Source organism: Panthera leo, chromosome B3 (assembly GCF_018350215.1).
Source record: "Panthera leo isolate Ple1 chromosome B3, P.leo_Ple1_pat1.1, whole genome shotgun sequence".
NCBI lineage: Eukaryota > Metazoa > Chordata > Mammalia > Carnivora > Felidae > Panthera > Panthera leo.
This window is the reverse complement of record NC_056684.1, coordinates 118871372-119102626: the sequence shown is the minus strand read 5'-3', so window position 1 is coordinate 119102626 and position 231255 is coordinate 118871372. Positions and strand designations below refer to the sequence as shown.

The 231255-nt window shown below is 50.4% G+C and overlaps 4 protein-coding genes across 7 annotated transcripts; 3 read left to right on the top strand and 1 right to left on the bottom strand.

The window, feature by feature from the left end:
* The first annotated feature begins 39934 nt into the window (after nucleotides 1-39934).
* LTBP2 (latent transforming growth factor beta binding protein 2) lies at nucleotides 39935-143795 on the top strand. The gene is given in 39 exon segments (XM_042943796.1): nucleotides 39935-40033; nucleotides 40035-40200; nucleotides 40203-40749; nucleotides 48144-48214; nucleotides 62742-62991; nucleotides 90872-91062; nucleotides 93004-93174; nucleotides 93736-93942; nucleotides 94749-95026; nucleotides 96105-96171; nucleotides 96174-96206; nucleotides 107539-107613; nucleotides 111007-111129; nucleotides 115139-115303; nucleotides 115564-115779; nucleotides 116875-116894; nucleotides 118034-118073; nucleotides 118781-118894; nucleotides 121047-121175; nucleotides 121819-121947; nucleotides 126274-126393; nucleotides 131649-131768; nucleotides 132847-132969; nucleotides 133210-133335; nucleotides 133779-133904; nucleotides 134676-134798; nucleotides 134900-135025; nucleotides 135429-135551; nucleotides 136249-136380; nucleotides 136668-136793; nucleotides 137367-137510; nucleotides 138347-138538; nucleotides 138659-138742; nucleotides 139436-139564; nucleotides 139880-140017; nucleotides 140106-140273; nucleotides 140570-140851; nucleotides 141834-141983; nucleotides 142453-143795. Coding segments are annotated over 39 exon segments (5769 nt in total). The 3' UTR covers nucleotides 142599-143795.
* A 12-nt stretch (nucleotides 143796-143807) lies between these two features.
* Nucleotides 143808-150643, bottom strand: ISCA2 (iron-sulfur cluster assembly 2). 3 transcript variants are annotated; one of them, XM_042943794.1, is made up of 5 exons: nucleotides 150515-150643; nucleotides 150209-150311; nucleotides 149975-150090; nucleotides 149141-149326; nucleotides 144320-144400 (listed from the first exon to the last, which is right to left on the bottom strand). In XM_042943794.1, exons 1-4 carry the CDS (start codon nucleotides 150583-150585, stop codon nucleotides 149152-149154), a joined length of 465 nt encoding a protein of 154 aa, XP_042799728.1. In that variant the 5' UTR covers nucleotides 150586-150643; the 3' UTR covers nucleotides 144320-144400; nucleotides 149141-149151. The 3 variants fall into 3 exon arrangements, with proteins under 3 accessions (XP_042799729.1, XP_042799728.1, XP_042799727.1); XM_042943793.1 differs by having other exon boundaries at nucleotides 150209-150314; nucleotides 150515-150642; XM_042943795.1 differs by lacking the exon at nucleotides 149141-149326 and having other exon boundaries at nucleotides 143808-144400; nucleotides 149961-150090; nucleotides 150209-150314; nucleotides 150515-150637.
* A 316-nt stretch (nucleotides 150644-150959) lies between these two features.
* NPC2 (NPC intracellular cholesterol transporter 2) lies at nucleotides 150960-159195 on the top strand. Its single transcript, XM_042943791.1, has 4 exons — nucleotides 150960-151126; nucleotides 154677-154784; nucleotides 156443-156615; nucleotides 158439-159195. The coding sequence occupies exons 1-4, from the start codon at nucleotides 151045-151047 to the stop codon at nucleotides 158523-158525; spliced, it is 450 nt and encodes a 149-aa protein (XP_042799725.1). The 5' UTR covers nucleotides 150960-151044; the 3' UTR covers nucleotides 158526-159195.
* Nucleotides 159196-197764: 38569 nt separating this feature from the next.
* SYNDIG1L (synapse differentiation inducing 1 like) lies at nucleotides 197765-219245 on the top strand. 2 transcript variants are annotated; one of them, XM_042940673.1, is made up of 7 exons: nucleotides 197765-197824; nucleotides 200551-200648; nucleotides 205948-206045; nucleotides 215342-215515; nucleotides 215704-216182; nucleotides 217162-217302; nucleotides 217460-217700. In XM_042940673.1, the coding sequence occupies exons 5-7, from the start codon at nucleotides 215763-215765 to the stop codon at nucleotides 217616-217618; spliced, it is 720 nt and encodes a 239-aa protein (XP_042796607.1). In that variant the 5' UTR covers nucleotides 197765-197824; nucleotides 200551-200648; nucleotides 205948-206045; nucleotides 215342-215515; nucleotides 215704-215762; the 3' UTR covers nucleotides 217619-217700. The 2 variants fall into 2 exon arrangements, with proteins under 2 accessions (XP_042796607.1, XP_042796606.1); XM_042940672.1 differs by having other exon boundaries at nucleotides 217162-219245.
* Nucleotides 219246-231255: the final 12010 nt, after the last annotated feature.

Here is a 231255-nt window from a genome sequence, read left to right as displayed (position 1 = left end):
CTCAGCACTAAATTGTCTCAAAAATTGTGAAACGGGCTAATATTTCTGACTCAGAGTACTGCCTTTGTGCAACATCTAACAGAATGCCATTCCAGAGTTATCGGAGAGCTTAGTTTTTTTGGTTTGGAGTACAGAGGATGGATTTAGAAACGCACAGGATATATTGTGATGATTTGGATTTACGTTCAATAGAGTGATACAGAGGTGCCGCCTAGAGCTAGCTGTGCCTTGCTGTGAATACTTCCGTTCCGCCCCCTACCCGGTTCAGTCCACTTTAATTCTGCTCACACAAGAACACTTTGTGATAGCCACAGCAGGGACCTGGGCTCAGGTGTGGTCTCTACAGGATGGTCCACGGATTCTTGGTGGAAGAAGATGTGGCGGACCCAGTCACTTGCCAGATGTCAGAGGAATGATGGCTGTAGGTTTTTGATACGCCATCAGAAGTAACTTTAGCAAAGCGGTCCAGGTTGTGGGTACAGCCCAGCCAGCTACAGCGGCTTCTTCCAACACGAGGTGGTACATCTAGGAGCCGGGATCAAACACATCACAGAACCATGATATCCATCACCTTACAAGAACAGTGTGGGGCTCCCCTTCCAGATCCCTTTGACCTTCCTTCAGGGAAACGATGGATAATTCATCCAGGATGAAGCCTTTGGGTGCGGTTGCTACCCAATTAGCAGACTAACATAGCTTTTATCATCTTTGGTGACCATGAATGCCTTAGACCAGGGTCTGCTGGCAAACCAGGCGACTTTCTGAGTGAGCAAGGTCTTAGGACTTCATCTCTTAGGGAGAACTCTAGGAAGAAGTGAGTCTTGGACTAATCAAGGAGCTGGGTGAGGAGATAATTTTTTTTTGTATGTTTTATTTATTTTGAGAGAAAGAGCGTGAGCAGGGGAAGAGCACAGAGAGGGGGACAGAGGATCCGAAGCAAGCTCTGCACTGACTTCAGCGAGCCTGATGTGGGAGTCGAACTCAAAACTGTGAGATGACCTGAGCCAAAGTCGTATGCTCACCTGACTGAGCCACCCAGGTGCCCCGATAAATTTCTTTTATAGACATCATTGTGTCCTTGACCAGGTGGCCCACCCTAATGAGGGGAACCTACCTGTATCCTGTGTTTCTGACTCCAGAGCCCCTGGGCTTGTAGCCTCCCCTGCAGCAGAGGCATCCATCATTTGGCCTTTTGTCAAAGAGGATGTTCTTAGACCTATTTGCATCAAGTGGGCAGAAGGGGACCCTCAGAGGATAGAGAGCTGTGAATTGATGAGTTTGAATGTTGGTATTTTTAACTCCATGGTTCAACCTTGGGCAGGATAATCTTTGAGTATTAGTTTCCTGACCTGCAAAGTGATGCAATTAACTAAATAAGAAAATTGGCTGATAACTTCGAGTTCTTGGAAGGTTTTCCTATCTATGGTATGTGTGCTACCATATTGCCTATGGCTCTGGGCCCCGGTAATTTCCATAGCAGGAGGCTATATGGGTCTAGGGGTGGTAGACGATGCTAGAGTGGATGACTGGATTGGGATGGTGGCTCTTTTCCCTCCTTGCCATGTTCAGGCAGGCCAGAGAGAATGGGTATTCAGGATGTCTAGCCCAAAAAGCTGTGAAAAAGGCCCCCAGGTCAGAAGAGACCTCCTCTCCTTCCTTCATATGACGCTGCAAAGGCCAAAGGTGGTATAAATTTCAAACTTATTTCATGTGGCATAGTGGAATAGGCAATCGAGAGATAAGCAACCAAATACCCTCGACTTCCCGTAGCTCCTCTGATTACTGAGTCCTGATAATAGTGGCCTTTTTTTTTTTTTAGTTCCTCCCTAACGCTTTAATAACTATTATCTTATTACCGACCGATTATTATCTTATTACCGACAATGACCCTGCGAGGTTGGTCTCGTTCTCTCCATGCCACACAAGACACAGATAGACTCTGAGAGGAATAAGTAACTGCTGAGCTTCCTTAGCGATTAAGTGGCAGAGCTGTATTTGAACATGGGCCTGTTTCATGTCAAGGCTCAAACTCTTGCCGGTTTGTCTCAGGCAGATTAGTTTAGACTAGGGAACAGCCCAGGTACTGGGCCACCAGGGCTCCGTGACTCTGCCTTACATTTGCTTGGTGACACTGTGTGACAGATAAACATTTTATGCTCATGTTTACCTGTCAGTCACTTGAGGATTTGGGATTTACAGTAGGGAGAAGGCCTTCCTCTAAGAAATATAACTATTGGTAGTGGCTTTAAAATCTTTTGCATGGAGAGAGTTCCAAAGAATACCAGCTAATGGCTTGAGGGAAGTGTCTTCCAAGCTTGAATGAACCTGCATAAAGAACACAAGAAACCCTTGAGGATATAACTGAGGGAAAAAAATCCTGAAATCTTAATATCCCCAGTTTGGTAGAAAAAATCCATAGATCGCATGCAAATGAAATCATTAGAATGAGGTCAGACATGCTACACAATACCCTGATGTTTATCTCTGGTAACTAAGTCTGCAGAAAAGGGCTCATTTAAATAAATCTTTTTGTCTCAAAACTTTCCTTACATGAAACACAGCACCGTTTGGTAAAGGCCAAATTCCTGGTGGTTATCTCACTGAGGAAGCAGACTGTTTTCAAGAATGCCAGTTAAAGGGAGAGCTACGTCTGAAACAAGACTGATTCTGTTGGAATTATCAGCATAGCATCTTCCCCGGGTAGGGGTCCTGTACCTGTCTGGGATGAGGTCACCATTTCTACAGTCCCCACTTCACCTGCGTCATGGATTTGAACATGAAGGAAACTTTCGGAATCTTCCCATCCTCCTCCTGCAGACCAACAATGTTCCCTCTCTCCTCAGAACTCCCACTCGAAGGAATTGCCAGGACATTCCTCTCTTTGCCTATTAGCAGAGTCAGGGATATCAGAGTATTTGCAAGCCAGCTAGAGAGCCTTTGATGGCTTTTATGTTCTGTTGAAAACAAAATGTTGTGTTATTGTGTAAGAAGAAGGTTATGTGTGTGTCATCATTTTGTGCTAGATCTCATAAGTTCTAGGTCTAATCCTGCTCCAGGCGGTCATTTCGTTTCCAACAAATGTACCTCCCCTGCCACCACCACCACCAAAAAACCAGACACCCAAATCTGATGTTTCTGTTCCCTCATTGGTTCTGTGGCCTCCGTTTTCCCTTTAGTTCTTTGTACCTCCTTTGCATTCTAGCAGACTTTTCCTGTGTATCAGGCATTGTGCAGGGAGCTAGGGACACACGAGACAGAATGTGATCCCTGCCTCTGAGCAGCTCACAGTCTTGTCTGGGGAGACAGACCTATAAATAATCTAATTTCCTTCATTTCCTTCCCCCGAGGCTTGACCACCCAAACCCATCACCATCAATCCCCATAGGTTCTCTCATTCTTGTTTAATTTGGGTGGGGGGGGGAAGTTTCTGTTTATGGACTTGGAGACTTTCCATAGAATAGGAGTAACGGCTGCAAGTGAAATTTGTCTGGCTCGTTACACATATACAAAAGTAGGGAATTTATGTTCCCTGTTGATTTTCAGAGAAGCAAGAACATTTGCAAAGATGGATTCCAAGCTAGGAGACCCCCATTGTGCCATGAATTGGCCATCACCTGAGCAGGTCCTAGGAAAGGCTGGGAAAGGGAACTCAGATCTCAGGACCCACTCTCTCCCTTTAACCTTCTCTTCCAGACAAAGCAGACCTGAAGTGTTGACTTTGGCAATGGGGGAACTGGCCAGTAGCCTGCAGCTCGGTGAATGAAATTAAAATCTTGAGTGGATTGGGAGAGGGAGGTATCTCCAACACTAACAGCAATAAGGGTTCGTACAGCGGTGGCAAAGGAAAGAAAGTGATGCCATTTCCAGTGAGTCCAGAGGCGTGAAGAGACAAGTCAACTTCATGAACAGCCATGAAATTGGTTGAGACCATTATGGGTGGAAACACTGAGCTTTACCCCAATTTCCCTTGATGTCCATCACACCCAGGAAATTGGAATCCTTCATCATCTCTTTGTAGTGTGCTACAGCAGATGCCTGTTCCTCTTTGGGGTTTGGGCAAATCCTAATGTTGATTCCCCAAGCTTCTGAACTGGATCATAGCTGGATGGCCCTTGGGTCAGGCTATTGCCTTTAGGAAAACCTTCCGTCTTCTTTTCCCGGAGGGATTTCTCTCATACTCTGTTTATGATGATGCCAGCCTGTGTCTCCTCAAATGGTCAGAGCAATGCAATTAAACTTGGGTATTCCTCCTATAGATCTGGCACTTGTTATCCTAGTCAAGGCAGACATGTTGGATCCTGATGGGCTCATGTGTGTAGCTCTGGAGGCGGGGGTGGGGGGTGTCTGCCTTTCTCACGGTGGTTCAACAATTCTGACTTAGGATCCCCCTTTTCTCCCCCACACCTTGAAAACTGTTTGGTTTTGGCATCCAAGCTATGTCTTCCAGACAGCCTCTCATACCCAGAGGCAGCATTTTAAAACTCTCTTGTCAGGCCGTATCTGGAGCTTTGGCTCCAAAAATGCCATTGTGGATTAGCTATACAGGGATTAAACACACACACACACACACACACACACACACACACACACACACACAACTCTACTCCTGCTTTTGGGGTGCAGGCTGGGCTTGGGGGCTTCGCGTGGTGGGAAAAAGGGGCCAAGATAGTGGTTGGCACAAGGATATGGAGGACTTTGGAAGCAGAGCCAGAGACTCTGAGGATTGAGGCCCGGGAAAGTTTGGCACGAGAAAAGCTGGGTATTTAACCAGGAACAGTCCCTCTATTTTTCTCGGCCTTGGCAGCAGGTCAGAGCAACAAGCAGTTCTAGCAAGGTCCACATCCTTCCTATTGTCTCCACCCCAACCTCACTCATCGTCCCAAACATCTGCTTCAGATTTGGGCCCTTGCCTTCTCCCCGATTCCTGTACCGAACCGTGGTGGTGAGGGCAAGGGACCGGTCTGCAGGTGTGGGATGGGGAAGAGGAGGGGGAGGAAGACTCGGAAAAGTCATTTAAAGCTTTTGTTTCAGGTGCTGCAGAAGGATTAAGGGGCTGAGCTTTTGTTTTTGTTTTTGTTTTTGTTTTAGTGTGCATACACATCACCAAAATCTAACCTGTAAGTTGTTTCACTTTCTGGGTGAAGGGAGCAAGGAAGGGAGGGAATTGGGACCAGCTGGGGATGTCTTTGGGCCATCACATGGCCTGCTTTTCAAAGGCAGCCCGGAGTCACTCCAGAGGGAGCAAACTGAAGTGATTAGTGCCCACAATGCACAGTCGGGAAGTGCTAACGAGGTAGTAAACATTCTTTCCCCTGCTAGCAGCTGCATAGAAGCTGAAGCAAAGCAGAGTGGTGGACCTAGCCCAGGCCTGGAGGTGGAGGAGAGAAGTAATCCAGTGGTAGCAGTTAGTCAAGGCAGCCTCAAAGTCTCACCAGGAGGCATTTCAACTTCCTCTGGCACCTGCCCTGAAATCCCAATCCATTTTAAGTGACAGAAACTCCCCAAGGGAAAATACTGGGGGAATCTTAGGGAGTAATCTCCCAACTCTTGTAATAACAATAGCCAGCATCTAATACCACACCCTGCCCTGTTCAAGGACCTGCCTGTGTTAACTCATTTAATCTTCACATCAATCTACGAGGTAAAGACAATTACTATTTCCATGTTCCAGATGAGGAAACTGAGCCACCGTGAAGTAAGTTGCCCAGGGTTGCACGTCCAGTGATGAGTCTAGGTATCAAGTTGGCCCCAATGCTTTGTCTCACACGAACTCAAAGGAGGTGGAGTTTGGGGGCAGGACAGTCAAATCCAGAGAAGCTAGTAAGAGAGTTGCTAGTGCTCTGCTCATCTTCCAAACCGGAGACAGATTGTGTGGTCCTCTGACTTCTGGGACCACAGGGAGCCCCTCTGGCCAGCATTCTCCATCCGGTCCCATTGTTGTATGCCTCCTGAGGCTTCTGCTGCCCTTCCAGGGCAGAGCTGGCACTATCCACCCCCCTCTGCAGGGCAGGAGGCCGGCCCTCCTCTGATCCAGATCAGCTGGAGGAGGCGCCTTAGAAAGGCCTGGGCTCCAGGCCCCTGGTGGGGAATGGAAGAGGCGCTAAAGGGTGGGAGCTGGCCAAGGCCCTGTGGGCTGCCAGGAGCACCATTAAACTTCAAAGCTGAGGTGTGGGAACCAAGCCCATCACTTGGCTGGAAAGTTAGGAGCCTCAGTGACAACCAGCTCACCCTGGCAGGCATGTGTCTTGCAGAGAAGCAACTGTGTGGGTAGTGACAGGCTGAGGGCCTCTTCCAGACGCTCCTGCCAGTGACTTGCCAGAGCCCACTTCATGTCCTCTCTCCACTAGGACAGAAGAGTATGCTGGCGAGAGGTCACAGGAGCCCCACCTAACTGGGCCAGAGCCCCATGGACAGTGAGTCGCAAGCATGAAATAAACAAGCCCAGGACATTCCTGCCTTTGAGCCTTTGCTTATGGTGTGCCCACAGCAAGTGAGGAGTGCCACCCGTCTCTGCCCCTCTAACTTCCTCGCCCTTCAGACCCAGCTCAGGTCAGCAGGTAAGGGTCAAATAAGAGAATTTATGAAAAGTGTTTGTACAGTCTGACACATATGAAGCCTTAAAAAAAAGTATCCTATTAATGGCAAATCAATATGCACAGCTTTTTTTGGCTTTGTTGTAGATTTGAATTTGGAAGATCTGGGTTCAGATCCTGACCCTGACCCTTCTTCGTCAAATATTCTTGGATAAATTGCTTAATTTCTCTTAACTAGAAAATACTGATTGTAACGTCTACATAGCATACAGAGGGAGTGTGTGGCTCAAAGACAATGGTTGTGAAAGATGTTTTGTAAAATCACAGAAACTCCTATGAATGTTGACATTGCCTTTCCCATTTCTTCTGGCCCAAGTGGGGCTCTGGGATTGGGGAATCTCCTGTCCCCACCATGCCTGCCCTTTTGGGTGATCTGATTCCTGCAACTGGCCTGGCCTGGCTGTAGTTAAATCCCTGGAATTTTTTTTTTTTCCAGAAGAAACTTTGGTTTAAAAATTAAAGAGGTAAATTGAACCAAGAAAATGCAAAAGGAGAGCAATTTGGCTTATGAATCCTGATATCTCCTGCTGTGAAGTCCAACCCTGAGTCACAAATTCACTTTGAACGGTGACCACAGGCCTCATCTGCAATCCGTCCTTTGCCTTGCCTGATGGATTCAGGGTTGAGGGGCACCAAAGGAAAGGAGAACCCAGAATAATAGTGAGGCACCCTCTTCTCCTTCTCACACACCTACAAAGGAGTGGCTAAAACCCACAGGTCTTCAAGTATGATGCCTCACATTAAGTCCAGCCACCAGAAGCAGGTGTCCAGAGAAGCTAATGGGCCATACACACCCTTGGAGCTCCTGGCTTGCACGAGCCCCTTCCAAGGCCATATTTTTTTTTCAAGATCATATATTTTATAAGATATCACTGTCTCCATGACTTCCTCTGACACACCCTTATGTCAGGTGGGGGGAGGTGGCTGTGGCATTCGGGGGGATGACTAAGGGAATTTGAACTGGGAATACATTCAGTTGGGTTTACTGTCAGATTGTCATTTAGTTATGTTGGGAAAACGTTTACTTGGGTTATGTGTAATACGTTTATGCTGTATAATGCATTTATTGCTAGCTGACGTGGTTAGAAGTGGCTTTCTGGAATGTTCCTACTGCCCACTGTAGGGATTCACTTGATGCAGTGACAAGTGCAGCGCCTAAAGCTTATCACAGTACCAGAAGTATTCAGGTAGGAGAAGAGAAACAAGGGCTAAAATACACAGATTCAGAAGGCAGTCTGTGAAAATTCTTTTACTCATCAGATGGTCAAAGTATATTGAGGTTTCCTGTCACCTGAAGCTAAAAACTTTGGGGATCCCTTGTTAAGAAAAATAATACAAATCAGGTATGAAGGAGGATATTTATTTAAAATAAGAAAAAAAAAGTCACAAAAGATTTTTAAGCTAGCGAATAGCACACACATCACAAAGACTAGAAAAGTAATCCAGACCAGCATCAGGATCTGCCTCTGTCAGCCACTGTATGTCTCTGTGTGGGTCTGTCATTTCCCCTCTGATGGGATATGGGAAGAGAAACAATAAAGGATTAATTTCAGGATAACCATTGGGGGTTCCCAGAGGTAGAGAAAGATGATAATGGTTAGATATGAATTTTATGCCATCTTTTGGCACCTTATGCAGGTCCCTGGAGGGAGGACACAGACAGTCCCAAAGCTAGTGTCTCCGTTTCTTGAGTTGAGGGCTGAGAGCTAGAGGCCAGGGACCACCCTGCCAGCTTCCTATGGCACTGACCTTTGTGTGTTCAAATACAGAGAGCACAGATTTCCTCAGTTAGAAGCCTATTGTCACTGATTCTTTAGGAACAGGCGAGAACCCACCTTGACCGGAAGGTAGCACTGCACGAAGACGGCTTCAGGGACACCTCCTAATGTTTATTGGGCATTTCCCAGTGTCTTCAGTTGGATTCCCCAGAAGTAGATCCTGCAACAAGGATTTGGGTGAAAGTGATGATTTCTTTAGAATATTCCTAGGAGTGGGGGAGGGTCCTGGAAGAGGGGGGCGCCAACCAAGGATGCGATGTCAAGCCAGAGGCCACAGCGGGAAGTGGCTCAGTGTGCAGGGAGCTCTGGAGATGGAGCTGTTTATACCCCACCCTGGAGCTGTTGGTTAGGGGCTGCCCTTGGGGGCCAAGGGCAGAACTCCACAGGCACTTCCCTGACCTCCACGCAGGTGGCCAACGCAGGTTCTAACAGCTGGAGACAGGTGCTGGCACGGTGTCCCCAAGTGGTACAGAGACCGGAAGACACAGGGTGGGCAGAGTACTGACGGCACCTGCTGTACCCATGCCCTGTCTGCTGCTAACTGCTTTAGCTACACGGTCCTTATTCTCTCTAGTTATCACGTATTGATTATCTCACCAAATCCTCCCAATTTCACGGGTGGAGCAACCTGAAGCTCAGAGACAGCCGCTGTGACCTGCTCCCTCCGCAACGTGCTCTCCCAGGCCCTCCCTGACCATTACCCCTGGTCTCACCACCCTTTGCTTGCTTTCTGAGCAGAGTGCCCCGATGTGGTTTGCTCACGATGCGCACGCATTGCCTAGCACAGCGTCAGCACGTAACAGGTGCTCAGGGCCTAGGTTCTAGAACCGAGGGTTAAGCCACCACAAGCCTCCAGAGTCCAGGCCTCGTGATGTGGTGCTGTGGTGATGCCCACTCGGCGCCAGCCCCAGGCTGGGGACCACAGGGTGCCCCAGGGTGCAGACCAAATGCCTGCTTGGAGAAAGCAGCCCTGAGCAGAGACTTGGAGAGTGCCAGGGAGACAGGCCCCAGCTGTATTCTGACAGCATCCTCATTCACAGCCGCAGAAGCATTTGTGAAACTGCCCTCTAAACAATTCCAGTTTCCTAGGAATGACAGCAGCCTGTTTTCAGTGTGCCCTCAAGATCCACACCCCGCCCCCCTCCGCCCCCCACCCCCGCAAAGTTGTATAGCACTCACGGCCTGTACACAAATTTAAAGTTAACGTGTGAGATTACACAGAGAGACATTGGGAGACACTAGTGGCCTCGGGAATGTGCCACAAATGGCCCCGAGGCCCTGCCTGAGGGCTCAGAGGGCTGTGGACAGATTCATAAAAGAAAATAACACAACTGGATTGTGGAGCCCATATCAATTGGATAAAGTATTTAGACTGTACACAAGCCAAAGAAAAAGCACATTTGCCTTTGGAGACTGTCTGAGGCCCCGCAGGGGTTGAAAGGGAAGGGCTGCTCCCAGCTCTTGGGAGAGCAGTGGGGGAAACAAAACACACCCCATCCTGTCCTGCCTGCCCTTCACCTGGGCCTGTGTTCTTGTGGGAGGCAGTGACCGTGGTGCTCAGCTGTCCTGCCTCTCCCTGGTGCTGGAGAGGGCAGGGTGCAGACCAGGAGACAGAGAGAGACGTCACACTGAAGAACCTCAAGCCGGAGAGGGGCTGCCGTGGAGCTGCTCTTGCAGACTCTGGAGCTCCAGGCTGGTTGCCACCTGCCCTCCCCAACTCAGACTAAATATCCAGCCCTACGGGTAAGTGAGAAATTCTTGGCCTCGGCCTGCCCAGGCCTCTCTGGCTTAAAATCTCCTTCTTTCATGGAACTGGGGCGTCTGCCCTTAGCCTGTTCTTCCTGTTCCTCACCCCAGGGGCTCAAGCTGATTGGCAGATTTATCCAAGCATGGAGGGTAGGGGCACTGGCCTTGGTAAGCAGCCAAGAAGAGGGAGGGAGTGAGAGCCAGAGACAGAGGACAGACATAGAGTCAGAGACCGTCTGAGAGCAAGAGACAGAGTAAGGCTGGCAGTGACATGAAGACAGAGACAGAGTGAAAGAAACAGAGAGACACACTGGGAGATGGAAAGAGAGACAGAAGCTCAGAGAGACACAGGAGTACAGGCATATCCTATAGGAATGCAAGACAGAGAAATGCACAAGGGAAGAAAGAGAAGAGGGTCCACAGCTGAGCAGACTCGGCCAGGAGCTGGGGCTCCTGTGGTTGGGGTTGGTCCCAGGGCAGCCTTGCCCATCAGCCTCGCACAGGGAAAGGGATGAGTTCTCCAAGGTGGGCCTTAGAAGCTGGAGCAGGGACTTTCCACATCCCACATCTGCTTCCCATCTGCATCCCACTCATGGTGGATTTGCATCCCCAGGCTTTCTCTCCAGAGCCACAATCCATTCAAAACAAACCTTGGCTTTTCGTTCGTAGCTGCAAATCCGTGCAGACATCTGCAGCTCTTCTGGTCATGTGGGGCCCCTCAGCTCAGGCAATGCCAGTGTAGAACCAGGGATGTGGCGTGGGTGACAGAGGGCAGAGAAGGGGAGCCTTTGGCGGAGAGACAGCAGCCCAGCAGCCTTGGCCCTGCCCTGGAGAGGACTTGGAGTCCTCACTGAAGGGCTCTCAGGAGGCACCTCAAGTCCACTGGACCTCCCAGGCCCTTCCCCAGAGGCTGCACCTGGTGTGCTGGTGATCTGACCAGCTGTCCTTCCCACAGCTGGGGGAGTGATACGCCAGAGCAGAGCCTTCAGCCATCAAGACTGACCACGTCAAAGCAAGATGCACAATGTCCTTGACAAATAGCACGTCCATAAAAAAAAAAAAAAGTTTTACAAAGCTAATAAATGAACTCTGCAAAAAGCCCAACCTCCATGTTTTATGTGAACACTAAGAGATCTGGTGGCATATCTCTGTCCTGCCATTTTGCCATAGTGTCTGCCCCATCATCCTGCCTGTCTCCTATCTCTGCTCCTCTCCTCCCTGGGCCCAAGCCCCTCCCCTTCTAGGGCTTTTTGATCCTTCTGCCACTCCATCCCAGTCCTGTTACTGTCTCTCCTTATTGGTCTATTCATTTATTCATTTGTTCACTCATTTCACCATCCATTCAGTAATTCTTTATTCAACCACTGATTTCTTCATTCAGTGTTCATAGGCACTGTGCTAGGCTTACATTTGCTATGGTCTGAATGTGTCCCCCTCAAACTCACATGTTGAAGCCCTAATCCCCAGTGTGATGGGGCCTGGAGGTAGAGTTTGCGAGGAAATTAGGTATAGATAAGGTCATGAAAGTAGGGGCCCACGATGAGATTAGTATCCTTATAAGAAGAGGAAGAGTCCAGAGCTCACTCTCTCTCTGCTATGTGAGAACACAGCAAACCAGGAAGAAGGCTCTCACCAGACACTGACTCTGCTGTCTCCTTGATCTTGAACTTCCCAGCCTCTAGACTGTGAGAAGTAAATTTCCGTTGTTTAAGCCACCCAGTCTATGACATTTTGTTGTGGCAGTTTGAACAAGACAACAATCAGTCAAAGAGGCAAATCATATACTGAGTAAAAGCTAACACAACAGGGATTAGAGGACAGTACAAGAAATGTTAGTGCAGTGGTATAGACAGTGAGTTCCCTAGAATCTGGAGAAGAAAAACGGCAATCTTCTCAAAGGAAGTGGAAGTTTGGGTTCCTCTGGTCTGCCCTTAGGAAATGGCTTCTACCAGGGCACAGAGAGTTCAAACATCCTTGAGTCAGCTGCTCAGGCCTAGACTTAAGAAAGACCCTGGGGACAAGTTAGGTAATGAAAAGGGGGTCTTCTAGGGTGTGAGCCTCAGTGTGACTCCTGAGGTTGCAGGACGATCTCTCTCCTGGGCAGCACCCCTCAGTCCTGCTGGACAGGAGGAGGCGGGGCTGCAAAAGTAGAGACTGAGGACTGGGAATTCAGCTAGACTTGCCTCAGAAAGAGGACAGACGAGTTGAGAGGTGTGTGTGTTTGGGGGGCAGGGGGTAGGGTGAGCAGGAGGGAGAGGCTCCAGCTCTGGAGAATGGGGGAGGGAGGGCTGATCGCTGCTCTTGGGAAGCAGGGGAGTGGGCCCGAGGTAGGAAGAGGGATGGAGTGGTGACCGGTGTGAGTGTGCGTACGTGCGTGTGTGTGTGTGTGTGTGTGATGGTTTGCCCTCGAGGTCAAGGCAGGAAACTCAATGCTTAGAGGGAGGGCAGGAGCTCAGAACAGGGTCCAGCTTCCTGCTGAGGTGTCAGCTTTCTGAAGGATTGAAGTAAGCTCAGGATTCTTTCAGTAATGAGTAGTAAAAGGGAACTTATTGGGTTGTGTAATTGAAAAGTCCAGAATAGGGCAGATTGCAGGCCCGTTCTTGACTCAGGAGCTTGACTACGGCCACCAGGGCTCGGTTTTCCCCCCTCTCAGCTCTGCCCTGTGTGGTCGTAGCTTATTCTCAGGCCATCCGCCCACTGCCTCAGCTCTGAGTTCAGAGGTTCTGACCAATAGGAGCCCCAACACAAATATCTCCCTGTTTCTGATTGGGTCGTGTGTCTTTGCCTGGACCAATCACTGTAGCTGGGACAGTACGATGTCTTGATTGGTTTAGACTTCAATCCCGTCGTACCACGAGGAGGCTCCCCAGAGGAAAAGGAACACTTTTACCGGGAAGGGGTGAGTGGTTTTGGTGGATGGCCAAAGCAGCTGTTCCCATCCCCCCCACCACTGTCTTAACAAGTATCGCAGCCTCTTGTGGCGTTAGGCTATTTGTGCTCTAAGAGAATGTACACTCCATGAGAACAATGACACTTGTCTTTTGTTCACGTATGGAACCCGCTCACAACAATGCAGGCCCCAACGCTCAGTAAATAATTGCTGCATGAATTCAGCAGGCTGCGATAATTGCTGCAAATGTGAGACCCCTGGCTAATGGCTGTTGAATGTTTACGTGTACCACAGACTGTCCTAAGCAATTTAAACGTTTAAACTCATTTAGTCATTACACAACATCATGGCAAGTGCTGTTATTATTACTTGCATTTTACCACTGGGGAAACTGAGGCACGGGGAGTTTTCACAGTAAGGAGCAGAACTAGCCAGGCATCTGGCTCCAGCAAGTGTGCTCTTAAGCACCACCTCACACTGCTTAGAGACGTTAAGCCCATGAATTGAACTTGCGGGGCAGACCAATGACCCAGCCTACAATCTCCACAGATAGCCTTTCTTCTGCCTTCGGGTTAAAAGTTTCTCCCACTTTCCCTGACCCTCATAGGGTAGTGGAAGTGAGTGATGCCGTGAGTCATGGGAGCATCTATTCCTCCTTCCAGCTGAAAATGGAATTGGATGCATCTCCTAGATGGGGAATCACAGAGGGGCTGAGGTTTCTATACACACACCTTCTTTTTCATTCTACCATTCAGTCATTCAAAAATATTTACTGGACAAAATGAACCTGGAACATCTTGTGGTGACAGAAAATAAGGAAATGCTTGCAAAAGGATTGGGGGGGTGGCAAAAGGACAAGGCACCAACTTGTGGGAGCTCCCGGTGGATGGAACAATTTGAAGAACAAAATAAGATAATAATAGTAAGATTGGAGTATAGCCCATAGAATAAAATAGCCAAGAGTCCTTACTGAGTAAAAAAAAAAAAAAAATTTTTTTTAAATTTTTTTAAATGCTTATTTTTTGAGATAGAGACAGAGCATGAGTGGGGGAGGGGCAGAGAGAGAGGGAGACAGAATCAGAAGCAGGCTCCAGGCTCTGACCTGTCAGCACAGAGCCCGATGCAGGGCTCGAACTCACAAACCGTGAGATCATGACCTGGGCCGAAGTCGGTTGCTCAACTGACTGGGCCACCCAGGCACCCACCCCACCCCCCTATTTTTTTTTTTTTAGAAAAATGGGGAAGAAGGAGCCGGTCTTCTTTGTAGAAGAATTGCAATTAATAAATACAGAATGAGAGGGGCGCCTGGGTGGCTCAGTCAGTTGGGCTTCCGACTTGGGCTCAGGTCATGATCTCAGTTGGTGAGTTCGAGCCCTGCGTCAGACTCTGTGCTGACAGCTCAAATCCTGGAGCCTGCTTCGGTTTCTGTCTCCCTCTTTCCCTCCGCCTCCACTGCTCACACTCTGTCTCTATCCCTCTCAAAAATAAATAAACATAAAAATACATACATACATACAGAATGAGGGAAATACAAAACCACCACCAGACAAGCACAACAGCAGTAATTGTTGTAGGCAAGATCCACCCAGTGATGGATGCTAACATTACTTGGCAAGAAGTTTGAGGACAGTCATAATATTTGCAGAGTCTCAAAAAAATCCCTCTCCTCCCCTGCCCAAGATACTAACTACAAAGGGAGGGACAGCAGTGGTTTTACAGTAGGAAAACCAATGGACAACCCCAGCAAACCCAAGCTTACCCAAGTGATCAAGGTTCACATCACCACTAATCACTTCTGTGATATTCTTGCCCAAAATGCCTAACTTTAATATAATCATGAGAAAATGTCAGGCATACTCAAGGCGACAGACTAAAAAGTAACTGAGGAGTACTCATTAGCAAGAAAGGGACAAACTGCAGAACTGTCACAGATCAAAAGAGATTAAGGAGACCCAACAATGAAATGCCATGAGGGGTCCTGGAATAGAAAAAGGACATTAGGGGAGAGTGATGAACTTTGAAAAGGAACTGTAGTTTAGTTAATTTACCCATGTTGAATTGGTAACCGCACTGTGGTTATATGCGCTGTTAACATCAGAGGAACTGGGTGAAGGGTATATGTGAGCCTGGTATGATTTTTGCAACTTTTCTGTAAGTCTAAAACGATTTCAAAATAAAAAGTTGAAACGTATTTATTGAGTACCTACTTATTGCCAAGCAGCTGGGATACAAAGCTTACTTGTCCAAAGATAACTTTGCCACGGATAACTCTTGCTTCCAAGTAGGAGAGTTTTTCAAACTTTAATGTGCATTAAAATTACTGGGGATTGTGTAGTACCCCTTTATTTGTGGTTTTGCTGTCTGTGGTTTCAGTTACCTAAGGTCAGTCATCGTCAGGTCCAGGAGCAGATGAGTCTCCTTCAGACATATCACTGGACGGTTACTGGTAGCCTAACACGGTCACAGCGCCTACGTCATTTACCTCATCTCATCTCATCTCATCGCCGAGGCATTTTGTCATCTCACATCATCACAAGAGGAAGCGTGAGTACAGTGCCCTAAGATATTTTGAGAGAGAGACCACATGCACGTAACTTTTATTGCAATGTATGGTTCTATTTTATTATTATTTATTGGGGTTACTCTATTACTGTGCCTAATTGATCAGTTAAACTTTCTGATAGGTATGTACCTATAGGAAAGACCATTGTGTGTGTGTGTGTGTGTGTGTGTGTGTGTGTGTGTGTGTGTGTATATATATATATATGGCTCAGGACTCTCTGTGGTTTCAGGCATCCACTGGGGGTCTTGGAATGTATCCCTCACAGATAAGTGGGGGGATTACTGTATGCTGATTCCGCTCCAGTATTCTGTGAGGAGATTCAACATTCCTAACAAGCTCCCAAGTGATACTGCTGCTGCTGGTCTATGGGCCACACTTGGAGTGACAGCGACTTGAAGTAGAATCGGAAAGCAAAACGTGCACACACATGGCCACAATAAAAGTCAGCAAGCTCACTGTGCAGTGAGGGCTAGACAAGACAGGTGACAGGAGCCAGGGGCTTCTCATGCACAGGTGCCTGCCCAGAGAAGGATCCTCCAGGCTTTTCACTCCTCTGGCCTAAGCCAGGCTCTCAGAAAGGTTGGCCATTTCTTTCCAGGCTGCCTTTGGCTGCAGCCTTGCCGGGCCAGGCCAGGCTGGAGCTGAGTGAAATTCCATCAGTGCATGTGAGAGCCAGGACTGAGCCTGGGCTTGCACACATGTTCCCGTTCAGACCTCCGCTGGCCAGCAGTGGCTCATCCCTGGCCCGTGGGCCCCTCTGTGTCCACACTTGCTGGGGCAACTCTACCATAGTCATAGCAAAGCAAAACATCTGCCTCAAAGCAAGCCTTGTGGTCAATGTGAAGATGACAAGGCCCACCTGACTCTGGCCCATCCTATGCCCAGGGCCTCCCAGGAGAGCTGTTGTCATTCTCTCTCTCCATTCTGATGCTAGAGACCCCATAGGTTCCTGTTCAAGCTCTGGGCCCTTTGTTGGACAGCCACATGACCCTGCTTTAGAGGGGTAGCAATTCTTCATGTTCCAAGGATGGGGGACCTCCTGATGTTCCACTTTTGGGTCCCATGTGACTTCTGGGATCATCTTCCAGCCTGAAAGTTACCTCTCTTTTGCTTTACCTGTCCTGTCCTTCCTTCAAGTAGGGCCCACTCTGTCTAGGATGCTTTCCCTGCCTACCCCAGCACACAACATCTTCCTTCTTTGTCATTGTCCCTCATCACCAGAGGCTGTACAGTCTGGAGGTTAGCAGTGCAGGTTCTGGACTTAGCTATCAAGGTTCAGACTCAAGGCGTGCCATTTGGGAATTGTGGGACCTTGAGCAAATTATTTACTATTTCCAGGTCTCGGTTTCATCATCAAAGGGAAAGACTAAAAACAATTTCTACCTTTCTGAGTTGTTATGAAGATTAAAAGAGAGAATGTAGGTAAGCTGCAGAGTCTAAAACCTGGCAGGTAGTAACCACTCAGGAAATATTACTTGTCAGTAGCTGTTGGTATCAACTTGCAATTCGTCATCAGTTTTATATTATCTTCTACCAAGGGGATCAGGGATAACTTGCTGATGTGGTCACAGGAAGAGGTCTCTCAATGATGATCATTGCAACAACAATATGCTGAATACGGATTCTATGCCCGGCCCTGGGTTAAGGACTTCACTCGCATTATCTCTGGACTTCAGGAACCATCAGCCCAGTGACTGACCAATGAAATACGGAAACTATATTATGTCATGAGGGTCATTTGAAATGAAGGGCAAGTACAAATACAAGGGTTTTAATTTATTGTTTTGTTTTGTTTTGTTTTGTTTTGGTCTGCATACGTGGGAAAAGACAAAGACCCAGAAAGTACAGATTCACCAATGTGTTTCCAGCTTTGTCCAGGAGGAAAAGTGTTCTGATTCTTTCCTGAGCAATAGGTAAAATGTCTCAGATAGAGCAGTGGGGCCAACCTGAAGCCCTTCAGTTTAGGATCTGGGTGACTCAGGCTGTGGCAGCTGGGAGAGTTGTACCCACCATTGCCCGTCTCTTTTTTCTAGGTGGTTAAAAGCCAAGGTTGATTTGACTCCCTGTTCCATTCCTCACAAACTGTGTGACCTGGATAAGCTGCTCAACCTCTCTGAGCATTTGCTTCCTTATTTGTGAAATGGGAATAGTAATGCTTGTCTCCATGGGTACCCTTGAGGATCAAACAAAATAACATATATCAAGAGCATAGGATAGTATCTGATACTTGGGCACAACCAATAGCTCTTATGACTTTCCTTATCTTAGGACATGAAAACTGCCTTATAAACTCATCTCTCCCCAGATTCTTGGCTTTTTATGTTTTGCTCTATTTTCTTCTCAGTTTTCTAGATAAGTTCCTTTTGAAATATTCCAACCATGACTTAGATACACTTTGGGAAAATAAGTGTGACCAACCCTAGACAGGGAGTGCCATCTGCCCTTTGAGTCCAGCCACCATAGTGGCAGGTGGAAGTCAAGGGAAACTGAGGTAGGCGGTGAAGTGGAACTGTGAAATGAGTTATCTGAGATTGTGGGAAGCAGTTCATATTTTTTCCCTTCTCACATGAAGCCATTAACCTGTAGTCTCGTGACCCCAGTGAACGATAAGCCCCTTTGTTGAGGTCCTTAGTTACTCTGACTCAATTTCTCTATCTATACATTAGAAATAATAATGGTATCAATTTCATAGGGTTGTTATGGGGATTAAATGAGATAATATATTTTAGTGCTTAGCACAAAGCCAATAGTGTGTGCTCAACAAACAGTAGCTTTTTATATTTTGTGGTGTCCCTGATGCTTAGCATTGCTGGGTACACAGTGAGGTCTCTGGGTCCTGGATCCCACTCTCAGGAGTCAGTGCTCTCTGTCCTGACTCCCTGCAGTCTGCCCTAAGTTTGGCCCCACCTTGTTGATCCAACCAGGAGGTGAGGTTGAATGTAGCTGATGCTGTCTTTCTGGGGACTCTGAATTTTTCTGGACCTCGTGTGAGCAGTGTAAAGGGGACCATCCTTACAGACATCCTTAATGAGGAAAACAGGAGCTAAGTGGCTGCCAGAGGGCAATGGAGCAGAGAACACCAGCCCTTCCTCTGGAGGAGACACTGTCTGCCCAGGCTCTTGGCTGACGTGTGTTGTGAGATCTGACTTTCCTCTTCCCGTTTTCTTTATAATAGAGAGTACCCGCCCACTATCCAGCCCAGCCTCTAGCTTGGAAATGAGGTGTGAAACTTTTGGAAGCTCCCCCCACTTATCAAGTACCCCATCCTGAAAATTCAAATGTGCCCCGGTACTTCCCCATTTCCCCCCTCCTCTCTCCCTATCACATTAGGAGTATCCATGGTTAACTAAGATCTCTTCTTTCATTTTCTCATCCAATCATTTCTAGAGTCCTACTGTAGGTTTCACGCATCCTGCTTTTACAGAAGGGGAAGTGAAGTCTCAGAGAAGTGGCAGTCGTTGCTGAAGACCACACAGTTACAATGCGAAGCAGCTAGGACTTGAATTCTGGCCTTCTGACACCTGTTCCTTTGTTCCTCTCTACTTGCCTTCCTCTGGGGGAGGAGGGGACGATAGGCAGGTGCCAGATGCTCACCGAGTGCCCAGATAAGGGGCTGAGGGAGAAATGGGAAGGAGGAGGCTGTCATGACACAATTTAGCCTCAGGCCAGCCTCAGTTGATGAAACCACCTTCTGGACCCCAGGAAACTTCTTTCTCCAGAGCTGCTCCTGATCTGACCCAGACGCAACTGCCTCTGCCTCCTGCCTCATCATCAGAGCCTTTCCACTGCCTGACCTTCTTGGCCTTTGTCCCCTTGCATGGCTGCAAAGGGGTCTGTAATGCCTGTCTCCCTGGCCCCTGCTGGGGGGTCTTGGTCCAGCTTCTGTCTTCAGGCTTTCGCCTAGGAGCTGCGGAAGGCCAGTGAGGGTCTCCAGAGAGGCCAGACCCTGGGGTTTAGTTAGATGAGGACCAGCCGAGTTGGGGCAGGAAAATCCCAGCCTCAGCTCAGACTCCTGCCATGCACCCCTCTTTCTTATAGCCAGCTTCTATTTCTGCTTCCCCGGGCTACAGTTGGTGATCTCAGACCCCTCCTCCCCAGCTTTGCTTTGAGAGCGGGCTGGCTGCTCTCCTCTCCAGACTGTCTTCTCAGTAGCCGCCCTTGTAGCTGAGGGCAGTAGCTGTAGATGTCAGGAGGCGCCTCCATTCCCCAGGGCTTGGGAAAATACCCCACACTTGACCTTGACCCCCGGGTGGAGAGGAATGTTGAGGCTGGAGCTTGAGTGGGATCTGCTATCCTGGCAGGCAGCCTTCCTGTGCCTCTTGATGAGTGATGGGGAGGGGCCGTGGGTGTCAGGGACTCTCTCAGCACAGGGGGAAAGACAGGGGCAAAATCCCATCCTTGGGGGCCATCCCCCATGCCAGACCTTGGGCTGGCCCCCAAGACTGCCCCTCCTTCTTGCAACAATTGGTTGTGCAGTGTTCTCAAAGTTTGTCCCCAGATGGTATCTGGCCAACCTCTCTCCAGGGAGGCTGGGTGAGGTGCCCAGAGTTGACAGAGAGGGCACTGGGGGTGGATGGCTGCCAAGTCTCTCTCTTCTCATCTGAAAATGGCAACTAGGGCCAGATTAGGAGTTTCCAAGCTGTGTTCTGATAAACTCTGTGATTCCTCCAAGATGTTTCAGCGGCTACAAGGCAAGTGGATATGGGTGTGTGCGTGTGGCAGGGAGTAGGAGGAAGGCCCCTTCTCAGCTACAGCAGCTCCCCAGTTTGCTGCCTCCATCCTTGAGCTGGCCCACGAGCTGGCATTCTGGTCCCTGCATCCCTTCACCTTCTTTCCCTACCATCTGACTTGCCCGGCGTCACCACAGCGACCTTCTGCAATTTCCTCCGACGTAAGTGCTTTCCAACCTCAGGGATTTTTCTCATAGTATCCCCTGCCTAGACTCTCTTCTCCCAGTCTCTTTGCTTGTTTCCTACGCACCTGCCAGATCTCAGCTCACATGTCACTTCTCTGGGGATACCTTCCCCAACACCAGCCCCCAAGTCCATATGAGGCCACCTAGCCATATGCAACTTTTTTACAGTTCTACTTCGACTGTAACTCATTATCGATCTACTTACCTCCTTATTGGCTTAATGTCTGCCTCCCCCTGCTAGGCCATAAGCTCGCGAGGGCAGGAATCATGTCCGTATTGCCACTGCTGTATCCTCTGGCACAGTGCCTGGCATACAGCAGGCATCCAATAAATATTGTTGAATGCTGAAATACTGCACAAAGATTTTTTTTTTTTGCTAATTTTTTAAAAAGTTTGAAAACCATGACCTAGAGGCCTCCTTGAGCCCCGGTGAGTTCTGCACTCACATCTTTAAAACTTAGATGCAGTTACTTTCACCACCAAAATATTTCTGGCCCTCCCCATCAAACCCTTACCTGGACTTCTCCTAACTTCCAGGGTGCTCAGAGGGAGGACTGTGGACAGGAATGGGAAGAAAAATAAAGGAATCCTAATAAGGACAGGGTAACAGCCCCTCCTTCACCACTGGAGAACCATGTGGGAGTGGGGAGGGCAGCCATATGATGGAGGAAGAGGGCAGGACCCAGTATTGAATCCCAGGGGTTTTGCTCGTCCCAGGACACACTTGTCCCATGTCCATCAAGCTGCCTGGTGGGGGAAGGGTGTGCAGCCGCTTAGGACACAGTGACCATGGCTCTCAGGCCAGCTGTTTCCTTGCCTGGGAATTGGTGGCTGACCCTGAGCTGTCCCCGGTCTGTTCCAAGCAGCCTGGGAGACTTCCAAGCATGTCTCTTGCAGGCCAGATGTGTGTCCATTGGCTGTGAATTGTTGCATGGAGAACAGGTGGGTGGTAATGACTCTAGCAGAAGCCGAGTGTGACTGGAAGCTGAGGAGACAATTCTATCGAGCTGTCAAGACCAGAAACAGTGTTCGCTTTTACAGGGGAAGAGGGAGATGGAATTCAGGGCTGGAGCAAGAGCCTTGGCCCCTATGGAAGATTCTGGTGTATCCTGGAAATTCTCACACCCCACCCCACTCATCTCCCTCCACTGTAAATTGACATGCCATGTGTAGTGAACATCTGTTGTGTGCCCACCACCCCTTCCCCTTCCTCGGAGAAAGGAGCTCTGTTTTCCTTCGGGGAACTCCACTGCACCAATCCCAGGCACTCCTGGTGGGACTGCCAGCCATGGGGACTCTCCCACCCATCCACCCCCAAAGGGTGGGCACAGGACCCCAGGTACATTCATCAAACTCTCTCTTGGGGAATTCGAATCTGGAGTGGGGCCCCTACTGACCACAGAAAACAGTTGGTTTGGAATCATCCAAGCCAGCCAGCAAATGGGTTCCTATGACCCAGACTCCCAGAGCTTCCCTGGTTCCCTGGCTTCCCAGGCCTAGCTAATTGAACACCTCCTTCAATCTCCTTCACTTCTTTTATGGAACAGATGCAGGGTACTTTCTTTCTCCCCACTTAAGTTTGCCTGAGTCAACTTCTAGAACCTGAAGCCAAGGCCGATGTGTATCTCATGCCCTTGGGCCAGGCCTTCTTTCCCAGAAAATGCTCACCCTCTGGTTCCACCTGCAGACTCCTTTGCACTTTCCACACCCCGTGGAAATGCTCATAGCCCTTTTTCTTCTATCCAGGCCTACTCTCATGATTTATATTTCAGAGTGAATGAAAATACTGTTTTCACTCTTCCAGGGGTAGATGCATTTTCAGCTCTATATCTAAGTGTTGCCTTTTGTCTCAGGAATTAGAAGTATTCTTGAAGAGGCAGAAGAGATATTTTGGGGGGCAGAGTGGGCCTTCCCCCAAACACCTCGAAATGAGCCCTGACCACTTCTCCCCAGCACTCATCACTTGGATGCCTTGGGATTCGCCTTGTCCCAGCCCTGGTCTGTTCAGTAGCTGATTCTATCTGCCCTCCACATATTATCCCCTGATACTTGTTAGGTTTTGTCCCCATTGCAGTTACCTGCTTCAAGCTTAGATCTTCAGTCAACGAAACTGCACACTTAAAGCACGCAAGACCCCAGACCATCTGTATCTGGAATACAAATGTCCTTAGCTGTTGATGCTTGCAGTCTTGTTAAGCAAATAGACCCTACTCACCCTTGTCTCCTCTATGAGCTGAGTGCTATTGGAAAGCTGAGCCAGTTGGAAAGCAGGATCACAAAGGAGGGAGGCCTGCAGAGAGGAGGGGCCTAGCCTCTAATCCACCTAGCCTCTCTCTCTCTTGCTTTGTGTATAAATTAGGGTTCTTTGGCTGCAAGCAACAACAACAAGGACTCTGACTAATTTGTATATAAACAAAGAGTGGGGTTACCAGTGAGATTTTAGGAGCAAGCAAAATGAAATAAGAATTAAACAGGTAGATATCAAGAAGGTCAGGGGGCGCCCGGGGGCTCACTTGGTTAAGCATCCGACTCTTGATTTCGACTCATGTCATGAGATTGAGCCCCATGTTGGGCTCTGCACTGGGCATAGAGCCTGCTTAAGATTCTCCCTCTGCCCCTCCCTGTTCATGTTCACTTGTGCTCTCTCTCTCTCTTTCTCTGTCTCTCAGAGAAAAGAAAAGAAAAAAGAAAAGAAAAGAAGGAGGAGAAGGAGGTCAGGAATCTAGGCAGCAATAAGGGTCTCAGCCCCAAGAACTCCTTGGAGTGTTTTGTTTTGTTTTTTTGGAAGCTGCCATTGGATGGTCCAGTTATAACTGTGTGTCTCTGCTTCAGGGTCAAATCATGGAAGAGAATCTGATTGGCTACTTTGGATCATGTGCCCTGTGGCAGGTATTGCAATTGGCTGCCCCATTAGAATGATCTAGGAAATGGAAGGAAATTCCGTAAAGAAAAAGGAATGCTATTCCCAGAATAGGAGAGAGCAGGGATGCTTGGCAGACACGTTGATAAAGCCCACCTTCCTCACAGGCTAGTGACTGCCTGCCTGTTGGGTCCACCTTTGACTTGGGCTGTTCCCATGGCAACGGCAGGCTGAGGGAAAGGCTATACCAATGAAAATCATTGCATACAGAGCTCGCTCAATCTCCTCATGTTGCAGGTGGATAAACTGAGGTCCCAAGACAAGAGGTGACTTGTCCCTGGTCACAGCCTCAGTTCAGGTCACAGCTTCAGTCAGTGCTGAACAAGGAGCATACAGATCAGACCGGTCAGACGGGCTTCTACTTCTGGTAGATTTCTGCCATCCTGCCCTGGCCCCACCTGACACTGGGAGGCAGAGTTGGCTCCTGCACACCAGCGCCGTGCCTAGGGTCCAAACAGAAATGCCAGGATTGAGTTCCCGGACCCTGGGCCCCTGAAGGAGTGACCAACCCACCTGGGGCTCTGTCAGCTCCTGGTTCTAGTGGGGCTTTGTGAGCTGGCTGCGGAGCTCCCAAAGTGTCCCTTCCTTCAGGACCTCTGGACAGTTCAGTGAAGAGAATGCCAGGCTCTGCCCTCCATCTCAGCCCTACCCCTCCCCTGCCCGGCCTGGCCAGGTCCCTGCAGACCCAGACAAGCCCCGTCCCTCTTGGTGTTTACAGTCTATGAATACTTGTGGCCATTTCTGCCGCCCCGGCAGGGTTGGGACGACTCATCCATTCTGTCTGCCCTTATTAAGCCAGTTGGCCATGCAGACTTTGCCTCTGTTCAGTTTCTCTCCTCAGGATCTGTGGCTACAGCTGATGACCCCCCTGGGGCCTTTACCCTCCACAGGGTTGGCAGGGTGCCTCTGTAACCCCTTGGCTCTCTCTCCCCCTATGCCACCGACCCTTGGCATCTTTCTAATCCCCTTTCCCCCAGGAGGCCTCATTCCGGCCTCAGCTGATTTGCCCTGACCTCCCAAGTCCCTTCTCCTGGAAGTCCCAGCCTCCAGTTTGTGAATTCAGGGTGTGGAGAGGGGACGGGCTTTGTTCCCACCCCGCTTGGTCCTCTCCCGTCCAGCTGGCATGGGGAGGGCCTTCCCTTTGCTGGCTTTCACATGCTGAGCTGTTTCCGCCTGCTTCCAGCTCATTAGTGCAGGTACAACAGGAGCCAGACCGGTCTCCCACCCAACACTGAGCTCACAGCCTGCTAGGGGCCCCTTCCCGCACCCCTGCCCCAGCGCCCTCTGTTTCTCACCCAGTATAGAGCATTTGGCATGCAGCATGCAGCCCTCCTCCCCTCACCGACCCTGCCAGTCCTCTCTCTCTCTCTCTCACTTTCCCTGGCCTGGCTCTCTTTCCAGGGTCTGGAAACGGGGAGGCCATTCTGCTCAGGGATCCCACCGATCTAACCCAACCTTCCTGAGCTAACACCCAGCCAGCATGAAAGTCCCCAGGTGGGTTTTGTTGGGGCGATCTGAGAGGTCATGAGCGCTAAGGGCTGGACAAGAACACCTCAAGCCATGAATCCTTTCCCCATCTTCTGAAAAAAAAAAAAAAAAAAAACAAAACAACATTAAAACCATTCCAGATTGACAAGAATTTAACCAGCCTTTAAGGACATCTGCCTTTCTTTTGCCTTTAACAGAAGGAATGTCACATGAACCTCTTTCAGCATGTAAAGCTCTTGCTGCCCCTTCTTCACATGTACTCACCTGCAAATCCTGTGTGGAACTGAAATCTGTTCCACTGCAGTATTCTGTCATCTTCCCTCCACACTGTCCTCAGCAAGCATGAAGAATATGTCCTCACCGTTTCTCTACATTAAACAAACATCCTCATACATATGAAGACCTGATAGAATCTTCCTTTGCCTCCTTTTTCTCTGAGCTGAGGGGTTCAAACCTTACTTCTGGGGCATATACGTTGACGATCCCAGTCACTCTAAATGACTGGCCCCCTTGATTTGCCTAGTTATCCGACCTCTTCGGGACCACAGTCCTAGGTGAGCATTGTAATATATTCGTGGGTTGTGAAATCAGTGTAGTGAGTCACAAACAGCACTCCAAAAGAAAAAAAAAATGAGAGCACATCGCATGTAGCAAGGGTAATTTGCTCGTTAAGAATATGAGCCCATGTGTGGTGAACCATGCTGTAAGATGTATTTCTTACCATGAGCTGTGGTTACAGAGTTTGAAAGCCACTGGTCCCGGCTGACCTGTGCTTCAGGTACCATTTGGTGCGGAAGTAGGGAGGCCACGATCATCTGAGAAACTGCCAGGCTCTAGGACTCCCTGGGGTCAGGGCATGTGGAAGGAGAGACCAGAGAAGGCAAAACCTGGAACCCTCTGTCTATTGGAATCTGTGGTTGTTGGGGGAATTGGAGGGGAGGTGGATGGGTGGAGATTAGGTGACTGCTGAGGTCCCTTTTGATTCTGAGATTCTGCTGAGACCCCACCTTTACACTGCACACCTTGATACTTTTCCTTTACTCCTCTCGAGTGCTGGGACAGTAACCCAGGCCCCTTGGTTCTGATTCCTCGTGGCATGAGCTACGGCATTAGGAAAAGTAGTTCTGGTTACTTATCTCATGCCAATGCCCCGGTGGCTGGGAAAGCAGCAATCCAGATATCGGTAATGTCATCTATCCAATGAGACAGCAACCACACACTGTTGCTGTCTCCTCCTTCCTTCTCACTTCTCCAGCTGTGGTTCTTGTCTAGAGAAAAGAAAGACCGCTGGGTTTGATTCCATGAGGCAGGCTCAGAAGCATGCACTTAGCTCGTCTTTCTCCAGCTCTGTTACCCACCTGGGTTGGCATATTCCCTGGAACTTTGGGCAGTCTTCCTTGTACATCAGAGTGAACAGACTTCAAGCTCTGTGAGGGGCCCTGGCACATGGAAGATTTTCTGGATGAATGAATTGCCTTTTGAGTGTCTGCTTTGGTGACCAGGAAGCACCGTAGCTTGTCAGGTCCACTAAGGAGCTAAGAAGGATTCTTTCCCTTTTGCATTGGAATCAGAGTTCATGCTGGAGCAAAGCCAGCAGCTACAGTCATGACCATGGCAGCTCGGGCCATCCAGCAGCTTCACACAGCCTTCCAAGTCCTTGAAAAATAGACTCTTCCAACTTCTAGATGTTGGTTTTTATTTCTATACCATGGAGGCTATTTCTGGCAGGTGACAAAGATTGGGCACCAAACAAACAAACAAGCTCCAATTAATAAAACTGCATTAAATTCTTCTCAAATCCACTCACACGGTGGGTCCCGCTCCCTTTTGCCCCTCAGGAGATGTGCATTTACATTTGTGTTTCATCTCCTCCTCTTCTTCCTATCTCAGGACCCCTCCCCACAGTGACCGTGAACTTCATCTTGCCTTCTCTCCTTCCCATGTCCTAACTCTGGGGGGATGGTGGACAAGTGTGACTTTAAAATGAGCACTAATCTTCTCGTGCCATCTCTCTGGCTCTTCAGTCTATTTTCCCCTGGTCTCCCAGGACTACTCGATTCTTTGCATTGACTTTGGCATGCTGTTGTACAGACTGCTACCCCCTGAGCTAGCTCACAGCTCTAAGGAGCCCTCAGTGGCTATAGGACGCCTAGGGTTTCAGGAGGCAGAGCCACTCTGCTTTCCCAAAGGGCAGCCCTCAATGTCAGAGACGAGGACCTCAAGGCCAAGAGTGGAGAGGAGGCCTTGGACAAAGAGAGGTAATCAAATCTTCGGAAAACCCTGGCCCTTCACAGACTCAGATATTCCTTGGAGGTCTTCCTCCCACATCGAAATCCTCTCTTTGATGCCCATCCGGCCTCTCTGTGAACACCTTCACTGTCACAGAGCACATTACTCAGTAATGGGATCTGTCCTGCTGTTGGACAACTCCAAAAGTTGCATCAACTGTCAGTGGCAATCTGTTTTTCCTCATTTCTGATCCTGGATCCGGAGCAACACTGTGAACTCTGCTGTGGCAGAGACAATACTATTAACATACTATGTGTCACCTCAATAACTTCGGTCAGAGTTGTCTTTTTTCAATCTTCTCTTTCCTTGGATTCTGTGTCACTTCCTTCTCCCACTTTGGATATCCTTTTTCAATTTCTTTTATAGGATTATTCTCCTTCCCTCAACCTCGAAGTACTAAACGCTTAACTCTTAAAAAAAAATTATTGAGGCATATTTGTATGTAATATAATTCACCATCGTCTACTGTAGAATTCAATTATTTTTTAGTAAATTTACCAAGTTGTACAACCACCACCTACACTCAGTTTTAGAACATTTGTACCACCCCAGTAAGATCACTTGTGCCCATTTCTTGTTAACTCCCCTCCCCCTTCTCCCATCCCTGTCCCTGGGATCTACTTTGTCTCCACAGCATTGCCCTTTTCTGATATTTCATATAGACGGAAGCATACAATATATGGTTCTGGGACTGGCTTCTTTGACTGAGCATAATGTTGTTGAGGTCCATCCATGTGGTAGCAGGTACTGGTAGCTCACTCCTTTTTACTGATGAATAGTATTTCATTGTATAGATATACCAGATTTTACCAGTTGATGGGCATTTAGCCAATAGCTAAGCTTTGGTTTTTATGTATAATGTTGCTAGGTCCGCATTGTTTGTGTGCAAGTCTTCATGTGGATATATCAAACTCTGAACTCTTCCCACTCCTAAGGCAGTCTTTTCCAAGTCCACACCCACAGCCTTTTTCTCCAGTTAGATTACATTTTCCAGCCTCCTTTGTTGCCAGGTATGATCATGTGACTGTTCTCCTCAATGGAATGTGGACAGAATGGTGCTTGCTTCTTCCAGACATTGCCCTTAAAAACCCTGTGCGTCCTCCACCTTTTTTTCCCCTCTCTCCCTCTATTTATTGGCTGAATTAGGAGGAGGAAGAATCTCTGTATTGGAGTTCCATGATGGAAGGATCCTAGGGGGCCCTGCATGGCCCTGTGAATTGGAATCCTACTTGACATGAGCAAAAATTAACTTACTCTTTTGAGGTTCTTTGTTACTGAAGTTAACCTGTTATGACTAATGCAAACACAGAACAACTGTGTTATTCTCTTACCCAATAATCTTGCAAACAGTTGAAAATTGCTAGACTCTTCTCCAGTATCTCAAGTACTCCTCCTAGGTTGTATTTATCTTCATTCAGGTCACCTTCTCCTGGACATGCTTCAGAGTTGTAACAAGCCATCTAAAACATGGCAGCAGCATTAAGCACAAAACTGCCATTCTAATCTTTATAGCTTGGAGTACATTGTTGCCCTTCCTGTTCTAAGCCCTGGATTCTGTCCAAGAGGGCACTAGACTGTTCAGAAGTTTGCATTGTTAGTTTATTTCAAAGCAGTAGTTAACCGAGATCTCCCTTTTGGACAGTCTCTGTACCTCCCCTCAACACCCTTCCCAAATAAAGTGCTTTCACATGAATTTCTATCAAAGTAAGTATCGCTCATCCTTTAATCATTACTTATTTTGGACCAAGATGTAAGACTTTTTCACTTATCTCTCTTAAATCTTGATTTATCTAGATCAGTTTATATCTTGCTTCTATCATCCAGTTTTTATCATTTATTCCTCCAGTTCTATGTCATGTGAAAAGTTCATAAAAATGCTTTTTCTGACTTCATCCAAATTGCGAGAAGTCTTGTGAAGGTGCCAGCCCCGGCTCATATGCTACTATAGACCTTAATGATCTCCACCTATTCTTCAATGTGAGGAATGGTGGTTTCAACATCTACACATAATTCTAACTGCATTACTGTAGGCTCCACATTTCCCCAGCCTATCCACATTGAATATCATTTGAATATCATTTGACTACCATTCAAAAATCTGGCAAAAACTTTTCTGATCAGTAACTCCGTTGAAAAAGGAAATGGGGTAGACTCTGGCGTCGTTTAATTTTTGCAAACTTGACTCTGGTATCCATTGCTGTGCCTACTCCTCACTATCCTTTCCTCCTGCTCCAGGCTGAAACTTGTCCTGCTTTCCAGACCCTGCTCAAATGGCATTGTCAGTAGGATCTTCCCTGACCAAAGTTGCCCCACACTCCCAGCTGGGAGCGCTCTGTCCTTATATTCAGTGATATTATATTGAGCTTCTCTCCATCATAGCATTTACCGTGATAGATGTTGCTGCCTTTCCTACCACGACGGATGCTCCTTGGGGATAGGGACTAAGCCTTATTCTTCTTGGCAATCCTGATGCCTGACAAAGGGATGATTAATGAATGATGGCTGAAATGCACCAGGCACTCCCCAGTCCTCTGTTTGACGTCAGTGCGTGTGGCTTATCTATGTATGGGGCAAAGCTAAGCTGGAGGGTGCAGAGTGGGACTTGGAGATTCATGTTATGGTATGAGGCATGACATAGCTTCAACAATATGAATTTATGGGATTGGAGAGGAATCTGAGACCAAGCAAGAATGAGACTGGGGGACAGGAGACTGACTGTGGGGCGGGGGGGGGGGGGGAGCTGAGTCTCCAGGAAAATCTGGGTCCAAAGAGAGTGGAGGAATTCAGGACAGTACTTGGTGAAAGGGTTGGAAAGAGTTGGTGGGTCATGGCAGTAGGAGCCTGGGGACAGGCCAAACCTGCCAAATTGGCAACTCCACAATTTCTATAAAAGTGGAGCTGTGTGGGGGAATAGACTGATTGGAAGTAGGGCTTGGGGATTGCTTTTAAGCATGGCAGGCTCACTGGCTTTATGTCAATTGGTGTTTGTTTGGGGTGGCTTTCTGTGGGTTGACAGGTTATGAGTTATGAGCATTTGTATGCTTCCTCCCCATACAAATGACCCCCTGCTATTGACCAAAGGACATCAGTTTCAGAATTCCAGATAAATAGTCTGTCCCCTCCAGGGTGATGGCTTGGATGTGGGGAACAGGTTCATCTTTCTGAGAAAAGGAGCAGACTAGAGTTAAGCCTCCCATGAGCTGACCCCCGCCTACCCCTCATCTCTCCTTCCATGACCTCTGTTCCCGTCTAAATTCCAGCCATATGAGCTTATTGAAATTCTCCCAATAACCCAGACTTCATCTAACATCCTGCCTTTGCATAGGCAGTACCTGTGCTTGGCACATTCCCCTCCTCTACATGGTAAACTCTCCTTTAGCCTTCAAGATTCAAGTCAAAGTCAAGACTCTTAGAAATTCCTCCTAACCAACTGCCACTCCGCATGGCAAGCAATTCTTCAGTGAGCCCAAGAGACTGTTAATTCCCTATTGAAGCACCCACCATCGCACTGGCAGTGAGGATGTCCAACCCATCCCCAGTACCTAGCGCAGTGTCTGGCAAATATTAGACCTTCAAAAATGTTTGTGGAAGGGGAGGGCATCATGACAGGTCAAGCATCAGAAGGTAGACAGATGCTTAGCGACATCTCAAGCAGTGAAAGCAATTCCAGGTCGCACCAAATAGTGCCCTTGAGAATATCAATACACATCTTGAGACCAAGGATGTGGGGTGACAGTTTTCAGCAGCTAGGCAGGGGTGGATAGAGAGAGAGAGAGAGAGAGAGAGAGAGAGAGAGAGAGAGAGATGCCAGCCCTCCATGGAGCAATGGCTCAATCAGAAGTGGGGGTTGTTTTCCCTCAATCATCATGGACCCTTCTCTGTTTCTTCTTGCCAACTGGAAGAGGAGAGATGCTGACAGCTTATCTCCAATACGCCCTCCCTGGCTCCTAGCCGCATCCCTCCCCACCAACAGCTTTGGCACTTGCACCTATCCTGTCGGAGATGTTCCCAGGCTCTGAGGCTCTGCTGCTGACATGCATAGCCACTCTTGGCTCCCCTGGCTGAGACAGCCAAATAGCTCCCAGCTTCTTGAGGGAGTTGAAAGGGAAAGACTTGAGAGGTCTGGGAGTCAGGAGACCCGGGTTCAAGAGCTGAGGCTGCCAAGAACCACTCATGTGACCTTGGACAAGTATCCCTCCCGCTTTGGGCCTCAGTTTCCTTGGCTGTAAATTGAAGGAATGGGCTGGCTGATCTCTCGAGGAGGTCCCCTCCAGCATTCACATTCTGTGGATCCTACAGTTCTTGGAGCCATACCCACCCCTGTCTGTCTGCTCCTCAAATCAAAATCTTAGTGTTGACATTGAATTTGAGTTCATCCAGTAAAATCCTCTCTTTTTAGAGATGAGGAAACTGGCGTCTGGAAGAGGAAGGGACAGGAACAGGCAGACACCAGGGGCACATGGGGGACTAGAACCAGGGCCTTTGCTCCCTGCTATGATCTGACCTTGTCTGTTAAAGGCTTCCTTCAAGGGTGTAGCTCTTTGTGCAAAAGCTGGGCCGGCACAGGTTGATGCAGGCATGGTGCCTCCTTGGTCTCCTTCAGACAACTAGCTCAGAGTCACATGCCTTTGAGCCTGTAGCAGGGGCCAACCACCCTGGAAGAAACCCAGCTCTAGAGATCTGAGCTCTGGCCCTCTCTGTGTTTCTGACTAGCTGCGTGACCCTGGGCAAGTAGCTACACCTGTCTGGCTTTTTTGTCCTATGGTTATATGAACCACCTTGGACTGCAAGCTCACAAGAACTGGGACTTGCCTGTTCTGTTTTGATCCCATGGCTTGGCTTTCAAAGTAAAGTCTATTAGTTCAAATTTTCAACACAGAATCTGATTTTTCCAGTAACCATTGATGTCTGCATTCAAGTCAGACTGCAGAAGTCTTAGGTCACTGACCAGCTAACGAAAAGGCTACCCTTGGGTCAGGTGCTCCTCTCTGGTCTGATCAGTTATACCTGGAGTGTCGTGTGGTCGGTAAGTGCAGGTGCTCTGTCTAGATGTAATGCTTAGAAAGACACTCATTACGGTTTCTATTTCATTGGTAAGGAAACTGTGGCTCCAACAGGTTATGTCACTTTAGCCAGGGACATATGGCTGGTAAACGAGAGTGCAGAGTGGAACTCCAAAGCCCCACGTATTTCCCACCACTAAGGACTGGCAGCTGTGGACTAGTCATGTAGGGTGGAGTGAGGTACACTGAGAGCTACAGGGGTTGAGTGGAGGGAGCAAGCTTTCCAGACTTGGGGTGGGGTAGGGGTTCTGGGACGTCTTCTTAGAAGATGTGGCCTTTGAGATATGAGTTAAAGAAGAGGCAGACAGTGATGGGAAGAATATTCCAGGTGAAGGAAATGCTGTGAGCCAAGGTATTTGGGTGAGGAGACATGGGGGAGGAAACTAGGGGCAATTCTGAGCAAGTGGGAATACCATGAGGGGACGTGTGTGAGACAAGCTTGTGTGCTAGGCCTAGTAAGAAGTTCATGCTTGATTTGTGAGGCCATGGGGAGCCACTGAAGGTTGTTGAGCAGGTGAGAGGCCTGATCAGAACTCTGTTGCCAGAAAACGTGTGATGAGCTGTTTACAAGTCTGTTTCTCCTCCACTGTTGTCTTCAGGCAGAGGTGGGGAGGAGTGCAGTGGAGACAAGGAGTGCCCATGGCACAACCATCTTTGGGCGATGACCTGAGGAGGAGTGAGAAGAGAGTGGGCAGTGGCCAGGGCTTCACGACTGATGTAGGGGATAGAGAGGAGGGGGAGATGTCGGAGACGCCTTTCCTTCCTCCCTTGGCCATCATCGTCCTCTGGCCTGAGGTCTGGTCTGGTGAGGCAGAGCACAGAGCATGCCTCTGCTGTCTGTGTAAGTTCCTGAGCAGTGAGATCTTTAATTTTTGTCTGCTGAGCCCCGATGGGCGAGGGGCCAGCCTATGTTACAACCTTCTGGAGGCCCCTGGGCCAAGGCACTCAGACCAGAGTGGACAGAAATAAGGAATGAGTCATGCAGGCAGGCTGGGGCCCACTGGGATCTGGCTGCACCTCCTCCCCCACTCCCCAGACTGGTGTCTGTGCCCTGTCTTGAAAAATTTTAGGGTCCAAGCGTATCCCCAAGGGCTTGGGGTCCTAGAGAGAGTATTGAGGGCACCAGGATATCTCCATTCTCAGCCTATGATCCAGGGGACAATAGAGGTCAAGAGATGATAGCAGGTGTTATCCCCCTTTTCTTTGCCTGGATGATAAAGAACGCATGGGAGGCTGCTTACGAGCCTCCCTGGGAACGGCTTTTTCTGGAAAAGACTGGACAGCACCTTTTGTTCTCTATCCCCACAACTCTTATCCTTTGGGGCATGAGAGAATGCCACTGCATCCAGCAGGACGCCATGGTGGGGACAGGCTGGGAGACCCCAAAGACAGCCAAAGGAAGTTGTTCCTACTTGCCTTGTCCTCAAATTCCAGTACAGCCACTCCAGAATCCTGGCTAAGTCTACACAGTCCTTTGGCCCACGGGACTACAGAGTAAGGGATGCCTCCCCATCCAAATAAGCCCCCGCCCCCACCCCCAGTAGAGCACGTGAAGCCCCTGTGGTCTTACTGGAAGGAAATAAAAGGAGGATCCCTTCCAGGCTGCCCACATTGTTTTCTTGCTCAGGTCTTCAGAGACTCTGCTTGGAGAGAAGCTAAGCTTCAGCCCTCCAAGAGTTCTAGAAGATTCTAATCTGGCCAGAGGCTGAAGGAATTTATGCAGGTGAATAGGAAATGTTGCCTGAGCTTGAGCTAAGCGCCCAGAACTTTCAGATCAGCCCACTCTGAAAGAGACTGGAAATGAAGAGAAACGGAGTAAAATCAGTTATTTTGAAGAATTGCATTTCCACATCATTGCAAAACATTCTGGAGCAGGTGTAGCCTGCTATAGTGGAGACAACATGGGCTTTGGAGCTGTTAGACTCTTTAGTGGAATTCTGGCTTGACTCCTAGCTGCATGACCTTGAGCAAGAGTCTTCACCCCTCTGGGTTTGTGAAATGGGAATTATAATGCCTACTACACAGGGGCGCACACGTGCTCTATTGATGTCATTTTTCTTTTCCAAAGAGAAAAGCTGAGGGGGGAGATGAGCCTTACTTAGCAATTGAAACCGATTTGGTGTAGGGTAAGCTTGATTCCCTCCTGCTCCTTGATGAGAGGGAATCAGATTCACTGAAACTCCCCTTGGCTTGATAACATTATCTGCCCCTGACCCAAAATGGATACCTAGCTGTAAACAGATTGAGGAGGGTGGGGTGTGCTTGGTGGTGGCTATCTTATGACAGCAGCCCAAGTAGCCATCGGCACCCCCCCCCACCCACACACACACACAACACCACCCCACAAACAGCTGTGAATGTTTCCAGTTCCCAGTCAGAGGTGCGGAAAAATGGTCCTCTGGAAGCTGACATTCGTTTCATGTCTGAAACCAGACAAGCCAGGAATGAATCCTAGTAGAGCCATTTACTAGCTTTGCGATTGTAGCTAAGCCTCTTTACCTCTCTGAGCCTTCATTTCCTCGTCTGCTCCATGATGAAATAGAGCACTGTGAGGATCAGAGGAGAAAATGTCTGTGCAACACTTAGCACAGTGCCGGGTACATTTTAAGCGCTCAAGAAAGATCGGCTGGCAGATGCAATCATGGTAATTGATTCCCCGTCACGGGTTAGATGGGCTGCTTATCTTATCTGCCCTGGAGATTGGGGTGGCAAGAGGAGCGTCTTTGTTTCCATTTTCAGATGAGGAAATAGAAGCCAAGCACAGCTGAGAGCTGAGCTCAGTTCACAGAAGACAGAGGCATTGATGCCCACCCGGAAAAGACAGTACTGGCAGACCAAGGCAGGGTGGTGGTGAGCTCTGGGCAGATGCCAGGCCGTGGCGTCTAAGGTGGAATGGTCTCCGCAGCCCCTGTGGGCCTTGAAGGCCTCATGCAGGAGGAAGCTGGGGGCTCTTCATCCAGCCCCCACCTTCCAAAAATGGAGGCTGAGGCTCACAGTGTAGAGGTCCCAGCTGCCCAGCGTCTGGACAAGAACATCTGAGCCCATGGGCTGTTCCAGTCTGGAAGGCTGGGGGCCCAATCCAGCTTCCTTCAGCTGTTCTGCCCACTGATTAACCAGGAAATGTGTTATTTGTTCTGAGCAGGGGAACAAGCTCTCCTGGGGAGAGGAATTCAGGGCTGGAGGTCCAGTCACTTCCAAGGAAGAAAAATCCCTGGAATTCTGTTGGAAGTCTGGGTCTCAGCAAAGGGAACAGAAATTCATTCCTTGCTTTTGGTCCCAATTTACCAAATTAGTTTAAGTTCTGGTAGCTATGTGGCTGCCAGCATTATTCCCACAAGACACGGGAAAGCAAAAAGGTTCCCCTGGGTGTCCAGCAGACTGCCGTGGCCTTCTGTGGTGCATGCATCCCGGCAAACCTTTCCGACAGGAATCTTTTATCAGTCCCTTCTGCCTCTCTCTGCAGGCCTTCCAGAGATGGGGTGACTAGGCTCAGCAGCATTCTGTGCCTCATTAGGGAGGAAGCTGGGATCAGGGGTGAGGAAGTGACACACAGTGAGTCAGGGGCCATGCTGGAAACAGTTAGCCCCCCTTCTCTTACCGGACAGATGGGTAGAGAGGGACAGAAGGTTCTAGGAACTCATTACAGGGGGAACTGAGCTGTGAGCTCGCAGGCAGGGAAAGGGGCAGTGGGGAATATACAGTGGACGAGCATAGGTAGTGCCAACAGCAGAGGTGCTGGGAAAGGTACCACTTCAGCTATGAGGAGCCCTGCCCAGGCCCAAGCCCCGGGTTAAAACAGCACGATACAGGCTTCCAAGCTTGGCTCAGGTGGAAATGGCCAAAGTCGGAGTCCTGCGTCCGCTACGTGCCAGCCGAGTGATCTTGCACAAGCAAGTCGGTAGCAATTCCCAGCCTCAGTTTCCTCCTTTGGATACGGGGAAATCATAATGCCTCCTCTATTTCCTGAAATGAGCCAATTTATGTAGCACGCTTAGCACAGTGCTTGGGCCATAGTAGGCTCCATAAATTCTGGCAGCTCAAAAACAGAAAAACAAACAAAAAGCTCAAGTGTTTATGGGACTGGAGAGGCTGAAGAGCTGTAGCAACAAATCCAGTTATAGGGAGAGGAGGGATGGGCAGTGAGCGGGAGCCAGGACAGGAGGATGGCACCGGGGTGGGGCAGAAGGAGAGTCTTCAGGGTAGATTAGCCAGGCTGCAGCCCCTGGAGACCAGGGTGGGAACTTCCAAGGACCACTTGTACTCACCAAGGAGTAGGCGGGGCGCCTAGTGGTGAGGGAAATGTGTCTGCGTGAGGGTTTTGGCTGAGGCCAGCGGTGAGAGACTGAATGGGCGGCAGACTTCCAGCAGTGCAGACGAAGGAGACGGAGCAGTAATAATGACTTGGACACATGGGAGGAAAAAATAGCTCAGGGACGAAGATGACGCCAAGGTTTCTGGCCTTGGGAGGCTCGTGGGGCTGTAAGGTGAGCATCGAAGGATGAAGCGAGCTCCTGAAGGAAAGGGGCAGGTAATGGGGAGCCCAGAGTTAAAGAGTGGGGTGGATCAAGGGGCAAGGTGGGGGGGTGGAATGTGAAGCTGAGGTTTTCCCAAATCTGGGAAGGTGCAGTGTCTCAGGGAGAGAACCGAGCATTCCGGAAATTCAGATGGCATTCATCTCAAAACACAAGGCACAAGAGTCAAGGAGATCCTTAGGACCAGGCTTGGAGGAAGCCAGCACACGAATTTAGACCAGTAACTAATACCAGGAACTGAGTTTTTCTCTCTTAAAATGGATCTAGTGATACCATCCCTTAAAAAAAAAAAAAAAGTTTATTTATTGATTTTGAGAGAGAAGGAGAGAGAGTGACCAGGGGAGGGGCAGAGAGGCAGGCAGAGAATCTCAAGCAGGTCTGCACTGTCCGCACAGAGCCCGACATGCGGCTTGATCCCACCAACCGTGAGATCGTGACCTGAGCCGAAATCAAGAGTCGGACGCTTAACCAGCTGAACCACCCAGGCGCCCTGAAACCAGCCCTTTTTACTTGATGGGACCATTGTGTCATTCGTGTACTTAGCCACCCAGTGAACACATATTTCATGGCTGTCTATTGGAATCGAGCACTGTTCTGGGTTCTGGAGAAAGAGCGGTGAGCCACGTGGACAAGATATCTATTCCTTTATCATTGTGGCTTGGAAAATCAGACATGATTTTATAGGTTGTTGAACAGGATTTTTCTGTGATCTTTGAACTTCTTCTGAGGCTGCACAGCCTAGAACAATAAAGACTAAATATTCTCACATTCCAAAGAGAAGTACTGGACACCTTCCTAAAGGCAGAACAAGTTCAACAACACTTAGCCACATCCCTCGATTCCAGTCTATACATGAAAGGGATTGAAGAAAGTTGTTGAAGTAGGGAACCGCGGTATTAGTAGGCCAGGCTGAGACTTCCCCTGAGGGCACTCCTCAATGCAAACCAAGCCCCAAAAGAACCAGTCATAGAGATTGGGGGCCTCCAAGAAGAGGAGACTAGCATTCTCCTTCCATGGATGCTGGCTGAGTTGCTGGAAGTCGCAAGCATTCCAGTGCCCCCAAGCACATCAAGGACATTCTGGAAGGAGCCCAACACATGTCTTCACGATTTGAGGATGGGCATAAGTGAAGAGACTTGTGTGCATTTCTTTTGTCTGGAGAATTCTGACTGTGGAGCCTGGCTGGAGTGGCCTCTATGGCAGAGCAAGAGCAGCCAAGTCACCAGTGACTTGCTGGCATTGGCAGGCAAGTCCCACAAGAGGCAGGAAATACAGGGGTCTGTAAGAGGCTGGCCAGAGAGCGCTCTGGTACAGCAGTGCAGGATGGAGGTCCTGCAGAGAGCCTCCCAAGAGCCCACAAAGGTGCCCATGAAAGGGCAAGCGCTTGGCACCTGCCAGCCAAGGGCACCTGTCACATAGGATTTTGCCACTTTCCCTCTGACACCTCTCCCCCAACTCTGACACAAGGGAGCCACAGCAGCAAAGGAAGATTAGAAAAACAGACCATGCCCTACTCTCCCCACAACAGGATCTCCAGCCAGGGGACAGGCCCATGGGGGAGGGGAGGGGAGGAGTATTAAATTGGATGGGAAGATTGATTAAATTGGATGAGGTTTTGATTTGGATAGGACCAGACTTTTTAGTGCCTGGAAATTGGTCTTAATTGCAGAAATGAGACTGTTCTTGTGAGTGGTGGGGATGGGCAAGCCAAGGACTCTGCTTGAGATGTCATTAAAGGCGGAGAAGAGGAATTCACCGTAACATGGGTAAAGGAAGTGAGGGGAGGAAACTGGAGCTGTTTCCCGATAGTCCCTCTTCAAGGTCAGCCCATTCAGTAGGTCAGTTGCACAGGCAAGCAAATAAAAAGGATACTTTCAGCTAGGCATTAGAGCAATGACCGCAAAGCAGGGTGATGTGCTGCAAGTGAGAGGGAGGGCTGCTCTAGATTGGAGGCTCAGAGAGACCACTCCAGGAGGTAGGTGATATTTGAGTTGGGAGGGGAAGTGACAAAAAGCTAATTCTGTAAAACATCTTGGAGGTGAGTGTTCCAGGGAGAGGGAAGCGGGCATGAATTCCAACATCAGGTGTTGGCCGACCATACTTTGGTAGTGTGGGAAGTTATCCACGGGTGCCGTCCTGCCTGCTCTGTCACTCTTCCTCTCTAGGAAACAGGAGGCTGTAGAAAGCCACCCGGGACAGCATGGTTGCCAGGCCTTTAGACTTTGGGGCCGAGGGTCATGGTGTGCATGAGCTCACTGCGCACACCCAGGTCAATCACAGACTCATTGAATCCGCCCGCTCCCCCACCTCCAGGAAATTCCCTTGGGAAAGAGGGGCTGGGGGTCCAGAGAATGGGCTTCTGAGCTTGAAGCAGGAGGCCAGGATTTCATTCCCTTTTTGGATACACGCTGTTTCCTGCGTGACCTTATTCTAGATCCTCTATATCTATACCTTTGTTTAAAAGATGGTATCTCTTCCAGGATCCGCCATCGCCGCCTCAGGCCTAGTCTGGACCCTGACGCAACAGGAAAAGGATTAAGACCTAGGAGCGAAGGCGGCCGGCAGCGGCTGCAAGGTGGCGGAGGACGCAGCCAGCTCCACTAGAGGGCGCGCGCCCCAGGCAGGGCGCGCGCCCCAGGCGACCTTCCAGCGCTCACGCGTCCTGCCGCGCGGAGGGGGAGGCGAGCTCCGTGCGCTGCCCCGCGCTGCCCCGCCCCCGCCGCAGGCTAGCCGATCCCGCAGAGGGCGCCCCCACTGGCCGGGGCGGGAAGCGAAGGGGCCGGACGGCAGTCCCGCCGGGCCAGTCTCTTGTCACGCCGTTCTTAATACCTCTCCTGGCCTCCTTCAGACCTTCGAGGCCGCAGCCTGGGTCACCCAACCGGGAGTTTGTCCCCGAGCGCGGGGGCAGGACATAAATGCGGGACAGGTCAGCAGTTCGAGCTTGCCCAGCACGAGAGAAAGGTGACCAGGTGCCCCCGTCCCGGCAGGCGTCGTCTCCCCCGCCAGCCGTCGGGTCAGCTCTGCGCTGCCCCCAGCTCCTCACGGGTTAACCCCCCTCGCCGCCCGCTCGCGTCCCGGTGCCAAAGTGGGTGTTGCTGGAATTCCTCTCTCCCTCTCCCGTAATGAGGGGGCTGAGCTGTCCCTCCGAGGAGGGGGCATGATGTAGATAAAAGAGACGAAAAAACAGGGGGAAGTTTCCAAAAATAAAAGCGTCCGTCTCCCCTTCAGAAGGCCGCAGAGACCGGGAGAAGGCGCGAAAAGTGCAGCGGCGGTGCGCACCCGGCTGGAGACGAGCGGACGCCAGGCTCGGGGCGCCCAGCCCCGGAGCGCTCACGCCGCCCAGCCCTCGCCCGGGGAAGGCTGGCTCGGAGCCCCTAGACCAGGAGTAGCGGGCCGCCGGCAGGGGAGCGGAGCGCAGACGCCGCAAGCCCCCGGGGCTGTTCCCCGCGCTCACCGCTCTCCAGTCGCCCCCGGAGCCATGAGGCCCCCGACCACCCACCGCTGCACCGGGCGCGCCCTGCGGAACCCCTGCGGGAGCCTCCTGGCCCTCACCCTGGCTCTCTTCGTGGGCATGGGTCACGCTCAGAGGGACCCGGTGGGAAGATACGAGCCGGCTGGCAGGGAGGCGAACCGGCTGCGGCGCCCCGGGGGCAGTCACCCCGCCGCGGCTGCGGCCAAGGTGTACAGTCTGTTCCGAGAGCAGGACGCGCCCGTCCCGGGCTTGCCGCCCACGGAGCGGGCCCAACTCGGCTGGGGGAGCGCCCGGAGGCCCGCCAACGCGCTGGCCAGGAGGCCGCCCCGCGCGCAGCAGCCGCGCCGAGCCCAGCCACCTGCGCAGACCTGGAGAAGCAGTCCCCTGGGCCAGCAGCAGCCCGCAGTCCGCGCCCGGGCCGCCCCGGCTCTCCCGCGCCTCGGAACCCCGCAGCGGCCCGGGGCTGCGCCCCCAACCCCGCCGCGAGGGCGACTTACGGGGTGAGCACTGCAGAGGGGTCGGGGGAAGCGAGGGCGGGTCTCCGTGTGCTCATTAGTGGAGGGATGGGCGGGCGAGAGGAGAGAGGGCCCCGGGCTCGTGCCCTTGGTTTTTCTGGCCTCAGGACTGCAAGCAAACACCACCGGGGTCCCGAAGCTGAGGCTCGGAGATCCGCCCCACTTTCGAAGAGTTGAGGGCAGAGAGAAACACCATCCTCACCCTTTCGTGCCAGCTCGCCGAGACCTGACGTTAAATCCTTTCGCAAGGCGCGGGTGCATTCGCCTGCCCTCCGCTAACTGGTGCCCGCAGACTCCCGCAGCGCTGCCGGGAACCAAAAGGGAGCCCCGAAGGGGCAGCGGGGTGGGCGTTCCAGGCGCCTGAGACCCGAGAGCGGTCGAGCGGGCTCAGAGCGCAGGTAGGTAGAGGAGGTCGGGGCTCCAGAATGCCAAGGCAGATGCATCTCCGGGAACGGAGCTGGCAGCGACGCCTCAACTTGGCTATAAGTGTATATACAGTTGGGACGCAGGTCTGCCTGGGCCCTCGCGTGGCTGGACGTGGGAGGGGGCAGGGGCTCAAGGGCACTTTGGGTTCGAAGCCTGTTCCCGCTCGAGCTGGCGTACAGTAGGTACGTGGGAGAATGGGTCTGTGTGCTCGTCTGTGCAGCTACGTGTCAGCGCGACTCGTGCAATCTACAGGACTAAGTCTCTCCCCAACCTTGCGAGTTGCTTTTTTCCCCTCTCCCCGGGCATCCCTGCTGCCCGCTGGGGGCGCCCTCGCAGCGTCGGGAGCCTCCCAGGCAACCCTCATCCCAGCTGGGATCCTCATGGCTGAGGGGCACTGGCCTTGTCTGGGTATGACAGGTGTCTCTAGAATAGAGGACACGGGAGCCCTGGGCAGTGAGCGGCTGGTTGGGGGCAGGATGGGGGAGGCTGGGAAGGGCTCTGGCTTTATGGCCTGGGCCCAATATACCAGTTGGTTTCAGTCCCAGTGCACAGTAAGGACACTTGTACCCTCAGTTTTATCCTGGAGGACCGTGTGCCTCACGGCCTTCCACCCCGGGTTTTCCTTGGCTGCTGCACTCTTCCCACTTCAGCAGGATTGCCTCCCTTCGTTCAGATCTCTGCTCAGACAGGTCTCTGATTACTCCTGCCCCACCCTCTCTCCCTTCACTCTGCTTTACCTGTTTCTGTTTCCGCATTTATGGTTTGGTCTCCCAGCCCGCACTAATGTAAATTCTATGAAAACAGAGGCTTTGTTTTGTTCATTGCTATATTACCAGTGCCTAGAACAGTGCCTGCATATAAGTGATGCTCATTGAGTATCTGTTGAATGAGGGGATGAAGTCCCTGCTGCCCACGGAAGGCCCAGCTTCAAGCAGGCCGAGAGTACACCCATGCACTGCCAAGTTGCTCACACCCAGGATCAGCCAACAAGGGTTAATGGAGCACCCACGTGTTTCAGTTTTTTCCTTTCGGGATGTGTGCAAGTTGATACATGCTTCCTAAGAGCTAGTGTGCAGAGCAGGGGATAGGAGATGGCAGCCCAGTGACAAAGGCATTGTTCCTGCAGGGAAAGCAACTCAATTACTTAAAAGTTAGAGAGAGGGAGTTAGAGAGATGAACAGATATGTGCCAGTGAATGTGCTTTCTAGTAACGGAAAGTTCATGTTAAAGCATAAAGAAATGGGACAGCTATGGCTGAGGAGCTCGGAGGAGAAGGCAGCCCTGTGAGCTGCAGTCCCTGGGGGTCAATGGACAGTTTGTGGGGAAGCAGAGGGGAGGCGGCAGGAGTGGGGTCCAGAGGTGTAGCAGTGCCAGAGGACAAGGCCCTTTCACTATTGGCACTGGCCTGGGGACAAGCGGGCACCCTGGTGTAGGGAAGCCATAGGAGTGATGCTGGAGCCATAGGTTGGGCCAGATCATGGGGGAACTTATTCATTGGCATTTAGGTGGAAGTTGGGGGGGGGAAGGTAGAATAGTGCAGGGTGGGAGTGGAAGGGTGCACTATTAGAAGTTGTGAAATGAGGGGCGCCTGGGTGGCTCAGTTGGTTGAGCGGCCGACTTCGGCTCAGGTCACAATCTCGCGGTCCGTGAGTTCAAGCCCCGCGTCGGGCTCTGTGCTGACAGCTCAGAGCCTGGAGCCTGTTTTGGATTCTGTGTCTCTCTCTCTCTCTGACCCTCCCCCGTTCGTGCTCTGTCTCTCTCTGTCTCAAAAATAAACATTAAAAAAAAAATTAAAAAAAAAAAAAAAGAAGTGAAATGAGGTGAAGATGTGCAAAGCAGATTGTCACCACAATAGAGCCGGTATATGTGCACAGGCGTGTAAGGACATGGACAGGGTGCCACCCGTAGGCACCTATCATACACAGGCGCACACAAGGTATCACAAGTTGTGTATCTGGGGGTTCGGCTTCTCCCCCAGATAGTCTTCTGCAGCTCTGATAAAGGGTGGGTTCATCTGGCAGTCCACACAACCCCTCCAAATCAGCTGGGGAGGGCTGAGTGGCAGTCTTGTCCATCTGCTTCCTCTACGCAGGCCCATTCTGGCTAATGGCTTCTGGCCAGGCTGACCTCTCTGGCAATTGCCTAGTGGGTTGCTCAGGGCCAAGGACCAAGTGCCACCTTCTGGTGGAGCTTGGAACTGCGTTACTACTTCCCGGATTCTTTCTTCTTTCAACAAGTATTTGTCCTGGGTGGCGCAGTCGGTTAAGCGTCCGACTTCAGCCAGGTCACGATCTCGCGGTCGGTGAGTTCGAGCCCCGCGTCAGGCTCTGGGCTGATGGCTCGGAGCCTGGAGCCTGTTTCCGATTCTGTGTCTCCCTCTCTCTCTGTCCCTCCCCCGTTCAGGCTCTGTGTCTCTCTGTCCCAAAAATAAATAAAAAACGTTGAAAAAAAAATTTAAAAAAGAAAAGCCTCCTGTATGCAGGCGCTGTGCCTCCTGTATGCCAGGCGCTGTGCTGGATCATGGAGATAACAGCAGTGGCGGGCACAGCCCGTGTCCTCACGAAACTGTAGTGGGAATTTATTGCACACAAGGATGATTTAGTAAGCATGTGCGAAGCACAATGCTAGGTGTGTGAGATACATTGTAACCATAGCCGAAAGATCCTGCACTAATGAAATTTATGGTCTACATGGGACTTAAAAATTTTTTTTAATGTTTATTTTTGAGAGAGACAGACAGAGCACGAGCAGGGGAAGGGCAGAGAAAGAGGGAGACACAGAATCTGAAGCAGGCTCCAGGCTCTCAGCTGTCAGCACAGAGCCCTCAGACTCACTAATGAGATCATGACCTGAGCCCAAGTCTGTCGCTTAACCAACTGAGCCACCCAGGCACCCCTACAGGGGACTTTTAAAGCCATTGTCTCAAAATAGGCAGTATATCTTGAACTAGCCTCACAGCCAAACACTTTCATAATATTTTCCTTGATCTTTTCCCTCTTCTATTATTTTCCTTTGAATTTATATACTGTTAAAATAGCAGGATTTTGTATTTTATCAATTTTAAAGTATTTTATAATATGAAGTTTTGTACAAACATACAAAAAGGTATTGGAAATAATATGCCTAACAATCCAGATTGTTCAAACCTTAAGATTTTGGCACATCTTGCTTCTGATTTTTTTCAGTTGAAAATTCCTCTATAAATTTCTCTCTCTCGCTCTCTCTCTCTGCCCAGAGTTTTAACCACTACCCTGAGTTCATTCATGATTCCAATGTATGTTTTTACACAATTACTATGAATGCACGGCTCCGTAAAATACACAGTATTGTTTTGCATATCTTTAAACTTAGATAAGTGATACCATACTGTATTATCCTCCTACAATTTGGTTTCTCCCTTCCTCATTAGATTTTTAAGTTTAACCAGGTTAGTATATTCAGCTCACGTTTATTCAGTTTAACTGTGGTTTATTATGCCATTGTCTGAATATACCAGTTTATCCACCCTCCTGTTTTTGACCCTTTAGATGACTTACCTTTTTTTGCGATTGCAAATAGTGCTTGGCTCATTTTTCTACATAAATAAATTCATTTTTCGAGGACACTTTGTATCACTCTTGTTGAACCGAAAATAGTACCACTTGTCATAAAAGAAGGTAATTGCAGGAGAATTGAAATAATGAAATGTTCTCAAATTCTAGTCAGACACCGTTATCTTAGGAAGCTCGCCCCTGTGGTATGCTTCCTATTGAAAGGGGGGACTGGGAAATGTTAGGGGAAGGACCTGGCGTGGAGACCTAACCTCAGGCAGATTTTTTTTTTTTTTCACTCATCTAATCAGGCTAGAAAGATCACTGAAAAGGGAATCTCTTGCATTGTCGAATGCTATGATTGTGGAAACCTAAAACCCCTTTCCTACTCTGGGTGTGGCTCCCGTTATTTGGGAAACAGTGGATTAAGTGGAACAAAGAAGTATTAAATGTATACCAGGTGTCAGGCATTGTGTTAGACACAAAGAGGAATAAGAAAGACTTCTCCAGATAGTCAAGATGGAGACACATATTACCAATAACCCAAGACATCAGTTCTAAATCTTGAAAAAAATTTTTTTAATGTTTGTTTATTTTCGAGAGAGAGAGACAGAGACAGAGCATGAGCAAGGGAGGGGCAAAGAGAGAGGGAGACACAGAATCCAAAGCAGGCTCCAGACTCTGAGCTGTCAGCACAGAGCCCCATGCGGGTCTCGAACCCACAAAACGCAAGATCGTGACCTGAGCAGAAGTTGGACACTCAAACGACTGAGCCACCCAGGCCCTGAGACAATCCGTTCTAAATGAATGCAGTGGATGGGGAATGGGAAAGGCTGAGTGTATATCAGGGGAGGTTCACGCAAAGGAGGTAACATTCGATCTGGAAGTCTTGGAGTATGCAAAGGGTTTCAATCGGCAAAGAGAAGGAAGGCATTCTAGATAGAGAGCAGTTTAAGCAAAGGCATCAAAATGTGACCCTATGTGGTGCAATTCAGGGACAACACATTTTGCAGCCTTGGAGGATCATAGCTTTGGTTGTGGAAGGTCATGGAGACAAGGGAGGGGTGATGGGGGCAATTAGACTGCACAGGCAGGTGGGGGTCTGGCCAGCTTCATGAGAGGCCAATGGAGAGCCTTGTGAGGTTTTTAACAAAGTACCAACGTGACCACGTTGGTCCTAGGTGGAACAGCAGCTGTCCCAGGCTGTTAGCCGGATGTGTCCCCAAGGGCTGGACAATGATGCTGGATACTGAGTTGATGTTTGCTGAGAGATGTCACCTGGAAGGTTGGGCTCAAATGACCTTCCAGGGAGTCAGAATCCCTCGGTCATATATGCCCCAGCTAGTCAAACACTTGCTCCCTCCAGCTAGCCAGAGCCTGCTGAGTGGTCATTTCCCACCTCCCTGGGCCTCTACCCAAGATTCTGATACTGGCCTAGAAGGAACTCTCAGAGTCCTCCATTGAGTACCCAAATCCCTCTCGAGTGCCCTTCCAGCCCCATTCTGGCCCCCTCTGCCTGGCAGTCTTTGATTCTGACCAGGCTTCGCTGTATTCTACCACTAGCAGGCAGGGCAGAGCTGGCTGCTGCCTCCTATACTCAGCTGCAAAGCTGTCCTGAGGGCTTTGGGGGTGACAGCTGGCTCAGGGGGCCTCCTTGGGCTGGGCTCCATGCCATGACCTCCTAGCCAAGTGGGCCCCTCAGTCTGTGCTGTCTGAGCTCTAACAGACCTGAGTTCTTAGGAAACTCCCAGGGGATGCAGACTGTTTCCTTTCAAAGACCCCTAGGCCCCTGTGAGGACTGGTCACTTACGAGTGACTTACAAATGGGTGGGTAAAATATCCACCCCTTCCACCGGCGTGCACACTCAGAAAGCCTGGGTATGAGGACCAGCCCCTTCCTCAGAACCCAGTGACTTGGGCCCTGATGGGGAGGAGGTTCTCATAGAGCCAGGAAGCTGCTGAAGGCAGTGGTCCAGAGAGGCTACAAGGTGGCCAGAATGGCACAGCTTTTGGCTGGGAGGATATTCTGGGAGCTCCCTGGGAGGCAGCTCCCCACAACTTTGGGCCAAAGGGCTAGAAACGGGCTTCAACTTTTCCAAGCTGCAGGAATTTATTTTGAATGTTTTGTAAGACTGCAAAAACCACACAAGCTTAGGGGTCCGTTGAAATGTCAAATAAATTCATAAGCGAGACCAGATGCTTACTCCCCTGGCCACAGAGGTCACAGGAACAGGCCCCTTCCCTGTCCTTCGCCCTGATTCTCCAGCTCGTGCTCTGCTGCCCCACTCATCCTGTTTCAGTGAGTGCTCAGTAGACCATTTCTGATGCCAGTAATGGGGCCCATGAAGCCAGGGCCAAGGCCCTCAGAAGCCTTCTCCAGGAAGAGTCCTTCTAGAGAAGTCACCCAGGTCTGGGCATTTGAGTCTTCAGACGAAGAGTGGGGGCTAGTGAAACCTGCTGGGGCTACAGGGGTCTGATCACACACCTGAAAGCAGAGTGCGAGTGAGCTGGGCAAGTGCCCCAGCGATCAGTATAGACCAGCGTCTCCTGCGGATGCCCTCAGTGCGAGAACCAAGGAGTAGCTGGGGAAGGACTATCCCCCATGGAGTAAGTTCTATCAGCCTGCCCAAAGAAAAAGTGTGCTCGCTATGCAGAGGCAGCTTAACCCAAGTACACAGTTTCATCTTCTTACCAGCTCACCACCTCAAGTCCCTCCTCAAGAGAAATTCTATAACCCCAGGTCCCTCTGTCCCCACTGCACACCCACTGGCCTGCCAGGGGCAGGCTTCTCCCCGTGTGCATGTGTGGGCAGGTGACGCATATGTAGGTCCTTAAGACTGTTTTACATGTGTTTTCCAGCTTTCCCTACATGGTCAGCATTTGTTGGGCAAAGGACCATGGTGTTTCGTTTTGGTGAGAGGCAGTGTGGGGTCGGAGCATGACTTAGAGACGGGCCAACTCAAGTTTGCATTTGGCTTTGGCACTTACTCATTGTTTAGCCTCAGCAAGTGACTTAAACTTTCTTGAACTTGCTTTTTTCATCATCTGCATGATCACTCATTATCGTCCCAGGAGAGTGACTTCTTTGTGTTAGGTACTGTATCTCTCTCTCTCTCTCTCTCTCTCCTTTAATCATGACAACAACCCAGTTAGGCAGGTATTATTATGTCCATCATCCTGATGGCGGGAGTGGAGTTTCTCAAGATCACTCAGAGAATGGCAGTCAGGAATCAGTGTTAGATCTGCAGGATGTCAAAGTGCTTACCGCTGGGCCATGTGGACTCCCCAGAGAAGGGCGACAGTGTGGCCAGCCTGGCAGTGTTCCCCCAGGCCCTGCCAGTAGAGGGCGGGACCACCAAAGCAGCTCTGTGAATAGTACCACTCTGAGCACCCTGTGCTGACCCCGTTTTGCTGATCCGGCAGGAGGAACGTCTGCGGGGGACAGTGCTGCCCGGGATGGACGACGGCGAACAGCACCAACCACTGTATCAAACGTGAGTGCCTCCGCCGCATTCACCCTTCTCCCCCCTCTCTCCCTTGAGGTTGGCCAGGCCAGGGGCCTATGGTGGAAGGGAGGAGATTTTAAAAAGGCCTCCAGCTGGAACAACTTCTCGGAGAAAATCCCCCGATTATGTTTTTTAAAGCTTCCTGCATTCCCTTCCTGCTGCCCCACTGTGTTGGTGCCCCACTTGCCCCATCCACGGGGTCCCTTAGGTGCCCACATGCCCCTGTAGTCTGCAAAACATGCCTGACCCCAGAGTCTCCGTGTCCCACATTTCTAGGGGCACCATTCACATTGTGTGCCATGGGAATCCACCCTGCCATGGCCCCTGGCCCTGCTGGTCCTGGCCTCTGTCAGGCATCTGCCAGGAATAGGCTGTCAGATGAGGCTCTGATCCCACGTCTGGAGAGCCTTTTGAGACTGCTCTGAAGCTGGCAGGTTGGCCCTGATGAGAGAAAAGAGAGAAGAGTCATCTTAGTTACATGGAAACCAGGGAGCCAAGCAGAAAGAGCCAGGGGTCCATGCCTAAGCCTCTCGGAGAGGCTTCATGGTGTAGAGGCGGTGACAACGACAAGAGCCAATCCCTACACAGGACTCGCTTTGTGCAAGCTACACTTTATATGGCCAGGGGGGCAGGGAGTACTACTCTCCATTTGGCAAATAAGGAAACTGAGGCACAAGCAGGTCACAAGCAGGTTCCGGGTCACTTGGCCTGGAAATGGCGGGGTTTGAGCTCAAGTGACCTGACTCCGGGGGGTCCCTCTTCTTAATCACTAGACCCTGCTGCCAGATGTCTTATCTTACCTTATCTTTGTGGGCCTCACTTTCTACACTTGTGAACTGGGATCACTACTGCTATTCCTACTAGCTGAGAGCTGAGCATTCACTGTGGGCCTAACACTGTGCTAAGCCCTTCACGTACATTATCAAGACTCTCAATAATCCTGTAAAGTGGGTATTTACTGACCATTCCCACTTACGGGCAAGGAGGCTGAGTCTTGGGTTGATTAGGAAACATGGCCAAGGTTACACGACTCCAAGCACTAGATCTGGGGCTGGATCCAGGCATTTTGACTTTAGAACCCCATACTCTTCTCTGTGGGGGGGTTGTTCCCTCCCGACACCAGCTGAGGCTGGGCCTTCTGGAATTTGGAATCCTCACAGGTGAAAACATATGGGGGCTCCAGAGAGCCCCTTGGATCTTTCTCCTTCGCACCCCAGGGCTCCTCGTGAGCACTCATCAGCTCCCCAGGCCTGGTTGGCCCAGGGGCCTCACTTGTCTCTTCCTGCCACTACCTTCTCCCAGGCCCTAAGCCTGGATACAGAGATTCATTCTCAGCAGAACCCCTTCCTTCCCAATGACAAGCCCCAGGCCCTCTTCAGCGCGAGGGTTTCACAGCTAATGGTCTGGGTATTTGACCGAACCTGTGGCGTTCCCAGCCCTGATGGATGCCCTCATCTCTCCCGAGATGGGGATGACAGGGGACAAAATGGGCATGCATCTGTTTCTGTGGGGATGGACCTACTGGCTCCCCAAGCTCCTGGTTCTGCCTCAAACTCCATGGCCCTGACCCTCTCCTAGCCTGACAGCAAAGCTCAGGCAGAAGCTTGGGTCTCTCTAAGGGTCTCCAGATAGACCAAAACCCCAAGCTCAAAAACAAACAGCAAAGCAGAACTTTCACCTGAAAATTCTTTCCTTTTCAGGGAGCCTGGATTAGTGGGGCTCTCAGAGGACAGGCCCTCTGTGGCTGGTGGCAGAGTTGGGGGAAAGACACTTTTCCTTCAGAACTATAAGATGAAGTCATTATGCCTCGGGTGGCTTGCGTAAGGTCACAGGCTCACTGGGGGAGGATCTGAGCCTCAACATCAGCCACACCACTGGGCAGAGGAGACAAGGGATGTGGGTAGCCAGGTGCCTTTATGCTCAGCAGAAGATTTGGAGTTAGAAGCTAGGGCCTGGGCATTTGTATATTTTTAAAACAACCCTAGGGCAATTCTCACCAGGGCTGAAGACCACTGAACAGAGTTTAGTCAGTCAGAGGAAGATTTGCCTTGGGGGCCCTAACTCAAATCTGGGATGTTCCCATGACTCCTCTGGGATCTTACTGAAGTACAGATTCTGACTCAGCAGGTGTGGGGAAGGGGCTGGAGAGTCTGAGTTTCTAGCAAGCTCCCAGGTGCTGCTGGTGGTTCAGGGACTACACTTTGAATATCAGGGCCTTGGGGCCCTCTGGAGGACTGGGGAGGGATTCGGGATTGGGGACGGGGAGGAGGGTTGATATGTTCTAGGGAGCTCGGCAGAGAGTGTTGTTGAGAGTTGAGTCGAAGCTGGAGCGGGGTGGCTTTCAGAGGGGGTGGGCTTCTCATCTGCTACCTGAGGGGTCTGGGCATGGGCCTCGCTCAGGGCCTCCAGCCCTGGAGGTTCTCAGTTTCCTAGCTTGTTCATGATTTTCCAGCGTCAGTCTCCGCCCAGCTGGAGTATTGACTCTGGAAACTCAAAAGTTGGGGGAGTCTGCAGATTGTCAGACCCAACACGCATGCGTGCAGTTGTCCCCAGCCGGGGGATGCGCCGGCATGCTGACATATCCCCAGTCCACCCTGGGAGTCCTCAGCCCCCGTATTTCTCTCCGGGTCCCCTCGCCCTGCTGTTCCCCTGGTCATCCCCCCTCGACCCTGGCACGCAGCTGGCAGCTCTCCTGGAGGAATCGCCAGGGGGCCTTTCCCAACTGGAGGTTGGCTTGCCCACCGAAGGTCTGTGTGCTGGTTAGCTGGGCCTTGTACTGTTTGCTTGTTGCTGTTTTGCTGCTAAAGGGCCTAACGAGAACCACGTGGGCGGTGGGGTGTTGGCTCTGTAGAATGTGGGGCTCTTGGCACCACACCCTGTCAGCTGGCTCTCTCCTGCCTCCCCCTGTTGGTTAGTATCTTCCTCTCCCTTCCCCACAGCTGCCCTCCTGGCTGGAGCCAAGGTACCAATGCTGGAGAATGCTCGGGACTCTTCCCTAGCACTTTCACACATGTGGGGTGCCTCCTTGGCCAGCGGGAGAGGGAGGAGGACGAGGAGGACTTCCCTCACTTCCAAGAATGAAGTCTAGTCCCAGGACCCTATGGAGACTCAGTCTGTCCCCCGGTCTCTCCCAGATATCTGTGGGTCCAACCCACTGCCCATGCACAGGGAGGGATGGCCCTTGCCCGCTGGGCCACACCCTGGTCCCCTCTCACCTCCTCTCACAGAATCCTCGGTGGCTGTGACATACCAGTCCAGCCGCCCGGCCCCTTCCTTCCTCCCTGTCCAGTGTCTGGACCTCAGGGAGCCACTGCGTCTGTAGGCAGCCATTGTTCGAATCCCAGCTCCTCACTCCACCTTGGCAGGGTCGAGAGTTGGGCTCTAATCTCTTCTTCTGCTCTTGGTCTCTGCCTTCCCGTTTGTGGCTTTGCCAGCTCTGCCCCAGGATTTATGTGTTTATGTATTTGTGGAGGCAGCTGACGGGGGCCTGCCTGAAGTCCTTCCTGAGGGGAAGCACCGTAGAGTGTGGGCTGACTGGATCCTGTTTATAGTTGGGGCATTTGGAAGACTGTCCAGCCTTTCCAAAACTGGCTCACCCCCATCACCACCCCAACACACACACAAGCTTTGGGGGCTTCTGAAGGCTCATGTGGGGAAAGAAGCTTTGAAGAATTCTTTGATTTCTCATTATTTTCTCAGCCTAGATGCACAGAGGCTGGGACTCTTCTGGGGAGGGCAGAAGGAGTCCCTGTAGCTGTTGAGGGGGCTAGGTGGGTTACCCCACCGTCACCACCACCAAGCAGTAAGGTTCAATGTTGAGAGCGTGTGCTTTGGATTCTGGTGCCAAATCCAAGGAGTCGTGGATTTGAATCCCGGCCCTGCGTCTTCAGGCAAGTGACTGGCCCTCTTCTACCATAAAGCCTCATCCGTAAAATGGGTGCAACCATCTCTACAGTGCTGTTTTTGAGGATTAACAATAATAACAGTCTGTAGCTATTACCGTATTTCAGGTACTGTTCGTATGTTGTTCGTTTTTAATCCTCACAATCCTATAAGTTCGACTTGATCTTTCTGTCCCTTTACAAATGAGGCTAACTGTCCCCCTAAGCCATGCACCTAGGAATCGGCAGGGCCTGGCTGTGAATCCAGGTAGCCTGGCTCTGGAGGGACAGGACTCTTGGTCCTGATAAATGACAAGTCTGTGCAGGGAGCCTGGCACTTGGTAAGTTTGGCTGTCATCTTAATCCACATCCAGGAGATTGTGCTGACTACCTGGGTTTAAATGCAAGCTCTGCCACTTAGCTATGTGACCGTGGGTGAGATGCGTAAGCTCTCTGTGCCTCAGTTTCCTCACCTGTAAAATGCAACTAATAGTAGTCCCTGCCTCACAGAGTTGTAAGAGACAAATGAGATAACTCAGGGTGAACGTTTAGCTCAAGGCCTGGCATGTTCCCTGTGCTCCGTGCGTGTTTGGCCTTGACGTTGAGAGAAGGGATTGTGTCTCGAGGCCCTCGGCGTGCAGCACAGTGGCAGGTGCTCATTGGACATGGTATAAAAAGGCTCAGTCAGCATGTACTGAATGATACAGGGCCCATCCCAGGATTGTGCTGACTGCTCTCAGCCTCAAGTTTTTCCACGTGCCAAACAGGGATAAGAACGGCACCCGTAGTAGTTATAAGAATGAAGAGGAGTGGCACGTGTAAAGAAGTTAGCCCAGGGCCTCATAATGGTACGTGCCGAACAAACATTAGGGAAAAGAGTCACAGCACGGGTGGGATCTTCACTGACTGGTTAGGAGCTTCCAGGAGCCAGCTTTGAGCCTCTGTGTGGCTTGTCTCTGGAAGAACCATCCTCTGAGACTCAGTGGTTGGCGGGGAGTGGAGGAGAGCAAGGTGAGAAGTGGCCAAGGGGAATAATCGCACAACTTCAGTGGATTAACATGAAGGTGCAATCCTAGCAAGAGACCGTCGTCTCTCCCCCCGAGCATATACGGGTACCTTAGGATTTCCTGGTGGGCAGGTATGTGCCCCCAAGGCTCTTTGCTCAAAGAAGTATTTAGGAGATGTTCTTACCCAGGGATCATGAAGCCAGGTGTTGTGTCCTGTTGATATCAGTGAAGTGTCTACCTGGTCCACGTGTGGTAAAGGACTGAGTAGGTGAAGGATCACATAGGTGGCCTGGTAGCTTCCTTCTGCCATCCCCAGCTGCCTCTTCTCACCTCCTTGGCTGGAGTCTCCTTTTCTTTTTCTTTTTTTTATTAAAAAATTTTTTTAATGTTTATTTATTTTAGAGAGAGAGACAGAGGGCGAGTGGGGGCAGGATGGAGAGAGAGGGAGACACAGAACCGGAAGCAGGCTCCAGGCTCTGGGCTGTCAGCACAGAGCCTGACACAGGTCTCGAACCCACAAGCTGTAAGATCATGACCTAGGTGGAAGTTGGACGCCCAACTGACTGAGCCAGCCAGACGCCCATCTTAATGCTGGGATTCCCCAAGACTTTCCACAGATCTTCGAAATCTCCCCCGCAAAGAGGGAGGCCATGGGAGCCAACCCAAGCATTAGTCGTCCCCCATTATTGAGCCCTAGTAGGCACTCTTAACTGTCAACAAACACACAACAATAATAGCAGCCATGTTCCATTATAGCCAGGGACCACACTAAACATTTCACCCCCTTGACCCTGTGAGTGGTCATCGTGTGTTCTCTGCTGTGCTCCCTCTTCTGTCCCTGGCTGTGGCTTGTCCTCTACCCAGTGACTAAACATTGGGTTCCCCAGGACTGAGTCCTGGGTCCACTTCCTTCTCGCTGTACCGCTCCTAGAATGATCTCACGTATCCCCATGGATGGAAGCATTATCTCTGGGCTGACGACACCCAGATTTATATAGACGGCTTCAGCCAGACCTCTTTTCTGACCTCCAGACTCCTTCGTCGTGATGCCTACTCAACATCTGTTCTTGATATTCTCCAGACATCCCCACCCTCAACTGGTCCAAAAGGAGCTCGTCGTTTCACTCCCTCTGCCAGCTCTCCTGCCCAGGTGTTACCCACCCTGTTTAAAGCCACCCACATCTACCTGAATGCTCGAGTCAGATATCTGGGGGCCATCCGGGACACCCCTCACTGAGCCCTCTTTGTTTCACTTCCTAAATCCCTCGGGGACCTGTCTGCTTCTCCCTGCTGCCCCTGCTGCCTCTCCAGTCTAAGGAGCCAGTATGGGCTCCCGGGTGACTGCTGCAGCCTGCTGGCTGCTCTCCCCACCCTCTGGGTCTTTCTCCATAAACCATATCATAACACATATCTGTTCACTCCTTCCTGCCGCGGTGTACCCAGCCTCGTCTCCCAGAACTCCCCCGGCTCACCGAATCCAGCCTGGGTTCCTGGAAGACACATCCTCCAGGCTGTTGCACATGCTGCTCTGTTTGCTTTTCCTTCTCTCTCTATGCAGCCAGCTCCTTGTCATCTTTCCCATCTCTGTTTCAAGTGCCTCTCCTCAGAGGAGCTCCCCTAACCCTTCCGTCAGGGCTTGCCCACACCAGCCTTGTTATTCTGGATCCTAGCCCCCTTGACTTTTTCCCCTCCATGACTCATACCTTGGTTTGGGTTTTCCTATTTATGTGTTTATTTGTTTTGCGACTCTCTAAGTTGGAAGCTCCATGAAGGAAAGGACAATGTCTGTCCTGCTTACCATCCTAGGTAAATAGTAAATGTTGGATGCGTGACCATTTTCTAGATGACACTGAGGCTCACAGAGGTGAGCTAAAGTCCCACAGAATCTGAACACAGGTCTCAGACTGCAGGGTTGTTCTCCCCTCTGTGCTTCTGCCGTGACCTTGGCTGAATTGTAAGCAGGAGTGGTGTATTCCCCACCTCCTGATCCTCCTGGGTCCTGGGCAGGGATCTGGTGCTCTTGGAGAACAGCGTGGTGGGCTTCATGTCAACCACAGAACTCTCTTCCATGCCCTGAAGCTACTCCCCTGGAAAAGGCTGGTTCCTGGGCCCATCCCTGTTGGAGGCTGTCCTGGGGCCCCATCCCATCCTTCTCTCCTCTCCAGAGGCCCCTCTGGCACTGACACCTCCAAACCCTGCCTGTTCTCAGACAAGGCCCCGGGGCTGCAGGGATAGTGGGGTAACTCTTCTGCTTTGGCGCAGGAGCTGGAGACAAACCCAGGCCTGAGCCCTGGGCCGTGAGCCCTGCCCAGTGGTCTCCCTCCTCATGCCTGCTGGAGCCGGTGGGAATTGGGCCTGCTCTCTGCCCTTGGCCTCCTGCCCCTGACTGGCCCAGCGTTGTGGCATTTGTTAATGCAATTAGCAGGGCGGTCCATGCCGAGGGGCTGGGGGCCAAGGTCTGACTCACACCTCCCCTTCCTCCCCTCTGGCCGCCAAACGGTAGAGGCCCGCTTGGCCTGCCAGACGGCGTCTGCAGAGAGCACACGAGGGGCCAAGAACGGCATCTTTCTCTCATTAGAGGCTTTTATGTGAACACAACTGCTATTTTGGAGCCGGGTGCTTGGCTGGCCCCTGAGCCCCAGTGCTGTTTCCAGCCGTCCCGAGAACAGCTGCGGCGGGAGCCGGGCAAGTCCTTGAGGACCTGACTTTTCCCACAGCCTGGGGTCTCAGGGCCCAGATTGGGGCCTGGAGACACAGCCGCCGGGCAGAGCTCGGGTGTGGACAGGGCCTAGGTGGACTCTGAAGTCGTCTGGGGACCCGACGGGCATTTCCTTGCCTCAGAGATCTCTAACAATCAAAGTCCCTTTCTGTGGAAAGCAAAGGTCAAGGCTATGCAGAAACTGCTCAAGCCGTAGTGGACACCCCACCCCCTGTAAGAGAATTCCAGGGCCAACCAAAACCTCTGGGTGAGGGCCTAAGTTGGGGCGCCCAGGGCAGGGCTGAGATAAACACTGAGGGTGGGGAGGAGACTGTCCTGTCTGCAAAGGCCTCTGGATGTAGAAGGCGACAGGGCCCTGTCCTGAGGGAGGGATGGGTAATTTAGTGGGTAGGTTCTTTGTGTCCCACTGACACGGATTTTAGGGAAAATGGAGGTTTAATCTGGGGAGCGACTGAGCTTCAGGTGAGGGGGTGCTGGGCCCAGAGTCTGACCTGCAGCCAAGGCTCATCTCCCAGACAAGAGGCACCAGAACTGTGGCTTCTGTGACTGAGGAACCGAATTTTACATTTTATTTGATTTTAATCAATTTCATGTTAAATAACCTCATACAGCTTGTGGCTGCAGCATTAGACTGTTGCGTCGCACAGCTGTAGAGAGTGCAGTGCCCCTCCACACCCACGATCTCTCTTGAGACTCACATGACTCTTTGAGGCAGGAATTATCAGCCCCCCTTTATAGAAGAGATCACTGAGGCACCAGTTGAGGCATCTCGCTGAGATGAGACGAGTCCAAGGTCACACAGCAGGGATGTGGTTGAGCCGGGGTCAAACCAAACCCTTCTGACTCCCAGCCTCATGTTCTTTCTGCTACCAAGTAGCTGATCAGAGGCTCAGAGCAGGAGTAAGGCCACACGGCGAGAGCTATTTCCAGAATCCCCCCGGGCCTGCCCATTCTGAATTTGGTCTCCTCCCAGAGGCAGGGGTTTGTGTGGAAAATCTGAGCAAACCTCAGCTCGACTGTTCTGGAGTGGAGTGAAGGGAGAAGGGGCACAGCCAGAAGATGGGGGTTGGAGGGAACGATGCCTTCTATTTCTTACTTTCAAAGCAATTTCAGGGGTTTTCTTTTTATTCCCCTCTCTTTCGGCATCCTGCTAACTGCACAGAGCTGAACTCCCAAAGTTGAAACTTTCCACATGTCCAATCCTCAGTGAGGAAGAGAGTGCCAGGAGAGTGTGGAAAAGCAAGGGTTCAGGAGAAGCCCAAATTATGAATGGCTAAGGACTGGCATTGGGGAGTGAGCACCGGGGAGGCTGAAACAGCCTTGCTTGCTGGTTGTCTGAGGAAGCTGGCTTCTGGGTGGGGGGCGGGGGGGTGCTGGCTGTGCCCTTCGTGGCATCATGATTGACAACCTTTTTACCAATGATCAGTGAATACTCACGAAAGCCATGCACCCCATCCTGGTTAATTTCTCAAGTATAAAGCATGATCTCTGCTCCTGTGGAAAAGTGGGAGAGAGGAGGCTCCAAGAACAAAACATAAAGACTTCCCGGCTGCCACGGCTGGGAGTTTTCTCTCCTAAAATTCTCGCAAAACTGCATGGAGCTGCCTGCCCCGGGGCCCTTGGCATTTCCTTTTCTGCTTTATGCAGCAGGCCCTGCCATCGGCCGTTCTGACAGGGATGATTTCCTTTCTGATCCTTCAGCTTTGAAACCTGTGTTCATTTGACAGGAACGTTTTGCTTCAGTCTCCTTTCAACAAAAGGACACATGACCACTCTTGACGAAGGGTCCCAAACTTCTGGATTTCATGCACCAGTAAAATATCCGAAAACCTCATAGGTACCGAAGTACAGTAGCCAACTTTTCATTTTGCCACGTGAGGATGTTAGAAATACAAACTACCAGGGCACCTGGGTGGCTCAGTCGGTTAAGCGTCCGACTTCGGCTCAGGTCATGATCTCGCGGTCCGTGAGTTCGAGCCCCGCATCAGGCTCTGTGCTGACAGCTCAGAGCCTGGAGCCTGTTTCAGATTCTGTGTCTCCCTCTCTCTCTGACCCTCCCCCGTTCATGCTCTGTCTCTCTCTGTCTCAAAAATAAATAAACGTTAAAAAAAAAAAATTTAATAAAAAAAAAAAAAAAGAAATACAAACTACCATTTGCCATCACTTTTAATTTAAAAAGAACATCAAGGGGTACCTCTGGGGTGGCTCAGTTGGTTGAGCGTCCGACTTCAGCTCAGGTCACGATTGCCTGGTTGGTGAGTTCGAGCCCCACATCGGGCTCTCTGCTGTCAGCCTGTCAGTGCAGAACCCGCTTCAAATCTTCTGTGCCCCTCTCTCTGCCCCTTCCTCTGCTTGCGCTCTCTCAAAAATAAACAAACATTTAAAAAATAAATAAATTAAAGGGGCTCCTGGGTGGCTCAGTCGGTTAAGCGTCTGACTTCGGCTCAGGTCATGATTTCACAGTTCATGGGTTCGAGCCCCACGTCGGGTTCTGTGCTGACAGCTCAGAGCCTGGGGCCTGCTTCAGATTCTGTGTCTCCCCCTCTCTCTGTCCCTCCCCCGCTTGCACTCTGAGAAATAAAATGAAAACATTAATAAAAAAATTTTTAAATAAATATATAAATAATAAATAAATAAAGAGAGTACCAAAAAAAAAAAGTAGGAAAGACATTATCTCAAAATAAAAGACACTTTTTAAATGGGAAAACAGCATTGCAAAAAAACTCGGGGCAACTTTTTTATTTTCTTTATTTTATGGCAGACCAGTAAAAACGGTCATAAGAATGTGCCCTTGACAGATGGGCACTAGGAACCACCACTTTGAACCATTTGGGGGTGACTTTGGGGGTAGTGGAGAGAGAAGAGAGGAGTTTCAGCTCCAGTCCCATAAGGCAATGCCCCGCTCAGAACAGAAGCGTGACCCCTTTAATGAGGAGGTCAGGTAGTTCCCTGCATCTTGCTGAAACATGTAAAACAACTCAAGAGAGGGTGCAGATCGTGTCAGTGAGAGCTGGCTCAAAACCTCCAAAACCCTGACACCTGACAAATCTGGGCCTCTGTGCAGTTTCGTAAATGGTTGATCCAGAGAGGTTATCTTCCCCAAAAGGTTTTTTTTCTGCCAACCAACCTGGCTGGCTTGGAAGCCTTTTAGAGCTTTTATTTACCATGGCATTCCATCCATCCATCCATAAGTGCTGTTTTTATGGTTTCCCTCAACCACCCATTTTCAATAAGCTGTTCATTGTACCAGCCGAGGTTGGCCAACCCGGGTCCTCAGTGAGGACCTAACGCCCTGCCTGGCAAGGGGCTTCTGTGGTTGTGAGAACCCACCCTTGGGCAGAGCTTCCTCCACGCGGGAACCAGCTTTGTTGTCTTTGTGCCCCCCCCGCCCCCCGGCAGCCAGTCTGGCCAAGGGAGGGTGCCCACCAATTGTTGATGGAATAGAGTAGCAAATAAGGCAGAACCAGAAGTGAGTGAATCAAAATAAAAGTGAGACAGGGAGGCCTGCAGGATTTCAGGTCTGGGGTTTCTAGAGTGTGAAAGATCTTATTATTAAAGTCAAGGATGGGCCATCCTGGGGCCCAAGAGGAGAAGGACAGAAGCCAGACTGGTTTTGAAAAGCTGTCTTAAGGCAAGGACTGCCCACTCAGAGGTGGAAGGGAGACTGGGATTGGGACAGGCTGTGTGACACTCCTCTCACCCAGGCCAGGCTTTGGTCACAGCCGGCAGGGAGATGGTCCGAGAGACTAGGCGCCCTGCGGTGTTCATGGGAAAACACTCAGGCCTTCCCTTTTTACTTCCTCTCAAAACTAAAGCAGGGCCAAGACCTGCCCTGGACAAACCTGCTTCCGCAGTGTTCACTGACCTTGGTTTGGCTGCCTGGCTGATCTCTGGGGTGGTGGTGACGGGGCCTGGTGGGTGGTCGGTGGGGGCCAAGTCCCCAGAGTGGCAGCCAGGAGATAGGCCCAAATCTTGCCACTGTGGCAGTGTGTGTTTGGGGAAGCGCTCAGGGTCAATCTTCTGACGTGGTCTGTTTATCTGGAGGCCAGGGGCCTTCCAGGAAGTGATGCTGAGGCAGTCAGGAAATGCTCTGGCAACAGGATTCAGCTCATGGTTCGAATCCTGAAGTAAGACCTGTATTTCCCCGCTCTCTCCTGAGTAGGCAGATTGCCCTTGACCGACATGATGCCCGATCAACACATCCTTTGTGTCTCTGATCAGCACCACCTCCTCCAGGAAGCCTTCCGTGACTTTCCCTTCTCCTTGCCTCAGCCTGGGTTTGAGGATCTGGCTGACATTTATCACATGACCTGTCTCCTGGCTTCCATATGAGACAATACACTTCATGCATGAGAGATTGGTTCTTTCTGCCATAGGCCTCACACCTAGTGAGTCCTCTATGAATGTTCACTGGATGAATGCATGAACTGGTAAACATGGTCCATCATCATCTAAGATTTACTGTGTGGGCTCTGGAGAGGGACAGGGTCCTGAAGTCTCCACCACCTGCAAAGGTGCATTCGGTGGCTGACTTGAAGCCACCAGATCCCTTCATTTCATCAGCAGCTCCAGGTAGAGGTTCAGAAATGGTAGGGAGGAAGCAGTGGGGAGGAAAGAGCCTGGGTTTTGCAGTCAAACAGACCTGGATTGGAATCCTAGATCTACCACTGACTAGCTGGGTGACCTCGGGCAAGTTTTTACCCTCTCTGAGCTTGAGGCCTTATCTGTGAAATGAGAATCATAATCACCCTTGCTGCAAAGGATTGTTGTTAGGGTTAAATGAGATAGTATATGCAAAGTACTGTGCCTGGCATAGTGTAAACACCCAATAGATAGTAGCTGCCTTAATAAAAAATAATCTGTCATTGGTGTGCGTATACTAGGGCTAAGGATGCAAAGAGGTGTAAGGGACAGCCACAGGAGCTGATCACAGGAATCCATGGGGAATTGGGCCACGTACGTGAACACCCATCATGCTGACGGCAGCATGCCCACTGAGCGGTGTGCACGGTGAGTGCCAGTCCCAGCTGCTCACAGGAGGGTGCACTAGCTCGAGGCGGTCATCAGGGATGGGGAAGATGCCTTAAGGGAACGGTAGGACTTAGGTTAAGTGGAGAGGAATTGGAAAGAGTTCCAGGGAGGGACCACAGTACACACAGAGGCAGAAAGAAGAGAGAGCCACACCCACAGGCCGGTCTGGCCACCGAGGATTAATTTAGAGGGATTGATTGTTAGAGGGGGATCAGACGGGGGAAGGTGTTCAGTGCTGATCTCTGGAGGCGCCCGGGAGGCAGTGAGTGTCTCCGAGAGGGGGGTGGCATGGGCCAAGTGGAATTTTGGAGAGATTTATTCAGACTGGCCCCTCGTGTGGACTCCAGGCCTGTTCTCAGAAAGAAGAGTACAGCTCAGGAAATCCCAGGCTCAGGATCTGTGTCGTGGTGCCTGGTATTTTAATGCACTTAGAATAACTGAGGCCCACGAGGGTCTGCGTGATCTGCCTCTATTTCCCTGACCTTGCATGCTCTCCCCTATCACCAGACCCCAACCTCCCTGGACCTCTGGCACTTTCTCGAAAGTACCCTGCTCCCTCCAGCCCCCAGAGCTTTGGATGTGCCTGGCTGGCTGTCTGCCTGGAAGACCTTGGCCTATCCACCTCCTTTGTATCTGTTGTGGCCGGCTCTTCAGAGAGACCTGTCCTGATCTCCCCATCTAAAGTCACGCATGGGCCACCGCATCGCCCTGTTTAATTGTCTTCACAGCCTGAGATACCGCCCGAAGCAATGTTATGGTACTTTCTTATTTCCTGTTGGTCCCCCCCACTGGAGTGTGGGCTCCACGTAGACAAAGACATTGTCCCCGGTGCCTAGTAGGGGCTCAGCAAATATTTGTTGAGTGAATGAGTGACAGATAGAGGCGACTTTGGGTTTAGAGGATCCAACATGAGCCTAACCATGCTCTCCTGGGTTCTTTTGTGTTCGTGTTCCCCATGCAGGGCCCCGCACCCCGATGTGTACCTCTGCATGGGACTCTCTCTCCCATGACTGCTAGTCACTGGAGGGGACTCCAGATTTGGCAAGGTGATGAAGGGCAGTGAAAAGTCATGGCTCTGGGGGGCCAGTGGCTGCTGCACAGCACCAGCTCAGAGGAAGGGGCCCCGGTCCAGCCCCACTTTGCCCCCAGGCTGGATCCAGGGCCCAGGAGCCAGAATTCTTCCTGCTTTCGGGCAGGAGTTCTACCACTTGCTAAGGAAGGTGAGGAGCTTGAGAGCAGATGCTTCCCAAAGAGGAAGAAGAGAGACTATCAATGCTGAAGATGTCTTTGAGAGACCCTTAGGATGCCCCCAGCCTCCTCAGTCTGCCCTTCATGTGATTCATGAGGAAATTGGGGCTCAATGAGATCAAGATCACGCAGCTCACGGAAGACAGAAAAACCCCAACAACTCAACCTCCCACTGCCCCTTGACTTTCAGGCCAGTGTTGAGCCCTTTCCCAAGAAAGAAACTCATTCATTCATTCATTGTTTGTTTGTTTGTTTGTTTATTGAGAATCTACTCTGTGACAGTCTCTATTCCAAGTTCTGGGGCAGCCGGAGGGAAGAAAACAAAACATCTGCCCTCTGGGACTTTCAGTCTGGGAAGAGAGACAGACAACCAGAAGTGAGCACAAATGTACCATACAATGTCAAGTGCCTCACACCTTTGGCCATTCGGTGTCTGCTTGGCTGTTCAGAGATGACAGGGGAACCTCACCCTGGGGACCGGAGGGGGGAGGCGGGGACAAATGGGCCCAGGGAGCCTTCTGAGGCCAGAGTCGGGCTCCCTGCTTGAGTGGGGAAGCCCAAGCAGCACCAGCCAGGAAAGTGTCAGGACGTCCGGGCCCCTGCCCTCATCCCTCTCCCTGTCTTCCCAGCTGTGTGCCAGCCGCCCTGCCAGAACCGGGGATCCTGTAGCCGGCCCCAGCTCTGCGTGTGCCGCTCCGGCTTCCGGGGAGCCCGCTGCGAGGAGGTCATTCCTGAGGAGGAATTTGACCCCCAGAACTCGAGGCCAGCGCCCCGGCGCTCAGCCGAGGGGTCACCCAACCCACGCAGGAGCAGTGCAGCCAGAGAAAGCACCACGACACCCAGAACACGCTCACTGGCCTCGCAGCTGCCGCCGGCCAGGTAAGTCCTCAGTGGGACCTCGGGTCCAGGGGCAAGTCTCTCTCTCTCTCTCTCTCTCTCTCTCGATATCTTCCTTAGGACCGTTTGGTGAAGACCTCGGTGGGGAAGACCAGAGTTATCCTTCCTTCCCTCCTCCCTGCTCTCTTCCCCTTTCCCTGCCCTGACCAGAGGTGCAGGGAGCAGAAACGTGGGTGTTGGGGTTGGCACAGGCTTTTTTCAGGCTGGGGTGGCCAGGAGAGGTGGGAAGTGGAGTCTCTACCCTCCAGTCCTGGGAGAAAGCTGAGGAGGGCATGTACCCAGGCCCTCTTGTTTCGAATCCTGGCGTGGCCGCTTCCTGGCTGCGTGGCCTTAGGCAAGTTATTTACCTCTCTGATTCCTCATCAGTGAGGCGGGGACAATGATGATAATCACAAGCATGGAATGGTTGTAAGGATTAAGTTAGTTAATGTGAAGAAAGTGCTTAAAACAGTGGCTGCCACATAGTAAACTCTTTATAAGTGTTTTCCTCTGGGGCATCTGGGTGGCTCAGTCGATTGAGCGTCCAACTTTGGCTCAGGTCATGATCTCACAGTTTGTGAGTTGGAGCCCCAAGTTGGGCTCTGTGCTGACAGCTCTGAGCCTGGAGCCTGCTTCTTCAGATTCCGTGTCTCCTTCTCTCTCTGCCCGTCCCCCACTCACGCTCTGTCTCTCTTTCTCAAAAATAAATAAACATTAAAAAAAAAAATGTTTTCCTCCTCCACCTCCTGCCCTGCCTATGGTCCATGCAGGAAGGACCCCTCTGCCTGAAGAAACCCTTCAGTTCATTCACTGCTCAGCAGTAACCTCTCTCCTTGAAGGGGAAGAAAAGGAGCATGTGGGGTGAGGGGAATGTTCATGGGCAGGATTCCCTGGCCTGCTTACCAGCCAACCTGGCTAGACTTTTTCTAGCTCTGGACAGGAAATCTGAACTCTGTAAACTGGTCCATTTCTAGGGGGCTGTGTTTTCCTTTTGGTTTTCAGGCTCGTTTTTCCATTCGCTTCCTACTTAAGATGTTCTTTCTGAAATGTTGCAACCTTGTCTTGCTGAACTAAGGGGAAAAAGGAGTGGTCCTCTGGGAGGCCAGGAGAACCAGGGAGAGGAGGCTGACCTCAAGATCAGGGCCCCAGCAGAAAAGCTCAGGAGAGAAAGGAAAGGAGCTTGAGATCGTCCAGCAACTCGGAAGGGGGAGGCAACCAGGGTCTCAGTAAGGTAGGGGTCCAGAGCCCCAACCACCCAGGCAGGTAGTTTCCCAGGGCAGCCAGAAGCACAAAGAGCACAAGGCTAGACTCAGGCTGAGGTCTAGGGAGATCCAAATCAAAACCAGAAGAGCCAGACCCTTTGGCCAAGGCCTTGGGATGCGGGGGCAGAGAGAAGGGCAGAGCTAGTGGCCAGGTAGACAACATAGGAAGCAGAGTGAATGACCTGGGATTGGCTGTGAGCAGGTGGACAGGGCCTGAGCCTTGTTATGGTTGGTCCCAGCTGTTGATGCAAGGTAGGTGGGCCTGGTGTGAAGACATCTGGAAGAACACCAGAGGTACAAGCTCCAGAGTCAGCCCAGAGCAGGATGGGAGTAGAGTCCTTCCAGCCTGGAATTCACCAGCAAGCTCTCTTCTGGCTTGCAGGGCTCATTTGTTTTATAATGCACGGAATCCCTGTTGTTACGCACGAGCGGGGATGGGGGATAGTTGCCATGCTGTCTGTTGTACTCTGGCGTCAGAGCTGTTCAACATCCCCTGCCCCATCTTGCCAGCCCATCCCGCCCCTGCTATTCAAGGCCCAGTCCCACTTTCTCCAAAAGGCCCTCTGATCACTTCCGCCCAGCTCTCTGACCCCCTGCAACGCATCCCTTGTGGATCTATGCCCTGTGTCTGCAATCAGGCTGTGTGGCCTGGGCCCTGGAAGGCAGTGACTCTGTCTCTCCTTCTTTGGATCTCCCGCAAAGCTCCTCCCACAGTCCTCACTTACAGAAAATGCTCAGTCCACATTTGCTTCACTGGGTCCAAACTGAAGAGTCACCTAGAAAGCGTCCACCCAGCATTGGCTCCTCGCCTTGTACCTGGAACCAACACACCAGCCCCTGTGCTGCTCTGAGTACAGGAAGAGGTGAGGCTCTGTGCTTCCGGGTGGAGCACCTCACACTCTCCCTCGGGACAGTCCGTTCATCTGCTCACCGGACCAGAAACTCCCTGAGAGTAGGGACTGTGTCCTGCTCTCTTATGGATGTGTCCTTGGTACCCAATACTATGCTTGGCTCGCTGTAGGTGCTCAACTTATGTGAGTGAAATGAATCGACGGATGAGGCCCAGTGCTGGGGAGAGGAGGAGGCTGGGTTACACGAGCCTTCCGTCCCCCAGCAAAGGATCCATGTGTGCGAGAGGCCGTGGAGGGCGAGGGCCCACAGTGAGGTCAATGGCCCACGGCAGGGACGTCCTCTTCGAGCCTCACAGCCTCCCTGGCCAGGGGCTACCGTGTGGTCGTGAATGAGCTACAGCCTCCAGGCCGGCCCAGTCTCTCTGTCTCTGCCCCGGGACCTCAGTGCCATGAAATCTGGGAAAGTCCGAGTGGCCCGCTGTTGGCCCAGCTGTGTTTTGCTTTGAGAGGCCAAATCCCGCTTGCCTGGTGGTGTCAGACATTTCCTGTGAGCTTGGCTAGGTTCCCCAAGCAGCCTTTGGCCTCTTTCCTGATGGCAACTTGCACAGGCCCTTGGTGTCCAGATAGAGGGACTGGCATGAAGCAGGGGGCACTCTAGAAGTGAGAGGGGGGCCCAAAATATCTGGGGAGGGGAGACACTGCAAGGATTGGTGATGTCCGGGAAACCCCCTTCAGGAAAACACCAGACAGAGGCCAAGAGACGTGTGTTCCCGAAGGAAGTCGAAAGGGAGGGGCCAGGAGCGTCTAGGGCAGCAGCAGCAGCAGCTCGCCCTATGCAGAGGCAGACGTGGATGGAGGTCGTCCAGCTGTGGCCTGGGCCGGCTGCAGGGGCCTGGAGACTCCCTCCGAGACCCAGGTCCGAGACCTTCCCCAAGGCTGGTCAGAGGGCCTGCCCCACCTGGGGAACAGGAGCCAGGCAGCTGGGGACAGGCCTGAAGAGGTGGGGCAGGGGTGGTTACAACCACCTGGGACAGACCAGCCAGCCATGGAAGAGCGCTTTACATCCACGCTTCTCAGGCTGCAACGGGCAGGTGCACCACCTGGGAACTTTGTTAACATGCAGCTGCTGATGCTGCAGGTCTGGGGAAAGCAGCTCTAACGTGGCCTCAGGTGATGCTGATGCCGCTGGTCCATGGACCACACCTTGAATAGTGAGGGTCCAGCCTGGGCTTTGGGCTCAGACAATCCTGGGGGGTCCAATTCTGGGTTTACGACTCACCAGCTGTGTGACATTAGGCAAGAATCCTAAGTAATCTGAGTCAATAGTCCCCACCTGATAGGATTGCAGAAAGGACGAAATGAGACCGTGTATGCAGAGCACTTAGTAGAGTGCCTGAGAGTTAGTCCTCAGTGTAGGTTAGCCATCAGCAGGCTGGGTCTTTCTGCTGTGGGGACGTGGGTGGCAAAGAGCAGATAAAACGTGGGGTGAATGCATGTGTGCATAGACCTGCTCTGGGGAGCAGCCAGAGGCCCAGGCCAGCCTCAGAGGAGCCGGGACCAGCAGATCCCACAGCAGCACCCATAGTGGGTTTGGCTGGCTTGTTTCTTCCACCGGGACCGTCCTTATGGTAAGGAGGGGAGCCCTATGGGAGGGGGGGGCTGAGCGAGATGTCACATTTCTCAGAATGGGAGGCACCTCCATTGGGTTTGCTCCTTAGCCTGACCTAAGGACCTAGAAGCTGGGCTCTGGGGACATTCTAAGCAGTCTTGCTCACTCCTTGGGCAACAACAGGCCTGGAGGACAGTGCTAAGCGGGGGTCGGGCGGGGGGAGAGGTCTGGGAAGCTGTGGGCCCCATGGTAGTGGCTGTCCGTTGGCTGCTCCCCCAGAAGGCAGCTAGAGTTCGCCTTCTTTTTACTAACCCGGTCTCTCTCTGTCTCTCTGTCTCTCTCTCCTGGATCTCCTGTCCACACACCCCACGTCTTAATCCACCGTGTTAGTTTCTTACGGCTGCCATAACAGATTGTCACAAGCCAGCAGCTTAACACAATGCAGATGCGTTATCCTACAGCTCTATAAGTCAAACATCTGACTCCGGTCTCACCAGGCTAAAGTCAAGGTGTCAGCGGGCTCAGTTCCTGGAGGCTCTAGGGGAAAATCCATTTCCTTGCTCATTCGGGTTGTTGGCAGAATTTAGTTCCTTGCAGTTGTGGGACTGAAGTCTCTGTTTCTTGCTATCTGTCACTTGAGGGCCGTTTTTAGCATATAGAAGCCATTTACACTCTTTGGCTTGTGGCCACCTTCCTATCTTACAAACCAGCAATGGCACGTGAACTCTTCACGTTTTGAATCTCCCCTCTACCTCCCTCTTTGGCTGACTCTTTCTCACTGATTTGTCTGCTACCTTCCTCCCCGTTTAAACACTGGGCCCCCCTGGGTAATCCAGCTGTTTTGTCAGCTGATTAGCAACCTTAATTCCATCTGCTACCATGATTTCTCTTTGCCATTTAGTTGTTTTTTTTTTTTAATTTTAATTCCAGTGTAGTTAACGTACAGTGTTATATGGGTGTCATTCCTTTTGTCATTTAATGTAACGTATTCAAAAGTGTAACGCTAGGGGACAAAGATCATGGGGGCCAACCAAACCCACCCACCGCAGCCCATTCCAGCTGGGACCCTCCATCTGAAGTGCAACAACTCCTCTTTTCAAGGGCTTGCCACAGGGCAGCCCTACACGATTTGGCCCCCAAAACCTTTCTGACATCTCTGATGTCAGGTTTGACCATCCATTACTCTCATTCACTCTGCTTCTGTCGCATTGACCAACTGGTGTTTCCTCAAATATGCCAGAGGTGCACCTACCTCAGGGCCTTTGCACTTGCTATCCCCCCACCCCCTTGGGATACCGTGTTAATATTTCCTAGAGTGGCCATGACAAATTACTACAAACTTTGTGGCTTAAAACAACAGAAATTTATTCTCTTCCAGTTCAACAGGGCAGAAATCCAAAGTCAAGATGTCAGTAGGGTTGTTCCTTCTGAGAGAGAATCTGTTCCATGCCTCTCTTCTAGCATCTGGTGGCTCCCATCAATCCTTGGGGTCCCTTGGCTTATAGCTGCCTCATACTAATTTCTGCCTCTGTTACCACATGGCCTGATCTGTGTGTGTGTGTGTGTGTGTATGTGTGTGTGTGTGTGTGGTGTCCTTCTTATAAGGACACCAGTCATTGAATTTAGGGTGTGCCCTAATCCAGTATAATCTCGTCTAAACCTAACTGATTACGTCTGCACAGACCCCATATCCAAATAAGGTCACAATTATGGGATGAGGGTTAGGACTTCAGCACATTTGGTGAGGGGTACAATTCAAACCACATCAAACACTCCTTCTAGATCCTCACATGGCTCGCTTCCTCCCCCTTCAGCCCTTCTCTTCTCAGTGGGGTCCTCTGTTCACCTGATTTAAACCTGCACACTCCCTAACCCTCCCTCCCTACCCCAACCCCAGAGATTTTGCTCCACTGCACTAATGTCTTCTGTGTTTTACTTATTTGTTTGGCTTATTGTTTTTCTTATCCCGGTAAAAAGGCCAGGTCCAGGAGGGCAGGGGGCTTTATCTGCGTTCTTGCTGCCACACCTCCAGCACCCGAACACAACTGGCCCAGAATGGGGATAGGTGAACACATGCTGAGGGACAGGCTCGGGTCTCCACCCAGTCATCTCCTGTACCCGTCACAGCTCTGTGCCGTTCTGTTGACGAAGCTCAGAGAGGTGAGGTCACTGGTCCGCACTCCCCCAGCGTGGCCTGAGATGCGGGCCTGTGCCGGGCCTCTCCGGGCTTCTGCCTGCAGGAGAGGGAGGAAGGGCAGGTACCAGCCAGCCCCTGCTGAAGGCCCAGCCTCAGCGGTGAGAACCAGGCCACTGAGCACATGTGGGTGCTTGTGGTTGGTTATAGGACTCGCCTCCTCAGGGCAGGACCCTCAAATTGTTCAGCCCCCACCTCTCTACCTGGGCCCCCTTTGGCACTTCCTGACCTGTGACCTTTAACCTGCTGGTGCTGAGACTGCGCCCATAGGCTTCCCATGGGAGTGCTTCCCCCTTCACTCCCAGGCCTTGCCTGGGCCTCCTCTGGTGGGTGCAGAGTCTCAGCTCCCAAGGGGTGCTCTCTGCCCAAGTAGATCACTGCACCAGGAGCCACCGCAGGGGAGACCCGGGCTCCCTGCCTGGGGGCAAAGGCAGCACCCGCTGCCTGACAGAACGGCAAAGAGGAGACCGATGACCCAGAACCAGAAACTAGGTAGCTGGGGTGAGGGCAGCTGGGAACGGAAGGAGCCGAGCAGGTGCGAGGAAGCAGCCAACGTGTGTCTCAGGGGAGAGCTGGGTTTTGGAGCCAGGCCGAATTTAAACCCTGGTGCCCTCACAAACTAGTTATGCAAGTCACTTTACTTCACTGCAGCTCAGTTTCTTTGGCTCTGAAATGGGAAAACTGATGCCCATCTCATAGGAGGGTTGAGAAAATCCATTGAAATAATGTATGTGGAGGGATCGGTGGGGTGCCTGGCACACGGGAGGTCCAATAAATAACCTTATCTATGACAAATCAGTGTGACACATCCCACTTGCCAGGATGGGCTTTCCTCCACCCCACTGTCTAGACTTACAGATAGGGAAACGGAGGCACGACAAAGCTTGGCAGCTGGGTTAGGGGTCTGTTCTGGGAACCCAGGAGATCCTGACTCTGAGCCACTCTGAAGGTTGCCAGGGTCCCCTGAGCCTGCCTGCTGCTCCAGTCACCTCCCACCCACTCCCCTCCTCTGCTCTGGGCTCTGACAAGCTGTCACATGCCCTCTGCTGGCTCCTTTGGGCGACATGACCCTCTGCCCTCCCTCCTCCCTCGTTCAAGGCCCCTTGGACCCAAGACCATTCTCCAATTCCCCTGGGACATGATGAGGGACTGACTCATGCTAGAAGGCCTTGGAAAACTCCTTTGCCCTCCGGGGCCTCAGTTTCCACATTTGTAAATCAGACACATAGAGTGGGTCTTCTCTGAGGTCGAGCTAACGGTCTCAGATTCTGGCCTCCAGCTTGGTCATTTCCTGTCCCAGATGGTGAAATGCGCTTAGTCCCCTTTTACCTATTTCCAAGATCATGACAAGGACACATGATGCCTTCCCTGGGGCAGACCTTAGCTGTCCGTGACATTCTGGCCTCAAGTTCTCCTTGGCAAGGCTGCAGTGGGGTTAAGCAGCCTGCATCTTTCATGCTGTGTCACCCCTTCCTCACAGCCATGCAGTGGCAGACCTGTTAGGTTAACTCAACCCTACAATCCTGTCTGAGTCAGGCTTTTGAGATCTCTGGGGACTGAGTGTCATCTTTCCTTTTTTCCTTTCCTTTTTTTTTTTTTTTTTTTTTAGCCTTATTTTTTTCTGATTTGTTTTTCTAACATTGAGCCCCAAGCTTGCCCCCTGGGGTTTTTCTGGACTTCCCCAACCCTGAGGACCTTGGATACACTATTTTGAAAGGACTTAGAAGCAGGAGACCCAATTTTCTTTCTGGCAAGGACACTAAGTAGCTTTGTGGCTTGGGCTAGCCACTTAACTTCACTAAGACTTATTGTCTCTATCTGCAAAATAGGAACAAATAATTCTTTCCTCACTGGGATGTTGTCAGGATTAACAAGAACATTGCGGGCAAAAGATTGCGTTGTGAACCGTAATGTTTTTTTGCAAATGCTGGTTAATGTTGTTAACTACCAGTCTTGACGGTGAGCTGGGGTATTTTCTTATGTCTCCTATTTGTGCATGGGTTACTTTTCAGGAGAAGCTCCTCATTGAGGCCCTTCCTGACCACTAAGGTTTTCACCTTAGGGTTAAGCTTAGCCACTGGATACAAACCAGGGGATGTACTTCACGGCACAGAGCACAGTGTCTCTGACGGGTTCCCCAACAGTTGTGCAGTGCACAGCCCGTGCAGCTGTATGTGGCAATCCTGGACCTGGTTTCTTCTGGGAGGGAGACATCTCCTAGCTCCCTATCACCTAATATTGTAAACCCCCAATCTGAGACTCTTCTCATCTTATTTACTTTTTATTTTCATAGTACTTTTTATTTTCTATTTTCTAAGTTAATCATTTGTTATGTTTAGTATGTATCGTCTGTTTTTCCCAGCTGCAATGTGAGCTTCTCAAGGGCAAGGATCTTGCTTTGTTAACTGACATATCCCGATATCCTAGAGCAGTGCTTGGTATATAGTAAGCCCTCAATAAATAAATAGCTACTGAATGAACACCCCTATTGCAATGCATCCCCTCTTGCTATCTGGAGCAAAGAAAGATGGTCTTGCGTCCGTTCCCTTCTGAGCTGACACTCAGCCCATCCCCTAGCATGTCATTGATCAGGAAGGGGATCTCCCAGTCCTCCCAGCAGGTGGGAACCTGCCCTGTCTCTGCCCCGTGGCCTGGAGGCTCTGGAGCCAAGGTGGGCCTAGGGCAATGCTTCTCTCCTAATGGTGACTAGGTTGGGGCAGAGCCGGACTTAGCAGACTCTGAGGAGGCTGGTACAGGACTGTGGCAGCTGTGAAGGGGCTGTTCTTCCAGTTTCTTCTGCCTCTTGGGCCTTAAATGAGCCCCATGAACCACCCCCTCTCCCTGGACTTGTGGGTTTGGAAGAGGGAGGGCTCAGAGGGAGATGCTCACTGTGGGCCTCCAGCCAGAACAAACGGAGAGGGTATTATTTTCCCAAGTCTGAAATCCCAGAAGCCCTGCTGCTGCTTTTTGAGGAGAGCAGAAAAAAATCTGTGTCTCAGCTAAGCGCTTCCTTTACTGCCCATGCCCCTCTCCCTGCTGCTTGTAGAGGATTCTGCAAGTGTAGATGGGCCACATTAAGGTTTTTCTGCAGGGTCCCTCGGCACTGCCCAGCAGACTGCTTGGCGGTAATGGCTAGGTCTGAAGCGCTCCATTCCCACCAGGGAGAGGAGTGAGACAGGCTATCCTGTGCTGGACATTTCCATAACTGGATACAACAGGAGATGTCCGTCACCTCACAGTCTTTATGATAGGTACTCCAAGAATTGTGCAGTGCACAACCTGTGCAGCTGTGTGCAGTGACCCCGAACCTGGCTTCTTCTCAGGAGGGAGATGTTTCACAGTTCCCCCACCAAGTATGTTGCTTCAAAGCAGTGCTCTATAACTGGGCATGGCTGCTGAGGTCCCTTCTAGATTTCTCTGAAATGGTAACGTTGGGGTGGACCCCTGGGGCCATTTAGAGTGTTAATATGCACCTCCTTGACCCACACATGTACCTGAGACCCAGAGAGCTCAGGGCCTGGGCGGGGTCTTGGCTAGCCGTGCATGAATAACAAAAAGATACAGACTCTGGGCAGATGCAGCCCGAGACATGCATTCTGGCTATGCTTTGCCTCTAGGCCTAGTGGTCCCAACAGAGATCACGAAGAAGGAATATTCAGCCCAGTGCAGACACCTCTGGGTTGGTGGAGATGCCAAGCTCAGGCCTCTGAGTGCTCAGAGGAGAAGGGAGCCCAGCACATTCTAATACCTCTCCTGCTCCCCACGTAGGACAAGTGGGCAGGCTCCAGGAAAATGGTGTCTGCTTCCTGCACCCTTTCTCTTGCCTTCCTTTCTCTCCTAGTTAAGCTTGAAGGCGAACATCTGACCTGAGGAAGCCCCCAAATCTCTGGTGAAGACTGTGTGTCTCCCTTTTCCAGGAATCTCTTCCTTTTCCGGGATTATCAGAACCTCGCTAGGTGTGATTACAGAGAGGAACTCCAGCCCAGCCCAGGCGCTAGCCCTCGAAAATTCTCTGAGCTAGGAGCTCATCACCTCCGATCTGCCCACAGCCTGCAGCAAAGTGATAGAGAAAGCTAGGGAACTTCCTCCTCCTCCACGCTCCTTCTTCCGCACACCATCGACAGCATTATGGTGCCCTGCTATGCTAGATTTCCTACCCTCCTCTTTCCTCTTCTTGCCCTCCCACACCAAAGCCACCAGCTCGGTGACATGCGGGAAGCAAATGTTGCACAAATGTCTTTTGGCCAATCACGTGGAGTCTAATTAGTGGGGTATAAGTGGAGTGAGGTGACAGGACGGCACTTGTCGGTGGGATGGGGACAATCACCCAGGAGCAAGCAGAGGGTCAGGGAGACCTCCCAGTGCTCGCCCCTGCCCTGACCCTAGTCTGACCCTGATGGGGCATCTAGAATTGTGGTTACAGTGGTGATTGCTTGGGTTAGGATTGGGTGGGACGAGGGATGTGATGAGGGTGATACTGTATTTCACAATAGGGTGGTGGTCGGGGTGAGATGAGAGGGTAACTTTAGTGTGGTGTTACAGTGAGATTTTAACCTTAGGGTTGTGGCTAGGGCTGGGTTAGGGCTATGCCAGAGTTGAATTTAGGATTGTGGTATCTTTTTGCGTGTGGTATGGTTGTTATTTTAACCTACCGTTTGTGGAGCCTTATTGAGTGAGCTGGCCCTACTGTGCAAAGGACTCAACAGGCACCACCTAATAACGGGGACCATATGACGTAGTGGTTAAGAGCGTGGGTCATGAGTCAGACCTCTGTTTCATCTGATTCTTTTGCTCACAGCCATTTGATGCTGTGCATTCCTTCCCCTCCCTGCGTCTCAGTGTAAAAGGATGATGCTAACCCTGGCTGCCCAGGGCCGTGATGAGAATAAAATAGAAGTGGGTAAAGTGCTGAGTCACAAGGCTAAGTGTTCAATACTCAACAGCTGATGCTCTTTATCCGTATCAATCAGAGTTCCAACAGGAAGCAGATGGCGCACTCGATGAGCTCAGTTTGATAAAGGGTCTATCTGCAAAGGCACGGACAGGGTTAGAGGAAGTAATAAAAGGGATGGGATATCCCAGGGGTGGCTGTGTAGGGAAGTCCAAAGGGGCCAGGGGCCAGCGGTTACTGGAACCAGAGTAGCTTCAGCCACAGGAGAAGGCCATGACAGGGCTGTGGCCTCTGTTAGAGGAATACACCGCTGCTGCCCCATGGTGCCCGTCAAGAGGGAGCTGGGAGGATCAATACTTCCACTCCCTCTCCTGCCCGCTTGCTGGGGTTCCCCTTCGGCTGAACAGGACTGGAAGGCAGAGGGTGACGGAGCCTCCTGGGGCCCAGAGTGGAGTGGAGAAAGGTCCGGAGGAGCGAGTGGAAGATCTCCAGCACATTAGTGGGTCCTCACGGTGACACTACGACGAGGACGTTCCTGTTAACCCCACTGCACAGTGAGGACACTGACGGGGAGGGCCATTCCAGCCCAGCTCTACTCAAGACCTCAGAGCCCTTGCCAGCCACCATTTTGCTAGACAGCCTCTAGAGCAGGTGAGCTCAGGCAAGTGCAGAGCAGCAAGCCTGGTGTGGGAGCCACGGGGACTGGGGCAGGCAAGGCATCTAGGGTCTTTTCGGAAGACCACGGAAACCAGAAACCAGCAAGAGCCTGGAGTAGATTCTCCATAGCTGTGGGTGGGGAACAAAGGCGGCTTGTTGGGGTCATTCAAATGTAATGCGTGCAGTTTCCAGCATCCAACTTAAAAAATAGTAACAATAAACATTTCAAGCTTGTGGCTGTACTCGGAGCATTTAACTGACCCACGTCCTCTAGGATTTTTGTTTGGAAGGAAAAGGTTAGGGAGTGATGAAGCGAGAAGGGACTGAAAAGACAGTCAATGCTCTCTTTCAGATGCCCCAAGGGATGTTTGGCCCATTGGTTGCTTTGCACAGAACTGTGGGTACTCCATGAATGTCACCCTCTGGGTAGGGGTGTGTGTGTGTGTGTGTGTGTGTGTGTGTGCGCGCGTGTGTGTGTGCGTGTGTGTGGCATGGGTGGGAAAGCTGTATGAGAGAACATGCCTCAGAAATAATAATGGAGATTTTTTTTGGACCTTGTGAATTCTCCTTTTCAGTTCAAGGTTTTCAAATATATGCATATCAGGTTTCACCCTTGTCTGGGACGTAGAGGAAGTTTCTGATTTATGGGCCCGGTAGTTTTTCCAGTTACACAATCTTTAAATCTGCCATCAGTTAATTAATTTGCCACCGTCAGAAAAGGCACTGTCAGCTTCCCAGGTGAAAATCGCTTTACCAAACTTGTACTGTGATAACAATAATAAAAAAGGGGCCCAAACGTGTGCTTGTGTCCACTTGGGGGACTAACGTGGAACTAACTGCATCAGGGTCTCACATTCCTCTCCTGATCACTGGCACGTGGGTCTGCACGTGGCTGTACACGCACATGCACACACGCACACGCCCCCCACTGGAGAGGGCGCTAACGAGGAAGCGTTAAGGCTTGCGGGATAATTTCCTGGAAAAAGGTTAGTAAGGAATAATGAATTAAGTGCAAAGTCGTCTGATAACCATGGTTGTAAGATTGGCTGCTTAGTACCCAGAGGGGCGTGTGTGTATCCGTCTGTCTGTCTGCGTGCGGATGACATAGTAAAAAGATTGCTAAATGAGTTCCAACAACAAAATGTGAAAACACATAGTTCCTTTGTCAGCCACATAGCTGTGGTTTTGTGTCCGTGATTCATTGTGGAAGTGAGTAGCTGCGACAGGCATTTTGTGGGGGTTTTTTGTTCTTTTTTTCTCCTAAAAAAATATTTGTGAAAGGTCTAAAATTCAAGGAAGTGCAGTGCTGTTTGAAAAGAAAAATTCCCGTTCCTTGCAAAACGGAGATTGCAAATCAAACCCTCTGGAGCTACCACATTCCGGCTTCTAGCCAGCTGTCTACACTGCATTTCCCTCCCAGAGCCTCAGCCCCTGACTACTACCTGACATCCACTCCACCCACCTGTGCACCCACCAGGAGGCGGGGGTTGCCCCTTAATGGAATCTGGTACTGGAAGGGGACCTCAGGCCACACTCTCGGGGAACATATTTCTTTCTTTTTTTAAGGTTCTTGGGTCAAGGTCAGAGGCTCTGGAGCAGGCAGTGGTGTGTAGGGAATTATGAAAGTAGTTATGTCTTAGAGAAGTGTGGGTCTGGATCTCAGCTCTGCCACTTAACAACTATGCAGCCACGAGCAAATGATGGAAGCCTGACAAGCCTCAGTTTTCTTATCTATAAGATGGGACTGTCCGTCACTACCTTACAGAATAGTCAGGAGGATTTACTAATACATGCAAATGCACCTGGCACCTTTGAAGTGTTCTATGAGTGACACCCACTCTTATTTGTCCCTGGACTCTGGAGTTACCTGAGCCTTTTGTCGACATCAGAGAAGGAGCAGAGGTAACTAGAAACTCTGAGAGGTTGCCCGGACCACACGAAGTGTTTCTGGCCCTAGTGAGGTTTCTTGCTATGGGCAAGGGTGAATATCGTCCATCAGAGGCAGACAATGCTCAGGCCTTGAGACCCACCCAGCACTTCCCTGCTGGTGGTGATCCTGGCCAGAGTAACAGCCTCCCTCTGCTTCAGTCTTCCCTTCTGTAAAATGGGGGCCGCTAGTTCCTGTATCATAGGGTTGTTGTGCTAATCACGTGACGTGTCAAACATAGAGAGCCCAGAAAAAATTTTAAAAATGAAACTCCTGTAGTAGATGTGTGGCACGTAATCAGTTGGTAGGTTTGGGCTGCTATAGTGCTGAACGGAGGCTCCTCGGGTTGGGGCCCCAGTTCTCATAGAAATCTCCTTTTGTTGATGTCCTGGGGTAGAGTTTCAGCCCCTGGAAAAGCAGGCTGGCTGTGGGCTACCAGCACTTTGGCCTGCCCCTGAGGAGTATGTCATTGACCCAGGCCCCCCAGAAGGCCTATTTGGGCAGGTCCAAAAGTGGGATAGACTCATCTGATATCATAGACCTGTGTTTGCTGTCCGATAAGGCAGGCCTGCTAAGCTCCATACACAGGGATGTGTTATGGAGGATAGAGGGGTCCCAAAGGCCATGAGCTGGGAACTTGAGGGTTCAGGAGGTGGCCATTTCATGCCAACTTGATGGTGGTGAAATGCCCATATACCAGGCTCTCCGTGGCTTTGGGAAATGGTCCTAGCTCAATGCCCTCATCCTCAAGCCCTCTCCTTTCCCTGCTTCACCTCCAGCCCCTCATCTCTTCTAATCTCCCAGAGCGCTTGGCATGCCCACCACCACACCACGGCAGCAGCTCCGAGGAGAGCACCATCAAGGGCGTGATGAGCTTTTGCACATGAGATGCACAGGTTAAGGCCCAGACTCTTGGCTTTACAGCTCAGTCCCAAAACATAGTTCTCAAGCTGCCTTGATAGTATAGGGGTTTGGAGTACAGGCTCCGGAACCAGGATATCTGTAGGCTGTGTTTGATTCCCAGCTCTGTTAGTCACTGGCTGTGTGACTTTGGACAAGTTACCTAGCTTCTCTGTGCCTCATCAGTAAAATGGAGATAATAATAATACCTACTTCCTAATTTTAAAGATAAATTAGTTAATATATATCAAGTGCTTAAAATCATGCCTGGAAGTAATAATACCTACTTCCTAATTTTAAAGATAGTTAAATTAGTATATATATATATATATATATATATATATATATATATATATATATATATATATATCGTGCTTAAAATCATGCCTGGCACGTTGTAAGCACTGTGTAGCTACTTGCTATTATTTACTGTCATCCTCGGCCCCTTCTGTTTTCCCTTTAACCAGACAGGCCTCCTTCTTGAACACCACCTGTTAACAGCACATGCCTGAATTTGTCCCCTTGTGCTCACGGTTCTCTCCCCACTCCTTTTCTCCGGCTTATATCACACAACCACTAGAAAGCCTTCCCCACGCATCTAGCTGTGAGATTCCTGGTCCCTGGTGCTTTCCTATCTTGGACTGTTATGAATCACTCACATGCAGGGTCTTGTCCCAGGGCTGCTGTGTATGGGCGTGTGTGCCGTGCCCTGCACGAAGATGCTGCTCAGGGAATAAATGTGGCAAAAATCTAGCCTGTGTTCCGCTCACCCAGCTCTGGCACCGGGAAGGAAATGGGGCAACTTCTGTGAACTGGCCGCCCCGAGCGGCCCCTTGTCTAGTTTACATCAAGGCCCCAAGTGCTGGCCCTCCCCTGCCCTCTGCCTCCCTGTTTGGAGGGAGCAAGGTGCCTTTCCTAGTGTGCCCACATGGGACGATGCACCTTATAAGGTGCCCATAAATGCACGTTGGAAGCGGGTGAATGATGAATTCGTGACATCCAGGCTCCCCACAAGCCGACAAGTCTTCCTCGGGGAAGCCGGAGCCAAAGGCTTCAGACTGCCCGCTGGCACCGGCCGGCTGAAGGATGGGGCCCGGCCAGGGCTGGAGAGAGAGCTCCAGTGAGGCGAGAGGGTTGGAAGAGGCCCCTGGGACGGTGGAAGTTCACGTGATAACTATTTGGGGACAGTAGCTATGTGCCCAGCACCGTGTGACTCCCTGGAGAATATAAAGAGGGTGAGACTCGATCCCTTGCCTTTCTCTCTGGGGGGATCTGTGTTCCTGGCCAAGCTGCAGCCCTTGGGCTGGTCTGCTGGACCCAGAGGGAGGCAGAGGAACTCTTGGAAAGGCCCTTTCCTCTGGGGAAAGGGCGATGACCCCAGTAGTTTGACACTTGGACAAGGTAGGTAGAAAACAAGGGGCATTTCTGGGGACCAGGGCAGCCTGCTCAGGCTCTCCTGCCCTATTCCCTTGCCCAGCCAGGAGAGAAAAAAAGGCAATGCAGGGTCTCAAGGGGCCAGGGCTTGGCCACCTGACAGCATACGAGGCAGGCTGCTCAGTAGAAAGGGGTATGTCGACATGAGGGGTCTAGAGGGTGGAGGAGAGAGATGAGGCCTAGAGGGGTCTTTGAACCCTTGGGATACGAGGCAGCAACTACTTCAGGGCTGCTTTGGAGGCGGGGGTCAGGCCCAGGCCAGGCTTGTGCTCCACAGACATTCCCCTGGACACGCACACCTCCCGCCAACCTCTGCCTCTTATTCACCTGCAGTGAAACAGGGGTGCTCTTTCCTCCTGAGCTGCCTGGGAGAACAGAGTGGGCAGAGACTGGGATGACAGACTCCCCCAGGATTCTGCCCCCAGCCTGCCCCCCAGCCTGGTAGAGGCATTCCCTGGGGTCTGTGTCCCACATCTCCAGAACTCTCAGACCTGGGTGTGGCCACAGAGCTAGAGACTCAGACCTCAGAGCTTGGGGATATGACTCACAGGCAGCTGACAGGGGCCGGGCTGGGGACTCCAGCTGACCATGAGGCCCAAGGGATTAGGCACAGCAGGGTAAGCATAGCAGGGTTAGTGGCAGAGGTCTTGAGACAGCCAACTCTCAGACATTTCAGGAAGGCACCAGGGAGTGAGTTATACCACATCAGCGTGCCAGGAAGCAGGCAGGGGCGGGCACCCTGGGCACCACCCCACTGAGCTTGCCATGGGCCTGGAGGCCTATGGATTCCTCTCTGGCGTGCAGGAGCACGGATCCACTATTCCTGGGACAAAAAGCTCCCGCCTCAGGGGCGCCTGGGTGGCTCCGTGGGCTAAGCGTCCAACTTCAGCTCAGGTCATGAGCTCACAGTTCATGGGTTCGAGCCCTGTGTCAGGCTCCATGCCAACAGCTCGGAGCCTGGAACCTGCTTCGGATTCTGTGTCTCCCTCTCTTTCTGCCCCTCTCTTGCTCGTGCTCTGTCTCTGTCTCTGTCTCTCTCTCAAAAGTAAATAAACATTAAAAAAAGAAATCTCCTGCCTTTTCAGGGTCACCGTGTCACTGGAGCCAGGGTCAACCCTCGCTCTTTAAAAGCCCTTCCTCACACTGTGCTGAAAGTGGCTCCCCTGTGGCATGGTCCTGGGTCTGTCCTCTGGAAATCCAGTCTCCTTCCTGCCTCAGGCCTCCTCGCATCTGATGACAGATACTGCAGTTTGGGGGAAGGTAGCAAGGTTTAGGAGGGTCCTAATTCCCCCAGGCACAGTCAGGGGACCCTAGCGCCTGGGGTATGAGCGAAGCCTTCAAGGGACAGAGAAGACAGTCAGAGGAGCCAGGAGAACCTTCTAACTGATAGTTACAGGCCAAGATACACTTTCGGGGTGCAAATGCTGACTCCTCCGTTTTCGATACTGTACTGTCCAATATGGTAATCACCAGCCACATGGGGCTGTTTAAATTTAATGTGATGTAACACTCAGTCACTCAGCCACACTAGCCACATTTCCAAGTTTCAAATGTGGCTGGTAGCGTATTGAATAGCACGGACTATAGAGCATTTCCATCAGCACAGAAAGCGCTTTTGGACAGAGTGATGCTAGACAAATGACCTTGGACAAGTTTCCTTGACCTCTCTGTGCCTCAGTTTCCTTTTCTGAAAAACGGGGCTAATGACAGTGCCTAGCCCCTAAGGTGGTTATGAAGATTAGATATCATAATGCAAATGTAATAATTAATACACAGCCCAGAATTAGTGCTCAATAAATATTCATTATCATTGTCTAAGACACATGGGACAGGGTTCAAGCCCTCCCCTCCTGACAGTGTCATCAGAGAACCCATCACCCAGGCACGTCTTGTACCCAGATGCTGAAGAGTGACAGCTGACAAGTCTTAGCCAGCCTGGGTCTCACCTGCTCAGCCACCAAGCCGCGCATCGTCTAGAATCAGTGGGCTCCCGGCTCCTATGCCACCACCGCCACAGTGTCCCCTCCTCCTTATCCACCCTGGCTGGGTGGCCCCTTGCCCTCTGCTGAGGCAAGGCAGGGTTGTGGCCGTGCCTGGAGCAGGATGTCTGGCGACACTGCCTTGGGTCCCCCAGGGTTTGGCACAAGGGCTGGCTGACCCTGGCCTGGGCGTGACGCCTGCCTGGCCTGAGGAGAGAAGGGGTGGAGTTCCCGGGCCTCGCAGCACCCAGATCCTCAGGGGAGACTGAACCCCTTGGGAGGCGCTAGGCCCTGGTCACCTGCAATTGGCTAAGCCTGCAGTCACAGGAGGGCCAGAAGCAGAGATGGCCTTCTGGGAACGCCCTCCTGTCTCGGTGCTCTCTCCGTGTTCCCCTCCTACCTCTCTGGCTGCTCCTTCCCCTGACCCCTTCACAGCCTCTTCCTCTGCCTGCCCTCAGGGGACCCCTCCTCCACCATGCCTCTTCCCTCTTTACCGCTGTATTTCTCAAAGTGTTTAGGTGTCAGGGTGCCTGGAAGTCATAAGGAATGCCATCAATGTAATTCATTCCATGATTAGAGCTGGGAACTGTTTTATTAGCAGAAACTATGACGATCGTCTGTGTGTTCAAAATAAAAACCCAGCTCTAGGCACACGCGTGTATCCGTGAAAAGAACATGCTGTCAGGTGAAGGGGATGGCTGCCACGTTTTCTGTTAATGGTCGCTCACTGCTTGTTCATTTGTTTTATCGCGTGCTAGCAGACAGACGGTAGCAGGTGCCAAAGGCTGGAGACAAATTTATGGGCACAAAACTTAAAACTGAGGCCAGCCTATTCATTAACACATTTTCCCTCCTGAAATGGGGAAGTGTTAGCAGAGTTAACGCCTCAGTCCAACAGGGAGCTCTGAAGCGTGGTTTGTTCGACGCGCTCTCCCTGAGTGGTGTCAGCCCTCCCCCTTAACTCTGTATCCATCACCTCTATCTACCCTTACGAGTCTCCCCTCTCCCGACTGTATCCTGTCTCTCTCCTGACTGCTGCGTCCCGAGGGCTTCCCCGTGGAGATCCATCCTGAGCCACCCGACACTCATCCTGCCTAAACTGAGCCACTTCTTGGATCTCCCAGTTGAGATCTTGGTCCGTGGAGCTCCCTCCACCCATTGGTCTAAGCCACAACTGGGAAGTCTCTGTGTCTTAAAAAGCCCTTGAATCCAGGCTTTCTTCTCGGTCCCAGCCTTGGTCCCTGCTAGTCTAGAGCACAGCCAAAACCTTCCAGCTGGCCTCCAGCCCTCCCCTCTCTGGTCCATCTACACTGGGTAATCTTTTACCAGAGTAATAATCATTTGAAAAGGCCCATCTCATCATGTCCTAGACCTGCTTGAAGACCACGAGCATCCCAAGGCTAATATGCGGCTCCCCTGTGCCCTCACACCTTTGCTGGGGTGCTGGACCCTTTGCCCAGGCTCCATGGGAGCAGAGAGGGTCTGAGGGTCTTTGCCACCCTTGACCTCAGTGCCTGGCATGTGGCAGGCATTCAGTAAGTGCTTCTTGAAGGAGTGAAAGAGGGGCGCCTGGGTGGCTCAGTCGGTTAAGCGTCCGACTTCAGCTCAGGTCACAATCTCACTGTCTGTGAGTTCAAGCCCCGCGTCGGGCTCTGTGCTGACAGCTCAGAGCCCGGAGCCTGTTTCAGATTCTGTGTCTCCCTCTCTCTGACCCTCCCCCATTCATGCTCTGTCTCTCCCTGTCTCAAAAATAAATAAAACGTTAAAAAAAAATAAAAAAAAAAAAAAAAAAAGAAGGAGTGAAAGAGGGTGGGCTTCTCCAAGGACCTCCTCACCCACTCAGTTGAGCCCAGACACCTCTCTGGTATTTCATGCTGTCCATCATAAGAACTGGCACCTATCTTTCTTTAACCCTGCAAAATCTCAGTGTCCTCATCTGTAAAATGGTGATACAGAAATAACAAACGGAGGGGTAGCTGTAGGATGAACTTACCTGGTTCGGTAACCTGGCTTCTGCCCTTAGGAGTTCTGTAACCTCCAGGAAGGGAAAGAAACTTGCTACTCTGTTTCCTTGACTGTAAAATGGGATAATGGGTAATTCTCAGAGGTACTGAGGGGCCTACATGAGATAATATGTGCACCGCGCATTATTGGCATGGAGCCTGGCACAGAGCGAGCACTCATTAAGTTGTGGCACAGTTTATGCCCCACCCGCCCCCCTCCTGCTGCCTCCCACCCCACATGCATAGGTAACCACTGTGATTAATTTCCAAGGTAGCCTTCCAAGGTTGCTTTATAAATATGCAAATAAATGCAGCACGTATACTTATTTTCGCTACTTTTACACAAAAATTTACATGCCCCACACCAGGAGCCAGCAAGCTTTTCCATAAAAGGCCAGATAGTAAATATTTCAGGCTTTGTATGACATAAAGTTTCTGCAAGTACTCAGCTCTGCCATTGGAGACCAAACGCAGTCACAGACAACGAGTGTGGCCGGGTGCCAACTAAACTTTATTTATGGAAACCTAAATTTGAATTTCACATCACTTTCTCATGTCATGAAATACATTCTTCTTTTTGACCTTTTCCAACCATTTAAATATATTAAAAAATATTATGTCACTGTCCGTACAAAAACAGTCAGTGGGCCACATTATGGCTGGTTTTTTCACTTAAAAAATTTTTTTTGAAGTTTATTTATTTTGAGAGAGACAGAGAGAGTGAGCAGGGGAAGGACAGAGAGAGAGGGAGAGACAGAATCCCAAGCAGGCTCCACAATTCAGTGTGGAACCCAATGCAGGGCTTGAACTTATGAACCGTGAGATCATGACCTGAGCTAAAACCAAGGGTGGGACGCTTAACCGACTGAGCCATCCAGGCGTCCCTTTTTCACTTTTCATTATGTCTTAGAGAGCTTTTCCCTATCGATGTAAAGGAGCTGCTGCTTTCTGTTTCGAAGGCATATGACTTCATCTCATGGATGTATCTTAGTTTGTTTAACCAATCTCCTACTGAAGGACACTTAAGTTGTTTCTATTCTTTGCAAATATTTTGCTATTACAAAATAGTGCTGCTATGAATAATCTTGTTCATCCATCACTTTGGACATTAACAAGTGTCTTAGGTCACATTCCTCTGGAGGTGGAGCTGGGACATGGATTCGGGTGTGTGTGATTTATTGGGGGATTGCCAAGGGAGGGAGGGAAGCAGAACGGGAAGGTGGAAAGAGCCAAGCAAGGACTGGTCCCAGAGAAAGGGAGCACAACGCCTGATGGAGAGTGGAGCTTGCAGAGGTGTCCCACCTTGAGGCAAGGGGCAGGGGTTTTGAACTTCCCATTGGTTGTGGGAGGGGCTTGTCAGGTGGTTGCATCCACCCAGGGCAAGGAAGAAGCCAGTAGAAGGTGCACCAGCTGCAAAGGGGACCTGGGAAGGGTGGCAGCAGCACCTTCCATGGCAGGTTTAATCTGCAGCATCGTCTTGGAGGTGGAGAGGCAGGAGCAAAGCACAGGTGCATTGCAGTGTGGATAGACTTGCCAAATCGCTTTCCACGAGGGCAATTTCGCTGGATCGATTTACATTCCCACCAGCAACATTTGAGAGTGCCGGTTTCGGCACAATCCCGCCACATTAGTCTATTATTAAACTTTTGAATTTTTGCTGATCTAATGGATTAAAAATACTACTTCAGAGTCATTTTCATTTGCACATCTCTTAGAATGAGCATACTGTCATGTGTTTAGCAAACATTTGTATTTTTTTTCCTGTGAACTATTCCTATTCCTTTGCTGATTTTTCTTTTAGGGCTATCGGTCTGTCTTTTCCATCTCTAGGAGCTCTCTATATATTATGGAGATGGGTCCTTTGTGATAGGAGTTGTACATATTTTTCCGTTTTGCCATTTGTCTTTTTACTTTAAGGGTTTTGGCCACACAGATGTTTTTATCATAGGGCTGTTTGGACAAGTAAGTGATACATTATGTAAAACACCTGGAATGATGCCTGCTACCCTGTAGGCACTGACTGGATATTATTTCCTTCCCGTCCCTCCCCTCCATTCTATGCTTAATCCAACCATGCTCATTATTTTCCCCTAAATATGGCCCATGCTTCCCCCCTCCATGGATTTTCTTGTTATTTTTCTTATCTGGAATGTCTTCCTCCTCCTATTGGACAGTGAAAATCCTACCCATCTCTTAAGCCCCAGCTCAAATGTCATGGTCTTTCCTTCTTTTTTTTTTTTTTTTTTAATTTTTTTAAACATTTATTTATTTTTGAGAGACAGAGTATGAGCAGGGGAGGGGCAGAGAGAGAGGGAGACACCAGAATTCGAAGCAGGCTCCAGGCTCCAAGATGTCAGCACAGAGCCTGACGTGGGGCTCGAACTCACAAACCACGAGATCATGACCTGAGCCGAAGTCGGACGCTTAACCGACTGAGCCACCCAGGCGCCCCATCATGGTCTTTCTTAAATCTGAATTCCTGTACCTCTTTAGCCACTACAGTCCACCTTGGATCCTAGTTTTTTGCACGCATTTCCCTTGCTTTTCCTGAACCTCAGTTTCTTTACCTATAAAATGGAGCTGCTGTGGGAAATATTTATTTTTATTCCCAAATGATGCATGTTTACTGTAAAAAGTTTCAAATTTTTTACTGAAAAAAGTTCCAAAACTATAGAAACAGGGGCAGCCTCTGTTTGCAGACCCTTCCAGATCTTTCCTATCCCTGATTCAATATCTATAGGGGGAGAGAGAAGTTTTTCTGAAGATACAAACCTGGAAGCATACTATCCATATTATTCTGCAACCTACTCACATTCAATAAAATAACGTGGATGAGATGATGCATTTAAAGCACCTAGCTCAGTGCTCAATGTGATAGCTCTAACTACTCTGTGCACCTTCTAGTGATGTTTTTAAACTTTCTTTTAGCAGCAGAAGGCTTTTCAATCAAAATGGTATTTGGAACCCGAACTTCTAAATTAGATGGAGTGGAGGTCCTACAATGTTTGGTCCTTTGCGGAGTTGTATATATCCTAGTACTTTGCGTGCTGGCTGGGGTGCACTTGGATGGGGTGGAAGGTATGGAGGCCCTCATCCAGTTGTCTCCCCATTGCTCTTGAAAATCTCAGTGTAAGATATCTTTTAAGGATGGCAGGATATGGGCACACCACAGTTAACTGAGTGGCATCACGGGATGCACTGTCCAGGCAGTTTTCACTTGGGTCTGAAGATCCCAGCCGGCAAGGACAGGAAGTCTTCTCCCCCAAATGGGTCGAAAGAGCCCAAATGTCCTCAGACTAGAGCAGACCTTGGGCGATCATGTTGCCCAGTGGCTTCCCCTTGGCTTGGTGCTAGCCTGTCATGAATTTTTTATTGGTCCATGGAGAAACGAAAATAGTCAATATGGTAAGGTTTCTGTCAAGTTAAGCTTTAGTCAAATGTTTCTTTTGACATTGAAATGTCTTTTATTTCATGGAATTATGGCGGTAATAATTGGTAGGGGTGTGTGTGTGTGTGTGTGTGTGTGTGTGTGTGTGTGTGTGTGAATTTCTTACTTACCTAAATAAAAAATTGACAACTTTATGTTTTTCCTCTACATTTGTTTCAAAACTTTACTGATCCACAAGATCCTAAAGTCTAGAGACAGCTGTTTTGGTTCATTGTGGCTGCTTTGCCAGGACTTCCCTGGAACAATCCCAGAGAGATAGCAACTTCTATTCTTGTGCCAGGAGAGTTCGAGAACCGCTATCCTTTGATGAAATCGAAGCAGCTCTTCCAAAGCTGAGTGGACACGACCTCTCCCAAAGGGCTGTGGTCCAAGAAAGTCACCTTCTCAGTGAACCTCTAGCTTGCCTCTGTCACCACCACGCTTGCCCTTAAGGGGGCACTGCTTCTTTAGACCACTCTGGGCAGAACATGATGCCACAGCCTTTTCTTGATGCCCCATAACCTGGGGCATACGAACAAGCTTTTGCTAATGGCTTGTGGTTCACTTAAAAGAAATGAGTACAAAGATAACACAAAGCCAGGCTACTGGGCTTACAGACTCCGCGGCTCACAGTCTGCACCCCACCCTAGATGCCTGTGGTCTTCGAAATGCTGATGGCACGAGTGACCAGCCAGAGACCAAGGGACCTGTACCCCTGTTCACATGGTGGACCTCAGTGCCCCCCTCCAAGGACTGAGCTGGGGCTTATGAAGGGAGATGGCAATTTCCTTATAGGGGTACTTTCGGTGGAGGAGATAGAAACTATCAAAGAACCAGGAGCTTCCTCCTTTATTCTGGGAGCCTCTCAGACTGGGCAGAACTTTTCATTTCTGTCATTTACCCTCACATCCCCATCACAGCAGTAGATGACGATGGATTGGGTTCAGGAGACTCTGGTTGTTAAAATTTGTGTGAACACGAGATTGGGCACTTGGCCCTTGACATATAAGGATGTGTGGTAGTAAAACAAAGTATTTGGGGAAGTCTTTTATTCTCCTTAGATAAATAAGAACTTTCAGGGGCTTGTCTAAAGTGTATCTAGCACTGGGGTGCCTGGGTGGCTCAGTTGGTTAAGCAGCTGACTTCAGCTCAGGTCATGATCTTGCAGTTCATGAGTTGGAGCCCCATGTCTGTGCTGACAGCTCAGAGCCTGGAGCCTGCTTCAGATTCTGTGTCTCCCTCTCTCTGCCCCTCCCCTGCTCATGTTCTGTCTCTCAAGAATAAATAAAAATGTTTAAAAATATAAAAATAAATAAATAGATAGATAGATAAATAAATAAAGTGTATCTAGCACTTTTGTTGTTGTTGTTGTTCATGTGATTTTAAATTTGGGGCATATTTTTCAACTTGTGACCATTTGTTTATATTTGCAAAGCAATCCCATGGCCTCACTGTTTCTCTTAGTCCTCACTACAGCCCCTTGAGATGGTATCACTATTCCCATTTTGCTAATGAGGAATTTGAGGCTCAGAGGAGCTAAGTGACTTGCTCAAGACCATTCTTCTAGAAGAGGAAGAACTGACATCTGCCTGGCCTAACCCCGTTCTCTCTCCTCGGTACAGCCAGGTCCTGTCTACACTAGGGAATGCATGACTTTCTTTGTGGACGGTGGTTTTTTCTTCTCTGCAACATTAACCTCTAGCCTTAGGATTTGGACTCAGGAATCTTGGGGCCATTAGCACTGAGTTCCATTAGAGAAACAAGTGACAGCAGCGACAACAACGACAACAAACCACCAAGAAAGCATCCTTTGAGTTTCCACCTTGACCAGATTGGGGATCTCTTTGTTGGTCAAGTTCAAAACGGTGAAGAGCTGGGCAGAACATGAGCTACTCCCTTCATCTTTCTAAGGTGCTTTGTGATGATGGCACTGAGCTGAGCCGTGGCACCAGCCTGGTGCCACCAGGAGGAGACTCCCACCAACCCACCTGCTCGTTCTCTCTCTCTCAGGCACGCTCTGGGAAGCTATTGAAAGGATTGTGTTTTCTGCTGCAGCTGGTTGTGTTACTCTTCTCCTAGTAGTGAGGAGCAGGTGCCTGAGACTTGGGCTCCCCATTCTGGCCCATTACATCTCCCAGAACTTCTCAAGTGGCTAATAGGACCTCTCTCCCACTCCAGACCCCAAATCCGGGAAGCAGGGTGAGGCATGGTTCATGCCCGTCAGAGTAAGGATTTGTTGCTGGTGGCCCTGGAAGGAAGAGCTGCATTAAAGCCTAAGGGAGCCAAGCTTTGAGCAAAGGGGCCTGGGGAAGGGTCAAACATTTCCTGGGAAAGCACTGGGGTGCTGGCCTCTGGCATCTCTCCTGATTTGGCTTCTGCCAGGGAAGGATAAGAGGAAGTTTGCTCATGGCTTAAGCACCCAGGGTCAACAAAACTGGAGTAGGGGCAGCAGAGGGAGAGGGTCCCAGGACCTTGGGCAAGGAATCCCAAGTAGGGTTGGGACCTACTGGGGGAAGGAGCACCCTCCAGGCCTGAGCAGATGCTTCTAGGCTGAGTTTCCATCGTGGTCTGGGCTGGTCTATTGGGTGGCACAGGAGTCAGGATGCTCTAGGTTGGAATCCTGGGGCCCAATCCCAATTTACCTGTTGTATAATCTTGGACAAGGAATTGCTCCCTCAGCTTCAATGGCCCCAGTGTGATCCCACTCGCCACGGTCCAGACACCATCATATACAGGTTCATATATATTGTGAAGTGACGAAATATTTACAATGGAGGCTGCTTTGTAGAATGGCCTGATAATAAACATATGAGTAACACGTTCACATTTGTGAGACAAACAACTCAAACGGTTAAGATGTCAAAGGACAGGAGCAGAAAGTTTTCAAGGCGGTAAATAGATCCATGAAGAACATGTCAACTCAGAAGTAATAAAGGAGAGAAAAGCAACAATGAAGTACCATTTTATCCCTAATTGACCAAACATGAGAAATTAATAATACATTAGGATGTCGAGGGTGCCCTCTGAGTGGTACATTAATACCTTTGATAGAACCTTCTCTGAAAGCAAGGCACCAGTGTGCACCTAGAGCCAGACATGTTTAGAACTTTTGAGAGGGTCATTCTAGTCCACAGAATTAATCCTAAAATAATAGTCCTTTTTAAATGTCTGTTATACATATTTTTCAAATATACAGAATAAAATAGTATAGTATAGCGAATCCATTGGGGCGCCTGGGTGGCTCGGTCGGTTAAGCGTCCGACTTCGGCTCAGGTCATGATCTCACGGTCTGTGAGTTCGAGCCCCACGTCGGGCTCTGTGCTGACAGCTCAGAGCCTGGAGCCTGCTTCCGATTCTGTGTCTCCCTCTCTCTCTGACCCTCCCCCATTCATGCTCTGTCTCTCTCTGTCTCAAAAATAAATAAACGTTAAAAAAAAAATTAAAAACAGTCAGGGCACCTGGGTGGCTCAGTAGGTTAAGCAACTGACTTCGGCTCAGGTCACGATCCCACAGTTTGTGATTTCGAGCCCCACATCGGGTGAGCATGAACCCCACTTCGGGCTCCATGCGGACAGTGTGGAGCCAGCATGGGATTCTCTCTTTCTCTCTCTCTCTCTCTCGCGCTCACTTGAGCCCTCTCTCCAAAAATAACTAACTAAATAAATAAATGTTTCATAAAAAAATTAAAAACAATCTATGTAACAGGCGAATGTCTGAATAAATTGTGATTTGTCTTCTGATAGACTATCATGTAGTAATTGAGACGCTAAAATATGAAAACTGACATTGTATCAAGTATGATCTAATGTTAAGTGAAAAAAATAATAACTCAAGGTGCACCTACAGGCGATGACAATAGGGTAAGAACATAGATTTGAGCAAAGGTTGAAAGGAAACATGCAGGGCGCCTGGGTGGCTCAGTCGGTTGAGCGTCCAACTTCAGCTCATCTCACGATCTCGCAGTTTGTGCATTCAGGCCCTGTGTCGGGCTCTGTGCTGACAGCTTGGAGCCTGGGGCCTGCTTCAGATTTTGTGTCTCCCTCTCTCTCTGCCCCTCTCCAGCTTGCACTCTGTCTGTCTGTCTGTCTGTCTCTCTCTCTCTCTCAAAAATAAATAAAAACATTAGAAAGAAAGGGAATGTGCAAAGTATTTGAGGGGTGGGGGCAGGGGGATGATGAATTCGATTTTTTTTCTCCTTGAATATTGTTGTATTATTTGCACAATGAAAATAAATGAGAGGGATATTCTAGGCTCTGCCTCCCAAATCAATCTATGAATCAGCATTTGCTGGGCACGTAGTCCACAGGTAATTTGTGTTAAGGGTTGAATTATGAAGTGGCAGGGGGTAGGCACAGGACTCAGTTGGGGGGCAGAGCTTGACTGCTAAGAGCCTCAAAGACTCTCAGAATGTCAGAGCCACAGGAGACCAGTCTAACGCCTGCGTTTTGTAGTCGAGGGCCCTGAGGCTCAGAGAGGCTCTGACTCACCCAGAACAGCCCAGCAAAAGCCTAGCTATCCCTCGTAGGGATAGGCACTCCCATGGAACAAACTGGCGGACCTTACCTCACTCCCCCTACCTCAGGGCACCTCCATATCCCTGAGTCACTGCACATGGATGGAGAGAAGGCAGCCAAACAGAGAGCACTCTTCTAGTGCAGAGGCAGCGGGGTGGGTGGCCCGAGCGGGGACAGAGAGCACAGGGATGCTGCTTCTAGGTGGTAAACCCCTGTACCATGATTATCTCCACAGGACCCTGAGTGGGCTCAGCCAGACGCAGCCCTCCCAGCAGCATGTGGGGTTGTCCCGGACGGTCCGGCTTTACCCAACCACCGCAGCCAGCGGTCAGCTCACCTCCAATGCCCTGCCCGCAGGGCCAGGCCTTGAGCGGAGGGATGGCACCCAGCAGGCGGCGTATCTGGACCACCCGTCATCCCCCTGGGGTAAGGATGCCCTGTCTCAAGGTCCTGGAAGAGCAGAGCATCTAAATTGCTGACCTTCCCCTCCACTCTCACAGAGGGGCTAAGTTTCAACTTGTCACTCATCCTCTCAGCCAATCAACCAACAGTCGTCAAATGCCTGCTTTGTGCCAGGCTCCAAGGGTCCCAAACCAGCTGATCGGAGACTTTGCCCCTGTCACACGTCCTGCCTTTGCTTCCTTCGTATCCAGCCATGAACCTCACCTCCCTGACCCTGTTCCTTCCACCTCATCCTTCCTGCAAAGCACAACCCTCCTGGACCAACCTGACCAGTTGCTTTCTTAGCACCCACAGCCGGGCCTCTGCTTTCTAGAGGAGACACCTGACCATCCCTGCAGGTTCATGCCTCTGCATATTCTGGTCATTGCCCAACAGTCCTTCCCCAGGTGCCTTCTCTCTCTCTCTCTCTCTCTCTCTCTCTCTCTCTCTCTCTCTCATCCCTCAGAGCAGCTACTCCAAGCTGCCCCCACTTCCCCGAGTGCCATCCCGTCAGCACATGGACCCCCTGCCACCCCTGGGAGAGCTCCTCACCTTCCTGCCCACCTGCCTCACCATGTGACCATGCACACCATGCCCTTACCTACACCTGTGCCTGAGCTGACCTCTTTTCTTTTTTTTTCCCATTTTAAAAGTTGAGGTGCAATTCATATAAAATTAACCATTTTAAAGTGGACGCATTAGTGAGTTTTAGTGGATTCATAATTTTGCACAACCACCACCACTATCTAATTCCAGAACTCTGTCATCACTCCAAAAGGAAGCCGCATGCCCATTAAGCCTCTTTCCCAAGCTCCGGGACCTGCTAGTCTACTTTATCTCTACAGATTTGCTTATCTTGGACATGCCATAAACCGAGCCTGTCCGATATGTAGCCCTTTGTGACTTCGTGTAATGTTTTCGAGGTTTATCCCTGTCCGTATTCGTTCCTCTTTTTAGTCCGTGACCACCTTTCTTGCCATCTTGGAAAGGGGGGCGTCCACCTTCTTGATTCCTCTAGAACACTAGACCATCCCTTGCCTCCCCCCCCCGCACCTCTCTCCTCCCTCTTCACGCTGTCTCCTCTCCCAGCCGCTTCCCATCAGCAAATATACTTGGTCAGCTCTCCATGCTCACACCCTTGCACGGGCACACACACACACACCCCACTTCCCTTGGGCTTCCTCTCTATCTCTCCTCTCACGGGCTAGCTTCTTGAACACACGGTCTATGTAGACTTTTTAAACCTCCCTCCTCTACCCCTCTCCCTCTGGCTTCCCTCCCTGGGCTCCCCATGCTGAATGAACACCTCTCCTCTGTATTTGCACTGCCACCACCTGTGTTACAGAACCAGCTGGGACGGCCAAAGTGACCTCCCAACTGGTCACCCTGCCTCCCCTTCCACCTGCGCGCTCCAGCTGGGAGGACATTAGCTCCCCACACTGACTCTGCTCTGGCAAGTCTGAGCTCGGTCGTTTCTCTCTGCCTGCCGGCTCAAAGCCCAGCTGCAGCACTTGCTAGCTATGTGATTTGGGGCAACCCAACCTTCCCTGGGCCTCAGTTTCCATACCTGTAAAAGAGAAACGTTAGATTAGGAACAGTGCCAATGTTCAGTTATCTTAACCTACAGAAATGGCAATTTCTAGCGGATCAACCTAAAATAATACTCAGCCAAGAGGGATAAGAGCTAATTTGCCTAAAGCATGAGCTGAATGGTTGGCACTTTGGCGTCCCCCAATAGCTGTTGGACTGTGAGCTTCTCAAAGGTATTACCCTGCCCCCACTACGGGACCTTGCTTCCAGTAGGTACTTAGCAAATGCCCTTGGGATGGAGTCACCCTTGACCCCGTGGGCCTCTCTAAGCAGCCTCTGGAGGTCACAGCTGTGCCTCTCAGCCCTGCCCCCTGGACCCAAGCCCTCTCTCTGCAGGGCTGAACCTCACTGAGAAAATCAAGAAGATCAAGATCGTCTTCACTCCCACCATCTGCAAGCAGACTTGTGCCCGTGGGCACTGCTCCAACAGCTGTGAACGCGGCGACACCACCACCCTGTATAGCCAGGGTGGCCACGGGCATGACCCCAAGTCTGGCTTCCGAATCTGTGAGTCCCTTCCCCCTGAGATGGCTCCCAGGCCCTGGGAGGGGACAGGGTGGCCATAGCGACAGGCTTGCCTTGGGCAGGAGCCCAGGCCTCCTGCAGGAAGGAAGCCCACTGCTCTCCTCCTGTGGCTTCTGTGAGTTGTTCCCAGTCACATGGAGTGCCGAGTCCTCACCCAGCTCTGTCACAGCCTGGCTGTGCGACTCTAGGCAAGTCACATAACTTTCCTGGGTCCATGTTTCCTTCACAGAGAAGTTAAGGGAGTTCGTAGTGCCACTGCCCTCCTGTCCCCCAGGTTTCGGTGGAGGGGGGAGGGGTCCCACTGTGCAGTGGGGTCCAGGAAAGGCGTGAAAGGGCTCTTTAGAAAGGCAAGGGCTGGTTATCGTCTACCCTTCTTCATTCCCGGCCTTCTGGAAAGTCCCTGCATTTCAGGGTGTGCCGGACTCCCCAAGCCACCCAGATTTGGGTTCCTGCTCCCCCTGCTTCCCTGTGATCACCCGCCAGCCGTATGGTGGGTGCTGCTGTGTTCTTCTACCAGCAGTCACCTTGAGGTCAATGTTACAGATTTCTGCCAGATCCCCTGCCTGAACGGAGGCCGCTGCATCGGCAGGGATGAGTGCTGGTGCCCCACCAACTCCACTGGGAAGTTCTGCCACCTGCCGGCCCCGAATCTGGACAGGGGGCCTCCCGAGAGGGGCTCCCGCCACAGGGCCCTGCTGGAAGGCCCCTTGAGGCAGTCCACCTTCACATTGCCTCTCTCCAACCAGCTGGGTGAGTGCGAGACTCGGGGTGCACTGGGTAAGGACACGGGGGTGCTGGTCCTGTGGTGGAGGGCAGGGAAACTGACTCTGTCAAACCTCCCTCCTTCTCGGTTTGACCTCCCTCCCCCGGGGCTCGGTTTCACTTGCTAAACTTCTCTTTGCCCTTCCTCTGAATTCATCAATATATATATTTTTTTTGCCCTTGCCCCCTACTGGGTGCTATGGGTGTAGGAGTATAAGGGCAGGGGCCTGCCTTCAGGGAACAATAGAGGCGGGCTGGATAGGAGAGAGAATATCATCATAAAACATTTCATTTCCCCTGCCTTCCATTATCAGGTACCAGGTAAAGGGTAGCCAAAAATGCAGACTTCTATAGGAGGTCAGCAGATAGAGAGCCCCCTGACTGTGCTCAGGAAAGCCATTAAACAATGGAGAGCCTTTGACTAAGCAGAGAGGGTGGGAGGTGTTCCCCTGCAGAAGGGCCAGCCCGTGACCAAATGTGTGGAGGTGGGGCCCTGCAGGGTCAGTTGGGCTGGAATTCAGGGATTGTATAGGATTGTGGGGGGAGCTAGAATCCAGAGAGGTACTTTGGTGGTTGATAATGAAGGTCCTTCATTGGAAGGTGCAGAGTGAAGGAGTTTGTGCCCCGTCCTGTCCTCGCTGGGGAGTGGTCCTGGGGTTTGAGCAGAGAGTGAAGAAACGGAAGGAGAATTTGGGGGAGACATACAGCCAGTGGCCTGCACGGCCCAGGGGTGGTGGGCCCTCTTCAGAAGGCGGGTCCCTGTTTTCCGGCTCTGACCCAGCCCCTGTGCCCAGCCTCCGTGAACCCCTCCTTGGTGAAGGTGCACATTCACCACCCGCCGGAGGCCTCTGTGCAGGTCCACCAGGTGGCACGGGTGCGGGGCGAGGCCCCGGAGGAGAACAGCGTGGAGACCAGACCCTCGCCCCGGCTCCCCGCCAGCCCCCGCCACAGCCACTGGGACAGCAACAGCATCCCCGTCCGGTCTGGAGAGGCCCCTCAGCCCCCGCCCCCAGCAGCACCCAGGCCTCCGGGACTGCTGGGCCGCTGTTATCTGAGCTCTGTGAACGGACAGGTGAGAATGCATCCCCTGCCTCAGCCCGGAGGGCTTCCAGAACAGCAACTGCCCCTCATTCTGCCCCTTCTCCTTCTCTGTCTCCTCTTTGTCCTGTAAAATGGATATGTGCGGTCTTCTATTCCCCGTACGGGAAAGCTCAGGGCATAAAATTGCCCGAGTGAGGACAGGGCTCCTTACTACCTGGGCTCCACAGGATACTTGTCAGTGCCAGGCCTGCCAAAGAGGACCCAAAAGAGTCCCCCTCTGGAAGGACATCGGCATCCTCTGTTCCCAGTAAATCCTGGCCTCTCCTGGAGCTGAGCCTAGGACTCCCAGTGCATGAACAGTAGGGCTGTTAGGTCCAGACAAGAAAGAGTTTGGTATTCAGTTGAGATTGGGGCCACAGAGGTGGGGAATTAGAAAAGGCAGGTTAAACCCTAAAGCCTTGGGGGTAAAAGATGAGAGACACTTCATCCCCCCCTCCCCCCCCCCCCCCCCGGAGGCATCCGTAGTCAGTGATGGGAAATCAGGTGAGTTTTTCTGAGTCTAGGCATCTAAAACTATGGGGCAAGCCAGACCCAGGATGGTTTTTGTTGGGGTTGCATTTTGGTGTTTCCAGAACCCCCTCCTGGGGTTAGGGAACTGGAGGCGGTAGGAAGTAGCCAAGGGATAGAGACTCTGAGTCCCTAGATCCTCCTTGACCTCTCAACATGTAGTGTCCCTGAGCCTAGACCCTGTTCATGGGGAAGGCCTGCATGGTGAGTGACCCTATAGTTCCCTGGAGTTTGATGGAGGAAAACCCATCTTTTGGGACCCTCTGTGGGCTGGGGGCACGGAAGGGGGCAGTTTGCAGGCCTGCACAGAGCAGATCTTTTCTTTTCTGGGTGTGCCCTGCCCCCAAGTTTAGGGTTTGGTAGAATAGACTGCAGGTCTCTTTGTTTTCTGCCGGGACATCATCTGACTCTCTTCTCTCCTCCCTCGGGTGGAGGCATCCTGTAGCAGGAAATTGGGGTTGAGCTCCTGTCTGGGGTTTTCCTGGGACATTTCTGTGCACGGCAGGGAAGGGTTTGATGGGTGTCCACGGCCTCTTTTCCAGTGTGCCAACCCCTTGCTGGAGCTGACTGCCCAAGAGGATTGCTGTGGCAGTGTGGGAGCCTTCTGGGGGTGACCTCGTGTGCCCCGTGCCCACCCAGACCAGGTGAGTGCTAGGTGCCAGGGTCTAGGGTGAAGCTTTCCCAAGGCCTGGCCTTCACTTCATCTCCCATCGGAGTCTCAGAGGCCAGGCAGGTAGAACAGGCTGGTAAACTGGGCAGGCTTTCCAGATCTGCTCTGAGGGTGCTTCTGGCTGGTGGCTGAGGCTCCCGACAGCACATGCGGCCTGGACTGCCTGCTCTATCTGATTGCCTGGGAGGGGTTCCTCCCTCTTGCTGGCTGTTCTTGCTCAGACTTTAAGGATCCTGTCCCATACTGGGCCCCCTTCTACCCCTCGGCCCCCTTCTACATACCTACCTGCCCACGTATCAGGGGCCCAGTGATCTTGACTTAGTGACTCAGCGTTTCCCTCATTCTTTCCTTGATGGGGCCTCCAGGACTCGTCTTCACCTCCTTGCTTCCTGTCTCTCCAACCCAGTCCGGGTTGAGTGTCTGTCCCAGAATGCCCTCTGCCTTGGGATATGGGACACCCAGTTCCCTGCCCTCTTTCGGATGGTGGGCAAACCTAACATGTATTCATTCGTTCGTTGATTCGTTCACTTATTCAGCAAATGCTCACCAGGTGCCTTGCGTGGGCCAAGCACAGAGGGTTTTGGAGTCAGCAAAAGGCCCATTCATGCTGCTCTCATAGACATCTACCTTACAACTGGGAGGTGGGTGATGAGGTGCCTGTGCCTGAGTATGGCTTCTGCCCTCTCAGCCCATCTTCTCCCTCCAGACCCCACTCCTGGGCCTGGGCCCAGGCCTGGCATGTATTTCTTTTGCCTGTCAACAATTGACTTGGTGAGTTGGCTCCGTAGGGGGTCTGGCCTGGAGCCTAAAGGTGGGAGGGACAGGGCTGTTCCTAACTTCAGACTTGGTTGTGGGGCAGTGACCGTATTTTCCAAATTAAAACTAAGTATGAGTGGTTTTGCAGTGCGATGGAACTTTTGGCAAAGCAGCAGAGGGTAGCATTCAGCTTCCGGGCTTGAGCGTGTAACTCATAGGTACCAGTCTCAGTTCTGCTGGCTGGCCTCTTCTCTGCGCCGTCTCCAATCTGCACGATGAAGACAGTGATAGCGCCAGTAGGGCTGCTCTGGAGCGTAGAGGATGCGTGTCCTTAGCATTAGGTCAATAAACAGTAGCTGTTGTTATAATTGCTAAAAAGTATGCCTCTAAAAAGGGAAAAGAGAATGGACACACGACACTGGCTCATGGTTGGGGGGCGGGGGGCGGGAGGTGGGCAGGGGCAAGGCCTTGACCTGCTCAGCATCTCCCCCTGCAGCTCACAGATCATTTCACCCCTTTTCTTCTCCACCCCCTGCCCAACCCATTTCTGTTCCTTCTAGTTAGGCCCACCCTTGAGACTCCCGTATCCCTCATTCCGTTCAGTCAACAGATATTGACATTAACGAAGCACCCATCTGAAGCGTCCCTAGTGTGCAGGCCCTGGAAAGACAGTGGAGAATGAGGCAGAAGCAGTGCCTCCTTTCTCCAAGCTTACAGTCTGAGGTGTGGGGGGTATATACAGGTAGCGCTAACTAGACACATGTCAAGTGCTGTGGGAACACAGACGGCAGAACCGGGACCACTGATAGGTCCTATGGCACCTCTGTACAAATTAGAGGAAGGTTCTACTTCCATTTGTTCCAAACGGTCTTTACAAATACAAATCTAGGATGCCAGCGATTCTCATAGATGTGGTGCTTTTGTGCAGTGCACAACCTGCACATCTGTTCCCTGTGCAGTAGAAGATCCTACCTCAAACTTATGGATCCGGCAAAGCTTCTTGTAGGAGGTGACATCCAGGATGAGAGCTGAAGAATTATTAGAGTAGACCAATAAGATGGGAAAGAGCTTAACAAACAACCCAAGGGAATTGCAGAGGCAGGTGAGACCAAGAGAGTGAGCGACATTTCCTAGAGCACAGCACACCCAAGTCTGTGCCCTCACCTCCTCCCTGGCCCGGTTAATGCCTCCCACCCCCTTCCCCCACTGTGTTCAGCACATCTCAGCAAGCTGGGCACCAGGGTGCAAACCCTAGAGTGTGAAGCATTCCAGCACACCAAGCAAGAAATAACAAAGACCAGGGAACGCAAACATTTAAAACACATTAAAGTGCAGCTGGGCATCGTATAGAGACAGGCTAAGACTGAGGAGCCTTGTGTGTGTTGACAGGGTGCCAGACTGAGCCTGGGGCTGCGGGTGGGGGATAGATGTTTCTCTAAGTAGGCATGACTAGCAGGCTACAGTGCAAGAGACAGCGGAAGAAAAGTTACGCTGCTGGGGTGGGTTTGGGAATGGTTGGCAAGACAGGCAGGACCTCGGTGTTCGAGAACATTCCCAGGCCCGGGGGCTTTGCCCCTCTGAGCCTCTACTTGTCTTCTGGTGAAATAAGGCTGTGTCCCTCGGGGAAGAGCTTTGTCATCCCGTTCATCTAGCAGGATCAGGGGGTGAGGGGAGTAATAAAGCCAACAGCCAGGGAGCTATGTGAGTTCATGGCTTCCTCTAAGTCCTTTTGGCTTCTGAGGTTCCATGCTGGACGGTCAAAGTCTCCTGCAGAATGATGCTATTTCTGAGGAGGAAAAGAATTGCCTTGAAGTCTCATTTACATGACACAGACAAATCCCTTCTCTTCCGCAAAAATTCCTCTTTCTCCGGGAGATGGCTCGGCTCGGGGAGCCTACGATCCCCTCCCTTCTCCCTCCACTCTGAGTGGCAGATACAGCTGACCTTCCAGGACCCAACCCCAGCCACGTCTTCCTAACCGTTGGGAGTTTTTCGAAGATTCTGCAGTTCCCCTGCTGGGTCCAAAGAGCACACAGCTCTCAAAAGCCACTTTGATTGAGGCCACATTTTTGAGTTTCTGTCTGAGAAAGACAGACATCTGGGTCGACTGGAAAGTTGGCCACTGTCCCATCTGGCTTGGCATTGGCTGTGTCAACCCCAAGGCCCCTTTGCTGGGGCAGGCGTGGCTGGCACTCTGAGCTCCAGCTGTTTGCCGCGAGATGATCCGTCCATCCGCCTGGCATGGGATGAGTTCACCTCAAAACCCGGGCCCCTCCCTGTACCTCCAGGGACTGCTGATTCTCTTGCTCTGCCCCTCAAGGAGTTCTGCATCTTTCCATCTTAAAAACAATAATAGCCACTGGATGCTGAACTTTTACCCTATGCATGTCTCTTCACTTGCCTGACCTCACCAAATTGTTGCAACCACCTTCGAGCTAAGAGTCTTTATCCCACTTGACAAATGAAGCTCAGAGAGGGCTGAGGAACTTGTCCAAGGTCATGCAGCTAGGACAGGGGAGCAAGGCTTCACACCACAGAGTGATTCTCAGCTGACCAAGGTCTCCCTAATCATTCTGGGGAGGGTTAGGCCTGCCCAAAGACAGCAACACTCAGGACGTTTGACTAGGAGTTCACAGCCAAGAGGGGGCTGCCCAGGATTGTGTTTCATGAGTTATTTGTGCCCAAAGGACATCCCTCAAGAAGACTGGGATAGAATAGACAGGCAGGGCAGCTACCTGAAGCTCAGGCCTAAGGGTTCACGGAGATGCGTTAAAAGAATTGTCCCAGAGGGAAGCTGGTGGGATTGTTACCTGTGGTTCTTGGAGGGCTAAAGCCAATGTGAGGATGTTTCTGGTGAGCAGAGCTCAATTCGAAGCACAAGCAACAGCTTATTAAAAACTGCAGCTCATTGGGCATGCCAGGGTGGCTCCGTCGGTTGATTTTGGTTGAGGCCATGATCCCGGGGTTGTGGGATCAAGCCCCGTGTCAGGCTCCACGCTGAGGGTGGAACCTGCTTGGGAGTTTCTCTCTTTCCCTCTGCCCCTCCCCCCAGCTTGTGTCCTCTCTCTCTCTCTCAAAAACAAAAACCCCAAAACCAAACCCCAAAACCGCAGTTTATCAAAACCCAACGATATAATGGGGTGTGCCCAGAAGAACTGAGCTCTCTGCCACAGAGAGTTTGGCTGCTAAGAACAGGTTCGTGGAAGGAGTTGGGAAAGGAAATTTATTTTTGAGGGAATGGAGGTTTACTATTTATGTCTGCAAATGTATTTGAAACCCTCAGTAGAAAGAAAGCTTTGGTTTGCCTGGGTTTTACCAGGGCCCTTGCCCGCGGGGACTGCTTCAGGTGAGGCCAACCCCCGGAGAGGGTGGGTATGTGAGGGGACACAGGCAATTGGCAGGATTTGGGGCAGAGAGCACCAGAGGGCGAGTCACTGCAGCAACCTCGTTATCATCACCATCATCGTTAGCAACCGTTTCTTTGGAGCACTTAGCAAGTGCCAGGCCCCGATGTTAAGTACTTCCTCATTCCTCTGCATCCTGACCCTGTCTCTGGGCGTTGGGTGTGACTGTCTTCATTTTCCAGAAGGGGAAATTGTGTGCCCGTGACTCGGGACCCCTGCCTCTAACCAGCCCGTAATCTTCCTCTCGTGTGGCCTTGTGTGCACTTGGCTTAGAGAATTTGTTCAACCAGAGGACCCCGGCTTAGGGAACAGCTGTGCTGGGGTGGGGCTCCTGTTCTCTGGGACTCCGGGTGAGACGCCCAGTCTCCTGCCCTAAAGAAATGGGATTTTTCAGAATTCCAGTTGTTGGGCTGACGAAAAAGCAGTGTCTCTCTGGCTCGGGGATGTTCTGAAAGCTTCTTCCAAGGGACTCGAGGCCTCCTGGGAGTTGTGCCTCAGCTCAAGTTAGCGCCCTCCTTACCCCAGAGCGGTGTCACCGACACGTGGCATCTCTGGCCTGGAGAGGTCCAGGGAGGGCTGCGGTGGGGTTGGCTGGAGTGGCGCCTGTCTGAGCCAAGGGTCTGACCAGACCCCTCTCTACCTCATTGCTTGCGGTAACCAAGATACCCGCTTTGGGTCTAGTGCTGCCCCAAGGAGGCGGTCAGAGCCCATCTTTGGGTGCGATTTCCACAATCCTTGAGGGGATCCATTAGGACCTCACCAAGCAGAAAATCTGGAATAACGAACATTATAATAATCACCAGTGTGTGACAAGTATCATGCTCGGGGTTTTGCACAACAGCATTCACAATAGCCCCAAGGAAGGAATTGTCTTCCACATTTTACCGATAACAAACTCAGAGAGGTTGAGTCACTTGCCCAAGTGTCTCCAGCCAATGAGGGGCAGCAGCCAGCTTGCTGTCCTTGAAACTGTGTTATGGAAGGAAGGAAGGGAGGAAGGGAGGGAGGGAGAGAGCATAGAGGGAGGGAGGGAGGGAAGGAAAGGAAAGGAAGAGAGAGGAACTAAGTGTTGGGGAGCATCTGCAGGGACTTTGCTAGGCACAGTGCTAGCTTCAATGACACTGATTGTTTCAGTACAGTTGACCTTCACAAGCCATGACACGGAGTTTCTGTCCCCACCTGTGCAGATGAAAAAATTAAGACCGAAACAGGTTAAGAGATGTGTGCCCGGTCACACAGCTAGTCAGAGTAGAGCCAGGGATTCAGTGTGGGTCTGGCTGCCCCGGGACCCACACTCTTTTCACTGCTCTGGGGGAGCAGAAGTTTCTTTCCAGCTTACCCACCTGAGGTTTGCAAATGGAGTATTCAGCACCGATGCGCTCACATGCCCCAGTGCATCGAGCTTAGCCTCATCCAGGGTGTGTGTGTGTGTGTGTGTATGTGTGTTTGTGTCCGTCTGTTCTCTGGCAGAAGCGTGTGTGGCCGGGCACCCTCCACAACTCCCTGCTGTGGTCATCTGTCATCACGGGCTGAGATCAGCGTGGCTTGTAAACAGCTCCGTGGCCAGACATATGTCTCCACCAACTCCTCCCTGAGCTCTGTCATAGAGTCAGGGCCAAAACTGTCTCCAGCAATTAGTCGGTCCTGGTTGAGACCTCCTGGGGAGTCCCAGCAGCCAAGGGAGAGAGCCAGCGGGGCAGCGGCAGACTGCCGCCAGGGACCCCTCTGCTTCCTTCCCCGGTGTGTGAGCCAGCTCAGGTGCGGTAGTGAGTAAACAGGGTTGGGGTCAGGGGCCCAGAGATGGCAGGTTCTGGCCCCCAAGGCCCGGATTTCCTTAGGCAGGAGGGGTACACACCTCCACTCTACAGGCTTCGTGGGCATTTTGTGATGCTCAGACTCCTTGGAGTTCAGGTTGATCCCGGCTGACCCCTCAGCAGCCACTTGGGCTTTCTCAGGCCTAAGAAGCCCAACCGCAAGGTCACCGGCAGCCGCTCTCCACGTATCTCTGCGAAGCACCTGTGGGAAGCGTAGCTGAGCCTCTCGATTTCCAGACCTACCTCTCTCTGCTTTCCGACCCGCTGTCTTCCCCTCGTGTTGGCCAAGGGGCCATGAGGGGTAGTGCGGGTTCTTACCCATTGCCTTTACTGATTCTGCATGGCACTTCGGTTGTAGACCTTGTGGGGCATTTACCCAACATCTGAGTAGTTCTTCTGACCTCCATCTGGGTACCGCTGCCTTTGTTTTTCCCAGTCGCTCTCCTGGTCCCTTGTTTCAAGAAAAAGGGAAGAGAGGTTCCCAAGAAGGGTGATATATTTCCTGATGGGCACACATCTCCCTGTAGCCTGCAGACCCTAGGATTCCTGACCTAGATAATTCCTGAGGCTTGTCATGAGTTCATGCATTTATTTATTTGGAGGCAGTAGAGAGGAATGGTTCAGAATTTATCCCCTGGAGGCAGACGGCCTGCGTTCATAATCCCAGCGCCACCCACCAGCTGGGAGACCTGGGGCCTGTTTCCTGACCTCTCTGGACCTCAGTTGGCTCATCCATAAAATGGGGACAATATCAGTAAGTCCCCTCAAGGGCTGTTATGAGGATCAAATAAGTTAATACATGTAAGGACTTTATAACAAAGCCTGGCCCATCGTAAGTGCCATTTTAGCGTTTGCTATTATTAGTCATCCCATTTTGACTGAGTGCCTCTAGTGTTCCGCGTGCTGTGCTTGGCTCTAGAGACATGGCAACAATAAGACAGGGTCCCTGAACTCAAGGAGCTTACACTTCAGCGGGAGAGATGGGCAAGCAAACAGGCATTCGCAACAAAGCATTTTAAGTGTCAAGAAAAAGGAAGGCCTGAGTGTGTTGAGAGCACTTGGGAGGCAACCTAGGGTGGGTGGCAGGGGTGGTGGTGCCTGCCCTCCCCCCTCACCATGAATCACAGCTCACTGGCTGCCAAGATCCCTCCTGGAGCTGCAGGTGGGTGCTGGGTTCCACCTGAGCCAAGGTTCTCCCTTCCACATGGCTGTCTAAACTTCAGCCTTCTAGGGGCGCCTGGATGGCTCAGTCGGTTAAGCATCCGACTCTTGGTTTCAGCTCACGCCGTGATCTCACAGGTCGTGAGATTGATTGAGCCCCACATCGGGCTCTGCACTGACAACCCGGAACCTGCTTGGGATTCTTTCTTTCTTTCTTTCTTTCTTTCTTTCTTTCTTTCTTTCTTTCTTTCTTTCTTTCTTTCTTTCTTTCATCATCTATCTCAAAATAAGTAAATAAAAAAAATAAACTTCAGCCTTCTATCCCCCCCCACTAGATTGAAACTGACTTTTCTAGATTGGATGCTGCACTTGCTCTTACAGAAGCTCGTAGGTGGCCTCTGTGAGGTGTGGAGACAGGTCTCGGGGCCCTCTTTGGGATCAGGTCGGGGTTGCTGGCAAAATGGGAGTTTCACCAGGGACAGCGGCTTTGAAATGCATTCCTCCCCAGAAGCCTGCCTTCACAGATGCTTATCCATCCAACAGTTTCTCTTTCCTCCTCCTCCTCCTCCTCCTCCTCCTCCTCCTCCTCCTCCTCCTCTTCCTTCTTCTTCTTCTTCTTTAACATGCATTTATTTTTGAGAGGGAAAGAGATGGAGCGTGAGCAGGGGAGGGGCAGGGAGAGGGGGAGACACAGAATCCGAAGCAGGCTCCAGGCTCTGAGCTGTCAGCACAGAGCCTGATTCAGGGCTTGAACTGACAAACTGCCAGATCCATGACCTAAAGTTGGATGCTTAACCTAACCGACTGAGCCGTCCAGGCGCCCCCAACAGTTTCTCTTAAGGCCAGCAAGAGGGCAGAGCCCTCTGGAAAAGAAATCACTTTATAAGAAAAGCACATGAATCTGGACGAATGAATGAACACAGCTCTTCTCAGTTGCCACCTTCCCCAGGTTCTCGCGGTGCCCTGAAGGTGCCCGCCGTTGTTCCACCCTGGTTCCTGGCTTTAATCCCAGCTCGGACCACTCATCTCCCACTTGCTGAGAAAGCGGGGTCCTTCTGCCTCACGATTCCCCCCCTGACATCTTGGTGCCACCCTGGCCCCCTGGCCCCTCTCTCCTGCCCGCTTTCGGCAGAGCGGCACGCGAGGGATGTGGCCTTCGCAGCCAGAGGCTTGGGTTCAACCGCTACTCGGCCCCCTCTGAGCTACGCTTTCCTAATCTGTAAAACGGGGATAATGCTCCCTGCCTTGCAGGTCATTGTGTGGGAAACAGGATTCTATGTACCAATGGCCTTGCAGCTCCAAAGCCCCATCCAGATGTTCTGGCATCGGCCTTGCATTATTCTTTCCCACCTTCTGCTCCTCATAATGGTTGCAGGCTGCATCTAATCAGCTTGCTTTCTGAGTTTCTCCAAACAACTTCCCCTCTCCCTTTCCTCCTCCCTGTCCTCAGCCGATGCCACCGGGCCCCCTGCCAGGGGCGCTAACGTTTCCCAACCTCACTCCCATCCCTCTGTCTCAATAGCAGCGTGTTCAGAATCCTCATTTATCTCCACTGGGCCGCAGCCCAGTCCCCACCGTGGAACGACCTGTCAACCCTGAGCAAGACTGTCGTCCACAGCGGGAAAAGATTTTACAAATTCCACTGACGATTTTTTTGAATGTGAAAAAAAAAAATGAAGCTTTACTAATTTATATCCTTGCTTGGTCTGTATGGCAGACTGTGGGACGTCGTGTTTGGCCTGTGGAGTGTCCTCAGGGAAGAGAAGGTTCCAGAAAAACATGGCACCTCCTCTTGTTTGTGTCTGGCCTATCACAACACGTAACCCACAACAGTGCTGGGTTTATGGGGTCTTTCAATTATGTTGTCAGGTTTTAACGAAAACAACCCTCGCCACGGGGAGAAGTGACTCTAAAAAAAATTCCTGCAAAGAAACAGGATTCAAAATAATACTAATAGCGTAATCGCCAAGTAATGATTTTTTTTTTTAATTCAATGCTGCCGCTTCTCCTCTGACATGTAATCAACCATGTTCCAAAGTAAAAATGATCAGGACCTCTCAGACATGACCCAAAATGGACCCCAGAGTCCAAATGATCAAGAAGGCTGTATGAAATAATATATCGTTAATAACAGACTTTGCCCTGGGGGCGCCTGAGTGGCTCCATTGGTTAAGAGTCCGACTCTTGATTGTGGCTCAGGTCATGATCTCACAGTCGTGAGATGGAGTCCCTCATGGGGCTCCTTGCTGGGCGTGGAGTCTGCTTGGGATTCTCTCTCTCTCTCTCTCTCTCTCTCTCTCTCTCCCCCCCACCCCCCGCTCGCACTTGAAAGAAAGAAGGAAGGAAAGGAGGGAGGGAGGAAGAAAACAGAATGTGCTGGGAAACAGCAGCTAATGATAGAGTAAAAGCCATCTGGATTAGAAACACATTTAAAAACTCCGAGATGCTCAAACTTTGCTGTATAATTGGATGGAAGTATAGGTACCTCTAACATGTCTCTCGGTATTTGCGAGAATCTATTTCCACAATAAAACACATGAAGAATTATCTTTGTGCAAGCAACTAAAGAAAGGATCAACCCCCAGGCATATATTCCCAAACGTTAAGTGACTTCTTGAATAAAAGTAAGCTTTTCCACCAACTCCGTAAGGGTCGTTGCTGATGCCCTGACTGGAATAAAAAGGAATCCAGGTGAAGTCATAGAGGTGGAGAGCACTCTATGGAAAATTCCCTCACCGCAGCACTCACAGACAAGCTATTGCCCTGAGGAAGTGAAAGTCAGAAGGAGACAAATTGCTAGAGGAAGTCATCATGCGGTTCACTCTATGAAACAAGACCTTTAAAATCGAATGGCATCTTTATGGAACGTGATGTCAAAACATCACGAAAATCCCTGGACCCCTTGAGAATTGCGGGCTATGTCTTGGCAAAGAAATGGTCAGACTTATAGATGAGCTATTCTTTTGGAAAAAAAAAAATGGGTGTTTCACATCTGCTGCCTTTTTCTATGATGACAGATGGCTTTCAGTAATATGCTACCTGCTAGAGCTTTTCAAGAAAAACCAACCAACCAGACAAACCCCAAAAAAAGCCAAACCCTTCCAAGTATTCCTCTGGAGGCTGACACGCCAGTCCATCCCCCCAAAGGAATAGAAATGTCTTCCCTGTTTTTAAATAGGTTTCTCTTTTTCAAAGCACTTTTTTCTCTTTAACGTGCAGGAGAACGTTGTGCGATCAGGTAGGGCAGGTGTCAGCACCAGAATTCTGAGACTTATTTCCTTGTTGGTCAGTCTAGAGTCCGACATCTGTCCGGTTTTGTCTGCTTTCCGCTTCAGGCAAGGGCTGCTGGTCAGGAGACTTGTACCACAGAGAGAACCTTTTGCAAATGGATGTTTGGAAACAGTTCCATCGTTACGGGATTTGTTGCTAGAAGCCAACTCCATTTGCACACTTAAAAAACTGGAAAACTGGAATTTTCTAATGTACCTTACATCTGTTAGGAACCACTAGCTGACCTCAGGGGAGATGGAAAGCTACCAGCCAACTTTCAACACCAGCATCACACAGTTGGTGAATGTGAGTGAAAAATGAATAGCGTGGTTTCATGAGTGCAATCAAGGATGGCCTTCTTCCATCTTGAGCTGAGATACCTTGTCGGCTATGGCAGCATTAACACCAAGTATCAAAATAAACAGAACTTAGAATTAGACTGTGAATTGTTGTGTCTAGAGGTTTAAAAACTAATAAAATAACCATCGTTACGTAAGATGTAACCTATTAGGAGAAGCGGGGTGATGGACACGTAGGACTTCTCTGTGACTGTTTTTTGTAACTTCCTGTAAATCTATAATGACTTGAACCCCCCCCCCCCAAAAAATTAGATACATAAACAAACGAAGCTTGTTTAATCACATTATAGTGTATAACATTGATATATACAAGAATATAGTCACTGAGGGTCATTTCTAGTAAGAGCAAGTTGGGCCAAGGGTAACCTGGTGAGAGCCAGGGAAGGGATTGCAGCCAAGATGTCATCACAGCTACCCACAGTGGTGACTTGGGGGGACAGAGCCTCACAGCTGTGGAGTGGGTTGTACCCCACTTTTCAGCGTGGGTGACAGAGGAACCCAAGGGCCTTCCAGTGAGGCCCATCTATATCTTCACTCCTTAGCCTCGCCGGTGGTTGAAAATGGCCAGCTGGAGTGTCCCCAAGGGTACAAGAGACTGAATCTCACTCACTGCCAAGGTAAGGATGACCGGGGCCAGGGCTGGGCTTGGGGAGGGGAAATGATGAAGGTCTGATGATGCCGGGGCACTACCCCCATCCCCAGACAGAAGGAATGGTGTCGCTGAGTGGTCGTCTCTGGGTACCGCTAAGCCCCAGCTTGGGAATGCTATGGGGGCTGCTGGTTCCAGGAGCCTAAGGAAGTCGGGGAGATAATGATAGAGCAAGCCTAGAAAGGACCTGGGAGCTGAGCCTGTCCCTCCTCCCATCTCCACCTGCCCCCACTGGACCTGGGCCAGGTGGGTCTCTAGAGCTGTGGGTCTGTGTGTGAAGGTACTGCCCTGGTCCCTACATGTTTACTCACCTCCTGGGCCAATCTCCCTGGATTGGGAGGACTTTTGACTCCAGGATCAAGTCAGCCTGAGTTGATGGGGACCTCTCTGGACTTTCCCCAGCACCACACCTTCAGCTACTCATACCTGCCTCCCACAGCTAGGAGGGGGAAGAAAGAGGGAACAGGGGGCCATAAAGTCTAGCCCATGATCCTTGCTGGCCTGGCTGACAGGCTCTCTAAGGCCAACCAAGGCCTGGAGCACTCTGCATTACAGAGCCCCCAGAGGGGCAAGGCCCAGAGGCACCTTAGGACAGATGGGTGGGAGGTGGGTCTCAGCTATGGCTTTGTCACTACAGGGAGTTCCAGTGGAGATGGGGAGTGGGACCAGGATGACTGAGGGTCCAGAAGCCTTCACTGTGGGGCAGCTGTTACCACTGCACCGCTAAGGCTCTGAGCAGGGAGCCGCTGTTGGCTATGGGCCTGGCGGTAGGAGAGGTGAGCAGGGCCTTCCAGCTGGGAGGCTCCTGAGGCTGGCAGAGGTCAGTGGGGAGCTGAGGCAGCCTCCCCTTTGGGGAACTAGACACACTGCTGTCTGTATGACTTGCTTTGAATGAAGCTGGGTTAGAGACAGGGGATTGACCCAGATGGCTTCCTAGGTACCTCCCCCTGGAGGCGTCTTCAGGAGAGAGGGATCTGAGGGAGTCCAGGGCCGGGGTGGGGGGGGTGGGGTGTCTGCTGTGGGGTGCCAGGCCCAAAGGGGATTTCTGGACCATGGATAAAGTGCTTGGACCAGGCAAAAGGGCAGGCCTCTGACCCAGCCCAAGATCAGACTCCCCTGGGGGCAATGGGGACTAGTACACTAGACAGTGGGTGTGGAGAGAAATCTTTAGTTTTGCCCTTGGAGGGTACAGTAGGGCCATTCATATCTCAACTGTCCCCAGTGGCCTCTCCTCCTGGCTGGTTTCCCAGTGCACAGGATTAAAGTTATTCCCAGGATTTCAAATGAGCTCTCAGCCCTCCCTCCACGGAGCCTCAGGAATATAGGAAGCCAGGGGGCCCTCCCCCAGGAGACCCTGCCCCTTAAAACTCCCCCTTCCCATGTCTGTGGGCTTGGTCTCCGTATCTGGGAGGGGACCTGCTCACCTCTACATCCGTGTGCATCACCCTCCTCTCTCTCTCTCCAGCCTTCCCTCCTTCCACGGGATAATTTTGGGGTCTTGTCATGAGCTGCATGCATTGTGCTAGGTGCTTAGTACACAGTGACAGATAAACACAGAAGCTGCCCCAGGTGAATACAGACGCTTAAACCATTACACCCCACGGGAGAAGTGCTCTCACCGGAAAGAAGTTCTGGGTGCTGTGGGATCCCATGGTGGGGACCCCTTCCCAGACTGGGAGGGTAGGAGAGGGGCTTCAGGTGACACCTCACCTCGACTTAAGGAATGAATAGAGGTGACCAACTAAAGGGGATGCGGGCATTCCAGGCCGAGGAAACAGCACAAGCAAAGGAACAGTTTAGGCCGGCTGGAGTACAGCCTGTGGGCCCACAGGAGATGACACAGACATCCCAGAGCCTTGTCAGGGCCAGCTGCCCACCCACAGGCTGTGGGGAAATATGGTGGAGGGCACTGGATGCCCTGTGAGGGTTTAGGAGCTCCCTCTAGGAGGCGAATGGGGACCAGAGGCATGTCAGATTTGCATTTAGGTACTTAGACACATCACTATGGCCACAGTCCAGGGGCAGGTGGGTCTGTTCCCTTTCCTAGATCTCAGTGGCATCTCCCCAGGCACCTCCCTCCCAACAGGGTATCCTGCCAAAGAGTAGTTGGGCCATCTTCTAACCCTTCATTCCTGCACTTACTGCACAGGCTTCCCTGAAGCCTATGGGTGAGCATGCGACTCTGGTGACACTGGGTCGCCATGTCTAATCTCCCGGCCCTGGAGGCAGGAGATCTGCCCCTCACGGATCTTCTTCACTTACCATCATCAACAAGGGTGCCATCACCAAGACTTCTTGGAGCTGAGTAAGGGTTGGGATTTCCCCTTGGCAGGAAGAAGTTTCCAGCATGAAATGTTTTTGAGATCAGAAGGGAAGCTAATGTCACTCCCTTGTTTGAAGAACAGTATGTGCCCCCACTGGTCTTGGAGGATGTGTGGGGCCTGCCTGAGGCCTTCTGCCTCCTGGAAACATAGCCTCTGGCCTCCTGCCTCCTCGACCTTGCTGGGCCCCTCCGTCCTGCAGATGTGTCCCCCAGACCTGCAGAGATGCTTCAGAGTCTCTCCAGGAAGGCTGAATAGGAGGGACTGGGCAGATGGTTCTCCACTCTCCAGCCCGAACTGTGCCCTTATCTGCTCCCCCCCATATGCATCCCAGCATGCTACTTACTAGCTGGGTGCCTTTAAGCAAGTTACTCCTGGAACCTGCTTCCTCACCTATAAGATGAAGCCCCATGGACCTACTTGATAAAATTGTTGGTAAGAACTGAATGGGGTATCATAGGTAAGCCACCTCACCTGGTACCTGGCACATAATATGCACTCAATAAACATTCACTTTTAATATTATGACCATTATTACCAGTTAGTGGACTAAGTGATTTGCAATTTTTACCTTGTTTTATTCTCCTAACAAGACCATCTGGTTGTTACTATTTTTTTTTTAATTTTTTAAGCGTTTATTTCTGAGACAGAGAGAGACAGAGCATGAGTGGGGGAGGGGCAGAGAGAGGGGGAGACACAGAATCCGAAGCAGGCTCCAGGCTCTGAGCTGTCAGCACAGAGCCCGACGCGGGGCTCGAACTCACAAACCGTGAGATTATGACCTGAGCTGAAGTCAGTCGCTCAACCGACTGAGCCATACAGGTGCCCCTGGTAGTTACTATTAATGTCCCCATTTTATGAATTAGGAAACGGAGGTACAGAGAGAGGGACCACACTTAATAGATGGCAGCTCCATTGTTGTCTTTTTTTTTTTTTTTTTTTTTTTTTTGGAGAAAGTGTTTGCAGAGCTCTGCACCGGCCCCTCCCCTCCGTCCAGCCTCGGTGGGGCGGGCGCTCGCTCACCTCCTCCAACCCCACAGATATCAACGAGTGCCTGACCCTGGGCCTGTGCAAGGACTCGGAATGTGTGAACACCAGGGGGAGTTACCTATGCACCTGCAGGCCTGGTCTCATGCTGGACCCGTCCAGGAGCCGCTGTGTGTGTAAGTGCTGGCGGGGGCCAGGGGTGGGGGGACACAGGGAGGCAAGATGGGATCCTCAGGGTCCCCCGGCCAGGCCCAGAGCGGTAATTTCCCCCAGGCTCCATCCCAAGGCCCGGGACCTGTGTCTCAACCGGGAGCTGGGCCCGATGTACAAAAACTGATCTGCCCCCGCCTGCTGGAGCAGAGATGGTTACGACTTCAGTTTGGGTTTTTGGCATTTCTTTGGGGGCTTTGCAGCTGGGGATTTTCTGCTTCTGTTTATTCTCTAATCCTTTCTGTCCTATCTGTTGCCTCATTTACTCTGAGGGGGCGGGTGCGTGTGTTGCCTCTGTTCTGATGTCTGGCTGAGCTGTGGCTGCCTCTTCCAGGGCCCGAGCTTAGCAGCCTGGTCACTTGGCTGCAGCCCTTTCTTAAAGGGCCTGTCTGGAGCGTGAAGGCCTGCTGCCTGACCCCCAGGCCTTTCCCTTAAACGCGCGGTCCCTTATGGTTCGGAACGTGTCTGGGTCCACGAATACATACACGTCACTGGTCATATCAGCGCTGTGTCTGTGTGCGTGTGCACTGTGTGTGTCTGTATGTGTGCATGTGTGTACCCCCAGCCAGCTGTTTCCAGCAGCCTCTGTGGTTTCCTGCTAGGAGAGGCCCAGGCTGGCAGCACCCCCAGATAGCAGGACTGACGCCACGGCCCAGACAGGGCTCTCCTTGGGCAGGGAGGCCCGACCAGAACTGAATAAAACCAGTCCTGACTGGCATCTGGAAAGTGGCAGCCCAGCTCAGCAGAGCTCCCTGGGGCTGGCCAAGCCCTCGGCCTACAAACCGCCAGGTACCGGGTCTGGGGAGGCCACAGGATGAGCAAGACTCCAGTGCCACCCAGAGGGAGCGTCCATGTGAAGGAAAAGAGGAGAATGGACCCAGTAAGCGTCTCCAGAGAGAGGAGTCAGTAAAAAAGGCTTAAGAGGGGACACCCAGAGAGTGAGGAATCCCAGAGTGGGGAGAACACGTCTGGCGGCTCTCAGGAAGACTTGACGGTGACCAGACATGTGATCAAGGCCTCAAGAGACGTATAGCACTTTCTTCTCATCTCACCCCCCACTTAAGATTCCTTTATTAGGCAGGCATATTTCACACCTGAAGTGACTTTGACTTGTTAGTGCCAGAAAGAAAGCCTTAATACAGGGAGGCAGAGATGGCCCTTGGGTGTTCTTTATTGTTTCTCCCTGCCTACTGTTACCCCCTCCAGCTGATGATTTACCTCCCTGTAGGCAGAGAAGGGCAGGCATGAAGTTTCTCTTCTCTTCGTTTCTGAACTTTGCCCTCTTCCCTGCCACCTGACCAGGGCCAGTTAGGGCAGTCTACAAGGGTCCCTCTGTGCTGGGGCAGTCTCCTGATACTTTCAGCCGGGTCACCTCCACCCTGGGGCTCAAAAGGACCGAGTGCCACCACACTGGTGGTGCAGAGCCTGCTTGGGATTCTCTCTCTCCCTCTCCCTTTCTGCCCTTTCCCCACTTGTGCATGTGCTCTCTCTCAAAATAAATACATAAGCTTAAAAAAAATAAATAAAAGGACCGAGCCATTCCCTACAGTATTGCAAGGGAAGTAGCTGCTCGAAGCATAGATTATACCTGGAGACCCAGGCTCATGCACTGACCAGTGATTGACCTGTGTGTGTAGCACATAACCTTTGACAAGGAACCTTCACATACATCATTGTGAAGAAAGTATATCAGACAGGGGGCGCCTGGCCCCTGTGACTCTTGATCTCATGTGACTCTTGATCTCACGGTCGTGACATTGAACCCCACGTTGGGTATAGAGATTACTTAAATAAATAAACTTTAAGAAGAAGAAGGAGAAGGAGGAGAAGGGGGAGAAGGAGAAGGAAGAGGAGGAGGAGAGGAGGAGGAGGAGGAGAAGAAGGAGAAGGAGGAGGAGGAGGAGGAGGAGGAGGAGGAGGAGGAGAAGGAGAAGAAGAAGAAGAAGAAGAAGAAGAAGAAGAAGAAGAAGAAGAAGAAAGAGGAGGAGGAGGAGAAGGAGAAGGAGGAGGAGGAGGAGGAGGAGGAGAAGAAGAAGAAGAAGAGAAGAAGAAGGAGGAGGAGGAGGAGGAGGAGGAGGAAGAGGAGGAGAAGAAGAAGGAGGAGGAGAAGGAGAAGGAGAAGAAGAAGAAGAAGAAGAAGAAGAAGAAGAAGGAGGAGGAGGAGGAGGAGGAGGAGGAGGAGGAGGAGAAGAAGAAGAAGGAGGAGGAGAAGGAGAAGAAGAAGAAGAAGAAGAAGAAGAAGAAGAAGAAGAAGAAGAAGAAGAAGAAGAAGAAGAAGAAAGAAGAAGAAGACGAAGAAGAAGAAGAAAGTATATTTATTAGTCAGGAGTCTTTGGGTTGCAAGTGACAGAAACCCAACTCAAACCACCACAAGCAAAAATAATTAATTGCTCCACACAACTGCAAAGTCCAGGGGTAGGTGTGCCTTAGGCTTGGTTGGATACAGGTATTCACAGTGTCTTTAGGATGCCTTTTGCTGTTTTCTTTGTGTTGATTTCATAATTCCTTCAAAGTTGGCCACCAGACACTCAGACACTCCAGACCTACATCTCCCAGCCTTGCAAACTCCAATTTAAAAATAGAGAAATTGGGGCGCCTGGGTGGCTCAGTCAGTTGAGTGTCTGACATCGGCTCAGCTCATGCTCTCACGGTTCATGAGTTCAAGCCCCATGTCAGGCTCTATGCTGACAGCTCAGAGCCCAGAGCCTGCTTCGGATTCTGTGTCCCCCCCACCCCCGTCTCTCCTCTCCTTGCACTCTGTCTCTCAAAAATAAATCAACATTAAAAATAGAGAAATAAAAAGAATCTCCTTTCTAATAATCCATGGAAAGTCCCAAAGCTGATTATTATCACTGGGCGTACTTGGTCAAGTGCCCGTCCCTGACCCACTCACTGTGACCAGGGCTATGGACTCTTTCAGCTAGGAAGTGGAGTCAGCCTCTACTCCACATGGACAGAGTGAGAGGCAGGGTAGATCCCATAGGAAGCCAGGGTGCTATTACCAGAATATAGGGGTATAGATGCCAAGCAGGCAAAAACACAGGTGTCTACTCCCCATGGAGTTAACATCATCCTTATTTTACACATGAGGATGGTAAAGCCCAGGGAGTCATGTAGCTCCTGGCGGAGCAGGGATTGGAACTTGGCCAGCTGAGTCCTGGGCCCTGACCTGGACTTCCCCAGGGTCATTCTTTCCTTAGTTTTGAGCGTTGTCTTCTCTGCCCTTTTCTCGTCCCTTCGTCTGGCCCTACAAGGAAGTCAGTCCGTTCCAGTGTGGCATGACCTCTTTGTCCTCCACTGAGATAACGTACAAGAGGATAATCTTTAATACTCATTATCAAAAGACGAGAAAGGAGACAATGGTGATGGTATTATTGTCGTGTAACACCAGCATAGCTCACGCCCATGGTGGTGCACGGGATTTTGATTCGTGGATCTAACCGTCCACCTACATTGGTCCAGTGAGCTTTTACTGAGCATCCGCATGCACCGGACCCTGCACAGGGTGCCTGGGCTACAAAGATGGACAGGGTCCCTGTCCTCAAAGCTCCCCATCAAGCCTTTGGCTCTCACCTTGTCTCATCTCCCCAGGGTGACTCTGGCCCTAGAGCACACTGCTCCCCACCCAACCCCAGGCCTGTGGTAAACACTTGTTAACTTGGCATCTGGAGACAAGCACATACATCCCCATATCCTGCCCTCAGGCCCTCCGTGTGAGAGTGGGAATCAAGGGGCCCCTCAATCAGGTAACGCAAGGAGAGACACCAAAGGCTTCCACTGTGATTATTCCTCCCAACGTTCTTTTGAGCCCTTTCAGTGCCCAAACCTGCAGACTGAGACTCTGAGACTCGGCTGGGCCAGCTGGGTGTTCACTGCCAGCAGCCGCTCCCATCAACTGCCCCCCTCACCCACCCCCACCCTGCACTTCCCCCGTGGCTGGCCACCTGCCCACCCCACCTGCGGTGTCTGTTGCAGCCGACAAGGCCGTCTCCATGCAGCAGGGGCTGTGCTACCGGTCGCTGGGGGCTGGCACCTGCACCCTGCCTTTGGCCCAGAGCATCACCAAGCAGATCTGCTGCTGCAGCCGAGTGGGTAAAGCTTGGGGCAGCAAGTGTGAGAGATGCCCCCTCCCTGGCACAGGTAAGCATCTTGCCTGGTCTCAGCTCTGGCCACCCAGGGGCTTCCTCCAAGCCAGTGGCCACTTTCTCCCACCTGGGCCTCACCTCCAGCCAGAAGACCCTTAGTCTCTTCCATCCTTCCTGCTCAACTCCTTACCCCAACCTGGGTCCCTCCTCCCCTGTTGCCACAATTGCTTGTCCCCCAAAGGGAGGGAAGGGCGGGCCCTGGGCTCCTGCAGGAACGGCACCTCTCAGCTTGGCCTCTGACCCCTGACCTTGCAGAGGGCTTCAGGGAGATCTGCCCTGCTGGCCACGGCTACACCTACTCGAGCTCACATATCCGCCTGGCCATGAGGAAAGCTGAGGAGGAGGAACTGGCCAGGCCCTCCAGGGAGCAAGCACAGAAGAGCTATGGGACCCTGCTCGGGCCAGCGGAGAGGCAACCACTCCGGGCAGTCACTGACACCTGGCTGGAGGCCGAGACCGTCCCTGACAAGGGTATCTGGGCTGGGGGAGGTCCCTGAGGGATTCCCCTTCTCCCTCAAAGAGCCACTGGGTGTTTATCCTGGATCCATGGCTTCCCAACTCTGGAGCATTAGGGGAGGGAGTTTAGAGCAGCAGCTCTGGGAGCCCTGCTCTCCTGGCCTGGCAAGATGGGAAGGTCTTACCTCCTTCCCTACCCATATGGGGTCAAAGGTGCCCACATCCCAAGGGTTGCCGGTGGAAGCGGGCGAGGTCAGCCGCAGGCCCCACCCCAACCCATCAGGCCTTCCTGGCCCCTGGCCCCTGGTCCCATGGCCCTGGCCACACAGCTTCTGGGGCTGGTGCTTACTTCAAGGCCTGAAGGGCTAGTAGAGAGACCCTGGGGAGTCTGGGCCCTGTTGATCCCCTCCCCTGGCCTTAGAATCAGAGTGCCAACTCCAGCTCAGTCGCCTCGGGCCGGGGAGGCACAGGCTGGAAAGAGATGGCCTGAGGCACCCCTGGCAGGAGCCCCAGGAAGCCAGGCTGCAAGCACACCCGGGTCACTGGTAGCCCTGAGCGCAGGAGGCCAAGGACACACTAGGACAGGACAGCTACATGATGGCCAAAATTGCTCCAGGAATCTGGAATAGACAGGGAAGTCCGAACAGAGCCCCAGTCATGGGAATTGGACGCTGGCCAGGCCAGGAGCAGCTCTTCTCTTTCTAGAACTGTTGCCCTGGGCCGTAGCCCACAGCAGAGGGTGGAGTGACCTGGTGTGGCTGGGAGGCTTGAGAGGGAGGAGGTGGCAGAACAAAGAGGAGAGTTACATCCAGGACAGATGGGTGGATGGGCCCGGGAAGGGGTGGGACTCCCATCACAGGGGCCTTAAAGGAAGGCAGGAGGCTCCCTCTCACCCAGGGAGCCACGTCATAGGCCCTCCAGACCTGGTCTTCTGGGGTCTGTGGTGGCCAGTCCCTGCAGGCCAGGAGGGGCAGAGGCTGTACTGTCTCCACCGCTGACCTCTGGGGACAGGTCAGGAGGTCAGTGACTGAACGAGCCTGGCCGTGGGTGGAGGGAAGGAGGCGGCCCGGCTCTCCTCCCTGAGCTCATGCTCTCACCTTTCCTTCCCAGGAGACTCCCAGGCTGGCCAGGTGAGTGCATCCAGGGATCGGCCAAGCGTGGCAGAGAGCGGGGCAGGGTAGCCACTGAGACTGCAGGGCAGTGTCCCCTGAAGGAGGAAAGGGAGGCAGAGGGGTTATGTGTGGCGTGTTACCTGGAGAGATGCTGGCATTGGGGTGGGGGGACTCACCCAAAGACCTAGTTTTACCCCAAGGGAAGTCAGAACAACAGCTCTCCGTCTCTCATTTGGGGTGCTCTGGGGCCCCCCTCAGAGAGGAAGTAGGAACAGGTCCTGTACTGCAGCTAAGGTCTAGAACTGGTTCCAGACGAATTCTGGACGCGGCACTTTCTGAGCCTGGTTTGCTTACACCGCAGGATCTCCCCTGTGGGTGGCTTGTGGGGAAGTGGAAGCAGAGCTGTGGCTGGCCTCACGCCCCTTCACTCCCTTCCCTGCACCCAGGATTCCCCCGGGAAGAACCGAATCCTCCCGGAAAGACATCCCACAAGAGTGAACCTGCTTTTCCCCTCGCCAGTCTGCCGGTCCCTACCCTGTCCCCTGCCCCTCCAACCTGCATACCTGAATGTCCCCAAACCCCGTTCCTCCAGTGAGCTGCTTCTCTCCCCAGAGAATCACATATTGTCCTCCCAGACCAGAGTCCACTTCTGCGTCCACACAGCCCCCAGCCTTGCTCCTGGCCCGCTGTCGTCCCCTGCCCCTTCTCTCCTCCTGGTTCACCACTGCTGTCTGTGAGCTGTGGTGAGGGACGCCAGGGATGGCCTGGGGGACTCGGATTCACCGCACTGGTCCTGTGACCCTAGGTAGGCTAGTTGACCCCTGGAGCTTCTGTGACTTTCTCTGGGCTCCTAGCATTGAGATGATCATTGAGCATTGCTGATGCGACACAGATCTGGCACACCACATACATCAGTTCACTTAATCGTTACAACCTGCTATCATAGGATAGTTGAGCAGATTAATTCAGACAGTGGACATAAAGCTCTGGCAGAATGCCCAGCATCTAGGAAAAACTCCTCAATGCCTGGAATGAATGAGAGAGTGAGTAAGTAAAGTGGACAGGAAGCCCAGGGGCAGGGGTGAGCGTGATGGAAGAAAGAACATCAGAGAGGTGACAAAGGATCCAACTGTGACTGTCTCCTCTATTCTGTGCAGGTCACAACCAGTGTTACCCAAGTACCTGCCTGGGTCCCAGGTGAGTCCCTCCTCCTAGCAGCTCCCAGGAAAGAGAGACCGTAGAGTTTGTACCCTGGGCTGAGGCACGGGGCTCATACCAGATGAGGTCGTGGGTGGCGTGACACGTGAAGACTTTTTTTTCTGGGTGCTCTATACACCTAAGGTGCTGCAAGGTCGGTGAAAGACACCGAGATGTTTTGCGATTATTTCCCTAAACACCTTTCTGCATTTCACAGTGCCACTCAGCATATAAACGAGACCAAAGAGGAAGCACTGATGAAGCAGGGGCCCATCGGGTCCCCGGAGCCCTTCCCTGGGGGCCTGTCTCCCCTTGGGAAAAGGTTGGAGCTCTGCAGAGGCCAGCTTGCAGAGGGTCACTGGGGTTGGGGACAGGGCACTGTTCAGGGGCTCTGTCTCCAACAAGCTAGCTGGCCTTGGCCAGGTGGTCGTTTCCACGAGCCCGTCTCCTGACCTGTGAAACGGAAGCTGAGACTGGATGTACTGGCGGACCCATTCGAGCTCTCAGATTCTCTGACTCTATTTGGAACAGACAGATGGGGAAGTCAGGACAGAATCCACCCTAGGCTCCACCCCTGGTTCTCCAGCTGGAACGGCAGGAAGAGGGAAGGGCCACTGCCAGCACTTCTGGAGGGCACACTGTCTGGGGGTGGGAAGGCAGGTGGCCAAGGGGCCATGGCTCATCCGCTCTCCTCTCCCCCACCACAGGTGATGCCACAGAAAGACCAACACCACCACTGCCTGGACAGGAGATTCCAGACAACCCGGAAGAAGAGCGAGTGACCACCCCCCATGACGGGCTGGAGGCCCCGGGCCCCTCAGGTACCTGGCAGCCTGGCGAAGTGTGGCTGGTCAGAGCCAACTCCGGGCCTCCTCGCCCACCAGATGAACAGTCTCTAGTGAATTCCTGCTCATCTCATCCCAGGGGGCCCCTAATGAACACAGCAGTCCTGTCAGGAGCACAAGTCAAGTGGGGAAGGAGAAAGGGAAGGGAGGCCTCGGAGGCTGCTCTTACTCAGAGACCTTCTAGGAGAACCCAGGGGCCCTCGCAAGGAGCCTCCGGGAGCCTGGCTCCTCCCGGCTGTTGACCCTGAGTCGGCTGAGTGCCCCAGCAGCGAGCAGCCTCCTGCCCACGGGGCCGGCCAACTTTCGGGAAGGAAAAGTGGCTCTGTTCTCAAGGTTGTTTAACTGTCGGGGAGCCTGAGCTCCCCCTCTCCGGTCGGCTACAACGGCGAGGGGTGCGGGGTGGGGGAGATCCCTGGCAAATCCACCTTGCTCTGCAATGCGCCCTCCTCAAAGGCTCATTGTCTGCCGAACTGCTGCTCCTGTGCACAGGTGTGCTCACACGCGCGTGCCCTCACGTGTGCCCTCACGTGTGCCTCGTCAGGGGCTGGCTGATCTCTTAAACTCACGGACTGAGCTCACGTCAGGGGAGCGGGTATTTCCGGAGTTCTTCCACCAGAGAGAGAGAGACCAGGCTGCCGGGTGGAAGGAACAGCCCAGAGAGTGTGGGGTGGAGGAGGGGCTGGCCTTCCCAGGCCCCAACCGGGGGTGTCCTGCCACCCTTTCCTCGGCGCTCAGTGCACTGCATCAGGGAGCATCCTTCTCCCCCTCTGCTGGGCAGGCAAGATGAGCTGGGTTAAAGGGATCCGTTGGGAATTCTCCGACCAGAAAAATGGGCCTGGAGGCAGGGACAGAGGCTGGGGGGGGGGGGGGGGGGGGGGGAGGGGCAGGAGGAAGAGCCCTGGTGAGGCTCACCAGTGGCTCTCAGCTCTGTTGGGGGACAGAATCCCCCGCTCTGTCACCACCCACAGCTTAATCCCCCTTCTCCCCTGCCTTCCCCCAACCTCACCCTGCTGGGAGCATACGTAGAACCTGGCAGGGGGTCCCCATAAGCCCCCCCCCAGCTGACCCAGACTTGGAGCCAGGCCAGGGACAGGCTAGCCTTGCCAACAGGCTGGTATGCACATTCGGTTTTGTCCTGCTTAGCAAACGCCGTGAAGCCTTGCTGTGCACCAACACAGGCATCGCCCCGACCCATTCCCCTGGGCCTCCAGGGTGACCTCAGTACTGTGGGGCAGGGCAGGGGAGCCCTGGGTATGTGGGCTTCCGGCCATGACCTCAGGACAGACACAGAGGCTGGACGTGTCCCTCACCCATTCATCCAATCAGTGGTTCATTCAGCACGTGCCAGGTACACTGCTGATATTAAGGACACAGTTCAAAAAAGCTAAAGTCTCTGCCCTCTATACGGCCTCAGCGCTGAGTCCGGGTGGGTCAACAAACTGTTTCTGAATTCAGCATCCGCCTCCCCACTTTTTACCCCACCACCCAGGGAGTCCTCGTTTAAATTACTTCAACAGGTTTCTAAGAGCCCCTGCCCCGTGCCTCCCGCCCTGTCCGTCAGCCATTTGCTACCTTTCTGAGCAAGATGGCATAGCCAGATGAGTGGTCTTTTGGAGACAGCTCTGATCATACCCCACCTTGCATGACCCCCTTTCTCATAGGCCTCTCTGAACATGGCATTCAAGGCCTTGTTCAGTTGGCCCCAGCCCACTTCTCCTTTCTTCCTCTGGCAGTTCTCCCTCAACACCCTGCTTACCAGCGCTGTCTGTCTGTCTCTGGGACTGTGGGTGAGAGCCATGCCCTTATTCAGAGAGGACTTCAGGTGTCTGAGAGTCCCCCTGCTGGGACATGGGCTAGTGGAACCCACTGGGTTGTGGTCAGGGGGATGTACTACTGGGAGCTCCCCCCTGGGACTCAGGGTCCTGGGAGGAGTGCCGTGGGGTGTTATACAAGGCCATGCTACATGTGGATATGGGCGGGCCCAGCCAAGAGAGGAGTGAGGCTTCTGTGGGTCCTCTGAGGCCCCTGTGCCCTGCGTCCCACCCTCTCCCCACCCTACCCCACTGCCCCGCTCCCCTGCCTTTGCCTGTCCTCGCTCCATTATGACCTCTGCCTCGCTCTGTCGCAGGCATTGACCGTTGCACCTCTGGAGCCACCAACATCTGCGGCCCTGGAACCTGCGTGACCCTCCCGGACGGGTACAAATGCATCTGCAGCCCCGGCTACCAGCTGCACCCCAGCCAGGCCTACTGCACAGGTATGCACTAGGGCATCCTGGGCTCGCTCGGTGACTGGGGACAGAGCCAAGAGTCCAGGCAACGGAAGGCCCAAGTAGTGCCGTGTGCTCTGAGGAGTTGAAAAAGAAGGCTGTGGCTGTAGACAAAGCTCACCTTAACCTTGGGGAGACCAGTCTCCGAGAGCACCATCTGATGAGTCTCCAGGACTCCGGAAGAGTGCAAAGCCCCTCAGGGCTTCAACCCATTCCTGGAGCCCTCAGCTCTGAGATCAGCCCACGCCTCCAACTAGCCATCTTGCTGCCTACAGGGCAGACCAAGGCCAATGTCTCCACTGACCACCCCCTCCATATTTTTATTCAAGAGAGAAACGTCCACTGTGCCTTGAAGGAAAGGAAGTGATTAGGAGGCCACTGGGGGAGGGGGACATGGGCAGGGAAGAAGTGCTGGGCCACTGGCCCAGGCCCTTGGTTCCTGAGTGGGCCCTAGGGGCAGACCTCGTGACCCCAGCCTTAGAGATTTTTCGTCTCCCTGGCCTCCTCTCTTCCCTCATCCCCTCCTTGACCCGTAGCAGCATCCCCTGTCCAGCACCTAGCATGGGCAGATTGCTGGCAGGTGCCCAAAGAAAGGTCTCCCTGACCTCCCTCCCCACCTTCCTCTGCCCAGATGACAACGAGTGTCTGAGGGACCCCTGCGCTGGAAGAGGGCGATGTGTCAACCGAGTGGGTTCCTATTCCTGCTTCTGCTACCCTGGCTACACGCTGGCCACCTCGGGGACGACGCAGGAATGTCAAGGTAAGCCAAGTCTGCCTCATCCCCGGGATAGGCACAGGACCCCCTAGAGAGTACTGAGGTGGAAGAGGATCCAAGCATTCACAGCACCCAGCCACTGCTCTGCAGTGTGTGGAGCACGCGAGCTGTGAGAACAGAGACTCAGGGCGGTGACCTGGCCCTGGGAGGAAGCCGACCCCTACGCTGAGACCAGAAGGAGAGTTTCAGACCCGCAAGACCGCAACATTCACAAAGCCTCCGAAGAGGTGTGGCTGGAGCCGAGAGTGTGAGGGGTCTGGGGACATGGCTGGAGATGAGGACTAAAAGCCTGGTCCCCAAATTCTGAGTGACTAGGAGCCGCTTTCATTTTGGGTAAGGAAGGAGACGCGTGAGGACACCGACTGGGACTCCTGGCAGACGGGGGAGCAGACTTTGCAAGAGGAGCGTGGGTCCTCAGCAGCTCAGAGACCTGGCAAGTCTCTGCGCTTCCCTGGGAAGGCCTGGCCCCCCGCACGAGGCCCCCGGGCAGAGAAGCTTCCAACACAAACCCTTGACTATCCAGCATTTGTACTGCAATGCAAAAACCCTCTGCATACATTTTTATGAATGAGCTCACAGAGAATATGATGAGGCACTTTCCAAGCAGGGCCTTAAGATGCATAACCCAGCTGGACCACTTCACGGGAGAACTCTTCCTGAGGCTCGCATTGCTGGTTCTGGCTGGGGCAGCCCAGCAGTCACCCACAGTCCCGCCCTGGAGGCCAGGAGGCTGTGTATCCTGACATTACCAGGGACCCCAGGTTCTAATCCCCCAGAGATCTCGTCTGCAGAGACCAAGCCCGTCCGGGTCTCCTCACCTGCTATGGGGGAGAGGGAGTAGGGGAGAAGAACCAGCTAGCTTAATCAGGGTGGGGGATTGCACTTGATCATATGAAGCTCATCTTCCCAGCCCCAGTCGGTAGAAATCCTTACCCATTTTACAGTCAAGCAAACTGAGGCTCAGGGAAGTGACTTGAAATGCCCAGGGACCTCGTACCTAGTTGTGGCAGAGCCAGAAACAGAATCAAAGTCATTCTGGTGTCAAAGCATGGTTTGCTTCCAAAAACATGCACAGCGAAGGAATGGAGAAAGCAGAGAGTGTTCCAGAGAAAGGGAATGAACCATTGCTACAGAGGGCAGAGTAGTGACCAAGCCTGGCAGGCTCTGGGAATAATGATAAATCCAGTGTGACTGGAGCATGCGGTATGTGGAGGAAGTGGCAGGAGCTGAGGCCAGTGTGTGAAGTCTTGAGTGCCAGGCTGAAGGGTTTGGACACCATCCCGCAGGCAGTGGGCAGCCAGTAGAGGTTTATAAGCAGAAGGTGGCGACGCACTCAGCTGGTCCTCAGGGAGGTGACTCAGCAGCACTGGCAGGTGCTGTAGGTCAGAGGCACTGCTCTCTGTGGGCCCAGCCCAGGGCACCGGCCCCGGGGACAGGCAGTGGCTGCTGCAGGGAATGGCGTCACCGGTCCCGGATGTCTCCGCCAGCCCCGGCAGCTGGGGAGGGAGGTCAAGGTCAGCTTCAGTGCTTCCCCCAGTGCGACCTGGCTGCCCCATGATGGGACCTTATTCAGGATAACATCCCCTTTCTAAAGTCTGCTAGTCTTATGAAGCAGCATCTCATTATTTAATTATGTGTGAATTATTTCATTAATTTATATAACGAATTAATATAAATTATAACAGTTTCTAGGAGTAAAATTAATGCAATTAATTATTATAAATTGTTTGCATGTTAAATATTTTTAATATTTTTAAGTTTACTTATTTATTTTGAGAGCGGGAGAGAGCGGGGGAAGTGCAGAGAGAAGAGAGAGAGAGAGGGTCCCAAACAGGCTCCGCACTGCCAGCGTAGAGCCTGATGCAGGGCTCGAACTCACGAACCGTGAGATCATGACGTGGGCTCAGATCAAGAGTCAGACCCTCAACCAACTGAGATACCCAGGTGCTCCTAAGTATTTTTTTTTTTAAACATTTACTTCGCAGGGTGCCTGGGTGGCTCATTCAGTTAAGCGTCCAACTTCAGTTCAGATCATGATTTCATGGTTCATGAACTGGAGCCCCACATCAGACTCTCTGCTGTCAGAACAGAGCCTGCTTCAGATACTCTGTCTCCTCTCTCTCTCTCTGCGGCTCCCCTGCTGGTTCTCTCTCTCTCTCAAAATAAATAAATAGACTTAAAAAAAAAAAACCCATTTACTTTACTAATAAATATGAGCATCTCTTCGTACATTAGCCTTGGGGTTTCCTTATCTGAAAATTGCTTGTTCCTATTTTTTTGCTCAGTTTTCCAGTGGCTGCTGGTTTTCCCTGTGGCTCTTTGGGAGTTTCTTGTATATTCCAGATACTTGCCTGGGTTTAGATATTGTAACTCTCTCATTTCATCCTCTGCCGTTAACCTTATCCACATGTCCTTCTTTTTAACAGAAATCCTTAATTCTAACATATTGAAATTCACCTTTTTTGCCTTATTTTTTATGCTTTTAGGGCTTTATTTAAAAAGCCCTTCCCCATCCCAAGGCCACAAAGATATCCTTCCACGCTTTCTTTCATAAAAGTTAGTTCACCTTTTACAGCATGTTTTAATCCATCTGGAGTCTGTCTGTACAGACGTTATGATCTGGTTTTGTTTTGGTTTTCTGTTTTGTGGTGGTTTTTTTTTTTCGTTTCTGTGCCTGTTGCTCTGCACAGAGCAAGTCCGCTTTCTCAGCCTCGTCCATCAGTCACCCTGGCCCTGCCGGTCTGTGAGCTCTTCCTCAAGTACCCATGTGTGGTTCTGCCTCTGAGTTCTCTTTCCTCTTCCCCTGGGATCCCAGCTTCTCGAAGTGAGGATGAGTTATTTCAGAAATGCCCGGAGAGGTATTGCAATGCAGGCTCCAGTACTGCGAGGGCAGAACCCCTGGATGTGGGCCCGGGGGGTGTGACTTTTACGCCTTCTGCCAATGACTCCGCTGGGCACTACAGTGGTACAAAGTACCACTTGGATGAAAACACTGTCCATAAACAAATGATTAGTATTCCATTCGTGCAACGAGCACTATTTGGGGTTCTGTGCTGGACATTAGGGACATTCGGATAATAAGAGCCGTTCTCAGCAGTCGGAGAGAAAAAAGCAAGTAAATGAACAGTCACTATAGTGGCTGAGTCCTAGGGGAACCCTGGGGAGGGACATATGGGGTGGAGGGGAGAGGTCAGCCTCACCTGAGAGATGAGTAGGAGGCAGCCAAGCTAGTGGGCAGGAAGCCACTCCGGACAAGCAAGCAGGACATGCCCAAGTTCAGGAGCAGGTCCTGTGTGGCTGAGGCTAGGAGGCAGGAACCAAGGTGGGAGAAGCAGACGGGGCCAGATCGTGAAAGATCTCACATGCCAGGCCTAGGAGATCAGATGTTATAGGGTAGGTTTAATGCTAGAATAATAATAGCTAACATTTCTTTGGTGCTTACCCTTGTGCTAGGCCCTTCGCTTGGATTATCTCTTTTGATCTGCGTAGGGACCCCATGAAATGTTTGAACCAGTGCTGGGGGCCAGGGGGCAAAAGTAAATTCTCCATTGATTTGACTGTGGGGACAAGGAATGGGGAGGGGCCAGAGCAACCTTTGAGTGGGTCAGTTGAACCAGTCCTTGAAATGGAGGTAGGACACTGCTGACCGTTGAGGCAAAGAAAGATGCTCCAAGTGGAGACATTTGTATGAACAAAGGTTTGGTGGCTGACCAGTGGGGACCAGCAAACACAGCAAGGCTGGGGCCGAGCAGCAGAGGCCTTGTGAGCCATACTGAAGCATCAGGGAACCCCAGTAGGGAGTCGTGTGACCAGGGTCAGACTTTTGAGCCACTGTGGGGCACCAGCATGCTTTGGGACAGTGGAATAAACCACTTCAGTAGATTCACGGCTGCCTAAGATGCTATCTTTCTGGCTGTTTAATCCCTAACCTTTGAGAAGGCCCTTAAGAACTCTAGGATCAGACCTCTGGAGGATGCATTGGGGTTCATGGGGGGGCTTTATTGGCCTCCTCGGATCACCCCATATGGACGGCCACGTGACCTCAAGACCAGCCTTTGCCTCAGGATGGGAAGACAGCTTTGAGGGTTCCCAAGGGCCTTGGGAGAAAGGAACTCAGGAATTTGCAGGGGCCTGAGCTAGATCAGTCTCAGAGCTGGCATAGGAGCCCCCCCCACCAATCACGGCTGCAGCAAGGATGCCTTTTCCTGCCTGGGCCTCAGCACGGGCATCCTTGTCCTGGGCCTCTGAAGGGATGCCCCAGGACCCCTGCAGGGCTGACGCCAACCCAGGACTTGTTTCGTGTGTTCACAGACATAGACGAGTGTGAGCAGCCAGGGGTGTGCAGCGGGGGACAATGCACCAATACAGAGGGTTCGTACGACTGCCAGTGTGACCAGGGCTACATCATGGTCAGGAAGGGACACTGTCAAGGTAAGAAATGGGATGAGGGAGGGCAGCCGGCCGCCCTACCATCTCTTGGCCCCTCCCCAGGCGCTGGCTACCCCCACCTCCCCTTCCAGCTTCTCTCCGACTGGGCCCCTTGATGCTGAGCCCACTCTAATGGACAGAGATCTGTCTGGGAATTCTTGAGGCCTTCCATCCCCTTCAATGATATTTTGGCATCCTGTCTGCCCCCCAAAGCAGGGGAGCACAGCAACTTTATACACACGAGACCCCGGGAACATCCCTCCGTACACCTCTTCCCCTGGCCTTGAGTCACACTGCTCTCCTATATGACAGAGGAGAAGCTGGTCTCTCTGGGAGGTGCTTGCGGCCTCAGCCATGACCGACTTGCTAAAGCTTGTTAGTCCATGGGCTCCTCAGGGCTGGACCATATCTTTAGATGACCCCTGTGCACACACCTGATAAATGTCCCGCATTGGACAAACGTTAGCGAGTAAATGAATGAAGAATGATTGATGGAGCCCCAATCCTTGCTCCCTTTCCCAGGCCCTGCCAAGAGGTGGCTGTGACATTGCCAATCAGTCTCCCCACAGACTGGCTTAGAGCTGCCACTATCACACCAGTTCCTGGCAACTCTCCCACTACTGCCTCCTGGCCAGGCTGGGGTGGCAAATGCTCGAAAGAGGCCTGGGTTGTGTGCGAAGAGTGGTGGAGACAGGAATGAATGAGGGTAAATCAAGGCTCTTTCTGGAAAGAAATCCTGTCCTGGATCTGAGGTTAGGACCAGACACCTCTCAGCCTCCAGGTTCTTCCTGGCCAGGACTTGCCTGATAGCACAGGGTCCTGGAGGTGAGGGATGGGCTTTTATACCTTATGATGGGAGGGTGTGCCTTCCCAGTGCCATTAGCAGGGAAGCTAGGTCCGGGGTCCTAGAAGGTCTTAGCAAAGGGGAGACATGGCTGGGGGTGTAGGGAAGACAACCGTCTGCACCCCCAGGGTGTCACCTTCTCCTCTCAATGCCTCCCTCTTGGTGATTTCCCTTTCATACTCTGGACTACACATGATCAAAGCCAGAATGGCCTCTCTTTGTCCTCATAAGCATGATGGAGGCACACAGCCTGGCATTTTCCAGGAGAATGGAGAGTTGATGAGGGCCTACTATGTGCCAGGAGGTGTCCTAGTACTTGACAGATTACCTCATTCAAGCATCACAACAATACATTTCAAATTTTTTTTTAATGGTTTTTTTTTTTTTTTTTTTTTTTTGAGAGAAAGAGAGAAGGACAGAGTACAAGCAGGGGAGGGGCAGAGTGAGAGGGAGACACAGAATCTGAAGCAGGCTCCAGGCTCCAAGCTGTCAGCACAGAGCCCAACACAGGGCTCGAACCCATGAACCATGAGATCATGACCTGAGCTGAAGTCGGACATTTAACCGACTGAGCCACCCAGGCGCCCCAGACAACATTACAGATGTGACGTTAGACTTTATTAAAAAGAAAAGCAAACCCAAAGGAGGTGAACCAAGAAAATACCAGGACATTAAAAACATCAGATTTATACAAACCAGTCCATGTTAAGGGCATAGGCTCTGTAGAGACAGGCCTGGGTTTGACCCTTGTCTTGACATCTGAAAATGGAAACCATAATGCCCCTCTCGGAGGTTCTTACGAGGACCAAATAAGCTAACACATACAACAAGACTCTCAGTGAATACGGGAGAGTGTTTCCATCTGAAAGCCCCATTCTTTTTTCACCTCTAGACACCCCTCACGCTGCAGTCCACGCCTCCAGATTGTCCCCTTCCCTTCCGGAAAAGTTCCGGAGGGAACTTTTTCCGGAGGAAAAGTTCCAGACGCACACCTCAACTGGGAGGTCAGGCTGAGTTCCTGGCCCAGGCCAGACATTCAGTCTGCTGAAAGAAAGGCTGATGTAGCCTGCACACTTCTCCAGGTTTCCATCAGTAACCACAGACCCAGCCATCACCCTGGGAGCCCAGTCAATTTCCTCCCCCTCTTTCTTCTCACTCCAACTGAGAAACCACTCTCTCCACTTAAACTCAAAGTCTCTGGTGGAAGGCCTGAGTGCTCTGGGCAGCGGCCCATCCAAAGTCTCAATGGCATTTCCGTCATACCAGAAACTCTGGGTTCCCACAGAAAGGGGTTGGATCCCCTTGCAGACTGCCTGGGCTTTGCTGTGCCCCAACCACATCCCAGGTCTCCTGGGCTTCTGGCCCCTGACTGAGCACGCTCCCCCTCCCACCCTGTGCTCTCACAAGGAGCGGAGATGGGCAACCTCACATTTCCTCATGCAAAGAATAAAGCCCTGGTTAGGGAAGATCCAGGATCCCAACTTGTACAGACAAGTTGGCAAGCTGGTCCCTGGGGTGCCTGTGTCCCTGGGTCCTCTGGGGTCTCTTCAGAACCTCATACCAATAAGGTGTGACATTTTAGTCACGTGGTCTCATTCTTGCCCCCAACTACCAAGGTATTAGAACCCAGCAAAATATACGATAATTTTAGATTTAAATTCAAACCCTAGACTAGGGAGAAAAATCCAGCTCTAGTCCACATACCAAGGGATCGATGGAACAGCTTCAAGATATCTGGTGACATTAGAGCCTTTGCCCTTAACACGGACTGGTCAGAAGTGGAATCTACTTCATCCGGAATCTTTCTCTGGCTCCTTTTGATGGGCTTGGCAGATGGCTCTGTTACATGCACTCCCATTTGGGAGAGCCTTTCCTTGGCTCATGGGGTGACTAAGGGCTGCTTTGATCTTCTGCCTTCCCTCTCCCACTTGCTGACAGACCTCTCACATACAATAATCGTGGCTGGGGCTCTGATCTGAGGAAAGAAGCCAGCAGTGGTGTGCCGGGCTAGAGTATGTTATGCTACGTTAACAAGCGACCCCAGCCCTCATGACTTAGAACACAGCAAAGTTTACATCTGATCAGTGCTACATGCCCATCGTGGGTCAGCTGGGGATCCCGCCTCATGTTTCTTCACTCTAGAACTAGCCTAAAGGGATAGCCAGCATCTTGAATGTGGCCAGTCTCCATGGGAGAAAGGAAGAGTTGCTCACAGTTATGCCTTGGTCCATAAATTATATGCGTCATGGCTCATCAGCCAGCACGAGTGCCCTGGTCCGACCCAAAGAACCAGGAGGCACGGGACGCCTGGGTGACCCAGTCAGTTAAGCATCTGACTCTTGATTTTGGCTCAGGTCATGATCTCACAGTCCGTGAGTTCAAGCCCCATGTCAGGCTCTGCACTGATAGCACAGGGCCTGCTTGGGATTCTCTTTCTCTCCCTTTCTCTCTCTCTGCCCGTCTCCCACTTGCGTTGCATGCACACACACACACTCTCTCTCTCTGTCTCAAAATAAACTTAAGAGAGAGAGAGAGAGAGAGAGAGAACCAGGAAGCACAAGCCTACCTGGTCCACCAAGGGGGAAAGCTGGAATATTTAGTGAACAGCGTCAATACCAGGAGTCTCCTAATGCCCAGTAGAGGACACTTTGTGCAACACCTCCACAGATGTGCCCAGAACATTTGGGGCAGGACAGGCATCAAGGCTCTTTGCTCCTGGTAAATCTAATCTCCTTCTTACACTACCTGATCCCTGTAGGAGAGATCCAAAGGTTTCATTTTTTCTCAGTGTGGTCTTAGAAAAGGGTCCTCACCTCTGTCTCTTTATCTCCCAAAGCAATGATCACTTATCATTCCCAATGGCTTTGCCCATCCTTCTTCTGGTACCTCAGCTAAGGCCGCAGGCCATGGAGCTGGCTGCTCTCTAATGAGCAGCCAAAGTTGGTGGTCCTAGATGCTTCAATCCCCCTCTTCTGTCTCATTCTCTTCAATTCTGTCTTTACAGAGATCCTTAGAATAGGTTAGCCCAGTGTCACCACAGCCCAACCAAGAGCTGTTGGCTACCCTCTTTCTAGAGACGAACCTTATCTCAGTGTCCCCAAGATTGCCTTGGGGGCCTGGGTATTTCCTTGCAGATACCCAGCTGAACAACCGCCTGCCCTCTGTATATCTTCCTCTTCTGGACCCTCAGGGTGAAGTTTTGGCCTTGAGAGGGCCCAGGTGCCCTGGGATAGAGGGCTTTGGTGTGGCCCGGCTTCTGCAGACCAAACAACGTCAGAGGAGACTTATTTTCACTCTCCACTTCAGGGGCCGTATTGTGTTCTGTAACAGCTGCTGGCTTTCGTCCCTTTGCAGAGAGCCTGCGTTCTGACCCTTGGCCCTGCCGCCTGCATTTCCTCCATGGGTGCTGAGCAGATCTTCCTCTTGGGCAGTAGGTCTTCTGCATCTGCATAAGCTGGTGGACTTCCTCCAGGAGAATGACAGTTCCCGATTTAGGAAGAGTAGATCCTCTTGTTTCCTCTGGAGCTCAGTCAGTCTGTCTGTCACTAACAGTGGCTGGCAGCCTCACCCTTGAGCCCGAGGCACATACTGCCTTCCTGCAGTCCCAACCCAGAGTTCAGTCCCTGTGTTATGACCTCCCGAAGTCCACCCAAGTCCCCTGTGTGCCTTGAATGTGGACTTCTGGGTATGTCAGGTCGTATCAGGAAGAACCCTGCCTGCAGCCCCCCCCCCCCCCCCCCCCCGGGAGCAAGATCTCTGTCCTCCTCGCTGCCCCAGGCTCATCCTTTCGGACTCTCCCGGATCTCACCAGAGTGGGCGTTGGCAGCCCTACATGGTTCTCACCTGGAACAAAAGAAGCCTTGAAGCCTCCAAGCCAAGAAGCCTTGCCAGCCTCCACCCTTGACTCTGCATCAGCCTCAGGGCTGGTCTTGGTCACATCCGAGATTGGGGGTCCTCCTCAGTCCCCATTTCCTGCTGCAGGGGAGCCCATTTTGCCCTCATTGCCCAGCGACCTGTTTTGGGGTCTCTGGGACCTGCCATACCAAGCATGTACAGTCCCAGTAACGTAAAGGAACAGGATTCACCAAGGCAGATACGAAGGCCCTTCCCAACAGGCCAGCTCATGGAGTAGAGCTCTCCCACCCTCCCACAGCTGTGGTGACCATGGCCTCTTGCCCCACCCAGGGAGTCTCCCTTTCTAAAGTTCTTCTGTCTCTTTTGTCCAGGACAGTGGGTGGGAGGTGAAGCTGGGAACACCAGACAGGACTCACTTTTTCCTAGTTTCCATCTGTACAGAAACTGGCATCCCTCCCTCTCCCCCACCAAGGGCAGGGTCAAGGATTTGCTTCCTCTCAGACCTACCCATGTGCTGTGGTTCCCAGCGATGACCAAGGGTGGAGATGTTATTTTGCAGATATCAACGAATGCCGTCACCCTGGCACCTGCCCGGATGGGAGATGCGTCAACTCCCCAGGCTCCTACACTTGCCTAGCCTGCGAGGAGGGCTACAGGGGCCAGAGCGGGAGCTGTGTAGGTGAGGGCTGCTTGCCAAGGCAGTGAGAGGGCTGTTTGGCCTTGGGACCTCTGGTTGAGCCCACACACAGGGAGGGAAGGAGATGGGCAGGGGGAAGTGGCTTGGAGGCCATTGTCCTCCATGACCTGGCTGGGTTCCCACATGATGTTGGCCATGAGATGGGTGTGCTTCAATTACTGGTGTTCTTCCCTCTGAATCAGCTTGTGTGGGGGCCCCTTTGGTTCCTTGACCATATCCATCCAGGAGCTATAGCCCAAGGTCCAGAAGCTTCTAGGGCTGGATCCTGCTCGGTAGAGTGAGTTGCCAAGAACCTTAGGAAGAGGGTGGCTCTGGTGCTGTGAGCTGGCAGCCGAGTCCTCCCGGGGAGGATGGCCTTCTGCTTTTCTGCATCTCAACAGCAATGTCCAAACAGCAACACCTAACTCAACAGTGGGTGTGCTTCTCCCTCCAGAGGAGGCTGCGTGTCAGCTGTAGGAAGAGTGTTCTTTCCCCTCAGTCCCTGCAGGAAGAAAGGCCCAGGGTTCAGAAGGCCAGGAGGGACTGAATTGTGAATAGATGCTTTGAGGCTCTGGAGAGGGCAGGCATTTCCCAGGCCCTTGAGACTCCGGTCAGCCAGCCAGGCATAGATCGGCCTGTCTCTGCATTGCCCACTCACCTATTGAAGCTGGCTGTTGGGCTGGGAACATGGAATCATACCAGTTTGGTTGGCAAGTAGGCGGTCAGAAGGGTTCAGAGCCACTGTAAGGTGAGTCAAGGGTCTTGGACATTTCATTCCAGGTGTCCTCAGATGGGCCAAACCAGCCCCAGGGCTGGGGAACCTGGCCTCCTTTTCTAGGACATGCAAAATGCTGTGTGTTACCAGATAGAGCTGCAGCGGGCCCAGGCGGGAAGGGCACCCTGCCCTGAACTAGGTGGGTGGGGCCAGGAGCAGGAACAACCTGATGGCCTTCCCAGGGTGGCCTGTGGCCCCTCAGAATGCTGATTCCCTGGCCTCATAACTGAGATGCTCTAAGCCTGACAATGGGGACCACATGAAGGAGAGGAGGCCAACCTGCCATCTTGGACTTCTCTTCCACAGATGTAAATGAGTGTCTGACCCCTGGGGTCTGCGCCCATGGAAAGTGCATCAACCTGGAGGGCTCCTTTAGATGCTCTTGTGAGCTGGGCTATGAGGTCACCTCAGATGAGAAGGGCTGCCAAGGTACATAGATGCTGAAGCACCCTTCCTCCATGCAAATCCACCCGCAGCTCCTTCCCTCTGCACACCCACTGCTGATCCAGCCGTCGTCCCACATCCCTAATCATGCGGACCCAACCACACATCCTGCCAAGTCCCATCCTTCCCCCCCCCCCCCCGCCCACCGCCCACCTGTCAGTTCCGTCTGTCCTGGCATGTCTGTCCTGCAGAGGGTCCCACACAGAACCCAATGGCCTGTTTCAGATGTCGACGAGTGTGCCAGCCGGGCCTCGTGCCCCACGGGCCTCTGCCTCAACACTGAGGGCTCCTTCACCTGCTCCGCCTGCGAGAGTGGGTACTGGGTGAATGAAGACGGCACTGCCTGTGAAGGTAAACCCAGGGAGGGGCTGGCAGAGGGGGACCAGGAATATAGGCTTTCTTACCCCCCAAAGAACACTCCGTTTGTCCCCCAGCTTTGGGCTGATGCTCAGGGTCTCCAGGCTAGACTAGAGGACCTTACCAATGGACTTGGCCCCAAGGGGAGCATCTATTGTCATCATCCCCAAGTTTGGAGGCGAGGATAGAAGGAAAAAAAGGGAGTCGCGGAGACAGGAGGGAAGCTGACCGTAGAGCTGCCCCCAGAGTGTTCTGGGGAGAGGGTGCCAGGGTTGCCCTATAGAAGGCCCCCAGCTTGGGTCTGCCTCTCCCCACGGGCCCCAACACAGTCCTATAAGCTCCGAAAAGGAGGCCACGTGTGTGGGAAGCTTCCTGCCCTGACAGGTAGAGGGAGCTCTCCCGAGCCCACAGGGTGACTGGCTGGCTGTCTGCCCCAGACCTAGACGAGTGCGCCTTTCCGGGAGTCTGCCCCTCGGGAGTCTGCACCAACACCGCGGGCTCCTTCTCCTGCAGGGATTGTGAGGAGGGTTACCGGCCCAGCCCCCTGGGCCACACCTGCGAAGGTGAGAGCCCCCTTCCCCCACCACCGAGAGGGAGGGGAGCACAGATGGGGCTCAGGAGACCAACCCACCACCCTTAGAGAAGGGAGTGACCAGACACAGCAGAGATTGCTTCCAGGTGGGGGGCCCTTCTGTCTACCTTGGACTGGCTAGCTGGGGACACCTATTCTCACCCCTCCCTCAACAGGAGTTGGAAAGGTGACTACACATCTGGGTTTAGGGGGCCAATGAGCCACTGGATCACAAGCTTCAGGGGAGTCTGGTCCACGTGCAGCTTCGTGGGTTCTTTGTAAGGGTGGGGGCTGGGACCATATTTTGGGAAACATCGGCCTGTACCAGGCAATCTGTAGGCCTGCTTAAAGAACCTAGTTCCTGTGACCTTCTTAGCTTCTCTGTATATTTCCTTCATTTATCTCTCATTTGTTTTCCCATTGCTTCTCAGAAAAATCTAAGCCATCTCAGCCATGGTCAGGGCAGTGGGTTTGGCCACTGTAGGCCAAGGTCGCGGGGAGGGGCCAAGCATCCCCAGAGGCACTGTGTGGGCAGCTGGAGAGGCCCAGCCAAAGGCTGCTGGGCCAGGGCAACGATGGAGGGAGCTGCAGTGATACTGCTCCCCGAAGCCTCCCTCGCCAGCTGCTTTATAAGGTGATGAGGCCCCTGTGGGTCCAGACTCCTCAGGCAGGGGACTGGTCCTCTGGAGACCTCCCTGTTGGTTCCTGTCCTGGTGGGGGTGGTGCTGCCACGGGCTGCCTTCCCCCCTGTGTGACCCTGCAGATGTGGATGAGTGTAAAGACTTCCAGAGCAGCTGCCTGGGAGGCGAGTGCAAGAACACGGCTGGCTCCTATCAGTGCCTCTGTCCCACAGGCTTCCAGCTGGCCAATGGTACCACGTGTGAGGGTGAGTGGCTCCCTATCCCCAGCGGGAACCGTGGACAATGAGTGGGGCGGGGGAGGGGGCAACATGCCTGGGAGACACCGCTGCCTACCTTCTCCTTGCAGATGTGGACGAGTGCGTGGGAGAGGAGTACTGTGCACCCCGTGGCGAGTGCCTCAACAGCCACGGGTCCTTCTTCTGTCTCTGCGCACCGGGCTTCGCCAGCGCGGAGGGGGGCACCAGCTGCCAGGGTGAGAAGCCAGCTGGGCCATGTCTGCTTGCCAGCAGCAGGGGGTGCTGGAGGCTCTGTCTAGACTACTGAAATAAAGTGCTCCTGGCCCCACCCAGGGATGGGAGGCGGGAGGCTGAGTGATGACAGGGAGACAGGTTTCAGGAAGGCACTCAACAGGGCCTCTCCATGGTATCTATGACAGGCATGTGCCCTTTGAACCCTTTGGGTGTCACCCTTCTGTCCTTGGTAGTGTCCCAGTTCTGGGGCTCCTCCCCCCAGCCTGGCCTCTGGCCTCCAGCTCCAGACTCTTCCTCAGATCTTCTAGCCCTTTCCTAACCTGAGGCACTCTCTGGCTCTCCTGTGGACTACTTAGGGCCCCAGGGACCCATGGCTGGGCCTGCTGACAAATGTCTCTATTCTAGATGTGGACGAGTGTGCAGTCACAGACCGGTGTCTGGGAGGACACTGTGTCAACACCGAGGGCTCCTTCAACTGTCTGTGTGAAACCGGCTTCCAGCCCTCCCCAGAGAGCGGGGAGTGTGTGGGTAAGGTCGCCAGCGGGGAGTGGACAGGGCTCTGCCCCATGTCCGCCCACCTCCACCCCTGCCTGGTCCTCAGCTCCCTGGGACCAGGAACTGCAGCTTCCAGAAAGCAGAGCACTTTCCACAGATTAATCATCCAATGGAGAATGCATTTATTGACTGTCCGCTGACTCCGGACGTATCCAAGGATGACAAAATAAAGATAATCAGGATCCTTGTGCCAGCAGAGCACACAATCTAGTTTTTAAAGCCAAACTGATTCAATAGACATTTATTAAACCCCTGCTAGGTTCAATGTCTTTTGCTAGGACAAAGTAGACAGTTATGGACAATCTTCAAATTGAGCAAGGGAGACAGATACGAAGACAATTTTCGGTAAATACGCTTTGGTGCAGACTTATATAAAAAGAAGCATAAAGTACTCTGCCGTAGGGAGAAGGGGGTGAGGGAAAAAATATGTCACAGAAGGCTAAGAGCTCAGTGCGTTCCTAACCAGCATATAGTTTTCTACCTAGACACTCATCCTGCCGGGTCAGGAGAAATGATCCTGAACTTAATGTTTTGGGGGTGAGTTGAGCACAGTCATTTGCAGCGGATCCAGGACCCCAAAGGTTGTGGGGCATGACCTTGTAATGCCAAAACGGTGGGGCCAAAGCGGTGACCTGCCCACTTCTGCCCCCTCTCTTGGCTCTGGGGACAGATATTGACGAGTGTAAGGACCACGGCGACTCGGTATGTGGGGCCTGGAGGTGTGAGAACAGCCCTGGCTCCTACCGCTGTGTCCTAGCCTGCCAGCCTGGCTTCCACATGGCTCCGACTGGAGACTGCATTGGTGAGTAGGAATGGGGAGTCGGAGGCAGGAGGGCTGAGGACACCTATTTTCCCGTATCCAGCTAGAAACTGCTTTCGCCTGAGGACATTGTGTTGGCAGCTGTTGGAAGCTTGCGTGTTTTCCAAACAGCAGGGCTTACACAAAAATTGAAGAGGAACGTCAATGTTAGAGTGTTCTTGTCCTGTGTTTAGAAGTTACTTTTTACAGACATTGGTGTCAATAGACCAAGTATTCCCAGCAAACAGAGCAAGAGCGCACCCTACACCCTAGTCCCCACTGTCCCACAGACATAGACGAGTGTGCCAATGACACCATGTGTGGGAGCCACGGCTTCTGCGACAACACTGACGGCTCCTTCCGCTGCCTCTGTGACCAGGGCTTCGAGACTTCGTCCTCCGGCTGGGAATGTGTTGGTGAGAAGCCTGCAGGCTAGCCAGGCTCCGGGCTGGGAAGGGGAGGCCCTGGGGCCCATCTCCACAGATTTTGGCTGTCCTGGAGAGAGGCCCTAGGGCCATCCTCCTGAAGGGCTCGAGGTCACAAGCCTCCACAATAGGTCCTCATAGAGTGGGCAAGGGAGGGGGATATCGGCTCTACCCTACAGCAGGCAGGGGGACCAGGTTGGCAGGAGAAACGTGGCCATGTTCTACCAGCAGGGGGAGCAAGCATATCAGCGAAGGCGCACCACCCTTCCCCAGAGACCTCTGGGTCTCCCTCGAGAGGCATATTTGGAGAACGTGCCCGGAGGGAGGAACTCTTCCTCTTTGTCCCTTTAGTGACCCTTTCCTGCCACCCTTCGCCTCTCTCCCTTCCCACGCCCTCTGTTCATCGGTCTCTCCTTCCTGCTAGCTCCCTTCTGCTCTTCTCCCAAGACCTAGTCTGTTTCTTTTGAGGGGATGGATGAGGATCTGCCCCCTGGGCTGCGGGCAGAGGGGCAGGGGCACAGGCTGCATCTTCTCCACCCACAAGCCCATCCTCGTGCCTGGCAGACGTGAACGAGTGTGAGCTCATGCTGGCGGTGTGTGGGGCGGCGCTCTGTGAGAATGTGGAAGGCTCCTTCCTGTGCCTCTGTGCCAGTGACCTGGAGGAGTACGACGCTCAGGAGGGGCACTGCCGCCCGCGGGTGGCTGGAGGTGAGCGTGCCCCATACTCGACCCAGTCGTTGCGAATGACCACTCTGCGGCTTACAAAGCACTTCAACTGCGGCAGCTACTGAGAAGGAGCCTGGGCCAGGCCCGGGGCAGTGTGGGCAGGGGCACCACTTAGGAATGCAGTGCGGCAGGGCAAGGAGTCGAGTGCAGCAAATGTCATGATGGGGGGGGGGGGGGTGTCTGTCCCCAGCCAGGGAATGTCTGGGAGGCTCGGGAAGCTCTGATGCCAACTGAAGGTGCCCAGGGATCTCAGATTGAGCCTCACGGGGGTCCCAGGGCACGTTTGGTGAGGGAGGCCTTGAAGCTAAGCCTCACTCTCTCCTCTCCACTCCACTCTTGAGCTGCCGGGTCCAGCCTGTCACCCCAGGCTGGATTAGGACTCGGCTGGCCTCCTCTGACTTGGGGAAGAGAAAACAGGACCTGGAACAGGGAAGGTGAGAGGGGCTGGGGTATAGTGTGAGCTGAGGAATGGGGGAGGGCTGCCTCTATGGTTATGCCAAGGACTGGAGGCACCCCCTATAGTGGGGGATAGCAGGGGGATAGCAGGGGATAGCAGAAGAACAGGGGTCTGGGCCACTTAACAGCTGGTGGCTGTGGTAAGTCACCTAGTTTTTCTAAATCTTAACTGCCTCATCTGTGAGAGGGAGGTGACAATATAAAGTTGTCGAAAGCATCAAGCACGATAATACAGGTAAAAAAGCATGTTTACACTGGGAAGTGCTATTATATAAACATAAAATTTTGAAAATAAATTCAAAGCCTAGGGTGCCCTAGAGAGCCACGGACAGACAGTAACAAAGGGCATCCCTCACACACAGGTCAGAGTATTCCTGAGGCCCCGCCAGGGGACCACCCCCCGGGCCCCATCCGCATGGAGTGCTACTCTGGGCAGAATGACCAGCTGCCCTGCTCCAGCCTTCTGGGCCGGAACACCACACAGGCCGAGTGCTGCTGCACTCAGGGTGCCAGCTGGGGAGACGCCTGTGACCTCTGCCCAGCTGAGGACTCAGGTAAGGCCCCCAAGGGTCCCAAATCCTCAGTGTCAGCTCTGCAGGGTGACCCTGAAAGAAGGGGAGAGAAGATGGGGGCAGAGCCCTTCTGTCTCTAAGCTTGGATGCCTCCTTGCACAGTGGAATTCAGCGAGATCTGCCCTAGTGGTAAAGGCTACATCCCTGTGGACGGAGCCTGGATGTTTGGACAGACCACGTACACAGGTAACCTCCCTAGAGACCCTCCTCCCCAGAATCCACTCACCTGAGCGGGCCCGGCCTGGTCCTCCGGGAGGGTCCCCAAGGAAGCTCTGCATGAAGCCCCAGCCTCCCAGGTGGCTCCCCTGGTTCCTGTCCTGGGGCTGACTACCTACGGATGTGTAGCTGAAGTTCTGACCTGAGCTCCCTCTGCTCCCCCGAGGCCGAACCCTCCGGAAGAAACTATGACGCCTTGACTAACCCAGTCCTGGGGCATAGGGACAGAGTGGGAAGTACTGCTATACCGAGGCAGCTGCTTATCTCCCTGGCCTCACTTAGAAAGCCAGAAACTTTGGGGGAACCCACACTCAAAGTGGGTAGTTCAGGCATGAGCCCTTCCGCATCCTAATCCTGAAGCTGGAGAAGGAAATCACAGAAACAGAAGCAGCTTTCCTTAAGTGCTTGCTACATGCCAAGTGCTATTGAAGCACCTACATATATTAACCTCTTAATCTTCGTAACAATTGTGAGAGATTGAGTAATAGCATCCACATATTTTTAGGTAGGAAACTGAGGCAAGGAGACCTGAACAAGTTGCCCAAAGTCACCTGACTGGCAAGTGGCAGCGCCAGGACCCAAACCCAGCAGGTCTGGCTTTGGAGCCCTTAGTATCACGTTCTGCTTCGTACTGCTTCTCACCTCGGCTCCGCCCTCCCACAGATGCGGACGAGTGTGTGATGTTCGGGCCTGGGCTCTGCCAGAACGGCCGGTGCCTCAACACGGTGCCTGGCTACATCTGCCTGTGCCATCCCGGCTACCACTACAACGCGGTCCACAGGAAGTGTGAGGGTGAGGACACACACCGCCCCTCCCCGCCCCCGCGCCCACAGCCGAATGCTCTCCCAGCCCCCACCAGCCAGCCCCATTCTTGCTGGGAGCTCCCACTGCACCAGGCAGGTCTGAGGTGAGGGGAGCTGTTGGAAAGGCATCCCTGGGGAGGGCCCCCCCTCCCCAGACTGGACTGGGTTGGGGGGGGGAGGGGGAAGCAGGGTGCCACCTCTTCATTGTCAGTTACAAGAAAACCCCCTTCCACGAAGGCGGTCCGTGGGCAAGCCGCCTTGGTACTACCCCCCACATCCCCCTTCCGTCTTTCTGCCACCACAGATCATGACGAGTGCCAGGACATGGCCTGCGAGAACGGTGAGTGTGTGAACACTGAAGGCTCTTTCCACTGCTTCTGCAGCCCCCCGCTCACCCTGGACCTCGGCCAGCAGCGCTGCGTGAACAGCACCGGCGGCACGGGTCAGTAGGCCTGGAGTGGCGGGGCAGCGGTGGGGGGACTGAATCCGGGCCGGGAGGGCTCACGTGCCCCTGTGCGCTGTGCCACCAGAGGACCTGCCTGACCACGACATCCACATGGACATCTGCTGGAAAAGAGTCACCAATTATGTGTGCAGCCAACCCCTGCACGGGCGCCGCACCACCTACACAGAATGCTGCTGTCAGGATGGCGAGGCCTGGAGCCAGCAGTGTGCCCTGTGCCCCCCCAGGAGCTCTGGTGAGAAGGGTGACCCGTGCCTGCCTGAGGGGGAGGGGCCCCAGGGAAGGAAATGCCCTCACCTGGGAAGGAGGGATTTAGGAGTAGAGCAATCAGAGTGTGGCCATCTTCCATCTCTATTGTCTGGGGACAGAGTGGGGGAGGGGCTGGGGTGACGAGGAGAGCACTGTCAGGAACTCCCAGAGGACACCAGTCCCAGCATGCTCCCTCTCCCCGGGGAAATGAGCCTGGGAACCACACTCCAGGCTTTAGCTATCAGGAGCCTGGCAGCATCCTCTCTCCCTCCTCCCTGACAGAGGTCTACGCTCAGCTGTGCAATGTGGCCCGGATTGAAGCCGAGCGGGAGGCTGGAGTCCACTTCCGGCCAGGCTATGAGTATGGCCCCGGGCCCGAGGACCTGCATTACAGCCTCTACGGCCCAGACGGGGCCCCCTTCTACAACTACCTGGGTCCCGAGGACACCGTCCCAGAGCCACCCTTCCCCAACACAGCCAGCCGCCCAGGGGACCACCTACCAGTTCTTGAGCCCCCCCTGCAGCCCTCAGAACTCCAGCCCCACTACGTGGCCAGCCACCCAGGTCTGTGTTGATGCAAAAATGGGGAAGCGGCGGGCACCAAAATGGTTTCACTTCCATCTCCTCTACCTACTAATCGCTGCCAGCGGGGTGAGGCCCAAGGAGGGAAAAGACCCAGCCAGCCCTCTCACAGGTCACTCAAGGGACAACTCCAAATGCCTGGGTCAGACCCAAACAACTCTGATGAACCAAAGAGGTACAGGACAGGACACCATCCCAACCTCAAAAACTTCCCTGTGGGGGTTGAGAGAGCAAGAGAAAGCAGGTACACTCTGGTCCGTCTCTCTCCCTCCATACCACCCACGGTGTGCAGAATAACCTGGTCTACAGGCTCACACTCGTGACCTGAAATGTGCATTCAGGATTTCTAATCACTTTAGAGGCCCACTGTGGTGACTCGGTTTGTAAGTGGCAAGGACCCCAGCATATAGGACTTGAATTCTAATGAAGAAGTCAGGCCTGGCACCTGAGCAACGGATGTGGTAGCTGCCCCAGGCACAGGCCACTGTACCAGACAAAGGCTTCACGGGGACCAGGGATACGGTCTTTCTCAGGGGTCGGGGCCTGCTTAAAGAGGAGAGGGTTAAGCAGATCCCTAAGTTTTGCTTCGTGTTGGGTGAGGGTAATCCCCTTTTGCTGCCAATCTCCTCCCCACAAAAACCATCTAAAGATTTTAACCACCACCAACCACAAAACCAACACTACATAGACACCCACCTGCTCGGGAACCCTGGCACTATGAGAGCAAGGAGTCTCAACCTTCCCGGAGCTAACATTTAAAGTACCGCAGGTCTCCGCCACCATAAAGTAATGACACATAATTATCTCTTAAGGGTAGTACCTTTTGTTTTAGCATCTCTGTGAGAGTTTTAGACCCTCCCAACCCCGACCTTAGGATTTCAAAAGGAGCAACCTTCATAGTGGAGGGTGAGGCTCCCAAGGCTGGGTGCAAGGCCTCAGCTTCCTTCTGACTCCCTCCTACCAGAGCACCAGGCCGGCTTCGAAGGGCTTCAGGCAGAGGAATGCGGCATCCTGAATGGCTGTGAGAACGGCCGCTGTGTGCGAGTGAGGGAGGGCTACACCTGTGACTGCTTTGAGGGCTTCCAGCTGGACATGGCCCACATGGCCTGCGTGGGTAAGTTGTGATGTGAGTGGCCCAGGGAGCAGGATGGCCCTGATGGCTCCAGGTGGAAAGGTCAGGCTGGCCCACCGCTCACAATACAAGGCTGAACTTGAGAGTGGAAAATACACTGCTGCCCCCTAGTGGGGCTGTCTGGAACCAGGCCAAGTGGTGAGACAGCACCCAAGGAAGGTCTCCTGTTGTGTATAGAAAGCCCTTTCCGGGGAGGTTCCTAGAGAGAAGAAAGGCAGGGACAAAAGAGCATGGTCACTGTCCAGGGGCACAGGATGGGCCCTGCTGCTTTGTGTCTCTGCTTTGTGTCCACCTGCTTTGTGTCTCTGACTTGCCTAGTTTGGGGCAATGACCTCAGCTCCTGGCTGCCACATGTAGGATTCCACTGCGGGGCAGGGGCTGGTGCTTAGTGACCACAACAGTAGAGGCACCCGGGTTCCCCACAGCTCTCTCTTCCTTCTCTTCCTCTTAGATATCAATGAGTGTGACGACTTGAACGGGCCTGCTGCACTCTGTGCCCACGGTCACTGCGAGAACACCGAGGGCTCCTACCGCTGCCATTGCTCCCCAGGTTATGTGGCCGAGGCCGGCCCCCCACACTGTACCTCCAAGGAATAGCAGTGAGGGCTCAGTGTGGGCAGCTACCTAGAAATGGGCCCAGGCCACACAGGCAGGGGCCTCGAGGAGGCTTTCCTAGCTGGGAAGACACCATGAAGAAGCAGGCAGAAGGCCCTGCAGCCCAGCTCCCAGCCAGCCCCGCCTGCTTTTCATCTCTCCCAGCTTAGGCTCTGGCTGAGCTTCTGTCACTGCCTTCATGCTGCCGTGCCCTTGCTTGGCTCAAACACCACCAAATGCTTTAATGCTTCAGCCACTGGCCATGAGGACCAGTCTGCCATCTGTCCTGGCCTTGCTATGGATGCTTCCTAAAGGATGGCCCTCATCCACCCCCTCAAGCTGTGCAAACACGCAAGGTCACTCGGACTCACATTGCAGACACCCTTTCCCAGCCATGATCCACAGGACATCCTGATGATTCCACAACTGGGTCAGAGGTCACATCTGCCCAGGGATGGTCCTTCAGTATCTCTTGAGCAAAAAAGGATGGGGGGGGGGGCGGTTTGGGGAGTGACTCCAAGGCCGCCTCCAGAGAACCAACACTTCACTCAGCCAATCCAGTCTGGGCCAGATTTTGCCACAGCTCCATCCAATAGCAGTTCTGTGGCCCCAGGGAGGGGCAGATCAGCTCATCTCATCTCGGAAGAGCAAGACTGATACCAGCTTGCTGAGTGTAGAGACACAAGTGAAGGGGAACAAGAAGCCTAAGAAAGCAGCAAGAGGGCAATATGAAAAATACGGGGAGTTGTTAAGAAAGGGGGCGCCAAGGCTTTCAACAAGTCTAATGAAAACGTTCAGTAACTTCGGGTAAACACTCGCCATCTACCCATGATAATTTGCGTGCACCCAGCAAAGGCTGCCACAGGACAGGGTGCCCATCTCCGAAGACCTGTATTAAATACATACTGCTTCTTACAGGAAACAAATCTCTCCTGGGTTCTCCTTTTGTGGATGCCAGTTTTGAGGTACTAAAAAAAAAGGGGCCTATTTTCTAGCTTGTGAGATACAGTGTAGTCTTATTTAGGGGAAGCCAGATTTCCTATGTTGTTTTTGTATTCTCAGATGCCCCTGCCATCTTTCTTTCAAAAATGGGATGGCTGGTATCCCTCTCAGTTTACAAGTAGAGACCCACTCCAACCTTGGCTAGCCAGGAGTTTAGAACCATTGTGGAATAAAAAGATGTACATCTGGGCTTTTCTGTTTTTGTTTTTATTTCATATTAAACCAAATTTCTTTACCATGTTGGCTAAGTCTAATTATTAGACATGAGGCTGTGCCTACCCTCTTGCCAACTCTGCCAATAGCCTAGGAATGGGATCCAATGGGAAAAGGTTCCTTCTTCTTCTGAGACAAGGAAAGCTCTGCCTTTGCATCTGTCTGATGAAAGGCAATGTAAATGAACGAGACTCCATGCGCCTGAAGACATAGGGACGAATGTCATTTTCTTAATTTAATCTGTCCTGTCCTAGCGGTTGCTCTGATTGTCAGCCATCCCATAATAACTTCCCAATGCCTGTTATGTGCCAGGCACTGTGTTGAGTGCTGGACACAAATTTCATTTAGTCATCCAACAATCCTACTATTTTTATTCCCAACTTACAGCTAAGGAAATTGAGACACACAAGAGTTTAAACAATTTGCCCTAGGTCACTCTACTAAGATGTTTTCAGCCAACAAAACTATATAGTTCTTACACATGTGAAAATATTCTGACCTTCTTTCAGTCAGCATCTTCGGTCGGCAAGCATCTGATGAAAAGAGGCACTCACATACACAGCTAACAGGGACGGAAACCGACAGAACTTCTGAAAAGGATAACATGGCAATGTCTTTCAAACTTATAAAACCTCTTACTCTTTGAATCTTCTAGGAATTTAACCTTCAGATATTTCTCACCAAATGTGAAACGACACACATCAGAGGTTATTTATTATAGCATTACTTGTAACAGTAAAAGATTAGAAACTATTAGTTGAAACGGAGGCCTAAAAGAGGAAGAAAAAAAAAAAGTGGCTCTAAATGCCTTGATAAGAAATCCAAACCAGACTAAGGGGGGAAAGAAGGTCATATAACAAAGTATAATATATGCTGCTATTTATCTAAAGAACGGGGGAAGACAGCTGGGTATCTGCTGACCTCATCCTCGCCACTCTCCTTACACCCACGGTTCAGAGAACTTCTTACCGCTCTTCAGTACACCTGCTGGCGCTGTGCCTCCTCTCAACCCTCGCCTTCCTGCTCACCCTTCCAGAAAAACTTCATGCACATACACGGATTTCTTTGTATCAAAACACAAAGAGCACTCTATGCATGCTGTTCTGCGCTTTGCTTTTTTCACTTAATCCGTATTTTCACATAAAGAGTTGTCTCGTTCTATATTGTAATTGTGTGCTATTCCACTGAATGGATAAATCATAACTTGTAATCAGTCCCCTATTGACAGATGTTTCCATTGTTTCCTATCTCTTGCTATTTATAAGTAATGCTGTAATGAATATTCTTGTATGTTATTTCACATTATATCTATGGATCATACCTGTAGGGTAAATTCTTAGAAACAACAGTGGTTTGTGGGGAGGGTGACAGGGTACATGGGTACAGGATTGGGACTTTTCACTGTATCCCCTTTTGTGTCTTTTTGAATTTTGTACCATGTGTATTGCCTTTTCAAAAAAATAAAATATTTTTAAATACAGCTGCTGGCCACAGACCACTTAAATGCTCCCTCCTTTATGTCTTTATATGACAGTTAAAGCCCCGCAATTATTGCAAAGCTTCTTAAAGCAAACTTCCTTTAAACAGCCCTGCAGCATTTCTGTGGAGAAATGGAAAACAGGGATTCTGAAAGAGCAACCATAAACACCAATGCTAGATACCTAGAAAGTAGAGGAGTTTCCTGCCTTTGAGACACACATGCAAAACCATAATTATGTTCCCCTGGACAGTGTCAGGTCCCGTCCACTACCAGCGGCACGAGACCCACTCCGGGCCAGCACTGACGGGAGGGCTACGCCAGATGATCGGTGCTGCCCACTTCTCAATACAGGATGCTCCTACCAAATGTCAGCCCTCCGTTTGAGGCTTTGTAACAGAAGACCGAAAGAACGGGTTTCAATTCTTAAGAAGAGAAGTTAGAAAGTTCTTGGACACCTACTTCTAACCCCTTACTTCTAAACCTGTTTTCTCCTAATCCCTTGTAATCAGTCAACATTCCCACACAAACGAAGGGTGGGTGGGACACCTACAGTTTACATACCACCAGTCACTATCAGTCACGGAACTGAAGCATATGATTCCACAAGGTAAGATCTGGATGTTGACCCAGAGACCCCCTCTTTCGAGCGAACACCGTAAAGCAGATTCACAACATGAAGCAGGCGCAGGGCTCCCTTGTCTTTGGTTCTTGCTAAAGCAAAGGGAGGACATGCCGCCCCAGACACTCTCTAACTTTGCATAAATAAAACCAATTCTGCAACAAATAGGGCCTTTCCCCTTGAAAGTAATGGGGAAGAAAAAAAAAAAAAGTCTTCCAATGGATACTAGAGGAGTGTCGAGTTTTCGTAAATGAATTTGCACAGTGAGCAAAATTTGTGAAAACACCTGCTGGTCTTTACTGCTTGCCAGAAAGAGGGCATCTGGTCAAAAAGGGCCTGCAAAAGACCCTAAACCCATTTTACTATACTTACTATTTGTTCCAAGCCAACTGCCCACTGTCCCCTTGACGCTATCATTTCTCTACACCCCGTGCTTTTAAAATTTCTACGTCATCCTACTCCAATGGAGGCTTCTTGTTATCACTTCAGATTTTCCCCTGAGGCTTTCTCAGTGTAATAAAGTGAGGTGATTTCTCCCAAACCCACCCTTTCTAAAACACAGAAGTCCAAATCTCCCATTAACAGCAAGTACTTCCATAAAGGCATTCAAAGGTTCAGTTCCTGTCTGACTACTGCAATTTAATGATTTATTTAGCAGCTAAAACTACCTTGCATGTGCTCTGCATGAGTTTTAAAATCACCAAATCATGGAGCACCTGGCTGGCTCAGTCAGTGTAACATGCAACTCTTGATCTCAGGGTCATGAGTTCAAGGCCCATGTTGGGTACAGGGCTTCCTTCAAAAAATAAACAAAAATAAAGTGCACTCTTTAAACAGGTTCTAATACATAAAATGTAGCAAAATCTCTTTTTAACGAGGATGGAAAAACTCAGTCTGAGCTGAAGATCTTATCAGGCCCAGGTACTGATGCATCTTTAGGTATCTAAGTAAAGCCACACAGATGCCCCTATGGTATGCTGCTCTCTGCCTCCTTCCATGGAAAACTGCCAAGAAAGCTCAGGTATCTGAGCCTCCCTTTGTTTCCTCTTTGTACTCACAATAGGCTTGCTTTCTCCAAATCCTAGGTTTTCCCACATTGAAAATATAAGTACCTAAGCTTCTGTCCCAGATACTTTCTCTAAACTCTGCATTTCCCTTTTTAATGGTAAATTCTTTTAATGAATGACCTTAATTCCAATCCAGTCCAGAAATGCAAGTTTTGCCGTAACAAACTTTAAGGCTCTTGAGGAAAACAAGGGTTTAACCAATAATTCTTCCATAATCAATTTGGTTGTGGTTTTCCCGACAAGAGCATTAATAAATCATTTGTCATGGTAGTGGTATTTCTTTTTTTAGTTGTCTGTCCATACAGTTCCAGCTCCCCCAGCCCTGTCACACACATGCCACAACTATTTCTAGATCTGTAGACTAATTAAGTGCCATACCCAAACAAGTACTTTAAAATTCATCGGGGGGCGCCTGGGTGGCTCAGTCGGTTAAGCGTCCGACTTCGGCTCAGGTCATGATCTCACGGTCCGTGGGTTCGAGCCCCGCATCGGGCTCTGTGCTGACAGCTCGGCTGTTTCAGATTCTGTGCCTCCTTCTCTCTGTGACCCTCCCCCGTTCATGCTCTGTCTCTCTCTGTCTCAAAAATAAATAAACATTAAAAAAAAATTTTTTTTTTTTTAAATAAAAGTCATCGGAATTTGTGGCTTAAAAAGCTTTCCTTGGGGTGCCTGGGTGGCTCATTCGTTCGGTTAAGCACCAGACTCTTCATTTCAGCTCAGGTCATGATCTCATGGTTCATGAGATGCAGCTGTCAGCACAGAGCCCGCTTGGGATTCTCTCTCTCCCCCTCTCTCCCCTCCCCAACTCACACTCTTTCTCTCAAAATAAATAAATAAAACTTAAAAAAAAAAAAAAAAAAAAAAGCTTTTCTTTCAGTGACCCTAAAATAAAGCTGCCAGGTTTAACAAACAGAAATACACAATGTCCCTGACGCCTGGGTGGCTCAGTCGATTAAGCATCCAACTCTTGGTTTTGGCTTAGGTCATGATCTCACAGTTTGTGAGTTCGAGCCCCACACTGGGCTCCGCAATGTGTGTGGAGCCTACTTGAAATTCTCTCTTCCTCTCTCTCTGCCCCTCCCCCTCCCCCACTCGCTCTCTCTCTCTCAAAATAAATAAACTTTAAAAAAAAAACCCACAGTGCCCAGTTAAATTTGAATTTCAAATAAACAACACATAATTTTTAGTATAAATATGTTTCACGAAATATTTGGGGCACACTTATACTAAAAATTATGTGTTATTTGAAATTCAAATTTAACTGGGCATCTTACATTTTATCTGGTAATCCCTAACTATCCATATCCATACCAACACAAAAACCACGTCCTGCTATGCACGAGACAAAAGACATTTTACACAATAAGGTAAGTGAAGCAACATATCAGTCACTGAATGATCACAGAATCTTGAAATGTCTCTGTGAGTATGGAGTATGGGGCCTACTTTCCAAATGATTCAGGTTATCAGCGGGGGTTCGATCCAAGTTTTCTGGGTGAGCTACTGGTTTTGTAAATTTAGCAGAATGAGGAGTAAGAAAGAAAAAAGGATTTACCCTAACAAATGGAAAGTGGAGAATGAGCTGCATAGAAAATAAGGATGCCAAAAAAAAAAAAAAAAAAAAAAAAAAGAAGAGAAAAGAAAAGAAAAGAAAAAAGAAAAGAAAAGAAAAAGACGGATGTCTAGTAACACATTCAGGAAGGGTGAGATGAAAAAAGAGAACACTGCCTTTCTCATCCTCTCTAGCCTGGTAACCAGAGTTAAGGTCCCCGATCTGTGACCCTGATCCAGAACACAATAAGGACTTCCTTCAAAATAAAGCTTTTATACATAGCTATACGCATATGTACAAGCAGCTCTGAAGGCCAGAGAAGTAACTCGAAACTCTGGAACTGTGAAGCCTCTACAGATTACACAGGGTGGGTTTCAACAAGTTAGCAGAGCTTAGATCATCGCATCTAGATGCTTGGCCTCAGAACTGTGTGAGTGAAATTAAATCAAGAGTAAAAGCTTCACGTTCTGAAAATAACAGTGGCAAACACAACACTCCTAGACTGAAGGGAAAAAAAACAATTGAGAGAAGGATGATTGGAAGGAAACCTCTAGAATTCTACTACTGCCAGGCTCCTCAAATTGGTGCAAGTGGAAGCAATCTCTGGGTCACCTGCCGTCGCATCAAAGTTTGACAGAGAAGGATGAGCCACAGGAGCAGCCTTGCTGCGCTTGAGGATTGTTCAATACTTGAAATGAGCTGCGGATCAGTTCTTGGCTGAAGTCCACCTGGGCCCCTTTCACGAAGGCCAAGCTATCAGAGTCAACCACCACTCTTGCCCCACCCTGTTCAAATACCCTGAAAAGACAGGAGGAAGACATTAACGACTATCATAAACACCAAAAACATGACACCCTCTGAGCCCAGAGGTACACATTCTGTTTTAGAAATACAGATGGGACACCTGGGTGGCTCAGTTGATTAAGCCTCCGACTTCGGCTCAGGTCATGATCTCAGGGTTCGTGAGTTCAAGCCCGGTGGTGGGCTCTGTGCTGATAGCTCGGAGCCTGGAGCCTGCTTCAGATTCTATGTCTCCCTCTCTCTCTCTGCCCCTCCCCTGCTCATGCTCTTTCTCTCAAAAATAAAGAGACATTAAAATTTTTTTTTTTTTAGAAATACAGAGGAAGCATCCCTTGTTATCTCTAACAAGTGCTGCTTTTCTCCGAGGCAAAAAGAGCCCATGGAATGAATACTGGTAAATGGTTAAGGATTTAGGACTGGAATCCAGTCCAGGCTGGCTCTCTTACCAGTTACACTAGGGACGTCGGCAGGCTAATTTTCTTCCTATAGCATAGTTATTTTGAAGCATGACACAAATCCTCACTGTATTCCCACTGTGTGAGAAGGGTGGTGTTAGGCATTCTCGGCAAACCTTTCAAATTTGAACTAAATGTGCACTTTTATCCCTCCCGCACATTCTCTGAGGACCCACCCCTTCCTCCTTGCCTGTCGTCGGGATTGATAACTGTATCCAGTGAAAATTTGTATTGGAATCCGGAGCATCCGCCTCCCTCCACCTCCAGCCTGAGGAATTCTGACCCTTCGGTGATTTCCAGAAGCCTCTGAAATGCAGGAAGGGGGATCAAGAATGCCAGGCAAAGGGAGGAACAAGGGTGAGCCAAGGGCAAGTCCCCGCACTCCTGACACCCTGGCGCCGCCGCCCCGAGTCCGACCTCCTACCTGGACGCAGCTGTCGGTCAGGTGGATCTGTCCTTCTCCGGCCTCGGAGCTGGAGGACGACGCTTCCCGACGAGCCTGAGGTCCGCGAGAGGCCGCGAGGAGCCTACTGTGCAAGGGAGGAGGATGAGCCTGGAGCAGATGGGCACCTGGTGACCTGCACCTGGACAGCCTCACGCCAAACCTGACGACCTCCACCTGGACAGCCTCACGCCAAACCCTCGCCTCCCCCGCAGGCCTTAGCTTCCCCCTTAGTCCTGGAGGCGCAGAAACTAACACCCTTCCCAGGTGCCTTTGTAGCCTTGGTACCTGCCCCTTGCCCAGGGAGTGACCACCCTCAGCGCCACGGCCATTAGCGATAACCCACGGGCGGCCGCCATCTTCCTCCACAAACTCCGCCCCTCGCGTCACCCCAATCGCCTTCTCCATCTGGGCCTCCGGAGACGGGACCCACGGAGACCCCGCCTCCGAGCACACCCATTGGGTGGTGGTGGAGGAGAAGGGATTTGATTGGCTAGAAATGCTCCCATTACGGAAGCTGGGGTGCACCAACAAAACCTGGGCGGAGCGCCGAAGGGAGGAGCGGAACGGGGCGGAGATGGATTCTAGCCTACCCGGTGGCGGAGCGAACAAGGTGGGCGGAGATAGCGGGCATCTAGGCGGGACCGAGGCGAGCTCGGCAATCTGGAGCGGGCGGGGCGGAGCGCGGGCGGGCCCGGCCCTGGTTGCTGGTGAGAGTCGCCTGACCTGGCTCCTCCCCAGGCCCGCCCGGGCAGGTTTATCTTGTGACTGAGGCGGTCGCTTCTTCCTTCTTCGCGTTTGGAACCTGTTCAGCTGCGATGCGTTCCCTGGCCGTCGTGTTCGTGCTCCTGGCGCTCAGCGCCTCCGCCCTCGCCGAGCCAGTGCTTTTCAAGGACTGCGGTGAGCCGGAGCCGACCCGAGATTCCCGCGCCCTCTGCGGGAGCCCCCACCGGAACCCCGCGCCGAGACCCCCGGCTGGGTTGGGCGGCTCCCGCGGGCGGCCAGGTTCAGCCTCGGACCCCACGTGGAGTGGGCAGGGGTTGGGGAGAAGGTGCGGGGGGCGAAATCCAATGGCTCACAACTTCGCCTCTTCCTGGGACGCGTTTTGGGGGTCCCTGGACATTAACTGGAACTGGGCCTTTTGCAGAAGTTTTCTAAAGTTTGTAGCACAGACAACTAACTGAAGGTTCCAATGATGCGCGGAACGTGAGGGGCACAGAACTTTGTATGTTTGCTTTGTGTCTTTGGATGACCTCTCCCTCCCTACTCCGTTTGCTTTTATTTTTAATTTCCCTTTTGCTGACAACTCAAAAGTCAATTCTCCTTTTCATGATTTGTTCCGTTACCGCTTCCTTTGTGCTATATAATTTGGTGATTCTTAATCACCGTCTCCTCCTATCTATAAAGCTCGTGTTGCTGTGACACAGCTTGTGATACATAACCCCGTCTTGGCGCTGTGGTAGGGATCTTTGTTGGGAAGTACAGCGGGGGCTTGTAGGAAATTGTGAGTTCTTTCGTTCAGTCAAGTCTATAGAATTAACTATTTTAGCAGAACGTTTTCTGACGTGGAACGGTGTAGTGATAAATGAAAGAAGACATAAAATTTGTGAGCTGGAAGGAAACTTCAAATTGTGCGTGCCCCTCCCCCTCCCCCACTGACGCTTTGTCTTCCTCTAAAAAATAAACATTAAAAAAAAAACTTTTCAAAGCAAAAGTAGATGAGAGAATAAATACTCCTTCCACTATGTCATCAGTTCATTTTGAGGCAAAAGCAGAGTTAGGCTAGGGGACAGGATTGATTAAGGAATAAGACTGCTGGTCTATTAATACTTAGCAAATGCTGTTCCACCAAACTAGTGGCACTTGAAAGATCCTATTATCACCTCAAATTACTGCCTATCCCTCCATTAAACTTAGTGGCCAAATTTGGACAAAGACATTATATTAACTCATCCAGCCCTCAGGATCTGTTTTACAGATAGGAAACAGGCACATGGAGTAACTTACCCAAGTTCTCTCTCTCTCTCTCTCTCTCTCTCTCTCTCTCTCTTTCTCTTTTTAATGTTTATTTTTGAGAAAGAGCAAGCTGGGGAGGAGAAGAGAGAGGAAGACAGCACCCTAAGCAGGCTCCAGGCTCTGAGCTGTCAGCACAAAGCCCAACTTGGGGCTCGAACTCTTAAACCATGAGATCATGATCTAAGCCGATGGCGGACACTTAACCACTGAGCCACCCACATGCCCCAAACCCAAGTCTCACAGCTAGTTCGTGGTAGGAAATTAGTGGGTGTCTGTGAACCACCTTGAGTTTCAGTGGTAACATTAACATTAAAAAAGGGGAGGGGGGATGCCTGGGTGGTTCAGGTGGTTAAGCGCATGACTGCAGCTCAGGTCATGACCTCACACTTCTTGATTTTGAGGGAGCGCCTCATCGCCCCTCTCTCTTCTCTCTGCCCCTGCCCCACAAGTGCACATTCTCTCTCTCTCTCAAAAATAGACATCAGAAAAAAAAAAGAAAAAAAAAAAAGACCAAGGAAACCAAATCCAGCTATACACCTATGGCAAGTGCTTCTTAAGGAAGGGAGGGTTTCAGTTACAGATTTTCAATTTACTTTTGAATTGGGAAATAACAATGTAAACTTCAGTGCCCACATCAAAAGATTTTTGAGTTCCACTCTATGACCCCTTTCCCTGGGAGGAGTATTTCCTCAAGTAAGAAATGGGGCCAAGCAAACTGGTTTTGCTATTTTTGCCAGTTAGGACTGAGGAGTTCTGTTGACATTGGAAGTCCAAGAACCTCTTGCCAGTAAAACTCAAGAAGCTACAAGTACTAATCACGTGACCCAGCCTTGAAAGAAGCACGTTGAAGCAGACGTTGAAAGCTTTAGCATAAGCACTGATTTTTTTTTTAATTTTTTTTTTAACGTATATTTAGTTTTTTGAGACAGAGAGAGACAGAGCATGAATGGGGGAGGGTCAGAGAGAGAGGGAGACACAGAATCTGAAGCAGGCTCCAGGCTCTGAGCTGTCAGCACAGAGCCCGACGCAGGGCTCGAACTCCCGGACTGCGAGATCATGACCTGAGCCGAAGTCGGACGCTCAACCGACTGAGCCACCCAGGCGCCCCATAAGCACTGATTTTCAATAGGTTGTTGATTAAAGTTCTGGATATTTTTTCCCTATCTGTAGAAGACCGGAGGACAGAGTAGAAGACAGTGCTTAAAGAAGAGAATTCTCGCGTGTGTATTTCGAAAACCTTGGAAGCTTGCAATGATGGAGAAGCAAGCAGGGGGCTGAGGGACTGCCAGTTATTATTCACAGACTTAGCTGGAGGAGTGCTGGTCAGTAGGATGAAACTGTTCACCCAAGAGCAGGCACAGGCTGAGAAAGCCAACATGAGCTTCTCATTTCATAGCCCGTGGGCTGAGCCAATCTGATGACTACAGAGGAGAGGCCCAGCTTTTGTGTGAAAAGGGGACTTACTAACCCACCCACAGCAACTATTCTAGATTAAATTCATGGACTGAATCCCGATGTGATGATAATAAAGTAAACATTTATATAGCATTACCATGTTGCAAAGACTTACCTGAGACCTTGCTGTGTGTTCACTCACCTACCCTATGAGGCAGTTAATATTGTTATCCCCAGAGGGGTGAAGTGCCTTGTTTTGAGGTTTCACCATGCGTAAGGGAGCCAGTGAGATTGCAAACCCAGGCGCCCGGTCCCAGAGCCTACCTCAGCAGTGATGGCTGAATGGCAGAGCTTAAGCTTGCTATAAGCGATGTTCCCAGGCAGTTTGCTTGCATTCTCTCGATTCGGCTGTCCAGTTTCAGGGACCCGGATGCGGCAATGGGATTCTTAAAGACTTTACTTAACCTGTTTAGGTCAAGCATTTCTTGGGAACAAAGAGCACTTTTGTCTTTGTTTGGACTGAGATTTTTACAAAAAGACACACACCCTGTCTCAGAGACACTTATCTTGAAGAACACGTTTCTAAAGTGGAGTGTCCAACTGTATACTGTGGATGCATTCTTAAAATCGTTTTCACTGGTAGGGATGTACAAAGCTCGGAGATCACTGATTTGGATCCGTACCGGGACAGGATTGGAAGAAAGGATGGGGGGCGGGGGCGGCTCAGAAGCAGCCAGGCTCAAGAGTCCAAGTGGAAACAGCACTGAAGCTTTGAGCCATCACTTGCGCCATATGTATGCTGCTTTAAATCCTACCTGGGGATGGAAGGAGGGGTGGAGATGACTTGCCCTGGCATAGTCCTGCCAGGATACGGAGCAGGGAAGCTGGCTTTATATACTTAACTCATTTTCTTAATTCCCCTTCACCCATCAAATAGGAAGAGTTTCCTGACGAGCAGAGCACCTTTCCATTAGGTAGGAAATAGCATAGGTGGTTTATCTTGCCTCCTATTCCAATTCATGTTTCTTTTTTTTCACAGGTTCTGGGTTTGGAGTTATAAAGGAGCTGAATGTGAGCCCATGCCCCACCCAGCCCTGCAAATTGCACAAAGGCCAGTCTTACAGTGTCAATGTCACCTTCACCAGTAGTAAGTAAAAGTGGCTCTTGACTTCAAATTCATCACAAAGCAGAACATCAGTCTCAAATGTTGGAATGAGCACAGGGATATGGGGGAAGGAATTGCAGTCAGGAAGTCTATGACCTCCCTTCCAACTTCTGCAAAGCTCAGACTTCCCCTCTGTAAGGTTGAGGGGATTCATTTGGGACCCAAGGATAAAAAATCTGAGCTTCCTTCCTCAACGTAAAGAAATATTATTGGAACTTGTTGCTTTCTGGTACCACATTTATCACCTTCAGCTTCCCAGGAATCTAGACAAATGCAAAATCTTTATTTCTACAAGGGGTATCAACCTTGAATCCTTTACTCGTTTTCTATCCTATGGAACTAGATGTGGCAGTCTAATAAGAAATGTCAAAGTTCCTGTCATCTCCTTCTTTTAAGCCTGAAGACAGCATTAAATACTAGAGCTGTTTTCTCTCCTGGATGCTCCCTGCCCCTCTATTGTCCCAAACCAAAAATGTACCTTCTTTTTTTTTTTCTTTTTAGATTTTTTTTATATATATATATATTTTTTAACGTTTATTTACTTTTGAGACAGAGAGAGACAGAGCATGAACAGGGGAGAGGCAGAGAGAGAGAGGGAGACACAGAATCTGAAACAGGCTCCAGGCTCTGAGCAGTCAGCACAGAGCCTGACGCAGGGCTCGAACTCACGGACCATGAGATCATGACCTGAGCCGAAGTCGGATGCTTAACCGACCGAGCCACCCAGGTGCCCCTAGATTTTTTTTTTAAGTAATCCCTGTACCCAACATGGGGCTCAAACTCACAACCCCGAGATCAAAAGTCACGTGTTCTACCAGGCACCCCCAAAATGTACCTTCTAAACAAAAGTAATCCCCATCCCAGAAAGAAAGAAAGAGAGAGAGAGAGAGAGAGAGAGAGAAAGAGAGAAAGAGAGAAAGAGACAGGAAGGAAGGATGGGAGGGAGGGAGGGAACCAAGCCAATACCCTGGATCTCCACAATAGCCTAACAGCTGATGACCCTGGTTGCCCTAATTTTATTGCATTTATTCCTCCTGCCCATCTTGTGATATGGAGGGTAGAGGATGTCAAGAGATGTACCTCATCTTTCAAGCCTTACCCAGTTTCTAAAGGGTTATCTCTTACTGTTACTTAACTGCATTTCTGCAGAGATTCCTTTCTGTTTTCTTATTTTCTAAAGGAATCCTGTGAGCAGGGCATTTGAGAATTCAGAGACCAATCTTCTAAAGCTCTGTAAGATACACAGTACGCTCTGACGGAAGCTGACGTAGTTAGGAAACAAAGTTTACTGCCCAAAAAAACTCAGTTACTTTGTTGGATAAGGTTATTTATCCAGGTAGCTCTGATCCTCCTGAGAAACTGTGACAGGCAAGGAAGAGCAGGGTGGGGTTGGGAGCAAAGAAAACCGCTCTCTCCGTTGCTTTTTTTTTTTTTTTTAAGAGTGAATACTTATTCTGTAGCATTCTTAGAGGTACTAAGCATAACTACAAAGAGAAGTAGACTCTTGGAGTTAAGAAGTACAGACTTCATGATTTGCTGTCATAGCATTGCCACTGCTTGAGAACGTGTCTGACTCTTTTACTTCGAGTTTAGAAATAAGCTGTCCCTGTCACCATCTCATTCTCTTTCTTTCCTCTTAGATGTTTCATCTCAGGGTAGCAAAGCTTTGGTGTATGGCATCCTGATGGGCGTAGCAGTTCCCTTTCCCATTCCTGAGGCTGATGGTTGTAAGAGTGGAATCAACTGCCCCATCCAGCAAGGCAAGACCTATAGCTACCTGAATAAACTACCAGTGAAGAATGAATACCCCTCTGTAAGTGACCTCGTTGTTCAGGACACTGGTAGCCTTGTGACTAGATGAGGAATCTGACGGGGGGTGGCGGGGTGGGGGGGCAGGAAGAAAAGATTGGGTAGGAGTCCTTCGTCTCTCTATGATGAAGAAGCAGAAGCTGCGGGTAAGGAGATGAATTTGAGTGTTAGGAATCATGAGGTAGGGCGGGTATTTTTCCCCGTGCCCCTTTGTTCTTTGTCGCCTAATCGTTAGCCTGGGCCTCATGATGCCATTTTGATACATACACAGTATTTTCCTGGATTCTCATGACCATGCTTTGCGGAGGCAGTATTATCCCTTTTTGCAAATGAAGAAACTTGAGTCTCCAATGTTAAGCAAAATGAGCAGTGTCTACTCTGCTAAGAAATATTACGTCTAGATCCAGGGCTGGGCCTTGTGACCCCAAAACCTGTGCACTGTTAAAAGATTTTAGGCAGTTGTCAAGTAGTTCGAGATGTCAAGTTATAGAAAAATTCTGGTTTCTCCATTAATCTCTTAATAAGAGAGCAGTAGTTTCCTAGCTCCATAGCAAAGAGGTCACTTTTCCACACAATTCTTTCTCCCCCTATCCCCCCCAGCCCCTGTATTAAAGATATGAATCCTGATAAGTAATGGAAGAAGTAAGGGGATTCCTTTTTTCCATGAAGAAAAAAAAAACAAAACACTGCATATTTTGAAAGGAAATCAAGTAGAACCCAGGAGCATTCCGGCCATTTCTAGAAACGGCAAGTAATTAAAGAACATTCCAAAGAGGCTGTAATATAGGGAGTCTATGTTTAAGGGATATAAGAGACCCTATGGGTCAGGGACAGGTTTATAGATTAATTTGCGGAGTATCTGTAAAATCATAGGCATTTCTGAGCCTTGGTCATTTACACAGTGTCTAATTAGGGCCTGATACATAGTAGGCACTTCCTATATGGTAGCAGTTGTTAAGTGAATTATGTTTCATTTGAAAAACATCTTAAACTATGTTAATTTCAGCACTAAGTGAAACAGTAGTTAATGTGTACTAGTCTTGAAAAACTTGCAAGTTTCGAGATGCAGGTATCACAGTCACTCAGATGTTGAATTGTAAAGAAACATTTGAATCCAAATTAGGGGCAGTAACTAATCATAAGAAAGCTAATATCTACATAAGAAAGGACTGGAAAATTCTCAGTGATTTTTTTTTTTTTTTTTTTTAAGAATTAGACGGGACAGTTCCTAGTATAACAAGTCAAAGCAGAGATTTCTAATGATGTGTATTATTAAAAAACCAAAACAGTTTAAGGAAACTAACTGAAGCTGTATTGCTTCGAAGCATTGTTGTTCCCGGAACCATTTGTATACTTATAAACTTCTTGGGACACCCTTCGTGTTCTGACATTTTCGGCTAACAAGTAACAAGGTATTTTGTTACACCTACGAATAACTTTACTCTCTTCTTCATGGTTACCCTCAGAAAAAGCTGGATCAGATTGCCAAATACATAGGAAATTGTTTGAATGTAAAATTCTCTTCCCCTCAAGGCTTCATCATGTGCCTTTGATCTGAAAGGGAAAAGAATGCTTCAGAAATTATGTCTGATGAGTTAATGAGGTTAGTATGTGGTGCCGCTGACGCCGAATCCTAGGTGTCACTTGGCTGGTCTTTTAAGACCACAGGCTGCCCCCGTGTCCCAAGCGGCCTCCATGGTGGCATGATTTAAGAAAAAAAGTCTGAGGAGTTAGGCAGTTTGTTAACTCGGATTCATAGTTAGACCGGTTCTGGATTGAGGTGAGGGCCTGCTTTCATTTTTCCCAATTCTTTTTCTCTTTCTCCAGATAAAAGTGATGGTGAAGTGGCAGCTTCTGGGCGACAAGAAGCAGAGTCTCTTCTGCTGGGAGATCCCAGTGCAGATTGAAGGCTAGAGGTCCTAATGCCAGCATGTTGCGTGGGGGTGACAGAGGAACGGGTGGAGGGAGGGCAGGAGAAATCGAGTCTAACCTAAAGGAAAGGAATTTTGACACAGCTGTTTCTCAGCTGTGGACACTGCCTCTCAGTCTCCAGAAGGTTCCAGACCCTGTTTCCTGAGAGCTCAGAACTATTGCCCTTGTAATTTCTTTGGTGAAGGGTTGGAGGGAAGAAGAGAGGGAGAGATAGGCACGGATTTCATTTGTCTTCAGTATTTTTTGCCGTTGGAAAAAGGAAGGTCCTGTCAGTGAGGACCCAAATGAGGCTGCTTCAGGCTATTGGCTAACCTGCCCTCGGGTTATCGGCCCTCTGGCCCTTGCAGCGGAGGAGGGTTTCCACACCTCCCCCACCTAACAGGGATATTACATCTGCAAGTTCCTCATCTCCAAGTGCCTCACTGAGTTCAGCGCTTCGGGCCAGCCAGCCTGCTGACTCTTAACAGTACCTGCTGGTCCGCTGCTTCATCCATCGTGACATGCTGGCCGGTGGCGCCCAGCAGCTGGGCGGAGGGGGGTCACTCTACGACGGAAACTCACCCCTGAATGGCCGGTTGTCTGCGGTTACCCGGTGTCTCCTTAGGTTACCCCCTGTCTTAGGCGGTGTTCATTAAATGCAGCACTTGATTAACAGACGTTTGATTTTTTTTTTTTTTTTAACAACATTAACCTGTGGCCTCTTTATGCACCTGGAAATAAAAACGTGGCAGTCTTGCCTTCCGCATGTTGGCAGCGGTCACCTGCTTCTTTCAGGCCAGTGTTTTCCCCCAGATCTGTGGAGGGTGGATACCCTGGTCCCATGGTCCCAGAGTGCAGCAAAGACACAACTCTTTCAGAAACTGCCTTTTCTTCCCTTTCTGCCCAACCAGACTTTACCTATTTTATACAAAATGACCTTATTTTTTGCTTTATTTTGCACACTCTTATGCCACCAGAAGCAATGAAAGCAAACACCACCTAGTTGAATAATAAAATCTGAAAGGTCAAGGGAACTAAATGGGGGGGGGGGAGGGGCAGGGAGTTAGAGGCTACAAGCTGGCCTGAAGCATAGTAGTCTTTTAGGAATCTTCCACCATGAGGAGAGCCTAGAAGCTTAAACTTCTAGAAGATTCTAGAAATGAGAAGTTGCGGCAAATAATGGCCAAGTTCATTAAATCTTGGACTTTCCTGCTTTAGAAGCGCAAAGTATGTGCACTTCAAAATATATGGGGCATATATTTTGCTGCCTGTTTTAATCAATGTGCTGTCAATCAGCTTTTAGCGGTCACAGGGATTACAGTCCTATTCACAAGTGAGTTAGGTAATGTAGACCTCAAAAAGCCATCTCTTAGATTGGGGTGTTTATACAGCACGTAAGCCATCTGGTCCAGCTCACTTTGTCCCACTAACTTCACTAGAGCCTTGGATTTCCTTGGCTTGTGAGTTTCCCAGGAAAACCACCAGGGGACAGCCATAGATCAGGAATAAAGTTATCAGCTGCCAAGACTTACTAGTTCATTCCCAGAGCCATTCAAGCCCTGTCCTCTTTAGCTTGGTGCTGTATGCTGTCACACTGTGTGTAGAAGGTCAGCCCACTCATGGGTCTCCCCATGCTGGACCCAAGGTCTATCAGCGTGGACCATTCCAAAGGTGGTTAACTGCTGTGGTTTCTGCCTTCAGACTACCAGTAGTTGGATCCTGGCTTCACCAATTAATAGGACCTCCAGTGCAATCTTCAAATCCCTTAACTTCTCTGTGCTTCTGTTTCCTTATCTGTTAAATAGGGACAATAACAGCAGGGCTGCGGGGACTAAACGAGATGATGCACGTAAAACACTTAGAATGACCCCTGGCACATCATACACACTTGATAAATATTACCTATTTTTCTAGGAGGTAGGTCTTATTCCTCATCAAGAAGTAGCAGGAAAATCAGAGGGTTCAGTCTGAGGCGTGATGATCTATCACCTCAGAAAAATGAGCCTATCCTCTGCATGGAACTTTTTGAGATGCCTGGAAAAGCTCCGTTCTCACGTATGCCTGCTCTCTCCCTATTCCCAGAAGACTGCCCGTGTCACTGAACGCCTTCAAGGCTCACAGCTACCTGCCCTGCATTTTGTACTCGTGACCTCATGTGTTAAAAGAAGACAGAAGAAAAGCAGCTCAGCTAGTGCATGCCCTTCAGTCAGAGCAGAAAGGTAACGCAACGGCTTATAACTGCTTACCAGCCATTGTGAGGCTACATGGAGCCTGCAGCGGTGAGCCAGGTAGGGCTCCCGTGGGGGGATTAGCTTGAAAGGTCGGCTTCTGTACAGACAGTTCATAGGCACACCCTGAGTCATTAAAGCATTGGGAAGCACTGAACCTTAGGCTATATAAGAAAGGTCATGCTCTTTCCAATGACAGTCTCATACTTTTCTAGTCCACTGAGCGAGCCATGGAGGCTTAGACAGAGCTTCTCTCCTGCATGAATTCCAGGGCAGAACAGTCCCAGACTCCACAGTCATTTAAAAAGCACAAGGAGCACCCCGGCTTACAGAATAAAAGAAACCCAACCTCCAGTATCTCCAGTTTGGGAAAGGGTTAGGTGGGAGGCCTGACATTTAGTCAGATCGTCAGGTTAATGAAAAGCAGTAAGCATGGAGTCATTTCTAATCCTGTTCATTTTTGGTTTTGAAATCTAAGGCGATTTTTTAAAAGAAACAATTAAGATCGGTCTTAATTATGCTTCAGAGGTTGACAAAACAGCCTGTTCTCTGAGGAAACCCACAGATGTAGGAAGAGTGGCTTGACGTAGGTGAGGTCCAGGCTAAGGGAAAATGTCTAGGATTAGCCATTCATGTCAGATAATCCAAAAGGCAAAATATCACTTAAATGACTGGGTTGCTTACCGAGGATAATTATTTCATAAACTACAGTTGGGCGTCGGGGGGGAATGGTCAGTATGAGGACGAGGTCATGGCACATAGGAAAAGCACTGACACAGAGGAGAGGGTTATGTGTGAGATATGTCACCCCGGCGAGAGTCCTCTTGAACAAGTGTTTTTCCCAAGGGCCCTCTGGGAAGGACACAGCACTGAAAACAGCTTAGAGGATTTAAAAGCCTGGGGTACTCTGTGTGTGTGTGTGTGTGTGTGTGTGTGTGGGAATGGGAGGGGCATTGTTATGCGACCTGAGGTGGAAGGTGGCACTGGCTCTCCACAGATACTGCCTGAAAGAGTCCTGTGTCCTTTGGGGTGATTGTGTCTTTTTCCATGAAGAGAATCCCCTGGCCAATCGCTCAGATTCCCAACTGAAACCTATTCACTTACAGCTGTCAGTTGACTAGCAACTAAATGGTCTGGGTGTTGGTTGCCATGGAAACAGCTAAAAGGCCCATTGCTATGGGAACCTGCCATGCTCTCCAAACCAGGGGTTTGGTTCCGAAAAAGGAGTGGAGGGCAGGGTGGAGGGTGGAGCCCAGATGGGCTGCCCAGGTGCCGAGAGTCCTGCCAGAGGACGAGCGGTGGGGTGAGCGAGCCCGGCGAGCCCCTCACCACCGGGACAGAAAGAGCAGCGACTTCTTCCACTTTCTGCGGGCACTCCCCACCTGTCCTCTGTGCACTGTCCGGTGGGTAGCAACCGGGCACAGGTGTTTGCTCTCCCAAGTGGAGAGAAAGAACGTGAGGTTTTGGATAGACCTGACATGCCAGTCATCTGCCTGGGGCTCTGAGAGGGAAAGTCTCGGCTCCTCTGTGCATGGGGGGCCGTGCTCCACTCCTCCTGTGTCCCAGGTAAACAGCCAGCAGGTGGAAGGAGCTCAGCTCTGGCTGCCAGTGGGGCAGGCCAGTAAGGAGCCTGGCAGACAGAACGGACGGCTGCTGGCCTCGAGCGTGGCAGAGATGGTGAGGGCCCCAGGTGAGGAAGCAGAAGCCTGCCCAGGAACAGCAGTCTCTGTTGTGGGCAGTAGAGACACGTGCTGCCCCGCTCTCCGCCCACCCACCACCTGCATGCCTCTACCACAGAAGGGGACTGCAGATGGAACAAAATGTGAAAGACGAGGTTTGACAGGGGGTCTCGGCGGATGCGCCCAATGGTTGTGAGATTCCTTCTTGAGTTTTGCAATCGAGGGAAATAACCGATGTCGGTGTTTGGTGGGAAGATGACCTTTCACTGAAACAAAGAAAAAGCGTCCTAGTGGCTCCGCCAATAACAACTGTTAACGGGTGGTGTATAAATCGAAGGGATTGGGCTAGTTAATCTCTAAAATCTCGGCCCCACCAACAGTTTACCATTCATCGAGACACTGAAGGGCAGTTTCGGCACCACAGGCAAGAGGACGCAGACGAATCATACCTATGAGAGTGCGGAACATCCCTGGGGGCCAGGGGGGCTTTGGACTGAGACTAAGACGAAGGCATTTGATTTAGAGGCCATCTCAGACATGTTTGGCCCAGGGGACTTTCACCTGATTCTCCCAGAATTCTGAGATGCCTGGCCTGGATTTTTTTTTTTTTTTTTTTCCTCCTAATCTTGCCATCTGCCTGGAGTTATTGGTCTCAGCCCCTCCCAGGGAGTTTTAGAGTCTAGGAGCCTGGCACCAGGGAAAGAGAGCGATGCCACCCAGCATTCGCACGGCTCCACGGGACAACTGAGCATTTCCCCAGGATCTGTGGGGAGATTTTCACTTTTGGAACATAGTTATCTATAGATTTCTGTAACATTTAAAATCTTAAATACAAGCCGTGTTTCTATCCCACCTCCAACTCTTTCCCGTTGATTGACTTTGGGAAGTTATTTAACCTCCGAAGGTCTCGATTTCCTCAGCTGTCAAACAGGATAAGAATACCCACCTCGGGGCGGTTCTAACCATGACCTGAGGTGGTTTATGCAAAGTGCTCAGTGCAGCGCCCAACTCTAATAAGTACCTGGTGATTATTTTCCTCCCGGATAAGAAGGTTGCAGCCATGGAAACTGCTCAATGGCCTAGAATCTTAGGCATTTGCCGTGGATTTGTCTTCCAAATTTAATTCCAGGTGCCATTCAAGACTTATGTTCCCTCCGATGGTCTTCCCTGTGGTTTGCCTTCGTTAAGGCAAATCCGAATCCTCCCTTTAGGACGCTTAACCACATTCTTTTTTTATGTATAATTTTTGCGTGTCAGCTTACCTTCCTACTGCCCTTTCATATTTAAGCAAATGCCCCAAACTCAGCACTCAGCAGTGATTTAATGAATTTTTTTAATACAGAAAAATGTCATGACTCTTTAGGTTTTGAATCTGACCATTTAGTTCTATAGCAGCTTTGGTCTCCAAAGGGATGGGAAGAGTGATGGTTGATTTGGTTTCATTCTCCTGAAGGCGGCACAGTAGTGCCCTGTCCTGGGTGGGTGGCTCCAGAGCAGGACTCGGCTCACATCTTGCAGAAGCCAGCTGTCATCTGCATCCGAGACTCATTGACAACACTAGCTTGTCTCGAGCCTGACTCTGGGCTCAGGAGGAAATGGCTCCCCCTCCCCTCCTGGATGCTGTCTGTCTTCAATGCAGTTCAGCAAACCTCCTGACTTCTCCTGGCTTCTCCTGTCTGGGTCATGATGATGGCTCTGTAGCCGCACATCCTATCAGCTCGCCTCTGGAAAGGCGAGAGAAAGCAGATCTGGTTTATCCAAATCTCTCCCTTCTCTGGTAGGCTAAATCCCTGCAGCCCCTGACACATCCTCCACCCCCACACACCCCCAGCACCCCCCCCCCCCACACACACACCTCAGCTTCCCACCAGAGCTTGCCTGTGCTTGCTCAGCAGAAACAAGGCCCAAAGAGCTACCAGAGCCTCTCCCAGACTGTGGCTGCTGAGAACTGTCTCCTCACAAGGTAGGTAAAGCAAAGTGCTGGGGTAGGGAATAAGGCAGCAGAATGAACGTAGGAGAAAATCCTCCCGGCCTGACTTGCCATGTGACCTTGGATGAATCATTTAGCCTTTTTTAGTTGAATATCTCATAGAGGTGGTGCATGAACAAAAGGAAATGATGGGTGTGCACATGGTAGCTGGGAAATACAAAAGCTACTCACGCTCAGGATAATATCACAGGCTAGTGTGGAGGGCTGGCAATTCATCCTTTGGATTTTCCTGCTTAGTTCCTATTGACTTGATGAGCTGGACACACATAGAAAAACCCACAGGAAAAACCAAGGTCCTAGATTTGATCACTCTAAGAACAAGTTTAAGATTTGGCCACAAAGCAGATGTTTAATGCAGCCGGCTCTCCAGCAATGTTTGCTTCGTCCTGAGGGTATAGAAGGCTAGGCAACCTCTCCCTCTGTCATCCTGATCACTACTCAGTCTAGTTGACTCCATGTGGGCAAGACAGCATGTTTTCCTTCAACTCACACTTACTGAGGCCCTATTTTGTGCCTGGCGTGGTAAGAATGAGTAAGACAAGGTCCCTGCCTTCAGGAAGCTCAGAGTCCAGGGGGAGAGGCACGCAGCAAACCATCGCTGTGATACGGTGTGACAATACCAGTCACAGGTGGGACAAATGCCAGTCACAGGCAACCAGAAGGAAGAACGACTTGGTCTGGAAGAGGCAGAGCCAGGTCAGGCTTCTGTTAGGAGCCAGACTGGAAACGGAGTTGTCTAACACTGCACTCTCGATCTTTCTTCATCCCTCACCCACCCTTCTGTCATTCAGCCAGCAAACATGTCCCTGCCCTTTGTCTTCTGAGACTTTTTGAAATATTTATTGTAGCGAATTGACCTCCTCCTGAACTGCTGGTTAACTTGTTTTTACCTAAAGTTCCTCTCACTTAATTGACTCTGAAACTAAATCAGCATATTTGGTTATGCCCTGACCGGGCACCCAGTGTATATACACACCCAGCTAAAATGATCTGTTTGGACTTTAGAATCTTGGCCACCACTTCCCAACCTATCTGACCTACTTCTCCTTTCCGTCTATGCTCCAGCCATTCTGGTCTCCTTTCAGTTCCTCATATTGGCTGAGTTCCCCTCCCTCAGCCACGGGACTCTTACACATGGCTGTTCCCTCTGCGCCGAAAGCTCCTCTCACTTCGTCCACGTTCATTTAGTTAACCCCGACTCATCCTTCACATTTCTGCCGCAGGGAAGCCCTCCCCGACCACCTGCCCCTGATCAGATCAAGGGCTTTGGTCTACATCCTCAGAGCCCCCTGTCCTCTCCCCTCATGGCACAATTCAGAGTTACATACTGTAACGATTCTTTGATTAAATGTCTGTCCCTCTGGGGGAGGGAACATTTTCCATTTTGCTCATCACTGTATTCCCAGTGTCTAAAACAGCTCTCAGTCCAAGGAGCAGCTGGCCAATAAATATTTTTTATATGAATTAGCTAACGGAACGGTAAATGATTTTTTTGGCCACTATTTGTTTGCCTTGGGCCTAAATTTGGTTGTGTGTCCAAAACCAAAAACAAATAGCAAATACAGGCGCCAGAACCAAATGGAGAGCCTCCCCCGAGAAAGACGTAAAAAGAAGGGATGTCCCAGAACTAAGAGGCTCTCCAAGCTTGTAGAAGTGGGGAGCCAAGGGAGGAAAAATGGAAAGATTGGAGCCACCTGGCAAGGTCAGACCTAGCAGGTGGCCTGGGAAGGAGGGAGAATTAAATATCTACTACCTTGATTCTCAGTACTTGTGTACTTTTGGTGCTGGGCTACGAAAGACAGGCTTACTGTCTCATTTTCCTACTTCTTCAGTTATAACTAGACTTTGATAATTGCGGGATTGGGGGAGAGGAGGATCATTTTATATTGAAACCAATACTGATATAGAGTAGAATATAAATTTCATATGATTATAAAAACACATGAGATTTGAAAGACGTTAATGACTTTAGTGATAGTTCCGTGAAAGAGTCTGAGAAGCATTAATACCTCAAGGAACTATATTCCAAAGGATTCTGTATGATTGAAGTTTGATAAATCCGATATCACAAATGCATGGAGGGTATACTCTTTAGAAGATTTTTGTCGTGCTTTTGTACCGCTTACCACTCCTGCAAAGCACCAAGCACAGTGCCCTACAGTTGTACATTAAGTGTTGAACTGAGGGGCCCCTGGGTGGCTCAGTCGGTCAAGCTTCAGCTCAGGTCATGATCTCACGGTTTGTGACTCTGAGCCCCACATCCGGGCTCTCTGCTGTCAGCACAGAGCCTGCTTCAGGCCCTCTGCCCCCCTCTCCCTCTGCCCCTCCCCCGCTCGCGCTCACTCTCAAACATAAATAGACGTTAAGTGTTGAACTGCATCCATAGCAAACAACTTACTCTCAGTGCAGTCTGTAAATTGGTCATTGGATTTTATTATCAAGATTGCTCTGCCTACCCACTCCTCCAGAGAGAGTTGGGGCCACTTCTGTGTCTCTCTGGAGAGGATCTAGATAAAGAGGCTCCGTGGGGTGTTGTGTCCAAGCTCTTCCACGATGGAATAGTGGGGGAGCCGATAGGGAGGTAGCAAGACAGAGATGAAAAGCGGAAAGTACAAAGAGAATTTAACTTCCTGCATTGCTTATAAAGAAATTAGTCTGCGTGTTTCCATTATCATCTGTGTTTGCTTTGACTCCAGGAGAAACCGGGAGCTCCTTGAAGACAGGGCTGTGCCTGTTTTTAACACTTGGCATCTTGAAACCATGCATGGTGAATACTTGCCCAGTGTCCAGCCCAGGGAATCTTCGGGATGAGAGTAGATGGAAAACCCTGAAGAACAAAATTCTCAAAGGTAGGCGGTAGGAAGCAGGAAGTGGGAAGAGCCCGTGTCTGAAGGCTGGTGGGTCCTTTCTCTTCCCTCCTAATCTACCTAACAAAGGAGCGCGCTGAGCCTGGGGAACAACCAGTGGTGATCCTAGGGGGCGATTATTGGGATTGGTTCTCAGCAGGGGCTGAGATGAAGGAGACAGTGTTCTCAGACTTAATCGCTGCTTTTTAACTCCCCCGACATCATTTCTAATGGTCCCTGGCTGGTGCCACTCAGAGCCTCCACCCCCAAACCCCTGACTCTGCCTACCTGAGCAAATTCTTCCCAGCTGCTCAGGAGCTCTGACTCTCGGATCCGTGGCTGCCCCCACGCTTTCTAATGCATCTGAGCCTATTCACTTGGTTTTCAGGGAAGGGGAAAGAGCGAGGTTGCATCTCTGCAGTCTGGATACTGTTTCTAGAACGTATCAGATCAACTAGCCCAGAACCAGCAGTCTAATGAAAGGACCAGACCCACTGGCAAAAGGTAGCAAGACAAGAGTCCTGAATGAGGAATGCTTGGAGGTGCCAGCAGGCAGTGATGTGGTTTGGAAGGAGCAGGCCAGGCTGCAACCTTGTCAGGAAAGGGCTGGAAATAAGCCAAATAGGACAGAATGGAAAAACAAGAATCATCTGTGGTTTAAAAAAAAAAAAAAGTAGGGTGGGGGGAGAGTCAAGGGCATGAGACTTGTTGCCAGAGAAGTTAGAGATGAGGACAAGAACGGGGCAACACTCTTTTCCACTCCCTCTTGACTGCATTTTCTCCTTTTCTCATAACCTCCATGATAAATCACCTGCAAACTGTAACCGCTCTGGCTGTACCCACTTGAAATTGCAATCCAGAGGCCCTAAGATTGCCATTCAGGGACTGTCTTTGTCACGAAAAACAGAATTCTTGTTTATTTTGGTAAATTAATTGCTGGCAGAGAGGGATTTTAATTTTCCAACCAGAACAATTGCAGGCTTGGAAAGAAATTACAGGGTTGGAAAGCACCTAAAGGTTCCCCTGGGTTAAATTGCCAGATCTAGGGGCGCCTGGGTGGCTCAGTCGGTTAAGTGGCTGACTCTTGATATCAACTCAGGTGGTGATCTCACAGTCATAAGATTGAGCCCCGCGTCAGGTTCCACACTGAGTGTGGAGTGTGCTTGGGATTCTCTCTCTCTCCCTCTTTCTGCCCTTCCCCTGCTCATACTCTCTCTCTCTCTCTCTCTCTCTTTCTCAAAATAAATAAACTTAAAAAAAAAAAGAAGAAGAAGAAGAACAAGAATAGGAAAAGGATGCCCTGTGGCCACATTTCAGTGAAAAGGCTCTGGGAAGTCTCACTGTCATAAAACTAACCTTGGCCTCTGCACCTGATGCTGTCCTGCCATCTTCCCCAACACCAAACCTGACCTGGTCGTGTTCCTACATAATGAGTCTGCCAGTCAGTCAGTGACCTGTACCCATCCTGCTACGGGGAACCGATGGCTACAGTCCCTCTGGGAAGGATGGCTCTCAGGGGACTTACCGGAACCCACAGACACACACCTCACATGTACACATGCTACAGGGATTCCAATCCTGTTTTAGTCTAGACATAGAAGGGAGGTCAAGATTTCAGTGAAGCTATTTGGGGAAGGTTCCCTGGCAGGGGGATATCCGGCCAAGTATTCAGAGGATATTTTCTTGATTTAGAAGAGAGAAAGGAGAGTGCATTTCGGGTGGAGGGGAGGGGTAGCTTGGAGGCCGTGGAGGCCAGAGGAAGTAGAAAGCCGATTGCTTACAGAGGGGCCCTGGCAGGGTTGGCGCCTGGGGTGGCCGGGTCAGCGAGAAGCAGGCGGGCCTGTGCCAGTCCTTGATGAGTAACTTGGGCTTGATGTGGGACGCACACCTCAACACACAGCAGGCCTCCAAGCAGAGAGGGATGAAGATTCCAGCCGAAGTGTGTGGGATGAGCTGGAGCTGGGAGACTGGAACAAGGAATTCAATCAGGAATTTCTCCTTATTGGGAGCTCAGCACCAGAAGCTGGACTGGGGTAAAGGCTGGGAAAGATAGGGTGTGGGAGGAGGTTGCCTTGGGAAGGAAGGAAGCTCGAAAGAGGCTTCACTGGCAAGAGCAGGAGGAAGAAGAACCCAGAAGAAGCAGGGACCTGTTAGCTAGACCCCAGCCCTCTGGCCGTGGAAGAATACCTCTAAAGCGGTTTTCATAATTAAAAAGGAAGACTTTCACATCTGTAATCTGGTTTGATCACAACACCTCTGTGGTGTAGGCGGGGCCAAAGGTTATCTCCATATAATAAGAAAGGGAATGGAGGTCCATAATGGTTAAAGTAACTTGTCCAAGGTCCCAGTCATAAGACAGGCCAAGAGGAAGAATGAGAAGTTCGGTGGGCCGGACTTCCCTCTCCACAGAGGGGCCTTCCTGACTTGCCAATGACCTTGTTCCCTGGGCTCCACTGGGTGAGCACCCCACGCTGGCATCCAGGTCCCAGGACGCTAGGCTCCTAGATCTCCCTTAGGACCTCCAACAAAGGCCTGCTGTGCCCTCCTACCTGAGGACAGACAGGACAGAGGGATCCTGACTCCACTTCGTCTCTGAGCTCTCCCTGCCTCAAGGCTCCTTACCAGCTGCACATCACCTTGCTTCTCCGCTAGGCCCACCTGGGGGTTGGAACATCTTCTGGTCAGCCCCTCCCGATCTACCTCCTACAGCCCTGCAAGGGCCTCCCCTCGACCCCTCCCCGTCCTTTGTTGGGCACTTCACTTTCTCCTATTGGAAAAGACAACTGGCTGGATGGGCGCTTGCCCCGTGTTTTATTGCTCAGATAGGGGATTTTTATATCAGTCCTGATAAGAGACTGTTGAGGGGCTATTCTTGCCACCTGCTGCAAGAAGCAATTTCATTCCGGCTCCTCAAGTCTGCATCCGCTTGGGGAACTGAGCTGCCCTTTGTCTGAGAGGCGTCCTTTCAGGAAGTTCAATATCCAGAATTGATAAAAACGACTCAACCCTGATAGAAGGGGTAGGAGAGCTCTGACAATCCGTCACTTCCCTTCTTTCCAAATCAAGCCCGGTGGCAGCACCTTCTTTATGGGGGTGGGATGGAGGGGTGCGAAGCGGTGGTCGACGTAGTAGTGGGGGTCCATGAAGGTGGCTGAAAACTGCTTATCTGGTCCCTTTTTCCAAATGAAGAAACTGAGACTAGGAAGGGAAGTGCCTTTTCCAAGATCATGCAGAGTTCCTGCGGGGCCCATGACTTGATCTATGGACCGAGTGGACCCGCTCGCATCCTCTCCTCTGGGGACCTCTGCTCCATCCGTGCTTGGATGCATTCGTCACCACCCCCCATTCTGCCACTATCGGTGGAGCTCCGTGCCCACCGCCACGCTGGCCACAGACACAGCACGCCATGGGCCCTGCTCCTTACCGTCAGTGCCACCTTCTCGGCAAACCTGAGCAAATTTTTCCCACCCCAGCACAAGCCCCCACCCTGCCTGTCACTCAGGCTCCCAGCAGCCAGAGCTAAAGATAGAATTGAGGGCAGCGTTTTAAGTCAGCAGTGAGCAGACCTGGCTGGCCGAGTGGGGAGGGGTAGCCAAGCAGAGTTAGGAGACCTCCTCGAGCAGCCGGAGTGTGTTTTCTCTGACAGTGGCCCATTCCCACGAGACTGGCAATGAGTGTTGCTGGCCTTCCTCCTCCTGCGGACTGAACCCTGGACAGGGCAGGTGGGGCCTGAGCCTCACATCTCGCTCCAGATGCCAGCCTTCCGTGGGCCTCACGTATATTCTCCTGGCTTTCTCTCCTCGGGCCCCCCTGCTTTGCTGACCCTGGGGCTTTGGTTATTGCCACATCCAGTGAAGCCCCCACCTCCACAGCTCTGTTCTGTCCTCCCGCCGTGTTCACAGGTTAGCATTGGGGTCAGGGGAAATGGAGAGATGAGGCCCAAGGTTGGGGAGGTCAGGCCCTCTGCTGAGAGCCCACAGGGCTTCCGTCCCGAGGGATTCTGCTGGCCAGCAGAACCTGGATATGGCCTCCAGAACTTTGTGGAGGGTGAGGTCACCAGCAGACCCCACCCATCTGGATTTCCTCTGCCTGTCTTCAGGCCACCTGCTTCTCTGCTGCTCCCTAGTAATAGGCCAGCTGATGTGCACAAGCATCACGCTTGCAGGGCAGGGAAGGGAGTGGTGTGGGGGAGGAGAGAAACCTGGATTTGTCCCCACTCCCAGCTGAAGCTCTCCACTCTCCAGGCACGGTGCGCTGTAGGCGGTAGAGGACCCATGGGGAGAAAAGCAGGAAGACAGATAGGATGAGCCACCTTGAGTCACTCACCCTTCCCCGGAAGTGCAGAAGGAGAATGAAACTGCCTCCCCTTGCACCTGAGCCTGAATGGGGTGTTACCTGGGCACCTCACCAACACCACCACAGCATCAAATGAAGTGACAGAGACGCCACCCACAACCCTGCAGATGGCTGGTGTGCCAGTGTCAGCCATACTCTCTAAATCAAAGGGTTTGGCAACGCCCAAGGAGGGTCAGGCTGGAGAGCTGGGGCGGAAGGGGGACAGCCCTGCCTGACATTCACCTCCTTCCGCCCACAGTGGCAAAGCGGGGACTACCACTCCAAGAACCTGCTTTCCAGGGACAGAAATAGTCTGGGAGGGTGGGGTGCGGGGGCTGGGACTGCCACATGCTGCTTTTCCATGGGCATTCTGGGTAAGAATAATAATGAGGCTATTAATAACTTCTTACCTCTGTATAAGTCTTAAAGACCTTTCTCTAGATGTTTTTACCGCCTGCACACCCATGATCTCATTTGATTTTCAAGTCACCTCTGTGAATCTGTGGGGTCATCACCCCCATCTGACAGATAAGGAAACTGAGGCATGGGGAAAGGATAGTCATGTGATAATCAGTCATACATGTGACTGAACACGACAAGAACCCAGATCTCTCTGGGTCATCTCTTCAATTGTCCCATTGGAATAGGGTTCCAAAAAGACAGGGTTTTCTCCTGAGCTATACTGAAGTCACCTTTGGGGGGAACACATTTGGATGTAGTTCAAAGTCCCCCAAGGCCTTTGTCCCCTAGATCAATAAGTCAAGACTGATCTACCCAGCACTTCTCTATCTATTCTCTGTGCCAGGTCCCAGAGACAGACAGCAACAAAACAATTCTTGCCATCAAGGAGCTCACAGTTTGATGAAAAAAGAGAGACAAATGCTTAGGCCATCTCAGTACCACAGCGTTCATTTAAGGACCAAGGCAGCACAGGGCATTGTGGAGCACAGAAGAGGAACCCTAAGGCAGCCTGGGGGTAGCAGAGAGGGCTTCCTGAAGGAGGCGATGCTCCAACCAGCTCCTTAGCCGAGGTTACTCTCCCTGATGGTGCTCCTCTCCTAAATACCAACCCATACCCATCCTTACTCCACTCCTGCCTGCCTAGAACGCCAGCCTCTGGCCTCTTTCAAGGACTGCTACAACCAAGTGGCAGTATCTAGTCTGCAGGCCAGAACGAACCTGTCCTGTAGCCCAGGGGCTGCCGCAATCATACTCCACTGCTGGAAATGGACAGGATATGGGTTCTGCGCTCAGCTCCACTTGGACTTGCCTCTCATTCAGCCACGGAAAGTATAGATCCTGGGGTGTGGCAGGTTACCCAATCCACCACCTGCCCACCCTCAGCTTGGTCTATGCAGGAATCATCCTGGATGTGCAAAATCCTAACCTACTTAAAAAAAATCTGCTGATCAGACTCCACATTGCTCTAGCTAATTCCTGGCATTTAACGTTTCTCTGTCTCCAACCTGGATCTGTCATTTCTGTCATTATGAAAACTGAGCCTGTTCTTATTTGGTCCATGGGGAAGACAGAGCTATTGGTCATATTTCTCAAGACAAGAGGCCTCTGCAGACTTAAAAACAGTAATCAAATCACCCCTCACGCTTCTCCATCTGTGGTTGATGAATTTCACTTGCTCCCCATGTTAATTTATGGCTTTACCCTTTACCCTTCAGGCCTCTCCCCACCTCCTTTGGTTGAGGGATCCAAAACTGGACAAAGAGTAGCCCAGATGTGCTGATCTAAATCGATGGGAGTGGGAAGAGGGCAGGGACCATGGGACTTCCTGTACGGTTGGCAAGGAGAATGCAGGGGTACAGGGAGTGTGGGAGATGAGGTTGACAGAGGCCAGATGATATTCAAAGCAGGGATCCCCAGCAGAGCCCTGAGGTGAAGCAACCCTAAGGGATGGGTGGATAGGTGAAGAGAAGTATGTGAATACAACCAAGGAGAAGCCAAAAGGTAAAGGGAATCAGGACCTTATGATATGACAGGAGCCAAAAAAGAAAGTGTGAAGGAAGGAGGGCTCAACATGGTGCAATGTTCCAGAGCCTTCCTAAGATAAGGGCTGAGAAGAAGCCATTAGATTTCAGACTAAGGAAGTCACTGGGGACTCAGTAAGAACAGTCTAAGTGAAGAGGTGAGAGCACAGGGTGGACACAACCAATATGCACAACTCTTTGAATTGGTCTGCTGTGAAGTGGGGTGTGGTAGCCAGCCTCCAGGATGGCCTCCAGTGACCCCACCTCCTAGTAGTTTCACCCTTGTCAGTCCCCTCCCACATGATACCAGGGTGGTCTGTGGGACCAATAGAATACAGCAGAAGTGATAGAATGTCACTTCCAAGAGTAGAGTACAAAATACTTTATAGCTTCCTGTTCAGCTGCTTCCTCTCAGAGCACTCGCTTTGGGGACGCTAGCTGCCTTGTCATGAGGAGTGGAAGCCACCTGCCCACAGCCATATGACTGAAGCATGGTGGAAGCAGATCCTCTAGCCCAGGTCAGACCTTCAGATAATTGCTGCCCCATCTTGACTACGGCCTCATGAGAGACGTGAGCCATCTTGCTTAGCTGTCCTGACCCTCAGAAACTGTGTATCAGAAATGATAAATGTTTATTACTTTATGTTTGTTATTCTAAGCTTCCAAATGTTGGGGGAAATTTGTTGCATGTGCAATAGATAATGAATACAGGGATTGAAATAAGGATATGGGGTTAAGGGAGAGGTTTTGTTTTGTTTTGTTTTGTTTTGTTTTTAAAGAGTGAATCCCAAACATGTTTAAATGCTAATGAGAAGCAAGTAGAGAGGAGGAACTGTAAACTTAGGGAGAAATGCATGGAAAATCAATTAAATGAGATTTTCTAGGAGGTGGTCAGGGAGAGGGTCCAAAGCACTTGAAGGGATTAGTCTAAATTCTTAGGAGAGACATCTGGACCCCTATCTCTCCTCTTGTGACCAGAGAGCGAAAAAGGAAAGGATAAAATCTGTTTGAAGGCAGGATGTTGACATGATTTCTGCCAAATGACTCTTACTTTCTCCTAAAGTTATCTATGGAGAATGTGTGTGTTTGGGGAGGTGGGGGGGACATGTTGGGAAAGGTGGTATCTTGAGAATGAGAAGGTCTGAAATAGCTGATGTTGGGCTCTAGGGAGAGAGCAGACAAAGGCAGGGAAGAAAATTCTGGGCCACTTTGAAGGCACACTTGTGATGGAGGCTATAATTGTATAGTCCCCTCAGTCTGCAGCTGTGTGATTTTTTTTCCCCCACAACACCCAGTACCCTAGATAGTGCAGAGAAAGTGCAGAGAAGGCAAATAATTGAATTAACTTTGGGCTGGGGCTTTGCCAAAAGAGTGTCATGAAAAGATAAGGGGGCAATGGACGTGAGGCTGTTAGAAGAAATAGAATAGGGATTCCAGGCTGGAGGGATAAATGCAAGGGGTTGCTACAGGGAGAAAATTAAAGGCCAAGGAATCAGAGGACCAATGATATCACAAGAGAGTTGCAGGAAAGGCTGTGGAGAGCACAAAGGGAATGGGATCGTGGCCAGCCCGTAGGACATTGATATTTAACATTACAGAGGTAGGGGCAGTTCCAAGATGACTAGGTTCAGGAGGTGGCTCTGGAGTTGGGGGAGGGGGGACTACAATGGAAAAACCAAGGTCTTGAGGAGGTAGTCCATGTAAATGTGATGTCATTCCATGAATGAGGTGGAACCATGATAGCATCGAAGCCGAGGAAAGCAGGTGGCAGGAACCCACCGGAGCTGGTTTTCAGGAGAGAGGGTAGTGCTCAGTGGTTTGTTGAACTCAGGCCACCATCCCATCTCCTGAGCCCAAGCGCTGAGAGAGGACGGTAGTTTCCACCTAAGATGGCCCAAAGGGAAGCTGTGCCCCGTAGGGAAGAGTCATAGTGCATCAGGCCATGGAGGTGAGGGGGAGGGAGAACCCAGGGGTCCAGGGGAAATTTTGGAGGGAGAGGGGCTATGGGAGGTCAGAAGGGGAAGCTCAGAGTGCAGTGGGGCTAAGAGTAATGAAGAGTCTAGCTGGCAGAAGGAGCTATATATCCTGGGGCCTGGTAGTTTTCCCTGGCTGTAGTTTTCAAAGGAATCTGCCCATGCTGTGAGCTATTGGGGATGGGGGGACTGGAGCCTTTCTGAAGGGGTCAGCAACAACCCTGATCGCTCTTCGTACTTCTGAGGGAGCCCTGGGCCATGTGCACAGGCTGGCACCATGACTCAGCCCGTGTAGGAATGAGCAGTGGCCTTTGGTGGCTGGAGGCAAAGAGTTAGCTGAGGCTTGGATAATTACGCTAGCTCCCTGGAAGGGGCTACAGGGTCACACACAGGCTCCCGGACAGAGTCTGGCCCTGTGGCCTGAGGATACCAGGTGTGGTTTGGTTTGGAAGGTAATCTGGCCTGGGGTTAGCAGAGAGTAAGAACAAATCCTTGCTAGGCTCTCAGGCTTAGACCCCGTGTTCGAAAGTTCGTTCATGTGACACACCATGCCTTTTCTTAGGTGGCCCCATTTCCTGCTGGCTTATGTCCATTATCAGCCTGCTTGCCAACACTCTGATGCTGAGGACTCTCCCCACCAAGCCCCTTTCCCTGTGGAGACCCCCCAGCCAGCTGGGAAAACTCTTCGGCTCTCAGAGCTCCACTGGGACTGTTTCAGATAACTTCCCCACCTGGCATTCCATTCCGTCTTTCAAGATGCTGCCTATGCCGCACGCACACTCCCACACTGCCCACCCGTCCGACCATCAGGTGAGGCGGAACAGGTGTACTTCCCAGCACTGAGGCAAGTGGAGAAAACAGGCAGAGCTGTCTGGGCTCCGATTTCTGAGTCGGGGACTCCTTATCCATAGACCGGGGCTAATCATATCTGCTTACCTACATCAGAGTAGTCACGTGAACGTCAATGAGATGATGGGTGTATAGAATTTTTGTTAACAGAACTGTTCGAAAGTGCCCATGTAATCACTTTCCGGGTACAAAGGAGAGCCAGCATTATGGCTTTCTGGTTTCCTGATAGTAACTGGCATTCACGTAGCACTTTCTAATGCACGAAGCACTTCCAGAAACATACTGAAATGCAAGCATATTCGCAAGTGCCTAACGTGGAGCCAAACATACAGAATACACGCAGCAAATGATAGCTGTTATTTTCTCGCTTGGCCACCACAGCTCCGTGTCATAAATGAGAGGACTGAGGCTTAGAGAGGGTAATGAACCTGTCCAAAACTCCCGGAATTAGTTCTGACACTGAGTCTTCTGGTTCCAAATCCTGGACCCTTTAAGCAGCATCACTGCAGGAGGCTGTAGCCCTGTTTCCTCAAAGATCAAAGAGTGCATTGCTTTGGACCTCTCTTCTGCCCCATTCTGCAGGACAACCCTGATAAGGAACCTACAGAAAACCCAAATCCAGGAACGAGGGGAGGAAGAGGGTGTAGGAAGATGAGAAAGGAAGAAAATAAACAACCCAGCTGAAGACAGCCAGAGAAGGAACTGTGACCAGTGAGGCAGAGAGCTGATGGATGACAATGTCTCTGGAGGAGGAAAGGCAGGGCCCAAAGGATGGAGAGAACGTGCCAGAGGCCCAGGGAGGGGCTGGAAGAGCAGTTCTTGGTGAATCAGGCGTGCAAAGAGCTCTGTGTTCCTTCTCAGTACAGGGTATTGATGGTTTATTGACCCAAGGCACGGGAGAGGGTGGCTAGGGAGAACTCCACTTGGGGCTGGCTGGGGGCAGGGGGGAGGCAGGGGCTATGGGCAAAGGTGAGAAGGGAGGCCCTGCGGAGAAAGGGGAGGGAGAGCCAATGTGAAAGGGGGAGGCGGGGAGGAGGGAGGCAGGGATGACACCTTGTGGAGCAGCAGAGGGCACTGACCCAACACGCAGCCTGGTGACCTGAGGTCACCTGGGATCTTTCAGGCAACTAGGAATGACCAGCCGTTCCACACTGCCCTCCCTGTGCCACATATCTCTGAAGGCCTTGGACACCTTGGCCCTACTCACAAGCCCACGCTGGCCCTAGATACTTAGCATGCATCGAGCAACATCCAGACGATTGCAACAAAATTAGCCAATTTCCAAAACCCATTAAATACGCCTCCTGATAGCATCTCTCTCAGGGCCATTTTCAAAAGCGTGAAACGCCTGGGGAGGCTTCACAGTGACTAGTTCTGGGCCATCCTCTCCTCCCCTCAGCCTGATTTCATGGACTAAGTGGTGGCTGTTGGTGGCTCACGCAGGGGCATAGCCTTGGCTCCTGGAATCCTGCAGCCAGGACTCTCAGTGCCTCCCGGGGGAGTCTAATTGCACTCACCCAGCCCTGACTGATGAACACTGCAGTGTACCAGCTGCTGGACTGTGGGTTCCAGCTCCAACCCAGCAAGAAATTGATGGCATGACCCCCAACCCCCACCCCCGAGCTCCAGTGACCCTTCTTATAAGATGGAAGCAAAATGAATACATAACTGATTGGGGAAAGGAAATGGAATCAAGAAAAGCATAGAGTTGAAAAAGATCCTCTAAATTACCTAGTCTACCTCCCTCACTTTATGTGTAAGAAACCCAAGGCCCAGAGAGGAGATGTGACTGTCCAATGTCACACAGCTAGTTAGCAGCAGAGCCAGGACAAGAAGCCAGGCCTCTAACTCTGAGGTTTCTGCTGTCCCCAGGGTTCAGTCTGGTGAAGGGTGCTGGGATCGGGTATGGTATAACCATCAGACTTCTAGAAAACAGTGGAACTGAAGTCTAATGATGTGGGTCCAAACCCTGATCTTGGCCCTTAATAGCTGTGTAAGCTTGGCAAGTTGTTTAACCTTGTTTGCCACAATTGCCTCATTTATATAATGGGTGGGAATGGCATCTTCTACATGGAATTTTGTGATCATGTAGGAAGATCGTATTTTCCTGGCACGTGATAGGTACTAAAATTTTCTTTTCCCACACCACACTTTCACCCTCCTTTCTCCCCTGAGCATAAAAAATTCTACCTTTTACTTGACTATAAATTCCTTGAGGGAAAGGACAGCTTTATTCATCTCTGTAATCTTAATGTCTGGCACATAGTAGGGCCTCAGGAGAAGATTCTGTCCTTTGTGGGGCTATCACTGCAGTTTTCTCATCAGGAATTTTCTCAGACAGGGTAGAGAAGGAAGAGAAAAGGGGACATGGGCTGTATTATAGGGTGAGAGGTGGCCACGCCTCCTCTCTTGACATCTGAAGTCAGTGACACTGGCAGTGACCGACATCTGGGGAGCTGCTCCCTGCTGGCGTGGGGTTGGGGCAGCCAGGTCATCTACTGAAAGGAATCACATCGCCTTCCTGAAGAAAAGCACCAGAGAGCAGCTCAATTCAGCCACTGATGCAGGAGGGAGAACTGCACGCAGGGAAGGGAACCAAGAAAAGAGCTTGGAACTTCTGATAAAGAAAGACTGAGAAAGGAAGGGCGTCGGGGGTTGGAGGTGTAGAGAAGGGATGAGAGGCTAAAGAGGCAGGAAGTCTTAGAAGCCAGGTCAGACTGGGGGAAAGGGAGGGCACCAGCATTTTCTGCTTCAATGGGGCACCAGCTCCACATGGGAAGGCGTCGAGAAGGGTGAGTTGTGCCCGACTCCAGGGCAAGTGCAGGGACAGAGCAGGTGTTCTTGGCCAGGCTAGCCTCCTCCCTGGCTCTTTCATCCTAGGCAGAGCACAAAGAATGACAAGAAAGGACAGCCCTGAGTCAGGATGGGGGCGGGGAGTAAAATGTGACGGGAAAATGTGACGAAGCTGCAGCTGGGCAATCCCTGGGCTGCCTAGCCAGTAGCTCACAGCCCAGCTGCACATTAGAATCACCGAGGGGACCTTTCAGCCAGTACTGACACTCAGGCCCCGTCCCCCAGAGATCCTGATAGAATTGGTCTGGGGTAGGCTTCAGATATTGGAATTTTGAAAAAGCTCCCTGGGGGATTCTAAGGTGCAGCCGGTCCTTTGTGTCTCTCATTCCCTGGTATGGCCATCCCTAGAGACCACAAGAACGGGTGGGAGTGTGTCACCGTGGGCAGCTCCAAGATTCCTAATTAGAGAACAGAGGAGATTGAGTCACAGCTAGGCTGGGAGTCACGTGGCTCAGCCCCTTACTTGCTGTGGGCCCTTGGGCAGGTGACTTTGTTGCTCAGGCATTGTCCACTTATTTTTATTGAAGAATAATTGACATACAAAATTGTATTAGCTTCAGATGTACAACATAGTGATGTGATATCTACATACATTACAAAACTGTCACCGCAGACAAGTCGAGTTACTATCTGTCTTAGTTGTTGCAGTATTATTGACCGTATTCCCTATTCTGTACATTACGTCCCCATGTCTTATTTATTTTATAACTGGAAGATGATTGTGCCTCTTACTCCCCTTCACCTATTTCATCCATCCCCCCACCTCCCTCCCCTCTGGCAGCCACCACTGTGTGAGGTGTCATCTCTTTAAAGAGAGAGTGAACTAGGGGGGATGATCTCTAAATGCCTTGGACCACTCTCGGGCTCTGATTCTAAGAATGATCTACCTCATGGGGACTGATATGCTTCCCTTTCTTGTCTGCATCCCTCCAAGTTAATAGCTGAGGCTCAGAGAGATGGAGAGGCTTGCTCACTCTGCTTCCTGCCTTTCCATCCCTCACACCACAGAGGGAGGATTCTTCATTTGGCCCCACTTGACCCACCACCTCTCATTCCCCTCCTCTCCAAACACTTGTTTCCTTCTTGCCCAACTTGAAGAGCGGAAGAAATGGGTAATAGGTGAGTGTAGAGGCCAGAGTCCTCCAGGGAAAAAGAACAGGGGGATGTGTATATATTAACACTTATTTTTTAAAATTGGCTCATGGTGGGTGCGTCTGGGTGGCTCAGTTGGTGAAGCGTCCGGCTTTGGCTCAGGTCATGATCTCATGGTTTGTGAGTTTGAGCCCCAAGTCAGGCTCTGTGCTGACAGCTCAGAGCCTGTCATGTTCTCTTTCTCTCTCTCTCAAAAATAAATAAATAAACATTTTTTAAAAATTGGCTCAGGGGGCAACTGGGTGGTTCAGTCAGTTAAGCGTCCAACTCTTGATGTTAACTTATGTTCATGAGGTCAAGCCCTGCGTTGGGCTCTGTGCTCACTGCTGACAGTGCAAAGCCTTCTTGGGATTCTCTCTCTCTCTCTGCCCCTCCACTGCTCTCTCTCTCTCAAAATAAATAAGTAAACTTATAAAATAAAATAGGGGATCCTGGGTGGCTCAGTTGGTTAAGCACCCGACCTCAGCTCAGGTCATGATCTCATAGTTCATGAGTTCGAGCCCCGCATCAGACCCTGGGCTGACAATTCAGAGCCTGGAGCCTGCTTTGGATTCTGTATCTCTCTCTGCCCCTCTCCTGCTCATGCTCAGTCTGTCTCTCTCTCAAAACTAAACAAACATAAAAAAAAATTTTTTTAAAGAAAATCTTATGGATTTTCTTTTTTTTTTTTAATTTTTTTTCAACGTTTTTTATTTATTTTTGGGACAGAGAGAGACAGAGCATGAACGGGGGAGGGGCAGAGAGAGAGGGAGACACAGAATCGGAAACAGGCTCCAGGCTCCGAGCCATCAGCCCAGAGCCTGACGCGGGGCTCGAACTCACGGACCGCGAGATCGTGACCTGGCTGAAGTCGGACGCTTAACCGACTGCGCCACCCAGGCGCCCCTGGATTTTCTTTATTAGACTTTTTAATACGATGAATTACATTGATGGATTTTTGAAAGTGAAATCAACTTTGCATTCCTAGGATAAACTCCACTTGGCCATCATGTATCATCCTACTAATGTACTGTTGGATTTGATTTGCTAAAATTTTATTTAGAATTTTTGCTGTATTCATGGGGGATATTGGTCTTTGGTTTTCTCTTCTTGTAATGTCTTTGTCTGATTTTGTTATCAGGATAATGCTGGTCCTATAAAATGAATAGGTAAATGTTTCTTTCTCTTCCATGTTCTGAGAGTCCATGTAGAATAAGTAGTGTTTCTTCATTAAATGTTTGATAAAATTTACCAGTGAAGCTGTCTGGGCCTGGAGTTTCCTTTATGGAAAGGTTTTTGTTTTTGTTTTTAAATATAATTTATTGTCAGTTGGCTTACATACAACACCCAGTACTCATCCCAACAACAGCCCTCCTCAACGCCCATATCACCCACTTTCCCCTCTCCCCCACCCCTCCATCAGCCCTCAGTTTGTTCTCTGTATTTAAGAGTCTCTTATGGTTGGCCTCCCTCCCTCTCTGTTTGTAATTATTTTTTTCCCCTTCCCTTCCCCCATGATCTTCTGTTAAGTTTCTCAAGATCCACATATGAGTGAAAACATATGATATCTGTCTTTCTCTGCCTGACTTATTTCACTTAGCATAATACCCTCCAGTTCCATCCACGTTGTTGCAAATGGCAGAATTTCATTCTTTCTCTTTGCCAAGTAGTATTCCATTGTATATATAAACCACATCTTCTTTATCTATTCATCAGTTGATGGACATTTAGGCTCTTTCCATAATTTGGCTATTGTTGAAAGTGTTGCTATAAACATAGGGGTACCTGTGCCCCTATGCGTCAGCACTCCTGTATCCCTTGGGTAAATTCCTAGCAGTGCTATTACTGGGTCATAGGGTAGTTCTATTTCTAATTTTTTGAGGAAACTCCACACTGTGTGGGAATGTTTTTAACTACAAATTCAACTTCTCTAATAGATATAAGGATATTCATGTTATATGCTTTTCTCATGTTAGTTTTGGTACTTGTGTCTTTTAAGGAAATTCCCCATTTCATGTAAGTTGTCAAATTTATTGGCATAATTATTCATAATATTTCCTTTTTATCCTTTTGATATCTGTAGAATTTGTAGTGATGTTATCTTTTACATTCCTAATGTTGGTAACTTGTGTCTTTACTCTTTTTTCCCAGTCTGGCCAGAGGTTTATCAATTTTATTGGCGTTCTCAAAGAACCAGCATTTGGTTTCACTGGTTTTCTCTTTTATTGTTTTCTATTTTAGTGGTTTTTGTTCTAATCTTTATTATTTCCTTTCTTCTGCTTATTTTGGATTTAATTTGTCTTCTTTTTCTAGGTGGAATCTGAGGTCATCATTTTGAGACCTTTGTTCATTTCTAATATAGGTGGTTAGTGTTATAAATTTTCTTCCAAGTATTGCTTTAGTGGCCTTCCACAGGTTTTGATATGTTGTGTTGTCATTTTTATTCAGTTCAAAATACTTTCTAATTTTGAATTATTAATACATGTATTATTTTTGACTCGTGGATTATTTATAAGTGTGTTGTTTAGTTTTCAAATATTTGATGATTTTCCAGATATATTTCTGTTGTTGATTTCCAATATTGCAATCCATAATAAATCTATTACGGCCAGAAAGCATACTTTATTTTTTAAATATTTTATCATTTTGAGAGAGGGGAAGGGCAAAGAGAGAGAGAGAGAGAGAGAGAGAGAGAGAGAGAATCCCAAGCAGGCTTCACACTGTCGGTACAGAGCCCAATGCATGGCTCAATCCCACCAACCATGAGATCATGACCTGAGCCAAGATAGAGTTCGAAGCTTAACCAACTGAGCCACACAGGTGTCCCCCAAAACATACTTTATATGATTTGAATCCTTTTAAATTTATTGAAGTCATTTTATGATCCAGAATTTGGTCTTTCATGGTAAATGGTCTGTGTTCACGTAAAAGGAATGGATATAGAAAAGGGTATTAAAGTTTCCAACTATGATTATGGGTTTTTCTATTTCTCCTTGCAATTCCATCAGTTTTTGCTTCAGGTGTTTTGAAGCTCTATAATTAAGGTATATAAATGTCTAAGACTTTTATGTCCTCCTGATGAATTAACCCCTTTCTTATTATGAAATAACCTTCATCTCTGTTAATATTCTTTGCTCTGAAATCTGCTCAATATGGCCACTCCAGCATTCTCTTGATTCATGGTAGCACAGTATGTCTTTTTCCATCCTTTTGCTCTTACCTTTTGCTCTTGCATATGTGCATTTATCTGTTAAGTGTATTTCTTTAAGCATCATTTAGTTGAGTCGTGTTTTTTTTTAATCCAATATGATGTTCTCTGCCTTTTAATTGGAGTATTTACATCATTTACATTTAATATGGTTATTAATATAATTAGGCTTAAACTATTATTTTAGTGTTTATTTTCTATTTGCTCCATCTCTTCTGTGTTTCCTTTTTCCTCATTCCTGTCTTGTTTTGGATATTGGAATATTTTTCTGCTTCTATTTTGTCTCTGTTGGCAGTAACTCTTCTTTGTTACTTTAGTGCTTGCTTTAAGGTGTATAGTTTACATCTTTAACTTATAACAATCTATTTCCAACTGATATTATACCACTTCACATAGAGTATAAGAACCTTACAATAGTATACTTGTATTTCCCAACTGTTGGCCTTTATATTATTAGTGTCATACATTTTACTTATATATATGTTATAAATCATACAATATATTTTTATTATGGTTGTCTTCTGTACTTTTAGGTACAATTGTCTATATTTTACCATTAGACCAAGCTCATTACTTGTGTTTTTAAAATTTCTTATACTCTCCTAATCTTTCATCTGCTTAATTTATCAATTGTTGTGCTAAAACTTCCCACTATGATAGTGGATTTGTCTGGTTTTTCCTTATAACTTTGTAACTTTTTTGAGGGCTATGTCATTAGGAATATTTTCTCTTTGCTGTTATTGTTTGACTAATGGATTAAACTTTCTTTTTAATTTATTTATTTAAATTCAAGTTAGTTAACATACAGTGTAGAACCCAGTGATTCATCGCTTACATATAATACCTAGTGTTTATCCCAACAAATGTCCTCCTTGATGCCCATCACCCATTTATCCCATCCCCCCCCCCCCACCTCCCCTCCAGCAACCCTCACTTTGTTTTCTGTATTTGAGTCATTATGCAGTGACTCCCTTTATCTATGATCATACTGTGGGTTTTGGGGTTTTTTTTGCCTTAGATTTCATTTTGACTATTACTATAGCTACAACAGAGTTTTTTATTTAGTGCTTATCTAGCATATTATTTTCCACTTGTTTTTGTATTTTTATGTTTTGGGTGGGTCTGTTTTATTTTTTCTAAGTTTATTTATTTATTTTGGGGGGGGGAGGGACAGAGAGAGTGAGAGAGAGAGAATCCCAAGGAGACTCTGCACTGCATTGCGCAGAGCCCAATGTAGGAATCTGTCCCACAAACTGTGAGATCTTAACCGGGGCCAAAATCAAAGAGTCAGTTGTTCAACTGATTGAGCCACCCAGGTGTAACCCCCTTTTTTAAAAAAAATAAAATCTTTATATATAAATAAATAAATAAATAAATAAATAATAAATGGCATATAACTGGGTTGTTTTTTTAATCTAGTTTGATAATCCTAACAGATACCATATGTATTTACTCATATGTGGATCCTGAGAAACTTAACAGAAGACCAGGGGGGAGGGGAAGGGATGACAAAAAGTTACAGAGAGGGAAGGAGGCAAACCATAAGAGACTCTTCAATACTGAGAACAAACTGAGGGTGGATGGGGGTGGGGGAAAGTGTAAAGTGGGTGATGGGCATTGAGGAGGGCACCTGCTAGGATGAGCACTGGGTGTTGTATGGAAACTAATTTGATAATAAATTATATATATATAATATATATATGGAAACTGATAATAAATTATATATATATAATATATATATGGAAACTAATTTGATAATAAATTATATATATATAATATATATATGAATCCTTTACTGTAGCACTTAATCCATTTATATTTATTGTAATTGCAATAAAAAATATTTGGATTAATTTCTACATTGTAATTTGTACACTACATTTGTCTCATCCTTTCTATCTCTCCCTCCCTCCCTTTCTTGACTTCTTTTGCATTATTTGAAATTTTTTTCATTCCATTTGTTTCTGGTACTGGTTTGGAAGATATGTTCTCTATCATTATGCTTTTAATGATTATCTTCAAAAACTTCCACATGCTTAAATGATTGAAATCTATGATAAATCAATATTTTTACCCTCTTCTCAAATCATACAAGAACCTTGGAACACTTAGGCTTTGTCTCCTGAGCCCTGAGTGTCTGTAAAATCTCAAACTTAAGTTTACTAAGATGAGACGACATCCTCAGGGTGACTGTGAGCTTCAATAGTCTGCTTAATTACTTAGTTCCTTCTTTTACTCTGTAGATTCTTTACTTTCTTGCCAGATCATTGATGGCTTAAAATTATCTTACCCCAAAGTTTTAGTTGTTTTCAGTAAATGGGTTTTTTAGTGTATCTAGACTTTCATGTCTCCAGAAATGAAATCTCTCTGAGCCTTAATTTTCTTGTACAGTCAATGGGGATGATAATAATAATTACTTTATAGGGTTGTTTTAAGGAATAAAAATATATAATCAAGCAGATAATATAGTATTCATAAAATAGTTTGAGCTGGTGTATATATTTGCACGCATACGCGTGCGCGCACACACACACACACACACACACACACAGGAAGCCAGCTTGTTCTCTGGACCAGCTCATTTTTGTGCAGATCTTAGAATAAATGTTCTTTCTTCTTTCCTCTTTGATTAATTAAAGAATATCCCATCATTGCAAGCTAAAACTGTTATTATTTGCAACTACTGAATCAGTTAGTATTTTGGAGTTCTTTTATAGTCAAAACAAAATAAAGAAACAAGTTGGTTTCCGAGGCCAACAGAACTCCTGATTTCCTCCCTCCCTTCCTCTCTTCCTTCCTTCCTTCTTTCCTTCCTTCCTCTTTCTTTCTTTCTTTCTTTCTTTCTTTCTTTCTTTCCTTCTTCCTTTCACATTATTAGAACAGCCTCATTTTTCTCATTTACTGATCTTAAAATAAGTAAAAACTGAACTTATAAATTCCTTCTAATAAATTCTATTTTATCTGTTTGTTTTATTGGAACCTCAATCAGCAATTGATAAATTATATAGGGCCCTAAATGGTATAGGAGTTGAGAGAAGTCAGTGAATTGAAATAGTTCATGAAAACTTCATGGATTTTGACCGAGATATGCTGAAGGAGAGATGCCCCAGAGGTTGGGACCTTCACAGGGAAATCATCTCTCCCTACCCCTCTCCCCTAACCACAGTTACTAACTTTGTCTGACCCTGACTCTGGGAGCATGTGACTCCTAAAGAAAGTAGCTTTAATCTCTTCCCTTCCCAGCTCTCCTCCAGGTCTCCCTTTCAAGAGGGTTGAGTCCACTTTGTAGTTCTAGAATGTAAGCTTCACTAATGTCATGTGGAAGCTCTAAAATCAAATACTTCGGTCTTTCAAAGAAGTCATATCTTTTTCTCTTCACTCTTAAGTGCTCAATGCAAACATCCCCTTCCCAAGAAAACCTTACCTGAAATTCATTATCACAAAAGATCCCTGTGTTATAGAGTCTTATAACACCATTTTGCAAATCTTAGCCACACTTGTCACAGTTGCGATTTTATATTTTCTAGCTTAGATTGTGTCATTGTCTGTGTTCCATGCTAGACTATAAGTCCATCTGTTATTTCTCATAATTGTATTCCAGTACCTAGCACAGCATCTGGCTCACAGTGAACGCTCACCAAATATTTGCAAAATGAAGGATCAAAAAGCGTAAGTATTACTTTTAAGGTAAGTACTATTATTAACCCCATATTTACATAATAAGGAAATTGAGGCTCAGATAAGTTAAGTAATATGCCTAAGTAAGAAGTGGCTGAGTCAAAATTTGAACCTGCCTTTCTGATCCAGAACCTGTAATGCTTAAACAGCACTCTGCTTTCCCAAGCAGACCAAACACCAAAACCAGACTAACCAGCAGCTTTCTAAGGACATAAGTTCCCCGTAGCCACATCTGTTTAATCCTGGAAATCAAAACCAGAATCCTAGATATCAGAAAAGGATCCTGGAATCCTAAAGCTGGATGGGACTTAGAAATTCTCAGGTGAGAAGAATCAATCTGTTCAAAGTCACACAGCAAGATGATGGCAGATTTAGGGTAAGAAGTTCAAACTCCAAACTCAGTGTTTTATATGCTGAATTCCATATAGACACCCTGGGCAGCAGCTTAGTGTCCAAGGTCCAAGGTTCAATCTGCCATAAGCAATGACCTTCAAATTTTTTACTGTGGTCAATTTGTGATAGGAGAAAGGGGAATGGAGAGCAAGAGATCCCTGGACCTATCTATTCTCACTTTCCAGGATAAAAGAATTCAGTGCTATCAGTTAAGGGCTATCCTATAAGCACATATAGGGAGATCCCTATACATCTATTCTAGCCTTAGGAATGGGGCTACACCTTGTTGTTGTTGTTTTTTTTTTAAGTAGGCTCTATATCCAATGTGGGGCTTGAACTCATGACCCTGAGATCAAGAGTCTCTGCTGACCAGGCCAGCCAGGAGCCCAGAATGTGGCTGCTTCAGATTTGAACTATGTACATAACTTGTTCTGTCCCAGGGACTGTACTAAACCACTAAACTCATTAACTGCATTTCTCTTCTGGTATATACAAATCCACAAGAGAGGTACCATGATTAAACCCACTCTACAGATTTAAAAAACTGAGGCTTGAGTAATTGAGATTGAATAATTTATCGAGTTGCAGAGTTTATGAGGGACAGAGTGGGAATTTGAATCCAAAATGCTCTAGGTCTAGGCTCTTAACCACTATACTAAGCTCCCTCAAAAACAAGCAGTCATGCATACTTGTATTAGTCTAGTAATTGGAAATCCATTCCTTTCACTACCATTTGCCTAGTATATTTATCATTTCATTTTTAAAACTAGTTTAATGGAGTGCCTGGGTGGCTCAGTCAGTTAAGCGTCCGACCTCAGCTCAGGTCATGATCTCACAGTTCGTGAGTTCAAGTCCCGCGTCGGGCTCTGGGCTGACAGCTCAGAGCCTGGAGCCTGCTTCAGATTCTGTGTCTCCCTCTATCTGTGCCCCTCCCCTGCTCATACTCTGTCTCTCTCTAAAAATAAATAAAAACGTTTAAAAAATTAAAAAAAATAAAACTAGTTTAATAAGGGGCACCTGGCTGGCTCAGTCAGTAGAGCGTGTAACTCTTGATCTTGAGGTTGTGAATTCAAGCCCCATGTTGGGTGTAAAGATTACTTTAAAAAATAAAACATTTTTTTAAAAAAATAAACAGCGTGTATGAGGAGGGCACTCTGGAGGAGGGGGGACTAGTTTAATAACAATAAACATGAGATATTCTGTATGTTCAGATATAGAAAGGTATATTTTTTTAATTTATTTTTTTAAGTAACCTCCACACCCAACATAGGGCTCAAACTCACGACCTGGAGATTAAGACTTGCACATTCTACTGACTGAACCAGCAGGCACCCCTGGAAAGATATATTATTAGGGCAGGAAAAAAAAAAAAAGCCATGGTGGGCTATGCATGATCTCCTATGTACTAAAAAGTACATATATACTTCTGGAAGGATACACAGCAAACCATAATTTCTTGGGAGTGGGCCTGGGGAGAACATAGCTAAAAGCAGCCTTTTATACTTCACTCCCCCACTCCAAGAACAATTATTATTTGTAAAATTTTTTAAAACTTGAAACATACTATTAATGTAAATATAAGTCATTTCACAGGACAGTTAACTAAAATCCTACCACAAACTGGGGTGCCTGGCTGGCTCAGTCTGTTAAGTGTCTGACTCCTGATTTTGGCTCAGGTTATGATTTCAAGGTTCACGGGTTTGATCCCCCATCGGCCGCTGTGCTGATGGTACAGAGCCTGCTTGGGATTCTCTCTCTCTCCCTCTTTCTCTCTCTGTCTCTACCCAGCTTGTGCTCTCCCTCTCTCAAAAATAAATAAACTTAAAAAAAAAAAACACCCTACCACAAGCTGAACTGATTCAATACTAGCAGCAATTTAATCCCCTTGTTCACACTCAAAACAACGCCTATGACAATGAAGACAAAGGAAAAGAGGTAAAGTAATGCAGTCATAGTAGATTTTAGTCAGGGTTAAAATCCTTGATTCCACCATTTACCAGCTTATGATTTCAGGGGGGCGCTATTTAACCTTTATGAGCCCCAGTTTCCTCATCTGTGAAATGGAGAAAATCCTGTCTCCGCAGGACAGGGTAAGGAGAGGAGAGATAATGCATATCAAGCAGTTAGTACAGAGCTTAGCAGGTAGTAGACAGTCCACAAGACTAATAATCATCATTATGTACTGACGACAAAATATTCTTCTCCCGTCACAGTCATGCCAACTATGCTCATGCTTACGTGATAGGAGATGTGAGCTTGCCAAGAATCAAGGGGTAGTCAGGCTTGTGGGTAGAAAAAAAAGGCTAATGGCCTCTTCCCCGACCCCTCAATCTGTGTGCCATCTATGGGGTTTCCAGGATATCCAACTATATACTTTCAGAGTTATCAGCTATTTGTCCTAAAGAGAAAATTATACTTGTGCATCTTTGGGGGTGGGGAGGTCTCAGGACTAGATGGGTCAAGCTGATTTTCTTTGGTTTAGTTTCATTCTTCATCCATCCCCTGCCTGCAACCCCCAGTCAGGAAATTTACAAGCTTAGAAAGTTTGATCAACCATAGGAATTTTGGCAGGTCTATTTGACCCGAGGTTAGAATCCACGGGCTGGTACTACTGTGGGACTGCAATCCCTTAGCCAAAATTTTGGATCCAAAACACTTTAGGACCAGAAGTTTTCTCACAAGACTAATGCAAATGAACTCATTTGGAGGAAGACCCTGAATTGCCATGAGGCTACTTAATGTCTTTATTGATCATATTTGGGATGACTAGTCACACATTTTTCTGAGGAAATATCGATGCGTTTGATTATGTGGTGCTGCCCTGGACTTCACTAAGGATTTTACATAATATTCAATAGACACATTATATTACCTTGTTAAAAACATGAAAAATTCAGAATTCTGAAAAACATCTGACCCCAGGGATTTCAGATAATACATTGTAGATCTGCATTTCCAAACAAGCTCTCAAGTCTTCTTTGTCCACAGCCCAGCTTCTTCCTGTCATTCATTAGCTGGGTCATCTGTGGGGGCAGAAGAACCTGGCTAAGACTCAGATGCCTCAGGGCCCCAAGGGGGACTCAGAACCATGGACAGCGGCACATCTTAATGTTGCTGCCAATAAATTTGCTAACCTCTTAGACTCAGTTTTCCTACGTATAGAGATTGGCACAATGCAGCTCGCCTGAGAAATGTGACCATTTTTTTCTAACAGTAAAACAGAAGGTATGGGGTTGGGGGACAGTTGATATGGTCTGGGCAGAGAAAATAAATGTGTTTCTTATCTTTTTCCTCCAGCTGGTTCCAGGCTCTTTTCCTTTGACATTATTAAAAGCCTGGCAGGTACTTTGAATGTTTGTTTCCATCAAGTTTTCCTTGCCTTTCTAGTCTGCAAATATTTCTGGCTGTTTTTCTTTCCTGAGGGTTCTGTGTTGCCTAGCCACCGGATTTTCCCAACCTTACCTGCCCAGCAACTAGGTAACTAGGCAGAGACTTTGCTAGGAGTGGACAGAAAGTTCCCAGTGGACTTTGCCAGGTCCCGTAATTCTAATAAAAAGGAAGTGAATAAGCCACATGTTCCCATTGTTACTCATGCTCAGATTATCGTTAGGTCCTTTAGGAGAAAAGGAGGGGAACAGTGAGGTGGCTTCCATTACTGCTAAATGAGGTCATATCTAGCCTCAATGAAATTGAGACCACTGTGACTAAAAAACAATGCCTCAAATGGTGACATAAAGTCACACTATGGTAGAGCTGCAAGGGACCTTAGAGCTTATCTGCTGGAGGCAGCAGAAGCAGAATGGTCGCTTTTCTTTATTCAGCACATATTTATTAAGTGTTGGCTTGTGTCAGACACAAACTAGGAACAGCGATGGAAATACACCCCATCCTCTTCCCCAAAGCTTAGAGATGGGAGTGAGAGGCAGGTAAGATTTATTTTTTTTTTAATTTTTTTTAACGTTTATTTATTTTTGAGACAGAGAGAGACAGAGCATGAACGGGGGAGGGTCAAAGAGAGGGAGACACAGAATCTGAAAGAGGCTCCAGGCTCTGAGCTGTCAGCACAGAGCCCGATGCGGGGCTCGAACTCACGGACCGCGAGATCATGACCTGAGCCGAAGTCGGCTGCTTAACTGATTGAGCCACCCAGGCGCCCCGAGGCAGGTAAGATTTAAAAGTATGGTTGGTATGTTAGGTGCTGCAGTAGAGGGACATACAGGATATTATAGGAAGCCAGTAGAGGGGAATCCAATCCAGGCTGAGGAGTAGAGGGAAAGATGCCCAAGGAGGAAAACACCTGAGTTGTGCGGGTGGGTGCGGTAGGGGATTTCAAAGAAGCAAAACAGAACGTGTGAAGACAGGCCACTGTGAGAGACCTCAGACTTGTCATCTTGTTGCATTTGTACGTATTTGGCCTTATCCCAAAGCTAAAATGATCTTGTCTCTGATAACCAGGGCCATGTCTTATATTTCTGTGTATCCCCAGAACCTACTGTGTTCCCTGTATATAGTTAGTGCTTGACCAGCAGTTGTCAGCGATAATGGGCTTAAGGCCTCACATCAGAATTATAGCCATGCAGATGATTTCATGGTAGAAACTGGAATATCACAGAGGAAACTGGGACACACTCACTCCACCTCTAATACTTCTGAGGCCACCCCAAGGAGGAATTTTGGCCTGAGGACTCCAGAAAACTGCAGAAACTAAAGTTGCTCCTGACTTCCCATGGCTGAAAGTTCCTCAGAAAGTGTGTGGCCCAGCACTCATGTTCTTGAGATTTAGTCTGAGCCCCAGCACATCATCCATCAGCCCACTGATACTGGGATAATTCCATGGCCTCTCTGAGCTGTACATTTTCTACCCACAAAACAAGAGCTGGCTCCCTACCTACCTCAGGGACATATTATAAAGGTAAATGAACGGTAGGGTCACAACAAGCCCTTTGAAAACAGACAAAATTATAACTCATAAAGGACTGGTCTACTGGGTAAGAATCAGAAAGCCCAGTCTCCTCCGCCAGCCAGCTTTTGGCCTTGGTCAGCTCTTTTCTCTCTCTGGGCCTTACTTCTTTCCCTCTGGCAGATTCCTCAGGTGACCATCACAGATCTCACATTGCCCCATGGTTTTTGTTCTGTTCTTTAGTACCTTAATTTACAAACTAGAAGCCTTAGGCAGCCTTTGCAAACTGTGTTCTGGGTGCTAATCCTGTGTTTATGTCATGATTCCTATCCACCGGTACCAAAGCTCCCAACATTGATTGAATGGTTGCAGCAGGGATAGGTCTAATTGTCCCTGGCAAATTGCAATGGCTACAGTGCATATAGGTCCTTCTTGGCGAGGGCCTTGAGGACTGGGGAGTAGCCAGGCAGCTAGAAGAGATTCAAGTTGCAAGCCCGGGAAAAGGCTTCCCCTAAATGGAAGCATCATTTCACTGTAGAAAATGGTTTCTGTAACACTGGGGCAATCCATTGCAGTTCAACAGGAACATTGGTGGGTCAAGAGAATTTATATCTCTTACCAGGTTGCTGTGTTGTGTGTGTATATGTGTGTCTGTGTCTGTCTGTCTGTCTGTCAGTCTGCCCCCCTAGGCTTTTTCAGCCCTCAGGGCTCCCCAACCCTTCTCTGGGCTCCTGCTTTCTTTTATCTCTTCCCCTTTTGCCCCCAAGCTGTCTCCCCCACGTCCTCCTCCTCCGCTGCCATTGTGTCTCACACTCCGCGCATCCTTCCTGCTGTTCTCTTCTTTGCCTTCCTTTTTTGATGAGGATCACTAGGGCTTCAGTCCACCCAGCTGTAAGGGGAACATAACCCTTTAGAAATGTGACCTCATTTACTATAATTCTCACACTGTGCAGGCCAGGGGTAGAGGTCACCCCCCAACCCCACCATTGTTCCTGCTGCCAGTGCTGAGATTAAAAGAGATGAGTCCTCGAAAGGCACCCAACAGACCAATCATTTATTCAGCAAATACTTGTTTTTATGTAAGTTTTAAAATAATTTTAAGGTAATGCATGTATATTGCAGAGAATTTAGAAAGTACAGGAAAAAAAGAGAAATATTTAAAGGAACCATGGTTGCCTCTCTCCAGAGATAACCCTTAGCAGATCTTACTTTAATCCATGCTAGGATGTTTTTCTGGGCTTTTCTGCATACTTGTGGTTATATTGCATGTATAATTTTGTAGCCTGCTTTTTTCTACTTCGTATTATAACATAAGCATTTCCCTCATGGTATTATAAACTCTTTAAAGACATTAGTTAAATTTGCTTTCTCTTTGCCCAGTTTTTTTGGACATTTACAGGAGTTCCAAATTTCCTATAATGATAATTATACCGTAAGGGGCAGTTTTATGTGCAAAGCTTATACAGTCAGCATGGTGTAGGGTTGATGAGTGGTTGTCTTGATTGAAATCTGGGCTTTACCCTTACAAGGGTTGGGTAAGTTACGTGCCTTGGTTTTCGCTTCTGTACAGTAGGGATGACAATAGTACCTTCCTCCTAGGTTTTTGCTGTTAGAATTAAATAAGATGATTCATCTAAAGCAGTTAGAACAGTTCTTGGCATATAGTAATTACTCAGTAAATATTTACCTGTTAGTATGCCCTAAGACAGATTACCAGTAGTGGATTTACTTTGGTCCTTGATACATAGTGCCAAATTACTTTCCAAAACAAGAACAAACCTGTATTGACAAACCTATCCTGATTTGAACTCCAGCCTGGCCGATGCCAAGGCTCACAGTCTTTCTACTAGCCCCTCTACAATACCTCTTCAGGCGAGTGCTAGGAATCCCTGCAGTAATCGTGCTCTTAATGCCGAAGAAATGGATTAGCATTACGACTGTAGAAAGCAACTTGCACGATGCCTGGCACTTATTAAATTATTCGAGAATAAATCTGAATTATATTATGGAGTGAATGCCTCTTTCACATATTTAATAGATGGTCATTGAGATAATGCACATAAAGCTCTTAGCCCAGTTCCTGGCACATGGTAGGCACTTAGATAATCTATTATCGGTGTATCCATCCATCTGCCCGTCCAGCTCTCTTTCTGTCATCTATTGTACTACCCTCTTGCTAGCTCTCCAGTGCCCAACCTGGCGCAGTGTGCCTTCACCATCATCACTCTTAACATTCTCATTGACACAGCAGAGCCCTGCCAGTTTGATGGAGTCAGTACCCAAGGTCTGTGCTGGAATAACAGGCTTGGGAGCTGAAGGGAGAGGATTGAATATCGAGATGTGCGTGACAGATGGGGCACAGGCTGCAGTGAAACCAAATGTGGGCTCACTGTGAGGCAGGGCCTTATGTGGATGCCCCAAGCGTACTGAGACTGTGGGGGACCAGGGATCAAGAAGCTGGTAACTGCAAATAACTTGGCCTTTGAGGACCTATCTCTTGTCCCTTTCACACACACACACACACACACACACACACACACACACACCTTCCAGGGCAGGAGAAAAGAAGAGATCTTGGGAGGGGTGTTCTGGAAGAGACAAACAGCAAGCTGAGTGTTTCACGTCCCCTCCCCCCAATTTGTCATTTTCCTTTCTGCTGGCACACCCTGCCGGCCCCTAAGGCTACATTGCCACTGCTCCTTCCTCCCCCACCCATTCACTCTTGGGTCCCCTTAACCAGCTGAGTCAGGCCATGACTTTCAAAAGGAACATCAGAAAAATTAAGGGAGAACAAAAGGGAAATAAACAAAGAAAGTACAGGAAAATTCTCAGCCTTAGAGTTTGGCAAGTATAGGCTCCTGACCCAGCAGAGAATTCAGGGCCCTGCGCCATTCCCATTCCACTGGAGGGGAAAGGGACATTCAGAGAGGCTCTTTTTACACTTTGAGGTTATTTCCTCAGGTTTCTTTTTCTGCTCCCTCATGAAATGTCCCAATCCCTTGGACAATGATGGAAGTGAGCAGGGTTGCTGGGGAAGAGAGTAGAGAGTGCTCAGTTTGGCATCAGACAGACCTGGCTTCAAATCTTGCCTGTATCTGCTGGATGTATGCATCTGGCACATTAACTTAACTTCCATGGGCCTTGATTAAAAACAACCTAATTGAATTGTTTTGAGGATTAAAAGGTACGCGTTTGACACAGAGTAGGCATCCAGAATGGGTCTCTCTCTCCTACTTATCCTGAGCTGAAGAATATAAAAAGTACTCCAGCTTCTGTAGGAAAGTGCCTTCCTACACACAGAGGGAGAAAAGTCTTTCCTTTCCTGGCTCAGAAAGTTACCCCTGGGGTCGAGGCTCCTGGCTAGCTCAGTTGGAGGAGAATGCAACTCTCGATCTCGAGGTCATGAGTTCGAACCCCACATTGGGTGGGGCTTATTTAAGTAACACAAATAAGTGAATAAACTTAAAGAGAAAGAAAGTTACCCCTGGAGCAAGTATATACCAACCTACACACACACCGCCACCACCACCCTCTCTCAAAAATGGGAGCTGCCCTAGGTCTTGGACCATAGCTCTTCAGAGGGCTCCAGGGCAGGGCCTCACAAGAATTTGGGACCCACTCCTCGCGGTCCTCAGTTCAAGGTGAAGGCAAAGAAGGCCTCCCCTTGCAGAACTCACCTGGCTGGCTGTAGCTTCAAGGGCAGAAAAAAGGCAGAATCATGCATCAGTTTCCTTTCTTTTTCATTTGGCTGATCTCGGACTTTTTTTCCCCCGAGTTGGAAGTTACTTAACTTCTCTGGGACTCCTTTTCCTCATCTGTTGCCTGGGAAGGAGACACATTTATGAGAGTCAAGTGAGATAAGAGCTGAACAAATGCTTCAAAAAGTGTAGAGGAAGGCAGATATAAAGCATTCTTGGTCTTCCATTCGTTTTCATTTTCATTATTGCATCGGAGGAAAGACCTGGTGGAGATGCCACCTGCTGATAAATCTCACCCCCCCCAGCCCCTCCCCCACCCCTCACACATATGCAGTCACACATCTTGCTCTGGGAAAGTGGGAAAGTGCCAGCAGCGCAGGTTCCTCTGCCAGTGAGCAAGCGCTCACATGCCCCCAAGGCAGCCTGTGGATGCCAGAGTTAACGTGGATGGAGTTCTGAGCTGTGCAGTCTGTGGTTGCCTTATTCCGCCTCCTCATGCTCTGGCTTTGGGTCTCAAAACGGCAGGAACGGCCATGCACGTTCCCAGGCTTGAGTGAACCTGTGCTCTGTCGGAGAGCACGAAGTTGGGCAGGACTGGTGCTGAGAACTCTCCTGGCTTCTTTCCCTGCATGAATCGGTGTGCTGCTAAAGAAATTGCCTCATCTGAAGTTTTGCAATCCCTTATGGAGAGAAGTGGGTAGTTGTGGTACTTCCAAAGCCGCCCAAAGTTTAAGAGACAGACTACTACAGACCTCATTGTTGGAGGGGTGGGGGTCTGCCTCTAACCAAAGAGCCTGACTCAGAAGAAGTGAGGATCTATCTCCAGGGTTCTCTCCAGTACAGAGTCAAGAATTTATTCCCATTACCTACTTATACCCAGAAATGAACCCCTTCTTGGAGCCATGTCATTCTGGAGCCATGTCCACGGGGGTAGGATTTGGCTGATGGACAGCCCAAAGGCCCACTTGACCTTGCATTCTATACCAGTCTGCTTCCCTCCCACCCCATTACCTAGGGCTTTGTAGGTTCCAGCTATGTGGCCTTGACCACGAGTTTGACTCAGAGGTACTGAGCCCACTGGGCTGGGAGTGAGACCCGCCTTCTCTTTTATGGGGAGAGTCTCTTCTACTGTGTGGTCTATTGATGTAGCAAGTAAAGAAGATCTCCCCACACTTGGTGCTGATTTACATTCCCTAGGGAATTCTGCGAGCAAATCGACCTCTTGTATAAAGAGCTAAGAGTTTGTGCATAAAAGAGCTTATGAAGAGAAATCCCCAGGTGGAAAGAAATTAGCAACCAGAGCTAATACCAACATAAACAGAGTCTACTGTGTTGGATTCTGCTTGGAGGATATCAGAGGTGGGTGCAGAACAGGACATGAAGGCATTTCCTCCCAAGCTTTCACCCAATGCCTTACTCCTTCCCTTCTCTATAGACCTTGCTTTAGTTCCAGCGAGGATACCTGCTGCCTCCTCCAGGAAGACTTCCAGGGTTTCTCTGTCCACTGAGCTCTCCCAGCCCAAGCCTGGGCCGTTCCCTTTTCTACTAAGACAATCAAGGTAAAATGGGAGATTTTTTTGGTTTAAGAGAATTTCCTAGAGGGGCGCCTGGGTGGCTCAATTAGTTAAGCGTCCAACTTTAGCTCGGGTCATGATCTCACAGTTCATGAGTTCGAGCCCCACATGGGTCTGTCTGCTGTCAGCACAGAGACCACTTTGGATCTTCAGTCTCCCTCTCTCTCTGCCCCTCCCTCATGGAAATGCACACACTCTCTCTCTCTCTCTCAAAAATAAACATTTTTTTAAAAAGAAAAATAAAAACTAAAAAAAGAAAACTGTCTAGGAACTAAAGGGAGAATAAAATTGAAAGTGTAAAGGCCTAAAAACTGAGGAGTTTATGGCAGTCAGCAGCATTACCCGGGTAATCAAGGTGTGCCCCCCTCCCAACGCCCAACTTAGATAGCATCAGATACCCAGAAACAGGAGGCCCCAGTTTTACCCTTGATATCTCTTCCCTTTCCTCACAACCAATCTCTCCTCTCTGTTCTCCCCAGAAGTGTCTCAAACCCATCCTGTGTTCCCCATCCCTCTGACTCTGCCTTATTCAAGTTCTCACTGTCTCTTTCCTGGACTCTGCTGTAGTTTCCTCACCAGTCCTCCAGCCTCGTCTCTTCTCCCCAGCCTTTCTTTCCAAAATGCCCTCCTCTCCTGGCCTTCCAGGTGAATGTCTCATTGTGTAATGAAACTCAGCTCAAATGTCACCTCCTCCAGGAAGCCTGCTGGTACTTCTTCAAGCAAGGCTAGTTGTTTCCTTCTCTGTGTCCTTTTCGATTACCCTATGATAACATTTATTTCAATGTTTTGGAATGGCTGGTTAACGTGTTTATCTACCTCATCACCCTTCGTGGCAGCTCCTTCAAGGACCCAGACTATGGCTTATACCTCTATTCTCAGGGTCTAGCAGGGAAGCAGACCTTCATTACATAGCAGGACATGCCTGATGGAGAAAAGAGGGGGGAAGAAAAGGGAGAGGAACATGGAATGGAAATTTTGCATAGTTGTAGAGTCTACAGTTCCTGAACCACCCCTTAGATCTTGTGAGGGAAATTCCCTCAAAGAAACACTTACCACTGCATCAGCCCGTGTTCTCTGTCACGATTTCGCATGGTGCTGATTGCCCCTACAGTGTCTTCAAAGCTGCTGAGGAGGCTCAGAATCCTGAGGAAGCAAAAGTCCATGGAGATTAGGCTGTGCCAATTCAGGACGAAAACCAGTCTGAAACCCAGGTCTTTCGGTGCCCAGGCCAGGGTCCTTGACACAACATCAGGGGCCGCTCCACAAGTTTTCCCTCCAGGCAACAGCATATAATTATCAACATTAGTATTTGCAATTTATATGCAGCTTTTGCTTCACTGGCTTTTTTATTATCCTTTTGATTAGTAATTCGGTATGCAGCCCAGGCATGGAGCAAAGCCAGGGTAGGGAGGGAAGGAGCAGAGGGGAGCCAAGGCCAAGTAGAAGGCCATGAGACCCTGTGAGAGGAAGGCCACGGGGGAGCAAAGGTGCAAGAGGGTGCATGGACTCAAGGGACAGGGTCTTGGGTGTGTGGGGGAGGTAAGGAAGGGAGAAATGCCTCTGCAGATGCTCTGTAGGCTCCAGATGAGTGGTCCAAGAACCTTCCTAGCCTCAGGGCCTCCACTCTAATGGGGCAGGGGCAAGAAGAACAAGAATATATTTAGCCCCCAATAGGTTAAACACCAATATCATCAGCCCAGCCCAGACACCACACAAGGCTTGGGGAGTTTTCTGTCCAGTGGAGAGGAGGAGACCCAAACTCCATGACAAGAGCTCCTGGCTCCTACAGTGCATGCTGGGAACTAAAGTGAACTTCCCCAGATGCTTCATGTTATGTGGGAGTAAGGGGTTCCTGGAGCTCACTATTCAGTGTGCTATGACACCCTTGGATGGGAGGAGAGAGGACTCCCACTGCCAGAGCCTGGTCCCCAGGGCCTCCTTCCACCCCCAGCCCCTGCTTCATTCTGCTCTGGGGTTTACTTTGCCCCTATTTGCCTTCAGAAAATGGGAACACTCTCCCCTCCCAAGCCCCTGGTACTGTGGTGAGACTCAAGACCTGGTGTGGAACTTGAAAAATAGCCCCATCTACGTGTAATCCTGAAGATGAGGGTATCCCCCATGATTTAAAAAAAAAAAAAAAAAAAAGGAAAGGAAACCAGGAGGCAGGATGCAGGGGGACAGATAAAGAGCAGCACAGTAGGGGAGACAAAGCAGAACGAAGCCCTGGGCTCAGATCTCAGATCTCCCTCTGGGAGAACTGAGGAGAATGTGTACCCACTGAGGGCCTATTTGAGACCAATATGTCACATCTGTCATCTCACTTTGTCCTCATATGACCCCTATGAAGTGGATACAGCTCCCCCATTTTGCAGATGAGAAACCCAAGTCTTTGAGAGGTTAACTCGCTCAAGGTTATACAGTTAATGAGACACTAAGACCAAACCTTAGGCCCATGGTCTTTAAAGCCTGTGCCCTTGCCAGCATAGCACTGTTGTCTCCCAATCAAGAGATTTAATCTCTGAGCACAGCGTCTTCCTGTGTAAAATGGAGGGGGAAGGGCAGGGGGAGGGGAGGATTACATTGCCTCATAGAGTTGTTAAGAAAATTAAATGAGATTATATTGGTTACAAACATAAAAACCTGGCATGGTGTCTGGTATATAGTAGGCGCTCAATAAATGCTTTCTGCTTGCTTGCTTTTCTTCTCTTTAGGTTAATATTAAAACTCAGAGCTTGGGAACCTAGGACCTCCAAAATACTTCAAGAAACCCGAGGGCCGCCCATCGCTCCTGGGGGAATGGGGAAGTAGGGTAAGGAGAAGGACTGAGAAAGGGAGCTCGGCTCCAGGAATCAGAGAGACCTTTCCAGCTGTGCGCCCCTCGCTCGGCCGCCTCCTTTGGGCTCCCCTGACTTCCCGCCCCGCCCCGCCCCGCCCCGCCCCGGAGCTGGGTCCGGAGTGCCTGGTGGGCTGATTCCCGAGCGTGGAAGGGAGACGGAGGGGAGAAAGAGGCGGCGGCGGCGGCGGCAGCGGCGGCGGGAGGCAGGGAGGAGGGGAATCCTCCTCTCTGCTCTCCCAAGTCGGCGGGGAGCCGCCTCGGGCCGGGCTAAGGGCTGCGTGGCGGCGGCGGGGCCGGACCAGGATGCGGGGCTCCCGGGACCGCGCCGGGCGGGGCGGGCGGCGGCGCCGGGCGGCGGGCGGGAGCTGTCCGCGGTGCTGAAGCGGCGGCGGCGGCGGCGGCTGCGGCGGCGGCGGCGGCGGCGGCGGCGGCAGGGACCCGGGGCCGGGAGCAGAGGCGCCCTCCTGGGAGCTCCACCGCGGCCGCAAGGCGGGGGCGCCGTCGTTCACCGGCCCATGCTGGGCCCCCGAGCCCCGCGGAGGAGGCGGGACCGTCCTCGGCGGGACAGGTAAGGGGCCGTCTGGGGGAACAGCGGGAACCCAGAGCGAGACACCGAGGCCCGATCGAGCTGGGGAGTGCAGTGGGACCCCTCTCAGGGATGGGGGATCTTCCTCCCTGCTGACTGCACCTTGCGCTCCGCAAGAGATCACTGCCAAGTCTATCCCTACCCCTCACCCTACAGACTGGGGATGCTGGGAGGAGCCTGTGGGACTGGGGCCCAGGTAGTCACCTGGACACTCTGACCCCACACCACCAGGCCTTAACCCCAACCTGAGACAGCTCTTAGACACCCTGCCCACAAAGAACGGTAAGGAGAGTATCCCGGACCCCTGTACCCCAGTGCCCACCATGGTTTTGCTCATGAGGGAAATCTGAGCCAGCTTCACTAAGCATCCCTCTCCTCCCCAAGCCTGCTCATCAGGGTGACTGGAGTGGCTGTGGTCTTCCCCTCACCCCACGCTTCAAGATTTCTTTGCCCGGTAATGGCCCTTGGGCCGAGGATGGGCCAGGCCCCTTAGGACTGATTAACCCATTTCTCCAGGGAAGGAAGGAGGTACCAGAATATACCTTCATTTTGTCCTGTGGCCCCCTTGACTCTAATGGAAGAAGGCTGGTTTTGCCTCATACTGCTTGGTGCATAAGGGCAGAGAGTGGAGATACCTGAGCCTTGTTTTCTGTTATGTGCCCAAATGCTGGTCACCCTAGACAGAGCCTCCATTTGGAGTCTGCCCTCTTTCTGGCAAGAGTGTGCCAAATGAGCTCATTCAGGCCTGCAAAGTGCTTCCAATTCTTCAGAGCAGAGTTCTCTGAGTGGCAGAATGTAGTGATCAAAATAAAACTGCGTAGAGGAAGATTGGCCTATCACTGTGGCTGACCACTGCTTTGTCCCTATCATTTCAACCCAGCACAAATTCTCCACCACCACCGAGAGAAAGAGCACTAGACTAGGAGTTCTTGGCTGAGCGCTGGCATTTATCAGCTTGAGGCCAGTTACCTGAACTCTCTGAACCTCAGTTTCCTCATCCCTAAAGTGGGGATAAGGTAGCTGTTGTGCCCACCTCAGGGAACTGCCTTGGACTCAGTGAAACAATGTGCCTGATTGAAGGCTTGTCATCTGTGGGTCATCATACCAGGATGAGTTGCTGTCACCGTTTCCATCCACTAGCCAGTCTGGCTGGAAGTAATCTGATCGTTGTTACCCCTACCCCCTTTCTCCCAGCCTGGCCATGGTTTCCTTTGTCTTTGGCCTCCCTGGGGTCCGTGAAACCCAACTTATAAATCTTGAGGAGCCAAAAGGGTTCCCTCCCCCCTTCTCTTTCATCATCACCTATAGAAGATAATATAGGGTGAGAGTCTGACTCACAGTTTTCGTTGTTTTTTTCCCCCAAGAATCACAGATCTAAGGAAACAGCTCCTTGAAGGCAAGGATTGTGTTGTTTTCATCTCTTTGCCTCCCTGCACACTTCCCCTCCCCCATAGCACCTGGAAGATAGTAAGGACTCGGTAATTGGGTGTAAAATAAGAGAATGGAGTGTTAAAATATCTCAGAATAAAAGCATTTGATTGGACGTCTGGGAGCCCCATGTTTGGTCCCAGATCTGCCACTGACTCAAGCAAGTTCTTTTCCCTCTGTAGGCTTCATTTTTCTTTTCTGTAAAAGAGGGTTGGACTAGATAAGTTCTAACATTCTTGATGTTCTGGGAGGCTCTCTGATGGCCATCTTGAGACCGCAAATCCCTCAGTTCTTGAACACAGCATACCAGCTTCATTAACCTGGTTTTAAGACTAAGTTAATATCCTTTCAGCAAAGAAATGGATTTTATGAATGGAGTGGAAGGGAGCAATAAGAACCTGAAAAAGCCATTTGTGTTTCTGATGTTTCCTTAAGCTCCCCCTCTCTTCTTTATTTTCCTGGGAAGGCCATGAGTGTGTACAGAGTTGCAGAGCTGGGAGGGCCCCTGCCTCCAGGACAAGATTCTAGGAAAGCACCCCCCTCACAACATTCCTTGTGAGTAGCCAAGAGCCAGGAACCCAGTTCTTAGCCATGTCCTCCTAGGGACCTTGCCTGGCTGGATCCCCTCTCCTAAGAAGACTGGAAGAGGGGACAGTCGGGAGAGATCCATCCCTGGGGAGAGCTTTTTTTATATAAAAACAAAATGAGCTCCTCTGACAATAATTTCCCTCAACTGTGGCAGGCCCAGCCAATATCCAGAAAAACCTCAGCTAATTGGCACTTCTTTAGAGCTGAGTAAGCCATGCCAGTGACCCCCCTGACTTACCCTTTAAGCACCCCACCAGGGTGGGGGATCAACCACCACCCCCCACCCCATGTCAGCACTTTCTGGCTCCCAGATGTTGGTGCAGCACTGGCAAAAATCAGCTCTCCAGAATTAACGGACAGTCACTAACCCTCATGACAAAGTAATGGCAACCACGCAGCACAGCAAGCATAGAGAGGGGCTTTATTATCTACAAGACTAGTCTGTGGGGGTGCTGGCCTCCTGCTGGGGCTAGAACAACTCACCACCACCACCCCCACCTTCTGCAGCCGTTTGGGTGGATACCCCACCCCCAGAGTTGTCAGAGTGCAGGGCATCTCTGGTCACCAAGGTAGACACATCTGGCTCCTCTCTCAACCAGGGAGAACTACCCACTGGCTACTCCTTGTGTTCCCCACCTGCCAACTTCCTGCTGGGGGTCCTACTTGACTCCTTCTGCAACACCTCAAAAGGAAGAAGAGATTAGGTGATCCTGGTTATCTGGGGTCAGGCCGGGGTGGGGAGAATCTAAAGAAGAGGAATAGATAAATGTAACATGGTCATTAAGAAATGAAGTGTGTATGTGTGTGTGTGAGAGAGAAAGAAAGAAAGAAAGAAAGAAAGAAAGAAAGAAAGAAAGAAAGAAAGAAAGAAAGAAAGAAAGAAAGAAAGAAAGAAAGAAAGAAAGAAAGAAAGAAAGAAAGAAAGAAAGAAAAGAGAGAGAGAGAGATTGAAACATTGAAATATACCCATGCAGGTCCCTTCTGCTGGGCGGCACACATATGACAGAAGCAGAGAATAAAATATCTAGAGACATCTGCACATTATTAATTATCGTCAAGTTCAAAGGCCAATTCATCCATGAATCCTAGAGGGACTTCCAGTCCCAAAGTACACCACTCCAGGGAGAAAGTAGAAGAAGCATCCCATTTCTTTAAACCTTTGCCATTTTCTAACCCCCTTTTCTTCTCAGGGGCTTGGTGGGCATCCTGCTGGAACAAGGTCCCCCCTGCTGCAAGGTGGGGGGACAATAAAGACTAATCTCATCCCTCTTTGTATTCAGTTTTTCTCTTCTCTTTGCTCCTCCTTTATTCTCTCTTCTCCCTCCTTCCTGCAGCTGCCACCAGCACCCACCACCCCCTTCCCTCAAGCAAACCAAGCAGGGAGTGAGGACCTGACGCTCTACCTCTCCTCTCTGTTAGGTGTGTTATCTTCTGCCATTAGATGTACTATTTGCTTCTAAGTGGTTGGGAACAAGCTGCTTCAGTGAGGAGACAGGTTGTTTCAGTAAGAATAAAGATTTGATTCCTGCTTGAAAATGGACTAATTTGAGTAGTGGTGCCACTGTCCCAATCCTCCCAGTAATTTTCACCTTTGTCAGCCACAAATCCATCCCCAAGCCAATGAATTATGCTCTGAGGGGGAGCCCAGGTTGGCAGCAGATAGAAAATAAGGTAGACCGATGTCTCTGGAAGTGCCTAGGAAGCCTCCCCTGGGAACTGAGAAGTGTTCCAGCCATCCTATCTCTCTTTCCTGGGTTCCCTCCTTCACCCTCTCCTCTCCTCTGCCCTGCTCTTCTTCATAGCTCCATTGATAATTCTCAAGTCTCTCTCTAGCCCTGACCATGACCCAGGGATTCAACTGCATACATCTAACTGTCAGGTGGATTTTCTGCCCTAGCATCCCAAGACCCAACTCATCCACTTCTCCTTCCTATCCTGCTCTTCCTTGTTGTGTTAGTGTGTGTGTGTGTGTGTGTGTGTGTGTGTGTGTGTGTGTGTGTGTTTCATTTTACTGGATTGGTACTTGGTGGGCCTTTTTAATATAAATATTCTTTTTTGTTTTTTCAGCTCAGGAACCACTTCCTGTTTCTGTTCCTTTCATTGTCATTCCCATTCAGTCTCTGCTGTGTCTTTCTGAAATTTCTACTAGATGGATGTTGGACCTCTGGGACTCTCCTCCATGTCTCTTACCTTTCTTTCATATGTTCTATCTTCTTGTCTTTTTGCTCTATGTCTTGGGATATTTCATTAACTTATTCTTTCACATTAAAAAGTTAATCTTTAACTGTGTCCATTCTGTTATCCAGTCTCTCCATTAAATTTTTTAAAGTTGTATTTAAGTAATCTCTACACCTAACATGGGGGTCGAACTCACAACCCCAATATCAAGAGTCACATGCTCTTCTGACTGAGCCAGCCAAACACCCCACTTTATTAAATTTTTTGAAAATTTAGACAGTTATTTTCATTTTCCAAAACACTTTCATGTTCTTGGCTCTTTTTTCATAGCAGGCTGCTCTCATTTTATGGATACAATGTCCTCTTTTTTTTTCTCCCAGGGGATATGAATTGAAAAAAATTTAGAGATCTCTTCTATAAGTTGAATGATTTCAATCCTACTGGGTCAATTGTTCTATTTGTGTATTTAATCCTTCTCTTTTATTTTCATAGAGTTGTTCTTCATTATCCTTTGGTGTCCACTCAGACTTACGAATAAAGGAAGGTATTGACTAGCATAGGCAACTGGTACGGATTTCCTCTGAAGTTGGGTAAGTTTGTTTCCCTAACAGACGTCCCCCTTGAATGAGACTTATTCTTACTTCTTATTCTGTTTGGGGCTGCAGGTTTCTCAACACTGATCTCCTCACCAAAGAATTTCATTTGCTCTTTATCTTCCAGAAATTCCTCAGTGTTTCTGTTCCACTGATACCATTTTTTGTTGTTTTCCAATTTTGTTATGATTTCATTCTTTTAGAAATATATGCTTTATCACTTTAATAGAATCTGAAGGAGAAGAGGTCATCACTAGTGCTCAGGCTGCCTTCTTTTTTTAAAAAATTTTAATGTCTATTTATTTTTGAGACAGAGACAGAGCTTGAGCAGAGGAGAGGCAGAGAGAGAGAGACAGACAGAATCCAAAGCAGGCTCCAAGCTGTTAGCACAGAGCTGGATGTGGGGCTCAAATTCACCAGCCATGAGATCACAACCTGAGCTGAAGTCAGACGCTTAACCGACTAAGCCACCCAGGCACCCCTCAGGCTGCCTTCTTGAACCAGCGATCTTTCCCCTGGATTTTCTGTCTCAGTTGGTGGCCTCACCTTCTACTTAATTGACAAAACCAGAAGGCTGGGAGTCATTCTAGGCTCCTCCCTCTCCCTCACTTCTAGTTAGCCACAAAGTTCCGTTCATTCAGCCTCCTGACTCCTTCTTGGTTATGACTCTTCATTTCCATCCATTTTGCCACAGATCAGGGTTAGGTCCCCATCCTCTCCTGCCTGCATTTTTGTACTCATCTCTTCATGGGACTCTTAGCCGCCATTCTCATTCACCTCCCGTGCTTTGTATCCACTGCAGCCAGCCAGAGCGCTCTAAAACTGGGTATGACCATGTCACTTTCTTGCTACCACTTTCACTGGCTCCCCACTGCCCACAGAAGAGAGCTTTTCTGCATGGAATTCAAGGCCTTCCCACCTCTCCTGTCTTATTCCACCAACACCAAACCTCCCTGGCTTCCCCTCCTTTCCACTACCTCACGCTTTTGTGCTGTTTCCTCAGCTGGAAATCCCCTTCTCTCATTGTCTCACCTGGATGACTCAGATTCTTCCTTGAAGATTCAACTCAGGGGTACCTGGGGGGCTTAGTCTGTTAAGCGTCTGTCTCTTGATTTTGGTTCAGGTCATGATCTCACGGTTCGTGGGTTTGAGCCCCGCATCGAGCTCTGTGCGGACGGTGCAGAGCCTGCTTGGGATTCTCTATCTCCCTCTCTCTGCCCCTCCCCTGCTCGCTCACTTTCTTTCTCTCTCTCTCAAAAAATAAATAAACTAAAAAAAAAAAAAAAAAGATTCAATTCATATGTCACATGCTTTCAAAGCCTCTTCTTAATTTCTGCCATTGCCTCCTCTCCCATCCCAGGGTAGGAGTCCCTTATCAGTGTATCTCTAGCACTTGGTCCTATTTAGCACAACTCACTCCATTGTATTGAAATTTCGTATTTGCTGGTTGTATTCCCCCTCAAAGCCGGTACCATTTCTTGTTTATTCTTGCATCCCAAGAACTGGTCTGAATTAACTGCTCAAGAAATTATGCAGATATGCTCCACCCACCCCAGATCCTAGAAAGTCCTTTCTTATGGGGGAGCCTTAGCACACCTAGCTCACTCATTCACTGATTCACTCATTTATTCATGAGATCAACTGTTTACTGAGTGCCTAGTATACGCCAGGCAAGGTGCTGCACGGATGAGGAAGATACAGTCCCCACCCTCTTGAAGTTCACAATCTGGTGAGAGAGAAAGACGCTAATCAACAAATCACACATATAGAAAAAGACTGTGCTAAGCTCTTTGAGAGGAGGAATTGGAGCCTGGAGAGCAGATAAACAAGGAGCCTAAATCTAGACTGAGGATGTAGGGACATCTCCCTGAGGAAGGGACTTTTGAGCTGAGAGCTGAAGGATTCTGATGTGAGTAGAGACAATGCTCCTAAGAAACACGACTGTGAAGTGAAAGAGAGAGAGGCCAGGGGCTGTCGGAGGGAAACGGCACTGAGGAAAGGCATTCCAGTTATCTGTCACTGCCTAAGCACCCCCAAAACTTAGTGGCTACAACTAAAGACATTTTACTCTACCTCATGACCTTGAGGGTCAGAAATCCACGCAGGGTTGAGCTGTGTGATTACTCCACTCCACATGGCAGGGACAGAGGTCACACAGTGGTATTTGGCTGACAGATGGGCTGGTTTGAAGCGTCCAAGATGGCTTCGCTCACATGTCTAACATCTTGGCAAGATTGGAAGGCTTGGCTCAGCAGGTTCCGTCCACCAGAGCTTCTACACACATGACCTTCCAGCAGGGCAACCTCAGAGTAGTCCAGCTACAGACAGGGTGGCTCAGGGTTGGGGGAGTGAGTCTTTCAGTGAGCAAGGTAAAGGATGCACGGCCTTTTATAACCTGGCCTCTGAAGTCACACAGCATCACCTTTGCTGTGCTCTGTGGTTGAAGCAGTCACAAGCCCACTCAGATTAGAGAGGGGGTCTGTATCCCTCCTCTCGAAGGGAGGAGTATCAAAGTATTTACAGCTGGGTTTTGCAATCATCACAATTGATTTCTTTTTTAAGCGAGAGAGACTACAATATGTTTAAGTGCCATTAGGAAGGATCAGGAGTGAGGAGCAGCTGAAAACAGGGAAAAAAGGATAATCAATTGTGTTAGCTCCCTGAAGAGGCAAACTGAAGCAAAGAAAGCCAAGTTCTCATTTTCCCTCTATTCTGATTCCGCTGGCCTCGCCCTCCTCCCCACCCAGACCCCTGGCTTTCTCTCTCTACTGTCAGATGCAGCAAGCTGCAGCCAAGACTCTAGACCAGAGATCATCAAATCCAGCCTCAAGCCATCTGCAAACAACCACCGTAGCCACAGCACTTCACAGTTTGCAGTATGGTTTACACATTAGCTGACAAGGGGATGATCTAGCACCCAATCGTCAAGATTTCACCTTTTCCCTGGATTTTAATCATTTATATTTAATCCTCTGCCTTGCCAAGAAGATCTTGCTTTTATCTTTCCGTTTAGAAGCAATCACTCTTGCTGTGCTGAGAGATAGCGGCCAACAGCTGAACGTCCTCACAATGAGTCTGTATCTATATGAACCCAGACCTTAAGGTTATCTAGGGAGCCACCCCTGGGCTGCTAAGTCACCCCCCATCTCCTAATCTTTTCATGAAGTTCCCATTTCCCATTCCCTTCACTGAGGCCCTCGGTTTTAACCTATTGGACACCAAGTCTTCGACACTGTCACACCCACACTATTTATCACGACCCTCGGCACACAAGTAGGCTCTGAAAGGCGCAGTTAATTGAGAGCCCAGGCTTTGGATTCAATGACACTTGGGTTCAATTCCAGTCTCCATCACTTTAATCTTGGACAAGTTACTTGACCTGAGCCTCAGTTTGTCTGAAAAATGGGAAATAATCACAACCAGCCCCACTGGTGGTTGTATGGTTTTGAGATGAAGCATAGGAAACACCTAGCTCATGTGGGGCTGCAGTAAATCATAGCTGTTATTTTTTTGTGTATTTATTTATCTTGAGAGAGAGAGAATCCCAAGCGGGCCCCGTGCTATCAGCGCAGAGCCTGATGCGGGGCTCGAACTCACGAACCATGAGATCATGCCCTGAGCCGAAACCAAGAGTCGGGCGCTTATCCCCACCCAGGAGCCCCTACTATTCTTATAGTGACTATTAGAGCAGCGGTTCTTAAAGTGTGATCCCTGGACCAGCAGCATCGACACCACCTGGGAACTTGTTAGAGATGCAAATTCTCAGGCCTATTTCAGAATCATAAACGGTGAGGGTGGAGCCCAGCAGCCTGGGCTAAGTCGTGCAGGTGATGTTAGTGCACACCGATGACCGGAACCGCTGCCCTGGGCAACTTCTGCTTCAGAGGCTGCATGTAGATCACCTTAATCCAGTTAGGCGGGAGCAGATTCAAAGCCTGGTTTCTGTGCCTGTAAAGGCTGCTCTGTTTTTGGTTTGCTCCTGCTCCTTGGGGTTACCCCATGAGAAGTCCCAGTTGAAAACCAGGGGTGTTTCCTGGGGCCCCTCCTTAACAGGCCCTGAACTCCCATCCCCTCCCCGCCTCGGCCTCTGATACTGCTGGAGGGGAAAGTGGCACCAAGGGTCACACTCACCTCCCCGTGTTTCTTTTTCCTCTAGGACCTTGGCAACTTGACCCCTCAAGTTCTTGCTCCCTTGGTGATTCTTTGATGCCTTCGTATCTTTCCCTAGTTTTTCTAACTGTTCTTGGCAATTGGGTGTGACATAGGTTAGTCTGCCACTTCTTTCCTAGAAGAGGAAGCCCCTGTCCAGCTGTGACTCTCCCACTAGAAATGATAGGGTCAGATGAGCTTTTAGAGCAGTTCGGTTCCTGGCACGTGATGAAAAGCTCAATAAATGTTAAGTGATTGTTCTTCCTCTCCCAATAGAATCTCAGGGTCGTATTGAGCTGAGCTATTAAAAATGAACCCCTTGTACCCTTCCACACATTTTATAGATAAGCAAACTGATGTTACATCATGTAATTGGACTCCAGAACAATCAGACTCTAGTGGAGGCTGTAATTGGATCCCAGTGGATTCCCGTATGGTGTCCTGTCCCCAGTCTGGAGGTGGCATTGTGCTCTCCGTCTCTAAATCAGGAAGTGGAAAACATTAGGGCCCAGCTCAGTTCTCAGCTCCAAAGGAAACAAACCAGGGGCTGTGGCCTCCCAGGTCCTCCCCTCCCTCTCCTTTTCTGGGGCCCAGACCTCTTGCCCAACTGTACAATCTACAGCAATCTCCTTAGCTTCAGAATTGCAGACATCTCGGGGCGCCTGGGTGGCTCAGTCAGTTAAGCGTCCAACTTCAGCTCAGGTCATGATCTCACAGTCCATGAGTTCGAGTGTCATGTCGGTCTCTGTGCTGACAGCTCAGAGCCTGGAGCCCGCTTCAGATGCTGTGTCTCCCTCTCTCTCTCTCTGCCCCTTCCTTGCTCATGATCTGTCTCTCTCGCTCTCTCTCTCTCAAAAAAAAAACATTAAAAATCATTAAAAAAAAAAATTGCAGACATCTCACGTCTTCCCTCTGGAAGGGGACATGTGCACATGTCACACACACACGCAGAGGCATGCTCACCAGCAAGTAAGCAGACATACAGTACTGTCTATACAGCAGGCACACACAGCCCACATGAGCCCCAGGCAGAAGTGGAGATGAAAATTATCCTTTGAATACTGGTCCTTAACTCCAAAGAACAGGGAGAGGTAGCCCTCAGCAACAGGCCAAAATGTCAGGCAAGGCTAAGGATAGAGAAGCCTGGGCCTGGAGACCTGCCACCTCCTCCTTCTGGCCAGGGCTCAGTGCTGGGTCCCCAGGATCAGTTTAGCGGACTCCCGTGTGGCCCGAGCAGGTTTCGGGGGTGAACATGACCTGCTAAAGAACTGTGACCCTTGGCTGGACTGTGAGTAGGTGCTGTAGCCCATAACCTGGTTGCTTTATGGAGGCGGAGGGTGTGTGTGTGTGTGTGTGTGTGTCTGTCTGTCTGTCTGTGTCAGGGCAGACTTTGACACTGTGCTCAGCCTTTACACCCAGGAGGAACCCCCAAACCTGGCAAGGCTTAAAACCACTTTTAGATAATTCGGCCCGGAAGAAATCTGCGCACCTAATTTTTTTTCTGATTTAAAAGAAGTACATGCTCAATGTAAAAAATAAATATGGGAAACAGAAAAACATGGTGTAAAAAGGCAAATGAAAAGCACCTGTGTTCCCACCCCTGGCGATAATCACTGTTGACGTTTTGGCAGAGTTAAGATTGCAGGCACATACCATTTTCTTTTCTTCCCTCTCACTGAATCTGCAATGAGCATTTTCTCATGTCATTCCTCTTTGTAAACCTGTTCCAAGGCCTTGTACCACTGGACTGTTGTACCACAATTTATTTAACTTGTGCCCGATTGTTGGACATTCAGGTGGCTTTCGGTTTGTCCCTGTTGTGCAAACCCAGGATCATACATCTTTGTACATGAAGCCGAGAAGCCCCTGCCCAGAGGCACAATCAGTGTGGTGGAGGAGAGTGTAATCCAGGAAAGGCTTCGTGGCTTGGGTTTCAGTGGCTCAGCTGGGTGCACTTTGACCAAGAGAGGATGGCTGGCAAGAACAGGGGAATGAGCTGGGACCCAGCTGCCCCTTCCTGTCCTGGACACGTGCCCTGCAAGTGCCCCTACAGTCTCCAGAGCTCTGGGGCCTGATTCCTGGCCACAAGGATCCTTCCTTTTCTTCTGGGGGGGGATCGGACAGGTGATTGCCAAGACCTCCTATGCCTCCTTCAGGACATAGGGCAGGGTGACTTTGATGCATTAGTCTGCTGTGAGGGCCCTGGGGCCGGTCCTCCCCACCACACCCTGCCAAAATGCGCCCACATACCTCTGTCTACGCAGATGACAACAGGGACCCTTGAGGCTGTAAGCAGAGGGGGCGTTAATTAAGACCAGCTAGAGGAGAGGCCGGGGACCTTTGGGAGCCATGTCCTAGAATCCCATAGGGTGGGCAAGATGGAGGGCAGGACCAGGGCTGTGGCGGCCCAGGGGGAGCTGGGAAGCCACGGGATGGTGCTACGGCTCCACTGTGCATCTGACAAGGAGATGCCTTGCCTTCCCTTTGCTTCCTTCAATGTGCTCGAGGCGCCATGATAGGGAAGGTGGTACGTCACTGGATTCTGAGCGTGCGCATCTATCCCTGAGTCTTGCAGAGGACAGGGAGTGGGGGAGCTGACTTCTGCAGGGCTCCTTAAGGCTATGGGCTCATGGAGAGCTAGTGCCACCATCAGCGATCATTTAATCCAGCCCTTCTTATTGCAGATAGGGAAACCGAGGTGCCAGGTCAAGAAGCTAATGGGGGCGAATCAGAATGGAATCCCAGTGTACCTGACTCCCAAACCCATGAGCCTTATGCTCCCGTGCCCTTCAATTGTACATCTGCACATCACATCTGCTGGTGTGGGGGAGGCTCCGACAAGGACTCAAAAACTGCCCTCAGGGGTCAGAAGAGACCAGTCCCGCTGGGAATCTGCCCAGAGGAGCCCAGGCACAAGCCTAGTCCAGCAAGCTTGGAAGGAACCTGTCCACATATTATAGTCCCAGGGGCTCCCTGCATTTTGATCCATACAGAGGAAAGAAGAGTTGGGGGTATAGCTCAGTGGTAGAGCATTTGACTGCAGAGGAAAGAAGAGGGAGAAGTACTGAGGCCCTGGCATTTATGAGCTCCGCCCCTCCCAAGAACTGCTGTCCCATCTCTGCATGCGGAGAAACTCCTTCCACAGCTGGGTGACAGCCCAAATGGAACTTGTAACTGCTTAATGTGCCAACAGAGCCCCCAGGTGTAGGGCAGCCCAGCACCATCCGTGCCCTCCCTGGGTGAAGAGTTGGGCACTCGGGCCACACGCCGTTCTTTGGGTCCTTCCAGGATTCTGTTAGACATTCTGGGAGCCCCAGCCCCAGAGGTCACACTTCTCCGGGCTCAGAGCCTCTGAGACATGGCCAGGATAGCCTTCTCTTGCTCCTTTGCCTCCAGGCAGGCAACAGCCCTCACTCCTGCCTCATAGCAGGCCAGCCAAGGGACGCTGGCCCCCCATGGACCCACCCTCAATGCCTCCCCCTGGTCTTGCCTGGGCCTCCCCTGCCCCTCACTCTGTCCCATTCCCCATTATTCCTGGGGCCATGCTCTGTCTTCAGGTTTCCCCAAAACCAACTTTCTAGAATCGAACCACCTCCCTGGGGGAAGAAAGAGAAATGGCCAGGCTCTGGCTGTGAATTCTTTTTTATTTTTATTTTTTTAACGTTTATTCATTTTTTGATAGAGAGAGACAGAGCGTGAGTGGGCGAGGGGCAGAGAGAGAGGGAGACACAGACTCAGAAGCAGGCTCCAGGCTCTGAACTGACAGCACAGAGCCTGACACAGGGCTTGAACTCACGGACCGTGAGATCATGCATGACCTGAGCCAAAGTCGGACACCCAACTGACGGAGCCACCCAGGCGCCCCTCTGGCTGTGAATTCTTGATGGGAGGTGGGAGTGGAGAAGGGGCCTAGACAAACCTATCCCTGGGGGCAAAATTCCCTCTCCACACTTGTCCCTTTACCATCAGGCCAGAAATGACCTTGGGTAGCACAGAAGCCCCTCCCACTTATAATGTACAATAGAGCATCAGCCATCTCTTTGGATCCTCAGAACAACCTTGTGGGTTGGGGAGGAATTATCATCTGCACTTTACAGATAAAGAAACCCAGAAGGGCATGATTATTTGCCCAAAGTATCAAGGCCAAGACTGACTCTCCGATCTTCAGATTATAAATCCAGGGCAAGACATGACCCTCTCACCCTTCAGCATCATGATGGGGCTGGGAAGGAGAGAGTAGGGTCCCTGGGGGGGGCCTGCCCCCTTTCTCCATACCCCGGCATGTGTGTAGGCTTTGCTGTAAACACATTTATAGGCTGCCTTTCCCTCCTTCAATCAACCCTGAGCACCTACCGTGTGTCCTTCCCAGGTGGGCATCTACACTCTAGCCCATGAGTGTGTCTACACTTCAAGCTGGGATGTGCAAGTCCAGACTTTAGTGCTCCAGAGGCCCTGCCTTAGATCCCACAGGACTTCCCAAAGCCACAACTAACCTTAGAGGGGAGATTAGTCTAAGGAGCATCCCCTTAAGACCATAACTGGAGAGAAGCATCCTCCTCTGTGAAGAATCGACAGCAATTAGCACGTGGCCTATGCTGAGCTCTGAGCTAAGCGTGGTCCCATCCAACCCTACAACAAATCTTCCTCAACCCAGTATCCCACCAGCCACCAAGTCCTGCCATTATTTCCCAAGGCCCCTCCCCTTCTCTGCATCTCCTCACCATTGAGTCCCAGCTGTTTTCAGCTTACCTGAAGCCATGGCAAAACCTCCTATCGGTGTCACAATCAGCTCAGCCCTCTCCAAGACACTCTCCCCACACAGCCATGGGAAGCTTCTGGACCCAAACCCTATCCTATCGCTCCTGCCAAGACCCCTGAAGCCCCCTCAGACCTAAACAGGGCTGCGTGGTCTGGCCACACACCCCATCTCACCCCTCCCTCTCTACCCTGAGAGGCACCAGCCTTCTCCCAGGCTCTCAGAGCGAACATCCCTTATCGAGGCCTCTGCCTGAAATGTGTTCCCCTCCCCTTGCCTTGCCAACTGGTCCTCTTCCTTCTATCTCAGCTCCCAAGCCTTCCCTGTACCTTTGTGTCCGTTCCGTGCCTTGCACGTTCTTACGCCCCTTGCTGTCCTTCCCCTTCAGGGCAGGTGTCTTCTCCACCATCGTGAGCTCCGTGAAGACAGTGCATCCTCCTCCCTCTCTCTGCTCCCTGCCTTTCTCACCTTCGTGTCCCCAGTATCTGTACAGTGCCTGGTGGGGAGCTGATGCTCAACCGATAAGTGTGGACAGGATAAATGAATGAACCAACTCTATGAGGTGAGTACTGTGGCTACACCCAATTTGTAGACTACGAAAAGGAAACTCTGAGAAGCTCAGTGGCCATCTCAAGGTCCCACAGCTGTACAGTGGTAAAGGCAGGGTCCGAGGGCCTGAGTTCTTAAACATTTCCCATCCTGCATCCAGCGCCCTGGACTCAGCATCTATCTGTCTTGCTCGCCCATCAGGCTCTCTGAGGACAGCTCAGCTGGCCCAGGCTCCCCTCCCTGGAGCTGCCCCCAGAACCATGGAGAGTCTGAGTGAACTGCAGAACCCTTTGCTGCCTCGGAGCCCCGCCCCCCTCCATGGCCCTTACCCCTACCCCGAGGCTTCACCCAGCTGGTCATGCCAGGAGAAGCTCTACTCCTACCTCCTGGGTGGTGCTGGCTCTGCTCGCACCCATCAGCTCCTGGACCCAGGATCCCTGCAGCTGGCCGTGGAGGCCTGGTACAGGCCCACCTGCCTCCTGGGGAGGGACAAGGTCAAGGAAGCCAGGGCAAACAGCTGTGAGACCAGCTTCACAGAGAACAGGGAGCCCCAGGCGGGGCCTACGCTGCGGTCCACAGAACCTGGCCAAGTAGAAGAGGATGTCACCATCCAGACTGTGTCCTACGGGGTTCAAGAGGAGCAGCAGGGCCAGGAGAATGACCAGGAGGAGGAGGAGGAGGTGAGTGCCTGTGTTTCAAATGCAGATTCCCAGGCCAGCCTCTAGGTGTTGACATTCAGTGGGCCTGGCTTGGGGCCCAGGAATCTATGTTACCAAAGGAAAGGTATTTCTGGCACAGATTCTGTCCATACTTTGAGAAACACAAACTTGGGTTGATGACTTAATTTTTTCACGTTTATTTATTTATTTTGAGAGAGAGACAGCGTGAGTGGGGGTGGGGCAGAGGGGAGAGAGAGAGAGAGACACAGAGAGAGGGAAAAAGAGAGAGAGAATGAACCCCAAGCAGGCTCCACACTGTCAGTGCAGAGCCCAGCGTGGGGCCCAAACTCACAAACTGCAAGATGTTGACCTGAGCTAAAGTCAGACACAACCAACTAAGCTACCCAGGTGCTCCAATGGCTTAATTTTGTAATAGCATTTATCATTCTTGTTTTCTTAATTACATAAGTAATTTAAAAATACAGAAAACCGCTGGAAGAGAACATTATTATTTTAGTCGATGATGTTCTAGTCTTTTTTTGTTCAATCTTTTTCTCCCACCCTACTCCCCCCTAAAAAGATCTTGCTGCACATAGTTTTATAACCAGATTTTCCCCTCCAAGTACCATATCTCAGTATAGCTGCACGTAATTTAATATTTGTCTACGAGGTGATTTTTAAGGGTTTCCTGGTATCCCATTGTATGTTCTTCCTTCACTTATTAACCCAATCTCCTGGTCACTGGGCGTTGAGACTTTCTCTTCTTTCCCAATGACTGTCCGATGATACACAAGCCTGCACGCTGATACTCGTATTCTTTCTTTGTATGCTTGTGCTAATTCCAAAGGAGGGAATCAGTGGGCCACAGTTCAGGCTTTGGGTAGAGCGGGCCGAGCCCAACCTACACTCCCACCCACAGCAGATGACACTACCTGTGGCCCCACATCGTTGCCACTGGTGATCCTGGGCCCGGTGGCAAAAGCCCACCCGTGTTTTGCAGAGTGATGTGACGTCGACAGACAGTGAAAGTGAAGACAACTTCGTGGCGCTGCCGCCCAGGGATCACCTGGGCCTTACTATCTTCTCCATGCTCTGCTGTTTCTGGCCCCTGGGCATCGCTGCCTTCTACTTCTCCCAGGGGGTAAGAGCACGAGGGGCCCAGGGCATCTGCTCCTGCTCCCTCCCTCCACTGGAGGGCTTGACCCTCCATGCGCAGGACCGGGTCAGAGCCCCGCAGGCTGGGGCTGGGTTCCCAACCGTGGGGACATGCCCTTTCACCAGCACCTCTCTCTCCCTAGACCAGCAAGGCCATCTCCAAGGGAGACTTCCGCCTGGCCAGCACCACCTCCCGCAGGGCCCTCTTCTTGGCCACACTCTCCATCGCCGTGGGCGCCGGTCTCTATGTGGCCGTGGTGGTGGCTCTGGCAGCTTACATGTCCCAGAATGGCCATGGCTAGTAGCCAGCAGGGCCTGGCATCCTGTCTCCCCTGCTCCGCCTGAGGAGGCAGTAAGGCTTGGGGTTGCAGACTCTCTGGAGAGCCCCGGCCCCTGAAGACAACCCACAATCCTGGCTTGTTGTGGGGAGGCCTCCCAGGCTGCAGCCTGCAGGGCTCCACTGTCACTTCTTCTTGTCCACAGCCCCCAGCCCCAGAGCAGAGTCTGGGACACCACCCTCTAGTCCAGGCTATGTCAGGAAGCAAGAGAGAATAGGGCTGCCCATCAAGCCATCTAGGCAGGACCTACCTCTGGCTTGAGGCCGGCTGGGAGCTCAGCCTATTCTGCCCCCTGCCCCCCACCCCCGCGACAAAGGGTTGCCTGCCCTGACAGAAGCCCACTCCCCAACTCTGCCAGCCTCTCCACAGAGAAAAAGCAGGAGGTTACTGGGAGATAAAAGGACACCTGGGGGTAGGGGACCTGACCCAGTTCTTTTGGCTAATCGGAGTCTCCACACTGGGGACAACCTGAGCTTCCCCAACTCCACTCTCTGGCCCCATGAGGCCAAGACCCCCCAGCCAACCCGGAGCGAAATACATAGAGACACAGGGACCCCTTGCTCTTTCCGGCTCTCTCCTGCGGGCTTGTAAGACACCATAGAGTCTAGATAGAGAAGAAGAGTCTCAGGCACGTAAGCTCTGCACCCAAGGCAGGGTCTTAGAGCTTCCTTGCGTAGGAACAAAAGACAGATGTAATGACAGAGGTCCTGCAATATTGCCAGACTACTTAGGCCTCCCTGCTCCACCCCAGGTCCTCACCTCCATCACCCTTTTCTGGGCTCCTCCTGGGAGGTCTTGAGCTAATACCATCCCAGAGAGTGTCCTTAGTGCACCAGTCACTGAGCACAGGGCCCTAGATCCAGCCCTGTGGGAAAGCAGCAAGGAGAGGCCCTGGGGAGTCATGAGTGTAAACAAGGGGCAGGATAGAGGACTGGCATGGCTGCTGGGCAGCTCAGCAGTGTTCAGAAGGGTTCCTGGAGGAGGTGTTCCTTGAGCAAGGTCTAGAGGGATGAGGAGAATTTATCTAGATTTGTTTCCCCATAACCCTTAGTATTCATGAACAGGGACATGGCAGGAGTCTCCCAAACTATTTGGATTATGCCTAGAGCATCTGGGCTGGAGCCAAACTACAGCCATTTTTGAGGACCCCACCACCTCGGAGAAGAAGGTTAGGCAACATGTCTCTCAAAGACCAGTGATGTTTTCCCACCTCTGAATGCAGGGGGTCAGCCATCTTCACTGACATCCCTAACCAGGGCTGTTCTCAACACCTCCAGCCACTAGGGAACATCCAGAATTTTAGAGGCAGCCAGGCAGCTGGGGGGGCAGTATATTGGGAGGGCAGGCCTGTCCAGGCTCAAGCAAAGGACCCAACTGTGCAGAATCTGGGGACTTGGTCATTCCCAAGCTGCATCCAGAGCCCAGGGCTGTGGATCGACCACTGACCCACCTTGTCCCATCACCCTCCCCAACCAGGCATTGCCTCACCCTCCACTCCCCACATCCCCTGAAGTCCCACAGGCCCAGGATCAGTGGTTTTAATATCCCCCTATTGTATATATTTATCCTTGTAATAAACATTTCTGTAACACTGGTGCCCTCTGGGCCTCTTCGTGTCCTTACCTGCCTCCATCTTTGCCTGCAGCCCACCGTCCTCCAAGACTGACCTCCAGCTGCATGTGTGCTGCCCTGGGCCCCCAGCAGTCTTCTCAAGAAGGTCTCAGGAGGAGGGGTGGCCAGAGTACCCACCCACCCCACCACTGCTCTGCTCAGGGTAGCCTGGATGTAGGGTGATGGCGTGCCCTTGACTCCAAGCAGGACAAGACAAGGTCCGTGCCTGAAGAAAAATCCCTTCTAGGCTCAAGAGCTTGCAGGTGATTGAGGCTCCACTGAGCTGCCTATAGCTATCGCCCCCGCCCGAGGCCCCCAGGAGCCTGCCTGGGCCAGCAAAGGGACCAGCCTGGCGTCTAGATCACCTTGCGTGGAGGGCCCTGGGGGATGTGGGACAGGCGCACCCACACCTGTATGTCCTCCCGGCAAGACACAGCTATACTCTCTTGCACACACACATGCTGTGTGGGCTGGATGCCCCGGAGACAGAGATTAGCACCAGATGTATATTAGGGGCTGCTCTTGGGATATCATTTGAGGAAGGGAGGAGGAGGCAGATCTGGGCAGGGGGAGGTGAGGCTGTGAGGCAGGCCTGAACGCAGCGGGGTCTGGAGCCAGGATACCCTTCAGAGTTGACCCAAGTTGGGACAAAGGGCCAGGCCTTTATACCCCACCCCCCCGCCCCCCCGCAGCAAACAGTCATTGGGTGTGGGCCATCCAGAAAAGGAGAGAGGCCTAGGGTGAGGAGGCTTTCTCCAGCTGGGGCAGCCCCCCACGGCGGCTTGGCCTGAGGCTGTTTGCCACGCACCTGCAATGGCTAGAGGACCAAGCCTGTCCTTCCTGCAGCTCCCCCCACCCCAGCAGCGGCCCCCGCCACACCGGCCACACCCACCACACAGCAACAGACCCAGAGGTGTCACCTAGCGCCACTCAGCATTTACCTCCACACATTGAAGGCTGCTCCCTGAGAACTCTGCGGCTCCAGGCCAAGGACGGGCCAAAGTGCCAGAGAGCCAACAGCCCTGTCAGGAGGCTTCAATCAGTGACGATGGGAGCTGGTGGACAGATAATCCCAACTCTCTGCCCTCTGGCTGGGAGAACCCAAGCCATGTCCTACACTTGCCCACGGCAGCATTTCGCTGGAGACCACGGCCCTCACTGGCCGCCTTCCTCCCCCCACCTTCTTCCTCACTCCCCTGCTTTGCTATCTGCGGCCATCTACGTGCAATTGAATCCTTGTGTCTGGGTCGGCTTATGGGGGGGACACAAACCAAAGCACATGTATGCATGTGTGTGGTACATACATGTAGCACACGCAGGCACATGCACGTGCACACACATACAGATAGGCACAGGCGTTCAGCCATGCACACACACACACACAGGTACAGCCCACACGTGCACAAATATGCAGGCCCACACTCACAGGTGCACACACACAGGTAAGGGGTAAAGGAGACGTGGTGGCCAAGGAGTCTCATCTGGCCCTGCCCGCTGTGCAGTCTCACCCCGTCGCCAGCCTGGCCAGGCCCCAGAATGGGCAGTGGGCAGCACACACGGGCAGTCCAGGCCCCTGTCTCACAGCCCAGATGATCCCCACCTCCTTCCTAGCCCCCCAGAATGCTGCCTTCAGGCCTTGAGACAGGGGAGAAGAAGCCAGATGATATCTTATGATCACCTGCTCCCCCTCCTTTTTACCCCCTCCCTTACCCCAGAAGCAAATTCAGACTCTGCAGGAGAAAATGGAATCAGAAACGGAGCCCCCAGGGGCTCCCCTCCCACACAGTCCCTTAGAAAGGGCACATCCTGTGGAGCCTGGGCTCCTTCTGATCAGTCCCTGCAGCAGGGGCAGGAACTCCTCCCAGGTCAAGCTGAGGCCTGCCTCTGGGTGCGCCTAGGGCGCTTTCTCGGCCTGAGCCTCAGCGCCTGAGGCTCCTGGGAGAGGGGGGGAGCTTGCTGTTGCCGTTACCCCCTGCAGGCTGGCTCCTCAGGCTGGCAGAGAGAGGCTGGGGGCAGGGAGGGTCCCCTGGGTAAAGGTGCCCGCGATGAGCTGCCGCGCTAGCACATCTGTGCAAATATTACCAATTACTTTCCTCACTATAAGCACCCAGCAGGAAGGCAGGGAAGCAGCCAACCCAAACTGTTTAAAATAGAAAGTGAAATTGCCGCACGGGGAAGTCGGGGCAGCAGGCAGAGAAGGGGCCCTGCACCAAGAATCAGGGGTCTCCCTCCCCACCAGCTGCCCTTCAGCTGCACCTGCTCCTGCCGCCCCCACCCTGCAACTCCACCTCAACTTTCTCCTCTGCCAGACAGGCAGAACCAAGGGGAAAGGTCCCTGTCTGGGGGATGGGGGGGTATGAGTGAGGATGGGGGCCACAGGGGGAGGGAAGAGGGCTGAGGGAGGCAGCCACAGAGGACCCAGCGCTGCCTGGCTGTGGAGCCACAGTGCTGTGTGGAAAGAGCGGGGAGGGGTGGGGGGTGGCGCGGAGGAGAGGAAGCCTCCCTTCCTTGTGACCACGGGCCTTGGGAGGCTGGGCCAAGTGGAAACAGTGACCTGCCACCCACTCTGAGTGAAAGGAATTTTTCTGACGGCGGAAATGGCCAGAAAGCCGCTCCTGGGCCCCAGCAGCCTTTCCCGTCCCTCCCTCCACACACAGGGCTGACAGAGAGCAGGTCTCTCGTGCAGTCACATGGTGGCCAAAATGCTGAACCGTTTCCATGCCGGTTGATACATATGCCCTGCCCCAAGCCCCCCACATGGTTCCCTTTTCTGACTCCCTGAGCCCTCCCCCAGGACCCCGCAGCTGGCTCCCCAGGAATAAAGGGTTAACAGCTGACACAGCAGCCCCCTCTCCCAAATGCATTGGTCCATGCCTGGGCTGCCCTGACTGTTAAATGTCTCTGAATGTGCCCCTGCGCCCCTCTTGCCCCTGCCCACCTCCCAGGGAGGGGGCTCTAGGCAAACCCACCACCCCTCAGCATTAACACTTATGTCCCTGCTGCTTTCCAGAGTCTCCGGGCCACCCAGGTGATAGGAGGGGGTATGCTGAGGCAGGGATGGGCCACCAAGTTGTCAAGGATACAAATGTCACAACAGGAAAGGACCTAGTCACAGTCCCTCAGGCTACCAATGAGACAACTGAGGCCTAGAGAGGGAGGTGAGTTGCCCAGTCACCCAGCAATTTGTAAGCCGAGCCCAGGCCTTGCCTCCCAGGCCCTGAGATCGCTGAGCGAGGCCGGTGATTGTCTGCTTGCCGTGGAAACACAGAAAACCCAGGGATGACCGCTGCTGCCCTGTGAATATTAACACACTTGCTTCCTTCAGCCTTCCCTCCCAGGCTGTTTCCTGCTTCAAAGGCTTCCCTCCCTGGGGCTGACACCTCGGTCCTTCTATTTTGGTGGAATGGCAGGGGTAGGGCGGGAAGATGACAGTCTTATCCAGCCCTGCCTGCCCCAGGCTCACAGCAGACACCCCCCCCCCCCCACCCCGTGCTTTCACATCCTCTCTGCAACAAGGGGAGGCCACACTCTCAGGGGTGGGGAGCGCCCCACGGAGACACTCAGATGTTCTGAACCAAAATAAAAGGTGCTCCTGCCACCCATCTGCATTTCCAACCTACATCCCTTGAACCTCTCTTCCTCTAAAGAGCCAGGCTTCAAAGCCACTTCTAGCTCCATGAGGAAACAAGAAAGAAATCCCCAGTGCACAGGGTGCCAGAGAGGCGGCCAGGAAGGGGACAGAGGGGACAGCAGACATGTGTGTAACGGTGGGCAGGACCCAGATGAAGCGGCAACGGGCAGGCTATGTTGACAGAGCACCCTCAATGCTCGCTGCCATAGTGTTTCTGTCCCCATTTTACATACAGAGGAACTGAGGCCAGGAAAGCCCTCTTTTGTCCTGGTTCCACAGCTCAGTGAATGGTACCAGGACCTCTGGGAGACTTGTGTCTCCACCCTCACCCTCGTCAACCCCCAGCCCCTCCCCTTCTTCCACATCCCAACTCCTGAGGCCGACTCCTGGACAGGTTTCCTTCCTAATCCCCTCCAGCCCTGGGAAACAGCAGATGACGACGGTGGTTGATCTGGAGCCAGACTGCCCAGTTCAAATCCTACTTTGCTTTTCTGTGCAACCTTGGGTGTCCTCCCATTTGGAAAATTGGGAGCCCTCAAGGCGAATAGTGCCTAAGGCTGCTGGGACTCTTACACACATGAATACTCGTATGGCTCCCACAACGGCCTTGGACACCTAGTAAGTGTCCAAGTAAGTGTCCTAGTAAGTGTCCAAAAGCGGGAAATGCGTTTAGTTATCACCACCCTAAACGGCTTCCCTGCGGTAAGTTCCTCACCCACCCACCCCGCCCCCACCCCTACCCAGCCAGAGAGATTAATGCCAAAGTCCTGGTATACCTCGACCTTGTGGACCTCTCAGCAGATCCCAGCTGGTAGCAAGCTGAAGACCGGGACCTGTTTCTTGTGTTCCCTCTGCCTGTAATTCCCTTATCGGCCTCGACCCCCTGACCTTTTCCTCCAAACTGATACAAATCCTCCCAGACGCCGGTCCAGAAAATCCCACCTTCTCTGTAGCCCTTTTTTTTTTTTGACAACTCCCTCCCACAGACACACCCTCACCCACAAACCAAATAGGAGCTAACGGCCCCTTTCATGAGCCACCATTGCATCCATTCAAATCGCCACATCGATGTGCTGTTTGCTCCTCCAAAGGTGGGCTCGCGTCTGATCCCAGCATCCCTAGATGTGCTGCGGGGCCTGCTCCCAGCAGATGCCACACAGCTGGAGGGGGTCCGGGTCAGGACTCTCTCCGCTGCAATTTCTCTCTCAGAGGGGAGAACCCACAACTTCTTGGAGGAGATAGGAGTGGGGGTGGGGGGGGGGGGTGGGGAGATAAAACAGACCCGAGGCAACAGAGGAGACCCCCGGGGTGTCCAGTCTGGTGGTATGTGAATAGGGACAGAGGACAGGACTCTCACACACCTCCCCCTGCCTTTGGTCTGGGATGCCCGGAAGTACGGAAGTGAGGTCCGTACTCTGTAGGAAGACATAACCAAAGGGGCGAAGATGCCAGAGTGGCCGCTCGCCCTTTGTGCCTTCTGGTCTCCCCAAAAGAAGAGGTTCTTTCTCAACTTCCTTTGCTCCTAACTCAGCCCCTGGCTCGCCTCCACCCACATCCTCCAAAGGAGCCCACAAGTCAGAGTGCCACTGACCTGTCCACTGCCCCCTCTGAAGGTCAAGGCTGAAAACAGGAGCACTGCTTCACCCGGTCTCACCCCCTCCCCCAAACCTCCCTGATTTGTCTACTTCTCCCCATCTGTGTTGCCAAGCCCCAGTCCAAGCCCCCATCGGCTCCCACTCAGGCTCCTACAAAAGCCTCCTGGATGTTGTGACACGTGCTACAACAGGAATGAAACCTGAGGACCTTGTGCTAAGTGCGATCAGCCAGTCACAAAAAAGACAAACACTGTAGGATACCACTTTTACGAGGCACCTAGTGAGGTCAAATTCACAGAGACAGAGAGTAGAATTTGTTTGCCAAGGGCTGCAGGGAGAGGGAAATGGGGAGTCGTCCTCGAATGGGTAGGGAGTTTCGGTTGCGCAAGATGAAAAAGTTCTGGAGATCAGTTGCACAACGTTGTGAACAGACTTAACGCTAACGAACTGTATGCTTAAAAATGGACAAAATGATAGATTTAAAATACGTGTTTTGTACCATAGTTTTTTAAAAGACTGGGGCAAGTAATAATTACTATTGTAAAGGAATACTTGAATACTATTATAAACCTGTTCTGTCTCTTTTCAAAGATTATTATTGCTTTTTTAAATTTTTGATGTTTATTTATTTTTGAGAGAGAGAGAGCCAGAGCATGAGCAGGGGAAGGGCAGAGAGAGAGAGGGAGACACAGAATCTGAAGCAGACTCCAGGCTCTGAGCTGTCAGCGCTGAGCCTGATGTGGGGCTCGAACTCAGGAATGGCGAGCCGAAGTAGGACCCTTAACCGACTGAGCCACCCAGGCGCCCCGAAGATTATTATTTAAGTTGAAAAATTCTACAGGGTTTATTATGAAAATTAGCAATTCCCTGAAGCCCCTCCCCGACCCTACCTGCCCCCCTGCCGGCCTGCCCCCCTCCCTTTCTCAGTCCCAGAGATGCTGTTTTCAGTCCTTTTGGTATTTACTATATATTTTTTAAAGAACAAGTTTATTTGCTACTTCTTGAGTTTTCAGGTGTTGGCATTATGTAAAGATTTCTCATCATGGAAAGGGGCGATTTGGTCTCTCTCCAACCCCCTGCCCTTACACACACATCCACAAAACGTGTACATACCTCTCCCTGCCTCCATCATCATCCTCCCAATACAGTTATTTATAATTCTGATTCGATCAATATTCATTATTTGCCTCATTATGACTATGAATCTATTGTCAAACGAGCTGTATAGGATACTATCTTTTTTATTCTTTTTTTCCTGTATAACATTTTGTTTTCCCTGGAGTTAATAATTAACGTGTTCTTCTCATTGATTTAGTTTGCTAATATTTATCACCAATTTAACCACAAACTCTTTCTTTCAAAATGTCGAACATATCACTACTCCATCGTGTTGTGGTTTCCGCTGAGGCTATTTGAAAAATCCAATGCCATTTTGAGCCATAATCCTTTGCATAAAATCTACTTTTTCTCTGCAAACTTGTAGGAGCTTTCCTTTGTCCCCCCCACCCCCCACCCCCACTAACCCAAGTTCCCAGCTCCAATATAACTGGCATGCCTGGTTCCAGGGCCTTTTAATGGTTTTGTGGTGTAAGTCAGCTTCTTTTTCAAGTTTGCGATTTGGTTTTTCTCGGGCCTGTTAAATCCATCTACTTTCCAACTTCCAAAGCGCTGTGGCTAATGATTCCTCTATATGGTTCTTCTCCTTATGGTTTTTTTTATTTTTTCTTTTCTAATCATTCTACTATAATTTGGGGAGAAAGCAAAATTGCACCAAGGTTAGGCCTTTAGAGTCCTGCTTCATGTGGAGGGTCCCCACCCCACAGTTCCTCAAAACCAGTTGTGGTCCAGCTGAGTTCAGCTACGAGGCAAATACCCTCAAGAACAGATTAATGACCTAAGCATCCAATCTAAGAAATTTTTTGAAAGTACAGTAAACCCTGGGGCGCCTGGCTGGCTCAATCGGTTGAGCATCTTGATTTCAGCTCAGGTCATGATCTCACAGTTGCAAGATCGAGCCTTGCATGGGGCTCTGTGCTGACAGCATGGAACCTGCTTGGGATTCTTCTCTCCCTCTCTCTCTACCCCTCCCCTACTCACATGTGCGTGCACGCACTCTCTCTTTCTCCCAAAACAAATATTTTTTAAAAATACAATAAACCCCAAAACAATCCAAGGAAGGAGATGATAAGAAACAAAATGGAATCAACAAAATTAAAAAAAAAAAAAAATGCAATGGAGACCAACAAAGCCAAGAGTTGATTCTCTGAATAGACAAATTAGATGCATCTTAGAAAAGACTGGCCAAGGAAAAGAAACAATATGTAACATCATAAATGAAAAGGATAATGTGACTATAGTTAAAACAGAGGTTTAAAAGATAAAGATAGCCAGGGCACCTGGGTGGCTCAGTCGGTTAAATCACCGACTTCACCTCAGGTCATGATCTCACCGTTTCTGAGTTCCAGCCCTGCATCAGGCTCTCTGCTGACAGCTCAGAGCCTGGGACCGGTTTAGATTCGGTGCCTCCCTCTCTCTCTCTGCCCCTTCCCCACTCATGCTCTGTCTTTGTCTCTCAAAAATAAATAAACACTAAAAAAAATTTAAAAGATAAAGACAGCCAAATATCTGAAGATTTTGTCTTTTCATGTAGCTATATTCACGAATAAGATTATTACTAAAATTAAAAAAGAGAATACTTTATGCCAACAAATTTGAAGTCTTCATAGAAATAGGTAAATTCCTACCAAAACTGGAAAAAAAATATTCTTTTTTTTTTTTTTTTTTACATTTAGATTCAGGTTAGTTAACGTATAGTGTAATATTGGTTTCAGGAGAAGAATTTAGTGATTCATCACGTACATACAACATCCAGTGTTCATCCCAACAAGTGCCCTCTTTAATGCCCAAAGATTATTTTAATGACCAAAACAAAAAAAATGTAGGCCCCCAAAATGGCCATTCTGCCTCCTCCCTGGCCTCCCCTCAATTAAAGTGAACTTTTCTAAGAGCAAATCTAGTCAAATAAACTTCCCCGATTAAAGCCTTCAAAGGATCTATCTCTTAGGTAACAACCAAACTCCTACACCTGCTTACATGCCCTGCCTGCCTCCAGCTACATCTCACAACACACTCCCTCACACTCTATGCACCCCATCATGTGGGCCTGCCCTTCACACTTGTAAGGTCTTTGCATATGCTATTCCCTCTGCCTGAAATACTTTTCCTTCCTTTCTTGGACTAATTAATTCCTTGTCACCCTTCATATCTTTGTCCTAAAGTTACTTCCTCTGGGAAGCCCTCCATCACCAGCCTGGCTGGATCCATTGTCACCATTGAGCATTCTCTGAGCCCCGTGTGCCCCTTTTTCAAAGCCCAGATCCCAGTTGCAACTTTCCATTTAATTCTCTGAGTATGGGATTAATGTCTGTCTCCCCTCATTGTAATTCCAGTGCCCAGATAGATAACAATTTAAGCAAACAAAAACAAATTCCTGGTCAAAGATATGTAAAATTAACTACAAAAATTAAAACATAATAATAAAAAGATATTAAGGGGGTGCCTGAGTGGCTCCGTCCGTTAAGCGTCTGTCTGACTCTTGATCTCCACTCAGGTCTTGATCTCAGGGTCTTGAGTTCAAGCTCCATGCGGGCTCCACGCTGGGCATGAAGCCTACTTAAAAAAAAAAAAAAAAAAAAAAAAAAAAAAAAAAGATATTAAGTACTTACTCTGTGCCAAGCCTTATCTTAAGCACTTTTCTACCCCCCTCCATTCTCCCATTGTTTCTTTCCTTTTTCCTCTCCCTAAATGACGCTAGGCAGGGCTTAGGGTAGCAGAGAGAGAACCACGTGTTTTACCCACAATGCATTTTAAGGAATATTTACTCTCTGTAACTCCAGAAGGCCAATAAGCCTGCCCAGCACCTGTCAAGCCGCCTGGTGGATGGTGAAAACCAAGAACAGCCTCTGGCCCTTTCTGAATGGTCAATGAGAGGCAAGGAAGACAGAGCCATAGGAGCCTGCAGCCCATTTAGGTAGGATCCGGAAGAGATTTCTAGAAAGGGATCAGGAATCTTGGGCAACAAAACCACCAGGACTTGGGGGTGGGGTGGGGGTCATGGACAGGGGTGGTGGTGGCAGATCCTTGTTTCCATTCCATTTCCCAAAATGCTGTCCCATGCCCAGGGGACAGACAGGTCAGCCGCTACCCTGCCCATGCAGCAGTCCTGTGTGCTACCAAGGAAAGCTGGGAGAAATGGTGCTTGACTCAGAGGTCCCCATGAAGAACTGTCTGCTCAGGAAGGAGGAAGTAGGGAATCTTCTCAACCATGGACAAGAAAGGAAAGGCAACCTCGGGTTTTAGATTTGGATTATTGAGTGCCATCATATGCCAACTACTGGGCTTATTCCCTTTTGTATTAATCCATATTTTATAGACAGGAAAAGTAAGTCTCGGAGAGATAAGGCAAATCACCCACCAGCCGGGAAGTTGGGGAGCCTTACAATTAATCGCTGAGTCTCCAGTCTTTAACCCTCTGTGCCTAAAATCCCATCAACCCAGCAAGGGTGAGTAGGAAAGTGAAATAAATATTCAGGAGCAGAAATCGGCTTCCACCCTTGCCTGAAACAATTCTCCATTTTCTTCTTTACCCAAATCGGGGCAGGAGCTGCATCTGGTTATTTGAGCAGAGAAACATCTCAGATCTCACCGCCTCTGCCCAGCACCCCCTACCAGCTCCAGACCTCCTCTTTCCCCACCGCCCTCCCCCCCCCACCCCCAGCATACAGGTGGAGAAGTGATGAGCGGCTTTTTCCAGCTGCACCGTCTCCCTGGGGTGGCATATGGACGATTCCATACTCAGAGAAGCCAATTAAAGACAAGCATCGGGGTGACGCTGCTGGACTCAGTACTGCTTAAAGCACCCCCCACCCTAGCAGTCTGCCCAGGAAGCCTCAGGGAGCTGCTTGCCAGAAGCTCCCCACTCAGGGGCCAGGGAGCAGGCTGGGGAGCTGGGAGCTGCGCCAGGAAGCCCGGGTAGCTCCAACCCCCACCCCAGACGCTGCTCAGCCTCCCAACCTCCTTCCGTCAGTGAGCATCGGTTAAATATTGACTCGGCATATATTAAGCGCGGAGCAGCCTACTATGTTCTCCGGGACAGAATGAGTCCCTTTTCTTCAGAAATGGCCCAAATTGAGACGGCCTTCCTACCGGTCCTTTAACACACCAAGTGTGCTCCTGCCTCGCTTTGCCTTTGCACTTGCTGGTCCCGGTCCTTCCACCAGAAACACCCTTCTCCTGATATCTGCTCTGCATTGCTTGCTCAAATGTCACCTCCTCTTGGAGGCCCTCCCCAGCCACCTCATCCCTAACCATTTACCTGCTTTGTTGTTCTTCACAGCTCTATCCCTGCGTGACATCTGATTCCCTGTGTTTGTCAGCCTTCTTCTACCGGCATGCAAACTCCATGAGAAAGGACTCATGGGTCTTACTCATGGCTGGCTGAATCCTCAGTGCTTAGCACAGGGACTCGTTCTCAGTATTCTCGCTGGGACCGCTCTCTGTCCCCAAGAGAGCCTCTCCCCTCCATTTCCCAAGGCTCCCCTTAATAATGTTAAAGGATTTCCATTTCCAATGGAGTCTTAACTGGAATCCCTAAGGGTCATCAAAGAGAGAATGGGGAAGGAGGGCCCATAGGCCCATAAGCTTTTTTTTTTCTTTTCTTTTCTTTTCTTTTCTTTTCTTTTCTTTTCTTTTCTTTTCTTTCTTTTCTTTTCTTTTCTCTTCTTTTCTTTTCTTTTCTTTTCATTGAGATGAAATTCTCATAACATGAAATTAACTGTTTTAAAGTCAACAATTTGCAGGGCACCTGGGTGGTTCAGTTGGTTAAGCCTCTGATTCTTGATGTTGGCTCATGTCACGATCTCATGGCTTGTGAGTTCGAGCCCTGCATCAGGCTCTGCGCTGAGTGTGGAGCCTGTTTGGGATTCTCTCTGTCTCTCTCTGTCTCTGTCTCTCTCCCCCTGCCCCACTCATTCTCTCTCTCCCTCTCTCCCTCTCTCCCTCTCTCTCAAAATAAATAAATACACTTAAAAAAAAAAAAAACTTTTCCAAATCTGTGGTAAAACCATGCCAACTGACTGAAATATGTTTGGTAGACGAAAGCTTATAAAATATGGACAATATAACAAAAATGCAGTTTCCAGGGCCTGGTTCTGCAATTTTGTAGCCAGCCCCACAGACACAGCCGCCATCTCTGGGCGCTTACAGCAGGCCAGCCCCTAGTCTAGGCAAGGTGTGCATTTTAACTTTTCACTCCCCACCCTCAAGCTTTCTGAAGCAGACTATCATCATGATGCATTCGGGAGAGGCAACGGACACAAAACATGCTGCTCAAGGGCATGCAGGCAAGAGCGGTGGAATTGGCATCTGAGCCTGGATTCTGGATCCAAAGGATGAACCTTAACCACCTGGCATGCTGGCTGCCTGGGGCACTCAGACTGGCTTCTCAGCCACACCTCACCAAGAAGTACCTCCAGCCAGGGGCTAGACGAGTGGAGCGGACATGGGCTCTGAGGGGAGGCAGGAGGCTTCAGTGTGTGTGTGGAGAGGTGGAGGGGACGCTGATGTCAGGTAGCAACAACCTACCTCACGGGCTGTTGGGATATTTAGATGAGATCAGGTATGAAAATGCACATCTTGGTGCCGATTAGATTCATAATGACTAATATATATTGACTCAGAGGAAGGAGAGCTCATGCTCACAACAG

Bases quoted from the DNA above. Each gene is read 5' to 3' on its own strand.
- ISCA2 (XM_042943793.1), bottom strand. From the start codon at position 150,585: ATGGCGGCCGCCCGTGGGTTATCGCTAATGGCCGTGGCGCTGAGGGTG. The intron at 150,315-150,514 runs GTACCAAGGCTA...TCCCTTGCACAG, and splicing joins ACTCCCTGGGCAAGGGGCAG to TAGGCTCCTCGCGGCCTCTC. The intron at 149,327-149,974 runs GCAAGGAGGAAG...CTGTCTTTTCAG, and splicing joins GTTATCAATCCCGACGACAG to GGTATTTGAACAGGGTGGGG.
- SYNDIG1L (XM_042940672.1), top strand. From the start codon at position 215,763: ATGGAGAGTCTGAGTGAACTGCAGAACCCTTTGCTGCCTCGGAGCCCC. The intron at 216,183-217,161 runs GTGAGTGCCTGT...CGTGTTTTGCAG, and splicing joins ACCAGGAGGAGGAGGAGGAG to AGTGATGTGACGTCGACAGA.
- NPC2 (XM_042943791.1), top strand. From the start codon at position 151,045: ATGCGTTCCCTGGCCGTCGTGTTCGTGCTCCTGGCGCTCAGCGCCTCC. The intron at 151,127-154,676 runs GTGAGCCGGAGC...TTTTTTTCACAG, and splicing joins AGTGCTTTTCAAGGACTGCG to GTTCTGGGTTTGGAGTTATA. The intron at 154,785-156,442 runs GTAAGTAAAAGT...CTTTCCTCTTAG, and splicing joins CAATGTCACCTTCACCAGTA to ATGTTTCATCTCAGGGTAGC.